At 48.6% G+C, this 243,793-nt stretch overlaps 21 protein-coding genes across 48 annotated transcripts; 13 read left to right on the forward strand and 8 right to left on the reverse strand.

Annotated features, from left to right (window-relative positions):
- The first annotated feature begins 26,654 nt into the window (after positions 1 to 26,654).
- Positions 26,655 to 31,897, forward strand: IFNLR1 (interferon lambda receptor 1). The gene is made up of 7 exons (XM_054802617.1): positions 26,655 to 26,816; positions 27,485 to 27,608; positions 27,861 to 28,042; positions 28,454 to 28,596; positions 29,154 to 29,310; positions 29,831 to 29,958; positions 30,188 to 31,897. Exons 1-7 carry the CDS (start codon positions 26,759 to 26,761, stop codon positions 31,109 to 31,111), a joined length of 1,716 nt encoding a protein of 571 aa, XP_054658592.1. The 5' UTR covers positions 26,655 to 26,758; the 3' UTR covers positions 31,112 to 31,897.
- A 3,449-nt stretch (positions 31,898 to 35,346) lies between these two features.
- IL22RA1 (interleukin 22 receptor subunit alpha 1) lies at positions 35,347 to 43,086 on the forward strand. Of its 3 annotated transcripts, XM_054802615.1 has the most exons (8): positions 35,347 to 35,541; positions 36,549 to 36,653; positions 37,732 to 37,864; positions 38,587 to 38,768; positions 40,017 to 40,201; positions 40,679 to 40,814; positions 41,063 to 41,184; positions 42,067 to 43,086. In XM_054802615.1, the coding sequence occupies exons 3-8, from the start codon at positions 37,785 to 37,787 to the stop codon at positions 43,084 to 43,086; spliced, it is 1,725 nt and encodes a 574-aa protein (XP_054658590.1). In that variant the 5' UTR covers positions 35,347 to 35,541; positions 36,549 to 36,653; positions 37,732 to 37,784. The 3 variants fall into 3 exon arrangements, with proteins under 3 accessions (XP_054658590.1, XP_054658591.1, XP_054658589.1); XM_054802616.1 differs by lacking the exon at positions 38,587 to 38,768; XM_054802614.1 differs by lacking the exon at positions 36,549 to 36,653.
- Positions 43,087 to 48,651: 5,565 nt separating this feature from the next.
- On the forward strand, positions 48,652 to 78,005 carry MYOM3 (myomesin 3). Of its 2 annotated transcripts, XM_054802611.1 has the most exons (37): positions 48,652 to 48,743; positions 50,914 to 51,048; positions 51,201 to 51,275; positions 51,964 to 52,123; positions 52,374 to 52,531; positions 53,660 to 53,755; positions 54,413 to 54,501; positions 57,540 to 57,584; positions 57,784 to 57,924; positions 58,913 to 59,074; positions 59,357 to 59,498; positions 59,591 to 59,790; positions 60,110 to 60,163; positions 60,495 to 60,622; positions 61,226 to 61,409; positions 62,322 to 62,496; positions 63,124 to 63,245; positions 63,921 to 64,108; positions 64,285 to 64,411; positions 64,885 to 65,063; positions 65,140 to 65,254; positions 65,528 to 65,684; positions 66,076 to 66,185; positions 66,673 to 66,717; positions 66,843 to 66,979; positions 68,610 to 68,754; positions 69,988 to 70,047; positions 71,026 to 71,093; positions 71,652 to 71,762; positions 72,853 to 72,940; positions 74,026 to 74,064; positions 74,624 to 74,729; positions 75,523 to 75,686; positions 76,318 to 76,354; positions 76,467 to 76,489; positions 76,580 to 76,635; positions 77,354 to 78,005. In XM_054802611.1, the coding sequence occupies exons 2-37, from the start codon at positions 50,942 to 50,944 to the stop codon at positions 77,651 to 77,653; spliced, it is 4,293 nt and encodes a 1,430-aa protein (XP_054658586.1). In that variant the 5' UTR covers positions 48,652 to 48,743; positions 50,914 to 50,941; the 3' UTR covers positions 77,654 to 78,005. The 2 variants fall into 2 exon arrangements, with proteins under 2 accessions (XP_054658586.1, XP_054658587.1); XM_054802612.1 differs by lacking the exons at positions 48,652 to 48,743; positions 50,914 to 51,048; positions 51,201 to 51,275; ... (1 more) ...; positions 52,374 to 52,531; positions 57,540 to 57,584 and adding an exon at positions 57,627 to 57,696 and having other exon boundaries at positions 53,731 to 53,755.
- A 1,899-nt stretch (positions 78,006 to 79,904) lies between these two features.
- LOC129195994 (fatty acid-binding protein, liver) lies at positions 79,905 to 82,466 on the forward strand. Its single transcript, XM_054802773.1, has 4 exons — positions 79,905 to 80,044; positions 81,081 to 81,253; positions 81,544 to 81,633; positions 82,356 to 82,466. Exons 1-4 carry the CDS (start codon positions 79,912 to 79,914, stop codon positions 82,404 to 82,406), a joined length of 447 nt encoding a protein of 148 aa, XP_054658748.1. The 5' UTR covers positions 79,905 to 79,911; the 3' UTR covers positions 82,407 to 82,466.
- A 3,423-nt stretch (positions 82,467 to 85,889) lies between these two features.
- On the forward strand, positions 85,890 to 97,010 carry SRSF10 (serine and arginine rich splicing factor 10). Of its 6 annotated transcripts, none has more exons than XM_054802102.1 (7): positions 85,890 to 86,118; positions 88,249 to 88,353; positions 90,085 to 90,188; positions 91,836 to 91,998; positions 92,297 to 92,350; positions 92,522 to 92,623; positions 95,749 to 97,010. In XM_054802102.1, exons 1-7 carry the CDS (start codon positions 86,054 to 86,056, stop codon positions 95,765 to 95,767), a joined length of 612 nt encoding a protein of 203 aa, XP_054658077.1. In that variant the 5' UTR covers positions 85,890 to 86,053; the 3' UTR covers positions 95,768 to 97,010. The 6 variants fall into 6 exon arrangements, with proteins under 6 accessions (XP_054658077.1, XP_054658074.1, XP_054658078.1 ...); XM_054802101.1 differs by adding an exon at positions 88,829 to 89,228 and having other exon boundaries at positions 86,075 to 86,118; positions 88,249 to 88,420; positions 90,067 to 90,188; positions 92,522 to 97,010; XM_054802099.1 differs by having other exon boundaries at positions 92,522 to 97,010.
- Positions 97,011 to 97,266: 256 nt separating this feature from the next.
- Positions 97,267 to 101,551, reverse strand: PNRC2 (proline rich nuclear receptor coactivator 2). Of its 3 annotated transcripts, none has more exons than XM_054802108.1 (4): positions 101,378 to 101,551; positions 101,015 to 101,126; positions 100,131 to 100,335; positions 97,267 to 99,395 (listed from the first exon to the last, which is right to left on the reverse strand). In XM_054802108.1, exon 4 carries the CDS (start codon positions 99,375 to 99,377, stop codon positions 98,955 to 98,957), a length of 423 nt encoding a protein of 140 aa, XP_054658083.1. In that variant the 5' UTR covers positions 99,378 to 99,395; positions 100,131 to 100,335; positions 101,015 to 101,126; positions 101,378 to 101,551; the 3' UTR covers positions 97,267 to 98,954. The 3 variants fall into 3 exon arrangements, with proteins under 3 accessions (XP_054658083.1, XP_054658082.1, XP_054658080.1); XM_054802107.1 differs by having other exon boundaries at positions 100,934 to 101,126; XM_054802105.1 differs by lacking the exon at positions 101,015 to 101,126.
- Positions 101,552 to 108,304: 6,753 nt separating this feature from the next.
- CNR2 (cannabinoid receptor 2) lies at positions 108,305 to 115,235 on the forward strand. 9 transcript variants are annotated; one of them, XM_054802576.1, is made up of 3 exons: positions 108,411 to 108,649; positions 112,609 to 112,778; positions 113,092 to 115,235. In XM_054802576.1, the coding sequence occupies exon 3, from the start codon at positions 113,169 to 113,171 to the stop codon at positions 114,216 to 114,218; it is 1,050 nt and encodes a 349-aa protein (XP_054658551.1). In that variant the 5' UTR covers positions 108,411 to 108,649; positions 112,609 to 112,778; positions 113,092 to 113,168; the 3' UTR covers positions 114,219 to 115,235. The 9 variants fall into 9 exon arrangements, with proteins under 9 accessions (XP_054658547.1, XP_054658550.1, XP_054658548.1 ...); XM_054802572.1 differs by lacking the exon at positions 108,411 to 108,649 and adding an exon at positions 108,305 to 108,397 and having other exon boundaries at positions 112,564 to 115,234; XM_054802575.1 differs by lacking the exons at positions 108,411 to 108,649; positions 112,609 to 112,778 and adding an exon at positions 108,319 to 108,397 and having other exon boundaries at positions 113,092 to 115,234.
- FUCA1 (alpha-L-fucosidase 1) lies at positions 115,212 to 120,106 on the forward strand. The gene is given in 9 exon segments (XM_054802566.1): positions 115,212 to 115,243; positions 115,245 to 115,637; positions 116,156 to 116,290; positions 116,516 to 116,653; positions 117,335 to 117,440; positions 117,627 to 117,827; positions 118,041 to 118,231; positions 119,050 to 119,149; positions 119,854 to 120,106. Coding segments are annotated over 9 exon segments (1,422 nt in total). The 5' UTR covers positions 115,212 to 115,226; the 3' UTR covers positions 119,995 to 120,106.
- Positions 120,107 to 121,493: 1,387 nt separating this feature from the next.
- Positions 121,494 to 126,488, forward strand: HMGCL (3-hydroxy-3-methylglutaryl-CoA lyase). Of its 3 annotated transcripts, none has more exons than XM_054802602.1 (9): positions 121,494 to 121,650; positions 122,006 to 122,092; positions 122,313 to 122,420; positions 122,836 to 122,931; positions 123,433 to 123,581; positions 124,202 to 124,265; positions 124,557 to 124,745; positions 124,879 to 125,004; positions 125,418 to 126,488. In XM_054802602.1, exons 1-9 carry the CDS (start codon positions 121,600 to 121,602, stop codon positions 125,517 to 125,519), a joined length of 972 nt encoding a protein of 323 aa, XP_054658577.1. In that variant the 5' UTR covers positions 121,494 to 121,599; the 3' UTR covers positions 125,520 to 126,488. The 3 variants fall into 3 exon arrangements, with proteins under 3 accessions (XP_054658577.1, XP_054658575.1, XP_054658578.1); XM_054802603.1 differs by having other exon boundaries at positions 121,583 to 121,920; XM_054802600.1 differs by having other exon boundaries at positions 124,879 to 126,488.
- A 213-nt stretch (positions 126,489 to 126,701) lies between these two features.
- On the forward strand, positions 126,702 to 131,666 carry GALE (UDP-galactose-4-epimerase). The gene is made up of 11 exons (XM_054802599.1): positions 126,702 to 126,846; positions 128,106 to 128,232; positions 128,337 to 128,452; positions 128,737 to 128,850; positions 129,600 to 129,776; positions 129,908 to 130,021; positions 130,105 to 130,171; positions 130,291 to 130,376; positions 130,511 to 130,588; positions 130,784 to 130,898; positions 130,996 to 131,666. The coding sequence occupies exons 2-11, from the start codon at positions 128,112 to 128,114 to the stop codon at positions 131,049 to 131,051; spliced, it is 1,044 nt and encodes a 347-aa protein (XP_054658574.1). The 5' UTR covers positions 126,702 to 126,846; positions 128,106 to 128,111; the 3' UTR covers positions 131,052 to 131,666.
- A 1,063-nt stretch (positions 131,667 to 132,729) lies between these two features.
- LYPLA2 (lysophospholipase 2) lies at positions 132,730 to 141,109 on the reverse strand. 2 transcript variants are annotated; one of them, XM_054802604.1, is made up of 10 exons: positions 141,010 to 141,109; positions 138,508 to 138,613; positions 137,683 to 137,714; positions 136,960 to 137,025; positions 136,095 to 136,142; positions 135,839 to 135,909; positions 135,548 to 135,621; positions 135,272 to 135,373; positions 134,659 to 134,835; positions 132,730 to 134,421 (listed from the first exon to the last, which is right to left on the reverse strand). In XM_054802604.1, the coding sequence occupies exons 2-10, from the start codon at positions 138,583 to 138,585 to the stop codon at positions 134,371 to 134,373; spliced, it is 699 nt and encodes a 232-aa protein (XP_054658579.1). In that variant the 5' UTR covers positions 138,586 to 138,613; positions 141,010 to 141,109; the 3' UTR covers positions 132,730 to 134,370. The 2 variants fall into 2 exon arrangements, with proteins under 2 accessions (XP_054658579.1, XP_054658580.1); XM_054802605.1 differs by lacking the exon at positions 141,010 to 141,109 and adding an exon at positions 139,636 to 140,179.
- Positions 141,110 to 141,500: 391 nt separating this feature from the next.
- Positions 141,501 to 144,219, reverse strand: PITHD1 (PITH domain containing 1). Its single transcript, XM_054802606.1, has 6 exons — positions 144,003 to 144,219; positions 143,744 to 143,787; positions 143,519 to 143,596; positions 142,720 to 142,824; positions 142,136 to 142,244; positions 141,501 to 141,914 (listed from the first exon to the last, which is right to left on the reverse strand). Exons 1-6 carry the CDS (start codon positions 144,183 to 144,185, stop codon positions 141,813 to 141,815), a joined length of 621 nt encoding a protein of 206 aa, XP_054658581.1. The 5' UTR covers positions 144,186 to 144,219; the 3' UTR covers positions 141,501 to 141,812.
- Positions 144,220 to 144,600: 381 nt separating this feature from the next.
- ELOA (elongin A) lies at positions 144,601 to 159,625 on the reverse strand. Its single transcript, XM_054802598.1, has 11 exons — positions 159,469 to 159,625; positions 154,739 to 154,795; positions 153,991 to 154,109; positions 151,878 to 153,087; positions 150,429 to 150,543; positions 149,929 to 150,084; positions 149,384 to 149,481; positions 148,919 to 149,099; positions 148,380 to 148,491; positions 147,927 to 148,078; positions 144,601 to 147,515 (listed from the first exon to the last, which is right to left on the reverse strand). The coding sequence occupies exons 1-11, from the start codon at positions 159,538 to 159,540 to the stop codon at positions 147,454 to 147,456; spliced, it is 2,334 nt and encodes a 777-aa protein (XP_054658573.1). The 5' UTR covers positions 159,541 to 159,625; the 3' UTR covers positions 144,601 to 147,453.
- Positions 159,626 to 159,875: 250 nt separating this feature from the next.
- On the forward strand, positions 159,876 to 168,454 carry LOC129195946 (kelch-like protein 31). 2 transcript variants are annotated; one of them, XM_054802673.1, is made up of 3 exons: positions 159,876 to 159,921; positions 163,349 to 164,561; positions 165,960 to 168,454. In XM_054802673.1, exons 1-3 carry the CDS (start codon positions 159,891 to 159,893, stop codon positions 166,690 to 166,692), a joined length of 1,977 nt encoding a protein of 658 aa, XP_054658648.1. In that variant the 5' UTR covers positions 159,876 to 159,890; the 3' UTR covers positions 166,693 to 168,454. The 2 variants fall into 2 exon arrangements, with proteins under 2 accessions (XP_054658648.1, XP_054658647.1); XM_054802672.1 differs by lacking the exon at positions 159,876 to 159,921 and adding an exon at positions 160,430 to 160,481.
- A 460-nt stretch (positions 168,455 to 168,914) lies between these two features.
- On the reverse strand, positions 168,915 to 172,448 carry RPL11 (ribosomal protein L11). Its single transcript, XM_054802674.1, has 6 exons — positions 172,364 to 172,448; positions 171,885 to 172,035; positions 171,363 to 171,469; positions 170,842 to 170,973; positions 169,954 to 170,064; positions 168,915 to 168,990 (listed from the first exon to the last, which is right to left on the reverse strand). The coding sequence occupies exons 1-6, from the start codon at positions 172,367 to 172,369 to the stop codon at positions 168,961 to 168,963; spliced, it is 537 nt and encodes a 178-aa protein (XP_054658649.1). The 5' UTR covers positions 172,370 to 172,448; the 3' UTR covers positions 168,915 to 168,960.
- Positions 172,449 to 173,381: 933 nt separating this feature from the next.
- LOC129195776 (sodium-dependent phosphate transport protein 3-like) lies at positions 173,382 to 178,773 on the reverse strand. 3 transcript variants are annotated; one of them, XM_054802177.1, is made up of 12 exons: positions 178,441 to 178,773; positions 177,914 to 178,063; positions 177,408 to 177,580; positions 176,931 to 177,164; positions 176,754 to 176,841; positions 176,294 to 176,380; positions 175,793 to 175,911; positions 175,426 to 175,587; positions 175,091 to 175,223; positions 174,858 to 175,005; positions 174,465 to 174,555; positions 173,382 to 173,939 (listed from the first exon to the last, which is right to left on the reverse strand). In XM_054802177.1, the coding sequence occupies exons 1-12, from the start codon at positions 178,742 to 178,744 to the stop codon at positions 173,808 to 173,810; spliced, it is 1,821 nt and encodes a 606-aa protein (XP_054658152.1). In that variant the 5' UTR covers positions 178,745 to 178,773; the 3' UTR covers positions 173,382 to 173,807. The 3 variants fall into 3 exon arrangements, with proteins under 3 accessions (XP_054658152.1, XP_054658153.1, XP_054658154.1); XM_054802178.1 differs by lacking the exon at positions 177,914 to 178,063; XM_054802179.1 differs by lacking the exon at positions 176,931 to 177,164.
- Positions 178,710 to 185,128, forward strand: PPT1 (palmitoyl-protein thioesterase 1). Its single transcript, XM_054802183.1, has 9 exons — positions 178,710 to 178,848; positions 179,196 to 179,305; positions 180,133 to 180,260; positions 180,522 to 180,592; positions 181,443 to 181,545; positions 181,641 to 181,731; positions 182,214 to 182,312; positions 182,514 to 182,585; positions 183,133 to 185,128. The coding sequence occupies exons 1-9, from the start codon at positions 178,743 to 178,745 to the stop codon at positions 183,253 to 183,255; spliced, it is 903 nt and encodes a 300-aa protein (XP_054658158.1). The 5' UTR covers positions 178,710 to 178,742; the 3' UTR covers positions 183,256 to 185,128.
- Positions 184,032 to 197,476, reverse strand: CAP1 (cyclase associated actin cytoskeleton regulatory protein 1). 2 transcript variants are annotated; one of them, XM_054802181.1, is made up of 13 exons: positions 197,404 to 197,476; positions 192,053 to 192,165; positions 191,513 to 191,613; positions 190,973 to 191,050; positions 188,951 to 189,094; positions 188,770 to 188,855; positions 188,156 to 188,261; positions 187,871 to 188,048; positions 187,005 to 187,192; positions 186,680 to 186,803; positions 186,495 to 186,577; positions 185,805 to 185,948; positions 184,032 to 185,425 (listed from the first exon to the last, which is right to left on the reverse strand). In XM_054802181.1, the coding sequence occupies exons 2-13, from the start codon at positions 192,144 to 192,146 to the stop codon at positions 185,342 to 185,344; spliced, it is 1,410 nt and encodes a 469-aa protein (XP_054658156.1). In that variant the 5' UTR covers positions 192,147 to 192,165; positions 197,404 to 197,476; the 3' UTR covers positions 184,032 to 185,341. The 2 variants fall into 2 exon arrangements, with proteins under 2 accessions (XP_054658156.1, XP_054658155.1); XM_054802180.1 differs by lacking the exon at positions 197,404 to 197,476 and adding an exon at positions 197,322 to 197,376.
- Positions 197,477 to 203,863: 6,387 nt separating this feature from the next.
- On the reverse strand, positions 203,864 to 213,820 carry MFSD2A (MFSD2 lysolipid transporter A, lysophospholipid). Its single transcript, XM_054802680.1, has 14 exons — positions 213,701 to 213,820; positions 213,469 to 213,591; positions 212,812 to 212,936; positions 209,222 to 209,345; positions 209,012 to 209,090; positions 208,264 to 208,436; positions 208,049 to 208,139; positions 207,324 to 207,445; positions 206,927 to 207,010; positions 205,934 to 206,017; positions 205,483 to 205,595; positions 205,191 to 205,334; positions 204,815 to 204,991; positions 203,864 to 204,440 (listed from the first exon to the last, which is right to left on the reverse strand). The coding sequence occupies exons 1-14, from the start codon at positions 213,776 to 213,778 to the stop codon at positions 204,383 to 204,385; spliced, it is 1,575 nt and encodes a 524-aa protein (XP_054658655.1). The 5' UTR covers positions 213,779 to 213,820; the 3' UTR covers positions 203,864 to 204,382.
- Positions 213,821 to 220,860: 7,040 nt separating this feature from the next.
- MYCL (MYCL proto-oncogene, bHLH transcription factor) lies at positions 220,861 to 225,704 on the forward strand. Its single transcript, XM_054802449.1, has 2 exons — positions 220,861 to 221,376; positions 223,865 to 225,704. The coding sequence occupies exons 1-2, from the start codon at positions 220,872 to 220,874 to the stop codon at positions 224,422 to 224,424; spliced, it is 1,065 nt and encodes a 354-aa protein (XP_054658424.1). The 5' UTR covers positions 220,861 to 220,871; the 3' UTR covers positions 224,425 to 225,704.
- Positions 225,705 to 227,912: 2,208 nt separating this feature from the next.
- On the forward strand, positions 227,913 to 243,574 carry TRIT1 (tRNA isopentenyltransferase 1). Of its 3 annotated transcripts, XM_054802670.1 has the most exons (12): positions 227,913 to 228,160; positions 234,150 to 234,290; positions 234,740 to 234,838; positions 235,053 to 235,201; positions 236,099 to 236,241; positions 236,517 to 236,628; positions 237,191 to 237,303; positions 238,115 to 238,192; positions 239,937 to 240,046; positions 240,383 to 240,510; positions 241,324 to 241,389; positions 242,972 to 243,044. In XM_054802670.1, exons 1-11 carry the CDS (start codon positions 227,981 to 227,983, stop codon positions 241,361 to 241,363), a joined length of 1,293 nt encoding a protein of 430 aa, XP_054658645.1. In that variant the 5' UTR covers positions 227,913 to 227,980; the 3' UTR covers positions 241,364 to 241,389; positions 242,972 to 243,044. The 3 variants fall into 3 exon arrangements, with proteins under 3 accessions (XP_054658645.1, XP_054658644.1, XP_054658642.1); XM_054802669.1 differs by lacking the exon at positions 241,324 to 241,389 and having other exon boundaries at positions 242,972 to 243,574; XM_054802667.1 differs by lacking the exon at positions 241,324 to 241,389 and having other exon boundaries at positions 227,922 to 228,160; positions 240,383 to 240,500; positions 242,972 to 243,574.
- The last annotated feature ends 219 nt before the right edge of the window (positions 243,575 to 243,793 follow it).

Here is a 243,793-nt window from a genome sequence, read left to right on the forward strand (position 1 = left end):
GCACACACCAGGAGCACCCATGGCCTCCACTGATGCTGGGCTCTTCTCCCATAACCCCACCTTTGTGGCCTGACCAACAGCTCTAATAAATCTTGCAAATGAGGGTCCCCAATTACAAGAGGTTTATGGCTCCCTGATAGTTTGCTTAGTCCCACAGGTCCTCACAGCTTTCCCCCAGGGTGGACCTTGCTTGAAAGCAAACTCCCACACACATACAGACCCCACTTCAGACGTCTTGACCAGCAGAAACTATCACTCCTGCTGATGAGGAGCAAGGCAGACGGGAAACATCTGCCCATCCCTAGCCCATAGCAGCCTGAGAAAGGAGAACACCAGTGTCTGTATCATACCTATAAGAGCTTCCATTCACTCACAGGCTGCTACATGTCCCAAACAAGCCACACACAGTTATTTTCAATGGCAATTAAAGACTAGCTCTTGTTTCAAGGGCTGGACAATGAAATTGCAGGAAGAGCTGCCCTGACCCAGCAACCATTATGTCAATGAATATGCTGGATTGAGAGATGCTGACACTCATCTCTGCTTCAATTCACTTTTAATTCTCCTGGCCCGTAACCCTGCAGGAATAATATGGGGAGCTTGTAGCCATTGCATGGGGGATTTGAGAGCAGCACCTGTTTTAGGAGTAATCAGCCCAACAGGAGGAAAGTTTCTCTCCACTGTTCTTGGAGTATTTACATTTTTGACCCAGTCTCAGCATGATAATAGTGCACTTTGTCAATCTTGCACAAAACCTTGCTGGGCTCTGTGACTAGTTTGTCCTGACTCCTGCATGGCTCTATTATGATATTTCAAAAGACCTCCCATAAGGGTTAAATGACCTCACATTAGTGTTAATTTGGGGCTAACTTTCCTATTCAGCACATAACAAAGCAATTGGTGTTTACCCAAGTCCCATAAAGTGACAGGGACCACACACAACCTAACTGCACTCAGCCTGGACAAGACAAAACTCCACCCCAGCCCTTTCCTAAGTACTGCCATTTTGTAAGAAAGAGAGAGGGAGGGGGAGGAAAAAATAAGAGAGGCTGATGGAAAAATCTTCACCCAGCCTGCGCCCAAAGCACACCAGGCTGAATTAAGCACCCAACAGTCAACCTGAAGCAGCTCCACTGCTGTCCCCAGTGAGACTCTGCAATGGGAAGAGGCAGTGGCCATCCCTTCCGCTCCCTTACATGGCCTAATTCCAACCTGCTGAATCACAGACCCACAAAACACTTGGCTGCCTCATTCCTTAGCTGCTTTTCTTCTCCACAGGCTCCTTCTGTATTTAACTCAGATTAATTTGATGCCAGTAAATCACCCTGCACAGCTAATAAATTAAATGTCTCATTGACGCCGCTTCTGGGAAAGGAAAGGTTCAGTGGAAAGAAAGCGGTGCACAGGCTGACTGCACACCGAGGGCTGCGTGACTGTCGCCACAAAAGGAATTGCCAGTCTCATCCCCATCCCATCTACCTCTCTGTGATTAATGACAGCGCAAAGTAGGGCAGGCTGAAAATAACAACAAACCATGACTGATGTTCCCAAGCACAAAGCTAGACATGGATCTTCAGCTACAGCGAATTGGTGTCACGACTGGAGCTGAACAGCAGATTTTACACCAGCTCAGCTTATGCTGCTGTGGTGCAATGAGAACTAGCAACACCAGCCAAGGGCTTATTCAATGCATCATTCCACTTCTTCAGAGGCTGATCTGAAGCACAAGGGTTTTTATTTAGCCATATATTTGCCCCCTTCCCATTGCAATTAAATAAGGTCAAAACAAAAAAAAAAAAAAGAGGGAACACAAACATGTTATTGGCTGCGTGAATAAACATTTTGGGCTCTTTTGCAATCATTAATGATAGTACAAGGCGTGTGTGAACTTCCTGCACACTGTACTGCAGTTCATTCTGAATTCACCAATGCAATTAGGGTGTCTTTTATGCAAGAGCTGAAATTCGCCTACATTGATTTAACGAGTATAATTTCCTCTTTGAAACTGCTGGAAATTAATCATCACTTCTCCAAGCTCCATCTGGAATTCACTCTGTCAGCACAAGACACAGCTATAATGGTGGCATCTAAAGAGAACTGCATGCTGACTACACCATTGTTGACTTTGTTCAAGTATTTCCTATACTTGGAATGGGAAATATCTGAAATATGCAGCAAAGTCAACTATCCCAGCACAGTGCACACTGATTTTTTTCTCTAGTGACAACCATCACACAGACAATAAACCAAATTCTCTTCTTGCTCATACTAGTTTTCATTGAGGCAACTGCACCAACTTAATTGGATTGACCCTAATTTGCAGTAAGTGAAAGTAGCAGAAGAAACTGATGGAATATTTTAAAAAGAAATTAAATAAATACACCTAACATCTCTAAGAAGCTGCATTTGCACATAAAAATGTCAATTTGTGCATGCGAATCAGGTAACTAGCCACCTAATTCCCTATTTTCATGGCTACCTGCCCGATTTGGGTGTACAGCTGTAAGATTTGGAGAGCTGAGAGCACTGAATGCCTCTGAGAATGTGCCAGTGACAGAATTATCTGGACTCCAAGATATCTATTCTTTCTTGCCCATCTCAGACTCAATGAAAATCTAGAAATGGAGGCAGACAAAGAAAAAACTAGGACATCTTCGTAGCATACGGGGATGGCGCTTAAGTGACTAGCAGCTAAAAGAATAGAATGCTCTAGAAAGAAAACTGTTTTGTTTATTAAAACAATTAATACAGCTTAAAAGGAAGAGCACTGAAGTAGGTGTGAATGAACTGCCCTTCTCAAAACTGAGGTGTGGCTGCTCCAGAGGTTTTCCCAGCATTTTGGTGTCTTTTGATGTAAACCACAGAAACTAAACTATATAAATTAAAATCAGAGCTCCTTAAAATTCACTAGTTCCAGGATTATTCTTGGGAGCTGACCCATCCCTAGAATACCCCACAGGTGTACAGTCACAAAGGAACTCACATGAAAGTTTGAGCAAGTCTTTGTTGACTTCTTCCACCCCAGTGTTGACCCATTTCTAGCCATCAGTAGTTTTCAACATTTTTTTGGACAAGAATCACTATAAATTTTCCATTCTTCTGTATATAATCAGTTTAAACCAACTGACAATAAGCTTCCTTTTCTCAGTTACCATCTGCAGACCCACTAGGAGTCATGCAAATCCCCTAGGAGTCTGTGGTTGAAAAGAATTGATCCCCATCCCTTAATTGCTTCTCCAGCACATATCATACCCTTTACTCAGCCTGTTGGGAAGAGCCAGGACTTACTCCGGCATGTTTTTTCTCTGGACAATAACAGTTAGCTCTGCCATAGAAAGCTGCATATTGGAAGTACTCTACAAGGACCATCTAATTAAAGATTACAGCATCCCTGGGAGATATACAAAGCCATCTGATTCAGTCTATTGATAACTGGGGAAAAACAGACTCAAAGCTGAAGTGTTTTTCCCAAGAACGCAGCATGAGAGAGCAGCAGAACCAAGATAACAACAAGCAGTGCTGATTCCTGCCACACTGTTTTCAGATTGTGTTTGGGACTAGGAAAAAAACCCACACGTAAAATCTTCCTTCTGCTCAGTTTCTGCCTCTCTTTGGAGCAAAGACAGCTGGAAATCAAACAAAAATATCTCCTCTTAGAAGACCTCCATCCAGTTTTGCAAATAAACAGATAAGCAGCCACCCAGTGGGGGACAAAACAGTAACTAGCTGGGCTCTGGGATGCAAAAAAGTGTGTAAAAAAAAAAAGAAAAAAGCTTCAAGGATGGCAAGATGGCTGTGTAGGAGATGGAATTACAGGCAATCTTAATAAGGGAAGGAGAGTTTGAACTTCCTGTGAAAAAGAAAAAAACACAAATAAACCTGGGAGATTCTCAGAGCCATGGAGAAAGGAGTAAGGAGAAGAGAGGCTGGGTAAAACTGCACAAAGTAGGAAACTGCCACAGAAAACTCTGAGCTTTAAAAGTCTTCCCTTTTATCTAGAGAGCTTTGGGGTAAGAATGGAGTAAGGGAGTTATAAGCATAGGTGCTAATTGCATGGAGCATCTCCATAGAGCTTTAGATTAAAGACTCCAGCACCTTGGGGGGCTGAAAGAATCTGTAGATCTTGCAGACAGTATGTGGGGCAGGCAGCTGCACCCTTTGTTACTAACCTTCCTCCCTTCCCCATCTGATCATGTAAATGAGAGCCACAAATGCTAGAGTTTACAGCATGCAACATCTGAGTTGGGATCTCTGGAGAGATGGGGATGGATTTATTTACATGTTCTGAGTTATCTCTGCAAATGATCTAACAGAGGCCCCTTCACATCTGTAGAGTCCTGATGAAAGTAAAAACATTGTACCCAGGTATTTCTGTTTGTGCTTGTGGCACTGAAGACAAAAAGGTCAGATTCTCTGCCTGTTTTACACCCCCTTAGCACTAGCATTTGTTATAGTCTGCTCCTACGAAGTATGGCATGTCCTTGACAATGAATGTGTTTTTCAGAGCAAGAACCAGGGCCAGATTCAGTCTGATTTGCCAGCTCTGCTTCAGCTTGGTTTCAGATCTTCTCTTGGGGCCAGACCAGCATGGCTGATGATCCTGACTCCCCTAGCAAAGCTGCGTGGCAGGAATAACTTCTTAGAGAGGGATCTCCCTGCCTCGGCAGAAGGCTGGGATGGCTGGGTCAAGGCCAGATGTTCTATGTTATGGAGCCCTCCCCATATCCCTACCACCAGGGCCTCGGGGACAATGACTTCACCTGCAATCCGAGTATGGGTGAACCCGGTGCTTGGCAGCAAGGATCAGCCTAGGTAACTGTAATCCCATTCCGAGCCAGGCAGGAGGGAGGACAGCAATCCCTCTGCTCTCCTCTGCCAGCAGCAAAGGGTGAAACAATAAGAAGTAAAGCCTCAGGTGCTGGAGGAGCAGAAATACTTTTTCTCCACAGACACCAGGCCTACTTGGCATAACACCCTCCACTCACTCTGTGCCTGCACTGCTGTTCCCAGGCAGATCTGAGCAGAGGAAAAGCAGCCACAGCCATCAGATGCAGCAGCTGTTGGGCTCTGTGTGTCGCCTGCTTGCCCTGAAATGTTTAAGTACCTGCTCTTGCTGCAGGATGATGGTAGCCCAGGAGTGCTGAATTCACCATTCTTCACATGCTGCTGTGCCTTCTACATGGCTGACGTTATGTCTGCATTGCTGACAGATTTTGTTTTTGAAGAGTAGGGCTCATATATTAACCGAGCAGTCCTCCTGTCAGTAAAGCAAGCAAACTCAGTCAGGCCCTCACTGTTATTGCCAGAAGGGGAGTAGGGGAAAAAAAGGAAAAAAAAAAAAAAAAAAAGAAAAAAAAGGCATCAAATAAACCAAGCCATGAATCAGCCTCTGGAGCTATTTGTAACAGATGTACTGGCAGGCATGTAATTGCCTTCTTACCGTTATCAGCCGGAGCTCACACAGGCCCCGCAACCACCTGCAGCTCTGCAGCAGGGATCCGCAGGGAGCTAGCTTTGGCCTCCACCCTGGTGCACCGAGCACCTTCCTTTAATTAAGCATTGAGCCTCTTCCCATCCTGGTGCTACCCTGCAGACTCAGTGCTCTGTGTGAGAATGAAAGTGGTTGTCGCTGAGGATCACGGCTTTGTCTTGGAGCCACTACGAGAGCTACACAGCAGACAGGAAGCAAATATTTGGATTCCTAGATCTCTGGATCTCTTCCTTCTATATAGCATCCCGTTGCCTTCCCTTTCATGTAGGTTACTCCAGAAAAATATCTACTACAAGTGTCAATGCTAGCTTAGAGGACATACCATGTCATGTGGAAGCAACTTGTGCTTTCCATTTTTACCAGAGTAGCCACTCTTGAGCATCTTTGTAGATGATTGTGCTTTCAATAGTATTCTTTCTTTGAAATAAAAAGATTTCATATTCTTTCATATAGCCCCAGAGCCTGCAAACCTCTCATTTTGAAAGAATCTGAGTCATTTAAAAAAAAAATAAAAATAAAGAAAAAAAAGTTCTCATCCTTACTTATCATCCTTACTTATTGGGGAAAAAAAATCTAGAACCAAAAAACCTAATTGAGCCCCACAATTTCTGCAGTGCCCTTCCTGACTTATGAATGCATAAGGCTCATTTAAAGAGCAACGAAGACGGGTGGGGATACAGTCGTATTTCCTTGGCCTGTGCTATGGAAAAATGATTCAGAGAGCTCTCAACGGGGCTGCCCTGCTTATGGAGGGCATTGCAAAAACCGCACTCTTTGCTAACAGAACCATGGTGATGAGCAAAGCAAACAGCTCCTCCAGCCTGGCCTTGCTAAGGGGAGGCTATTTGCCCCATAGCTGTGACTCCCTTCCGTACCTGCGCGTCTCTCTTTGAAGTCCTGCTGACTCTAAGGCCAGCCCTGAGCAGCGAGTTCCATCCTGCCAGACCCTGTGGGAAAAAGCGGGCTCTGAGTGAAATTAAAGGGCAGCATATGGCGGGCTCCTAAAAGGCAATAGCTGTGTCCAGTGCATAGCAGAGCAGTGGAATTTGCAGCCACAGGAAGGTGACTGAGACAAACAACGTTGACTGGGTTTCAAACTTGAGTTGGAAAATTTTATGACTGCAAATAACACTGGCAGTCATATAACCCAAGGGAAAAAAATAGGGGTAATGAAACCTCCTGCTTCAGGGCATGAGCTGGTGGCCTCTAGGGACAACGGAGGAATTTTTCCTCCCATTTGCAGCATTGCTCAAGTAACTGCGTGCATTCTGTAGGAGTTTCACCATCCACAGAAATACCAGGCATTGACTGTTGACTGTTAAAAAACCAGAAGGATGCTGCACTGGACAAGCCACTGGCTTGATTTGGTATGGACATCTACCAAACAAGTCAGGCAGCAATACTGTCACGAAATAAAATGGACATTGGATGAGAGGCCAGCCCTGGGGTCCTAATGAATCAACAGGGATGCTCTCCCTGACCAGAGATAAACACATCAGATGACAAAGAAAAAGAAAACTGCAGGCCATTGCATTTTGACTCTGAGCTATGCATTACTGTTGTGCTGGCCAGCCAAATAATATGTCTTTGGAACTGATTTTAAATTCCTACCATTGGTAGCTAAAGACTGGGCATCTGGGTCTGTGGTTCTGTCTTCCTCCTGAACGCTGCCAATCTACTGACATAGGGAGGTTATGAAGTTTGCTGAATGTCTCCAAAATTTATCTCTAGTGGGCAGAAGTGTCTCCTCATTGTCAGTCTAAATCAACCCATGGCCACTTTAAATTCACTGATTATTATGTCAGCATTGTCCTTCCTTTGAAATAGTTCTCATTTTTCCAATGTTTGCCTCTTGATGTATTCACTGTGAGTGACCATATTCCCACCTGGCATGGTCTTTGCTGGGTCACAGAGCCAGCTCTTGCAGGCTGGTTGTCCTGGGACCCCCACTCTGAACCTTCCTCACTGCCAATCCGCTTTTCACTGACTGCTGATGACCGCACCTATAGACATTATTTCTGATGAAGCTTTCCCTGGCGTTGTGCAAGGGCATTTGTACTTCTCTAGCTCCCCTGGTAATACTCTTCCCTCTATGCATCCTAACATCACATTTAGCTTTCTTTTACTTCTGCCTAGTCCCCATAGCTCACAGATCTGCTGTGGTCACTTAGCACACCCACGTCCTTCCCTTCTTTTGTTATCTCCAGATTAAACATTCCCTGTTTATAGCTGATTAGTTATTAATCCCTGAACACACAAATTTGCATTTTGCACTGTGAATGTCATCTTTCTTCTACTGCTCTGGTCCTGAAGGTCACATCGCTCTTTCTGTAGAACGCTCTGACCCTCTCCTGCTTTTGATGATAAAGTCCAGATGAGAATCAGCAGATTTCATCAGTTTTTTCAGTTGTTTATTCTGAAAAAAAAAGGATAAGATTGAGCCCAAAAATGATTCTGCAGGAACTCCTCTAGTAACCCTCTTCCTGCCTAGTACTTCAGCTTTCGACATTTACCTGTGGGGTAAGTCCTTCTGCCTCAGTTTTCCTGTCTGCTTCAAGTGAATTATCACGTCCAGATAGAATCTCATTTTTACGAGGTCTCAGGCATTGCTACACACACACGCACATGTGCGCGCACATGCACGTGTGCTCACTGAGGATACCTGCAAGGAATCAGTTTCTCAGCAGAATGATGGTCTACGCAGTCCTGAAGCAGTACAAACCTGAGCTTCCAGGAAATCTTATTCTCAGACCTAAGCTGGCTCAGAGCCACTTTGTAGTATCACTCCCAGCACTCCCATAATAAGTAGCTTAAAAACCCAGACATCAGGACTCAGAGTCTAGCGAAAGGCACAACAGCCTCTTCTGCCCCCTAACACTTTCAGCAGCTCCAAAGAGCACTCAGATACAAAGGGATTAGGTGGTTTATAGGACCAAAGCTTGGCAGATTTCCCTCCAGGGCCCCCAGCCGTTTGCTCTGTTGGTCATCATTCCTGTCAGGCTAGTTCAGAGTGTCTCTGCCTTTACTCTTAGTGGATTAAGGGGTGGTTGAGTGGTTATTTTCTCCTGCTTTGTTGCTTGGAGATGGGGCTGCAGAGGGGAATGAATTGCATCAGATAAATACATTGAACTGTCACTCTGAGAATTAACTGGAAACCTCCAGGAAAACAGTACAAATGTCAAGAGAAGAAAGTGCTGCGGAAGGCATCTCTGCTGTCATTCACATGGATGGATCAACATGGACATAATTTTTCTTCCCAGTAATTAATTTCAGTGTATTATTAATTGTAATAACCATCAATTTCTAATGAATACACGGGGCCTCATGAAAATCCTGGCACTTAGTTGTCACAATTAAAGTAACTGTAGTATTCCCTGATCAGCGGGGCTCAGTACTTCCATCTGCTCCCATTCAGATCAGAGTCCAAAGCACCTTACCGCCAGGAAGGAAGCAGGTGATTGCAGCATTATCCCAGAACTCAGGGTCTCCACCGCAGATTTTTCTATACGACTTTGAGGAAAACTCTCTTTACCTCCATCTCATCCAGTGATAACATCAGTCCTCTACTGCACTCGTTTATTTGGAGGTAAGCTTGTTAAAAATGCAGGGATGAGTCAGATATTTAGATAACAGGATTCACAACAAACTGTCTGCTGAGAAAAAAACATCCTAGGGAATCCTGCTAAAAATGCCTCCAAAAAAAGACCCAAGTCAGGTTATATATGTGTTGAGGTAGTTTAAGTCAGTACAACTTAGATGTCATATCAGGAGACAATTACACTAGTTGAGAGCTTAATCCAGACAGCAACATGAGTGTTTTTTATTTCCTCTGCACAACTTCATCAATTAGAAATAAAACAATGGATTGCTACATGCGCCATTAACCTTATACTTCTCACATCACAAGCCCACTATAATCAGATATAAAGAAACAAGTATTAATTACAGTATGAATATCTCAGTCACTGTCCTGATCAAAACAAAATCCAAGAATTTTATCATTAAACGCTCTTTCAAATCAGAAGCAAGAAAACTACGTGAACGTATTGATGACACGTCCCATCAGAGCTGCACTCTCTTTAGGACAGGGACTTCCTTCTGTTCTGAGTTGGTCCAGCGCTTAGCGCAGGGGTCCTGGCATTGCAGACACTACTACAACAGTAAGTACATTTCCCATTAAGATATATGTATCTTATTATCAAGAGATAATAGTTACCATTACTATAGCAAAGTGCTGAAAGGCAAGTCAGTAAATGCGTCAATTTTTTCTTCCATTTCACCATATTCTTTAAAAGAACATATTCTGAGGACGGCATCAAGGCTGTACGAGCCAAAACAGTTAAAAAGATCAAGATTTTTCAGGTCAGAGTTAAGGACACGATGTGACATTAAAGTACACTTCTCTACATAGCAGAAATCCCAACTTTGTGAAGCTGAGTGGAGAACTCCCACTGATGTCAAGATCTCCCAGTGTGTTTAGTCAAGGCAAGATTTGCAGCAAGGGGCATTATCCTTAACCGCTCCTGCTGATGGCAGAGGAACTGGGATTTCACAGTGCGTTTAAGCAAGGCAAAGATTTGTAGTGAGAGGAGTTATCTTTTATAAACCAGATACTACGGCTTAAAAAACAGAGACAGTTTTGGGCACTCAAACATACATCTAGATCTGACTTGAAAGCAATGAATTCCAAACTCCATTCAGGCCAAGAAAATTTTCTTTGAGTTTAATGAAATTATGCTGATCAATCAGACAAACTGAGAGAAAAAGTGGTTGATATTTGTGCCAAGTTTTTGCTTGCTAGGACAAGTTCATGTGATGTTAATATGGCTAATGGACTTCCAGGCTGAAACAACTTCATGTTTTGTTGGCGCAGGGTATGGACAGATGAGGTTTGTGATTGCTTGTGCCTGTCCATGTAAATATGGCCTGAACTGTGGGCAGTTATTTACTTAGCCATTTCCGTGCTCTGACAGCATTGCAATTTACAAATCATGTAAGTAGGTATAATGTTATCACCTAGCAATGTTTTTTTTTAATGAAAATTTTTTATTCTGGTCTATGACCCAACTAAATGGTTTAGAACAACAGGTGAATCTCAGGATCTCTCGCTGTTGTAACCTTAATCCTCCCCTACCAGTCTCCTCCCCATTGTTTACTGCAATTCTTCCTTTGCACTTAGATCCTAAGATCCTGCGAGCAGGGCCCTATCCAGCCTTTGTTCAGGCTGCAATACATAAACAGCTATTTGCATTCAGTGGGAGACTTACCTGACCCAGGACTCAGAGTGGTGGGATCAAGATTAAATACATTTACATACATGTAAATTTTTGCCGTTTGCTGTGCAAAAATATCTTGTCTCTGAGATACGGGAAAATATGGTTCTGACTCAGAATTGATGTTATCTTTGCAGTCAAGATTAGAGTCCAAATTGTGCAATCCAGCTTAACTCACAGTATCAGTTGCTATGCAAAAGACAATGTTTCATACAGAGGTGTGGTCTTTCAATGATTGCAACAAATACAGACCACAGCTGGCTTGTCATTTACATCCAATACTATTGGAAAGCACAGGCAATTTCTCAGGTTTGATCCTAAAAGAAACTGATCATTCCTCATAAGATGTGGACTGACCTTAAACCATGATTAAATTAATGGGATCAAGAGCTTTTGAATGCCTGTGAATAAACTGTCCCTAAAGACAAAAAAGAGAAAAGGTGAAAGCACTTTAAAAAAAAAAAAAAAAAAGAGAGAGAAGAAGAAGAAAAGAAGCTTTTTTCCCACAGGAAACTTCCATCACTATTGTATTTTCCCTAAGGACATTTCTGTATCTGTCACTAAAAATTACAGCTGTCAGCGGTAATGCATCAGCACAAACCAGAGGGCTGGGTTTTGGTGGTCTGAAAAGGGATGTAAACCACAGTTGGTTTTAACCATCAACTTACCTTAGCTCCAGTGAACATATTTATTATGCAATATATCCAATTTTGTCTGGAGAAAAAGTGATGTCGGAAAGAAAAATTGTGTTGTTCTCACAAGTGCATGCCTGATGCCTAATCAAGACTAAGAGAGACATTTCACTCACATAAGGCTGACCAACTGCCGAAACAGAGGCAAGAGAAAGGTCTGTGGTAGCAAAACAACCTTCAAACCCCTGAAACAGCAAAACTGTCTTCCATCAGAGCCCCTGAACAAATGCTATACAATTTCAGTGGCAAAAGAAACAAGCCTAAAACAGATTTCCTCCATAATGTGAAATAACGCCCTAGAAAATTACACTACCAATAAAAAGCTAATGAAAAGGTCTGCTGGGAACGGTTTTGCCCTACAGATAACTTGTCCCTCCTGATCTTAATGAATTCACTTGCAATTTTGACATGCTTTTATTACAGTGGCACTCAACGCCCTAGAAATCTCAGTGCTAGGTGCTGTTCAAAGAGAGGGTCTTTGTCCTAAGGAACATGACGTAATTCTTAAAAAGGCAATGATAGAGGCTGCTAATTATTCATTGTTTGCACAGGGAATAAAAAAGGTTTATATGGAACTAGTGTATGGGTAAGTGTAAGTATCATTAGTAGTAATTATAGTAACTGCTTCTATGATCCTCCTCTGTTATATGTGAGGCAGACTTCATTTCATAACTACAGGTTTGCCTGCAAAAAAATCCTCTTTCACAACAGACAGCCCACTGCAAGCCAATGGCTGTCTTCATGTATCCTGCCACTCTGGTTGAGCTGTCTTCCAGCATGCAGTGATATCCTTCGGGTTTAGGCTGGATCAAAGCTGTAGCAGATCAGTGCTACCTTTCTCTTCTCAAAGATGTCTACCAAGGGCTTTGCATGGAGAGGTTTAATGCCAGAAATGTGTGGGTTGTCAAATCGTCCAAGGAAAAGGACAGTGGAAGGCCCTGACCCTCTACTTTTTACACAGGCAAAATACCGTCTCGCTTCCAATTAGTATTTGATAGGGGAGTGGAGATGCAAGGAATGGTATCTTCTGCCTAAATGGTTCTTGCTGGGTAAGAGCAGAATTAAATAAGATGAAGAGGGTGTGGACTGAAGATAGGGAATGGGATCTCTTGTGATGCAAGAAGCATCTTTGTGTAATGGCACAGCCCGAACTGGAGCTCACAGGCTGCGGCAGTGTCCACCCAGGCGGAGGTTCACCATTATCCCCCTGCCCCAGAGGGAGAGAGGTTTCCTCTCCGTGCCTAAAGAAAGCCAGAAGAACCATGGGTGAAATGGATTTGAATCCCTGTTGAGAAAATGCAATGGTAAAAGTACTCTGCTCAGCATGTGCTCATTGCCGAACCCACGCAGGCGCTCAGGGCGGGTCTGTTTGTCTCTTCAGGGCCACAGAAACCAACAAACAGCGGCGGGGAGAGGAGTTACCGCGGCCGTATCCTCATCACACCCACGCTCCCATGAGTGGCCTTCTTTCTGCCTAATGAACTGAGGATTAATTAGAGGAGGTAATGGGCTTCTACGGACAGCATTGTCAAACACTGCTTATTGCTGTTTGTTGATTCAGCTAGGCATTTGGTAATCCCTCACATTGTTTTGCAGTGACTACAGGAAACAGGCAGAAAAGAGACTTAGCTTTCCCAAATTGAAGGCACCTACACAGACCCTTTAGAAATGATGGCTGATGCTGGATAGTACTGAGCAATAGCAAACATACAATCAGTACTTGAATCGTCCCATTCATCTCCAGAAGATAGCTAGTCTATAACACATAGGATGGGAAACAACAACAACAAAAAATTTTCTATTTTTATTCAAAAAGAGGGGGAAAATTTAAAGGGAATTGTCTTTGGCACTTGCTTCTTTTAAACAAAAAGTTATTTTTCCCTTACAATTTTCTTGCTGACACACTGTTTATGTAATGGGGGAAATACTGCTCAGAGAGAGTGTGGTGACTTGTCCAAAAACAGAGCAGAGAGGAAAACCCAGTGGTTTTTGCTTTTCTCCTTGACCCGTGCAGAATACAGCACACCTCAGAGCCTGACTTTTCTTTGTCCTTTGCCACGTCCAAGCTTTTGTACCCATAAAAATAGAGTGTGTAATGGTACTAGCCCTTAAATAATGGAGTGCATCCACGCTGCCTTGTGGTGGCAATGCCTCAACACGTAAGGCATCAGCAAGCCAGCCCTTGCTGTTCCCTTGCTTTCTGTGCAATTCTGCTTTGGGCTGGGCCACAAACTAATACAGAAAAGGGTCTTCAAAAGTTTTCCCTGCAGAACTACTTGGCAAAGGACAAAGTTACTCTCCTGGAGTTGAAACAACTCTTATCTCCCTGGCCAACCCATCTGGATGTTAGCAGTCACTCTCCTGTCATGTAACTCAGTCTGAAGAGTATGAACAAACATTAGCAGGTTTAAACTGCCACATTTCTGTATTTGGGCTAAGCAGAGCTCAGGGCAGAGATCCAATGTTGTCTTGTGTATACAAACCCACCACAAAAAATAATTAAAGCACTGAGTCTTGATTTTTCCCCTTAGTTCCTTTCAAGAAAGGTTAGAACTTCACTCATCCACTGCAAATTTGAGGCCCCTTTAAAAACTCCCCCTGGATTATATCTACCTGCCCAGCAGGACAGATGACACATTAGATTTCATTTCATTTTCTCAAGACGTGACATTTTTGTTGGCTCATGTAAGGGGAAGGTACCTCGTGCCTTTCTAAAGATTTTCGCATGCATGAGCACACCACCAATCAGACAAAGCCTTTGCCCTTCCCAACAGAGATATTTTGAAGAGGGATGTGCTATGAGGGGGACCTATGTAAAAAACAAGAGCAAGGTTGAAAAGCTGCGTGCTGTCCTGCAGGAACAGCGTCTGCAGGATGGGGGGGGTGCCAGTAGCTTGGGATTTCAGGTGGGAATGTCCAGGAGAAGACTGGTTAGCGGGTTGGGCTCCTTTCCTTTTCCTTATTTTTCATATCTTCACCCTTCAGCTGGGTGGTGCCAGGGAATACATGTAGCTTAATGCAAGCTGCTATGGCTTGGGGACCAGGCAGCGGGAGGCTGCTGGCGGCAGCGGTACCAGTGTGCTGATAAGTCACTTCACGCAGTGCCTGAGTCACCTGGGACACAGGCTGTTCCTAATGGACAGGTCCAGGAAATCCCTGCCTGCCCTAAGGAAGCAGGAAGAATGACTTCCATTCATGAAGGATGCAACAACAGCTCCTGCATGCCTTCAAACAGGCTGAGCAAGACTCCTGCTGCACTATTGCTTCACTCTCTTCGTTGGACATAGAGGCCAGAGGAACTGTCCCTTTACTTTCACAGTGAAGGAAGATTTGCTGTTTTGAGGTATTTCCTAATGGTCATGCCAACAGCCTCCTCCGCTCATTGCTTCCTCACTCCTCTCTAAAATAGCTGAAGGCTATGAAAAATGCTGGAGGTCTAGTGGAGTCATTTCAGACTGATGCTGAAACTCCTAGAGCATGGTGGAAATTCAGGGAAATCAATTTGAGTTCATGAATGGTAATAACTTAAAATAGATCAATAAAATGGCAATGAATTCTCATGCAGATGCTCCACTTCATAATCAGATAGCCTTAACCAAGTCATGTAATTTGAAATAATTTTCAATTAAATTACAGTAAATCCAAAGAAGGCCCATTTAATTCTAATTGAGTCTGTATGGACCACTCTAATTCTAATTGAATTTAAAGGTGCTTAAGTAGCTCACTTCAAATTCACATTTCTGAGACAGCAACAAAAGAAAGCTTGAAAACATGATGGGAGTAGAATACAAAATGTTCTCAAACAAGGGGACATAGAAAAGTAGTGCAAAATGAGTGTATATATTTAAAATCTCATGCTTTTTCTGCGTTAGCATATTAAACTACAGAGATGTCATCTAACAATGTCTTACTCTTTACAGATTATGTTGCTGTTTAGTGCATAACGCACATGTCATGTGCCAGGGTATCAGTGGAAATCCCAACTCCAGGCCCTACTCTTGAGTCCTCTGGCTGACTCACTGGGCCACTGTGGGAGCCTTGGCACTGAGCTGCACTCTCCCCTGCTGACCTGGCCACACAGCAGTGCCTACAGCGCAGATCAAAGCAGGAGCAGAGCTGGGCTAATCAGCTGAGAGATGAGAGAAGCCACAAATGGAGCTACACACTTACTAATGAAAGCAAAGGGCTTGCAGACATCAGAGCAAAATGACTGCATTAGACCTACTAACAGTTGTTTCTCCCAGATTTAAAAATCTTGCTATGGAAGAGGTGTGCTGGGAAGGAGGGTCTCTAGTTAGGGTCAGCTGGATCCATGATGGAGCAGTGGCAGCCAGGAAAGAGGACTCCAGTTTAGACCTTCTCAAGGAGGTGGGTGAGGAGCAGTCTGAGCTCTCAGAGCTGCTGTGCTATGCCATGTGCTTGTTGCCACCATCACTTTCACTCATTTATTAACAATGCCTGCAAACGTGAGAGCTCCACCACACTGCCTGTGGTAGACATCCCACCCAAGCTGGTTTTTAGAAACGAGAGGCAAAAGGGAAGGCAAACTGTGTTCAGAAAGCATATGCCTCTTGCTCAAAGTCACACAAGAGATCCACGAGCAGAACTCAGCTCAAAACTGAGACTGATGCCCTTCCCACTAAACCAGACTGCCTCTTTCTTGGATTCATGGGATAAAACAGCCTCATTTCTTCACTCTCACTGCACTTCCTCTGCTCTGTCATAACCATACTGGGACTTCACTGGACCAAAGTTAAAGCCCATACTGATTTTCCTCAAGCCTGGTTATAAAGATTACATGTTACCACACCTGCCTCACCTGCTAGACACTTTGCACCATCCTGCACAGAAAAATCTGTATAAGAAACGTATATTTTTAATGCAAACACACTCCTAAGAGCACAAAGGTAGCTGGTGAAGACACTTCCTCATTGCTGGGTGCATGTGCCCAAGTGCCATTAGCACTGAAGAGAAATAACAAGAGCCTGGGAAGACCCATCCCCTCGGGTGGAGGCTTATCATAGTGCCAGGTCATCAGAGGAGATTTTAGGGTGATTCTCAGGGATTAAGACCTCTCATTTCAAATCAGTGACACTTGACATTTCCAGTTCAGCTGTGAACTTGTAAAATCACTGCAGAAAGTGAAACTAGGCCACATTCACACCAAAAGCAACAGAAATATGTGCAAGTCTCCTCTCAGCCCTGGCAATGCCCATGCTCTCAGTTAACTGAACTCTTGAGCAATTTTTTTGTTTCTGACCATTCCCAAATGGATTTCTTACAACATCAAAATTGACTACTGTCTTTCTTTCAACTTATCTGATAGAGTCGAAAGAAAACACGCTGGCAATGCCACTGCATCACAAGACAGGCTTTGATCATCTGGAACTGCCAACGCACCTTGAAGCGTGTTAAATATATATGACTTGGCTGATTGCATCTGCCTGTTTCCATTAAGTGTACCTGCAAGGGAGCCACCTGCTGAGAAGGGGCAGTACAAGGGAGAAGTGACCTGGGGTTTGGGTCACTGGATACTCCTTGAGGTTTTTCATAGGAGGAACTTTCAGTATTTTGTGTTTAGCATGTCACCCAGCTCAGGTAAGCAAAGGCCAGGTGAAAGCGCATTTCTGAATAAGTTTGTGGCAAGAACTGACCTTTCCACCATGGTTATGAATGGAGAAACCTTTCAGCAGTAAAAAACCCCAAACCTTCAACATCTCTCACAGGCTTTGGGTGCTCATGTAAACTCAACGGATGAGGTTCAACTCCTTGGATAGCAGGTGCCACACTGGACACTGCTATGTTGGGGATTCTTCCCTCCCACCCGCTGCATAAGTCTCCCTGCTACAAAGGCCGTCCCAGTTGAGAACAGCTCTAACACTGCTTGGCGCAAGAACCAGAGCATAGATTTTAGACTCAGCTTTTAAAGACTCAGATTAGGGGAGCAGAGAGAGACAAATGCTGAAGTAGGAGACACACTGCTGCTGAAATGCTACGACATGACACTTTGACACGAGTTATGTGGGGAGGTCTCAGAAGCCTCTTTTTTGATTTAAAAAAAAAAAAAAGTAACCTGTTTCCATTAGCCTTTTATTTCCTGCTAATGGTTCAGGACTCTTCCCAGTTCTCTGGAACATGAAACACCAAGGCCACCTCATCCCATGCCCTCTGGGAACGTGATTCTGGCTTTGTAGGTTATCTGGGGTGGGGTGGGGGAGGAAGCAGGAGAAAAGAATGATGGGGTGCCGTGCAGATGATTCTCATTAATTTTGGAAGGCGTTATAAAAAGTAAGCTTTAAAGTCTATCCTAAATATAAGGATTCAGCTGATTGAGAGCTCATCTGCTTCTATCTCTTGGGTAATCGTGAATACACTTCTGCTGTGTCACTTCAAAGGCTCAGTACAGCTGGGAGGGTTTTCATCAAAGCTTCTGCATGTCTGGGGGAGGTTTTCCCCCCCATGAATATACATCACTGGAGGCTCCTTTTCCCAACTTTTCCCATGCCTCTCTCTGATTGATCCTCATTTCATTCAGATGAGCTCTTCCTCTCTGGATGGCTAAAGGGCAAGAGACAGCTCTCTCCAAAGCTTTCCCACTCGCCTGGATGCCTCTCCGAAGATTTTCCTCTCATCAGAGTGGGGGAGGGAGGGAGCTGTTCAGACAAGAGATTGAGCCTTTAAATTAAATTCTTGTCATCTGAGGGCTGGGCCTGATAGTAGCGGGGGTGGGAAGCATATTCTCCCAGTATCGGGATTCTGGCCAGATCCTCATCTGGTGTAAATATGTGCCAGTGGACTGATCTCAGCAGTCATGTCATCAAAACTACAAGCCTTAAAACCCTCCTCTCTCTGCAAGGCAGCAGGTTGCCGGGTGAAACCAGCATCATCCTCTGTGTGCCTGCCCTGCAGAGTACGTGAGATCCACAGACAAGGAACACTTGCTGAAATTGCTCAATTCCCCTCTTTTTCATTGGGGATGGAGGGCCGGGCAGCTTGGTGGAATTTCAAACACTCAGCCACCCTCAGCCAGGTTGGGATTTCACAACAGCCCAGACCCTGTGCGCACCCAGCACGTGCAAAGTGCTGGTGGAAATCTAGGCCCCTCTCCTGCTCTCAGATGGCAGCTCAGCCCTCCTGGAAATTCTGGGCCCAGTGCCACTTAGTTACAGCACGTCTCCTGGCTGCTGGCCAGATCAGAGGAGTCTGAACCTCATCTTAGCTCTTCTACCCTCCACCCTCTAATTGCATATTCCCTAAGGCCAAAATGACCCCAGCAATTGTCAGGTCAGGACACTGCTGAAGCAACTGGATGTGCACTCTCTTTACCACAGGCAAAGTTGGCCCACACAAATGGTAATGCATTGCTGCTGATGATTTAAAAAAAAAAATGTTGGGAATCTCCTATGCAGTGACCCACAGAAAAGTGACAGCCTCGGAGATTACAAATGTCTGCTTGTCCAGCAAGATCTTCCCTTGTTCCAGTGAGACCCCTCAGCAGATGGGGACCCTCTCTGAGAGCAGGACAGCTGCATAGCCACCACCAATCACCCACCAGCAAGTTTCACGAGCTCATGTCCTTACAGCCTCCTGTGCATCCTCTCTTAGCTCAGAGCCCCGTAAACCCACATCTTGGACCTTTGCCAGGGAGATCAAACCAGGTCCCCAAGGACATGTCACCCTCCAACACCATAATGTCTGTTGGCAGCTATAAATCCTGTCCTTCATGCTCAGTTCCAGGCTGTAATCCTCCCCTTTGGAGCAGGAGTCCCTCTGGAGAGGCATTCAAAGCCAGGTCAGTTGTGTGGGCGCTGCATGTGATTGGGACGTTTCTTCCCTGCAGACAGTGATGGGATTTTCCCGCACCAGTCCCCTGAATAGTTAATTTGATCATGAATGGTTTATCACTTCTTTCACTGGGGTGTGTGGCTGGATTTACTTTGACACAAGCCCCTTTCTGAATTGCAAGTTGGCAACAATAAAAGGGAGAAGTCTTTAATTAGTTATCTGGCTAATTAACTTTTACGGCACTGTATAGCTTTGGCATCCAAATACTGCAATGCAAAACACTGCAAACATTCAAACAAAGCCTACCCATCCCACCAGGAAGCTGCTGCCACTGGTGGTTGCGGGGGAATAGCATCTCGCAGCCTTGGGCAGGGTGCATGGAAATCCACCTCTCGCTGTGCCGTGCTCCCTGGATTCCCTGTACATCCACTTCTGCAGATAGCTCACCTTCTTCTAATGATCTTCAAATTAAAGATACAGAACATACATGGCTTCCCCATGTTGTATTCCTCCTTCCCAGCACGTGCACTCACTCTACCACTTGGGTGAAATACACACAAGATAAAATTTATTTCTTGCTTGAAAGGGGTATGTAGACATCCCTGCATCCCCCTGCCATGCACGGGAGAGTTTCACTGTCAGGGCCAGCATACCGGCATCCCGCAGTCCTGCGCCAGGAGAGAAACCCCTCGCATCAGGCAGGGTGACGTCATATCACACAGTAAGGAAATGCTCTCGAAGAGGGTTAAGCTCTGAAGCCTGTGGGGTGACCCCCAAAAGCACAGTTTAGCTCAGAGAGTACAACAGACAGGTTGCTAGAATTAAGTCTCTCTCTCTCTGTTGGAACATGCAGGGTCCCCACCGCTTTTCCCACGCTGATCGGTGAGAGCTAGGGGTTTCGGGAGGCACGGTGCCCCCAGGACGTTCCCGTGTTGTTATATCTGCACCTTGTGGGCTAGCACATGTTTTATTCTGTGTGCACTGGAGTTTCGCCGTTACTGCATGTCCAGGCAAGCTCCCTAACTGCTTTCAGCATGAATAAAAATGCACTGTAAAGGGGAAGGGACAGGTTTCAGGAAAAGCGAGAGAAGCAGCATGAAACGGGCCATCAGCTTGAGTCCACTGGCTAATCAGTACCATCCCACACGTCTGCCCCACTGCTCACAGAGGCATGGAGGGAAGGGAGAGGTCTGTCTGATCTCAGGCTGGGATCTAAACTATGTCTACTTTGTTATAGTTTGGACTTTAACGGAGAACTATTTAACTGCCATACTTATTTGTGGTAGAAAAGTATTCTGCTTGCTGGTAGGCCCAAGTCAACCAAGTAAAATCAGGGGCGATACTTTGCCCCCTTCCTGTACCAGTCCTTGTAGGGTCCAGGGAATCTCAGCTGACAGTGCCTTTGCTCAAGAGGCAAGTTGTTGCCTTTAATGTTAAGCAGCCAGCTGCCCAAGCAGGGTTGCTACAGGAGGATTTCAGTAAAGCAGCACTGTGTTTGCACACCACAGAGTTGCACACAAAAAGCAGGTCACAGGGAAAGTAAAAATGAAGTCAGCTTGGAGCTGCAGCATGAAGGCCCTCTCAGCATCCCGTAGAGAGACTCTTCTCCACATTCATTTGCTGTGAGCAAGTAAACCTGTTGGAGGGAATGATTTCACTCTGTGAGCACAGGGCTTGTGCCTTGTTCAGTAGGGGCTTCTCTTTGCTGAGGAAAAAAAAAAAAAAAGATCTCTGCAGATTTGCACTTGCTAAATGATCAAGCAGCAAGGGATGGTGCAGGAAGGATGGATGAGATCACTGATACAGGGAGGAGATGAGGGGAAGGTTGTCCCCTCCTAGTACAGACATGCATCTTACCAGTTCTCCCTGAACCAGAGGACCTAAATCTAGAAGGGATGGAGGTGCCTGTGAAGCCTCCCTTTTTCCCCCCACTAGCACTGGCCCATCCAGTCTGAGCTCCTGTATTCTGCCAGGGCAGCCAGGCAGCTCTGCAGCCCTCCTCCATCAGCAGCACGGTGGCATGCAGTCTGCCTGACTGCAATGTTAACGGTAATGAGGCTTACAGGGGAGGAGAGTCCTTTGACCTGTGACTACATGCTGCTTGTGCAGGTCTGAAACAGCTGCGAAACGCTATGCTCTCCTTAGGCAGCTCGTAAGGCCTTGTCTAACCACCCTTAATACCTGTCAGAGTACAATGTTCTAATGAAACTATGACACAGGTACAATCCTTAACACAAAGGCTGGCCTAGGGGGTCCAGGTATCTTTGCAGGATTACTGTATTCTCCTTTAAATCATGAGGCCTTGTATCAGGAACTCTATCAGCTACAGTAGCTGTGTACAGGCAAAGCCCTCAGTTCCTTTAAAATCCCTACCCCAGAAGAAAAAATAAAGAACATGAAATGATTCATAGCACTTGTATGGGGAACATTTTATGGTTTTGTTTTTGCTTTTGCTTTTCATTTTAAGTCTTTTCAGACTCAGTTTAAAAAACAAATCAAACCCATTCTCTTCCCTTTGTCCTGGTGACAGGTTGCCCAGATGCCTGTCTGGGTCAAGGGGACACTGCTGCATTTTGTTTTACCATCTGGCATCGCCGAGCCCTGCAGATTTTTTAACCTCTTAATTCCCAATAGCATTTTGTTCTTTGCTGATCCCATCATTTCCTCATATTTGCTTTCCTAAACTTTCCAAACTAATTTCCATCAAATCCAAACACTCAGCAGCCTGAATGTTAGTTTCTGAGCACAAATAGGAAATATTTCCCCTCCTGAGCTGCAGAAAATCAAGTGCCCCCAGCTCCAGGTCACAGCTAAGCCTTCAACAAAAAGATCTCCAGGGAGAGCCAAGAAGGTTCAAGTTCACACAACTAGTGCACTAAAGCCAGGATCAGGCTCGCTGCTAGAGCTCCTTGCTGTTTACGGTCTCAGGCTGTCACTTTGATATATCTCCTCCCCCAGCACCCTGCTGCCAAAGTCACAGCTGCAGCCACTTACAGGGGTGGTGGCTGTTGCCACACTCCGCGTTCCTGGATGGTACACATGCCTTTGCCGCACAACTCGTCCTACAGACCTACGCAAGCCAGGGAGAAAGAAAGAAGAGTTGGGCAGAAGAACTGCCAAAGAGATGAATGTGATGAATGTTGTCTGAGTGAGAGCTATCTCTGAGCCTCAGGTTCAAATTTGTCCTCTTGGTGTGAGAAACTCAGGACAGGGGAGGAAGTTTCCAAAACTGGTGACTTTTGAGTTGTTGAAAAATTTTCTGCCCCTCCCCTAAGCGTAGGTTTCCTTGAAGAACAGTATATTCTCCACAAAAATTACAAGTGGTTTCCAGGGAAAACTTTGGAACTGGGTGAAGTCTCACTTTCAATTTCAGAGTATGTTTTTTGTTTAGTTTGGGGCCAATGAGTATTTTCTCTTCAGACACTGCCAGGCTCATTCCATTTTCCAAACAGGTGGTGAAAAACGTTGAAGGAAAAATTCCTCTCCTGCCCTCAGGTTTTACTTTGCCTAGCTCTGAAGACAGGCCCATACTGCGCACTTTTGCGACCACAGTTACATCAGCTCCACCACCTCCAGAAACAAAGACATTAAGCCAAGAAAAGCAATCTCGCACTGGTGAAGACTGCACCTCTGCTAGGAAGCTCTGCAGGTAGCTTCCTAAGTTGAAGATATTACTTTCCGACTGCCAAGCCTTGGGCTTGCGCCTCGGAACTGTTACGGGGAAGTCACTAATTTTTTTCTGTGCCTCAGTCCCCATCTGCACAATACCTGTGTACACATCCGTGTTGAGAGGGATATAGGGCCACGTTCTGGAGAAACGACGAGAAATGCTATGTGAGGTGTGGGCTGCCTCGTAAGCCATGAGCACACGTACAACACCAAGCGCAGGGGCGGCAGGCTCAGCTGCAGGAGCAGTGCAGATAGGTGCTGCCAGAACTGTCTGCAGCATCACACCCTTAGCAAAGCAGGGAAGTTAATTAAATAGCAGGAAAAGAAAAGACCGTTTAAAGAGCAGAGTCTGAATGACTAAAGGTCTTAGTCACTCATTTACCAAGATCTTAGGCAAAAACTCCTTTTAAAATAACTTTTATCTGGATCACCTTCCTTTAAGACATTTCTCAAATGATCCAGCGAGAACTATGGGGAAATGTCACTCTCATTGCCTGAGACTTTCAGCATCCAGCATGTTTGTGACAACTGCCACCTCCTCTCCCTGCCTCCAATGCTCTCTTAGGCTGAGCAATCTCACCTAGCACAGGACTATGAGAGAAGAATGATTTTTGTCCTGCAGGAATTGAAAATTTTCTTCCCCAAAAATACTGAGTTGAAACTTTCCAGTGTTTCAATAGAAACCTTCTCCAAAAACATCTTCTTATTTCATTAAGGGGAAAAAAAAGAGCTCTTAACATTTCAGAAAGAAATAAAAATCAACTGTGGAAGGCTCTGTGTGGCAGTTATCTCACATTTTAAGAAATACTGAAAACATTCAGCCAGTCCTTCACGCAGTGTGGTGGTAAGAGAAATGTGAGAGCACATGGGAAATGTTAAGTGTGCTGCACTTATGGATCAGTGGTTTGGTTTCCTATTGTGTCACTTGTACCAGAAATGCCCTGTTAAATTTTTTAATATGTGGGGGTTTTCTCAATGCGATCGATCAGTGGTCCTCCCAAGCTCACAGCACACAGCGTACACAGCTCTGCCAGAACAACTGTGTGCGTCAGGTAAGAGCAAAAGGAAGGAGCTGGGATGACAGTGCTTTATTTCCTCCAAAGGTTTCATAAAATTAAACCACAGCCCAAACTGTGCCTTCCTCACAAGATTAAGACTGTATTTCCTGCAGTGCCCCTCCTCAGGAAAGGAAGGTATCAGTCAGTCTGACTCAGGAAAGGTTGCAGGGTTTGCCCTCATGGTCTGAATCATCTGTTGCACGCAGAGAGGCAAGAGGTGGCAAAATTGAGAGAGTCCCCCAGTATCATTGGTATTACAGCTGTATGCAAAGACCAACCTACAGATGAAGCATTGTACTAAGGAGTTACAACCCCTATCCCAAAACATTTACGCGCTGTATGAGTAAAACAGTGGGAGAACGTAGGCACGGTGGTGTGATTTGCCCAATGAAGGAGAGACACCAATGGTGTTATCAAGTCCAGTCCTCTGCTGCAACAGGCATCCCTGCCTGCAATCATAAAGCCATCACAGTCCAAAAGATCCCACAGCAGGCTCCCAGCACACCGATCAGTGCAACGGTGCTTCCTGCCCTTCACACACAGGTAATGAATGAGTCTTTCTCCTGCCGGCACCGGACCCATTGCCTGCCTGGGCACCCAAGACCAGACACAAAGGCTAGTCGGACTGGAGAGCAAAACTGCGTTGTGTACAATGCAAACTCAGCGCCCGCAGTTAGAGGGTGCTGTTAAAAATACTCATGTAGGCCACTGGATAGGAGGGTGCTAGGCAATGCAGAAGGAGTTTTAGTGAAGCTTGACAAGTTTTTAAATAGGTCTTGATGAGAGCCTGTCGCTCAGAGGAACCAATGTATTTTGTTTGATAGGCAGCGACACCTCGTGGCACAGGCCTCCCCCCCGCCCCCCTGGCCCCGCTTGCTGCCAGCAGTACACTTGTTTTTCCTGGGACAGGCTCTCAGTCGTGCTAAAATCAGGGGGAGTTTTGCCACAGAGTTCGGTGAAGCCCAGATTTCAGGGCTGATGTTTCACGGGAAACAATGATGATGGTAAGAATCACCTCTTGCAAACGCTTACTAAAAATCACACATCATCTTTAAGAGAAGCTGCCTGAGGGCTCTTAGCAAGACCTTAATGAGACTGGTCCTAGAATTGCTTCCTATTTTGTTCAGGCTGCTACAGGAAGCATAAGAGCTGCGTGTTGGTACTAGCTCTGCAGTTTGGATGCTGAAGGGGAACAGATCTAGGTCCCTCCAGACCCTTTGCTTTGTTTTTTTTCCTTATAAAGGATTATAGTTCTTTTTTCAGGAGAAAGAGAAATTTCATAGAAATTAACGAGGTAGCAAAACAGCCAAGGAACAAGAAAAGTACTGGCAACAGACGCCTGTGGTAAGAAGTGGTGGTGATTTTTGGAGAAAGTTGTGACTGAAGAAACTTGTGTCTCCTCCTACAGCTTGAATCATACCATGTTCAGGGAAATGAGACATTTGGTACCTTTTGGTAAACATACAAGCTCTTGCCAACACAAACCCAGCTCCATTGGCTCTTTTCCCACTTAGTACCCAGAACCTGACATTCACAGGTATAGCAATGGGCTCTCTGCTGGGCTTGCTGAGTTTTCGATCTGGGGAAGACCCATAAAAGCCCCTTTTCTCTATGCTGGTGTTATCTTCCATGTGGTAACTTCATTCACCCATTTCCTTTCCTCATGGCACAGGCCTGGAGGTGATTGCTATGGGAAGAGCAGGAGAGTAGACATGCCAATCAAACAGCACGACTGCTCCAGCTATTTTTTCCTTCTCCGTGCACACGTTGCAATGGCACAGCTATTCCAAGCACATACGCCTGGGCATGTTGTACTTGGTAGCGTAGCTCATGGCTGAACTGGGATGTTTCCTGCTATGACAAAACTGCTGTCTCCGTGACTTTGCTTTAGGAAGATGTGTGAGGCTGTGACATACAAAAGACAAACACCTTGAGAGTTTCATAGCTGCACATGCTACGGCCAACAGCCAATGTGCTCATTGATAAGGCAGTGCAGGGGTCGAGAACCATCCATGTGTTGGCATAGTCCTGGCAACTGGTCCTAGTCTTGACTGATATTTTTGGGTTGATGACAAATAATTGATAAGAGGTAACTAAGGTATAAGGAAATTGCAGCACTGGCATTCAACAAAACCACAGGATTTATCAGAAGGATCCAGGTCTTTTCATTCCCCCACACTGTGTATGGGGCATTTCTGCAATTTACTTCCCCTCATCTGTAAAGTGGAGTAATTCCCTAACTTCTGAAAAACATTCTTGAACTGGTAACATAAATTAAGAGAAAATCATTGATCTCTTGTAAACACAAGACTATCACAATATCACATACTACTGATTGAATAATGTTTTTATTATTGCTAGGTTATTATCAGATATCTCATGCAGTAAAACCTTATTTGATTTCTATTAATATTTCACAGCCACATAGGTAAATTCCAAAGGTCAATTTTTTAATGAGGTGCCCCACAAGGTGCCTCACACTGTTTTACTGTGTTCCTTTTGCACATAGCCTGTGACAAAGATCAGTTAATGTTACACTGGAGGGCGCAGTACTGCAATCTTTACAACATTTTTGCTTTCATCAAAAGCACTCTCACATACGCTCCTTTCCCAGTTCAATGTGCAGTAGTGCTATATTTGGGCCATACCAGGAAGTGAGGTTGTGCGCATGTGTGCAGTTCATTAACTGCATGCTCCTCCATAATTCATACAACTTAATATAAGAAGGCAACATGGTGAAAAGGTAGCAAGAAAAGAAATATATTACACGTGGAAAAGTTCTACTTCAGCATGTGTACTTGGAGGGTCAGCATCCTGATGGCACTGTGCTTCCTGCGGCAGACTAGAGGTACAGTAGAGCTGTCTTTGTTACTTTTCATTTTGCTATGCTATGTGGCTTTGCTTGTAGGAGGAAAGACGTATACAGGTAAATTTTAAGCAGTTTAAATGGGAATTGTTCACATAAAGTTAAATATTCCACTATAAATAAATGACAATTTAAAATCTGTCTTTAGAATGTGTCTTGTTGAAGGCTAGTGATGTACATATTTACCTATCAGAAACAGTAAGTACCAGGAAAGTGCAAGACATGTCTGATTCATGTCGCTGCATTCAGATCCTATCTGCCTTTGAAGAACTGGGATTGAATGAGCGGTGTGAGCCAGCTCTGTCTGCCTCATCCAGGGGCTGCAAGGTGGGAGCACAAGGGAGTCAGGCTGGAATTTGTGGGGTTATAAACCAGGTCACAGGGAAATCCAGTGAGACCATGGGGGAAGCCACTGAAAATTACAAAATAGGATGGTTCACACAAATGTAGGTCCTACTTCTAAAAGCTGTTGAGATGAAGATATTTTATAAGAGATGAGGAAACATACCTGCTTCCATAGCCAATTTCCAGTCTTAAACGAACTGAGATGCTCTGCCCCAAATCTTGAGACCACCTTGGTCAAAACCAGGTGATATTTCCTTTCCCCAAAGATATTTTAAATCATTCACATAATCTTCCCTTCCAATCAGGTCATGTTCAACTTCCCCCTCCTCAAAATGTTACACTATTGTCAAAGGATTTTGACATGATTTTGACATGGACTCCTGGAGAAGGCTCTCCACCAGATGTGACATACACTGTGAGGTATGAAAGGTAAGCACTTATAAAGGATGTCTGACTGAATGTATGGCACAGGGCAAACATCTATGCATGTATGTTAATCAGTGTCATTATCATCAGTGACCTGGCTGCATCCTTTCACCAATACCAGTCCTTATCTGTCTGGAAAGTGCTCCAAACTCTGAGCAAGATTCGGTACCCATCCTCCAGAGCACTTCCTTCCCTTGCTCTATAAATTATAACAGAACATGTTTAATATTATGGTGTGCTTGTTTCTTCTTTTAGCCAGGAACGCATGGACAAATGGATAAAGGTTCCTCGCTGCAAAAATATTCACAGAACCTCTTGCAATCTGACTTGTGTGCTTCCAAACTTATTTGTTAAAGTCCGGGCTCGAGTAAAAGCTGTTTCTGGACAACTCCAGTCACCATGGGTAGAATCACAATTCAAGGAATACCACTTGGATGGTGAGTGGCTGTTAGGTTACAGCCCTGATGAAAGGACATCCCAACAACAGTGTTGGCATGAGCAAATGAGGAGTAGACCACACACCACAGAAAAAGAAACAGTAACTAGCAGCTTTATGAATGACAGAGATTTGAGTGGACACAAACAACAATAAACCATGATAATTTGAAAATAATTTTTGTAGCAGCTGTCAGAATTTGTTCATCAAGGTGAACAAACTGGCTTCAAGCTTTCCATATCACAGTGGGGGTACGACAGATAAAAAAGAGGAATTCCTTTCTCTTCCTCCTTCCTTTGTGTCTCTGTCACAAGATAACAGTTAAAGTGTAGATCAGTCACAGAAAAGCATTACTTCTATGAAGCTAAGATAGCAGCAAGCACTATTCTTATGTCTGGTCATTCAACTACAGTGGAACTGGCTCCCCCAGTGCTAAACGTGAATGTCAAGGAGAACGTAATCCATGTGAATGCTTCCTTCCCTTTGGCCACCTGTGTGGAGAGTTTCTCTTGGATGTATGACTTGAACCTTTGGGAAGCTGGATCGGAAGACAAGGTCAGTAGAAGTGGCACTTCTTCGATGAAATGGAGGAACGATGCCCAGCTTGAATTGAAATAGCTTCAGATTTCTGGGCAGGGAGGGACTGGATCCAGGGCTGGGAGAAAATGAAATGGCCAAAACAGAGTTAAACCAAAGTCTGAGGAAAAAAGTAGACGTGTGTGTGTGTGTGCATCGTTATTTTATTGGTAGTTCCCTTTCCTATTCTGTTCTTATTTTTATCAGGAAGATGTGATGGGGAGGCTACACTAGAGTCAGTATAACAGGGCAATACCTGAGGTTTAAAACAACTAGTTCAGGTACTGCTAACAGCGTGCCATGGCAGCACAGAGCACAGCACCAGCTGAAAATCCCACCTTAGAATCCGTAAACCCTAGGAGACATGCTTGCTACAAACAGCAAGCAAGACATGAAGTGCATCTCCATGCACCTTCCAACCACTGGAGCCACACAACATGATGAAAAGAATCATGGGCTAAAAAGGTAGAGAAACACTACCAAAATAATGAACGAATTCATCTTTCTAACCCTCTGTTCTTCTTGTTTCTGAACAGAAGCAATACGAAGGTATCTTTAGGAAGAATACAGTGACTATCGACACCACTGCACTTAGAGGCAACTACTGCTTAAGTGCCAGATCTTCCTTCCAAAGCATTGACTTCAAGCACAGCAAATTTTCCCAACCAGTATGTGTGCTATTAAACCCCAAAGGTATGTCCCTGCTGAGGAAAGGATGTGCTGAGACATCCAATGGGATTAGGGCAAGTCAAAAATTTCCATCAAAATTAGCTTTCAACCAAAAAAATGGGCTTCCTGTTAAATGGATTGGTTGGATTTTCTAGTGAAAAGTGTCTGCTTTCTATAGAAACATTAGAAACATTTTAATTTAAAAAAGCCAACCCTGAAATATTTCCTGAAAATCCTGAAATATTGTATTTGAGTTATGCTCACAATGAAATTTTGGGAATATTCAAATTTCTCCTGAAAAATATGTGAATAAAGCATTTTACCTGCTCCAAGTAAGACACTGGCTGGTATCAACATTCATTTCTGACTGTGACTTTGACTTATAATCTGTTCTTAGGCAAGTCTGTTATCATTTTTCTGCATTTGTAAAATAAGGAACTTGAGCCTAATATTTTCTGAGATTTCTGAAAGAAAAGCCAAGTATAACAGCCCATTATTAGTATAAAATTTACTACTAGCAGGAGATTATTTTTGTCTTTTTCAGCAGTGGAATGGGAGTTCCCATTTTCTGCCACAATCCCTGCGTTTGTACTCCTCCTCCTTCTGACAAGTGCCTTCATCATCTCCATGCTGAAACAAGATGCTAAGCGAAAGAAGATACCTCGTGCTTTGGTATGGCCCAAATGCTGGGGTCCCCTCCTGACTCAAACTCTTGCTGATTTTCAGAGGGTAACTGGAGTAGCGTGGGGGAGTTGCATGGGCTCTGCGCTTTTCAGTTTTGCATTCTTAAGTCCCATTATAAGCAAAATTTGATTCTGGCATGTCCTATATCCAAAATTTTCTTTAAAAAGCATCACTAAGAAGTCATTGATCTATGTGTCTTGTTTCTTTTCACTGGTAGGATTTATCTAATTTAAAAGCTGCCAGATCAGACTTTCACTGTGAGCCCAGTGAAAAGGAATTCTTCGGGGACTATCTTACCTGCACAGAGAAGCTAATGCCACAAATGAAGACGAACAAAACTTTAGCAAGAAACAACCTACCGTGGATGGCTTCTTTCCTCTCATCATCATCAGAAGAGGAGGAGGAGGAGGAGGAGGAGGAAGAGGAAGAAGACAGCAGTACTTTCATCCCATACACTGAAATGTCTCAGTTTCCAAAGAGACATCTCAACTGTCAACCATCCACAACAGCTCAGGGGGAAACTAGCTTGGACTCCGGATCTGGAGGTCTCTCTATGGATAGTGAATCTGTGCTTGACCTAAGTACCTTGGGTTTCTCTTTCCTTCCTATGAGAAATAATGAGGTGGACACCTCAGGATCCCAAGAAAATAAGGCGGCATCCCTTTCTCACAGTTTCTCTTTGAGAAGAATATCCCTCACTGATGTGAGATTCCCAAATCCCAGGGAACATGGACAGCATGATACAGACAGGGATGAATCCCTGGAAATGACCCCTCTTCAAACACTGATGGAGGGGATTTGTGCCAAACTTCCAGCCAATGAGCACTACCTGCATAGGAAGGCTCATCATTTCACCAAGTATTACCAGAAACCAATAGTTGATCTGCATGTCCAGATTGGTGAGATGTCCCAGCTCAGTGAGGATCCCAGCACTGAGATGCTCATTTCCTTTCAGACATTACAGGTGGCAGAAGATGAAGGTATTGCAAGTGACTGTGACAGCGAAAATTTTACAGAAGGGACACCTCCCACATCCACGGTGCTAACTGACACATTTGAAACTTCAAATATGGAAGAAAAATATGATCAAAAGTTTAAATTCAAAGGCTACGAGCGTGCACATTACATGGGAAGGAGCTAGAGAACCCTAGCAGTTCTGTGGCATGACTGGAAAATCCTAAAGAGCTCCAGCTATCCAGGCAAGGATACCTAAACAAGAAAAAGGACAAGTAACTGATAGTGGTGCTTTGTATTTATTCACCTAGACAGAGTTTTTTCTACTGATGTCTGGCCTATCAGGGTATATGGCTTTATGTGTATTTTTACTGCTAAGTAACTAATGTACGCTCACCATCCCTCTGTACAAGTACAGCTGTGATAAGGTGTTAAGGCTCTGGTATGAGGCACGCTATTCGAACCCAGCCAGGGGTGAGACATGCAGTGTAGGTATCACATAGCAAACATGCAGTGCCTTGTGTTCACTTGAGACTTCAGAGCAAGGTAACTTTTACATGTAAGTTATGAAAGGCAAAACCACCTCTGAGACAGTAAAAACACAACCCAGACCTCTGTGAAACCATCGGCTGGGTTCTGAAAACGCAGTGTAGTGCCTGCATGTGGATTTTGAGCCAGGATGAACTGCTAACGTTACATTTGCTTCTCTGTAACTGCAAAAAACTACACCTCTGCTTGACTGGAAGTACCTTACAGAGATGTTTAACAACCTTTGCTTTTTGTGGGATGAAAAAATCACCTCAACCTACAGGGATCACCTTCTGTGTTTCAACAGAGTGAACTGAAGTCAAAGTGATAAATGTGAAGCATGTTTATTTATTTTTATATATATACAAATATACTTATTGAAGCTGAAATTCCTCCTGCTGTGCAGAATGTCTGAGAGCTGCTTTATGCAGAGGCAATAATATTTTGATATATAACTCCATGTGTGCGTGTTTTTATGTTTCCCAGAACTACAAAGGGTGACTGCAGCTCATCCTGAAAAACATTACATTTTAAAACAGGATCCCATCATGGGCTTCTTAATGCTATGGTTTGAGGGGAATACTATGAGACTTCCCAGCCAGGTCACAGAAAGACCAGGACTGTGACCATCTTTCTGAGCAAAGAATCAAATCAGAAGTCCACAAGCAAAAGGCACAAGAGAGACAAGGCCTCCCTTGACCAGCCAATACTGACCTTTTCAGTGTATTTTTAATTTGTGCTCTTCCCATCTCACAGAAACATACTCTCCCATTTTATTCCAGTAAAAGGACATACAGAAAAGCAAAGCATTAAAAGAAAGACACACAACAGCCATTCTCTGCATTCAGAAAGTTGCCTCAGATGAGGGAAGGGTGTTGACGGAGGGTATTAAAGCTGACATCTTCAGAGAATCAGGAGAACAATATTAGAAAGAGGCAAGAGGGGGTGACAGGAGGGGCTGGGAACTACTTTGAAAGAGGAAAGCAAGAGGTACTAATTAAGGTCCTGATTTAAAGTAAAAAGGGGAGGTGGGAGAAAAGATTCATCAACTAGAATTTTCCTTTTTTTTTTCTTATCTGTCCTCCACAAAGTGTCCTTAGGTACATCCTGCATTGTAATCCATCCTGTTCATTTAGAAAGATCAGCACTCATTTTCTTGTGCAATCAAGGAAAACCCCCCAGGCTTTGAGTTACAGGAAGCTCTGAAGTTGTGTAACTTCTACAGAATTATTTTGACATGTCACAGCTCTGCAAACAGGGCCTGGGATCAGTTCTTTGTCTCCTCCAGGTTTGCTCAGGATGGAAGCTGAGGAAAAGGCTGCAGGCCAGGTGAGCTGTACTGGAGGAGGCAGCATCCCACTCCTCCATGTCTTTTTTCACCATGGCTTGAGACTTGCTTTCCACTGCAAAAAGGTCAGCCAGAGCACAGTGCTCCCTCTTCCAGAGCACTATGTGTCCATATCTTACACCTTACTTAACAGTTGTACCTGTGTAATGAGAAAAGCAGCTCTCCTCTCTCATTGGAAGAAGTATGACCCAGTCAACCAAAAAACCTGGACATTGCTCCTCTACTGGATAAGTGCGAGAGCTGGAATCAAATCTCCTACGTCCCTGGATCAGCAGTCACTAGGCTTCATGCAGTTCTCACAGAGTGGGGCTCTGCAGCCTGAGCCCTGCAGCAGCTCAGAGGAGATAACCACCTTGGTCTTTTTGGCCTTAATCTACTATCTTTGCAAATCTCAGGCATGCAAGATCTTTCTCTTCTTTGCCAAGCTGTGCCAAGTTACAAGCAGAGTTCCATGGAAAATCTGTGTTACGAACCTCTCAGTCTGTTTTTGTCCTTAGGAACTAATTTCTGATATACACTCGGGGTCTACAGTTTGGAAGTTGAAAGCCAAGTGTTTAATTTTAAACTTCGAATTAATTAATTTAATTTTAAACTTTTGGAGATCGTCAGGTACCTAAAGATTCAGAGAGGTGTTTCCTGGTAACATCTCTCTGGAAATAAGGGCAGAAATGTTTTAAGTTATATTCTCAAAACTAAAGTCTCAGGTGCAGTACAATGTCCCTCACCTCTGCCCTATCATGGGTTATCACACAGCAGAAGCATGAGGTAGTGACATGAAGGAAGGAAAAAAATGGAAATACTTTAGCAAGCTATTCAGGAAACACCCTAACAAAGAGTTGTACTTAATTAGATGTAGGCCATACTGGTGGATAGGTGTGTCTTGTTAAATAAACCTGTGAGGCTTCTGCGTTTGTCCGAGTGAGATGAGAAAGACGAAATGCCAGCGATGCATCAGTGGCATGGTCTGAAGCATACAGCCCCGTTAATAATTGAAGCAGGGCAGGGAACAGAAACAACCTCAGGAACAGGAAATCCATGAGATGAAGGAGTAAGCAGAAGGGCTAGTAATTTCTATCACAGGTTTGGCCGCAAGAATAGAATAGCGAAAGTAGTGTGCTTTCAGCTTCAGAAGTACGCATGGTTTGTATTTTGATTAAATGGGCTGCAGGTGTGATGCTGCTTCTGGGACTCACTTGTAATAATAAGAAAAAAATCTAGCATTTAGGAGCTTTAAATAGGCTTTAGACAATATAAGAGCACTGCTTGTAAGGAATTAGTTGAATGTGCAGCTGTCCTATGTGGTTTAGAGCAGATCTTTCTGTTAAGGCTTTTCTAGGGCTGAAGCGATCACAATTTGAACAGTTTCCAGTGCTCAGGACAGTCCAGTTGGTTTTGCTTTGTTGGAACCTCAGCTTTATGCAATGGTCCCAGGCAAAACTGAGGACTACGAACAGTTAGGACCATGGGATAAAGTGAGCTAGAGAAATAAGCCAGGGAGGTTATCCAGTCTGTGCCAAGGGAACAGCTACACTGTAAAAATTCAAAAGCAGTGGCTAAGGGAGTTTCATAAGCCTCAGATGCAGGTTGTATGCGTGAAGCTTTCTCCGCTTAGGAGAGGTAAATGTTGGGTAAAATAAGCAGCATGTAGCTGTACCAGTTCTTCAGATGTTACACACATCTGGTGGTTCTAAATCCACATCTCTTGGAGACAGGCAACTAGTTTTCACTTTTGACAAAAGAAGGAAATGCCTCTCCCTCTTCAGAGAAAAGCCTGAAAATGTAAGTTAACAATGCCCTGAAAAACTGAGAACGCTATGAAAAAGTAACTATATCTCTTTCTTTTTTGGATTTCATACGAACTCCCAGTTCTTACCATATGGCATTCACGATACTTGGAACAGAGCCTTGTATTGCAAGCAGCCACAAAGATAAGCTGTAGGTCTACAGAGGCCTCTGAGAAAAGCCACAGGACAGCACATGCTCCTCCTACGGAAAGGCGACCTCCTTCCTCCAAAGGAGAGAACCTCTGCAGCCACCTGGTAGTGCAGAGTCATGGCAGACTTGAGGAGCTTGTGCTCTGCCCAGTAAGCAGCAGGGCTACATGACAGTTAGTCATTTGGCTCCCATCCAAGGCCAGTATGAACAACAGAAAAGCTTAAAACCTAGTGATCTGGCTGACTTTCATTTTAAGAAAGTATTCAAAGGTATTTCCTAAGGAAATAGGTGTCTTGCTCGCGGCAGTTATAAAACCAACGAGGTGTACAGCACTAGGTTTTAATTTCTAGAGTTTTAACAGGTCAAAGTTACCTGACCAGAAAAGCAAGCCCCAAAACTGAGAAACCTCAGTGAGGGATTCCAGGCAGGGAGCTCTTTATCACCAAAATGGTATTTGGCTCTCTTTCAAAAACTCGGGATTTTCTAAGCCTCTGGCTTGTGCACCTTTGTACACTTAGGTGTGTATACTCCAAAGGGGAGAGGCGATTCTGGTTTTACTCTTACATTCTCTCTCACACATGCGCACACATCTTTAGCTGGTGATCTCAGATCCGAATGCAGGCGGGATAGTAGCTCTGCAGCCTGTTACTGGGCAACAAATCCAACCTGGCCTCACAAATAAGAATTTATCTCATGTAAAAGGTGATTCACCTGTACACAGGATCAACTGCCTGCTCTCCCAGCCCAGCTTGCATAGTTATTCATGAAGCAATTTCTGATCGTCTTGGCTGTATTTTCAGTGCTCGGTAAGTCCTGACTTCTTTCCTATCACCAATAATGGTTGTTTCTGTTTGATCCTGTGGTATGGGAGGTAGCTCAATCATGTTTATAGAGAAAAGACCTAAAGAATGAGCTGTTGTTTGAGGTTGTTCAAAAGGTCTCTTCCGTGTTTCCCTCTCCCTTTAATATTTTCAAAGTACTGTTGGTGTGCTCAGTGCTTTAAGGATTAGTAGGGAGAAGAAAAGATTCCTTGACTTCAAAGCGTTTGCCACTGATGTGTTACAACCCAAATCCTACAGGAGTAAAGGATATTCATTGACTTCAGGGGGCTTTGGATCAGTCCCCCTGTGTCTTAAGTGGAGACGCAAATGAATAGAAGAACAGCCCTGATTTTAAAAGAGGTACAAACAAATAATGTATCCCTAAAAGCCATTTAATCCTACTCCAGATGTGGCAAATGTACTCCTGGGTGAATCAAGGGTAAACTTGGTATGTTTTCAAATGCCAGGTTTTCAGCAAGCAGCCTTATTATTCATCTGCCTTTGTGCCCATGATCTTACACTGTAGGGAAGGAGCCTTCAAAAGCTTCTAAAACAGAGGGACTCCCACGCTGTGAGATATCCTGGGTTTTCCCTGCCTGCACTTGCCTGTTCTTGCGTTATGCTGCTTTGCATAACTCTGTTTTAATATGGATGAATGTGGGAAGACAGAGATTTCCTACTTCTGATATGATCAGAGTACCGGTGACACAGTTTTCAGGGTGGCCAGACAGGGAAACCCACCCACTTTATACCGACTGCTGCTTTTCTGCCTCACCAGGAAGATTGTGCTTGAGCCTTGCATGAGCCGAGGCAAGTGTAGAACTGCAGAGGAGGTCAGGACACAATTTGGACTAGACTGCAATCCATTCTGCGTTGCTTCCCTGCCAAAATGCCGTACACAACAAGACTGAGAGCTGGAGCTATGTCTTTATGCCTAATTCTCCTATACAGCACGCTAGTTTAAACTGCTGACACTCAGTTTTCCTCCACAGAGGCAGCTGGAGGGAAAGTGAGCGAGGATCCAGGAACTAGTGTGGTTTAGTCCCTGCTCATCCACAACCGCTCAATGTGATCTTGTCCAAGTCACCCCCATTCTGGTACACAGTTTTCCCATCTGTAAAACTTTTACTTGCTTATCACACCATTTTTTCATTGAGGTGGGGCTCATTGATTTTGAGTGTCCATTTACAAGCACCATAATGTGACTGTTCATTTTCAGCAAGTGCAGGCTGAAGCCCACACAAATTCAAGGTGTTCATCAATACTGCAAACCAAGAGTTGAGTAATGTATAAATTATCTGTCTTTGAGGATTTCTCTATAATTCAAATTTACAGAGTTTATCAATTCTGAAGGTTACTCTCCAAGTTAGAAGGTCTTGTGAATCACCATTGAGAAAATTTTGCACTGTGTATTCTCATGACGGAGAGCGCCAAGTCTCTGGGACACTCTTCTGCAACGTCTGCTCGCAGCCAGTTTGCTGCAGGTGGATCATGGTGGTATTCTGCTCTGCAGAGGCAGCTCAGACCAGCGGCATGTTTGTCATGTCTGCTTCCTAAAGCCAGAAGCCGCTCCCCATGGGGAAGAGGCATAGGGCTCAGAAAGTAAGAACCTTAGTTGTTTGTTTTCACCATGGCACACCCAGATCAGAGTCCAGCCATCAGGTCCTTGCTTGTCACTCTGTACAGGCAGTCTCCATCCAATAAAACATGGAGCATGAGAGGTTAATGACAGTCACATCTTCCATGATGTGAAGCTGATCTCAGTATATGACTTCCCTGAGTCTGGGCAGAAAGCAGAAACATTCATAGACATGAACCTAACCTTGAAAACAGGTTGCTGTTCTTATTTTTCCAGCCATTTAACTGCCTTAAAAGAAACCTGATAAGGAACTCAAAGACTGTGTTTCTGTCTCTGAGTTTTTGAAGTTTTTCTGTAAAAATTCCTGACTTACATTTCTTTCGGATGAGTCAACAAACACTTTATACAGTGATGTGTTCAGGGTTTGAATTCCTTTTCTATTCAAGCTTCTGCTTTACAGCCCATCTCTACCAAACTGGAATTGGCATACCTGATATTTCTGTTCACTAAAAGGCTGAGCAGCGTTGGACCCATATTCATCGGAGGGCTGAGATGCCAGAATATGCATTTTAATACTGGTTTCTCTGTTCCCCTAGGCACTGTGACTGCAGAGAGGTCACCATGTCTGAAACGTGCAGCATTTTCTTCTATGAACTTTGAGAACATCCTGACGTGGGAAACTGAAGCAGATACTCCCCCTGGCACTGTATTTGATGTCCAATATAAACAGTATGTGAAGTTTGCTTTTTTTGGAGTTCTGTTGTTCTTAGGGCCACTGTTCTCAGACAGAGAAGGGCCAAGAAAGTTGATTTTGCTGTTTCTGCTGCTTGTTTTACTGTTATGAAAATGGTTCTTAGACAAGAACTCAATAAAGGACAGGATTATTTAAACTGGTAGATGATGCTCAGTTAAGCAAATACTTTTACATCTTGGCTTGCCAGCACTACTCCATTACTGAGCTACTCTTTGCCTTCAGCAACTTCCTTCTCTCTGTTCTGTAGTTTCCTCACTGTAAATACAGGTAATAGCAATTCTCTTCCTCTGGTTCAGTCACTAAAGCTAAGAGAAATCAAACTAATGCTACACAATAGCTTTGTTGCATTTGAGTAGGTCTACAAACTCTGCAGCAAACTTGCATTGCAGTCATTCCGTGTCAGAGCTGGGCAAAGAACCCCAGAGTTGCTGACTTACAGGACACTCCTGTGTGTGCCTTGAAATAAGCTGCACTTCCTCGAGGCAATATCCACGCAGAAACCATCAACAGGAACGGATTAAGGGCTGTATTCCAGGGGAAGTTTCTCTGCCACTCCATTCCCCACCACTTGCTAATTGCAATAATGAATTTAAAAACTACTAAAAGCTGGCAAAACAGCCTGTTTGGATCATTCTGGAGAAGGGTTGTATTGCATCTGTTCTACCAAACAGACTAAAAGGGGTTTTTTTGTTCTAAGGTATGGAGAAAAAGTCTGGCTTAACAAGCGTGAGTGCCAAAGTATCACGCAGCCTTTCTGCAATCTCACTCGTGAAACAGAAAACTTCACGGAGCATTACTACGCCAGGGTGAGGGCCTCTGGCCAGAACTACTGCTCCTCCAACTGGGTGCGCTCAGAAAGATTTGAACCCAGAAAAGAGAGTACGTACCACTGCTGAAATCTATTAAATCCTGGTTGCTAGGGATTCATTCCAAGTCTCACTGATGTTTAGGACAGCATTTCCTCTAATTTCAGTATTGCAAGACTTTGTGCTTGATAGGAAGGGAGTGAAGCTCTGAAGAAGGCTTGTTATTGGGCAAGGAAGCGAATGAGGAAATGGGCAGAGCCTTCCCTGAGGTCCGACACCAAAGTGGGATTAGAGGAGAAAAGGAAAAGCCAGATGTCCTTGAAGGAAGAACTACTACTAAGGCTGATGAGAGGGAGAAAGAAACTAGCAAGAGACATGATGAGCAACCTGAGGACAGCCAGTGATACAGTCATAGAAGCTATGAAATGTGAACTCCTGAAAATCAGGATAAGCAGCCAGACCAATGGATACTTAACACTCCCAACCACCAAGTGAGCTCTACCGCGGAAACAAAACATAGCCTTTGGGAATTCTCTTATTAGCTCTGTGTCTAAAATTTTCCCACTGCATATTTGTCAAGAATAATTCAAGGTGGCATTAGCAGTCAATGATTATGAAAAGCCTTCATATTTGTGCACAGAATAAGCTTTGAAAGAGCCACAAGTTGCTTTGATCATTGAACATTCGCTTTTCATTGCAGCATAAGCATTAGCACCCACGGTGAGGTGATCCAATCCCCCAGAGCCATTCTTTACAGTTTGCCAGTTTTGAGATAGATGGCCCTGGAGAAATACTGAATGCTGCTTTTAAATATGTTGTTATAGATTGGGTTAAATCTCTGTTTAAATGCTGGATATCGCATATGCCTTCCACTGAAGATAACTGTAAATACAAAAGAGCTGAACTACGCTAAAGACAAAATCTGATGTAGGATGGGAATAGGAATTTAGATGTCAGTTAACTGAGTGCCCCATGGTGGGATTTCACACTCATCACACGCTCCTGAAGGAGGATGTCCATGTGCAGGATAGGGAAGCAACACGGAAACAGTGAGAGCACAATCCTAAGGAGAAGCCAGGGGAGAGAATTTCTAGGGACAAATACTGGCTAAAGGTGGCAGAATGCTGAGGGAAGACAGTATCTCCAGTTGCTTGATTCCTCCTATGCTCAGTGAAATACAGCTCAAATACCTTTTTGTAGATAAACGGAAGTAATAATTTCCAGTGAGTCCGGGGTGTGTGTATAAGATGTGTATAAGATGATCCGATAACGTATCAGCTTTAATCTTAACAGCTGACACTGCCTGTTCTATGTTTTCTAGCTATTATTGGAGCACCAGAAGTAGAGTATATTCCTTATGTACGATCCATAAAGTTTCTTATACGGCCCCCCTATACTCCACTGAGAGGTGAGGATGACCACCAGCTAACCATAGAGGACATTTATAGCAAATTCGGTGCTGTTGATTATCACTTAACAATATTCAACCAAAGGACACACCAAAAGGTAAAGCACAACCTCAGGCCACTAGCCCACTGACTTTTGTAAATCACATTTCATGTAAAATGGAGAAGGACAACAGAGTTTATATGTGATGGATGAGATTTCTGATGTACAAGGGAAAACCTCAGAGTCTTTGACTCTCAGTAGGCAAGAGGAACTTTAAGCATTCCTCTAAAACTCTGGAAAAGAAACTGGAGTTTCCCAGGGTACTATATAAGTAGCAAAAAGTAAAACTGCTGGTGACTAAAAAAATAGAATGTCTTAATTACTTCAAGTCTTAAGGAACTGAAATGCAAAAATTAAATACAGTAACAGTAGAAAGCAAATTATATATTTAGAATTCCATATATACAGAACTATTATAGTCCTATAACACCTTATTAGTAAATAAAATTTTATGCTGAATTTTGCAATCTGATTTGAAGAAAACATATGCATTTAATCTTTCTAAAATACAGAATTTGCCTTTATTTTACATAGTGGACAAAGAATGAGCAAAACAAAGAATTTGAAATTTCCAACTTGGATCCAGACACTGAATATAATGGAACAGTATATATACATCTCCTCCAGAGAAGCAGCAGATCTCAAGTATTTTGCGTTAAAACACTAGCAGGTGAGGCTGTTAATTCTGCTCATTTAAAAGTCCAGCTCGGATATTGGATATACAAAAGAGCCTGATTTTCAGCTGGTATAAAACAACATAGCTGTGCTAAAGATCTTGAAACAACACTGACTTTCCTAATTGAAAAATCTAGTCCTATGAGACTAGACCTATAAAATCATTTCACTAATATCATGCAGTTTTTCTAATCCAACTCTCTGAAGCTACATTTTCCACTTGTTCCCTTCCCCACTAACCAGACAACACGTGGCTTCTCTACTGTTTCGTGGCACTTGTATTCTGTGCTGTGCTGGTGTTTGCTGCAATTTGCTGTGTGATCTACAAATACATCAAGCAACACAGTGCACAGCCTATGTCTTTGGTAAGTGTTCTTTCTTAAGCCATTGCAGCAAATCTTTAAAATGCTCAGGACTATGTGCATGCACTTAAACAGCATTGCTAATTGAGGAGGAGGAATGAGCAGACAGGAGAATTGTCTAGGCAATCACTGCAGTTTAAATCTGGTCATCCTATCACAGGTAGAGAAACTTTGTTACAGGAAGTTGTAAAGTAAGACAGCAAAGAGGTCTGCAGACTTGAAGAATCTTGGTTATTCTATTAATGGAAATAAACTGTATTGTCACTACAGGAGAGCAGGGCTCTATACTTATATTTTAGAAGAGCTCTCAAAATCCAGAATCCCAGAAGTTCCCTTTCCTCTCCTCTTAAATCTAAAATTTTCATAAGTTTTTAAAGTTTTGGTTTCCAGTTTTTAAGTGACCCAAGAAGATGGATGCTCAGAACTTCCCCCAAATTGGGCGCCTTTAAAGGAGATATCAGGTTAGGCAACTAAAACCTGAGGCATCCTAAATCACTAGTTCCTCTTGAAACTCTGGGCCTTCTCACCTATCCTTCACCTCCTGTAGCAAGCACTGGTTCTGCATGCTAAATGAACTTAGGGGCAATCTATTTCCATGCTCCAGGGCTAAGGCCAAATTTTGCAAAAGTTAAAGGAGAATTTTTTCTTCCTCATATTTTAGGATTGCACAGTTGCCATGATGCATAATGAGAGATGTCTGTATTCCCCTGAAGCATGATTCCACAGGAAAAAAAAAAACAGAGTTCTTTTGTCAACAGAGCGGATCCCTGGTCATTACTGGCTTTTAGTGATATTTCTCCCAAGAAAATTTTAAAGAATCTAAAGCAAACCTTCAAAGTCACAGCTTCTTGTTAATAACTCCTGTTTGTCTATCTACTTCAACAGGATTTCAGAGGGATTTCATCATTCCAGCCGCTTACACTGACAGTGGAGCATATTATAAAGCCCATTAATTTATCCAAACCTTCAGTTCTCATCCCTGAAGTGCAGTTATCACAGATCAGCCAACATTTGGACAGAGCACTGGAGCCACCATGGTCTTTCCGTCCACCAGAAATTGTCTATCAGCAACAGATGGATGCACTGACATTCCAGCTAGCCGCTCAGCCGCCCTGCTTGGCAAGCACAGCTCCCACTGGTTACACTCCTCAAATAGCCGAGGAAAGTGTTCCTACTGCTGCATCCAGCAAAATACTGCCCGTAACCTATGGGGTGTGTGTCGAAGGCAGAGACCATGTTGACAAGAAGAATTTGCAGCCAAACCAAATTCTAAAGGAAGTTTCTCCAGATAGTCCTGTTGGTGGAAAGCTCATAACTCAGATGCTGGGCCACACCTGCAGCGATTGGAATTACAAAGAACAGAGGCCAAACTTGGCATTGTGGAACAGCAGTGACACAAGAGAGTCAGTTCTTTTACAGGGGAGCCCCGGGCATACACAGGAACTGCTGTTGCAGACTGATGGGATGAAAAGTAAAGTGCATGTGTCCCAGCTGTCACTGTCTTTGCTGGAACAAGGAGGATGCTATAGACGACAGACAGTAGAACTGCCACTGTTACTGTCTTCAGTGAAAGTTGACACAGACTGTGTTGCAGAGGATGAATTGCTGTCATCTCTGTCAGCAGCTCTCCCCCTCTTAGTCAGTTCTGGTAAAAACTTCCCTGGAGAGAACAACACGGAGCAGTGGCTGTTGCCAGATTCTTTCTCACATTCTGGAAATAAATTGCAGTTCCTAGAGACTCAAGAAACAGAAATGTTAACAGCAACAAAGGAGCTAAGCTGCACAAAACTGAATAATGTTGTGTCCCAAGACACTATCTCAGATGGGGACAATGGCACTCCTCTCACTATGCTGTTCAAAGATTTGGACTTAAAAGTACTGTGGGATCAGGATGAAAACACATAATTTTATTAGGATTACTTAATTTTATTAGGAAGAGTTAATTTTATTAAAATCCATATTATATTTGCTTGCATGAAATAGTAGTCTACCCTGCAAACAGTACAATGCAAATAACATAGCTAGTCTTGGATGTATTAACATGGCACGGAGTTGTCAGACTGCTTGTCCATCATTCTGGAGGAAATTGTGGAGATACGTGCCTTTTCTTACCTAATTACTTCTTGGTACACTGCAATACTGTATCTTTGCATTTAAGTAATAGGTCTTTATTTCTTGGATATTCTTCAAATTGCTTATGAATTGGACTACTTTAAAAGCTAAGTTAAGATTCAAGTTCAAATTCTGGATTCAGCTTACTGAAAATTTAGCGAAGTTCACAACCGAAATGGATTTGCTCTTTACCAACACCAAAGATCCAGGTCCAACATATTTCCACCCTTTGAAGAAGTTCAAGTGCAGATGTATGGAAAAGATAAGACAATTAAATGTATTATGGCACAGTAAAAGAATTAAATATATATTGGTGCTCTACCCTTGGATATATGATTTGTGCACAACAATAGGCTACTTCCATGAAATGGATTTTGTCTTTAAAACAGTCATCAAAACTGTGGTAATAGCTCCTGATGCAGCAATTCTGTCAAACTACACATCCCGTATCCTGCTGTGCTCTTTAATGCTTGGAGAGAGATAAAGTCTTTTTCATCTCTGCAACAGATTACTGCAGTGTTGGCCCAGTCCTGACGTATTTCTCAGGTGCTGTTCACTTCTTTCTCTGACATAGTCACACATTCTCTTCTTCCCTTGAAATCCCCAAGGACAAAGCAGCTAGGATCACATTCCACATAGGCAGGAATGTGAGGATTTACGCTAATCTCAGTTCAGCCCTCAATCTCAATTTACACTAATCTCAATTCATGCACTCAGTAATCTACAAAGGAGACTAGGGAGGTCTTGAGCTGCTTCCTCCCACCCTTCACAGACATTGTTGATGAGGAACATGCTTCATTGACATGACAGAGAGGAGTCTATGATTGTCCTCCTCTGCTCCTGTTACCAGCACACCCAACCTCCAGGGCTGGAATGAACCAAACCCAATGTAAACCGAGAGCCAAATTCCTTTAGCGCTGCACCTTTACCAAAAGCAAGCTAAATGGTATTTATTCAGGGGACAGAGGAGGCAACTATTTTTCATTAAGAGGAAAGCATAGTTCAGCCTGTTGAATTCCACTGGTGTGGTGAAAAAGTGTGAGTGTTCTAATGACATCAGTTTTAGAGAACTGAAACCGTTTATAGGAATAAGCAGGGCTTTGAACGGTATGGGGAAGTACTCACGTGAACAGCACTGCCAGAGAAGGGCTGACCAGAAGCAAAACTCAGCTGTTCTCACCATGAGTGCACTTACGTGTTTTCTCAGTCCAGGGAAGGTGAGGCTAAAGGCTAAATTCCACTCACTTTGGTGTGATTTTGCAAATAAACCATATCCTTATGAAGTAAAAGGGTTTGATGATTCAACCCAGGTTTAAAGGAATAGTCTTAGAGACTTTACAGGCAAGGGTTCAGCTCCTAACTCCAGCACCAATTATGAACAAAAAAGCACTATGGCCATTTCATATGAGGCCAAAAAGTAGAAATGCCAGATGTGGTGAAGAGGTGTCATGGCACAGGGTATGAAAGGTATGAACATGTGCATGGTCTGGGCAGCAACCTGGAAGGACATTTCCATTGTGCTAGCTTTACTTCATACCATCCAGTATCAAAGGTTTTATGGAATGCCGTCTGAGCTGTTTCATGTACTCTGTGTCCAAACTATACCATCAAACACAATACCCACAGAAACGCTGCAGTGACAGGAGCTGCAGCAGCCCAGCTGTTGTTTCCAAGGAGTGTGAGACCCCAAAGGTAACATTCTGCCCCACTAACTCCCCCCTGCAGAAGCTGCATTTCAAGCCAGTGATGCCAATTACCTTATTCAGACTTGCCAGTGGGCTGCATATCTAGTATCAACAACATTCCCAGTGATGCTACTCAGGGAATGATCAAATGCCACAATGTCAAAATTTTGGCTCATGTGGTGAAACATAACCCTCAGCACACGGTCAGTATGGGCAGCGTAGCATGGAAGGGAGGGGGACCTTAGGAGAGCATTTGAAGATATCGCTAAAAAAATACAACATTTCCAACTTGAAAACCTTTTCAAATCCCTCTGCAGACCCCGTGCCATAGGGTCTGATCATGTCCAGCCCTCAATAAATGTATCATCTTGGTGCCCCAGGAAGAGAGGTGGGAACTGAGGTGGAGGAAGCCTAGGACCAGATTTTTAGAGTGTATGTAGGTGCCTAAAGATGCAAAGTGTCCCACAGGAATGTCTATCTCTTCTTCAGGCACCTTGAATACCTTAAAACACTAATACCTTAAAACAGCAGCAACTGTAATAAACAGGGAACGCAGTCAAGAGAGAGACTCTGTAAGCCATGTCTTAAGGAGGTGATTAACACCTCTCCTATGGAGACAGGCTGAGAGAGTTGGGGTTGTTCAGCCTGGAGAAGGGAAGGCTCTGGGGAGACCTTAGAGCACCTTCCAGTACCTAAAGAGGCTACAGGAGTGCTGGAGAGGGATTGTTTACAAGGGCATGGAGTGATAGGATAAGGGAGAATGGCCTTAAACCGCAGGAGGGGAGATTTAGATTAGATTTTAGGAAGAAATTCTTCCCTGTGAGGGCAGTGAGGCCCTGGCACAGGTTGCCCAGAGAAGCTGTGGATGCCCCATCCCTGGAAGTGTTCAAGGCCAGGTTGGATGGGGCTTTGGGCAACCTGGGCTAGTGGAGCGTGTCCACTAGGGCAGGATGTTGGAACCAGATGATCTTTGAGGTCCCTTCCAACCCAAACCAGTCTGTGATTCTGTGATTCTATGGCAGCAATATTTTAAACTTCCTGCTCTGATCATGGCTATGTCAATATTTATCTTTTAGGCCTTGATATACTAAACAGGCGGAGATCGATTCTTGTCTCATGAGTTACCTCTTTAACAGGAAGATAATCCCTTCTGAAACTATTTCTCTTCAGAAAAGCTTGGAAAGAGATGTTGACGCTATTGAGCTTTATTGTAGCTGTGCAAGGAAAGCGTTCGTCCATCCCCCATCAAAATGTGCTGGCCTTACTGCCTTCAGCTTCATTGCTTTTCAGAATCAAATTGATAGCCTTGCTTGTTTCAAAATGCATCACAGCAAACAGCTACAGTAGGATCTAATTATCTCATTCGCATTTTGTGTAAGGACACTTTCAGATAAACAGCAGGATTTCAACATTGTTTCAAAGGTCTTCCCATGCAAGCCATCTGTATCTAAAAACAGACTGTTCCCTCATTTATCTCGACTTTTGCAGATAACAGTTCCGATAGCTCTAGATAATAAAAACTAGAAGCGCCTTGCCACAAAGACCATGCTTATTCCTAGGCAGATGTCACGACAATGACAGGTGAGCATTGCAGTTCCAGCTGTCACAAGGATATCAGCATAGCAGGTGGCAGCTGTAACCCTATAGCGAAGTATTACTCTTTGTCTTCTCAGCTAAATCTGGGAGCTGCCACTTCGCCACTCCCCACACCAGCAGACCGCTCACAGCTTGCCAGGGATCCTCGCACAGGAATGAACATATTGCTGCAGACTGAGGCTCACGTTCTCCCTCATTATTCACTCATTATTTGTTTTGGCATTGAAAGATGCCCTGTTTGAAGACTATAAAAAATCGCCAATGATTTTTTAACACGTTCTTTGAGGAAAATCTTACTCAAGGAACAAATTAAAAGCTCCAAATTCTGGACACAGAATGAAGCAGAGTTGAGGGGCAGCTCTGAAAGTATTAGGGACCCTGACAAAATAGACTTTATATTCTAGCTCTGGCATCACATTGGCCTAACAGTATTGCTGTTAGTGATGGGGAGGTATGATGCAGCAGAACTGCAGCATCTGGACCACAGTGCTAAGCAGTGGCCTTATACTTGCTGGTTCAGATGATTTAAAATGTCCATGTGTCTCAGACTGAGCTAATGGGAGCTGTGAGACATGTTTATAAGATATGTTTGTAAGAAAAAGGTGACAATAGTGGTCAGCATCCATATGAGAAGAGCATAAGTTAAGACTCTTTTCCTTAAAACATACAACAGAGGGTTGATATGACAAAGATGAATGAAAATGTTAATATTAAGCAGAATAGATGATAATTACTCATTACTTCTCATAATATAAAATTCAGGAAAGCACTCAAGTGGTCATGCAATTGTTTAAAATCAATGAAAGAAAAGTGTTCCTTCACTTTGACAGCTCAGCTTATACCAAACAAATTCAGTCATGCCTGACTTCAATAGTACCTGTTCATTGCTTTCTTAGGAATGTCTGAAACGCAGCCACTAAATAAACTTCACACACAGAAGTCCTTGTAGTTCTAGTGCTGATCCTGCTGGGTTTCAGCTGTTTTATTCGGATGGTGAAATGAAGAAAGAAATGGATCCTACTGATATGAGCAGGGTAACTGAAACTCTGCCAGATTTGATGGTGCAATTCATTTCCACAAGGCTTTGTGGAGGCCAGAATCAGAAAGTGTTCAGAAAGGAATTAGGCAATTTAATAGGGACAGGACTATTAGTGACAATAAAGCATTGTGTCCAGTGCAGGAAAAGCTACGGGCCACTCTCAAGAGACAGGATACTGGACTGGATAGACCTTTGGCTTCATCCAGTATGGCAATTTTGTGTTCTGACATATCCTCTTTACAGACTTCTAGCAGCTGTGAGAAGCCCACTAGTGATGCACTGACTGCTCAACATATAAAAAGTAGCTGGAAAACATCTGGCTCACAAACTGGTATTGCAGCCTCAGGGCTTTGCTACTTTGAAACCTTCGTTTCTCCTTCTGACACCACAAAAAATATCACCCACTTCCCACATGGCTGGGAAGGGTTTATCCTGAATGCTGAAACTTCAAGCCTATCTCAAATAAATGGAAAACCAGCAGTCTCTGTTCTTGTACCCCACGCCAGCCTCTTAGATACCACCATGGGCAGCTGGACATGTAAGCTCATGTGGCAGCAAGAGTTTATTTGCCTGTAATAAGGAAAGTGTAATAGTCGCAGCCAACCAAAACATAAGAGCTGCTGTTAGCTCCTGATCTAGTTATACACTGACATAATTTGGCTGGAGTTGGCATTCACTAAAGAGATATCAAAGTAAATTATTTCACTCTGTTATGCAACAATGCCAATTCCTGGAGGAGATTAAAATATTCATAATTTGTTTTAGATGCTTTGTGAGCTTCCATCCTAAATGAGCAGAGGATAATCCAAAACTCTGATGCCTGGATTTTGGAGGCACATATCTTTCCTTTTCTTATCATTTGGCAAAGACAATAATTTGCCCAATCTGAAAAAGAGTTTGTGATTAGTTGCCATTGCAGTAAACAGCTCCAACTGCGTAACCCCTGCCCGTGTCTCCCCATTGTCATTGTGATGGCATGGTAGGATGCTATATTTAAGACTCCAGGATGGGCACTCAAACATGGGGAACATTCTTTTGGGGAGAGTCATTCTTAGTGTCATCAACAGGCAGAAGGAAACGCTCCTTTGTCCTTTCACGAGGACAGGCACTCTCACTGTAGTCTTCACAGGGTGAGTCTGGTTTATCTGTAAATAAACTACTCTCTATAGCAAGATTTTATAAGATCTTCATAGCAGCATCAGTTATTTTGTATGATCACTTTATTTGAATTGCAATTCAGAGATAGACTGCTTCATGATTGTATCTGCTTAAAAGTGTCATTACTGTTTTTCCAGTGTTGTTCTTATGAAAATACTGTTTTACTTCATGTTTTCTCAAAAGAATCTATTCTGGTTTACTGGTTTGTTTAGGGAAAAAAAGAAAAAAAGGATTGAAAACTGTAGTTTTAGCAGATCAGAACTCTGTATCTTTACAATAAACAGTGGATTATAAAGCACTGAAAATTTTCCAGGGAAAAATAAAAAACATTATGTAGCAAAAGTTAACCTGGACTGGTAACTATTCATGAAAATGGAAACAAAGATCTGATGCCCAGTAGTGATTCTGCAGCTGAAATAGTCCTGAAAAGAGTAGTATTCTATAAAATTACAAAGATTTTTTTTCCATAAAAGCCTGTTTTATTTTCTCTTTCTTATACTTGCCCACATTTCTTTGTATCTTCCAAAGTTAATGTCTACTGAGGAAATATTATTGTGATAATTCTGTATTTTCATTTGCATTTTGGGATGTTTTGCATTTACCACAACAACTCCTCTTTTCCATACAACTGTGCTTTTCCATGGACTGTTTTATAAGAAATTTATTTATAGAAAATTGTACTACTAGCAAAAGCTGAGGGGTTTGTATTTTTTATCGGTTTAGGATTAGAAAGCAGCAAAACTAAAATCCAGGTGTAAAATTTGCCAAGGGAAAATTTCAGTAATGGAACATGAGCTAGGGAAAGATTTACAAGTATGTTTGAACAAATATTATTCAGCAACAATTACATTTCCAAAGCTGTTTTTATGAAGTAACCTAACCTCTTAGAACTTGAAAATCTGAACAGTTTAAGGATTCTGCTGTGCATTTCTGAAGCAATTGCAGGACAGAATAAGGAGGGATACACTTTTAAAATTTACTTTTCTTTAATGCCCACTCATTAGTCAGTGCCTAAAAGCAGCACACTGCTTATTCCCAGAGGAGAGGCTGCAGCAGCAGCCTAGTTCTTTAGCAGCTAACGCAGGAGATGGATGGGAGCCAAGAGTGCTGATGTTTGCTCCTGCGTTTCACCTGTAGGAGAGGGATCTCTTGGGAAGGCTTCTCTGGACACTCAGGGGAAAAATCATGCTGTTTACTGAGCAACTCCTTTAAGGCTAACATTTTGAAGGATGCTGTGTTTTCTCCATGATTTATCAACCTTTTTCTAAAACAGAAAAAACAACTGATCTCTCAGGATGCACTCAGAGGACTGGATAAAGCATTATCCTCTTAAAGTATTGAACTATAACTGTTCTTGTCAGCAGTCTAGATACACAGATGGGAATAGAGGCTGAAGAAGTGCTCTGTTGCGGCAACAGCAACGGCAACTGGAACTGGTTAGCTCCAGAAAATCCAGCTGGATTTTCCAACTACCACAGACACCAAGTGGTTCCTGCACAGCAGCCTGTGTTTGGTTCAGTAGCATTGCTTCATCTCACCCTGCACATCCAGGCAGGGTCAGAACATGGTGTGATCCCAACCTGGGTGGCAGGTCACAGGCTATTTGGCGTCATAGCTACTCCTGCAATATAGTTTCCAGACTAAAAATCTGCTTATTTTCTAAACTTTTCCTCCGTATCTCACCACCAGATGTTCCATGCCTTATTTTGTCCCTAATCTTCCACGTCCCTCTGATCCCCCTTCTCATGATGCTCCTCATTTGTCTGCATGCTATATTGGGGGTCTGATCTAATGGAACTCCCTGGAAGAATATCCACCAGATTTACAGCATAAGATCAGTCCTAGAAAAACAAAGATCAGTGCTAGGAAAATAAATCTACCCACAAAATGCTGCCTACTTACTGTTCTGTTACAGCTTCAGCTGCCTTTAAAAACTTACTAATTTCTTGATCTGATTCCATTCTTCACAAAAGCATCACGAAACAAACCCCTTTCATAGTTTGAATGTGAGAAGATTGTATTATATGAACTTTCATTCACAGCCCCTGAACGTCAAAGCAAAGCGAGGACTTAATGATAACTTAAAGAGATTCTGTTAAGGTGTCTTACTTGAAAGCCACTTTATGTTTTATTCTATTCCAGCAAGAAAGTTGGTTTTTGACTTCCCAGCATGGGAACCCGAACCTTCTTCCACCACAGAGAGGAGGAGCAAAAGGAGGAGAGGCAACAGAGCTTGCAAATGACCTCCACAACTAGAAAGAAAAAGTTCAAAACCAGGTGAGCCACAGACTTAAGGCTAGGCCGAGTAAATCAGGTTCAGACAGGATTTTCTACACTCGGCACTGAGCATTTACAGATTTGTTGAATTTTGAGTTTATAAAATTATGGAACTTTGTCTGGATTCTTTTATGTGCGTCTGCCTCTGGAAGTGAGGAAGAAGACACTTTCAGCCTTTCAGAGTTATCGATAGCAGCTGCCCTTGCCTTGACCTCCGAAATACCACAGTAAGTCAGAAATCATTGTAACTCATATACAACCATTGTATGCAACATTGCCTTTGTATATAAGGGTCACAGTTTCCAACTCATTTTGTTAGAAGCAAAAAGAGCAGGTTCAATCAAGAGGTTCTTCCTTTAAAAAGAAAAATGCCAGACCTCAACTAAAATGCATGAAACAAAATTATATCGCCTTGGTACCTGTGATAATTAGCAATATTGCCCTGCTCACAAGCTAGGGCTTAAGAGAAACCAGGTTTCATAGGAATAAATGGAAAATACAGTCAGATTAATAAATTAATGGTAACAGACAGAACTCCCCCCTCTTTCCTAGAAAATCTTGGCAATGATCCTGCTGTCCATCCTTCTGTGATGGCTGAACAACCTAAGTAGCTAGCAACATCTCTCCTCCCTTTGATGCCTCTCCCAGTTCCCTGCCCAGGATTAAAAGTGGTCAAATAGTGGGTCCTCTTCTTGTGCCATTAAAGTTTTATCTCTCATGGTAGTACTGCTGGTTCCTATGAGGCATAATTGCCTGGCATTCATACCCATACTGCATGCAAGCTGATGTTTTTGTCCTTAACACTGATTCTGATTTAACCAAAAATACATGCTATAGAACAACAGCAAAAAAGACCAAAACAAAATAAAAAAAATTATCCTAACTTCTGTTGGTTTTTATCATCCTGTGTTCCAGGGATTACAAGCTAAGAAGAGAAGCTGCCATCCTAGAGCTAGAACAGAGGGGGCAAAAGAGAATTCGGTTTGGGAATGACATGGAAAAGTTGGAAAAGGAGGTTATTCGGAACTGCAGACTGCTGCGTGTGAGAGCTGACCGGAAGGCCCTTTGGAGGAAGGTCAGATTAAACATCTCTCTTGGTAGCAGAAATGCCAACAGGATTAAAATTATCAAGACTAACTAGCATTCTGGAGAGGATACTAAACCTAATCAGGTGTTAGGACAACCTCAAAACCATTAGAAATAAGGACAAGGCCTTATACTCCTGCTACTGAAGCATTATCACGCACATTCCTTTTGTAAAAGAATTTGTGTAATTTGAACATAACCCCTTTCTATTGCCTTTATGTAGTCTATCCTTGTCATAGGCTGTTGAAAAGGCACGCGTGGAGAAGGAATACATTGAGCTGCGTTCAGGGCGACCACCTATGTTCTGGATCCCCCTCAGAGTACACGCAGTCTGGGAAAGGATGGAAGTGAAGCTGGCATGTACAGTCCTGGCTTCCCCACCACCACAGGTTACTTGGTATGTCAGTCGACTGCAATGACTCATGCTGCCCATGTGGCTAACAGTCTGTGTGTGTTCTGGGAAGCAACCAGAGGAGTAACATCTGTGTCCTGCTAGAAAGAAGGAAGTGAGAGCTTCATAAAATGCAGAAAACACTTTCAATTCTCCAGTTCCACTGTTAGGACCAGTAAAGACATTAAGAATTCAGAGGGCCATGGAGGCAGTGGACAGTCCTACGGGGACAGGACTACAAGTCATGTAGATTTCCCTGCTTCCCTTGGTGCTGTCCTCTGTCCTGCAGGCAAACTCGGGATTTAAGTCTCGGAAACCAGAATCTATTGCCAGCACTAAATCACTGCACATAAACACACCATCAAGGCTTGGCTACCTTGGACACCATGCAAGTTCTAGCATTACACTGCCATCACTCCTACAATTTGTAAAATACAAACCAACTCTTTCGTTTACTCAGCTTTGCTTATTTACCAAACCACAGGAGAGGAAGTGTTATGTACTGGGCCTGACTTCAGCATTTACTGTTAATAAGAGAGAGATAGAAATAAATGAAAGATCACCTCAAAAAACAATTTGCAAAGTGTACTTTGATCAGTTTGTTAAAGTAATTGGCCATTCCTCCCATGGAAGGCTTGAAGTATGCAAACATTTGGATTACTAATGGCTTCGTAGGCAGCTAACTTCGCTACTGTCAGAGTTCCTGATGTCCTGTGTCCTTCCAGAGCAACCTCTTTGAATTATTCAAATGGCAAAGAGAATATGAACCTCCCACAGATCCTCAGCGAACACAAAGAAGCAAGAGACATCTGCTCGAACTCCCTCATGCAACCTGCAAAGCAGGGAGCATAAACTGAGGAGGAAGCAACAAGCCAATGCTAAGCCGCCCGTAGGCAGTCTGCAAGCAGCCCTAGGGAAGAAGCACATGCAGGACTATGGGGGGACATCTAGGTTAGCTGCAAGGCTGCTGTGGATTGATGTGGGAGACCCATAAAAGAGGGAACTGTGTCTACTCCTCTTTCCTGTTGTGTCTTTCTTGTGTTTGACATGGTTAATTTTAAAATAAAGTGTTATTTTTACCAGTTAATTTCTCTGTCCTTTCCTAAGCAGCATGTTTCCTTTATGTTCAACTAGGTATAAAAATGGAGTCTGTATCGATCCTCGCCTAGCCCCAGCAGGAAAATACAAGATAAAAAACAAGTTTGGGATGCTGACCCTGCACATCAGCAGGTAATGTATGTGCTCTTGTCTGAGCTGGTTTTTCAGCTGAATAAGACTGCTTTCCTGAAACTCCCAGCTTGTGTATGCTAAACAAAAAAAAGACAATTCTTCCAGAATCTGACCCTGCTTGACTTCAGTGTGTTATGTCTGAAGTAAACTTTTGCCATTGGGAAGCAATCTCAACAGCAGTTCATGAGGTTTAAAAAAAAATCTTAAAAAATAATTTAGAGCCTTATTTATTTTTGCTCCTCTTTTTAGGCATGGCCAAAATGTTCTCATTCAGGGTAAGGCCATGCACATTAAGAGCACTTCACAAGCAGACATATCAATGTGATTTAGGATGGATCAATGTAATCAGAATGATATTGGTTCAACTCTGTGAAGTATACATGTGATAAACATATATGCATATCTTCAGTGGAACCAAGCGTTCCACAGGTCTTTTGCTTGTTCATTACTTGAATTGTTTGCTTCTAAGTATTAAGAGAAAAAAATTACCATTAAGTATAAGAAATACTTGTAATCGAAAGGAAAAGCAGCTTCTTGATGAAAAGCAAGTATCTACTTCTAACCCTGGGATGAAAGGGGAATCCCTCTGAATTTGCCCTGTGAAGTATGAACAATGACTGAAAGCTAAAAAGGAGGGGAAATGGTTTTTTCTTCCAGATGCTCCATGGAAGATTCTGCTGAATATAGTGTTGAAGTTAAGAATCAATACGGCGAGGCTTATTCATTTGCTACAGTGCTTGTCAGGAGTAAGTAGAAAATGTTCCTTTGGTTTAAAATTTTCAAATTTTTTACATTCTTCAAAATATTTTCAATGCTATACATTATATCACAGGAACACACAAGCACTCTGGAAAAAACAAAGAAAGAAGTGAGCACTCTGTTAATATGAGGAGAATTTCTCTCAGTTATTAGTGAGGAGAAAGCACAACTGGCTAAAATAACCCTTAGCTACCAGTAACTAATATGTATATGGCTGATATAACGGCTTCTCCTTTTCAGTCACTTCTGGACTCAGGCAAAATCTTTCAGATTCCATACGGACACAGCTGTCCTTCCACTGTGCTAAAATTGTACTAAATTTAGGTACTTATTTCTTCTGGACTGATATGAAACCGCCATATAGTTAAATACATAACAGGCTTAGAAAGAGTCTACTGCATTTCTGAAGATAAGCAAGAAATTGGTTAACAAGTAATGTGGCTTTCAAAAGGATCTCTCAGTGACACATGGCATAGAATACCATATTTCTCTCTCAGATCAATAACTACCAAGAGCAAATACAAGATTTTCTTCTTTGATCTGTGCTGTTCTTAAAATAACTGGCATAGACTCCGTAAACACACATTCTGCACAAGCCAAATGCAGATATATGATGAAGGAAGTAAACTACCAGTACTTAAAAAGGAAAATTATATCAAGTTTTAAGAAATATGCACTGCAGTCTCATAGGATCATAGTTTAGCTCTTCACATTTCATATATATACACACATATATATAAAAAAGTAACAATTTTGTCATTAAAAGCCTGAACAAAATATACCCACAGAACTGCAGACAACTAAATGCTTCAGTGGGACTGACAGAATCCAGGGAGTAATTCACAGAATCACAAAATGGTAGGGGTTAGAAGGGACCTCTGGAGACCATCTGATCCAACCCCCAAATTCAAATGGTAACGGATGAATAGGAAGGGAACAGGTTTGCTTTCGACATCTTACTGGTCATGAAGAGATGGGTTTCTTCAGCTGATGGAATTGCAAAGCCAGCTTGAACTATTTTTTCAGACAGAAGGTGTCTTCTTTGGTTTCGATACCATATTTATTGTTAGTGCTTTAATATATTCTTGGCTCTGTAATGGGTTATGTTTCTATCATACTTATTCTTTGCATGCCATATTTTGATCACATCTGAATACCCTTTGGGGATACATATGCATACAGAAGAATGTGATTCCAGAATTGTAATAGATGTGTATTCTTTATGACATCTCTCAGATTCTTTAATTAAACAGTGTCAACATTCAGCATATCTGGAAATATGCATCATACATTTACCAGTTCTAAAGGGACACGTATAATAGCCCAGAAAACCTTCATTTGCAAGCCTTCCCAGATTCCTAAATTCCCCTCACCCTAATGCAGAAAAGGTTACCAGGTGTGCAATGCTTCTCTTCTATAAAGGTTCTTATAGTATGTCCAGAACTCAGGAACTGGGCCTTTGTCATAAAGCAGAAGCAGCTGACTGGAAAAAAAAAATCCATTGCAATAATCACATACTCCTCCCAATTCCCATCAGAATCTTTAGGATCAGAGCAGGCATGATGATAGAATAAGGGCTGTGCTCTATCACAGAAAACCTTGGATGGGACTGCTCTCTTCACCTCTAAGCGCCTGATTAAACTGTCCTCCATCAGGCCTGATCATCATTTCAAACAGCTTGCAAACATTGTTCCTTGTGATTGCGGGTGAAAGGCCCACACTGTTCCTTCTCCCTTGACCCTGTCTAATGCCATCCCAGTAACATGATTCTTCCTTTTGCTATTTGCATTTAACATTCTGAAAATAGAGACTACACCAAGGCCTTAATCCTGCCTCCCCTGGAAACATTCCTGATCCCCCAGGCAAGCCGATGGCATCTCTCCTCCTGGCCCCATGCTGTCCGAATGCCCTTAATGCCAGGGGAAGGTCTCCAGGATCTGTGGGTCCTACAGCAGAAGTTCACTTTCCCTAAAGACATCACTGAGGGTCTCACAGGACCTGGGATGAGGCTGAGCTTCATCTCTAGTGCTTGCTATTTCTTTCCTGCTCAGCTATTAACACTCGGTCCTCATCTTTTGCTTATGAGTGAGCTCTGCTACTGCCAAGCTTCATTCATTGAAAAAAATAGCCATTATTTTATGTGCATTTCTTGCAGCTTATAAAGATAAGAAAGTATCTCAATTTCATCCTGTTAAGTGCATCAGTTCTTAGATTTCAGCTTCAAATAATTTCGTTTTGTGCTGTGATGCCAGCAGTTCTCACAGGCTAGATCAGGTGAAGCGGGCCAGCATTCACAAATGATGCCTCCAAAGAACCCACAGCTGTTGAAGCAAGTGATTTGGTAGGGGACACGTTTCCCTCAGCATCAGGAATTGTCTCAGTGTCTCAGGACAGATATCCTTTCGGTTAAAGCTTGAAGTCCCAGTCACTGGTAATCTTCAAGAATCACACATCATCCTCTGGGAATGCTGTTTAAACCCAGGAGTTTGGCCAAATTCCACTTCCAGTAATGTTTATAACACCAACACTTTTTTCTTTCCTTTTCTGTGCTGTATGTGGCAATGAGTAGCTATCATGCTCTGTCTCCAAACAGGGACATAACTGAAGCATTTCAGTTATGGGTGATCCTAGATTGTCACATTTCTAATTTAGACAGTACCCTATTGGTACACTCATATGGCAAAAGCTGTAGTCTCTGTATGCATACTTTTATTCAGCATAACTTCCCTAGTGCAGCTTAAAATGACAGAAATCAAACTGAAAAAAACCTCCTTAGCTAAGAGTAACTGTGTGCACTAGTATAGTTATATGAACAATTTCCTATGCAGACACATCCTCAGTTGTTTGTGAAGGTCATCAGCTGTCAAATGAATTAATGTTTTACCACATGATGACACTCTGAATGTTCACATTAAGAGCTGGTTTGAAGGAAAAACATAGTTTGCTGAACATCACTGTATGCTTTTGAGGGGAAAATAAACACTGGCATGAGATTTGCTAAATATATTTTCTTGTTGTCTTATAGAATATTATGGAAAGGAGTCAGGATTTGACTCAGAAATATACAGAAGTAAGTAAATGATTGATTGTTATTATTTCTTTATTTTTATAGCCTGAAGAAATTTGATTAAGCCACAGCTTTTCCTATTAACCTGATTGCATGTGACAAGTGTAAGGCTCAGGTACCACTCTAAATATAAGATAATAAAAATACTACAAGGAGGAAGGATCTGGGAAGTCTCTTTATCATGCTGACTTTTATTTCATAGGATCCCTTATGGCCAGAGAGGCAGATTTTGCTTTTCCACTGAAACCCTTATTTTCAAGAGAAAAGGAGCCTTTCACCCTCTCCTGTTACTTCTCTTCTGATTTACTTGAACACCAACGAGACATTACCTGGTTCAGAGATGGTTTGTATGCAACAGATAAGTTTATATACATATACCTATATGAATATACCATTTGAATTCATAGCTGTGATCTAATGTTCACAGAGGAGAATTAGAATTCAGGATTTTTGAGCTGCTCTCAACTCTTCTCAAGCTGCAGATGTTAGTATTTAATTTGTATGTTTTCCTCATTTGTAAAAAGATGATACCACTAAGATGTTTTGGAGGTGATGACATTTCTGCTCATAAGAATAGTTTAAGAGCCTTAGTTCTAGACAGTGAAAGTGCCAAGCATTTGAAAAAACAGTGATTCTCTAGTGAAAAAACCTTTTGGATATTCTGTGTTGTTCTGCTGGCAACCACGATGTCGAGGTTAGCCAAACTGGTAATCTTTCTGTGCTATTAAGTTCTGGAAAGCAGAAGCAACGCAGTAAGACTGCTCTTACCATTCTAGCACTTCTGCCAGAATCAGCTGTGGAAATAGCAGGACCTATCGAATTTTAGTGATTTGAGGAGAATTTGGGTAGAGTTTGTATCTCAGATCTGATAAATATACACAAAATGCACAGTATGAGTCATTCCGGTTTTTTGGGTTTGAGTGCCACTCAAACAAAAGATCCGGCATGCTGAGCAGTAATGTATCCTCAGTTAGAGCTGGCATAGTATTTGGCAGACTTCAGAGCATCCAGCTACCTGGTGTGGAAAGTACCTTTTACTCACTAATTCACCTGAAGCCGCACTTTATTACTGTTTTTCACTTGGACTGCAAGCTCTTCAGGACAAGGACCATGCTTTTTGCCCTGCATTTGTGTACAAAGGGACCAGAGAGGCATAGCAACAAAGTAGGATCAGAGTCCATGACTATAACTCAGAGACTTAATAATAATATCAGGAGCGTCTTACACATCCCTCATGTTGCTCTGTGGGGTTTTTTTTTCATTTGGAAATATGCCACTCCTGACTCAAGCAGTTCAGGCGGTGTTCTTTTACCCCTTCTCATGCTTCACAGGTGAGTTGCTGCAGAACTCCGAATGTCGGGAACTAAAATATCAAGACCAGGAGGCTTCTCTCACAGTGTCATGTGCTTTCAAAGAAGATGAAGGATTCTACACTGTCTGTGTCCCCTCACTGGATGGATATAAAGAGCAGACGACTTATGTGTTTGTTAGAGGTATAAGCAGGATTCTCTCCTACTTAGAACAAAAGCTCCTTTCAAATACCTTGGCATAAAGGAATTCACAAGCTCATTCACAAGAAAATGTCTCCCGGTTTTGTGCATGGATACAATTATCAAAATGTCCAAATGTTATTTTCAGTAGTGATTTAGGTATTAGAAAATATCACTTGTATTACTGGGATGTAGGCCCTTACATACTTAAAATTAAGCTATTGGATGAAAATTTTGGTACAGAGAAAAAAAACCTCTAACCATTATCACTTGGTGTTTCTCTAGATGCTGCAGCAGAAACAGCCGGTGCACCTGGATCCCCACTCAATGTGAAATGCCATGATGTAAATAAAGACTGCTTAATTCTTTCGTGGGTAGCACCCAGTGATAATGGAGGAAGTCCAATCCTGGGGTACTATACTGAAAGGTCTGTATGTTAATCACCTGTGAGCAAAAAAAGTTTATGATCACGTTGTGGAAAAACCATGAAGGAACTCCATGCGCTGTGTTTCATTTCAGGTGTGTCACTGGGTCAGAGGATTGGGTCCTATGCAATGACAAGCCTGTGAAAACCTGCAGATACCCCGTCTTGGGCCTTGCTGAAGGACAGACGTACCAGTTCAGAGTAAAGGCTGTCAATAAAGAGGGCATCAGTCATCCTTCAAAAACCAGTGATCCAGTTACAACATATGACCCCAGCAAGGACAAGAGAGTGACAGGTTTGTACTAAAAACAGGAAAATGTGCTCCTTACGTACAAGGGGAGGCTGCAGGTATAACTGAATACAGTTTGTCCAGTTGCTCCCCATTCTCACAAATATCATTGCACCATACTGCCGTGCTGTGCCTTTGCAGAACCCACCTTAATATTATTCCAAACAGAAAAAGATCAAAATAGCACAAATGATGACATTGTATGTGTAATGAAATGTATATAATTATGCATATAACAAAATGACACAGTCCTGGGCTCTGCCTTTTTTGACAAGCCTCAAGCATCTTCTTTTAGTGGGTAACATTGCCCTGTTTGACATTACAGTTATTCCATACGACGAAGGCAGGATGATAGAAATTTTCAAGGATGACCTGGAAGGTAAGTTCAAATTTATACTGAGCCATTCTCCCGGAGAGAAATTATTGTTATACAACAATGAGATATGTAATAACATGACTCTGTAGAAAACACACTTAGGAAAATATATGGAGAAACATCATTGTAAGCTGCATAAGGATCAGAAAATACCCTAACCAGCACAGCCTTTTATAATAATCTTGGTTTGCCTGTATGTCCCCCAAGGGTTTAAGTCTCCTCTTTTATATTAAAGAATCTTACTTTATAGTGGGAAAACAGAATCCATTTTAAAACAACCTTTTTTTTCCTGCCACGTTATAACTAAAACATAGCCTATTCTGACTTCCCATAGGACATATTAAAATTCCCTTGCCACCCACCAATGTTCATGCAAGTGAGGTCAGAGAAGATTATGTGGCTTTGGCCTGGGACGAACCAGATCCAAGAGGCAGAGAGCCACTGAATTATTATGTGGAAAAGGTAAGAAAATAATATCACATAGAAGAGAAATTGCAGAACAGAATAACTTATTTCTCAGATGGTCTATAGCACAGGCAAGGCTATTCACTGTGTCAAGCAGAACTACAGCCTCAAAAACAGCTTGCTCAGCCTCTCTCCAGCTCCACAGTTTACTTGAGCTATGATCCTGACTCTTGATACCAACTCAAGCAGTAATGATTAACAAAGAATAAACAAGTAAGTTTTACACCACAGAAGAGTAGCTGAGTTTTAACAAGAAGACTGTTCCCACCCTGTGGGCCCTTAAGTGTGGAAAAGCTGTGAAGAACTGCACAATAGTACACTTTCCTGTTCCCCACTAATCATTTTGCAGGTTAATAAGTATCTTCTACCAATCTCCTTTCATAGATACTAATTTCCCATTTCTGCTGCAAAGGGGCCCCCTGTTGCCAAGGAAGAAAAGTTTGGGTATATCAACAAGAAATACATAATTTATGTTTTTTGGTTGGTTTGTTGGTTTTTTTTAAAACTACTTTCCTATAAAGATCAGCTTTGTTATTGCTCAGGAGAGTTTTAAGCTTGAGTTACAAGATGAGTTGTAAATCATCACCTTTTTTGTTACAGTCGATTGTAGGTAGCAGCTTCTGGCAAATGGTTAATCTGGATATGCCAGTTAATTCCCCAAGATTTGCACTGTTTGATCTTGTTAAAGGAAAATCATACTGTTTCCGCGTGCGATCTGTCAACAAGTACGGAATCAGTGAGCCATCCCTGCCCAGTGAGCCTGTAACTGCTGGAGCAAAACTGGGTAATTATTTCATTAATATGCTCTACACTAATGATATGGAAAAGGAGATGTACTATGAAAGTAACGTGTGGGTTCCCCTGCCCCTCCTTTCCTTTGAACTTCATGGTATATGATGACACAGCAGTTGCTTTGATATCAGGAAATCTCTTAAAGCCTTAAATCCTTATTTAATTACTTTGCAGTTGGTCAGTGCAGTGTAAATCTAACCAAGCAATGATGAGGGAATTACATTTAATAAAATAAGAAACAGTTGAAGCCCGTACTTAATCCAAGTGTGCTTCCAGCACTGTGTAAGAGAGAGGTTACACAGACCAGTGTTGGAAGGAACGATATGACTGCTGAAGCGGCCTGTTCCTGGGGGCTTCAGGGAGTACAGCAGTCTTCACTGGGCTGATTTGTTTTGTTTTCTTCCCAGACGGAGCTGACAACAGTAAGAGATGCAAAGACTCATGCCCACGTTTCAATTATGCAAAGACATGAGCACTCACTCTTTCTTTTATTTTTTTATATTCTCCCATATTAAAGCTGCCCTAGTGTTCATTCATACTGTCCTTTTTTCTCAAGAGTGTAGCAGGTTCCATTTTATAGTGGAGTTATATGAGAGTTACTATACAAGTGTTGTTTCTCCTCTACTTCAGAAAAGGCTAAGTAGGTGTAACTCTGCAGAAATCAATGGGCTGTAAGGGAGAGGAATAAGAGATATGGCAAACCCAAACATAAATACATAGGCTGTGGATTGGGACAATGTCCATGGTATTTTGCTCTAATTTGAAAATGATGCTCTGGAAAAGGTGAATAAATTAAACAGGCCAACTCACTTATAAATTTTTTTTAATTTATAAATTTTAAAAACCTCTTTTTTTTTTCTTTTTTTTTTTTCTTTTTTTTTTCTTTTTTTTTTTTCTGTTATAGCTACTCTGCCTCCACCATCTCAGGTTTTAGCTTTCAGAGACACCAAGACTTCTGTTGTTTTGCAGTGGGATAAGTTAAAGGATGGTCTGGAGCCTCTTGGGTACTACATATACTGTCGGGAAACTGGGACAGAAGAATGGCAAACTGTCAATAATAAGCCCGTGAAATGTAATGAGTGAGTTCAGTTCTTACACTCCGTTGAGATAAGACAGGATGCCAACCTGGATTCTTCTGTTTATGGCTGGGGTCATATTTCAAATAAAAAAAGAACTTCCTTCACTGCACACACATAGGCATGCACGCACACAAACACCACGTCCTCTTTTAGAATTAAGTATTGCTCGAAGTCTCACTTTTACATCCAAAGACAGACTGACAGTAAAGTCTGTGTATATCTTCACAGACTCTGGATCTGCAGAAGGTAGACCCTGTGACACCAGCAGAACAACATTCCATTTTTTGCTTGTTTTCCAGTAGAGTAAGTTGGGGTCACTCACACATATGATTTAGAAAACCTCTCTAGCTGTGGGGGTCACATGTCAAGCAGAAAAAGTCCATTAAAACCTCCTATTTATTCTACCAACAATGCCAGCCAGGAGCGTGACACGTCTCTATCTGATGTATACTTACTGTCTGATTTATTAGTAGCCATTTTGTGTGGCACAGCGCACTTTAATTTGTAATGGCAAATAATGATTTTGTAAGTAACAATGCCTTATTAAAATGTATTGCTATCTGTTCAAAAGACTGTTTACCTGTACTTTGAACAGTCAGACACAAACATATTATTTTGCTCTCCTAGATTTACTGTTCCTGGGCTGCAGCCTGGAAAAGAATATGTCTTTTGTGTGAAATCTGTCAGTGAGGCAGGACTAAGCGAAAGCTCACCAGAAACAGATCCTATCGTCGTAAGGCCAGCTATTGGTAAGTAATGTATACACACAGATACACACAAAAACTAAATCCCTCAAAAATCTATCTATCATGCATAGCTATTATTACATGTAATGATAATAATGTTGAGCAGATAAGAAAGGCAAAGCAACAGGGAACTGATTTTCTTGTACCCTGCAGCTTTTGTCATCAATTATGCTTGTCAAGGGTGGACTTAGTTAATTAGCATTTTGACTTAGCAGTGTGTTACATTTTCAGTATTCATTTGGCATTGGCACAAGTGACGATTTTAAGTGCTTAATTATGCTGGTATCTTGAAATCAGCATTGTGAATTTCTCCAGGGCAATTACAAAGTCCTGCTAAACACACTAGTCAGTATCTAACCCTCCACGTTCTCCATTTTATCGACCCACTGCTTCCATCTTTTCTATCAGACAAACCATAAAGCAACATGCAAGAAACATCCTGAGACACATCCGTGACTTTTCCTGTGACTTCCAAATAAGAATCTGGTGGTTTTCAAATACTTTTACACAGCAAAAGTGGTATTAGGGTGCCTTAACACAAACAGAATCACATCTAGTATGAGCACACAGAGATTTCCTCAGCCCAGTTCATCCCCTACCTACACCTCTTTTCCCGATCCCTAGATCCCAAACCTGCATTGAACAATACTGTGTTTTCTCTCTCCCTTTGCTGCGCAGCTTGTCCATCAGCACCACACGGGTTTGTTCTTCTAAACTGTGGGAAGGCTGACATGACCATCAGCTGGAAACCCCCGAAGCGTAAGGGAGGAACAAAGATTCTGGGTTATTTCCTAGATCAGCATGATACATCTGAACTAGACTGGCATGAAGTCAATATTCAGCCAATTCCTCAACGAGTTTACACGGTATTCATTTCAGATATAACAATAGCCTTCTTTAAGCATAGTGGGAACCATAGCTATAACAAGGGTTGAGCTGTTTTTCCTCTACTTCCTCTAGTCTAGAACTCTCTTCCTACCCTCACAAGACTACGACTGTGCAGGGCTGTACTAGTAATCTGTTTGCACTTCTGAACCCAAAGGTCAGCAACCTCAAGGAAGGTCACCTGTACGAATTCCGTGCCTGTGCAGTGAACATGGCTGGTGTTGGGGAAGTATCTGAACCCAGTGACTCGTTCAGATGTGAGGAATGGACAATGCCAGAACCAGGTACCTCTCATGTAAAAACAACAGCCAGAAAAATCTTACCAGGTATATTAGTCATCTCCTCACTCTTCTGTGAATCTGAGGGACTTCTGAAAACTATAGGTCTGTATAAGGGTGGCTCCCAGTACAGGGAAGCACACAAACACTTCTAGGGAAGTTCCGATTCAGATGTAGGCTATTATTACTGCATTACACAGATACAACACCCAGGTATTTTTAATAATGTTTCCAGAGAATGAAGTATCTGGGTCTAATATCTTAATGTCTTTGTATATTACATCAAAGCAAATAACATTAAACCAGCTGATGCATGCTTTTTTCTAGAACCTACCTCTACAGTTAATTAGCATAGAAAGCATCTCCTATGGACCCTCTATTCACTTGTTATCTTAAAACTCTCTGCTTTCTGATCTCGAACTCAAACAAAGTTGCTTTTTTTAATGTTACTGTTTAACAGCCTACCCTTCTTTGAACAGGCCCTCCTTATGATGTGAAGTGCACTGAAGTAAGAGACTCATCCCTGAAGCTACACTGGGAAGCACCATTGTACATAGGAGCAGGTCCAGTTACAGGGTATTATATAGACATGTGTGAAGAAGGGTCAGAGGAATGGAAACAAATAAATAAGCAGTCCATACCCACCACCCATATGAAGGTCTGTGTATGTACTTAGTATCCAAGTGTTGCTTCTCATTTAGTCTTACATTAATTGCTGTCATTGTTTCCTGCAGGTTTCAGATCTGGAGACAGGGAAATGCTATATTTTCCGAGTAAGAGCGCTGAACAAGGCTGGAATTGGACCCCCTTCACTCCCCTCAGATCCTGTGGTAGCTAAAACCAAACCTGGTATGAAACTAGAAGTGACGAGATTGCGCAAGTCTGTAAATCCTATGATGATTCCAGTAAAAAACTGCTTTATGAAATATAAGCTACATGTAACAAGAACGAACCTTAGTCAAAATAAATATTAGTAAATAAAACTGCCCAAATGAATTTACTCTAGCTATGCACTCTGTCTTTTTTTTTTTTTTTTTTTTTTTTTTTTGAGTTAGACATCCAGAAGCTAGGCCCTGATCTGTTTTGGTAAAGGAATGGTTTGTGGGCTTTTTTCTCATACAGGCACACATGAAATTGAACTTGGGGTCGACGAAGAGGGTTTCATTTATATGACTTTTGAAGCTCCTGAAAAGAATGACTCCTCTGAATTTATCTGGTCAAAGGACTATGAAGGACCACCAGATGCTGACAGAGTTCAAACTGAAGAGAAAGGCAATACGTGAGTATATAATGCACACTGAGAAAATTAATTGTGGACTCTCAAATAAAGAACACATTAAACACTGAGAAAAATGTGAAGCCAAATGTTTCCTTCTCCTTCCAATATTCAACTAAAATACATACACAGTACTGAACTGCAAATCTCTGTAGCTGATTCTCAGCTCTGGTGTCCACGAAATGGGGCATCCAGTGCAATCTTCAGGTCACAAAAGGGAAGCATCAGCCATCATATTGCTAATGGTTTTGCCTTGCTCCTCAGTGTCACATATAAATGACAATGAGTGCCATATTTGATGTTCCAGGTGTATCAAATGCATTGCATTCTGTTACAGAAGAAATATTTTTTGAGGACAATATAATTTTAAATTTTATTTCATTTTATTTTTAAGATCTAAGCTTATACTGAAAGACCCATCAGAAAAGGATCTGGGTATATATTCAGTGGAGGTCACAGATGTAGATGACGATATCTCTGCCAGCTGCTCTTTAACAAAAGAAGGTAAAAACTAATAATTGACAAGAACAAAAATCTAATGTGCATAATTTTCTAATATTAGATATTTAGCGGAAAATTTCGCATAGAGGAATAGTAAGTGATAATGATAGTGGCATCATTAGAAAGATGTTTCCCATTCCTTGAAGGCTCAGCAGCAGTTTCTTTTACAGTCCCCTAAGAAAAGATTCCATGCTCCTGGAAGGTCATTTTTCCATTACAGTTCGGATTTCACACACAGCTACACCATCACAGTAATTTGAAACTTTTTTAACATGTTTCTTGAATTGATACAACCAACATTCTATTCAGACATACCTAAGAATCATCTTCACAACCTTTTCTAGTCCACCCTGCTATTGAATATTTTATACTTATTATCTTCTTCTTGAGATAAATAAAGCTCATTAACAAATTAAACTAAATTAATACAATGAATTTATTTTGGCCTACTTGTACTAATCTAAATGACTTGTTATTCTTTGCATTTCAGATCTGGACAAGTTACTGAAACGTAGCCATGAAATCAGGAACCCACGTAAGTTGAACCAGTAAGAAGCCACTACCATAGACTCTGAAACCTGGCAGAACCGTGGCAGAACCCTGGCTGAGCCAAATTCTGTGGTTTGCCTATGAATTCCCCTCTGTGGTTCTGTTTTCCAGTGATCAAGCTCATATCTGGATGGAACATTGACGTTCTGGAGAAAGGAGAAGTGCGGCTGTGGTTGGAGGTTGAAAAGCTGTCACCAAATGCAGAGCTGCATTTAATCTTCAATGACAAGGAGCTTACAAGTACTCCAGTATGTTTCGTTTTGGTTTTAATTCTGACTTACTTTCCTCCTGCTGAACAGGGAGATAGAGCAAATGGGTACATTCCCAGTTTTCTAAATTCCCATCAGATATTTTGATGTGTGTTTTTGGAAAAGTCTAGGGCTTGATTTCCCCCTGTGCATAAACAGAAAGCCAGCTGTCTGATTCTCGAGATGCCCAGTCCTAGTATCAAGCAAGGCTGCAGCATTGGCACTGTTAGTTCAAGACAGTCTAACACTCCCCTGCGCTGTGGCCACCAAAACCTTCAGTGGTAACATTCAGAGAATGTCCCTTCCTTACCCAGCTTTCCTGTTATCCCGCACCTCCCGAGGGGCTGCCACTAACAATCTTACCACAGCAGAGACTTCCCTTTTGTAAGGGAATTTTATGACAACAAACCTCAGCCATGTGTAATTCATCTGATACTACAAATGCACCTGTGCAGGATGGAGAGCTTTTTCTTGGATGAACAAACGTGACTCATTTCAGTGGATGCTAAAGAAATACCATCTCTCACAATGAGACAGGATATTTTTCTTCTGTTTACCAGGCAAAGCTGCAAGCTTTCCACCCTTTCTCTTTGAACTGAATACAGATAAATCCCATGAATTCTAAGAGCAAATGAAAGTGATTTATTTCTGAGTCTGAGGCACTGGAAATAACACTGCATCATGTGTTACAGTGCTCTCCAACCTTCTGATACATTTAAAAAAACGTTATAGCCTCTTCCTTGTCTTCCCATATCAAGTTAATATTATAACATTTTAAAAGTATTTGGAATGACAGGACCAGAGGGGAGAACAGTTGAGAATGAAGAACAACATAAATCATTCACCTGTCAGTTAAATGCAGCGTAGCAATGCCAAGATAACAAAAAGAACAGCTATAACAAAGGGATAGGACTAGGCCAAAGAATTTCAGAGCTGTTATTGTGATGTTGGGGTTTTTCAAAGTAATGTGTAGCAAATTTATTGAAGGCTTTGTCTATTCTAAGAACTGTCTTTTCTGCACTGGAGAACTGGCAGGGTTATGCACAATTACAAAGTATTTGTCAAGCTCTTTGTAACAATAATATTTGCTTAGAGCAAACAAGGCGGTAAGGCATAATGATGGTATTTATGTTTAAGTGTCTGGCAGGTTTTGGCATGTATATATAAAAGGTTCGCTAGTGCTTGCATGATGTCAAGAGGGTGGCAATATTACTCATCATTGCCCAAATATGCAATTACATGCCACAGATGTGTAATTAAGTGCAACACTTCTATTATACTAAAAATCATACAGATTCTGGTAAGCTGAAAAGTCTGTAATATCCAACAAGAAAGAATGTATTGTGTTATGTGGTTTTAACCGAAAGTTTCTCCCAGAGAAAAGTTCTGCTGTAAGCAATTCTACTTTACCTACATACGTAAACAAATACTACATGAATCCCAGAATACAGCATATCAGAGTGCATTGGCTTCATTACCCCATAAGATGAGCAAAATATATAAGGACACATATATAAAAGGACTGTAATGTCTGAGTGCTGTAGAAGATGCTGTGCCAGGATCTGACCTTGGAACAGTTCCACCGTGGAAATACTATTCAGTTTATCATATTTCTTTTTGTTTTACACAGACACACAAAATAAACTTTGTCAAAGGAAAAGGTCTCGTAGAACTGATAATCCAGAATTTCTGTGATGATGATAAAGGGATGTACACAGCCCAGCTGCAAGATGGAAAAGCTAAAAATCAATTCACCCTAGTTCTTGTGGATGAATGTAAGTGGAAATTCAGGATCAAATATAGACTGCCATGCTCAGTGGAAAGTTTTCTAGGCACTTAAGGCCCCAAAGTATTTCCAACAGTTATAATGGCACACTGGGAATGGAGAGAACAAATATTTATTTTAGCACACATTTAAAGTCCAGGAATCATCTAAGAAATTATCTGAATTTCTCTTTAACATAAATTGAAGCTTTTGGTCTTATAAATAGGGTCCCTAATGAGAAGAATGGTCTGCTAAAGCAAAATATCAAGTGGAATGCTTAGTTATTTTTTTTCAAATGTTTTACATATTATCTTGCTATGGCAAACTGTCTGTGTCTTGGCATTAAACTGTATGGCATGTTATTACATGTACTTATTTATCTCAGGACAGGATCAAGTTGAACATTCAGTCTATTTAACAGCCGGTTAGTTGCATTAAACTGAATGTAAGAAAGAAACCAGTGTTAACTGTACTCCAGGACAAGTCCAAGCAACAAAGCAAGCTGAACATGAAACATACAGGGTCCTTGTATATGCTAGTACAGAGAGCCTTTTTTAATTAATTAAAAATAGAAAGCAATGAGGTTCTAATTCAAATACTTCCCCATAGAGTGTCTATCTCTATTTTCAGTTCTTACAAACAGTTTGCTTTCAAGTGACCTTCTAAAGCTTCCAAACTTTTTGAGTGGAAAGTGTCTACAAAATGTCAAATCTGCTTTACTCCCTTTACAACCAGTGGAGAGAAACAAGCAGTTTCACACAGTGGTTTAGCACATGCTAAGTTCAAGATATAGAATAAGTTTGATGAATTGTGCTCTAGAAATGCTCGTTTTTCTCTACTGACAATGAAGGAAGTAGAGATAACTAAAGTTACATTCTATGCTCTCTGCCTTCTTCTGTGTTTCTTACTTTTTAAACATTTTAATTTCAGGGTTTCTAGCTACCTTTTTGTATGGTCAAAACTCCTATTTCATTTCTGAAATGCATAATGGTCAGGTCTTCAAAGACTCTTTTGTTTTAATGAAAATAAATGCTAGGTTTGAGCAACCAGTACAATGAAAGAATGATGGTACTAATCTGTTCAGGGTTCTCAATGGGGACCAGGAGTAACTCATGCACTAGGGATGTCTGATAAACAAATATCACAGCTCTACTGATAACACCTTTTATGATCAGGAATGTCTGAAGAAAGAACTGAGAAATAGTGTGGGGTTTGTTGACTTTGACCATTGCTGTTCTCACAGGTTTCACTAAAGTTGCCGAGGAGGCTGATGCAAAACGGAGAGAATGGAAGAAAAAGCAGGGTAAGATAAGCTGAAGGTTAATGTTAATGACTTGCCAGAACTATGCCACAGGATGGCAAAAGCTGAGCAAAGCTATTTCACTGCTTGCTCTAAATACTTTTCTTTATCATCTTTTAAAGTATATTATTTAAGCTGATTAACACACTAGGATAAGATTCCTTATTTTAAGATAATCTGGCCTGCTCTTAAAAATCAAAATAATTTATTTAAATAGTTTTAGCCATGCTAGCCACAATCCTCAGTATAGATCTTCTCCATCAGTGCTGTAGCACTGAACATTCTTGAATTCTGAAAGTTGTCCAATCTGAATATATACCATGTAATTAAGATCTACTCACTTTCCTTGTAGAAAACAGGTTTCTCTAGATAAGATTAAAAAGACTCATGCATTCCACTTTCATTTTATCCCCTATCTTATATTCATGAATAAGGAAGTTTATAAAACAGTATCAGAGAAAAAATACTACCATTGGAAAGGTGATCCCCTTCTAGTGGGGATAAAAATATTCACTTAATAACAACTGTGATACCACACTAGACTATAGGTCCAGTCTCCTGTCTTCAGAGATGCTCAGTTTAAGGTGAAAGTGTATATAAAGTACTCTGTCCCCCAGTTTACCCTCCCAGAATCAGGAAGAAAATCAGAAAGGATATGGCTTTTCTATTCCATTGCAATTCACCTGGGAAATATCGATCAACTTCTACATTGAGCAGTCTCATAAAGGACTGGTTAGGCAGCATCACTAACTACATTTTAAAACAGGATTCCTCAACAAAGATGTTTTACCTAAGGACATTACAAAACCAGCAATAATTATATGCTCTAAACTGTGGTGCCTATTGCACGCAAAACTCAGTAGCATGAAGCATTCCCACAGACCCTACAGCTAGGATTCACCGCTAGATGGAGGCATTTCTGTAGATAACACTTGAGAGCTGCAGAATCACATTCCAAAAAATATTTATTTTCTTTTATAGGTCCTCATTTTATAGAGAATTTGAAATGGAAGGTTACTGAGAACTGTGAAGTACTCCTTACCTGCAAGGTACATACAGCTATGTGATGCAACTGCACAGTCTGAATTCCTTTAGCATTACATTTTAGATGTGAATTTTAAGGGAAGGGTATGAACAGTGCTCATCCAAATGCTTATCTGCAGACAGCAGACCAATGAAAGTTAAGAGATAGTATATCTTGGACAGAAATTTTAATAAAGAAGGAAGTTTCTAAGATTCTGGAGCAATCTTCTAATGCAAGTGATGTTTCATATTTTAAGCTGAAGGAGGGTCGATTTAGATTAGATGTTAGAAAGAAATTCTTTACTGTTAGAGTGGTGAGGCACTGGAACAGGAGGTTGCCCAGAGAGGTTGTGGAGGCCCCATCCCTGGAAGTGTTTAAGACCAGGTTGGATGAGGCTTTGGGCAACGTGGTCTAGTGGAGGGTGTCCCTGCCCGCAGCAGGGGGGTTGGAACTAGATGATCTTTAAGGTCTCTTCCAACCCAAACCATTCTATGATTCTATGATTCTATATTAGAAAGGCATCTAGGCATTCAGAAATAAAATGCATTTGGAACCCTGACTTCTAAATGTTGACTTCAAACAGGCAACCAACCTGAGAAGGGACACCAGCTTCCAATGGTTCTTCAATAAGAAAGCACGAGCAGGTGGTGTGTTTGATCCACAGACTGGGATAGGAACTCTTCTTATTAAAAAGGTGAAAAATATAAGACAACTCAGACGCTTTGGTGATCACATGAAAATGCAAAAAATATGGGTTGATATTATTACTATTTAATGTGTGTTTTGGGTAGTGCCCACTAAATGAAAGAAATTGAACGTATGCTGAGAAAAACACAAAAGAAGAAAACCATTTAACATTATAGTCAGATAGATCTGCATTAGAAATAAGATGTTTTTACAGTGAGTGCCTGTTAAAAATTTAACATGTCCTGAGTGGCTAAAAAGAAAAGTGTGGGCTTTTCAGGTTTTCTGATCAGGACTGGTTGCCTATTCTGGAGATGAACTTTAGTAACAAAGAAAACCAAAAAAGTTACTGACCTCATTATAGATGTAACTGAATGAAATGTTATGGCTTGACCTATAGAGAAGGCCAGACAAGCTGATATAATACCCCTTGTAATCTTAACTCTGCCTCAGAGAAGATATAGGTGAAGAAAGGGAGCTTGATGGTACAGTTAGAGTTTTAGTGCAATCTCTGCATAGCTAATTTGAATCTTGTTTGGGTTTGATTTTTCATCCTAATTTCAAACAGCCGAATCACCTATAGAAAACAAATAGATAAATGCATGTGAATGTGAATCTCTGCTCACACAAGCCTGAGGACCAGGAGGAACACTGCAGGCTGGAAGTCAAGAGCATTGGCAAAGCAACAGGAGGAAAATTTATGGAGTAGTGGGCATTCATCATCACTGAGTCCCAGACGTACCTGTACTTTACACCACTAAGGGCACGCAGCAGTACAGGGTGACTGAGGGCAAACGCTGAGATACTGACTCCCCATAACTGACAACATATAAGTTCATAATGAACCAGGTCCCGTTTTAACCTTTCAAAGGAGATTCTGGGGCAAATTGCCTTTTTTGCCCTGCTTTCAGATCCATCCAGCCAAATGCATTGAGGGGGAAGAAGAAAATCTCAGCTTTTCCCCCTTTTCCAAATCCTGCCCTATTTCAATGATATGTGAAATTTCTGTTTGGGGTGTGGGGGGGGGTTTGGTTTTAGGTTTTGTCTTTTTCTTCTTTTTTTTTAAATAAATATTACATATGTACATATGTATTTTCTAGATAACCAAAGCAGATGAGGGCAAATACAAAGCTCTTGTTTCAGATGATCGAGGAGAGGACTACACCCAACTTGATCTCACAAAAGGAGGTAAGAGAACCTTGTATCAGCCAATAATACACATTCACACCTCTGCCTGGGATTAATTTTGGATTTAAAAACAAATTTCATAACTTTCTACCACATTGTTAATTACCATAGTACCTACATGCTTTTATAGGGATTAAAACCTGCATAAAAAGTTACTGGTCAAATTTAAAGAGTTTCCTGATCTACTATAGCATATATATATATAAATATATAAAAGCATGCTGATCATTTTAAAAATCACATTTCATGTGAGACTGATGTCATCAAATGCACTATGGAAAAACAGTCTCTTATTCTGCAAGAGTTATACAGAGGCCAGTGAACAGAATAAAAGTCCCCTCTGAATCTGATCTCAGAGCTTTTTTTTGCATCTGTCCATACCGCATTTCATTTGATAATCCAGATTTCACTCCTGGAAGTTCAGCCAGTCCTCCGAAGCATCAGGAGAACAAACTTCTATTTCCATTCTGCATCCCCCACTAGCGAAAAAAATTCTAGGCTGAATTACGACGACAGAATAGTTGTTAAAGACAACATTAAGTGGAAAAACAATTACATGTTACTGCAGATTCCTGCTTCACTTTTCAGTGTTCCGAATATGCTCTGGAAATTGAAAAATAAGTATGCAGTTCTGACAGTCTAATGTCATTTACATATGTAGTCATTTATCAAGCTATGACTGCATTATAAATTCTGTCAAGCACCACAGTTAAAAGCTCAGTAATGTTTCAGTCACTTCAACTCAGCATCAATCAGAAGATTCTGCTTCCCAAGATTAAATCCTACCTTGACATCTGGAATCTATCATTTAAACCTGATACATAAATCTGCTTTCTGTGAGGCAGTCTGTTGAACACATCGAGTGCTAAGGAAGACAGAAGCATCTATATTTAGTAAGAAATGCCCGGCATCTAAAAATAAATGAGTCAGTGGCAAAAACTCCATTCCAAGTAAGCTTTGCAACAGAAAAAGACAACAAATAACTACTAGATATGATACATCCTAAACATAATGAAATTAAGTTGGTAGATCAGATGTGATTTGCTAAATACGGTGTAGACACTTAAATCTTTATGTCTTTGCAGCCTTTGAAGACCTTCTCAAGGAGCTGTGTAGGATCAGTGGTATGTCATTTTCTCATCAAGTGACACAGTGATAATGGAAGGGGAGAAAGGCAGGGTGCCAAGATCAGAGCAAACTGCTCAGGAACTGTTCCTGGGTTTGGATCAAGAGGTCAATATTTACCATCTCAAGTACAATACCACCCATTTACTATTCTTTTAGTGTCAGAAGCACCTTTGAACTGTCAGTTCGAGGATGATCAGTAAATAAACCCGGGACATAAAACCCTCTGCACTTACAAATTAATTCTGTGACCTTTACGTGCCAGCAGCCTACTCCTTGCCACATCACTTGTTATGTGAATTTGGGCAAGTTGTATGTTTCTATCTATGAGATGTGTATTCCAGACCCATGTCTCTAGAAGAGATGCTGACATTTTTCCACTGGCTGCTGGCTAAAAGATCCAGGGTCTTTGAGAGGTAGAATACCATCCAGCTTTCAGCTAGCCACATTCTCCAGAAAGAAATGCTAATAGGTCACTTGGGATTTTGCTGCGTAACATGTAAATTTGTGCATTCTTGAACATCCTCCTCAATTTCAGTCTTTTAATTATACTGTTAGCTCTTTCTGCTACACCTCTGAAAATTCAGCCTACTGAAGAAGGCATCAAAATCTACACAGATGTGAAGTACTACACAGACTACATGAAAACAACCTGGTATCACAAGTAAGTCCCTAAAACGTATTTGCAAGGCTTCTGGAGTACTGTTGCTTGTAATTGTTTATCATCAAAATTAAACATGTTGAGCCTGAGCCCATAGCTTTTTAAGGCAATGGTAGATTTGTCTGAGTAAGGGCTGAAAAACACAATTCATTCTGCATCCTGAAACATGTCTGGCAATTCCAGAATAAGCAGTCATGTTATTTTTATTTTAGCACTGCAGAAATATTTGTAAGTGATCATCTTTACTAGAATGATAATGATGCATTGAAGGTATTGCTCAGTTACAGACAGGAAAAGAAGTAGTTGTTTTTTTCAAATTCTTTATTTCTACTACTTTGTACTTCCCTAAACCACTCTATTCCCCCACTCTGAATAACAAATATTCCCAAACATTATAAAATTATTTCCAAACACTAGCCTCATAATATCTTCATAAAATAGAGAAATGGTGTTTTATTAGATACCGCCTACACATGTATATAAGGAGGCCAATTTTTAATAACGTTTAAGGACTAAACGCTTACAAATATTCAACATCTAAATCCTATTTAATCTCCTAAATAAGAATGAAGAGGTCTTTTGTAGAGTTTGTAGAGCTTTGGCAAACTGCCTAAAAGCACAGCTAGATACCCTGTGAGATTTTCAAAAGTGACTGAGCACATAACTCTCCATGAAATTAACAGTGAAGTCCTGACTCCCACTCTTACTCTAACAAGCATAGGTCTAAAAAAAGTTAGTGCTCTAATTTATACAACTCTGCTAAATACTATTGAAATTATATCATTTGTTTACTTAGGGAGAAGCAACTGGAAAGCCGTGACAGACTGAAAGCTGGGAGCACAATGAATCAGATCTGGCTTCACATACTGAACCCAACAGATGGAGATAAGGGAAAATACACCCTGGAGTTATTTGATGGGAACAACTCTCGCAAACTGTCAACTGACTTGTCTGGACAAGGTAAGCTGAGTCAAACAATACCATCACAGGAATGAGACATGCCTGAGCTGCTTTCCAAGATTCCTTCAAATCATGGGCAGGGATTCCTCTCTCCCTTATTTGAGCTGGAGCTGCAGTTCCATGACAGCACACTATGACACTGGGTTAGTGAAGTGCCCACAGAAGTCAGAAGAAACACGGGGAGAGAAGTGCGCAGCAGAAAGGATTGAAGCCTTTAGGGAGCCTTGCTGCCATAGTGCAAGGCAAGAGGAAAGGATGAGAGGGAGGGCAGCTGCTCTTGGGATGCGTCCAACTCCTCCATAGGCCAACAGAGCTTACAGAGGGCATCTTGGAAAGGAGAATATGGCTTCAGGTTTACAAAGACTTTTCCGAACTGTTCAAAGTTGGGTTGGATTTTTTTTTCCTCCTCTGGACTTCTCTTTGGAAAGGGAGTACTAGATCCCATTTATTTCAGTAGTATATAAATAGATTCATATTTCCTTAAGGCAGATATAGGTACTGTCTAGATATAATTATACATATCTATGTCCACAAACACCTGTAATTTCAACACTGATGCATTATGTTAAATCTACTAAGTCAAATGAAATAAACAGCAACTTCTTCCCTAAAATCTTCCCATTCCTTGCAGCCTTTGAAGATGCCCTGGCTGAGCACAGGCGGCTAAAGTAAGTTCGTGCCTAAATATTTTGACAGCTAAATCTATTTTGAGTGTCATATTCTGTATTGAGAATACAATGCCTAATAAATAAAACCACTATAATTTTATCTCACTTTCAGACAAGCGGCAGTAGCAGAAAAGTGTAAGTAAATTAATTTCCTTCCTTCTGCGAAACAAAGCCAAGCGGTATGCTGATAAGTAAAACTAAAAGGTCATATTTCTTCATTCCCAGGTCGTGCCAGAGTTGTTCAAGGTCTCCCAGATGTTGCCACCATCATGGAGGACAAGGTAATATTGAGTAACTGTTCATATAATTGGCCCTTGCACAGACATAAAAGAATAACTGATGGGGAGAAAACTACTTGTTTCCCCCTCCTGTATGTTCCCATCAGCTTTTCTGAGCTACTGCAATTGCCTAAGGTGTGAAGTGATACTCTCCAAAAAACTTGTATCAGCCCCCTATATTGTTGGTGACGCTTCCAAACATGCATGTGCTTCTGCACATACAGGTGCTCTCCGTGGCACAGAACCTCTTTTTCACAGGTTACGGATGTTACTGCTTCCTAGGTCTGTTTCATACCCAGATCCTTTCTGTTGTCTTCCCATTTCATAGGAATAGACAAAGGCCTTTAAGTGCTGGACCTGATTTTCCCATCATATAAACTTGCTGCTTACATTTCTGAGTCACATTCCCCTTTACTCATACACAGGCAGAATAAAAATCCTGTAAAGTCATTGCAAATTCACCATGTGCCTATTTAGGTGTCACTTTAAAGTGTAAGAAAGCTATAAAAAGACAGTAGCACAAATATGAGTCAGGCCCAGTGAATTCAGTCAGGTTAATCCTGATTGTACTGGAGGATATCAGGAAAAGGAGTGGACAATCCTGGATTCTCACCTATTGAAAATCTAAGAGAATGGATTATTTTTCTTAATTTCTCATCAACTGAATTTCCATGCTCATTTATATCTTCATAATCTATTTCTGCTATCTGTTTTACAATAGACCCTGTGTTTAACTTGCTGTGTATCTGGAGAGCCTTACCCAGAAATCACTTGGTTCAAAAACGAGAAGGTTATCGTCTTTAAAGATCGTTACAAAATGGATGTGAAGGGGGCAGTTGTTACAATTACCATAGAGAAAGTCTGCAATGAAGACACAGGAAAATACAGCATCTATGTCAAGAATAAGTATGGTTCTGAAACAGGGCAGGTTACTATCAGTGTCTATAAGCATGGAGAGACACCAATAGGAATGGAAGAAGAGCAAGCCTCAGGTGGGATTGTAATGGAAAAGCCTAAATGAATTTGTCAATTATGTCTCATTGAATTTAAAAGGACTTTTAACTCCTTCAGATTCCTTTCAGGGTCTGTGCCCTAAAATTCAGGCTCATGTCTCTATTTCTATTTTAGTAATATTGTAGTATGTTTGTTTTGGTAGTTGTTAGAAAACAGTTCGCGCGTGTGTGTGTTCACATGCATGTTCACCTTACAGAGAAACTCTTTCCTAGTAAATCTGTGTGAGGAAATACCAGAGGATTCACATATGAGAACCAGGCTTTCAGTGGAGTTTTTTTGCATTATATCACTATGTGTTACTGATTATCTTGTAGCTGACAAATGCTTGTGTGTGTGTATTATTAAACTTGGTGACATCTCAGCGCTGTTGTAGAGTACATCCATCCTGAAATCACTCAGCCTGTGTGTGTGAAGTTAAGAATTTTCCTAAGTTGCGTGCTGAATCAGGGCCTTGAAGTACAGACCTTTACAAACCTAAGCCATATGGGAAGAAAACAAGGCAGTGACATTTTCAAGGCATGGTTCTTTACAGAGGAACACATTCAGCTTCTATATATACACTGACATGCACTAATACATTTACACAAAAGGGTTGAGTGATCATCTACGGAGGTGGACCCAGATCCTTTCATCCTACTGAACACCTATATGCTTTAGAATTAAAGAGATTTTTAGGTTTACTAGTTATGTTAGATACTCTGGATGTAGAAAAAGTGTGGCCTCTCAACGGCTCTGAAGCCACAGCTACAGTCCCAACTTCTACCAGTAAAACTGTGCCAGTAAGAGAGAAAAAAGTGATAGTATTCCTAATACAGCCATCCAGCTAAACACATTTATTTGGTAAAATAGCATCTTACATTGCTCCACAAACTAGTATAAACTGTCCTCACAATAGCAGTATTTTTCCTCATTATTTGAGGGCACTGCTGTCCCAGTGTCAATGTAAATGAGCACAGCAATCCTGTACGGGATCGCCAATCATTTGACCAAAGGCAGTTACATTTCAGACATTACTTAAAATTAAATTAAATGTATATAATTTATTAAAAAGTAAGAGCTTAGCTAATTGTCTAGATTCATCATACAGTGAATGAAGAAAAGCAGGCCCTTCCGATGGCATCATTAACATTACTCTGTGGTGGAACAGATGAATTGTCCTAGAAAAACTCCAATATCAACATGTACCTTTTGGAGCCACGTGTGTTACACCCCATGCATAAATACGGCCTTATTCATTTTCAGTACCTCATCCTTGCTACTCAGCTACTTGTAATTACAAAATTGGCTCTGTGTGTGTGAATTTTCCTTAAAATTACAGACTAAAAAAAAGGTTGTGAATTTTTAAGAAAAAGTTCAGCATTGGTTTTATATTTAAATAGAATTACTGACCAGTATGGGGTTACAAAAGTTAACTTAGAAAGGTCATCTACCCCTGGGATACAGGCTTTATTTGAATTAAGCAATATATATGCAAGACATATAATCTAATGAATGTCTTCCAAAATCAACAGTCGTGCTTGCACAGATAGCAAGGAATATCACTCAATAACTATAATGAGTGAGGAATTCTTGGTGCAATTGCTGAGAACAAAAATAATACATTCCATTTACTTCCTTCATTTCAGTTTCCAAAGTTCCATGTTTCATTTTACCTTTAATCTTCTGTGTATGCAGTGATAATTAAAAAACAAAACAAAACAAAACAAACTGAATTTAATACAGATTTAGATACACATTACTGACATCTACCAGGTAAAATCATAACCAACTGCCCCACCCCAACACAATATTCCCTGTCCTCAAGCACTTGGAAGCCCACAATTTTGGAAGAAATAGCTGTGGATTTTATTCCCACCATTTAAGGTCCAAGTGCCCATAGTAGAGAATATTGTGATAATTAGGAAGTTCCTGCTGCAAGACAGTAATTACCTCACATCAATTGTAAATTATGCCATTTTATCTGAAGAATTCTATCCAAAACACAGAAGATGTATCAAACATAGAAGTTGTGAACAAAAAGAAAACAAATTAATCCATGCAACACTTTACAACAATTATGAATAATTACCCAAGTTCAGTAACCCACAATAAACATAACATCTCAAACCAGCTGGTCAAGGTAAGACTTTCTACAAAGCAGAATGAACTAGAGGTTATGATCATCAAGAACAAATAAATGATTAATAATTGATACTTCACAGTTAATAATTAGCCAGTCATCTCACAGTTTGGGCTGGCCTTTCCCTTTCCATAAATAGCATCTGAATGACCAGGGAGAGCCCTCGCTTTCCTGCTAGCATCACTGCCCTAAACTGCATTATAACATCCATAATGGCATTCAGTGGAACCTGGCAAGTCTACGCTCAAGAGAACTATGAAGCGTTTCTGAAAGCTCTTGGTAAGCGTCTAGCTATTTTTGAAATAATTTGAACACACACTTTGTATAACACTTTTAATTACTGTATTTCTATGCTGGTTTTGTTGTTGTTGTTGTTGTTTGCACGACAAACTACCCCCTGCCAGATAAGTCTAATGTCTAATTTGGAAATTAAAAGAAGCTGAAAATCATATAGATCAATGTAGAAAGGTTAGAGATAACTCCCAGATCCCTATCTTAACATGAGTCCCTCATGAAAGAGGTATATCAGAAATCAACTTGTTTTGATTAACACGTAACTTTATAAGTACATTTACCTAGAAACAAGTTGCCAATGATGTACACAGATTTCCAATGTGCTATTAGTCATGCAGGCACTTTCTATAGCACTAATGATTAACATACATGATAGCTGTTTAGTAATCTGTAAGGAATCGACTTGGTGGTTATGACTTAGTAGGTGCCTACATTAAACAAAAATACACTTATCCTCTTGACAATCTTGGCAAAACTTTCACATTGGGGGTTTTAAACGTATATGAGATGTTCAGTAGAGTAAAACTCAGTTACAGTTGAAAAGCCTAGTCCTACAGTATGATGCCTGAACCAATCCCTCTACTGCTAAAGATGATACTCTCAAATCATGCCAGAGACACCCTGATAAGGTAGTTTGAGGTTACTTGCACTGTTGCAGCTCTGACTAGACAGACAACCCACACCTCCAATCTCCCTGGGAACAGGTCAGGGAAACAAAATAATACACACATGGTTTTCTTCATGAAGAAATGCCATCACATGGCAAGCCGTTACTGAAAGAAACAATAAATATTCTGACACAAGATTAATAAATATAGTAACAAAATCTATACAGACTAGGTGGAATGGAACAATATGCCCCTAGAGAAGTGAGGAATCCAAAACAGACTTTGTCTTTTAACTCGGACATCACTTTCTATTATTGGTTTGTATCTTTTGCACCCTTATCACAGAAAAGAATTCGCTATTTTAAATCAACACATTACTTCATAACAGAAGTCCTTTCTTGCCTTTTTTACAGCCTTGTCAGATGACATTATCAAAGTCGCCAAAGATATTAAGCCTGTTGTTGAAATACAACAAAAAGGAGATGACTTTGTTGTGACATCAAAAACACCCAAGCAATCTGTAACTAACTCCTTTACGCTTGGAAAAGAGGCTGACATTACTACTATGGATGGCAGAAAGCTAAAGGTAATATATTTCAGGAATGGGTGCATCTCTTTTTTCATCCTTATACTTCAGTTTCCTTCTATGAGTGAAACTTGTTTGTACCATTTCCATTAGCGTACATTTCTATCATTTCAACAAACAGAAACGCTTCTTCTAAAACTCTTATTAAAATGCCTTGGTCTCCAGCTTAAATTAGCAGATGTGGTTATCAAGCATTGGTATAATTTATTTCTTATTTATGTAGCTCCCTACTTATTCTAATTGAATCCAAAATTAATTTTTTTTTATTATTTTTAAATCTGCTTCAACAGTGTACTGTGAACATGGTAAATGGGAAGCTTGTGTGCAAATCAGAAAAATTCTCTCATGAGCAAGAAATTAAAGGAAGTGAAATGGTGGAGGTAAGCGTTATAAAACAATGGCATATTAAGAAAAATGCTGAAGGAAAAAATGTTCTTTGTTGATTAGCTCTTGGTGTAGGCTCAATATCTTAAAAAAAAATCCTGCCCCCAAAATCACTACATTACTTGCAGAATTCCTTACAGGTGCTTAAATCTGCAGATACAGAATTTTAGTATTTCAAACTAACCAAGGTTAGTGGAAAATACTATTAGTATCCTTTATTCCTGTTTCATATTAAAACCAATTGCCGTAGATGACTCTCCTTTAAACACTGCTCATATATTTGATATATCCTGCCCTACAAATCTTTTTATTAATTACTGCCCTGGAGCCAATTCTAGACACTGAAGTGTGAAAGGCTTTAGCAGCTGAGCACATTGCAGAAAGACTTCTTATAAATTCCTCTAGATTACTATAGCAGGGTTTCCATCCTTAGCTTTATCACAGAATCTTTAAGGTTGGAAAAGACCTCCAGGAACATCAAGTCCAATCGTCAACCCAACACCACCATGTCTACTAGACCATGTCCCGAAGTGCCATGTCTACATGCTTTTTGGTATGAATGTTATACACCTGTTTATAGGCAGGTACTCTAAATGTATTTTCTTGTGGAATAAACCAGATTTAAACATGAATTACAGAAACTTCTAGACATTTAGCTAGAAATGGATTTCCAGAAGTCTAAATGAAAAAACAAGTTATCCATATTTGTCTTCTACAGACTATGACTTATGGTGGAGTAACACTTGTCAGAAGAAGCAAGAGAGTTTAAAGACAGATCAACTCCTGTGTGACATCTTTACATACCTGAAATAAAGTGCAGTTTCCACAAGGTGTGATCTTTGTTATCTGAAAAAATAGTACAGGAGAGAATTATGATTTCTACTCTCACACACGCATGACTTCCCATAGTTATAAGACTCTGTTTTCCCTGAGTACACTTACATCCCCTCTATACTCAAAGTGACAGAAGTCTGTCTCCCAGACAATCAAAACTGGACACTAACTGGAACATTTTGATTTATCATAACAATCCTTGAGAGTGGGCAAAAGCTGATATAAATGCTTCTTGATTTCTTACATACTCAGTGAACATATTCAGCTTTAATTCTTTTGTCTAGTTAAGTCTGGTCTTCTACTAAAAGCCCTTTCTCTATAACTTAGCCAGCATAGAACAATTACACATTTGTTTAGCTGATCTGCACCACATGTCTAACAGAAATAGAAATAGTAATATTTTAAAAGCCATTAAGTATTTAACAGTCATAAAAAATTACAAAGTAATAATAGGAATGACTGCTCTTAAAATGAAGTACACAAGAGTACAATTAAACAAAGGCAAAGGGAATTAAACATTCTTCCAGTTTGCAACGTACTCCAAATATCTGCTTGTCACAGCTCAGGTTTGTGAAGTTCAAGTACAATGTTCAGATTATGTGTCTCTGCTGAAGTATAAAATGCCCAGATCCATATCTATAACCATTTCTCTGTTCGCTGCTGATTAGATCCTACTATTATATTAGCAGTCCTATTTCATACTTTTTCAAGTCAGTGCAGATTTGTTAGAAATGGTCTTAGGTGTAAGACCTCCAGGAAAAAAGCTGCTGGACTGATTATGCCATTTAAAATCCTCATGGGGACATTTTATTCCAATTAAGAGAGCTGAGTCTACGTCTTCCTATGCTAGGAGAAGAGCAGTTTGTGAGGGGGGAGGTTGCGTTTTAGTTAATAACACTTGCAACATGATATAAGCAATCTGAGAAATGTATTCTTATTCTGGAATAAGGCTGTCCTCATGGGGAGTTTTACTGGCGTAACCTTGCAAGTATCACTGTGTTCATTTTGCTTCCCAGGCAGTTCTAACGCTAAGTACACTTTTGCAGACTAAATTAAATTCCATGTGAGTTAGACATAACTCTAAGATCAACGGAACAGAAATCAAGACACTGGTAAAACTCAGGAAGAAGGCTGCTTTAAATCATTGGTACTGCAAAAAAGCCATATAAGAGCTTGAAACACTTCTGTTTGGAAGTTGCTCGGTAACTGCTGCCAACCACACAATGCAGCACTACAAAACAGAGTGTAGTTTTCCAACAGTAAATTCGCAGAACACTGCAAGTCTTCAATGGCCAAATGTTGTACCAGTAAGTTGTAGGATACAAAGTATGAGACACTTCAAAGCCTGTTACAAAACAATTATTTGCTTTTGATATATTGTGACATAAAATGGGATTGCTGTTTGTGGTGGGTTAAAGCAAAATGCATATGTATTTGTTTGCTTTTTAAAAAAACCATTATGGTCTTTTTTTGGTTCAATGACTACTCAGATATTCCCAGCTCACTTGACATAATCTGCCTTGCAATCTTGCTTCTTCTCTATTCAACCTCTTATCAAAGTTCAACCTCAATACATGACACCTGGTATACAAAGGGAGTTTAAGTTATAGATTGTAGATACTACATGCTGAAAACACACTAATCCTATACAGAACTTAAACTGATGCTAAATCATTTTAATCTGAAAGCACTAAAAAGTCTTAAAAGAATACTTCACCTTACTAGTTTTGCAATTGCAGTGATTTAGTATTTATGACAACTGTGCCAATCTTTTCAATCCCATGGCAACATTCGTCTGCCACAGGACAGCTCAGATTTAGGGGAAATATTCAGTGCAGTTCCTTACATGAAGCAGCCAAAACCTGAAGGATTTTGATCAGATTGTGAACCTTGCTCCATTGCCCAAAGTAATGAATCATTTCTGGATGACAAACCCTTATAGGTTTGGACAATAGTACTGGATCCACTCTTCCGCAAAACCAAGTGAATTTTTCTGCAAAGTACTTCATGAGAGTATTTATAATCTTATTTTGATCATGTTCAAAACTGTTCATTTCCAATTTGAAAAAGCTCCGAAAGGATAATTCTGGCAGCAAGTATTTCTATCCATCACCAAACTGTTGTTTTTCACAATGTCTACAAAAGGATTTTTTTCTGCTTTGTGTCACACACTCCCATCATAATTTCAGCCTCTAACGTGCTTTCTTGGCTTGATTTTCATGTTCTTTTGCTGACTTGCGTAAGCAGACCAAGCAGATCTGTGTATATACTGCACAAGGTAACAAACTCAACCCGCTGCTAGCATACTTACTACAGAATAACATTAACTGTAAATATTAAATGCAGAAAACATTGCCAGAGACCCTCATCTCTTTTCTGCAGAGTCCTGAACGCAGACCACTGAGCATACAACCATCATTTCCTTTTTCAGAAGAGCAGCATATACGCCTCCTGTGTCAGTGATCAAACTTCATCTGTCATTCAAAACCAGTAGAAACATCAGGCAATTCTGAGTGTGCGATTGCCAGGATATGAACAGAAGTGTCCACCCACCAGTTTTCATTCATGTTCCTCCATTAAAAAGTGAAAATACACTAGTGACAGACATCAGGACTGCATCAACGCTGTCCTTCTCTCCCATCTGAAGTCCACTGAAAATTCCTCATGCCAGCAGATACAGACACACTGCTTTATTGAACTCTTCATCAAATTACCTGTAACTGTTGACACAGATCTGCTGTTTATCTACCTATATACCTGTTCATGAGCCACACATTAAGGTGTTAAGAAATAATCTCTCTACCTGCCCACTTTATTATTCTCATCACACAAATGGCGTTAGTTAAAAAGGGCTGGTCCTTTGCAAATACTGCTGCTCTACAACTGTCCGATGAATACTGCTGGGGCACAACAACGCTGTCAGTAACAGGGCCACAGAACAGCGATACCTCGAGCCATGGGAAAAGGCCTCGCACACCCGACACCCCAACCTGCCACCGCGTCAGTTCGTTGTGCTGGCCGATGCCACGGGAGCGAGCCATGGCGCTGAGAGGTGACTGCGCGAGGCAGAAGACACCCTCTCTCCTCACAGCGGCAGCAGTGTAGCCTCCATCTTGCCCGCGCGAGGAGCGTTGCTCGCGCGCTTCTCCCTCTTTCGGCGGGAAAAGCCAGCTGCCTCCGGGGCGGAGCAGGGCGCATGCGCGGGCGGTGCCGGAGGGCGGGGCAACACTCCCGCTCGGCTTGTGAGTGACGGCTGGCGGGCTCGCTCTGCGTGTGCGCGCGTTCTAGACGAGCCGAGGGCGCATGCGGAGCGAAGGCAGGGGCCGGTTTTGGTGCTGGCAGTCTCCTCCCACTTTGCCCCGTGTTTCCCTCCTCGCGCGGAGCTCTCGCCGGAAGCCCCGCGGGAAGTCTCGCGAGAGGCGGCGGGCGGGCGGGCGGCGGCGGTGGTGGTGGTGCTGCGTGCAGCTCCGGAGGGTCGCCTCAGCCGCTCGGCTCCCCGCAGCGCCTGGGCCCTGCCGCTCGCTCGCTCCCTCCCCCGCGTCCCCTCCTCCTCCTCCTCCTCCTCCTCCCGCCGCCGCCGCCATGTCCCGCTACCTGCGTCCCCCCAACACCTCACTCTTCGTGCGGAACGTGGCCGACGATACCCGGTGAGTGGGGGCGGGCGCGAGCGGGGCGCGGGGGCCGCGCAGGCTTTGGCGGGCTCGCTAGGCCGCACGGGTGGCTGCCGCCGGAGGGGCGCGGGGGCCCTCCTGGAGCGAGGAAAGGAGAGAGGGAGAGGCCGGCCTGCTCCCTTCTTCTGCTTTATCTTTCTCCCTCGTCTTCCGCGCCCTTCTCCATTTTCCTCGCCCTCCTCGCGATGCTGCTCTTATTTCCCTCCTCTCCACGAGGATCGGTTTCAAAACAACGTCCAGAATGAACAAAGCTGGGCTGAAAGAAAGTGAAACTCCTGTAGCTGTGTTTGAGTTGGTCCAGCGGGAGATCGAGGCGGGATTTGCACGCCCGCCTCAGGGACAGCCGCCTGTGCCCCTTAGTAGCGTTCGGCAGCCGCTGGAGTTTCGAATGCTCTTTTGAAATACAGCGATTGTTACTAGAAGGGAGAAAGCATTCTATGGTTTGCTGTGGGTGTCCCCAAAATTCTTGGCGTAGTCGGTTCCGTTAGTATGGTAATTGCTGTCGGTTCGGGTGGAATGTTATTGCATTAATTGTTATGTACCGTGTCCTCTCATGACACTCGGGGGGGGGGGGGGGACAGGAGGAACCAACGCTTTTTCTCCGTTATAATTGTAGCAAAATTCCGTAGGGAATAAATATGTGCATCAGCTTAGTGAAATAACTTTTCATAGTGAATTAAAAAGGGCGCATTGCACACGTTCTTATTTATTGCTTGGGTTTTTTTCATGAACTGCTAGATTTCTCCATTTCTGTTTTGCAGTTTATTGTGTCCCTTTTGTGTTTGTTATCAGCTGTGAAACATTTATAGAGCATATTACCATAGAATACTTATGTGAGTTAGAACACACCTATGTTGATAATTATTGTAGAATTGTATGGAAGGCCCTGTAAAGTCTAGTTGTATAAAATGCAAGCAGAAGTTTTCAAACGTGGTGCCCAGGCTTCTTGCACCAAAGTTGTTCTGCAAATAACAATTACGTGGGCATGATGGAATGAATTAAGAACCTTATTGTTGTCAAAAGCATAACTAGCTTCAAATTAATTTTCGTTTGTTATTTTATTTTTTTAAGTGAATTTTCTTTCCTCTTTCCAGTAGTTTATTTTCCTGTAAGAACAGTCAGGGAGGACTATTACTTCCAAACTTCTTAAAATAATGTGCATCCTATTGAGGCTTTCACCATAAGCTTGTGATTAGATCGTACGTTCCTCTTAGAGATTGTTTCATTGTGAGATCCTGATGTTGGTTGTCATAGTTGCCTTCAGCCATCATTGAGTATATGCACTGCAGATTCTTTCCCAACCGATGAGAAAGAAAAATGAATAGTAGTAACTCTTTCATACCACATAAACACGGTATTACATCAATCTTTCTCATACAGGTTATTGTCCTCAAATGACACAAAAATACATGTAAAGAAGCTGATGTGATTAAGAAACCTCTCTGTTGAGGTAGTTGTTTCAAGTATAGTTACAGATCTGTGGAACAGTTTTGTGCTCAGCTCTCTAAAGCCACCTCTTTGGAAAAGCTATCCTAAGGGCATGAATGGTTGCTCACTCAAGTTTTGTTCTATTTGATGTGGTTGTAAGTATTGATTATTCTATGGAAATGAGTTTGTGTGACTGGTTTATTCTTATACCGTTTCTTTGGATCTTAAAGTTGATGTTTGCATATTGCAAAATCATTGTCAAGAGTTACATGAGGTACTTGAATAACAATAATTCTTAGATCCTTCTTTTCACTTTCTACCCACCTTTGCTAGTACATCCAGTATTGAATTGATTAATAGGCGTCACTTCTCGGTTTACACTTATATTTTAGAATTATGCTGAACACTGGTTCCAAAATGCTAGGGTAGTTCTTAAGCATCCTAAGTCTCAAGTGTTTCAGAAAAGCCTAGTGTGTTGTTTAACAATGAACTGCTCAAACACTTTTTTTCCCAAAAAATATTTTGCTACACACATCCTCTATCAACTGCTTCCAAAAAGATGGGTGGTCGTATTGATGGTAGACTTTTCATTTTGATATTATTTAAAAAAAAAAATGGTGGATGTTTTGTAACACCTTAAGTAGTGAAAAAACATACGAGATATTTGTGATGTTCTAGGTCTGAAGACTTGCGTCGTGAATTTGGTCGTTATGGGCCTATAGTTGATGTATACGTTCCACTTGACTTCTACACTCGTCGTCCCAGAGGATTTGCTTATGTTCAATATCCTTTCTTCAGATGGCTGATTAGTGAGGGGTGTTGAAGTTTGAAATTCAAGTTTGTGTAAGAGGTAACAAATCTAAATGAAAAAGCAGTTTACTTTTGTGTTGTATCTAATAAGTGTCTTTCTTATATTGTGGTGTTTCATTATTTTTGAAGATTAACTTCTCTCAATTGTTCTTTGCCTATTTGCAAAACTTAAATCAAGTCCAGTAATATAAAAGCTTGCTTATGTCACTGAAATTAATACTATATGATTTAAATGAAAATTTATCACTGACTCAGAGTTGTCTAGCACGTTTTTATTATCACTGGTATGTAAGTAAACTTGTGCTTAGCAAACTGTGGCTGGTATTCATTGTTAATTTAACAAATGGAAACTGGAATCACTTGATCAAAATCAGATTGTGTAAAAAATGAGGTGAACTTCTTTCTTTAATATTGTCCCCTAATTTACTGTCCTCTGTTGTTGCCTCAGAATGTAAAGCTGTACAGTAATGGCGACCCCAAAGAGAAAGCATGAAAGAACCTTTAGAGTAGAGTTCAACAATTAAGGCAAGTAGACAAGCCAAAGACCTCTTAAGGATCAGGCTTGAAGAGAAGGGAGAGTTTGGGAAAAGAAAAAATAAAGAAAAGCTGGAAGAAGGACAAGCCATAATGGGAGACAAAGCTTCGCTTTATCTACAAAAGGGGGAAAAGGTTGTTTTTCAAAGTAAAAGATAAAGCCATCTGTCATTTTTGGCCAAGCATCTCATGACAAGTCCTTCTGACAAGCACTTAAAGAGTTAAAGGTCAAGATGAAGTTGAATGGTGGCCAAGATTAAAGGAGTCATTCCTGATGTATCCTACAGAATAACAGTTTTTCTTCTGTTTGTCACGTAAGCAGTAATTTGATGAATGCTTCTGGTTTAGTCCATTGACAAAACCTGTAATATTTCTCTCGTGAGTGCTATTGTAATGTGGTCTTGAATGAAAGTGCATTCGTTCTTGGTTTATCAAGATATATACCTACAATGTGATAGTTTAGCTTCTGCGTAGATGCTGCTGCTGCTGAACTGAGTTGCTACAAGCAGAAAGGCAACTTATTCTCTCAGGTCACATAGCTGGAAGAAGGTGCGTGAATTACAGTAGTGGTCAATCTCGTGGATTAAAATTAGTAATGTCTGTGTTACTGAACACCTGACCTGACTGACAGTGTAGGGTTTTAGTGTATGTTTTTATCTCGGACTGTTGAAGGTCTGTATACGTGTCCATGGCATTACATAATTTAAACTTAAAATCAGTTGGTGAAGAAAAGGAAAACTTTATCCCAATTCTAAAATTAATAGACACATGTTAATTTTTACTGTTGGCATGGCTAACGTAATTTAAGAACCGGGGTTTAATTTTAGTAAAGTCAATGTAGTGGAAAGAACTGAATGACCATTAACAAATGTATTTTGAAAAGGATACCGGTTTTTGTTCCTTGCATAAGTACAAGTGGGAGAAGAAAAAAGTTAGAGTATCATATAGCAACTTCTTGCAGATGGATGAGTTCATGGTCATATTATGAGATTTTAATTTTATTATAGGAGTTCTCAGATAGCTGGTGGTTGATTAAAAAAAATAAAATAGTGTGTACTGTAGCATGACCAAAAGAACCCTGTAAAATTAGAAAATAACTGATTTTTGTTTTTATTTTAAATACCAAATCTATAAACCACTCAAATTCCCAAGTACCTTAACACTCACCACATTTGAAGATGTCCGTGATGCAGAAGATGCTCTCCATAATTTGGATCGAAAGTGGATTTGTGGTCGGCAAATAGAAATCCAGTTTGCACAGGGGGATCGGAAGAGTAAGTGCCTTGCGTGTATTTCATCGTACTGATTTTAGCCTTAATGTTTAGTGCCAGGCAACATTACACATGTTATTAATTGTTGTGATAGGTTCTCACTAGTATATAAATAGTATATGGATGTTTTGCTTTTTATCCAGTAACTATTAATGACTCAATTAAAAACAGATAACTAAGTATAACGGTCACTAACTACAATTTGAGTCTTGCTGCTAGCTGAAAATTCTTAAGAGCTTTCTGTGCAGCTCTACCAGGCTTTCTTTGCAGAAATGCACTGTTGAAAACTCTCCCTGTCAAAATGAGTAGCCCTGTTTTAATGTATTGCAATGTTTATATTGTGTTGGAACGTATTAGTGATTCTGTGTTGACGTTTCCCAGTGTGGTCAAATTTCCAGGATTAAGGTAATGTCTTAATTTTCATTTGGCTTCAGGATAAAAGTAAATTGCAAGGTATCTCAATTCAACATGGAAGAGAAGTCTTGTTTTCTGAACAGATAATTGTAAAGAGAACTTACATCTTTTCCATCTGTTATTCATACACATATTCTTAAAATATAGATAGATACAGATACTATATAAAAATAAAACATGCTGTTGATAAACCTAACACGTACCTTTTGATCTAAAACAAGACTGTAATACTCATGCAGCTTGGGAATAAAAGTGCCTTAAAGATCTTTCAGTTAACGCTGTCAAAGAAACCACCTAATTGTCCAGCTTTCCCTCAAATGCGCACATTTAACTTCTATTGAAGTCAATGGAAATTATATGCTCTGAAGGATGAGCTTCTGTCCTGTATATCAACATTAGGATTTCTTCTAAGTTTCTGAACAAAAATTAATGAAATCTACTTTAGTGTTGTAAACAGCAGTGCTTAAAATATAAAAATTGTAGCCATTTAGTACAGATAGTGTTCATTACAGCGTGTTTAAAATACTTTGAGCACAGTCTTTGGGTTTGAATGAGAATGGGATTTAATACACAGGAAAGATAGCGGTGCTGCTTAGAGAAAATACAACAGGATACTAAGAAGTTCATTCAGTCTTCTTAATTATTTTAATAAGCTAGCTACGGAGTGAATGTGCATTGTTGTACTGGCCAGGGCGGGGGGGGTACTTCTCTTTGTGTGGCATCCATTGTTGCCTCTGTATAACCTGTCTTTTAATCATTAAAGACGACTGTGGATGAGGTGTAATGTGTGGTGCTATATTGTCAAGAAAATGGGTGTTTAATTAATTCCCTGTTAGCTTTCACTTTTGGGGTAAGTTCAAGAATGTTAGAATGTTTCAGTCGTGGGTTTGGCCTGTCACACCAGTTTCTAGGTGGCCTGAAATCACCTTAGCCAGTTCTGGGTTTATAGAGCATTAGTCCTTACTTACTGGTTTTTGGGTTGCCTTTTTTTTTTTTTTTTTTTAACCCTAGATTCATAATGCCTGCAAGGCTGCATTAATTTTTGTCCAGTGGTTAAAGCAGCAAAAAGCAAATGGCATATAGCTGTCTCTCATCTGTCCTTTCCATAAACATCTCTGCTAGGATCCGGAATTAGGCTTTCTGCTAAATACCAAATATATGGATTAGTAGTGTCACTAAAGGGAAAATAGGGCATCTTTTTTAACTTAAAATTTTAAATATTGCTATTTTTTACAGCACCAAATCAAATGAAAGCCAAGGAAGGGAGAAACCTGTACAGTTCTTCTCGTTACGATGACTATGACAGATATAGGCGATCTAGAAGTCGGAGTTACGAAAGGAGACGGTCTAGAAGTCGTTCTTTTGATTACAGCTATAGAAGATCGTATAGTCCCAGAAAGTAAGTGTAGTGTGTGTCTGGCTTCAACTGCATAGCAGTCCGTTGGAGAAGACACACCACATCGACTATTTAATCGTTAAAATTTGGAATAATCTTTTTCTATACTTGCTTTGTAATTACTTGTGGGAGTTACGTATCTTGCATGCTACGTCAGATCAGAAATATTGAATGAAATTATTCTGTGCTTCATTGAAGAATAACTAAAAGCAAATGCACAGCTTGAAAAAGAATTTATTAAGCATTTGTATACATACATAGGTATTTGTCACTGTTTACTTTTTCTGATGTACCTTTTTAGCAGTAGACCTACTGGAAGACCTCGTCGTAGCAGAAGCCATTCGGACAATGATAGGTAAAATATTTTTTTCCCTCTTTAAATTGAAAACTAGATCACTGTATTCCTTTAACTATAGGTTTATAAAAAGTTTCTCCTGCAAAAAACGATAAACAATTTTTAATGTACTAGATGTCTAAGAATAGTGTTTTTACATTCAAATCTCCTCTCTCCCCTTTATTCTGATAGGTTCAAACACCGCAATCGATCTTTTTCAAGATCTAAGTCCAATTCAAGATCACGATCCAAGTCACAGCCCAAGAAAGAAATGAAGGCTAAATCACGGTCTAGGTCTGCATCTCACACCAAATCTAGAGGCACCTCTAAAACAGATTCTAAAACACACTATAAGTCCAGCTCAAGATATGAAAAGGAGTCGAGAAAAAAAGAACCAGCTAGATCCAAATCACAGTCAAGATCACATTCTAGATCTAGGTCAAAATCCAGATCACGGTCATGGACTAGTCCCAAGTCCAGTGGCCACTAACAGTGTATCCATGTTGTTTTTAGGCATGTAAGATTCATTTACACACAGTTCAGTTTACTTAAATTATCAGGAATATGATGTTGCAACAGTGCTAAAAAATATTTTCTTTGTCAGTTTTCCCTGTAGCCGACAATGGTTAAAATTAAAACAATGTTGAGAAGCCACTGAGAGAGAGCGAGAAAGAGAGAGAGAGAGAGAGAGAATGTTCACTTGGTTAAATGTCATGGGCAGCTACTGATTTGGTTGTGGTGTCTCTATGTATATTTTTGTAAAGATTTGCATTTTTAATGCTTAGATATTGGTGATGACTTGATTGATCGTAACTTGCAACATTGTCCTATTAAAAATGTCATACCCGTAGAAAAATTGGTACCAGTTTGTGCTGAACAGTTAAACCAACTGTTTAACTTGTTCTTTAATGCTAAACTTTGTGATAAAACGGAAAACTGGACAGCTGTAGTGCAACACTGACTGCTGTGAAATGCAGACTGGCAATTTTATGTTTCCGTTGTTCAAAGGCAGGTTTCTGTGTTCTCCATGCTCACTGACACGAGTAGGTTGGTAAATGGAGCTCTATGGAGAGATACTGTTGTGATTTCTCTTTAACCCTGCCATCTGGAGGGATGGTACTAACATTGCACGTACTACATGAGGAGAGAGTTGGTCTTGGAAGCTCATTAGGAGACTGCGCAGTGTCGTGACTTGTCAGGATAGAGGCTTCGCTGCTTTTGACCTGGCTGCTAGTATTAAATGTGTGAGGGGAAAAAACCAAAACACCTTGAAATGGAAAATTAAATTCAGATTTCAGCAAATGGCAGAGCAACTAAATATTAGGTTGTGTGTACATTTTATGCCGTTTTTGTATCTATTCTAAATTTTAGTGAGCAGTTAACCATAAAATTGCTTAGTTTTCCTGCTGTTAGATACAAGTAGATTGTTTCGAGTTGTGTGTGTACAGTATATAAGAACTAAACTTTTATGCCAATGACTCCTGTGGTTAGTTGGTGTATTCATAGGTATAAAACTGTAGCCATCTCTCTTCTTGAGTAACAAAGGCTTGCTTTTAAACATCAAAAAGTATTTGGTCAAGCAAGTCTGAATCACTTCTTCCTCAGACCGGCTAGTGGTTTGGTTACAAGATTTTATTTTACTTAAGAACAAATGTTTGAAGTTGGATATGAACAAGAGCTGCATCTCTAGCTATTTAGTTTATCACTAATACAGTATATTTAGTAAATTGAATGTGAAAAATAACAAAACCAGTGTGTCATCTTACCAGTATTTCTCTAGAAGGCAAGATACTTTGTTATGAAAATGGCTTTTGGCATTGTTGGTTTTTTTTTTCCCCTCTATTTACTTTCAAAAGCCGGCATCAAACACCTAGTGTTCCTTGCTGTCTTATGTAGTAGCATATAAAGACATTGATTTCACAAAGTTCCTTTTTAGAGAAATGTTTTAGGTTTGGGTTTTAGTGTTTTCAGCAGGGCCTTTGAAGAAATGCAGATGGCTTTTAAATATTGGCAGTGGAACGTGCTTAGGGGGTTGATTCTAGAATTTTTGTACATTTGATAGTATTTCTAACTTTTTCTTTACTATTTGCAGTTAATGTTCATGTTCTGCTATGCAATCATTTATATGCACGTTCCTTTAATTTTGTAGACTTTCCTGGATGTATAGTTTAAAAACAGCAAAAAGTCTATTTAAAACTGTAGCAGTAGTGTGCAGCTCTAGCAGAGGAAAGTTGTGGGATTAAACTTTGTATTTCCTTTCTTATAGAGGCTTCTAAAAAGGTATTTTTATATGTTCTTTTTAACAAATATTGTGTACTACCTTTAAAACATCAATGTTTTGATCAAAATAACTAAAGACCCAGCTTATTTTCTGCTTGCTGTAAATTTAGCAAACGTGCTGTAATAAAAAAATGAAGGAAATACTGATCCACTGGAATTATTGTAGCTTTAGAATTTGACTCCAGAGCATGGTTAGGAGTAGAGCTATGCATCCCTTACGGAGTAAAATCCTTACTATGGTATTTCAGTAAAGTCAGGAATTTATCATTTAGTGTCTGGATAAATACCATTTCGCATTCTTAAAGGGGTACTAGACAAAATAAGAATGGTAAGCATATGATTTAGTCTAATATATTGACATTTGTCTTAACTTTCATTATTGCTAGATGGAGTTCCCTGTGGTTATAATTCAGATGTTATTAGCCAGGTCATGAACTACTTAAAATCAGCACTTGAAGATTCATGTAGAACCAAATTTCTAGTATCACTGTATCAATTTATATTTTTCCATATCAAAAATTGCACCAGCAGTGGTTCTCTAGAAGGTGGCACAGCTTTGCTGATGACATTTAGAATTCGAGCTGCCTCCTGACACGTTTATTTACAACCAGTTCTTCTTATGCCACTGAATGAAAACAACTCTGAAAAGCACTTAATTCCTTTGATAAACCCAACTCTAACACTTTGTAAGCTGAGCTGTGATGATCTTGTAGCTGTCTGTAACAATGGCAGAAAAAGCCCACCCCTTTTTCAGCTTCCTTAAATGAATATAGTCTTCAACACTAAAATCCTCCTTAAAAGTGATCCTCCTGAGTGTGTCATGGGAAAGCGGTGTTATGTTGTTGTCAGCAGCCTGCAAGGGATCGCTGTAATTAACATTCATGTGAGTCCAGCCAGAATTACAGCTGGATCAGTGGGGAGGAGGGAGGAGAAATCTTTGTGTCCAGACTGAGATTCTAATTTGAGACTGCAGAGTAACAGTAACTATACCTTAACTATTTTGTCAGCATGTCCTTATATTGTGTGCCTCAACATTTATGTATAGCACAGTTTAAAAAAATTTTTGTTTTGAAAATCCAGTTCATTGCAAGTATAATGTAGTATCTGACAGTTCTGATGGTTCTTTCTTTCTCTCCCAGAGGTAGGACTAAACTTTGACTTGACTTGTGTATATGAACAAGCCAGAAAAGCCGAACACAAACCCACGATGTTTCAAGAGTGCATGAATAAAGATGTTGTCCTAGTTCTTGCTCCCATGGAAAAATTGTGAAGAAGCTGTTCTGTGGGCCTTTCAGTTGGGGACGAGTTAGCAGGATGTGGCCAAAAAAAAAAGGGCAGGGAATGTTTATGCATTCATGCAAGTCAAGCCACAGCCCATCTAGATAACATCTCCCTTCCTTGATGCAGGTATCCTAGTCCTGTTCTAAAAAAAAAATAAATAAAAGCAGTAGCCTGTCTTGTGCAAGCTACCTGCAGGTTATGCACAGTTGGAATGCAAGAACATATGCAGGCTACAAAAGATCATGTCTAGGCATCTTTCTTTTGGAGTCTCAAGAATGGTGGGAATTATGGTTTTTTCTGTGGTAAACTAGATTTTTTGTCATTCCTGCAAAATTTGTAGAATTGAAGTAGTGTGTTTAAAAAATTTCTGCTGAAAGTAACGGCTGTGCTCCAAAATATCTGCAGCATATTGATTTAGCTCAGCAGTCATAGAAGGCTCTATTGGAACTTCTTTTTCACCAAAAGTCCATGCACCCAACTGATAATTAAAAAAAAAATCTTAAAATTTAGTGGTTAAGTAGCTGGGTGTTTAAATTAGGGACTATAATAGACTGGTCTCTGAAAACTAAATGTTATCCTTTCTATGTCTTTTAAAGATGTTTAAATGTACAGTATAATGGCTTTATTCAAAGTGGAAATTTTCAATTTAACTGTTTGAGCTCTCTTCTTGGAAAGAGCTTTTTTTTTTTCTTTTTTTTTTTTACTGTTTAGTCTGGGGTAACAGCTTGAACTATGTCCAGAGAAGGGCAATTGGTTGGATACACATTGCAGCACTGCTACTTGATTTTTTGGCAGGGATGTTGCAGATGAACATTTTGAAGTACAAAGGGATAAATTTACACATTTTTAGGACATAATCACCCATTAATAATTGCTGGGTTTTTTTCCATTTATCTTGTAACTTGCTTAAAAAGTCTGTAGTCCATTGCTATAATATTTGTCTGAAGATGCTCTTACTGATGAGACTATTCTAGGAAGGGAAGACTATGTACCCTGTAGTGTGTTTGATCAAAAGATGCTAATGTTTTATTCATACACATCCTTTCTTCTTGAGTTTTGTGTTCCATCTGTGCAAATAACCCTGTGAATTGGGAATAAAATGTACAAGTTTTGACTATAACTTGAGAGCACCTTCTGACTTAATTAATACAGCTGTAGCCTGTTGGAGATTGATCACCAAGCACCGAATACCTGACAAGTTCCCTCTTGCCCAGAGCTTAAGCTTATCTGCTTACAAGTCTGGCTTTCCTAGGCAGAGGAAAGTTTTTGTCTTTGTGAGTAATGCCAGGATTGATTTTCAAGCCTCTGTGTTCACAAGTCACTGGCAAGGCATGAATGAAAGAGCTCCTCCTTTGTGGCAATAATAAAAGAGATGCTTTTAGGGGGTGAAAACTTTATTTAAATTTTTGTTGTTTCCAATTTGTACATATACCATTAGTAATTGACAATTTGAAGCCGAGTATACACAATCATAATGGGATACAGCTTGTATGCTGGTGGAGGTCCAGGTCACATTGTCCCAAGGTTAAAGACTGCCACTTCCTTCTTATTTAGAGCAATAGATTTGTAAACATTGAACCAGCTGCCAATGCATTTTGAATGTACAGAAAGATCTCAAAGAACACTTCACAATCTGCAAAACTCCTTTTCCAGTTAAAGCCCTTCTTCAGTAATTACTGTAGGTTGAAATAACCCTGGATTCTGTTACCACATTCAGTTGTTTCCATTACTGGATCAACTGAACTGCAACAACAGCACTGAAATCCTTGCTCTGGCAACTGCCCCATCCCTGTTTTGATGTTGATGTATTTCAGCAAATATTAGGACAGCATCAATTCATTTTAGAAACAGCAAACAGTATTTCATCAAACACCCAAACTCAGCCATTTACATTTCTTGAGAAACATCCAATTTGATTTTGAACACTTTAGTGTTTTTTTCATCATTTAACACACCTCTCATACATTCAGAACATGAGTATCTTAAACTTCAGCAGTTTTAGTTTTCTTAAAAAATTCTAAATAGGCCTCTTTTGCACTGAGTTTACTTTAAAAATGAGCTCACAACCAAGTAAAACGTGCATATTCACTGTATGTTAAGTGCAAGGGCACAGCCACAAATGTCTTTTTTTAAACAAAAATATCTTTTTAATTCAGGCCATGTATTCAACATGGTCATCTTACATTCAGCAGTTTTGTACTAAAAATACTTCTGTGCAGGAAAGCCCAGCATAATTTACATATGCTACAAAGTTTTACACTTATTTACATGGCTCTGTCTTCCCTATGAAAACATTTTAATACCAGTCACAAGCTACTGGAACTTCAATTATTACAGGGTAACCAATTTAAGACCAACCTAAGTAACTACGCCAACCTTTTTCACAATTTTAAAAACTGATACAAAAGTGTATTTTAGAACTCATCAGTGTAGTTGGAATAGAAAGGGGTTGGGGTTTTTAAATTTTTTTCCCCAGTTTTTTGGCAGTTATCTGGCACTGCAGTGTCATTAGTTGGCACAGTCTGACTTGGTTAGAGTCCAAGGAGCATTCCTAGAGCAGGAGAGGCAATCACAGATTTGCCTGGTGTGTTCTTCCAGCCTTTCAAGAACATGCACCAACAGCTCCTAAGCAAATCTGCTCTGCAGTTTAACTAGCAAATTTTACACATTTGAAAGGCAGCAAAGTACCCAACTCAAGCTTTCAGTGCATTTTTTTTTTCCAGTTAATGCTGCATTAAGTTAGGTAAAAGCTGGTTTTCTAACACCATACCAGAAAGTAGTCACAATTCCAATTTTGAGAGACAGCCCCATTTACTCTTACTGGCAACTGTTCAAGATTTGATTAGAGAGAAAATACCTATTTCACAGTGAACACAGCACACAATTTTTTGAGGTAAAACATTAGGGGAATGTAAACTTCCAGCCCCTTCTCTTCCAAGTGCGTAACTACATGCAGCAAGAACATCTAGTTCTGTACACCTGTGCATCTGGGGTGAGGAATAACAATTCTCAAATTTGAAACCCTGTAAATTTAAATAACTTTAAAAATATGAAAAGTTACATCTCAAGCCTGGACTTTAAGTAATGTTTTAAGCTGAAATGTCATTATTTCCTTATCAGAAGGTTTAAAAGAAACAGGTACCCAGTGGCTTGGTGGCTTAGGAAGAACACTTGGTGAGGGTGGCTCACTAAATTTTGCTCCAGCATAGTTCTGATTGGTTTGAGGTGCGAAAAACAGGTTGCGATTTGATAAAGTAGGACTCCAATTTTGATTACTGGGGAAATGAGCATTGTTCTTTCCCCCTTTTTGCATGGCCTGCCATGCACCAGATGATGAGTTGCATCCATGTCCTCTTTCTTTCTTCATATAGGTCTTCATCTGCGAGTTCTGGTCTTTATTCTTCTGCCTGTTTTTAAGTTGTTGGTGGTTCTTGGTGATATTTCTAGATTGGGGAACTGGAATGTTGAATCTTTCTCCACCACCCATCTTCAACTTAAATGTCACCTGTAAAAAGGGGAAGTCAGTAGAGTTTGCATTACTACTTTTTTTAAACAAAATATTTCAGAGAATTTTTAGATTCTAAGCAAGGGGACTGAAATTAATCTAACCAATGCTAATCTCAATTGAAACTAGTGGGTTTTCTCCTTTACTGGACACCACTTTAGCAGTACCTAAGAATTTAGCTGACACGCTCATGAGCACTGAATTATAATGCAGCGTATCTTCTGAGTGGGAGATCACTGATTCTGCAATGGCTGAACAATTCTGCTGCTGACGGCTGGCCAGCACATCATCCACCAATCCATCCTTAGGAGCTGCACCCCAGTCCCCTTACTCACAGTCACACCGTTGTCTACCCAGGTATGAAAACGCTGCTCCTCCAGACAACCCACCTACTAAATACACCTCTTTCTGATCAAAAGAGGTTACTGAGGAATGCGAAAGATAGATACATTGCTCGCAAAATACAGTGCCAAATTTAAGGTGTTAGTATTTAATCCTAAAGACATTTAAATCAAGCTTGTTACACCTAAAAATCTGGGCAAAATTTGTACTGATAAAGCCACTCCCTAGCCTTCCTGGTAAATCCAAGAATTACTCTGATAAACCCAAAGTGAACTGAAGCCAACCACTGGTAACCGAACTTCCAAAGCAGACAGTCAGACACTATCAAACAGTACTTGGCACCTTCATGCGGACTCTCCTGCACTTTACTGTTCCCCTCCCACCCCCATTTACCTTTCAGTTGTCTTCTCAGATTCCACACCCTCCAACTCTTGCCCCCTTTCTTGCTTCCAAGCCTGAAAAAGTAGGTGCTGCCTTTTGCTGGACTCCTTCCTTTGGCTAGGAATAGACGTTTTCATGGGCTGATCTGCTGTATTCAGCCAGGTAGCCGAGCCCAACATCGGATTCTCGGCACAGAAGCTTCAAGGGAGCAGTCCCACTGCATAAACGAGAATGTAGTTTGAATTCAGGTTAAGGGAATGATTTCTTTCCCTTTCAATTTGGAAGACAAGAAAAAAAAAAAGGAGAGAAACTAAAATAAATCACAGAATTCATAAAGTCACTTGTCTCTTATTTGTTAGACAGACTTCAAACTTTAAAACACTCAATGAAAAACCAAAGACACAGTAGTATTTATCTTAGTCTATTTGCATAAACCTCACCATCATGCTTAGCATTTCACAAAGAATAGCATTTTTATCATGCTCTCTCTACATATATCTCAAGTATTTTAACAGGCAAGCAAGAACTTTTTTTTTTTTTAATAGGGGGGAAAAAAAAGTCAAATACAATGGAAAACACTTGGGGCTGAACTCTCAGGAAACTAGCGCTTCAATGCACCACTCCTGAGCACAAAGACAGCGTCCCCGAAAACCACCCCTTGAGAATTCACCCGCCCAGCCCTGTGTCCCCAACACTCTCCACGAAACCAATCGCACCCCAAACCCTCTTTCAGCCATTACAACAGAGCTCCATTGCTAATCTGCCAGCTGGTTTTTGTACCTTTGTTAGCAAAGTAATTCTTTATTAACTCTTACAATAATCTCCTGCTTAGCCCGCAGCCCATTCTCTCCTGGAATCTTTAAAATTTTAATCTTAAGGCACTCCAATCTGTTCACCTCCCCCTAATCGAGGTGGCACTCTTCAGTCACCAGCACCTTCACTCCATCTCTCCCCAAAGGCTCCAGGAAGAGCCGCCCAGCTTCGTTTCCAGCTTTCGCCTTGTTGCGACTAAAATAAAAGGCCGAGGTGACGCCATTAGCATATTCCAAGCTGCTGTTTGCTCCCACCAGAGCTCGGTTGTTTGTCTCCAAACTTTCTCTCTTCTTATGTTGCCCACACCCCCTCCCCGGTCCCTCGTCCCGCCAGACCCCATGGGGAGCCGGCAACCCCCGTCCCCGCTTCCCCAACAATGGAGCAGCCCAGCGAGCACAACATGGCGGCGACAGCGCCCGGCCCTTCCCGCACCGCTCCTCCCTTACCGACTTCTATCCGTCTGGTTCACCCACAAGCAGAGACACACACACAGGCCTTCAGGAACCGACCTCGCTGCTCCTTCGCCGTCACTCTCCGACACCCCCCCCCCGCAAAGCACAGCCCAAACCGCACCACCAACTCCTGCCGCTGCCCCTCTCTCTCCCACACAAAATGGCGGCCGCTTCCCTACGCTGTATAACACCCTTACCCTCCTCCTCCCTCCCCAGAGCACCCTGCTTCAGCCAATAGGAGCGTTCTGCCTGCTCTCTCCACCAATGCGAGCCAAGCCCCGCCTGTTGCCGGGAGGGGACGGGGCAGACTGACGCCGCGGGCGGGGCCGCCGTTTGAATCTCCTCAGCGCAGGGCAGCTCGGGAGTGCGGCCTCCCCGGCCCTTTGTTCCGGGACCGCGGCCCCTCGGCTGGGCAGCGCCCACGGTACGGTGCGAGGGTCCCCCGGGTTACGCTTCCCAACCCTCCCCGGCCACGCAGCCAGCTCGCTCGCTCCCTCCCCCCACTCGCTCACGAATTAGCACAACAGAAGGTGGGGGTTGGCCGCGGCAGCTACTGCTTGGTGCTTCAAAGAAGTAAAATAATTACGAAGAAAAAAATCCCGTCCCTCCGGCTGTGAGAGGAGTCCCCGGCAGAGAGGAGTCACTCAACAGCGAACAAAGAGCAAAAATCCAGCCCCGCAGAGATCCCCAAGGCTTTCAGATCGCCAAATGGAGTATCGCCGAGTAAGGGCTTTGTCGAGCCCATAGCTCACACCTACATCTATTTAAATAACTTTTAAAATTGAAATTATTAAAAATCATTTAGAGGGATTGTCAATGTCAAATCGTAGGGGGAAAGCTTCCACAGTTTAAAGCTACTGTTGTGGGAAGGGATTCAAAACCGCCGAGCCCCTGGCTGCCGTTTGTGTTTATATTCGCATATCCTTATTTTGCCTCAAGGGATCGTTTACACCGAACCCAGGAGATTTGGCCTTTACCGTGCACAGGCTGAATGAAAATCACATAAACAAGAAACCTGCACACTCCGACTGTGTCCAGCACTGTACACTGCATTAAGGACAAAAAGAGAAAAGAAAACAAAAAGTTACTATTTCAGATTAACCAATGCAGGGGGGAAGTACTTAAAACACACAAACATTCAGAGTTTTTATTTTAAGGTATAGACAGATTCCTTGGGGAGTTCATTGAGGCACCCTGCATTTTTAGCTACAGAATGGAAAAAGTTACTCTTATCTGTAAACCATTTAAAATGGAGATGGTTTCTTACTGACCAACACCAAGTTTTACAGGACTCTGACCCACCAGCATTCCCAGATGCTAACAGGACAAAGATTAAGTACTCTAAAAGAGAAGCTGCATCTTTAAGAAGTTTGTACTTCATTATACAGTGTTATTAAAAAAACATGCTATGTTTTAATATACAAAGTGTTGACATAACCAAGCCCAGACCTTTGTTCATGTTCTTTATTGTATGTTTGCACAAATAAAGTGAAATTAATTTGTTTTCTTCCCTTTGCTCTGGATTTTTACTTTTAGTAGCTTTCATTTAGCTAGAAGAAAACAGTATCTGCTGTAACCAAAGACTTAACCCTTGAAATTCCACTAATTATCTCAAACAACTGTCCTATGATGCACATCAGCAGATTTTTGCTTGGTTTTATCTTTAGTGTGTTTATATCTGCTAAAACATCATCTCATCTGAGTAAGTGGTTTTAAGTCAAGACATGTCACTGAGATTTAGAAACAGTATTTTACAGGCTGCAAATGCACTTGTCTGGGGAATGGAACAGCCACATTCAGATCAAGGACAATACAAGATCTGGCAGGTTTTCCTCACTATCTTTTAGATACTTTAAAAAACCAAAACATCTTGTTCTTCAGAATTGGTTTAGGGGTCAGGTGGACACATTTAGCTAGAAGGCAGCAGGAAATGTCAGTGATAAACCAATCCTGTACTTGTGCAAAAACTATTTCACTGAAACACGCCAGAAAACAGTCAAACACTCCAGTAAATGGTGTCATTCAGAGTTCAAACAGGAATGCAAGGGGTATTTTTAAATCAAAACGGCAGGCAGCCCAGAATATCCAGCACACCACAATGCCCAACTTGCAAGCAAAGAGAAAATTACTCACACTTCAGCTGCTAAAACCTTGGGCAGGTTTCCTCTCCTGCAATGGAAGAGAAGGAGACAAAGTCCTAGAGCTACGGTAATGCTCTGTATTCACCTCAGTTGTTGATGGGCAGACTGGGCTTCAGCAAGATGCGAGCTGCCCAGAGGAGCAGCTCGTCCCCACCGCTCGTGCCACACAGCCCTCCACCTGCCAAAGACGAGGACCAAGGGGCAGTGCCCTCCAATGTGCTGCTTGAACCTCCAAACCTGACTTTGCTGCACATTGCCACATGGTGATGGACCTCAGCTCCACTGTGCCTTTGCTACATGGTCCTATAACCAATTCTACATGGGGTTTTTTTCTACTGTGCTAATATCTGCTTGCTTGGGATTATTCCATTTCCTCCAGGCTGACTACAATCACTACTGAGTTTCCCCATGTTCCCAGGGAGCCAGTTTCTTCAGTGGGATCTGCACTACTCAAATCCTCCTCTCCATACTTTTGCTGCCACAGTGACAACTCAAGGTTTTCCCTAGCCACTACTATTTTCTGTTCAGCATCTCCATTCCCTCTCAATGCAAGTGTTAATACCAGCCCAAGGGAAGCAGCTCCATCTGTGCTGACATTGCAACAACTAGCAATTTGCACAGAAGTTCCAGTGAAGGCAAAGTCCCCAGAGCTTCATTAGCCCCAAACTGAAACACTTCCAGCTGTGATCGAGATGGCTCTAACCACACACATACTCCTGCCAGAGCATTTCAGTGGAACTACCCACTGATGGATGCTGCAGGAAGTCAGCAGCACAGATGAATCCTTTCTAAGTCAGTAGTGAACCATTGCCCCAGTTTTATTCCACAGGTGACAAGCATCCAGTGGTACTTGAGTTTTAGAGCCATAAAAAGTAAACACTTCAGGGTTACTAAGAGTCCCATGACACACTTGAAACTAGTTAGGTGTTTCCATCTGAGCCAAACATTAACCAGGGTACCAATCTAGCTGTTTTCCTCATGTGGAAAATGCATTGAGTTTGTATTTCTTAAACAAAAAAACTGCATGAAAGTATTGAGTATGCAGTTACATTTAGAATATCCTTTATTCTGTTTGGCAGAGGACCCCTGCTTCTCAGTCAAATCAAGCTCAGGAAATCCACAGCAATGATCTACAGGAACTAGCTAGGCATTTTAATCTCTCCAGAGTAAACAGAGAGGAGGTACAAGGCAAGCACCCCAACAAGTCAGTAAAACTATGTACTTTAATTGCCTAAAGCCCCTTATAAGTTTGTCATTAAATAAAGCACATGCAGGATACATAAAGATACTTTCTGTATAAGCTGCAGATATTAAGTCAGTGTCCACCAGTGCCCAAGTTGCATCATCTCCAGAATGAGAGTTTCCTCCTCTGCAGTGCTGAAACCAGTGACATGCTCAGGAGTGTTGCTGAGAACATATCTCCTTTGCATAACCACAGCATGCACATTTGTATGTACACAGGACACAACAAAGCACCAAGAGTAAAACCACCATGGACACGCAGAGCTCATTGAAAATCAGCTGTCCAAGCCCTGAGCCTTATGGCCTTAAAGGACTTGTGCTGAAGCACCTTCATTGCAGCTGATGTCTGAACTTTGTGACTAAAAGCACATCCAGGCATGACTCCAAGTCATACCCTTTAGGCTGTCTGTCTCAACAGCTCCCTGTTCAAATCCACACCAGCACAGACTCACAGAAGCCTGCAGGAACCTTCAGCCTGTTTAAATCAACATGCCTGGCTCATATCCTATCAGCAGGAAAAACATTTCCACCCTTGACCCACCTCATACACAAGCAGAGGGTTCTCCAGTGGGACTGCTCACCCAGGGCATAGACATTGCCTTACCTGGACAGAGGATGAACTCATCAGATAAGCCCCATTTCACTCACCTGAGCTATGCAGAAGAAAATAAGTGTGGTTTTTTTTCCTGAGTGTTTCCTCAAAAAAGTGCAGTATAAAGTCGCCCCATCTCTCTCTGATTCATACCTTATCACCATGAGCAGTGCCTCCACCCTCAGCCCTGCCTGGGCCACTCACTTTTCAAATTTTCCACCAGCACACACCAAAGAGAAATACAAACAAGTCATGGTCCTCCCACAGAGCACAGCCACACTTTCTGCAAGCACTGGTGACTCAGCACCCCATCACATGAGCTACATCCTAACAGAACCCCAGGGGTTGTTCCCTACTGCTCTGAGACAGGCACTACTACTGAGCAAGACCAAGCTCACAAGGCCTTTTCCCCACAGCCTGCACAGCTTTTCTTTAAGATTTCCCTCCAGCACACTGCAGGACCAGAGCTAGCAGCTCACCAAGACACAACCCCAGCAAACCAGAGCTGGTACCTGTGGGAGGACTGCAGGGAAAGCATCCCTTCCAAGGTCATCTCTCCAGCTTGCCCATTCTGCTCAGCCTCATTCAACTTGTAGAGATCCAGTACAACTACTGACAGCAAGGCAATAAATGCAAACTGCTACCAAGTCCATCCTGAAGAGCCCAACAAAACCCTGCACTGCTATTTACACAGCAGCTCAGTTACACTTGATTGTGCTTCTGGCTTAAATATCATAAAGCCAGGTGCACAGAATCCAGGCAACCCCACCCAATTGAGAGAGAGGCCATTTAAATCCCACCTGGACAAGGGATGGTGTGTCTTTTGTACCCAGGAGTGAGAAGTTGGCTGTACTTCTGCTTGGTGCTAGCAGGCACAAAGACAAAAGCAGATCCTGACCTTCATGGGACTATAAAGCTGATCATTGATCCTAGCTGCTGATCCTGGGTATGGGGGGGCCAAAGCAGAGTGATTCACAGCTGTGTCAGCTGCAGCTGATGCTAGGGGGAAACAATCCAAGCTAGAGGGGAGCAAAAAGGCCTTACATTACTGAAGTCAGCCTTTTAGGGCTTTCTTTTACTCTGACAGGACAATTTTGCTACAAAAGAATGTCTAGAAACCAAATTACAAGCTTCTAGCTATGCTGCAGTAATAAAATTTCTTTCTTATAACACATGCTCCTTTGCCAGAACAGATAGAGGAAACTTGGGTCTGTATTTCACAGGATCCTCTGGATGTGAACCCGTGACAGAGCAGGGAATAGTTTGGGGCTGAGTGCTGCTTTTCTAACTCAGGACTAGTATCCTGCTGTTTTTCACACTTTACAGTCTCATATTTGTTCCTGCAAAGGAAAATTTGTCAGTTCATGGGAGCCAAAATGGAAGCTTTTATTTTTTGAGACAGAGCTGATAACCTGCCTTTTCTCCTTTGCTTATACAATAGTCTATGATATCTTTAATCTTTATTGTGATTTCCATGCCTGAGATCCAGAGAGGGGCTTTCAAAAACACCCAGTCCTGAGCAGCATTGGAAGGGTCACACAGGTCCCAGCCCTTCCCAAGCACCCCAGCAAGCGGGGGAACCCCCTTTTCCCAACCAGGGGCTAAGAGGAAGCGCTGGGTTCCCAATTCTGCCTCTTTCTCAAGCATCCGCAGGCCAATGTCCCCGCGAGTGTTGTGGGCTCCCCTGGAGAGGGCAGCCAAGCATTGCTGAATGCAGGCGCACGGCTGGGCTCCAGCAGCTGCTGGGAAACTCCTGAGCCACAATTAATGGCAACAGAGAATGCATAAAGCAAAGATTTGGAGAGCAGGAGATGTAACTGCTACTCAAAACCATCATGAATCTATCGAATGGAGCAACTGGGATCAAAGCAGGAGGGAAGGTTGAGTTTCTGCTTGGGAGAAGACAGGTCGATGGTGCTGGGATGGGGCTGTGGGAGGAGGTTGCAGCTGCTCTGTAGGATGGCAGAGTGGGACCTGCTGCGCGGCAGGGTGCATCCAGGGGCTAAGAAGCATGGTCTTTGCAGCCAGCACAGCGTGTGCTCCTTGCTACAGGTTGTATGGTTTTTACGCAACCATAACATGGTCAATTCCTTTGGAATTTGGGGCAAACTTGCCTCCACCCACCAACATGGAGCCTCAAGTAACAGGAGATAGACTCCTCGGTGCTCTGGTGTTAGCTGCCAGGTATCCCTGCCTTCCAGCAGCAACAGTACAACCTGTGAATAACCAGCGACAGGCTGCTGCTGCCCAGCTGAGCGGGAGAAGTGGTTAGCTGTGAGGAAGGATAGCTGCGAGCAGGTAGAGCAGAGACCTCAGCCTCTGCAGCCCTGGGTCCATCACGACCACAGGAGTATGATTGTGTAACTTAAGACCTTAAGCCATTTCCTTTCCCTTCCACTTGCAAAGAGAAAATCACCTTACCCATTTGTGCGCACAGAAGTGGCTTGCCCACTTTCTGGGGCACAGACCGGTGGGTTTCTTGCTGTTCATGGTGCCAGGCAAGCACACAGGTGGCAGATTGCTGAGCTTGCCCTTAGACCTGCACGCAGCTAGGTATACCCAGATTTTTCCATGTCTGCCTTCTAGCTCTTTTCCTTCCCCTCCTCTTCCACTTCCCCAGAGAAATCAGGAAAAGACCCTGAATGTCTCTTGCCTCAAACACAGCAGGTACATGGAGGAATCGGAGGGACTGAACAAATCATTTCAGCGAGTCAGAGGGTTAGGGTGGTTGTGAGATGTGGCACTAGCAGCCAGAAGCAGAACACAAGCCCCAGAGGGGAAGCAGGGAAGGAAAGAAAACCTGCCACACATTCACCAAAAGAATGCAAAAGAGAGCAAGAAACCAGAGGAAAGATTTGCACTGATGGATTTTCAGCCCAGGAGAATAAAACAGAATGGTACGGGAAACCCAGATGAAACCAGAAGTGATGTGAAAGGAGAAGGAAGCAGGCGCTGTCCGCAGCTGCACAAACTGCCCTGAGAGCTGGGGGGGATGGAAAGCCCCCAAGCATCCCCAGTCCGTGACATGAGCGAGAGGAGGTGAGTGGTTTGCGTTTGCTAACCCGTGAGGAGATCCTGCAGCCAAAGATCCTTTTTCTCACAGTAAAACACGTTGTACCTTTGAGCCCACGGTGCTGACACGCACACAGGCAGTCTGGGGAGACTCTGCCGCACCGGGTTTGTCTCGGGGAGATTCCCGGTGTTATTCAGGAAAAACTGCAATGCAATGTATAACCAAGGGTGGGAAAATTGTTTTTTAGGATGAATACTTTCTTAACGAGAACACAAAAGGTAAGTGTTTAAATAGCAGACTGCGGATTAGCTCTTTACAGCTGTTTTTAGGAAATATTAACATTGGATATTTCAGAGGTATTTCCAAATGTCTCACAAGCGTGAGTATGATTCTGAGCTCTCAGGCTGAGCGTTCTGCACGAATTAGTGTTTATTATGACTCCGCGTGTGGTGGTTTTAGTGGAGTGAGAGAAGCTCCGCTTTGCCATGCTTTGTACCCAAACTGGCATTCGCAGTGCTGCTCTGCACACCCCCCTGCCTGTGCTTCAAATGCAGTCACACATGGACAGAACTGAACTCTGAATAGAAATAAAGCGTATAATCTGGCAGTTCTTACATTAGGGAGCTAACTCCGCTCAGCATTATTTAATATGGTCGGAGGGACAAACTGGGATGAGCAGCTGTTTCTAAAATAATGGCAAAACCTCTCCTGCAACTAAATCAAGAAATCCTATACAAACTAAAATATTTGTAAAGCAAAAGATATTTTGCTTTTTCAGCAAGTGAAATGTCCAAGTGTTAATGACAATTTTTGCATAAATCACTTCACTTGTTCGTATTAGGTGATCACTTAAGACATTTTATTTTAGTGTAAAGATCTCTCAGAAATTCTGGCAATGAAATATTCAAGGTCAGCACTTTCAGAGTGTTGCAGAGACATTGCACTGGCAGATTGCAGCAGGAAAATTTAATTTTACATTATCTAAGCAACCGGTATGTTAACTTATTAATCACAAGGAGTCTGAGATGTCTCTGTAAATGAAGAAACCATCCCAAGTGATATCAGGAACCATGCTGCTGCGTGCAAGGCAGTGTAAGTCTAACAGCTGAAATCAATTGCAGCAATGCACTGAAATGGAAAAGGAGTTTTTCACTTGTAGATTTAATTTCCACCAAATCCAGAGTAGTTATTAGGCTGGAGTGAGTGGGCTCATAAGCAGATCTAATGGGGAGAAGGTTTCTCTGCTGCTTCTGGGCAGACTTTGCAGTCAGTGAGGCTGTATCAGAAGTATACTGCATTCCTAAATGTCTTATCTGCATTTTGTTCCTAATAGCTGGGCTTCTTGTTCATTCAGTGTGTTGCCTCCAATTGCTGCCTCCTGGGCTCTGCTATTGTTATTGGCCCTGTCTGGGGGTTTCTCCATTGCTTTATTTTGGCAGAATATTCCCCATCCTGGGAGATCCTGCTGGGAGGAGGCACTTTGCTGTGCTGGGAGGAGAATTACTCCTGTGCAGAGGCCCGGGAAATTGCCACTCAGCTCCTGCAGCTTTCAGGGAACCGGTCCATCTGTGCTGCAGCCTCCTGACTCTAAAGGAGGGTGAGAAGCCCCTTCACTCTTTCTTGCTGAACTGAAACATCAGCCTGTGAGGCAGGGACTCTCTGGGTTGTTGGGCTGGTTGTGGTGGGGATGCGCAGTGGTGCCCAGGGCTGTAATTCCCAGGCAGGTGGAGATGCTGCCCCTTGGAAGGAGGTTTCCACCCTTGAAGTGGGCCCCGTGGAGGATGCCGCAGAACAGCTCTCCCCTGGGATACAGATGCGGGCTGGCTTGTTTCCCAGGAGCTGAAGTGTGCAGGAGGCAGAGGGCGTGAACAAACAAATGGTTGAATCCAGGAGCCCATCTGACAAGAGATAAATGTCCCCTGGGCAGGAAAAAGCAGCCTTATGGCCAAAAAAAAAAGGACAGGCATTGCAAGGAGAGGGGCTCACGCTCTGGAGCCTCTGCAGAAGAGATCTTGTGCTGGAGCAAAGCCCCATGCTTTCCTCACAGACATGGGAGCTGGAAGGAGGATTTGGGGGAGCTCAGTCAAAACTGCAAAGAGATTCATCCTTGTCATTCAGCTTGAGACACAACAGATGTGGGAAGAGAAGTTCTGGGCTGTCTGGCTGATCACTACTAGCCCAGCACAGTATTTTGAACCTGAGGGCTTATCTGAATTATGTCAGCTTAATGGAGAGAGCTGTACCAGAACAGTCAGTGCAGGAGTTAATTATTTTGCCATTATAACCAGATTCTCTCCCCAAGCCACATCATGTGAGGGATAGAATTCTGCTGGCCTTCAGTCTCTTTCCTAGTGTTCAGTGCAGTTTCCAAGCTCCTAAATATGTTCATTGGACATTGTGCAACTGCAGATACTGAGAATTTAAGATGGTCCTGGGAATGCTGGCTGCAATTAATAGATGTCAAGGTGATGCTGGAGTCTGCTTAATTAAGAGATATCTTGGTTTGGACGCTAGAGCTTTGGCTGGGGAGTTTTGGATACCCAAGGAGGCCGTTGCTGCCCCGGTGGCCCCTGGTGAGCTCTGAGATATGTCAAAGTCCATCTGTCCGCTAAATCCATCTCTCTCTGAAGAGGGAGATGTTGTCAGGTTTAATAATATCAGTTAGTAATTATTGCTTGCAGGAAACAAGAGTGCTGAGATTAGTGTGCAACATCTCTGGTCCTGCGTGATTACCCCATGCCAGAGCCTGATGTAAGAAGAGAGAAGCTTGCTGCAATGCCAAGCCACATTTCAGACCAAAGTCCAGGACTCCTCCCAAGAAATGCAAATGAGGGTTGAACTGCTCTGGCTGTAATGTGCACCAAATGCCCTGCAACTGCCAATGTTTGAGCCCTGACAGGCAGGCAGAAGCAAAGTGTGGGGCTCAGGCTCTTCTCTGCAATCTCCTGGGCAGCATCTCAGGTGCTCAGGGGTATTTTGCAACTACCGCAAAACACAGAAACAGTGATGGGTGCCAGAGGATGGGGGAATCAGCAGGGAAGGAAGTAATGAAGACAGGTATAAAATACATGTCACTGCCAAGATGTTGTGGACAGAGGTTTCTAGCATGTTGGTCACTGCTGGCTATTGTCACCTCTAAAGACAGCCGTTGCCTTTGCTAAATTTCAAAAAACAGACAGAGAAACTGCAGATGGTCAGCTACAGGTGTCTGGAGCCCAGCAGCGCAGCAGCCTGGCCCCTGCACCGCCTGGGCACTCGCTCTGCTCCCTGGGTAGCTGTAGCTGTCACATGTCCCATCTGCTGCAGCTCGTGCGTTGTGGACATTTCCTCTTTCAAAAGAGAGCTGAGGGCAGGGACAGACGGTAGCCAGTTTGCTCTGGAGGAAAGGGAACGCTGTCAGGTCAGTGCTGTCCTCCAGCAGCAAGAACTCATGGTCCCATTGCCCCAGTGTGGGATCCTGGATACTCGAAGCCAGGCGGGTGCTTTTGGAAAGAGTGTTCCTGTCCCGTGGGCTTTTGTAGTAGGGCAGTAAGACCTGCTGGTGCGTTGCACTTGGGACGTAGCATCTCTCTCTGCTAATAAGGCAGCTTTAGTGTATCTGACAACCACCTCTTCATCTGCTCTCTATAACCTGGTCCAGGATGACCTTGTTCCCCCTGTTACATCAGGCAACACGAGGCAGCTGAGCCCTCAAAGAAAGTGCATTTGGTTTAAAGCAAGAGTGTAATCAAGAGCAAGAATGGGAGAAAAATAACATCTGAAGGATGAGCTCATCAGTGTAATGAAGATGAAGGGATTTAAATGCATTAAGCTGCAGAAGTGTAGGGAAAAACGCGACTTTGCTGCCACAGAGTGCACCGAGCACCTCAGCGTCTGCCTAGGGGAAAATAAGGCATTTCCCTCCATCACACCTCTGCTGAAAAATATTGATAAAATTCATCTAATCCTGGGCATGGACAGGGCTGCTTAGGTTCAGGTGGTCTAACTCCTGCATGTCCCCATTTTTATGTCTAACCTACACTCTAATATTGATGTTAAACAGTAACTTTTAATCACTCTGTCCATGGGACAAACTGACACGACACAGGGATTATGGGGGAGAAATGCAACTTTAACAAGGTTGAGCTTTATAAAACTGCAGTGGGCAAGCTGAAATATAAACCTAGTTTTGTCATTTTATGTGTTCAAACAGCTTTGGTGAAGAGTAAATGCTTCAAAGTACACTTTGTGTTCCCAGATGAGTCGCACCGAGTCCCTGGCAGTGTGATATCCCTTATCCTTCTCCATCCCAGCCATCTCCTGGGGCAGCTTCACTCAGACAGGGCCTGTCTCTGGCCACGGCACAGTGTCACCATGAGCAGCCCCTTCAACCGCTGCTGGCCCTGAGCAGTGAATCCTGGAGGATTGGTAAGGGCTGGCCCAGGATTTGTACAATTCTCACCGTTTCTGCTTCCCTCTTGTGGTGAGGAAACATCCTGAGAGACAGACGTGGTACAGATGGGTACCCGCGGGCTGTGATAGACGGGTCTCAGCCAAATCACTGGTGGGACAAAGCCTGGATGTCTGCTGGGAAAGGGTGGAAGCTGGCTCTAGCATGTGAGCTTTGGACATGAAAGTAGGTCTCCCTGGGCTATTTTCCTTTTGCCTGCCTCCCTCTAGGGCGAGGGATGTGTCCAAGTGGGTTGAATTGTTGTGCTCCTTTAAGTCCCTGTCCCCTCAGTCTTTTTCAGAGCAGCTGAAGAAGTGCAGAAGGAAGCAAAAACACTCTCTGCAAGCTCCTGGTTCCAGTTATTTACAATGGATATTTGTAGGATACATGAAAATGCCTCCAAATGCAGTGTGAACACCATGGAGTGCTTCAAGGTCCTCAGCACACAAGTGCAGAAGATAAGCATTGCCACGCTGTGCGGCCTCTTTGGGACACTGTGCGTTTTCGAGAACTCTTTGGTGCTGTACTTGATCTTCTCCTCCCCCAGGACCAGGAGAAAGCCTTCCTACCTCTTTATTAGCAGCCTGGCCTTGGCTGACATTCTGGCCAGCGTCATTTTCGTCTCCAGTTTTGTTAACTTCCACGTCTTTAATGAAACCAATTTCTCTAAAGAAACGTTCCTGCTGCAGCTGGGAGGGGTGAACACGTCCTTCTCTGCCTCCCTGAGCAGCTTGCTGCTGACAGCCCTGGACCGTTACATCTCCATTAGCCGACCATCCGAATACAAGCTCCTCATGACAAGGAAGAGAGCGTGGATAGCCCTGGGGGTGCTCTGGGTGACATGTGCGACCATTGCTTCCCTGCCCCTCCTGGGCTGGAACTGCTGCATGCTCAATTCAACCTGCTCCGAACTCTTCCCGTTTGTGGATGATAACTATCTGTCGAGCTGGGTCTGCTTTGTCATGGTCCTGCTGGGCTGTATCATCTACGCCTACGCGCACGTGCTATGGAGGGCTCACCAGCACGTTGCCTACATGGAGAAGCACCAAGCGCAGGTGGGAAAGCAAAACACCAGGATGAGGATGGATGTCATGCTGGCCAAGACCCTTGTCATGGTGCTGACTGTCCTCATTCTGTGCTGGTCTCCAGTCCTCGTTCTCATGATCTACAGCATCTTTGCCAGGCTGAGTGATCACCTGCGCAAGGTCTTTGCCTTCTGCAGCACCCTCTGCCTGCTCAATTCCATGGTGAACCCTGTTATTTATGCCTTGCGGAGCAAGGAGCTATATTCCTCCCTGAGGATGGTCTTTTCTCAGTTCAGGAGGCAGATGAAGGCCTCAGAGGACAGCCCAGAAGCAGAGAGCACCCACAAGTCCTCTGTGATAGAGACTGTCTGTGAGGACACGCGCGCAACGTAGGGAGGCAGCCATGGAAAGTCCATGCTCGGGCTGGCAGAAACAGTTTGGATCACTTTTTCTTTTCTCTTCTTATGGAGGTCCTGGGAGATGAGGGATGATGGAGCCAGCTCCCACTGATGTTATTCTTAGATACTGGGACATAAAATGCACAGACTTACACAGGCAGCCAGTCCCTGAGCTGCGGAGATACTGGTGCCACGTCAGCGTGGCAGCCACGAGGCAGTGGATAACACCATGCCCCAGAACAGCAGACCCTTCGAGGCATACAGGACCCTGCAGGCAGCATGTTTCTTTCAGCAAATTTAAGGAAAGCTAATCTGTGCCATGCAGGCTTTTGTTGGATGTTATGTGATTAAACATTAAAGCAATTTTTCAACCTTTTCTTCCATTAACCTCCAGGGCACAAACTCTTCCAGACAACAGATTTTAAGCCCAAGATGGGGCAGCTATTCTGAGCCTGAGGAACTCGGTAAATTTCTTTGCAAATTACACAAAAGCAGCACCTTTAGCTGCAAAACCTGCAAGGAGAGCAGAGTGGGACGGGGCCCTTTGCCAGTGCCCCAGAGAGCAGCAGGGCTCCTGCCAGCTCCCAAAACACCTCTGGCGGGGATGAACCTGGCTGGGCTGCCCAGGGCACAGCCACAAGGCCCTTGGACTCTGCCCTGTTTCCCCAGAGGATGCACCCAGCCCTCACGTGTGGGTGTTGGAGCCAGGCCCTGGACCTGCTCTGGCTGCCTGGGAGGGCCAGGGGGAGAGTGGTCTCATGGTGGCCAAGCTGCTGTGGGGCCAACCCCATGGGCTCTCTCCTGGCCGCTCATGGGATGGACACAGAGACTCAAACGGCAGGATGAAGCACACAGGCGGCTACAGCGGGGCAGAGCCGGGCTGGGAAGGAGGGAAGGAAGGAGGGAGGGAGGGGGCCGCCAGCCCCGCTGCCAGGCGGACCGCAGCCTCGAACCGGTGGCCCCTCCGAAGCAACGGTGGCTCCTCGCCTTTGCCTCGGTAGCCATGGCGGCGTCGCGGCGCCGTTGCCTCGGTAGCCATGGCGGCGGGCGCGTTGACGTCACGCGGCAGCATGGCGGCGGGCGGGCTGCTGTGGCTGGCGGCTGCGTTGGGGCCGGTGTTGGCCGCGCCGCGCTACCGCCCGGACTGGGCCAGCCTGGACGCGAGGCCGCTGCCGGCTTGGTTCGACCAGGCCAAGGTGGGAGTGTTCGTGCACTGGGGGGTGTTCTCCGTCCCGGCCTGGGGCTCCGAGTGGTTCTGGTGGCACTGGCAGGGCGAGCACCGCGCCGACTATGAGCGCTTCGTGCGGCGCCGCTACCCGCCCGACACCACCTACGCGGACTTTGCGCCCCACTTCACCGCCAACGACTTCCAGCCGCGCGAGTGGGCCCAGCTCTTCCAGAAGGCTGGTGCTAGGTCAGCATCGGGCACTGGCCGGGGTGGTTGGGGTCCCTGAGGGGATAGGGGGTCCCCGAGGGGATGAGTGCCATGCCCGGGGGTCCCTGAGGGTATGGGGGAACCATTTCTGGGGATCTGTGAGGGGATGGGGGTCCCCGGTCACTGAGCAGATGGGGTATCCATGTCTGGGGGGCCCTGAGGGGATGGAAAGACCAAGTCTGGGGATCCCTGAGGGATGGGGGCTCCCTGAGCTGTGCTGGAGATCCCTGAGGGATCACGCTCAGGGTGCTGAGGAGATGATGGGTCTTGCTGTTTCCTAAGTATCAATTGTTCATTCTTTTCCAGCATTAAAATCCATTAAAAACCCTTATTATCCTTGTAGTCGCTTCTAAATGTAAAGGGCTGTGAAAGAGGGCTCCTCACAGCACGTTTTTTCAGTCCCTTGCTTTTTTAGTGACTAGGCTTGCCAGTGAGGCCGGGGCATATCTTAGGTAGTTCCTGTGTCATCCTGATGGAACAGGGTTTTTTCTCCACAGGTATGTGGTACTGACCACGAAGCATCATGAAGGCTTCACCAACTGGGGGTCGCCTGTGTCCTGGAACTGGAATTCTCTGGATACGGGGCCCCACCAAGATCTCGTGGGAAAGCTGGGACAAGCCCTCAGGGAGAGGTATGACACTGCCAAACTCTGCTCTTCCTTTTATCTGTGTGCATTGAATTCTCCTGGCTGTTCTTGACAAACAGCAGAAAACAGTGAGTTTAATATGAAAAAAAAGAAGTGCTTGCAAAGTCATGAAATCTTCTGTGAAATAATAATGCCAGTAATCTAATCTGCCACTGGTTCTTAATCCCTACTGCCAGCCTGACTCTTTCCTCTGTGTTTTCTGTCCTTCAGCAACATACGCTATGGACTGTATCACTCTCTGTTAGAGTGGTTTAATCCACTCTATCTAGCTGACAAAAAAAGTGGCTTCAAGACCCAAGACTTCATTACAAAGAAGACAATGCCAGAACTTTATGATCTTGTCTTAAAGTAAGAACTGCAACCCGTTAGGAATCAAGAGCATTTCCTGGTTTCAATACTGTAGAGAAAGATGCAAAGTGGGTGCAGAGAAGAGAGGTGACAAATGTTAATTTTTGCCAAGGCAAATCTGTTTAGTTATCGGTAATGATTTGTGGTAATTAGAAAAGGGGTTCACATTTGCCCTGTGGACAGTCTAACTTGCAGAATAAGATAGAGACAATTTTTTCATGCAAGAGCAATTCCCTTTAATACTGCCTTTGCGCAGGGTGGCTCTGAAAGTGGAGCAAGCTGCTTAGTATGTAGTAGAGTAGAAGAGCAATTTCACTGTGAATTTACATCCTTGCCTTGCTTCCCCTTGTTGACAGAAATACGAGGCTTGGACACGTGTTGCTCAGAATGGCCATTGTCCCAGGTAAAGAATGTGCCTCGTAATTACCTTTGAGATGCAATCTTCTGGGTTTTGGAAGAATTGCATCGTCTCTTGAGCTGTGATCAACACATCATTCTTTGCTGCTGCAGGAACCTCACTTAAAGTTTTGTCTGAAGCAGAAAGTGATGGCCTAAACCTTCTGGTAATGTCAGGCAATAGGAAGAGGAAGTGAAACTAGACTTCAGATGCAAGAAACACAGTGCTTCCTTTGTGGTAGGAGGAAATAAGCCATTTTGAAATAACATTCATCTCTCTGTTAGATATAAACCAGATTTGATTTGGTCGGATGGAGACTGGGAAGCTCCGGCGTCATACTGGAATTCTACCTCTTTCCTTGCCTGGCTTTATAACGATAGTCCCGTCAAGGTATCGCTTTCAGAGAGGGATTTGGCCTCCTCTGGAGGGTCCTCTCTCTCTTTCCTTTGATTACACAGGAGGTTTTACGTACTTGCCTCCTAACTTAGATGCTTTTGCTAACTTAGGAGGGATGAATGCAAGCTGAAAAGTCCGAGACAAAACATTCTCCCTACCGAGCTGAGTTTCTTCTTTCAGGACACTGTTGTCGTTAATGATCGTTGGTGTAATAACTGCTCATGCCGTCACGGAGGCTACTACAATTGTGCTGACAAATACAAGCCAGGTACCCTGCCAACTCACAAGTGGGAAATGTGCTCCTCCATTGACAAGCTTTCCTGGGGCTATCGAAGCAACATGAACATTGCTGAGTTAATGGACGAAGCAAGTATCATTGAGGTAAGAAATCTGAAATCAAAATAATAGGTGTGGGGGAGTTACTGAGAGTTAGAGGTTTCCCTCATCCTTCTACTTGCAGAAGGAGTTGTCATGTGTTTCATACAATCAGGCTGGAGTTAAAGGAGCAGTTGATGAGGACAAAGCCTTCCTCAGGTTTCTTTATTTTCAGAAGAGAAGATAATTCAGTTTGTTACCTTGGTTTATCTGTCACAGGAACTAGTGCAGACTGTGAGTTTTGGAGGCAACTACCTTCTCAATGTGGGACCTACAAAAGAAGGGGTGATCGTTCCCATCTTCCAAGAAAGACTTCTGGCCCTTGGGAGGTGGCTGGACACTAATGGGGAGGCAATTTATGGATCGAAGCCATGGAGAGTACAGATGGAGAACAGCACAGACACGGTCTGGTAAGGACTCCGCTGCTCAGTGCCATGTGGGCTGGGACTTCCAGAGCTGATATTTATTTATTATTTGTTCTTAAATTTGGTACACTCTGAAGTGTTGCCATCAGGTGCAGATGGCATTTAGGTAATATCCTACAATTGGAGTGCTCAGTTACTGCCCCAGGGTGTTATCTAAGGAATATCTTGCTGGAAAGAAGAGAATGAAAATCAGGGCTTCATCCATCTTGCTTGATTTGGAAAAAACCCAACTCTTTCTTTAAAAAAAATTCCATGCTGCTGTCATCAGGACTGTTGAAGTAGTGGTCCTGGCTAGTTTGAATTGCACAAATGTAGTTCATCTAAACACGTAGTTTGTAAATGTAGCGATATTTGCTTTTAAGCAGTTGTATAATAGTACTAATTACTGTTACTCAACTGTTAGATTTATACTGACTGAGAAGGACAAAGTGAGTCAAGAGCCAGAAATGCTACAAAATGGAGTTGGTTTTTTTCCCCCAAGTGTGTTCAGTCTAGAAATGCAGTGCAGCGATCAGGATAAGGCAGCATATCCGCTCTGCTGACCACAAGCTGAGGCGAGGACAGGTCGGCAAATGACATTTGCTTTTAGGAAGCACACACGGACTTTGTTTGGGTTTCGTCAGTCAGTGCTGACTGGCTAAACGGTGGGTCCAAAGTGACAGATTTTGGAATGAGGGGAAAGCAGGTGACCCCTGTACGGTGACAGCAGGCGATGTGTTCTTGTACTGTCTGGAAAGGTCAAGCTCGTGTCTGGTTCTCTCTCTTATGGGGCTCTTCACCTTGCCAAACTCTTCTTCTCTTAGGTACACTTCTAAGGGACCAGTTGTCTATGCCATCTTTCTGCTCTGGCCTCGGGACAGCGTTCTGGAGCTGTCCACGCCCATTCCATCCCCGGCCACACAAGTAAGAAACTTGAAAAAAAAGATAATGCACTCTGAGAGCCCACCTTGGGCACATGTGGGCTGGGAAGGTCCAACCTGACTTCACTTGGAAACTGGGGAGAGTGGGGAAGTTGTCATCATGTACTTCTTGTTCTGGGGTGCTCTGGCCTCCCTCCAGATCCTTGCAGGTTATTCTCCAGGCTTTAGCTCACTGTTAACACAGAATATTGGATAGGACTTGCCAGGACCGGCTCACAGTCTGCCACGGAATAGGCAGAGGCACTTCTGCCCCACCATCTTTTGATCCTATTGACACAGGGAGGTGAAGTAAATAACAAGCCTTACACATAGAAGGGATCACTGGTATTGCATCTCAAATTCAAATCAGGTACACTGACCTGCTAATTGTAAATGTAATTGTAAGTGACGCAAATGCTGGAGTGCCCTTTGCTCTAAACAAACAGAGGTAAAGCCTTCTTAGTTAAAAAAAAAAACAACACACCAACCAAAAAACACCCACCCACCCCCAACAAGTTACAGGCAAACGTTTGGCCCCAAAATATCCCGTGCGTTACTTTTTGTGTGCCAGGAGCGATGGGTGGAAATGTGCGGGACTGCTTTGGATGTGTGGGAAATGCTGTACAGAGACTGCAAACGTGTTTTGGGTGTACTGGGGTATTCAGATGGGAGTGAGCTACAACTGAGCATTTCCCCTGCCCTCTGCAGGTGACGATGTTGGGCTTTGCAGGGACTCTGGAGTGGCAGAAGTCCCCAGGTAAAGGACTGCTCATAACTTTGCCCTACATGCTTCCATCTCCTCTACCTCCTCAGTCTGGCTGGACTGTCAAGCTTGAGGGTGTGAAGTGATGGCTGCGGGATGAAAGTAGCAATCTCCCCCGCCTTTCTTTTAAATTGAGTCTAAGCGGATTTTTCATTTATTGTTGAATAAATTGTTTTTCTTTTAAGAGAATCTCTGTTCTAATTCCTTTTGCCTGTAAGTGATCTGTCTATCAGTGGACCTTGTTTGGCGGCAAAGGACTGACCTCTCTGCTCAGCAGTGGCAAGTTGGGATGTCTTTTGCAGCATTCTGCAGCGAGCCAAACATCTAAACTTGGAACAGCAAGGGTTTTTGATGTAAAGCTGGGCTTCTTGGCAGATGTTACTGCTGTGATCATAGGTGATGATGTCGGACAGACTCAGGGTTAGCGTGGGGCAGCTAAGAGGACCTGCATTGGGGTGTCAGGCCAGGCCGTGTGGCACCCAGGGGTTGGCAGCCCAGGGGATGCGTGTCTGCTAGGGAGGAGATGCTCACGTTAATGCTGAGAGGGTTTTCACTGTTAGAGCAGCTCACAGGACGTGGAGTGGTGGGAGCTGTGTCTGTGTTCACATCAGTATAGCTAGCGCAGCCGGCCACGCACGGCAGCAGGGTCTGCACCTCCCAGGCGGGAGCAGGCCCTGCCGTTTCCCTGGCTTAATTACTCATAAAAATTAATTTTGATAAGCAATGTGATACTCTCATATGTGGAATCACGAAGCCTTGCATGTGATGGGCATGTTCTAATGAAGACCAACCACAGTGCCATCGCAGATTCCTGCCTATGATATACTTGCATCAAAATAGGTACTCGATGAGGCGTTGTATGACTTTGGTATTGATTGAAACAATTACAATCACATATTTCCATTATGAATAAATATAATGGATGCTTGTTGTTTGAAGAGGTCTAGAAGAAATCAGCTATAGAAAATCATAATTAAATCAAATCCATTAACAAACTTTGATTTATATTCTGGTGGAGACAGCTATAAGCAGAAGAGTTTTTGTTCTTCAGTGAATTTAACAGAGAAGTCACCATTCTGAATTCAACCTCTCGCTTCTGTTTCAGTGAAATAAGATTTCCTGCGTCGATGGTGAACTTCTCTAAAAAGGGTTGAACAATATGTGCTTAAATGATGAAACTCCTCACAATAGCGCACGTTTCTGCAGCACAGTTGTTGTGCAGGCCCCGCAACATTGCACACAGGCTTTATTTTGTTACTGTACGACATGGCGCAAACCAAAATTGCCAGAACATTTTGAATTTAGCCCAAGCTAAGCCCCGGGGCTGGGACATGTGCTGAGCTGCTGTTACTCAATTGACAAATAACGATCTGTAGTGACGAATCTGTGTGGACTTCAGAGAACTGGCACTGACAGCCAGATCCACTTACTCACGGGAGCATCAATCACCCTGGCTGCGCTGATGACGCCAGTACGAGCACAGAGGGGCAAAAAAAAAAAAAAAAAAAGGGACAACAGAGCGATGGCCTTTTTGTCTCCCAACCCCATCATGCTGGTAACCTCTAGTGCGGGGAGGGAGCCCGTCCAAACCAAACACGCCGTGTTTATTCAGCGGCACGAGCCAGCGGAAAAGCTGCCGTATAAGTGCGCGGCTCCCGAGCGGCCGCGCAGTGCCGGCGTCGGGGGGAAGCATGCCGCAGTGCGCCACCGGATCGCTGTCGCGGGACGGCCCGCGGGGACAGGTGCGAGTTGGGTGTCTCTCGCTGCCCCCCGACGGCCACCCGGGAGCGGGCAGCGAGCGGCCTTCGCCGCCGGAGGGGACCGAGGGGTGCGCGGCCCCGAGCGGGGGTCCCGGCTCCATGTGGAGAGCGGGGGCGGCAGCGCGGCGGTCACGTGACCACGAACCCGCGCCCCTTCGATCACGTGGGGGGTGGGGTGCGGTCACGTGAGGGCGAGCGGACATGGCGGCGGCGCGGCGGCTGGTGTCGCGCTGGGCGGTGTCGCTGCGGCCGGTGAGCGGGGATGGGGGGGGGGCACCGGGCCGGGGCCGGCGCTGGCGGGCGCAGGGCTCGGCTGACGCTCTCCCTCTGTCCCCAGGTCAGCGCCGCGGCGGCGGGCGGAGCCTTCCCGAAGCGTGTGAAGGTGGTGGAGGTGGGGCCGCGGGACGGGCTCCAGAACGAGAAGGTACGGGCGGGCCTGGGCTCCCCGCGGGGCTCCCTCAGCACCTCACTGGGGGGGTTTCTCTAACCGAATACCTGTAACGTGCCATTGTGCCCCACCGACGCACTTTTTATTTTTTTTTAATGCTGCTTTTTGCTGTTGGAAGATAAGGGTTTTTTTGCAGAGGTTGAAAAGTTTATTGTGAGATAATAACTTAAGGTTGTTTTTCTTTTTTTCTTCTTAGAATATTGTACCGACACCGGTGAAAATCAGTTTAATCAATATGCTGTCAGAGACAGGGCTTCAGGTTATAGAGGCCACCAGCTTTGTTTCCCCCAAATGGGTTCCTCAGGTCAGTATTCAAACGGGATTTAAAATTGTATGTTGTAAAAATGCCTAATTAAATAGATAGTCGTCCGATGAAAAGATTCTGCTTGCTCCAAAATCCTTCTACAGTGGCTTGTAACTGGGCAAGAAGCAGCAAAGCCAAATAAAGGAGCTTGCAATATCTCAGACCTTCCCTTCGGACCCTGCGAAAGAGCAAACGTACAGCTCAAATACAAACAGCTGGTTGCGCACATGTTGGCGCTGGCTTGGCTGGGTGACTGAACTATGATTCTTCACGGGGTGCAATGCTGTTTGCTCTTTAGAGGCCCATTTCTCCTATTCTTAAATACTGCTGTCCTAGTTCATAAAATTAAATTATTTTATAATCTGTAGAAGTGGATGTTGTCACCCTTAGAAACCTTTCCTCTTTTACTTTGCAGATGGCTGACCACACTGAAGTCATGCAAGGAATTAATAAGTTACCTGGCATTAGTTATCCTGTGCTGACCCCTAACCTGAAAGGATTTCAGGCAGCGGTAAGAGATCGCAGCGTCAGAATGTTCTCGGTGTCTCATGTGCAGGGTTGCCTACGAGGGAACATTTCAACTGTGGTTAAGGCTGGGAAACGTGTCTTGCATTCTGGCAGGCAGTGGTCTCATGTTGTAGTTCCTTTACAAGGGATTGTTTTGCTGGGGAAATAGAAACCTGTTGTTCGTAATAGAAAAAGACCTTGATATATTTTCTATTATTAAAAAAAAGTAATCTGTTTTAATTGACAGTGATGCTTTCAGTCTTATCTGCGTGTTCCATCCAGCAGGTGTAGCTTTACTGCTGCATCTGTAACTTTACGCTTCCTTTGAAGACAAACTTGGATGTGTTATATTTTTGCTGTAGAATGAACTAAGAATTGGGTTGTTCTGGGAAGAATTGGGGACAAAATATTTTTTATAAAATGAGAGAACTGTAGTTGTGGTTGTGCTTGTCGTTTTCCTTGCAAGAGAAATCAGCTTGCTTTAATTTATGCTTTCTGTTGGCAGGTGGCAGCAGGGGCCAAAGAAGTGTCAATCTTTGGAGCAGCATCTGAGCTATTCACTAAGAAGAACATCAACTGTTCCATAGAGGAGAGTTTGGCAAGATTCGATGAAGTGATGATGGCAGCGAGAGCAGCCAGCATTCCTGTCCGGGGGTAAGAAGTTCCTGCTGCAAACTTACCATTGAGCAGGTTGTGTGGAGAGGTGTGACTGCTTGAGTTTATCTCTTTGGAGTCCAGCTCGTGCAGCACTGAGAAGTGGGATTTCTTTTAAACTTTACCTTTTTTTGAGGAGTGTCTCTCTATCTGGATGGGTGCAAGCAGATGCGAGCTCAGTGCATTGAAAAGCGTTCATTTGGAAACACCACCACACTAACACAGTTTCAGACGCTGGCTTGGTGCAAAGCCTGTACTGCTCGTGACAGTTTACGCTCTTCCAGATGAATTCACCCTTCATCTAATTATTCTGTCTTAAGCTTTACCAAAATATCCAAAATAATACTAGCTTCTTGGCAGACATTCCATATGGAAATGTGTAGATCCACAAAGCCTAACAGTCCTGTGTACTCCTGTCTTGGCAAATTTTTCATGTCCATGGAAGAAGTAATTGTTGAGTAGTTAATTATGTAAGCTTCATCCACCGGACTGATTTTTAGAATATGAAATTAATTCTTCCATTGTGCCTGCAAGATGCAGCACAAGTCCTGACTAATTTGGCCAGTATAATCACACTTCAGTTCTCTAGCTAAAAGTGCGTATTTTTTTTTTAACCATAGATATGTTTCCTGTGTCCTTGGATGTCCCTATGAAGGGAAGATTTCTCCAGCTAAAGTTGCAGAGGTGAGTTCATCATAAATATAACCAGAATTTCTGAGAGGTTTCTGGCTCCCATTAATGGGTGTGAATTGGGCACTGGGTGCTGGAGGATGCGTCAAAGCATTTAACTGAAGACTAGGGAAGGTTACAGCTAGAGGAAATGAATGGGGGAATTCAGGGAGAAGGGTCCGTTGTCCCCAGGGCTGTTGTGCTCCAGGGAATCACGCTCCAATTCCTCTGTACAGTGGGTCTCCGGCTCTGGGGAAGGTGATGACAAAGCTGCCTTTTCAGTTAAACATCTTGGCTTTTGGACAGGTCTCAAAGAAGATGTACTCGATGGGATGCTACGAGATTTCCCTTGGTGACACCATTGGCATTGGGACCCCAGGGAGCATGAAGGAGATGCTGACTGCAGTCATGAAAGAGGTGCCAGTTGGGGCTCTTGCTGTTCACTGCCATGATACCTACGGGCAAGCTCTTGCCAACATCTTGGTAGCGCTTCAGGTAAGATTCTTGCTTTGAAGTACAGCATCCTTCCTCAAGTTTCTCCTGTGCTTGCTTGTGAACCGTAGATTTGAAGAACAGGACCGCAGTTTGTCCTTTAAGAGGAGTTTTCTGATAGCGGTTTTGTTTGCAGATGGGTGTGAGCGTGGTTGATGCTTCCGTCGCTGGCCTTGGAGGCTGCCCCTATGCCCAAGGAGCATCAGGAAACGTTGCGACAGAGGACTTGGTGTACATGCTGAATGGCCTGGGGATCCACACGGTAAGCACGAGCGGCCTTTGCCTGCAGCAGCAGAGCCTCTCACACAATGACTCTGGTCGGGCTTCAGCGAGGCTTCAAAACTTGGCCCAGGGAGCCTGGGCGTAGTGGGTGCAGCTGCAGGATCACTCTGGCTCTGCCCTGCAGGTCAGCCAGGCTGGGCCTGAAGGCCTCGTCTTGCTGCATCAATCCCTCCCGGCATTTCTTCCTCTCCCTGTTTCAGTGCTCTGCGATTTGACTGTCATTCTCAGAATCACACTAACGAGCAGCAGACACTCAAGGCCTTGTTAAAATACCCTCCAGGCTCCCTCACCCCCTGCTAGTCTCTCCCAGCGATGCCAGTTGTTACTGGGTGGCTTTATGTGGCAGAACTGGTACCAAGGTGTGTTGTATCTTTTTTTTTTTTCCCCATGAAGGGTGTGGATCTGCAGAAACTGGTGGACACAGGCACATTTATTTGCAATGCTCTCAACAGACGAACCAATTCCAAAGTGTCACAGGCATCTTGCAGGCTGTGATACTGAATCGAGTTTCACTTTGGATCAAGAAGAAAGCAAGGATCTGATGTGGGCTGGGTTTCCTCTCCGTTCTGCTGCCTCTGATCTTCAGTGGTCCTTCCAGGCTCAGCGCTTGAGAGGAAATGCATAATCCACTAGAATCAATGAAGAAATGAGAAAAATGAGAATACTATATTCAACCTTGAAGATGTTAGCCATTTGCCTTAGAGAAGGGAGGACGTGGATGCGCTGGGGGAGAAGCAGCGGATACAACACTCACTGTTCCGCAGAGGACAGAGCGCTACAGTCGCCAGCACCAGCTCAGTACAGTGTCCGGTAACTTCTGCCTCGAGAGTGTGTTGCCATGAACTACCAGCAAAGGATAAAAACACAGCTTTTCCAGTTAGAGCACTTCTCCAGGTCAGCAGTACTTCTTCCCTTCTCTCTCCTTTCTACAAATGTTAAGACAGAAATCAAAAGGCTCCCCTTTGTAATTCCAGTGTCCGGGGCAGCCTTGGACCCTCTGTCGTAGCATTTAGGGACTGTAATAAAGGACTGTATCTGTTGTAAGATACTTTTAAATACTAGGGGTAATAAACACATTATTTAATATTCTAAACTATTAGAAATTTGGTTTAACTAAACCAGTTAAAGAGATTTGGTTCCAAGTGCCTCTTCAACTGGCCCTCAACGTGGAGGCGCTGCATCATCGTGGGCTGTGGGCGTGAAACACGCTTATTTTGTACATGCACGTACTCCTCACGGTAGACAAGAAAGTCTTCCCCAATCTTCTATTTAAAATAATTTATTTAATAGTTTATTTGTGAGGCTGGAGACAAGTGCAGAGACCCTGTGGGGTGGGCCTGGTTTGTAGCTGTGTGCTGCACCTTTCTCTGACTGTCCCACCGTGGTGCTTACAGGACCGTCTCTCTGGGTCTCTCTACATCACTTCAATAAGCTGTAACAATTAAATAAACCGGAACACTGAAATAAGCTGGAATCGGTGAATAAATCCGTGCGCGGGGCTCGGTGGACTCCTCTCGCCGTCAGGGGGCGCTGCGGGCTCGGGCGCTCTGCGCCCCTCCCCTCGGGTAGTCTGGGATGGCCCCGCCCTCCCTCCACGCTACTCTCCGCCCCGAGGGGCGTGGCCGTCGCGCCCCCGCGCATGCGCGCCCCAGAACTTTTTGTCCCTGCTGCGGCCCCGTAGCTGGCGCGGTGGTGACACGTTTCCATGGGAGAGCGGGGCGCGTGGCACCGCGCGGGGCGGGGAGCGCGGCCGGGCCTTAAAGGGGCCGCACCCGGAGCGGGGTAGAGGGAGCGCGACGGCGGGAGGCGGCTGGAGCGGCGGGTGAGCAGCCGGGGGCCGCGGGAGTCAGGCCGGACGGAGGGAGGGATGTATACATGCGAGCGGAGGGACGCGCTGCTGTTCCCTCCCTTAGCGGGGAGCTCCCGCGGCACGGGCCCTGAGGTAAACCCGGCCCTTCAGGTAACCCCGGACCCCACCCCAGCCCCCCCGGCAACGCGCGGCCCCTCAGGAGACCCCCGGCCCCACAGGCAGCCCCGGTCCCGGCTCCTCAGGTAACTCCCGGCCCCTCTCCAAGCCCAGACCCACGGGTGTCCCGGCCCTGCGGGTGTCCCTGCCCCACGTACGCACCCTGCCCCGCAGGCTCCTGCCCTCTCCCGTTGCCCGTTCACCTGCCTGGGGAAAAGCAGCGTTGTTTTGGCTCTGCAGCCCTCGGCTGCCCGGCTCAGGCTCTGCCTTTGCCGGCTGTTGGAGCAGCCCTGGGGCCGGCAGCAGGCGCGGGGCAGTTCAGGGGGTTCAGCTCGGTGGTTTTTGGCTTGAGACGCAGCTCTGAGAGTGACTAAAATCACCCAGGGAGGAAACTTTCCCTGTGCTGCCTCCGCATGCCTTAGTTACAAAGGGGATTCTCCCTCCGGGAGCAGGAGCTGCTGCTCGGTTCCCAGGGACGGGGGCTTTCTTGCAAGTGAGCTTCCAGGTTTCCAGTTCGTGCGTGCTGGCAAATGGCCCTGGAGCCTGCAGTGAGGCAATGCCCACCTTCCTGGGGAGCAGGGGTGGAACAGGGCCAGTGCTGGGCGAGGGAAGGGAGGCTGGAGGAGTGCTGGGACTGTTGTAGAGGGGATTTCAGAGCTGGAGAAAACATGGGGAATGGGGGGAAAAGAGCAGAGCTGATACCCCTGTGGAGACCACCCACGTTAATGCTGTTAGATGACTCCCAGCCCTTGTGCTTAGGGGTAAATTGGCCTGAGGGATTTGTGCTGTATCATATGGGTGACACCAGGATCTTGGCTGGACTTAACAGGAAGAACAAGGGGTTTTCCCTGGTATGTGACAAGTGGCAGAGAAACCTTCCCTGTCCAGGAGGTGTGAACCACGTCAGCAGGGTGTGCTACAACCTGCCCGTCCCATCGCTCTCCGGATGCCGTCCTGGCTCTGGCCAGGCCAAGCGCGGGGAGTGTCTAGAGGCAGTGCTGACGTGACAGTGTCCAAGTCCTGCCTGCCCCTTCCCTCTCAGGGCCCCTGGCTGTCGTGCCCACCTCAGGCTGCTTCACACAGTGCTCTGTGCTGAAGGGCCTTTCGTTCCCCAGGGAACCATGGCAGAGAAGATCCTGGTGACCGGCGGAGCTGGCTACATCGGCAGTCACTGTGTGCTGGAGCTGGTGGAGGCTGGTTATGTCCCCGTGGTGATAGACAACTTTCACAATGCCATCCGAGGTACAGAGAGCCTTCATCCCTTCCCACACAAGGGGCTCGGCCCCTCTCAGCCTGTGCTGGGACCTCCAGCTATCCCAATGCCTCACCCCTGTCCATCTCCCCAGGGGTAGACACAGTCCCCGAGAGCCTCCGGCGTGTGCAGCAGATCGTGCGCCAGCCCATCCTTTTCCAGGAGCTAGATATCACCAACGAGGCAGCGCTGCAGGAACTCTTCAGTAAGGTGAGAGCAAGAGCTGTGGTGCCCCAGGGTGGCCTCGTGGGGTCCAAGGGGTGAGAGGGGTTTGTGCTAGGGTGGGAGCCAGGAAGGAGACATGGACTGGGCAGGAACTCAGCGGAAAGGAAAGTGCTGAGGAAATGCTGTGACCACCAAATGTTCCTCTGGGCCATGGAGACCACACAGGCTGCCTGAATGAAACTCCCGGGGAGACTTCTGACTGGTTTCTGCCTGGAGCTTCTATCTCCTATTGCTGTAGTACTAACACCAAGCTCTTTCTCCCTCTGCAGCACCATTTCTCAGCCGTGATGCACTTTGCAGGGCTGAAGGCAGTGGGGGAGTCTGTGCAGAAGCCGCTGGAGTACTACAGGGTCAACCTCACCGGGACCATCCGGCTGCTGGAGGTGAGCGGGGCCAGGAGGTGCTAGGGACGCGACTGTCCTCCTGTACTCGGCACTGGTGAGGCCGCACCTCGAGTATTGTGTTCAGTTTTGGGCCCCTCAGTACAAGAAGGACATTGAGGTGCTGGAGCATGTCCAGAGAAGGGCAACAAAGTGGTGCAGGGTCTGGAGCACAAGTCTGAGGAGGAGCAGCTGAGGGAACTGGGGTTGTTAAGCCTGGAGAAAAGGAGGCTGAGGGGAGACCTGATCGCTCTCTGCAACTAATTGAAAGGAGGTTGTAGCCAGGTGGGGGGTTGGTCTCTTCTCCCAAGTAACAAGGGATAGGACAAGAGGAAACGGCCTCAAGGTGTGCCAGACTGGAGATTAGGAAAGATTTCTTTACAGAAAGGGTTGTCAATCACTGGAACAGGCTGCCCGGGGAAGTGGTGGAGTCACCATCCCTGGAGGGATTTAAAAGATGTGTAGATGTGGTGCATAGGTACTGGTGGACTTGGCAGTGCTGGGTTAACAGTTGGACTTGATGATCTGAAAGGTCTTTTCCAACCTAAGCAACTCTATGATTCTAACTGGTGCTGGGTGTGATCCTGCTCTGGGGTGGCTGTACTGGCTGGCAGCCTGGACACTGTGGTGCTCCCAGGGCCGTAACGGTGCACATGTGATGGGAGCTGCCGCCTGTGGAGGACTGAGCTGCGCAGCCAAGCTGGAGGGTGCACAGCTCTCTGGCTCAGTGGCGGCTGCTCCCTGTTCCCCAGACCATGAAAGCCCACGGCGTGAGGAACATTGTGTTCAGCAGCTCTGCCACCGTCTATGGAGACCCCAAGTACCTGCCTCTGGATGAGAACCACCCGGTTGGAGGCTGCACCAACCCCTACGGCAAATCCAAGTACTTCATTGAGGAGATGATTCAAGATCTCTGCAAAGCAGAGGGGGTGAGGAGCTACACTGGGACATGCGGGGCTGGGGACTGAGGTCTTTTCCCACTGGAGTGTGCTGGGGTGGCCAGGCAGCACCGCACAGCACTATACCCTCCCCAGGCAGCCACGTTTGTGTGTCTCCCTAGGACTGGAACGCTGTTCTCCTGCGCTATTTCAACCCCATTGGTGCCCACGAGTCAGGCATGATCGGAGAAGATCCTCAGGGGATCCCGAACAACCTCATGCCCTATGTGGCGCAGGTACTGCCCTGCTGCAGCCTTTGAGGACCCCCTGTGTGGGGCACAGGCTGATGGGGCTCTCATGGGTTTGTCCTTCTGCGCAGGTGGCAGTGGGACGCCGGGAATTCCTGAGCGTGTTCGGGAATGACTACAAGACGGAGGATGGAACGGGTGCGTCGCAGAACGGGTGGAGCAGGGACACCCCGTCCCCTGGGGCGGCCAGTGCAGCTCCTCGGCCCAGCCGTGCCCTGGGCAGGAGGGCTTTGCACTCACCCTCTGTGTCCCCGCAGGCGTCAGGGATTACATCCACATTGTGGATTTGGCCAAGGGCCATATCGCTGCATTGAAGAAGCTCAAGGAGAACTGCGGCTGCAAGGTACGGAGAAGGCCATTGTCTGGGGTGGGGCTAGGCCAGGGTCAGGCTCTCGCAGCCCTTGGGGAGCTAAAAGGGGGCCTGACTTTTCTCCTCTTGTGAAAGAATCTGACCCACGTCCTTTATCCTCCTCCCAGATCTACAATCTGGGCACAGGCACTGGCTACTCCGTCCTGCAGATGGTCCGAGCCATGGAGAAAGCCTCGGGGAGGGAGGTAAGGTCTGACACGCAGCCTGCAGCGGCTCCCACAGGCTCCCCCTCACCCCCCAAGCTGTCACTGCCCTGGCAGCCCTTGTGCCTGTGTCTGCAGTAGCCGCTGGCACTGCTCCCTCTGTTCCTGGGCTGTGGATCAGTCCCCTCTGCTGAGAGCCAGGAGCCCCCAGACCCCACTCTGCTGCTTTCCCTGCAGATCAAGTACAAGATCACGGGCCGGCGGGAGGGAGACGTGGCCTCCTGCTACGCCAACCCGGCGCTGGCTGAGCGTGAGCTGGGCTGGAGAGCTGCCTTTGGCCTGGACAAGATGTGTAAGAGCATCCCCCCCCCCCCCTCCCCAGCATGCCCTGTGCCACTGGCTGCTCCTCTTCTGGCCCACCCTTCATGGCCACTCTCTTCCTGTTGCAGGTGAGGACCTATGGCGGTGGCAGCTGCAGAATCCCACAGGCTTCAGCAAGAACTGAGCCATGGCCTGAGGGCTCACCTGCATGAGGGTAGGGGAAGTTCCTGGTCTCGGGGGAGAGGCCAGGGCATGGAGACAGCTGCTGAGCACCCAACCCGCAGCCCCAGGAGCCCCTTGATTCCCCTACTTGGACCAGTCCTGCCCCAAGGCCACCATGGCTCATTTCCCAGCCCAGCTCCCCTAGAAGGCCCTGACAGCTACTAGAGGCTGCCCTCCTTTCCTCTGCCCCCCAGTCTGGTTTTTGGGGACCAAGCCTCATCTCCCATGTGCTCTGGCTGAGTCAGAGAAGCCCCTGCCTGTGGCTGTGACAGCCCTGGGCATGGCCGGCCACGCCTGGCTGCATGCAGCCCCCCCCCGATGCTGTTAGAGTTGGCTGGTGCCTGATTTTGCTTCCTGTGGCAGCTGCTTCCATAATCATGTTGCCAAAGGCAGCCTGGGAGAAGGCTTTGCTCAGCTGTCAGATACTGGTCCTATTTATTACTGGTGGCTCTAAAGGCTTCATTAGGCAATGATGACGCACCACCTCAACTGGCTGCCAGTTGGATGAATAACTTATGCTACTAAATTATGAATTGAGCTTTTGATTTGTTTCTAAATAAACTTTCTTACTTTCTAAGTGGCAGCTCTGTTCTGTTCCCCTCAGCTGGAGCTGCTGCCCCCCAGAAATGGCACCCTGGGGCTTCTGCTAATCCACCCCACCCCCCCCCCGGGTTACAGAGGTGCTGATGGTGCTTCCTGCCCAGCCACAAAGGATGTCAGCTGTGGGAGAGGTTTATGATTTATTTAACCTTGTTTCTGGACTCTGTGGAACACACACACACCAAAAAAAAAAAAAAAAACCCAAACCCAAACATTTACAAGGAAGACAAAAGAAGGGGGGGGGGGGGAAGCTGTATTGAGGAATGGAGAGAAGCCATTCTCCCTCCCAGGTCCTCAGCACGGCCCTGGCCAGGCGCATGCTGCTCAGGCGGGGAGTGAGCAGGAATGCTCTGCAAAGGGGCCAGAGTGGCTGCCTGTGCCATGCCCAAGGATGGCCACAGGTCCTGGGCCCCTGCTATGCACATGGTTCCAGTTCACAGTCAAATAGGTCAGTCTGTCTGCCAGCCCTTGGGTAACATGCAGGGAGCTGCGTTCCCATCCCAGCCAGCTCCTCTCGCCTCCCCACCCACAGAGTGCAGGGGGGGGGAGGACACAGCAGCTTTAAAACAGACAAAGTAGAAGAAACAGCAGGACTGAACCCCAAAAGCAAGGGGAAGAGCCAGGCTCCCCTGGCACCAGCAGCAGGTTTGCTGGTTTAAGACTTCTGGGGGGGGGGGGGGGGGGGGGGGGGGATGACACCAACACAACAAACCAAATCAACCCAAGAAACCAACCAAGGATGGGTCTGACAGATCCGACTTGCCGCAGAGCAGGTTATTGCTTTGCACATCCCAGGCAGGGAGGGCATGGCCAGAGCAGAGCTGCTGGCGCCGAGCGCCCCCCCCCCCCCCCCCCAGCAGCCCTTGCCCTCGGGCCGGTGCTGGCCCTGGCCACGCTGAGCCTGGCCACAGCTTGCTGCTGTAGCTCTGTGGGGCAAGGGGCCAGACAGGACATCAAAACGCACAGAGCTGGAGCACGCAGGATGGAGCAACAGCCCGTGGGCTTGGTGGGGTTTTTTTTGTGGTGGTTTGTGTGTGTTGGGGTTTTTTTTTTTTGTGGTGTTTTTTTTTTTTTGGTGTTTTTTTTTTTTTTTTTTTTTTTTTTTAAAAGACACATACAGCTCCAGCCCGGAAGGGCCCAACAGTGCTGTGGGCTCAGCCCATGGAAGAGAGGCAAGGAGAAAGGCAACGCTGCTCAACAGCAAGTGCCCTCGGCCCTGGGGGAGAGGAGGGACCAGCCAGGAGCCCACCCCCCCCCACCCCCCACTCCCCCGAAAGAGACATTTGGGAGCTGCTCTGCTGGTGGGGACAGTCCTGGCCAATGCTTCAGAGAGGACAAGCCGTGGCTGCAGCCTCCAGCCAGCTGGGGGAGGGCCCCGGGGAAACAAGTGATTGTACACGGAAAGGCCAACAAAGCCCACAGCCCTCGTCTTGGGGAGCATGGAGATACCCCCCCACCCCCCCACCCCTACCCCCCCCGCCCTGTGGGATGGGGTGCAGCAGCACCCAGGCCTTAGATGCTGGTGAGATGACGGCTGGGAGCAGAGCTGCTTCCTCCAGCTGCGCCAGGAGCCATCCCTGGGGGCGGGGGGGGGGGGGGGGGGGCCTCTCCTCTCCTCACCTCTCCCTCCCAGAGCCAGCCCGAGTCCAAAGGGAAGGAGAAGTAGCAGCAAGAGAGAGAGAGAGCGAGACGTTAAGGACCGGGCCAGCACCGGGCAGGCTCTGTGGCAAAGCCACTTGGCTGCCGGCTGTAAACGGCACAGAGCTGGGCCGAGGGAGGGAGAGATGCCTCTGGGACCGCCCCCGCCGGGCTGAGGAGGAGATTGTAAAAGCAACAAGAGAAGGAGTAAGAGGAAGGAGGCGATTATCTCAAGGAGGGCAGAGCTGCCACAAACCCATGGCTGAGGCTGCTGGAGCGCGGGGCGAGCCCGCCAGGGAGTGTGCGTGTGCGACAGGGCAGGGGCCGGGGCCGGGGCCCCGTGCAAAGAGGTGCAGGAGCGGCGCGGATGCCTTTCTGCCGGCCCCGGGGCAGCCTTTGGCGGTACCGGCCCAGAGCAGAGCCTCTCCCTGGGGCTTGAGGCGTTGACAGGAGAGTCCCGGGTTCCTGAGCTCTGACTGAAAACCCGTGAGTCGCCTGAGCAGAGGCTGAGCGCAGCCGCGGAGAGAGCGGGCCGAGGGCAGAGGAGGAGCACGGGCTGCTCTGAGCCACCGAGGGCTCCGGAGGGTGCCCCTGCCCTGCGCCCACACAGCTCCTCCCACTGCACGGGGGGGCACATCCACCCCTAATACTGTTACCAAAAAAACCCCAAACCCAACAGAAAAAAAGAAAACCAAAACAAACCTCGCCCGTGCCATGCCAGACCCACACACCGCAGTGCCTGAACGGGGAGTCGAGGGAATGGTGACTCCCACAGAAACTGCCTGGAGCAAGAGGAGGAGAGAAAAGGCCACTCGAAGACTCGCCTTAGCTCCAATCTCGGCTCCAAAAGCAGCAGGGACAGACAGGGCACCCCCAGCCGGAGAGGACGCGGTGCGAGGAGATGGGGAGAGGCGGGGGCCAGGGGTGCGGTGGGAGGTGCGGTGGGGTGCCATGGCTTCTGTTTGCAGTGGACGGGTCACGGGGGAAAGATCAGCGGCTGTGACCTCAGCGTCCTTCCCTGTGACAGTTTCGATTGGCTCCGCTTAGATCCGGGGCAGCAGCTTCTCAATGAACTCCTTCACCGCCATCATCTCCTGCAGAGAGCGCAGAGCCCGTCACTCCGGGGCTCCTCAAGGGCCACGCGTTGTCCCAAGTGTGGGGACACAAGGGCTGCGCAGCCTCCCCGGCGTGAATCAGGGAATAAACACGTCCCGTGTGTTCTGCACTCAGCAATTTCCCTGCCTTGCCTGACCCACGGCGCTGGGGTTGGCCCCAAAGGCGAGGCCAGCCCCCGACAGCCCCGTCCCCTCTCTCCGCCCCGAGGCACTGACCTGAGGACAGGAACTGTGCATCACGCCGGGGTAGGTTTTGAACTGGACCTTGGCAGGGGTGACAACAGATTTCAGCTTCTCAGCAGTGAGGGCCCCAAAGCGGACGGGGATCATGGGGTCCATCTCCCCATGGCACTGCAGGATGGCGATGTCCTTGTTCACGCCGTTATTTGCCGCCTGCAGCGAGGAAGGAAGCGCTTAGGGGTGCCCAGGAGAGGGGATCCCCAGTGGGGAATGGTGTCGGTGCTTTATCTGCATCCCCATGCACATTACCTGGCAGGTCCCCTCCTCAGGAGGGATGCGGGGGAGCTGCTCACACAGCACCTGCTGCCCTGCCACTGAATGCCTCCTCTCACGCTGCCACCAGGACCGAGCTGCTGCCCGGCACATTGGCACATCAGCTCACACCAGATCGGCAGCAGAGCCCTGATCCCTGCCGTGCCCTCGCCCACTCCAGGTCCGAGGGGCAGGGAGGTAAGATTAAACCCCCACCACAGGTGCCTCGTGCCTCCAGCAGCCCCAGGCTCACACTGCAGAGAACTCCGGATGGGAAAATCCCCCCTCCCAACCGACCCTCCCTGCGGACACACATGGCGGCAGCAGCGCAGGGTACCTGCGGGAAGGCCTTGTGCAGCGGGAGCCAGCAGCTGAGCGCCACGATGCCAGCCAGCTGGTGCTGGCAGGTGAGAGCTGTGTACAGCGACAAGGCGCCGCCCTGCAGCAGGGGAGGAAGCTACATTAGTGCCCGGGGGTGCCCACCAGCCCCAGCTCACTCAGCACCCACCCGCCTCCCTGCCACGGATGCTCCCTTTGAGGGGTGTCTTTGAAAGGGGAAGAGGGAACCCAACCCTCAGTCTGCTCCTCCTCAGCCCCCCGCAGCTCAGCTCACCTGTGAGAAGCCCCCCAGGATGATGCGATTGGGTGGGATCCCGTTCTTCATCTCATGCTCGATAATTGCTTTAACTGGAAGAAGAAAAGAGAAATGGGTCAGTGAAGGGGGGGGCCGAAGAGCAGCACCTGAGGCCTAGGGGTGCACACAGGACACTCAGCATGTCAGGCAGATGGTAGGCTGGGATCAGGAAAGCAGAAAGGAGAGGTGGAAGGAAGACATCTGCTCCTGTCCCAGCAAGTGAAGAGATGCCCAGGAGCTCAGTGCTTCCCCCTCCCCAAAGCTTCTTACTGTTTTCTGCAGCTTTCTTGATCCCAGCTTCATCCTCAGGTGCATCCGGAGTCAAGCCCATCAGATCAAACCTGGGAGAAGAAGCAGGGTCAGCCCCAAACCTTCCCCAGCACCCAGGGTGTGGGGAGGCGGGAGCTGGGTGTGCTCTGCTCTTCCCCGACTCCTCCAGGGCAGTGGATTTTGGCTCGTCAGTCCCTATCCCACCACCCCACTCCCCAAAATACACCTCCAAAAGGGTCCCACCCAAAGCACTGACCAGGAGGGCATAACCATCTTCATGTTGAGGGTCACTGGGATCCGGGGCCTGCAGAGAAAACAGTTTGAGTGTTTTAGTTCAAGTGCAAGAGAAGCAAGTCCGAGCCGAGGGGAGCGGGGTGACTGGCCCTCCTGCCTGCAGCTGCAGGACGAGGCTCACAAGGGATAGCAGCGCATCAGTGCCATCAGACCCAGCCTGGGGGCTGCAAGGTGACCCCAGGGATCATCCGTGAGCCCTGAGCAGATCCCGGCTGAGCTGGCAACTCCAGGGCGTTGCCAAGCAGCCCGCCTGGGGAGGAGAGCACCTGCGTCCCTCTCCTCTTTGCTGCTGCCGAGCCAAGAGACGCTGACGGAGGTGGCTGTCTCTGCTGCGGAGACGGGACACCGGGAAGCCGAGGCCCCACTGCCGGGGATGCTGCTGCAGCGGAGCTCTCCCAGCCCGGTGAGTGCCCCCCGAGTGGGCTGCTATTGACGCTGGGGACACAGCGGGGAGCATTTCCTTCCCTTTCTGCTGAGCCCCCTCCTGCCTGACCAGAGGGACAGGGAAGGCGCTCCGGCGCTTTTGGCTTTCACTGCAGCTGTCAGGGAGAGGCAGAGGACAGGAGCGGGGAGAAAACAGACTCAGAGCAGCAGCTCCTGTGCTGATCGGCTCTGTGAGGAACCACTCTGCCTACAGGCAGAAAATGTCAGGGCTGGGGCCCTGCATGAATCGGCCACAGCAGGAGAACAAGCCTGACTGCACAGCCCACGGGTAGGTCAGGGCACAGGCCACCGTATGCCTTCCCGAACAGTCTCAGCAGTGGGCACTGGCGTCACAGCCCACCCAGGCTCCCAAAGCCCCTTCCCAAGGCAAGGACGGCACTTACGCGTGAGGGCAAATATATTTCACGTAGGGGAGGCGGATGGAGGAGAGAGCATCAGCCCAGCTGTGCCTGGGAAGAGAGGAGAGGAGAGGAGGGAGTTCAAGGCTCGCCTTAGCACTTTGGCAGATGCTGGCGAAGGTGTGGGATTTCCCCCAAGGACAGGTTTTCTCCAAGGCTGCTGGCCCCTTGCCCTGACATTATTTTTCCAGGTCCTGCCCACCCCAGCAGCCTGAATCCCAATGTGAACCCCCTGGCACACAAAGCCCCGCAGCTGGAGGCAGAGGAGCTGCTATCAGCAAGGGAGGAAGAAGAATCCCCTGTGCAGGGAGAAGCCTTTTGTTACTGCTGTATCTCATGCTGTCCTCTAAGGTGGCCTTGCGCATTAAGAGAGATACACTTGCATAGATACAACCCAGCTCCCAGCCCTCCCAAGCACTGGAAAAACCGCAGTGCTTATCTGCTTGCCTTAAAGAAAGCAGAAAATCAAACCCACGGGGGGCTGCCAGGCTGCCGGGATCATAAATATTCAAGCGCAGACAGCTGCTGGCCGGTGATTCCCTATGAGGGTGGCGTAGGCACAGCTATCTGACTGAGCTCAAAGCCCCAGACAAATCTTGGAGCTGCCCCTGGGGAGAGCAGCCCTGGCGCTCGCAGCAAACAGCCGGGCCCGGGTCCGCATTCAGCAAACCACGTGTCACAGCCAGAGCCAGCTCCAGGAATACTCACCCCGTGTCTCCAAGGCCATGTAAAAAAATGACCTGTTAAATTAAGCAGAAAAATGAAAGAATTAGCTGGTGTGAAAGCCGGTAGCCTGAGAGAGGCAGGGCTGGGCTCATGGGGAAGCAGCAAAAGGCCACTTAGTAACTAGAAGAGACTCAAACAGGCAGAAATTAGCTGATGCTAATGACACGTCTCTGCAGCTTTGAGCATGATGGATGGGTGGAACAGGCACATCATTGTCACCGTGCCACAGAGCCTGCTGTCATGGCCAGGTTCGTGGGTGTCGTTGGCCCCCTTGGCTGCCCAGCGCAGCAGAGGGCCAGGGAGCGACGGATCGTCCTGCCAGGCTGCATAGCACCACGCTGAGCGGAGGCTGAGCTTGCCAAGGACTCATGAAATCCATCCCTGCAGGCTTTTCATCTAAGGCTGGAGCAGCCCCTAAGCCGTGGGGAGCAGAGGGAAGGCAGCCTGCCGGGCCCCAGGGAAGGACAGAGGATTTTCTTTGGGGGATTTGCTTTTAAAAGCTTAAATAGTCGAATCAGATCCAACTCCCACTGACTTCCCTGCAGGTCAAGCCTAGCTGTGAGGCTGCGCTCGTGCTTCCGCACCGGACCAAGCACCAGAAAGAAATAGTGCAGCCCAAAGGACAGTTACTTTTCCCCAGCAAGATGAGACCTTGTTGATCCTGCATCCCCTTTGATGCACCAAGAGGTACATCTGAAGAGCTGAGGGATTACGGGCTCAGCTCATGGCTCCTCTGAACCCTACAGAAGCAGCTTCTTATCTTCAAGACTGCTAAAAGGGAAGAGGCAGGAGGGGTCCGACCCTTACCGCGGCAGTCTCCCGCTCTGCCCCTGAGACAGTCACTGCGTCAGCAAGGAGGGGGACAGACATGTTGTTACCACACATACACCGAGAGGGACTCGGACACTGGCACCTGCGGGACAGAGGGACAAAGGTAAGGTAGGAAAATGCTCCCTTCTTCCCCCTGGCAACAATTTGCTCCAGAGGGACCAGCTATTTGGGGGAAAATTAAAGAGTGCACAAAGGCTTTGATGTTTAAGCTCTTGGGACAGCCCCGCTCCATCCCCAACCTGGCAACGCTGGAGAGCCAGGAAGCAGCAAACGCTTCCCACGTCACAGCACCAGATGCATGCAAGCGGGGATGCGCTCGTGGGGTGTTGGAAGTGTTAAAATTAGCTCTGTTACACCTCAAAGCCAAAGTTATTTCTGCGACTGTAACGATGTGGGCAGAGGGCGGCCGGGTGGCACGCATCCTCAGCATCCCTTCCCGGCTGCCAGCGGAGCCGAGGAGGAGCCTGACCCACATCTGCTCCGACGGGGAAGCAGGAAACGCCAGCCCTCAGCACGCAGCAGCGCAGGCTTTACAGCACTAATAAAAGGTCCAGCCCTCTTTTATGGAGCTGTTTAGGGATAAACCAGAGCATTCAGGCGCTGCCTCCCAGATCCTGTGCCCCTCCAGTGAGACCATCCCCGTCCCTCCCCACCGGGCAGCCAGTCAGGGCCACCACCGCTGTCCCCACCACAACAGCCTCCTGCCAGCACAAAGGGCAGACTGTCACCTCCCAGATCCCGGTCACCTGCGGGGCGGACGGCTCCGGCAGAGCTGACAGCCCCCACGACACCGCCTTCAGACACGACAGTCAATGCTGTTTGTTCCCAGTCCGGCGTAAATCACTAAAACTACCGCGCTTCACGTGACAGGCCCTAACCCCCGCTTACTGCCCAGGACTAATTAGATCAGAGCACATTTACAGCGCTGCCATCATCTCCCAGGAGCGAGAGCAGACCTCCTGGCTACTACCAGGAGCAAGAGCAGACCCCATGATCTGCCCAAGCCTTCACATCTCACAGCGAGCACCATCCCCATAGGGTTTCGGATGGCGCGGGACCACCCAAATCCCCCCAAACTCCTGGTACCCCAGCAGACAGCCTTACCCAACAGAAACAGCCTCCTCCTCTACCAGCCTGGGCCAAGACCTGCCCGACTCGTTTCACCAACTGTTTGTCAGCTGTTTTCCTGACTCAAATAAAAACACCGGGAACAACAAGCTCCCCGGGTCTGGCGAACCTCGCAGACGCACAGCCCACGTGCTCATGTGTACTCCAGGGTCAAAACAACCAGTGAGGAAAAACAGCACCTGCCGAAAATCCTGGCGGGAAGAGCCATAAATAAAAAGCATCTTCCATGACAGATGGAGATGCTGAAACGCGCTCTCCGAGCAGCTACAGGCTCACGTCTTTGCCTGATTCTCAGAGGAGTCAGGGAAAGGAGGGGTTTTGGGGTCAAGGCTGCCTGAGGCACCCCACGGGTCACCCCGGATTTCTCTGGGGTGTTTCTGCCCCACTCCCGGGGTATTAACAGGAGGATCCACGGCCGCCTCCGCAAGAACAGGTCGGGCAGAGGCAGCCGTGAGGCCGAAACACAACACGGGAAGGATAAAGCCCCCCCAAAAGGGGCTGCGCCTGCATATAAAAGCACCCGCACACAAAAAGAGGAGATGAGCTTGTTTCGGAGCAGCCCCAGAGCTATCGCACCCCGCCCCTACCCCTCGCCCACGGGGGTGACGCCAGTGGGAGACCCGCAGCCCGGCTCGGAGTTACGCCTCGACGCTGCCGCCCTCCTCGGGGGAGCGACTCGCGAATCGCCATTTAATAACGTGTCCCGGGCGGAGGGGAACCGGCGCGGGGAGGGAAACGCAACAGGAGGCTGGAGAGATCCCGCCCGGGAGCGGATGGACCGGAGGGATCGCGGCGGGGAGCCAGCCTGAGCCCCACGCACGGCTCGGCCGCCCCGCGGGGTTCCCACCTGCCGCGGCTGGAACTCGTTTTCCGTGGAAATGGGGGGTTTTTTGGGTGTTCCTAAAGGCTGGAGGGCTCGTACCGGCCCGCGGGAGGCCCCCGGGCGTGGGAGGAGGTGGGTTTGCGGCTCCACGCTGCATGCAGCGGCCCCGTTACCGGCAGCGTGCTCTCCCGCCGCCCCGAGCACGAGGCCGCGGAGCGCCGGGGCCCACCCGGGACCCGCCCTCGGCCACCGGCCAGAGACACAACCGCGGCGAGGGGACCCGGGGAGCGGAGTCCCCCGAACCTGGCCCGCACCTGCACCGGCCGCCTCCTCCCCGTTAAACACCCCGGCAGCGCCGCGGGGAAGGGGCCCTTCAGCCCGCCCCGGCCTCCCGCCGCCCCCCGCCCGGCTCTCACGACCCCCCCCGCCCCGCCGCGGTTCCCTCCGGGGCTCCCGCCCTGCCCCGTTCCCGTTCTCCCCCCCCCCCCCCCCCCCGCCGCGCCCCGGTGGTACGTCCCGCCTCGCACCTCTCCCGCGGGCCCGGCGCGCGCTCTCCTCCCGGCTCCCCCGACACGCTCCCACCGGAACTTCCGCCCGCCGGGTCGCGGCCGGGTCAGCGCGGCGGAAGTGACGCACCGCCCGTCCCTCGGGGGTGGCCATCTTCGCAGCGGGACCCGCGGGGCGGAGGCGGCGGGGTCAGGGTCAGGCCCTGGCCCTGGCCCGGGGCGGGGGAACGCGGGGCGGCTGGAGCTGCCGGGGGTTTAGTGGGGAAAGGCCGCGGGAGCCCCCCCGTCATTACCACAGCGGCCCGGCCCCCACCCCCCTTCCCGTCTCTGCTGCGGGCAAGACACCGAGCGCCGCCCCCTCCCCGCAACGGCCGGTGCCAGCCGCGGCCCGCAGCCGTCCCCGCTCGCTCACCCCCGCACCTGCCGGCTCCCTGCAGGGGGGAGGAGGGCCGCTGTACACACGGGCTGTGACCCGCACTCAGGGACAGGGATGGGGGTGACCAGGCCGCAGCTCTGCACCTTGGCGCGTTTTATTGGCAGAGGAGTAAACGGTACCAGACACGAGCTCGCCACCGCCTAACGACCGAGTCTCCCGTTACGAGAGCAGATCTGCTGCTTCTGTGGGACCCAACACACCACTTGCCCTCAGCGGCCACCTTCGTACGGGCATTGCACGCACTCGGCGCTCTGCTTTCCGAGGCAAAGACTGAAACGTAAAGCTGATCCAACGCTCTCCAGCGCTTCAGGAAGCCATTTCTGTCTGAGTCAGCCCATCACATCCGTACACTTGTACCAGAGCCTTCGGGAGATTCCCGACAGCACTGTTAGGAGATGAAGTGAGTCTGTGGGGTGATTTGTTCCAACTTGTGATCAGCTGGGTTTGCTGATGCTTCGTAATTGCAGATGGTGACTTCATGGCGATGAGCCTGAATTAAGATTAAACGTGTTAGTGCAGAGAAGAATTCAAGTCCCTCCTAAAACACCTGACTGGCAAGAGCTGAGCAGGTTCCCATCTTACAGACTTTTCATCACAGACCCTCCCACACTACTCCCAATTCATCCTTACTGCTAGAGCTCAACTTAAGCTATGATTTAAAGCCCTTTTTACACTATTAGCACAGTCTCAGTCATCTCTGCTCTCACCTACCTCCGTCCACTCTCCTTTCAGGCCTATATAAAAAATCTTCGTTGTCTCCGCTCCAAAGTTCTTCGGAAAGTGGATGGAGAGGTGGTAAACATTGGAGAAACGGGCAATTCTGAAAGAAAACACACTCTGAAACCAGAGCTGCGTGTACAAGCTGCCACTCTGCTGTGTTGCCACCTCCTCTTGGCCCCGCACCGTGTGTAACTCCTACCCTAATCTGAGTCAGACTTGGGAGCAAACAACTGAGGGTGCAGGAGGAGCTGCTTCTCTCACGCTGGCCAGCAACAAGCTGTGACTGGGGACAGAAGCAGGGGGCACGACACTGGGATGATTCTGCACCCCAAAAGGTGCTGGGTCACAGACACAGGCACCCCCCTGGCTCCAGGGAGGATGTTTTCAGAGCTTTCAGGAGGAGCTGGGGAGGCAAATTCTACTGTGGGCAGCTTTGAGAAGCAATGGAAGGAACTGCCCTCTGCCAATGCTTTCCTAAAACTCGGCGGCACATCAGCAGGCTGGACAGAGCGTAGCCTCCGTGCTTGGGAGGAGCAGCACCCCACGACCCCTGGGTGCAGGGGTCCCCATCGTACTTGGTGGGGTACTCCAGCTCGCCCGTCGGATCCCGGTTCAGGCTGAACATCTGGTCCGGTTCCCTGGCTGCATCATCAAAGGACATGTGAGGAATGTTCCTGAACCTGGGAAGAGAGGGAGGAAACCCAGGAAGTTATTATCATACACGTCAGCTTATTGGTTTCCTCCCCGTCCATTAGCACTACCCAGATTCTTCTCAACAGTAAGAAACTGGATTTGTTTTGTCTTCTAAGGGGGAAAATATCAATACCACCACAAAGCATCATCATGTTCCAGAAAACCCAACACTCTAAAGAAATAACAAGGAAAAGCTAGAAACAAAGCTCAGGGATACAGATCTCAGCCCACTTGCGTACGGGAAGAAACCGAGACCCCAGTGCACTGGAGACCAAGGAAAATAGGGGCTTGATAAAGTGTATTTCTTTCCCCACAAGCAAAAACTGCAGAGTACTCAAAACTCTTTCATTTAAAAAAAAAAAAAAAAAAAAAAAAAAGAGGCTGTATAAAGATGTATTAAGAGGCATCTCTCTCCCTTCAGGAGCCATGTGGCCCAGCACAGCCGGATGGCTGCCAAGAGCCTTACAAACCTCACCTGCCTGCAGGACACTGTCACCTGTGCCCTTCCCTCCCTCCCAGGCCCCAGAGCTCCCCCCAACGCATAACCCCCCTCAGCCCATCGATCCCCCTGCAGCCCGCTAAGCCAGCAGCAGTTGGTTTCTCCACAGCACAGCCAGTGTCTCAACCAAACATTCTCTTCTAATTAAGAGCTCCAGCAAAGTTAACACTCGTTTTACTTACAGTCTCATCTCTGCTGGATGCGTACCATCATCTTCTCCCATCACAATTACTCCTTTTAATTTCACGTTACCCGTAAACCTGCCGAGAGACACAGAGACAGCGTTTTCACCTCCGTTCTCTCCAGATCAGTCCCGGTTACAGGAGCACACTGATGTGCCTCATTCCTAGGCACAACCCCTGTCCGCAGCCAAAACGATGCCAAAGGAGCTCAGGGAAGGGACTTACGGGATGTTAAAGAGAAGCTCCTCATCATCGTCGCTTTCTACGAACTGCGGAGAGACAGGAGCAGGTCAGGGCTGGCCCCGGCTGCGCAGGTACGCGGGTGTCGCACCGGGGGCTGAGGGAACCAAGGGACCGGTGGGGCGGGTAACCGCGGAGGGGCTCAGGGTCAAGGCCAGACCCGCAACACCTCGCTCCCCCCCTCCCCGCCCCCCGGTTCTCCTCAGGCGGCGGCGCCGCTGCAGGGCCCCCGGCCCGGCCCCACCTGGGCGCGGTCGCCACGCTCCTCCCAAGCGCGGAAGACGAGTGCGCCGCTACCCTCGCGGCGCTCGTTGAGGCACTGCAGCCGCTGCCGGTCGATACGCAGGTAGAGGCCCCAGGCCGCGCCCCGGTCCCCGCCGACCGCCTCCTCCCCGCAGCAGCAGCAGCGCCCGTGACCGTGCGCCATGACTGCGCCGCGCCCCGCCCACCGCGCCTGCGCACTGCAGACGCCCCGCCCGCCCCGCCCACAAGCGAGGGGGCGGTGCTTGGCGCTGCACGTGCGCGGCCCCCGGTGGACCGAGCCCCAGCAAGCGGCTGGTCCCGGGGAGGGGGCTCGGCCCCAGCCCGGCCGCGGACGGACACCGAGGAAGGCTGAGCTGCGCCAGCAGCGTCAACCGCTGGGGGGGAAGAGCAAAACTGCTTTCCAGCAGCGCCAGGAAGAGCTCCTGGGGTTTGTTCCAGCCAGGAGGGGGGGAACGGGAGCACACAGCCCCGCCGCCGGCGGGATACCGGAGCAGAAGCCCACCTAGGGGCCGCAGGGACCGAGTTTTGCTAATGGCATATTTAACATCATTGCTCAGAGACAGAAAAGAACAGGCGGACACAGTCCAGTGTTTGGCTTTTATTGAGACATGATTTTCCTCCTTTCATATAACTTATCTAATTAAAATATTCATCTTAGTTACCACAAAAAAAGGAACATAGAAAATTGTATATACACAGTTAGGGACCAAAATACAAATGCAAGTCAAAGTCACTCCCCCCCTGCCCACGTTACTCATCCCACCAGCAGCGGGGCGGCGAAGGGGGAAGAGGCAGCTCTGCTCAGTTCCTTCGTGTGTAGTGTAGCACAGAAACATTGCACAAGTGTAACACTCTGGGCACCGAAAGACTGGGAATGGAGCGAGCACTTTTACCCTAGGCTTTGCTTACTTTATGTCTCATTGAAATAACCCTCCTCTGGTGCCCACCTCTTCCAGCTGTGTGGGTTTAATGGCTGAGGAAGGGGCTGGTATCGGTCCCAGTACCAGTGGGACCCACTCAGTGTGGAGCGGAGGCAATTCAAACACAGTGACACATCTCATCCTCTCTGTATCCCCACCCCCCCGCCCCACAATCCAGTTGGCAAAGCCTAGAGCAAAGAGGCTTCTCTGAGAGGGAAGGTACATCACACTGTAACAGCAATGCTTTGGGCAATACTCACAGCTGAGGATCTAACTGTAGTATTAAGTGGCAGTTTAGCAGTGCCCAAGATTGTTCTTGGGCCTCACCCAGATCCTTTGCTCAAGGCTCCACTGAGGCCTGAACACAATGCCAGACTCCCCTTCCCTCCCCTCTGCCCCTACCCCAAGTACAGAGGAGAAATAAATGGTAGCACAACGGTCAGCAGAACATATATCGTTATCTAATTAAAAATACAGCAAAATTAAATACAGCAAAAATGCAAGAGTAAGGAGCCATTATTTTACAGCACAACACACACTGAAATGCTGCACGGTAACATTAAAGCATCTGGGACTGTAACAAACTTACAGCACATGAGAGTCTGAGAACATTTTTCCAAGACCTTCAAAATAAGAACAGACCAAGAGACAGGTGTCCAGAATGGTTTTAACAAAAGAAAGAAAAGGGGAAAAAGAAAACAAAAAAGGAGAAGAAAGAAAGAAACCAAACAGAAACCAGAAGCATACAGGGATTTTTCTAGAGCCCTCCATGGAGGGCTCTTCACAGCAAGGTTTCCCCCCCCCCGGTCAGCGTGCACAGGACGAGTCCACTGGTTTGGGATTTGGCAGCCACAGAAAGCCAGCAGCAAAGCTTCTCAAGAGCCACCACCAGCATCCACTACCAGCACCTTTTCCACCTAGACAGCAAAATCCTAGGGCAGCAAATATGGCTTGGAACAGGATAATCTCTCCCCTTTCTGATCCAGTCGGACATCTGAGCACTAACAGAGAGGCCATCTCCCTCGCCATACAACCTGGGTCTAACCAACTCCATCTTCTGCTTGCACCACCTCTGGATAAGTTTGCTTTTGAGGCAGACATAACCCACCAGCGGAAACGTTCACCACAATAAGGCTTCACGCTTAATAGCAAGTGCCTAGTTGTGTCCAGCTCCCTGATCTCTGCCGCAGCCTCAGCGAGTCCACGTGAAATCACTGGCTCCCGACCTCTCCAGAGGAGCTGTGGCACCTCCTTACACTTCCAGCGTCCATGTCCACCAGGTCACATCACACACCCTTTCCTTCCAGAGCTCCAGTTCCTCAGATACCAAGTACAACCAAGATTTTTGAACTCCTGCTATGTAGTATGCACACATTAAAAAACAACCACATTCCATTATTCACTTTCCTCCAATCCCAGTCAAGGGTTTTCAGATTCAAATCCTTGCCTTTTCCAGAGGGGGCAAAGGAAAACATACAGGGAAAAGACAGGATTTAAGCACCAGCTTCCAAACTGGAAATAAATCCTTCCCAATTCCACAAAGAAAACAAGATAAAAGTATTCCTTCTTTCCACTAAAAAGAGGCAAACCGATGCCTTCATTGATATTTAAAAACCATTTTTAACTTCAGAGGCAGACAAAGTCTCTTCTCTCTCAAAAAAAAAAAAAAGTTAAAAGTCTGACTTGGTGCACAGTAAAATTTCTCCCAAAAACCCCTCATAGTTTTATTCCCAGTAGCCAGCAGAAGACAACAGCAGCAGAGAAAAAGTCCCCAATGGCTCTTGGCATCCCTGCACAACAACATAAGCCTGTACAAGATCTACAGTAACAGCAGAGAGAAGGTTGAGAGCTAAGATTTTATTAACATACACAAGTAGCGAGCAAAGCCTCAGGACTTGATGCACTTGCCAAAGGATCGACAAGCAGGTGGGCTACTGGTCCTACCTGTCCCAGAGAGTCCAAGGGGGACTTTGGGCCCAGCAGGTACCAGATCATGAGGAAAGACCCCCCGTGATACCCAGTGTCACAGACAGATGGATTCCTGCCAGCTCAAGTCACAGAGACACTGACCCTTGCACTGGATTGGGAGGGCAGAGACTACTGGGAGCGACATAAATAATACCAGCGGGAGAGAGGGGCAAAATATTAATTAAAACCATTTTATAATTTATTAAGAGGTTAAATAGTAAATAGTCTCTGGATCTTCCACTCTCAGCAGGTGCCAAGACTTCACATTTTCTCATGTGGGGAGATTCTGTACACCCTTCTTTTGGTGGATGACAAAGCTAAAACCAGGATGTTAAGGGCAGGGGGGGAAAAAGGGGGGGCTTGACACTGAGTAAGGGACCAGAATAAAAGATAAAATACTGTGCTGTCGTCTTGTGCAGATCGAAGCCTCTCCCAGCAGCTGCAGCCTCCAAAGAGTTCAAACAAAAGAGCTGTTTGGGTACCTTCTCCCCCTTCAGTGCCACTCCCCCATGAGAGGGAAAGTCCCAGATCTGCACTGCAAACTTATCTCCGAGAAAACCTGTTTTTGAAAGCTTTGATAGTCTTTGCCATCATGGGTGCAATTTCTGCAACAGAGAAAGAAAAAAGATAAACAAATCAAACAAAACCCCCACACATTAAAGCAGCAGTCACAGACTAGGAGAGCAGAGAGCAATTCAAAGCTGCAGCCCTGGCAAGGCAGATGTAGGTGTGTGCTCTCTGATCATGGCCTATCATATTTTCAGGTCAGACTGATGAGAGCCCACTCTCTGATACAATCAGCACTGGGCAGGAAGGTGAATCAGACATTTCTCTATGCTTTTTCTTGGGCAAGAAGATGGAACAGACTTTACACCCTCTCCTTAGAAAGAGGAGAGAGGCCACCAACATCAACCATCCTGCATAGCCTGGATTTCCCTTACAGCAGCAGCAGATTCCTGCATTTATAAAGGAGAAGCTCTAGGAGACCACACGGATGTTCTGCAGTTTGTACTTACTCTTCACTGGTGGTTTCCTGGGGTCATAGGAGGAGAAGGTGCTACCTGAAGATGGGACAGAATGGGCACTGCTGGTGCTGGGCCCGTCATAGGACTGCTCCTCGCTCACACGAGAGTGGCTTTTACTAGATGTGTACAAGTCTGGTTTTATTCTGAAACAGAGACGGGACAGACATTTCAGTAGAGGAGTCACTGCTGTTTGATGTAATTCTTCAGACACAAGCCACATTTGTTAACAGCAGCATGGCTGATACCACATGGAACCAGCAGCAACCAGCATCTCCAAACTTCCCAGGAAGAAAGAAACTATTATGGTTACAAGTTTCACTGCAAAAGGACCTCGCAGACACACAGTATCCTTTCCTGCCAGGACCCAGAGCTTCAGGGAGAAGCTGGCAGGAGCCCACAGGAAAAGAGGCCCTGAACAGCAAGTGCCACTGAGAAACCACTCACTTGGTCTTCCCTGGCAGAAGAGGTCCTCCAGTTCCAAACTTCTCTTGTCTCCTTCGTACATCCCGAGGTGGCTTTGCTGCAGAGTTCACAAACGCCATTTTGGCCACTCTACCTGTAGGAGGGCAGAGGGAAACATTGCTGAGATCCAACTTACTATAAAGGAGGCTCGTCCAGTGCTTGTCTCATTACAGCAAGCTCCAACCACCTCTCCCCAATCCATCCATGCCAAAGCTCAGGCGATAGCCTCCTCCCTAAGGTCTGAACCTCTTGCAGTCACAATATGGGCTGTGAGAAATCAGACTGTTCAGGTCAGTAGTTCTCATTATATTCACCAGAAAGGCAGGAATGCTTCCCTCCATCTCGGTATTCTTCAACCCCAGCATGGAGAAGCCACTCTAGCAGAATAGGAAGTGACTCTGCAGCCCTACATGTTCTTGCTATAAAATATTACTCTGTCTAGTCTGCATCAGCAACACTATGGATGGATTCTAGAGCCTGCTAAGCCATTAATGATCTCTGATCGTTCAGCCCTACTTTACCTTTTGGTTTGTTGGCATGAGCTGAGCCGATGTTCCGTGCTAACATGAGCAGCCGCTGCTCTCGTGCGTCATGAAGTCGAAGGTACATCTCCCGCCAGGACTCAAACTCTTCCGGCTTCTCATTCTTGAAGTCTCGGAGACAGTGATTGTGCCACAGTTGATCCGTATCCTCAATAAGGACCTGAAACAAACCCACACGTTAACTGGGATCCCTCCCGACACCTTCACTGCCTTCTCCCTCAGCACCAGCTAGTGCCAGCGCCACTGGAATACCACAGAGAGCAAGACAGCTTAGGGGGCAACTTGCAGCAAGAGATGGGCAGAAAGCAAATCCAGGAACTCAGGATTACAACAAGAGGTGGGTTTTTTTGCTAAAGAGCGTTGTTCTTTACTACTCTGCTATTGCAGATGAGGAGAGAACATCACTCCCACGTCACCATCCCTTTTCCAGGCCCAGGCACTCACGTGATTACACTCTTCAATGCGATACAGCTGCTCTGGGGTGCATCTCTCCAATACTGGCTCCAGCACTGTGAAAGGGACACCACCCACTTCAAAGATCGCTAGAGAGAAACAAGATGCACAGAGTATTTATCCTGCTCCTTTCTTGCCAAGGAAAAGGCTTGACACCTTGAAATCCAGTGGAAAAAGCTGCAGTGCTACACGATACTACACAATGTAAAGGAAAGGAGAAAGGAACCAAAGGTGCAATAGCTCTAGCGAGTCATCAGGCTCTAGTGTCTCCAAGTTAAGAAGTGCCTGTGCAAGGCTCTGTTTACCACTATTTCCAGTGCTTTAGCACTCCCAGAAAGCGTGCTGGGTGCCGATTCCTGCAGCACCTGAGCTTTCAGCGAGATCTATCCCATATTAGTTAGCTTGCCTTGTGACAAGGGGCAACTGTGCACATGCTTCAAACCAGATGCTGCTGGGATATATGCAAACAAGTTACCAAGATGTCAGCATACCTGTATGGCAACACGACTTCAAGACAGATGAGGAAAGGTACTTACAGTCAATGTTGTTACTGAGGACTCTGATACACTGCTGATACAGAGACATCATCTTTGGGAGGTAGGCAGTTTTGGAGCCTGAATACACTTGCATCTTTGAATTCAACCGTCGGCCTGTAAAACCCGCTTCGCTCTCTTCAACTGGCGAGGACACCGCTGTCAAGTGAAAGACTTGGAGTAAGAAAGGAACAGGGAAAAGAAGAGCCCCCCCGATGAATGGCACAGGGGACACAAATCAGAGTCACCCAGAAGCCACCTAAAGGGCCAAGTCTTCTCTAAGAGACCTGTAATCTAGTTCAGGAAGGGCAAGTCCAAAGCCCAAGCCTCAAAGGATCATCTTCATTTCTGCTACAGCATGTGGGAAAGAAGCCACCTGGGCTCTGGGCATCAGAGGCAGGACGCCAGACCCCAACAGAAAGACTTGAACCCAGCCAGCATCTACTCCCTCCCACAAACAGTGGCTGGAGCCCATTTCAGACCTATTTTCCTGCCCAACATACCTTTCCTTTTTGTCTGGGAGCAGGTAATGGTCTCGATTGAAGGAAGAGGGCGGTAATTGGCCTGAATCGGGGGCAGTGGGATGTCTGGTAACGTTGGTACCACATCTAAAATTATCTGGAAGGAGAGCATGTACATGCAAGTAAGCCAAGAATACAGGAGAATGTTACATCATCCTGCCAGCATACAAGCAGCACTGAACTGCGTTTTATTTGATATTTTGAATAAGCCACTCAATGCTGATCAGCTTGCACCAGGAAGTAACCTCAGGAGGAGGCTGCACTTCTGCCACATTACCGTGGGTCTGTCCAGGCGGTCAGTACAAAGAAGCCAAAATTCGGGATTGGAATCACTAAGCTCCCTCCAGTAAGAGCCGTCCACATCTTTAACCTACTAGGTTCGGTGCTAAAGGACACGTGCAAGAACCCAAGTCAGATTAACAATGCAAAGAACTGGAGAAAAAACAGACAAGAAAGCTAGCAGAAATATTTCCTTGATCTCAAAGACTCATTTACCCGTTTGGTCTCTTCTCCTCCTCCTCACCTCCTGCAAAAATCTCCACAGTGGAGGAGGTGAGGGGAACCTCAAACTGAGGGAAACCTAAAACTTTGAGATGAGGCACTTATTAGAATGAAGAGCAAAGCATGATTTTAAAATGCTGCTAGGATTATAAAAACCCCTTTTTGAAGAGCAAGGTGTTTCAAAGTTGAGTAAAAAGATTAAGCAGTAAAGGTTTTACACATTAGTCCCTATTTATATACAAAACCCTGGCACCCACGTGGCAATGAATATATACAGAAATCCATCGTTTTTCAACCTTTCACAAAAGAAGGTCTGTCTTCTAGAATAAGCTGCATTGTAACACCAGTCCTCCCATTTCCCCCAGTTTCTGGAGACCAACAGATTTAGTTAACAAAACTGTAGTATTCATATAGATTAAAAAAAAGTCCATTCTAGAGAAGCATAAATACTTGAGGAAAGACAAGGGAACCTTGCTAGCAGGTGGAGATGCACCGCATATTAGGCCAGATAATAAGTTGACTCACATCTAAAGATATTCTGCATGCTTAACAAGTGTATCATGTCCAATATGCTTTCACATGACTATTTAGCTGAAGGCGTTCTCTTTTACTCTCCCCATTTTTGAATAAACAGGGTTTTGCCTATCGCATTTCTTTTTTAACCCTCCCTCTTCACCCACTTTTCCAGCAGAGTTCCGCTCCAACAGCACAAAGCGATGCCTGCAGCACAGGCCATATGAAACACATAGTGTCTCCCAACAGGAGCCAGGAGCCACAGCCCTGGATACCAATGAGACACCGCAAGCACAGCCTGATGCAGGACACAGCCCAGCACCTCCAAGGGGAAAACTAATAAGCCCCAGATGGCAGAGGACCGAGAGCAGCTGACCCCATCTTCTTTGCTCACTTTCAGATCCTTCAAAACCTTACCCTCTTTGGTTTAGGAGGCTCTGGTAGTTTCTTCTCTGCCTTTTTCTCACTTGTTCGCTTGTGGCTTGGACTTTTCCGACTCGAGCTTGAGCTGTTGGTACTGGCTTTGGATCCGTTCTGTTTGCTGTGCCCTCGGTCTTTCTCCCCAGCTGACACAGAGGGTTTAACCACTTTCTTTTTCTTTTTCTGGGGCTGGTCGTAGCTGAGGTACGACTCAAAGGACATTGTAGGTTGTTCAAATTCATCCTCCGCTTCCCCCTCCCCAAAATTTGAGGAAAAGCCCGTTGATTTTTTGTCTACATCAGAGACTTTGCGCTTCCCCTCTGAAGATTTTATGCTCCCAGAAATCCCCTTTTCTTTAATCCTATTTGATGAGTCACACTCAGCTTTCTGTTTCTCCCGCTCTGTGTTAGAAGTTTCCAGGCTCAGCTTAGGCTTTTCCAATTTGCTTTTTTCGGAGTCCCGATGTTTCTGCTTTTTAACATGGTTGTCCAAAGACTCTTCCAAGTGTGGCAACATTTGCAACTTCTCCTTTCTGGAGGTGCTGCTTTCTCGATTCTTCTCCTTCTTGGCACCATCTGATGTCCTCTGCTTCTCCTTGCTGCCCCCCACCATGGGGGCTTCTCGGAGCTGCTCTTTAAAAGAGGCCTTGTGCAATGTTTCTGGGCTGAAGGTCCTGTCGTCCCCTTTGCCATCAAGTCGCTGTTTCTTGTGAGAAGACTTGTGCTCTTTGCTTCGACTCGCATTCCCTTTGTCATAGAACTCACCAGGGTTCCTCTCCCGGCCTCCCCCCAGCTTCTCCTGAAAGCTGTGGCCTTTACTGACTTTCTGATGAAATACTGTCGGTTCTTCCTGCTCCTCAGAGGCGTAAGGGTCTGTGTACATATCCTGAGGGCTCTCACTTGGCTCAGGTGACACAGCTTGTCCATAGTCTGAGTACTCCTGATCTGAAGAGAGCACTGGGGAAGATCTGCCCCAACCCTTCCCCTCGTGGCTGCTACAGCCATAAGTCTCATGGGCTCTCTCAGGCCTAGGATACCTTTTGGACTTCTTTTCCCTATGATCTGGGCTATAGGACTGGCTGCAAGACGGCTGGAAGTGTTCTGGGTACTCCTGGTCAGGATCGTCATCCTCTCTGAGGGAGGATTCTTGATGTCTTTTGCTTGAGCTGCTCCTCTCGTAATCACGGTCTTCAGAATCTAGGTTATTTCTGAAGGGATTAAAAAAAACCCCAAAATAGTTAGTTTAAAACTTCCCAGTATGAATGAAAAGAGCAACAACTCCCCATGGACCACATGGACAGGAACCTCTCTTACAGAAGACTAGCGTTGTATTTGGTAGTTTTGTGGCAAGAATACCAGTAATTCTCTCAGGCACAGCAACATTCAGGGATTTAGAAACTGCATTTCTAGTGCAGGAATTGATTAAGCATTTTTATTAGGACTAGAGACTTCACAGTTCACTGGGAAGCAGAGACAGAAGTGCACAGAGACTTCTCCATGCCTACACACTCCTGGCTGTGTGGTACCTATAGGAAACACGTCCCCCAGTTCACCAGTCAAGCATGCAGGGATACCACAGCCATCAAAATTGTCATGAATAACTGGGTCTTTATCACCCACATCTACATCTAAGTGATCTCATTGCTGGGTTCAACACAGCTTTGTTACTACAACGTATTGGCTAGCATTAACTTTCCGTAGGATTTTTACACATAACAGCCTTCTTTCAAAGCAAGCCACTTCCTTTACTTGAGCCTAGAACTTCCTCTCTTTAGCATCATAAAACGGGAAGCAGGCAGATTGCATCTCTTGCTTTATTAAAGGCACTTTTCTGGCCTCTACTGTTAATCTCTTCATCAAACTGCAAATTCTTGAAAATCGGTCCCTACTTTCGTGCAAAACTGCAGTTGTCAGCAACCCAACACTCCGTGGCTAGCCAAAGCAGGAAGTTTATGCTGAAACAAGGCAAAAACCCCATGCAGAGTTAGCACACTTGTGTTACAAGTTTTTCCAGAACCTTCGCTTGTTACCTTGGTCAGAAAAGTTTACAATGTCTACTGCAAAAATATAATAAAGCTTATCTGTCATGATAACTGAACAGGTTCACTTACCTGTCCGCCTCTTGGGACACTGGCACTAGCTTCTTCCACCTGGCTACGAGATTCTTTGCAAAGTCTCCTACAAGCTCGTGTTTCCGTAAACTGTTCACGGTCTTCCCAACACCTGTCTCCTTCACGAGAGACCCAAAACATGAGTTAATCTTAGCAAAACAGTATTCTCACCTCTGCTAAAAAGCAAATAAAGTTAACCTGCCACTGATCGCTGCTAGGTAGAAATGAGCTTCCTTGATCTAACAGCAAAGATATCACATATAATGTATTATGTTTTCAGCAGCCATTATATTGTTTACTACAGCTCTGTAAATCAAAGATAACTTAACTCTGCCTTAGTCAGACACTAGTTATTTGTATTAATAAACCAAGTTAGTATTTACCATGACTGTTGATAAGTTCGAAGACAGAAGTCACTAATAATTTTAACGATTAGCACTTTCTAATTTCATGCTGATTCAGTTATCGTTAGGAACAGCTCTGACTCTCATATCCCAGTCAAGTGTTAAGCTTTTCGAAGAACTAAGGATGACAAACTCTCCTCCATGCTTCACACTTGCTCTGACATGCTCCTTCCCTGTGCTTGGAATCCCTAGAACCTCATCACAATCACACCTGTGACACCGGGCTGTAGCACGTGGCCAAGGCAACACACCCCATTCAAGGGAAAAGCAGCATTTCTGTGACAAACAGTTATCCTGTGACTTGACAGACACGATGAAAGCGTGAGAGATTTCACAGCTCTTACCACAAGAATGTCAACTGTGATGGGCAACTCAGACAGCCTCTTCAGACTTTTCAGCAGCTGCAGAGACAAGAAGAAAAGTGTTCAGACTTGTCATACTGAACCACATACTGTGATTAGAAAGGAAGAAAATTCTGCAGTGCATGAGAGCTTGTTAGAAAAATCCAAGTGGCAGACAGCTGCTGTCCTGCTCCAAATCAGCTCCTGAGAAGCTGAACACAAGGGCCAACTGTAAAAAAAACTATCGCCTCTTTGCCTACAAGGGCCCATCTGAGAATCTTAAAACGCACTCAAATATTAATGCTTTCTTCACACAGGACTGCAACTTGTCTTTGGCTTAAAGCATCAGGAACAGAGGCACAAACCTCTGTTGCACAGCAAGGTGAAGAAAAGACTCGGAAGCTTGTGACTCTCAGAAGGTGGCGCTGAGAATCGCATTACTTGTTGAGAGGAGGGGGAAAAAAATATTGAGTCCTTTCTAAAGTTTTGCAAGCTAGACACTGAGGGAAGGAAGATTTCTAGATGCTCTTAAAGAATTAAGATGGAGTCCCTATCTCCCTTGCAGACCCTCCACTCTGTCAGTGCTGCTGACAATCTCTCTCCTCTCAGCTATACTCTGTGCTAAAAAGGCAACTGACCCCTTCCACAACCACTGCCTCTCGCCCCACTCTTTCCCTTCCCTTCACCATACACCAGTGAAAAATGTTGTTTTCCTCCACACATGCTGCCAAGCGAGGCCCTGCCAGCGCACACAGCTGCTCCGCGGGCCAGGGAGGGAAGAGGAGCCCTCTCCAACTTGCACCCCGGCGAGGGGCTGCAGGTGAAGTGGACACACTTGTCCCTCTGCCACCGAAGTGGTTTGGGAGATTGCTTCGCTGAGATGCCTACAGCACCACTGCCCCTCACGTTATTTCCCACAGCTCAGCTACAGCCACAGACCAGCCTCATCAGCATTCCCATTATTAGAGCCCCTATACAGCCCAGGCTTTGTTCAGCACTGCTGTGCTATATGCCATAGAAAGGGCTGTCCCTGATCCAGATCTTCTGTTTAAAGCGCTGTGCTCATGCTCAAATTAGCACAGTTGGCCTCAGCTATTCCAATCACCCCCACTTCCACCATACAAGGATCAAAGAGGTTCAGAGGTTTCCTTCCTTTTGAAGGAAATACGTTCTTTTAACCTATTTGAAGAGTGCTGTTACCTTCAGAGAGAAAATACTCCTCGACACAGAGATAAGGGTTTATCTAGCTTTAGCAGAACACCAGGACGATTTCTGTTCACCAGAAACCACTGCCCCATCTCCATTATATTTAGGACTTCATTGCCATGACTGAAGTTTTATGTTCTCCTGTTTGTTTTAGAAGAGTGTAACACTGATACCAACAGTGTTTCAGCACTCTGGAGCTGGGATGCAGGGAGGGATGCAACAGTTCTAGCTGTGCTGTAACCACAGCTAACCGGGTCTTCAAGCCCTCTGTCTCTGCAACTCCAGGCTCATGGTAATGTGGAGTCTCCTCCAGGATTCACAGAACTCCCAATTATTTTCTAGCTACACCCCATTGTAGCATCTTCCACAGCTCTTTTTGCTCTTTAGTCATTTGCTGCCTGTAGGGCTGAATTCCAAGAAGAAAAGCGTTATTCTTAATGGAGCTCATCTCTGGATTTTGTAGAGCCAGGGGAAGTGTGGTTTGAGACCAGGGGATCCACACATTTGATCCAGAACATGTCTCACAGTGAACTGGCTTATTCCACACCCACTGCGGTCAATCATCTTATAAAACACAAGAGCTGGGTCTGAGAGGCCGTGATACATATACCTTTGCCTAAGTGCCACTTCGCCAAGCTTTTATGCCTGCACATTCATCAGAAATGTTAACACAGTTGGAGTTCAGCAGACTTCCCAGCCAAGTTGTAAATCTCAAAATGACGCCATCAGGAAACAAGGCATTTTTGTTACCTGTGTCATCAGTAATGCACTTACCTGACAATCCAAGCTATCAAAACCTGTGCTTATTGATGCTGTCCAAGTGGCATGCAGCCTGGCAATATCGGAGTAGGGATCTATTTGGGAGCTGTGTTCATACAGCACAGCAAAACCTTGCTTTGCTTGCAACCTCTGTGGACCACAGGTCCATGTGCATGAAACGCACCAAGAGAGACAACTCTGATGCAGTGAGGCTTAAGAACTTGTACTAATCTGTATTTCCTCTGGGAACAAGCTGATGGAGTACACCCCACTGCCTTCAGCTGAAATCAGCCAAGCAGACTCAAATCTGACAGCTCATCTTAGAAATAACTGAGATCCTACGAGTCCTGTGAGAAAAAGGCGACTGGATAGAAGACAGAAAACACAAGGCTTGTATCTTGCTAGACACCAGATGAAATACATTCAAGAAAGCCTTTCTAAAACACCCCAGTGTAAGGTAGAGTTTCAGTCAGTCAGCCACAAGACACAAACCATAAAAACTTCACTTAGTTCCAGCTCCAATAAAATTTTGTTTAACATGGGTGGATTGTTTTCTTTTTCTAAAAGAAGTCAGCCAGACCATTACAACACACATTAATATCAAATTACTACAGCATAGCCTGGCCTCTTCCTCTCCGTGAAGATGCTCTCTTGTTCATGTTTCCCTTACTCCCTTTCTTCCCTCAGTCATGCAGCAGAGCTCGTACCCTCTCCGCTGGGGGGGGGGAAGACTTTTTCCAAACCATTACAGCAGTGTCCAAAGCTTCACTCATACAGTTTTGTGGCAGCAGCCCAATTTTCAGCCAAAACCAGTATTAATACTTAACACTTTTCAGGAAGGCAATACAGAGTTGTACATGATACTGGGAAAATATTATTCTTTCACATTACTGATAAAATATTTCAAAAGGACAAAGCAAGAAAACGGAAGACTGGAAATAGCAGTGCCAGAGGTGCCGTGGATTTGTCCTGCTGACAGGGTAAAGCTGTAGCTGCTACAGAACTGTAGTGGAAATAGTTATTGCACAAGAGCCAAAAGCCATTTTCTGACATAGGAGGGTGCTCAGAAAATACACAGTCTATCAAGACAATGCAATGGCAATTAATTCAAGTCTAGAAACACTAACGCTGCCAAGGATATAGCTGAAAAGGTATCAGAATTGAAGAGTATAGGTCATGGGACCTTTCTGCTGGGGAAGAGAAAAGGTTTAAAGTCACGATCGTAGCTGGTAGCAGCTTGCAAATACTTAACACATCCCCCTCACCTTGCAAAAATGCATAGGATCAACAGAGAAAGAAACAACTTAACACCACAAGGTTACTGGAGGAAGAGTCAGCCTGTGCAAACAGTGCCTGAAGACTTACAATGCCCAAGAAACACAGACACGCAGTTATTGCCCCAAGCTGACACAAGGGTCAGGAAACGGGAGCACTAATTCTCAGCGCACAGTGTGCTGAGCCAATATTTGAAGTCTTGTGCATGCTCTCAGTACCATGGAGCCCAAGACCCCCTGGAATTGACTCCTCAGCGGTCGCTCAGCTCCATTTGGGGCCCCACCAGTTAAACCACGCTTTGGTCTTAGCTGAGAAGAGGCACCAGCCTCCCCACTGCTTCGCCCCCAGCTAGGCTGAAGCTGGGTACAGGTGCCTCCATTTCAAAGGGTCAGAGCTTGAGCACTTCGGGATCCATCCTTCTTCACAGTGCGAGGTCTTGGAAAGCGAGCGGTTCTGCAGGGGTTTGCCTCAGTTACCGAGTTAGCAAGTGCAGAGCAGCTGCACTGCCTTGTCTGAATTAAGCGAAACGTAAACCAAACACCTGTAAACAGTCACAACAGATGCTCCCCCTATAAAATATGACATCCTAGAGAATGGGATAATAGCACGTGCAGAGCCCACACCCAAGCTCAACCCTAACTCCAAATTTCAGTTGAAAAAACCAGCCCAGAACCCTGGTGCCCAGCAGGAGAGTTGCTGTCAGCAACAGAGGCAGACGAATGTCACTGAACAGATTCGAGCACCAGCGTAGATCAAGGCAGCACACACGGCGGCCGCTCCGCGACAGCTGCTGCGGGCAGCAGATTTCAGCAGCAGCCACGTTCCCTCACAGAGATGGGCGAGGGGCATCAAGCAGCTTCCCCAAGGCCAGACAGGGAGCCCACAATAGGGCAGAGTTAAAACTTGGCAAATTCTTGCCCTGACCCCAACTCCCTGGCAATCGTGGTGGCCTCGTCATGATCCTGGCCTTCCCCAGTCCCGTGGCAGGGCTGCGCCTCCCTGTCACCTCTCGCCAGGGCTCACGCCAGGGACCGCAGCTCTTCCACCATGAACACGTCACCAGGACAAGACTCTTCCGGCACGTTCTCCCGTTGCCCACTTGCCCGTCTCTCAAACTGCCCCCCAGCGACGTGCCGTGGGGGGACCCCACGTAGGGACCCCTGCACCCCGCAGCGGGCCTCCTGCGGGGCAGCTGGGGCCTGAGAGCCCAGCCCAGGCTGGCTGCAGCGCGGGGGGCTCCCACCGGGGACAACCCACCGGGCCTGCCCCGCTGCCGCGGCTGGGGCCGCCCGCATTGCCCCACGGACCGCGGTCCCGGCCAGGCAGGAAACTTCGCGGGGGTGGGGGGAACCCCGGCGGAGGGCAGGGCAGGCCCAGCTCGGCCCCGCTCCCCATGTCCCCCACGGAGTGGCCCGGACCCTCCCGACCCTCGGCGTCGCCGCGCCGCCCCCGCCGGGGAGGGGGAGCCTCAGTCGCGCCGCCGCCCCCGTCACCTTCTTGGGCTCCGAGCTGCCCGCCAGCCGCGACTGCAGCTTGCCCACAACTTCCAGCACCGACTCCGCCATTTTTACTGCTGGAGAAGCCGCGGCGGCGGAAGCGGCTTCACCGCCCGCTGGCCACACGGCGTTTCCTCACCGCTGCCGCCATCTTGGCTGAGGGCAGGAAACGGAAGCGGCGCAGCCGTTGCCCTGGCCGGTGACGGCCATGGCGGGTGCGGGCAGAGTTCGGTGGGTGCCATGTTGGGGCCTGGCGGCGGCGGGCAGCGCCATCTTGAGTGCTGGCAGGGCGCTAGTGAGGGGAGCGCGGCCGCCATACCCCCCTCAGTGGGGCGGTGGTGCCCTCTCCGGCCCCACCGCAGTCAGGACAGGCTTTCCTGAAACAAATGTCGCTTCATACCTATTCCCGTTGGCTCCCGATGGCCAACGGCTCCACCATGGCTGTTGGGAGTGAGTGAAAAGTAGGTTTTTAGATTCGTTTGTGGCCAAAGGCAAATTGAGCAGGACCGCAGCTGCCCAGACCAGGGGCTCCTCAGGTCGGGGGCTCGGAGCTGCCATCCCCTCCACTCAATCAGGAGAGCAGGGAAGGTGTCAGCAGGCCAATGTCCCCCCAACTCATCCCCAGATGCCCTGGTGAACCCCTCTGGGGTGGAGCCAGGCTTTTGGCTGCCTCCTTGTTTCCTTGCTCTTGGCAGTGACCAGGTAATCATGCCTGGCCTTTGGTTTACTGCCTTCTCCTGGTGCTGGCTGCGATGATGCCCTTGGCCAGAGCAGCGCTACCTGAATCTAGCCCTTTCCACGTATCCCGGGACTCAGCTGAGGGCAGCTGTCCTCGCATCACCCCAAAAGCCTGCTGTAAATGTAGAAGTGATAAGAGCAGTCAGCTGGCTGGGAGGGGAAAGGAGGGAGGAGGTTGTTGCCTGGGGAAAGCTGAGGGTCTCTGTCTTTCAACCTGCAGAGCCCTGTGCTGGTCAGAGCTTCCCCTTGGACTAACCGGTCTTAACAGCAAGGTAAGGAGCAGACCCAGCCTATAGCTGAGTCATGGAGAACCAGGGCTTGCCTAGCAGGATTTGCAGACACCTTGCATGGGGCACGAGAACTGCTGAATAATGGAAATAATGGCATGGGGAAAAACTTTGCTGTTGTCTAAAATGGGGCTGGAGGAATTATAGGCAGCAAAATAGTGCCCAGAGCTGCAGTGTCCAGGTGGTTTTCCGGGCCGGCTTGGTGTTTGCTGTGGCTCAGACCCTGCTTGAACACGGGGCTGGGGGCACCGGCAGGTGAAGGAAAGGGACTCTGCCTGTTCAGTTAGATATGAAAGAAAATCAAGCCTGCCATAACTTTCTGAAGACACAGTATCACCCAGCATAGGTCCTGATTTGCTGTTAGCTCAGTAACATGGTGCAGGGCTGAGATTAGTAGCACTGACAGGATGTGAGGATAACTACTGCCTTTTAAGAGAAGTTTAAACAGTTAGAAAAAAGACCTGTCTTCCCTCCTTTCTGTCTGGGTCCTTTGAAATCTCTTCAAACCATCCCAGCTCCCTAGATTAATCCAGCAGCCAGGATTAATCTGTAGGAAAAAACATCCCTTTCAAGTCACTACAGTGGTATTTCAATCAGAAGCAGCAGTGATGTCCCATTTTAAATTAACTGCAGGTAGTAAAGGTCACTCTGCCCTCCCACAGCCAGACACTGGAATAACATGAACAAGCGCTTCAAATCGGAGTCTGTCAAAGGTGCCCAAAGGGGACAGGCAGGATCCCACAGACATCAATATGAGCCCAAAACTTCTCATGGCTCTATTGCACTTGTATGAAGTGTAATGCAGTTAGAAAACCTGTTTTATCCCAGAACAACTTCTCCCTTTGACTCCTGACTGGGGTGGACAGGGGATGGAGAAAGCCAGCTGCATTGCCGGGCTTTCCGGAAGGAGTTAAGAAGGCTTTCAGAGATCAGCCTGCCGAACTGTGATGCTGGGCTCCACACCAGGCCCACAGGAGCTGCTGAGCACTGGTGTCACCTCTCTAAAATGAGGTCTGGAACCCTTGAAAGGGGGGTGAGCAGTTTTATGGACAAAAACAGTGGCTTGCTACAGATACTGTGCTTGTTTCTGTAAAAAAGAGCAAAATCAAGGCAGTCGAGGGAGCAGAAGGGATCGGGCAAATCCTCAGCACAGCCTGGTCACTTATTTCACAAGGCCAAGCCCTCCTGCTCCAGCAGGTTGCAGACCTCAACCTGGCACCTGTCCTGCTGGGACCAGTCTCAGTGTGTGGGCAGCAGGATGGCCACCTCCCTCCAGGACAAGTCCTGCTTCTCTTTGGGTTTGTTTGGCAGCAAGGAGGTTCTCGCAGTGTTGTGTCGCAGAGGGATGCAGGTTTGAGGGATCAGGATAGAAGGCCTGGAAAAGTATTTTCATTTCCTGGGAAATTCCAATATTTAACCTGTATTTTTGCTTCAAATCCAGCTGAAAAGCTGAAACTGCAAATTTTCCTGGGGAATGGATAGTCTGAACAAAATGCGTGTTTAGAAACATCAAAGTGGTTTTGCTCTGAAAGGGTAAATCCCAGTTCCTTTTCCCAAGCCTGAGCTGGGTGTCAGAAATCATTTTATATCCAAACACACAGAGAGAGTGGCATTTGCATCCTGGTTTCAGACAGACTGATGTCCACTCCAGGATATGACACTGTTATAGATGAGTCTGTGGTGGTGTAAACTGGGGAAGCCCCATGAAACACCACAATACCAGGGATGGCTCAAGTGCCTGGGACTTTGCTCCTGAATCCTCTTGGCTTCTGCGCAAAGCCAGGGGTGAGCAGAGTCTGTGGGTGGCTGTGACATCCCTGCTCCTTCTGCTCACCCCAGCCAGCTGAGCTCAGCCAGGCTGGCACCGATGCATTCCCCCTCGGACTCAGCCCTGAATCCTCTTTCCTGGCAGGGACTTTTACTAAACTTTTTTCTTCTCCATATTTTTGCTGAAGTCTCAAAATGCTCCCCTTCTTCTTTGCCTGGTGCTAAATATGAGCTGATTATTCAGTTCCAAGAAACCTGATCTTTATGGCCAAGCGTAATAAACAGTATCCGAACATGTGAGACAGCGCAGTAACAGCTATTTCTGGCCGGCAGATTTGTTCCCTCATATATTGGCTGCTCCGAGCTCCCTTGGAGGAGCTGAGGTCACTGCCGAGTTTCAGACTGGAGTTTCAAGCTGGAATTTGGGAATATTCAAAAGGTGGATTTTTTTTGTTGTTGGTTTGTTTTTTTTTTTCCCCTCTTTCACCTGCAGTCTGGTCACCCCAGGGGGCAGCTGGCCCCACTGGTTACTGAGCAGTGCCTTGCTGTGCCCAAGGGCCTGGGAAGGGGGAAATAAACACCCTTTTCTACACTGTCCTGCAGTGCTGGGCTTCATCTCACCTTGCTGCTGTGTGAGAACATCTGTCAGAGCTGCTGGGATTTGATTCACCCGATCTGATGTGCACTTGAGTCAGGCAAAACACACCCTGTGATTGCCGGCTTGTTCTGTCTGGAGTCTGTGTCACCCCAGACAGTGGAGCTGTCAGTGAGGCTGAGCACGGCCCCACACCCCAGGAACAAGTGGGTGCTCCCAGTTTCCCAAGGCAACCACCCAAAATCCCTAGTCCTTTTTTAACACGGTGAAGGTGCTGGTATTGGTTGAGAGTTGAGGATCCCCTCTCACAGTCATGGCCCCCAATGCCTTTAATGCAGTTCAGAGGGGTACAGGGCTCAGGAGGTGGTTTCCTGAGCCAAAGAGTATATGAGTCAGTGGGAGTTTTTCCTTTGCTTAATGGAATGTCTTAAAGAGCAGAAGGACACCTGTACCCTTGCTACAGGGCTCCTCACCTCTCCTTTCTCGCCAGGTTCCCACTCTGATCCTTCCAAGATGGCACCCAAAAAGAAAATTCCCAAGAAGCCCAAGGTGGATAAAGAGGATGCATCCATCACCCCAGTGGTGGTGGAAGATGCTTTGCTGGATGTCGAACACCTCAATCACTTGAATAGTTTGTATGACAGCGGTTCCAATGGCTTCCACTGCACGGCCACGGAGGTTGAAGCACCGGACCATGGAGCCAGCCTTCTGGAGGGGATGAACCAGATGCGCCAGAAGCGGTTCCTCTGCGATCTCACCATTGCCACCAAAACAAAGTCCTTCGAGGTGCATAAACTCATCCTGGCTTCCTGCAGTGAGTACTTCCACCGTCTGCTGCAGAGAGACCCTCAGCTGCACCGCGTGGAGCTCCACGACGTGTCCCCACTGGGTCTATCCGCCGTCATCACCTACACCTACACGGGGAAGCTGAGCCTCTCGCTGTACACCATTGGCAGCACCATTGCTGCGGCCACCCAGCTGCAGGTGCCGGCACTGCTGAACATGTGCAGTGACTTCCTCATTCGGGAGATAGCCGTAGAGAACTGCATGTACATCACCAACATCTCAGCCACCTACGGCCTCAACCAGGTGAAAGACACTACCCGGAAATTCATCCGGGAAAACTTCCTGGAATTCTCCAAGACTGACCAGTTCATGAAACTCCCCTTTGTTCAGATCAATGAGCTGCTGATGGATGATGGCCTGCAGATACCCAGTGAGGTTGCGGCCTTCCAGATCGCTGTCAAGTGGCTGGAGTTTGACCCAAAACGGGTCCGATATGCTGCTGACCTCCTGGGCAACATTCGATTCGGCACAATCTCAGCTCCAGACTTGGTCAACCTTGTGCAACCTGTGCCACACATGATGCAAGATCCACAGTGCCACAAGCTCCTCGTGGACGCGATGAATTACCACCTGCTCCCCCACCAGCAAAACAGCCTTCAGTCTCGGAGAACCAGGATACGTGGAGGCCAGAGGGTGCTTGTCACAATTGGGGGTCGTCCAGCTTTGACCGAGAAGGCTCTTAGCAGGGAGATCAGCTACAGGGACACAGAGGGAAACTGGAACAAGTTGACGGAGATGCCAGCAAAAAGTTTTAACCAGTGCGTGGTAGTGATGGATGGATTCATCTACATTGCGGGTGGTGAAGACCAAAACGATGCCAGGAACCAGGCCAAGCATGCAGTCAGCAGCCTGAGCAGGTAAGACGGGCTCTACCTGGCCATGCAGGCCCTGGGGAGGGGTTCAGAGTGGTGCCGTGTCTGCCTGTGCCCCAGGATCCCCTGTGGGGTGAGGGGTGAGCATGTCAGAAAGGTTCCTCTGCTATCAGTAACCAGGAGGTAGGTCTGGCCTCTGGGATAAAGCTTCCAGGGAGGGACAGCCACAGTGAGGCCCAGCACAGGGTGCTGGACTGCAAGACACAAGACCTGGAAACCACTTCCAGGGATTTGGTCTATGTGACCTCAGCCTGGGCTTCCCCTGGGGACTTTGGCACCTGGGCTGTGCTGTCCATATCCTCCAGCAGCGCACAGCACCGGTGCAGGATGCGAGCAAGACAGGGCCTCTTTGAAGCTGCGAGACTCCTAGAGAAATGTGAGCCCTCAATATTTAGAAGTAAGCCATTTTGTTACTCTGGGGAAGCTCCCCTTTTAGCCCACTGGCTGTTCCTCCAGCCTCAACCCAGTCTCTGATTTGTCTGGATTCATTTTAAGGTAGATTTACTGCCTGTAGGATTCCCGTTGCCCTTCAGGCTTTCGTCTCTCTGCCTCCATTTCTCTCTTCATCATTTAAATGACGAGGTTTGTCTCCTTAATCCCCATAAACCTGTCACTGGATCGCCAAGGGATTACTATTCAAAGAAAGGAGTAACCATGACAACCTGACATGCAGTATTTTGTTTGCAACCTAAACCTGAACTTCCCAGTGGCTCTGCCCACGGCTTGGCTCAACCACCTGAGGCTCCACATGCAGCATTACTGGCACTGCTCAAGGCCAGCCCTGATCACCCCTCGGTTAGGAGCTGTCATTGGGCTCTTTCTCCTCCACTGAGTGAGGTTTCAGGGACCCACTGGTGTCATTTTATTTCTGGCCAGCAGCTTGTCCACCTTTCCCAGCCTGGCCTTAGTCCCCACGGCATCACTCTGGGCACACAGCAGCTCCAGTTCCCTCTGCCATCTCATGGGCACACAAGGAGTCAGCTTCTTATCATGTGCCTGGCTTTGGCCTAGCAGGGTGAGCAGGGAAGACCTGCCCCTAGGTCCTCTTCTACCGGCCAAGACCCAACAGAGGGAACAGTGACGGTGCTTGGGGACACCTCAGATCGGTAGCACTGGCCATTTCCAAGCCAGGCCAGAGCTTGTGGTGGCATCCCAAGGGTTAGGGTGGAAACAACCCCAGCAGTCACAGGTAGGATCCAGTCCTGTGCAGTGCCATCGTCTCCATCTGCACAGCCTATTCAGATGGTTTTTTACTGCTGGAGGAGACAGAGAGGCTTTTCCAGAGCATGAGTTGTCTCTGAAGGCAGATGTCTGGCAGGCCCCACTTCTCCCCACGGCTCTGATGCTAGTCGTGGACAGACAGATCTGCCCTTCGTCCCCCAGGTATGACCCACGCTTCAACACCTGGCTGCACCTGGCCAGCATGCAGCACAGGAGGACACACTTCAGCCTGAGCGCCTGCAACGGGCTCATCTACGCTGTCGGAGGACGCAATGCTGAGGGCGTGTTGGCATCTGTCGAGTGCTACGTCCCCACCACCAACAGCTGGCAGAGCAAGGCAAGCCTGGAGACACCTCGCTGCTGTCACGCCACCACCGTCATTGATGGCAAACTCCTGGTCACCGGTGGCTACATAAGCCATGCCTATTCACGCACTGTGTACTGCTATGAGCCCAGCACCAATGCCTGGAGGGAGCAGGCAAGGCTCAGCGCCCCCCGGGGCTGGCACTGCGCGGCCACCGTGGCCGACCGAGCGTATGTGCTGGGTGGGAGCCAGCTGGGTCCCCAGGGCGAGCGGGTGGACGTGATGCCTGTGGAATGCTACAGCCCAGTCACGGGGCAGTGGAGTTACATGGCACCCCTGCCCACGGGGGTCAGCACAGCTGGGGTGGCTCTGCTGGAGGGGCGCTTGTGCCTGGTGGGTGGCTGGAACGAGAGCGGGAAGAGGTATCAGAAATGTGTGCAGTGCTACAATCCTGACCTCAACGAGTGGGCCAAGGACGAGGACCTCCCTGAGGCCACCGTGGGGGTGTCATGCTGCACCATCATCCTCCCACGCTCCCCGAGCTCCACGTCCCGGGCCAGCTCTGTGGCCTCGGCAGCTGCCAGCATGTAAAGAGCTCTGAGTGGCACGGGGCTTATGCCAGCAGTTAGGGAAGGAGACAGAGCTGAGGAATGTGGGATAGCTGCATCTCCATCCCACAGCTTAAGCAGGGATTGCTCAAGCAGGGCAGACATGGAAGCAAGCAGGAGAGAAGAGCTTTTCTCCTGAGCCTGCAGCACTGCATTGCAGTGTGGATTGGAAAAAAATGGGAAAAAAAGAAGAGAAGCAAACTAGAATAATGCAGGAGAAATTCTACTGTAGGAACATTATTGTAAGACACTTTCAAAACAACAGTAGTATTGGTATTAGGTATAAGAAAGTGACAGGTCTATAATATATCTTGTTGCTCACATAACATTTGTTCAAGGGAAATGCATTTAATATTTACCTATTGAACCTAGATACCTTCAGACCAGGAATAAAGTGAATCTTGACAGCAAGGAAGAGAACTGTTGGAGCAACTCACCAAGATCTCTTGCTCTTCCAAGTGCTGTGCTCTAGCTCAAGCAGAAGGAATCAGGGAAGTGCTGGAGGATGCTATGAGGTGCCCTGAAAATAAGCATTAGCTGAAAGAGAAGCCCTTCACATCTAAACCAGGAGCTTTTGCAGATCTATTCCTAGCCAAGTCCTCGTTCTTGTACCATCAAGCTGACAGCTTGGTTTTGAACTCAATCAGCACTTCCCCATTACTGTAAAAGCAGAGTCTGACCTGTAAAAGGAGAACTGATTAGGAAACTTCCAGGGGCAAGCACTTGCTCAGTACCTGGGGTCCCTCTCTGAGACAGTTACCCATCTTTATTAAAGCCCTGTCTGCCCTTTACAGAGGGCACAGGGACTGCAGACCCCCTCCTTACAGCACTGCAGAGCAGACTGGGGCTCTTGGGCTGAGTACGTCAGCGAGCAGCACTCGAAACCCAGCCCCGGTGGCTCTGCGATACAGCCCCAGAGCAGGGATAATCTGTGACAAGCAGGAGGCAAGAGAGCATGGCCGCTATTTCCTGGTCTCCAGCCCATGGTTATTACATGACATCACACAAGAGTCACATGCCGAGGCCAGGATCTTCCAGTAACAGGAGCATGTTTACAAGTGATCCTAGACAGGCTCATCACCTTTGTCTTGGGCCAAGGCAGCTATGCACTGCTGAGCATCTAGGCAAACACTCATTTTTCTTCCGGTCTTTTTTGCACAACACAGTGAAATTGCATCCAGGAAAGCCCTGAGCCCTTTGAGGGAACTCCGACATGCTATAAGATGCCAAGACAACAGCTTCAGTAAAGCAGGCTGGTTTGCGCTTCCTTTTGCGACTCACAAAAACTGAGCAGCTTGCAGAAGTTACAGGTCACATAGAGATATTGATCTTTCTTTGGAGAACTCACCCTCTCACTTAGAGTTCACATCAAGCATAAAGCTATACAGAGGCAGAACATCATTTCCGCTCAAATTCTGTTTTCCTCTGTGCATTTTCACATGCACAGCACACACTGCCCTGTGCATTTTGGAGTGGGCTCCATCCTGAACAGTGCTGGCAACCTCCCCTGGCTTATAACTCCACAAGGCTTGACAAGGGAACCATATAGTCTTTGAGACAACACTGCACAAGCACTGGTGTATTTGTTCCTTGGTTTTTTTATTATCACTTTTTACTCTAAGAGGCAGAACTGAACACTAGCAACAGAGGCAAGGGTGTTGCAGAATTCCACCTGTGTGAGCTGTATTGCCCTGCAGGGAATTTTCTCTTTAAACAATAAAGGCCACTCATTTGCAGGGGAAAAACGTCTGGCTTTGTAATTACAGCAGCATACATTCACACTCCTGAAACATTTTAAGAAACCAGCCAAGATTCATCCTCTACCTTCCAAGCACATCCAGCAATTGCTTCAGGATTTCTACAGCCCATTGAGCGCACCGCGATCTGTGGGGCAGAAACTCTACCAGCTGCAGGTACTCGAGTTCACCCACACTGCCCACAGAAGCAGCATGGATCAGGGGGTTCTGGCTGATCTCAGCCCCCTCTTGTGGCACCAAGTTTGAATCTCTGCTCAGAAGCCTCACCAGTCCCACAGCACTGCCAGCACCACAGGTCTTACTCATCACCTTCCAACCAGTTCTGTCATGCTCAGACAAAGAACCATCAGCCACTTTTTAGCTTTATGGCTCTGCTTTATTAAGAGGATATGTGTGCCATTTCCTTTGGCTTGCCATTGAAGAGTCCCCACAAAATTCACAAGAGAAGTTAGGGGTTAGAAAATTTTATTTGATTTTTTGGTAACAGAAACTGCTTATTTACCAGGAAGGATGATGCCATCATACTGTGAGGGAAAAAAAAAAAAAAAGAACCAAGTGAGAAAGTACCACCAGGTAAAGGTACAGTACTGCTGTGCAGTAAACAGAGTCACCATGTCCCTTCCAAGCCAACCAGACAACATTGACATGAAACACCAGTTCTCCTACATGAACACCTAACTGCCTTTCTACTTTGCTGCTGTGCTGTGAACTTCCAAGGGGGGGGATCTGTTCAGATAAGCATTAAACTCTGCTCATCAGCCCAGCGAAACAGGAGGCCCCACCCTTCAAAGGCTGATCTGACCAGAACTACACTCATCCCTTTTACACTCCCAGGATTCGGCCCCTGACGGTAACTGTGCCACAATGAGCAGAACCAGGCATGAGGGGGGGAAAAAAAGCTGATCAGCAGGAGCAGGCTGAGCCCACTCTGTGCAGGGTATGGCCAGCTTAGATCTAGGCAGAGCAGCCTATAAAGAGCCTCTGGACTGTCAACCCTTTCCACCTCTGAAAAGTACCAGCAGTCCCCATCAGGCTTTCGGCATCTCCCATTCATTATGGGGTCTGTGTTAGAGAGCACTAGAGACAAACCCAGGGACTGGTTTTATTTAGATCACTCCATCCTCCAAGTCTGGCAGCTGATCTAGGAGCTGCGTCAGATAAATCCTAACCCTGCCTTGTCACTTGTGATCACGTACAATGTAGCACCTCAAAAAACTATGGGAGACAGGTTTACACAAGAGCTGATACTTCCAGCTATCCTGCAAGAGCTGCTCTTTCAGTTCAGCACACACAAAAAAAAAGGGGCACGAACAACACTTGTGCTCAAACACAGCTTCTACTGCCCCAGAGCAGTAAAAACTCAACTATTTAAACAGTGATAAGATCTCCTCCTGGCCAGTGACCTGTTCCAGTCCTTCTGCATTGAAACATTTTGCTGCTACTTGCTAGGAAACTCTTGGGATACAAAAGATAAAGATGGATTTTACCTTTTGCTGAAACCAGCGCATGGCTTCTTCCTTTCCAATTCTGTGCTTGGCTCCAATGTTGCCAGTCCTGCGTTTCTTGTCAGCAATGCTAAAACCAGGCCTGCCCAGCACCTGCCAGGAGAGGAGACCAACAGCACTATTTCATTCTGGCATTTATTTATTTTCTTAAACTTAACAGTTTTCTAGGAGGGAAGGCTAGAATTTCCACATCAGTAACATCTCATTGTCCAAGTGGCGTTCAAGACTGAGCACATTATCCTCTACAGCCTCAATGCAGAGTGAAAATAACTCCTGAGTAGCCAGCTAAACTGACAAGGACAGCTCCTAGGTCGACAACTTAGCACATACACTGACTGGGAGAAACCAAAATGAGTGCGGAAGATGCACTTTTCCATACACAGAGGCCTCAGCTCTGGAGAAAAGATACATTGAACAGCATTGCTAACACATACAGAACAGCTTTGCTCTATTTCAGTGTTAGTGAGGCACAGAATGGAACGACTCAAACATGCCAGCCACCACCGCTGCCACATGAGCCATCCCCAGCCCTCTACATGCAGATTCTCCTGAATCTTCCAGCAGTGCAGCCCATCTTTCAGTCTGCATTCCCAAAGCCCTGCTGCTCCTTCCTTCCCCAAGCCTAGCACAGCTGTTTCAGTATTAGCCCAGGAGCATCACTAAAAGCAACGGTATTTGTTTCTGAAGAGGCTTTGTGAGACATGCCACAAATTGAGGATTTTACAGCAGCCCTGGGAATCTCAGTTTAGACTTGCATTTTGTTGACATTTTTCCATCTTCCAGCACTGGGCAGCAAGTTAACGTGAGCCAGTAACTATTCTAGAGCTTTCACACAAACCCAGTAGCTGTAAGGAAGCAGGGAATACGCACCACATAAAAGTCCAAGCCGTAGATACCAATACTGGGATCATATTTAATCCCCAGATCAATGTGCTCCTGGATTCCAAAGCCGAAGTTCCCAGTGTCTGAGAAGTTGTTTTTTCTCAACTCGTATTCTCGCACCTGAAACATTTGTTGTCAGTCACTATCTCATTATCGACTACAAATACAGTAGTTCTACTTGCGTGTTCTACCAACTGCTACCAGACCCACAACTTGCTTGCATGCTACTAAGTCTTCAGCCCTAAGATTTTGCTCCCACAGCCTGCACATAAGTCTCAGCAGCAAAGACAGAATCTCAAAAGAAAGGAGTAACTGCACCAACTAGCTCTTAAATAAGGATGAGAGCGCAACCTGTGTATCAGACAGAGCTGCTACCCCAACCCTTAACATCTACGACTGATCTGTAACTAGATCAGGTGCAACACTTCAAAGCACACATCTTTTCAGTTAGTATGGATTTAAGCTTTGTTCTTTCATAAATCAAAGATCCAGACCAGCCAAATTCTCACCTTCAACCCCTTCTCCAGAATCTCCTCTGCTTTGGCCCCGCGAACCGTGCAATGAACAGCAATCTTCTCATTTCTCCTGATTCCAAAGGATCTTACAGTGTATCGTGCTGTGGGCAGCAATAATTACACTCAAAGGCTATTAAAAAAATTCCCACCTGAGGGATTCAGAGCTTGCTCAAGACGACTAAAGAAATGACTTTAAATGAAAGAAAAAAAGAACCGAGGCAACTAAATGTTCCCTCTTTGAGAATGAGCACAGACCAGCACCCAGAGTCTGGGGGCAGAACTCAAATGACAGAAACGACCACCAGCACCCGAATATTAAGGCCCTCAATTCTCAGAGCAAGGCTCACATCAGGGCAGACCTCCCAACGCTGGTTCTGCCAAGGAGCCTCTTCCCTGGCAGCCACACTCCCACTCCACTCTCTGCATGCTCAGGGGAGGAAAGAAAACAACCTGCTCCTTTGCAGCCCTGGGACACCCAGCCCCCCTTGGCAGCCGGCAGGAAAACCCACCCCTCACCTTTGGAGAAGACGGGGGTCTGGCCCGTCAGCTGCTCCAGCACTTTGGCTGCTCGGGTGAGCCTGTCCCCGCTCTCCCCAACGCAGATGTTGAGGCAGAGCTTGCGGATGCGCAGCTCTCGCATGGGGTTCTCCTTTTCACCCTGGTCTTGCTGCGGAAAAACGACACGGGGGCTAGTGAAGGGCGACCGGGAAACAGCTCACCGCTCGCCCCAGAAGGCTTCGCGAGGCAGCTATCGCAGCCGGACACCGAGCCCCCCCCGCACCCTGCCGCGGCGGCGGCCCAGGCACCGGGCAGGCCGCGGCCTGTCATGGCAGCCGCTTCCCCAGGGCGGCTCGCCGGCTCTTCCCGGCCCCGCAGAGCTCCCTCCCGGCCTTTCGCTCTCCCACCCGCACGGGCCCTGGCCCGGCCGGGCCCCGCCGAGGGCGGATGGCGGGGGATAGAGACGGCACAGCCCAGCCGCGGGCACCGCTACTCACCGCCATGATGGGGGCGGGGAAGAGATCAGTCGCCTGCCGCCGCGGGGTCTTATGGGCCGGCGCGGCGGGGCCGGCGGCGCCCCCTGGCGACCAGGAGGGCGGCGCTGCGGCGCAGCCGGTTTCCCGGGCAACCGCCGACGGGCGTGGAGGGGTGGGGGGGGACACGCGGCCATTTTGTCCCACAGGCCCGTGGGGCCGGAGGGCACAGGTCGGCCCTGCCAGCGCTCACCCCGTGTCCCGGAGCCAGGCTGGCACCGGGGTCCGGCCTGCGCCACCGTGTGCTGCTCTCTCTGCCCTGGGGCTCGCTCCGGGGAGCGCTGGGGCAGGTGAAGGGGGCTGGGGGCCTGCCAGGAGCCCCAGTCTGGCGCTGAGGTGAGGAGGGACGACTCCCGGCGGCTTTGCTGGGGGATGCCACACCAGAAGGTGTTGGAGCTTCTCCACTCCCAAGCAGCATCGAGTGTAGCTGACCGGAGTTTCTCCCACCCACCCACACTCAAGTTCCTTAAACCAGGCCTGGGAACATATTTCCATTTCGCTTCACTCTTTCAGGGAAGCATCTGTGAGTTTCAAATCTCTACCTGGGATCTGGATCCTCTTTTTGCACCATTTTGACTTAGTTGCAGCCCACTCCCTCGCTGTGCAGAAGACAGCTTTTCTGGGAAGGCAGCAGCTGAATTCAGACCCCTTTTTAGGTCCAAATATCTCTTTTTCAGTGCCCACATCCTGAGCCGAATGCTTGCAATGAGGCTCACTCTGTGAGGACGACACCAGCTCAAGGTTTCCCTGCTTACCCCCTTCCCTGCCTCCTAGGGGCCATGCTCAGAGCTGCCAGGTTGAACTGTGTAACACCCTCACTTACTTTTTGCCCCAGTTGCTTCTAAAAGGGGATGAAGGATGAATGAATAATCAGCTTGTCTCATTAAGAAGAGAAAAAAAGTGCTAGGAGTCTCTGTGCAGAGGGTGTGAGAAGCTGCTAGTTAAAAACTAACGTTACTCTACTACTTCGTTATTGATTTACTTCATCTAAGAACAGCTTTGCTGGAAATAGCCACAGGCTCCTTGCAGAGCTCAGCTGACAGCCAGCTTTACCAGCTCTCCATGGATCCTGTTCAGGATCTGTTCACGCTGCAGCGTTCCCTCCCGTGCACAAAGGCTGAGGGCAGGGTTAAATGCACAGCAGGTCATGCCTCCAACAGGGAGTAGACTGGGAGCAGAAAGCAGACAGCGCCGGGTGAGGGTGCTGGACACTTCAAGAGTCAGAGTGCAGGCAGGGCTGCTTAGCTTGAGCCATTGCCTGAGGATGCTGCGAGGGCTGCGGGAGTGGGCAGGAACACACGGCTGAGCTTTGCTGCGCAGGTGAGAGGAGGGTAGTAGAGGAGGCTCCTGCCTGACCCGTGCCCATTTGCAGACCATTCCCCTGTGTTCCTTCCCATGCTCGTGGCTCTCATTGCACAGCAGTGTCCTCCCTAGCCCAGTCTTGGATGGTCCCACTGCCAAAGGCTAGGTAGAAGACCAGGCCAAACATGTTGAGGGCTGCAGATATGAAGAAGGCATTCCTCCAGCCCGTCTGGAGATCCTGGGGGAGGCAAGAACAGATCACGATGGTACTGCCCTTCCCTTTACCACCATGTAGTGATCACCCAACTATTGCCACTCAAATCACTGGCATTAAACTCATCTCCTTCCTCTGCTTGCTACTAGTACCAACAACAGAAGAGCTTTGCTCAGTTCAAGACATATGTCAGACCTGCTCTCATTGGAGATGCGTTTCCTGCCTTGGCATTTTTGGAAACGTGTGCTGAGCTGAATTCAGGAAGCTTTCCTGCCTGGCACAGAGCTTCCTTCTCACCCCACTCCCTCAGCCCTCTCTCCATCTCTAAGTACATCCAGATGGGGCCCATGTGGAGCTCTTCCTGCTTTCTGAGTCATCCCCATGTCCTCAAAATGGTCCAGACCTCTGGTTTGCTGGGTGCTACATCACGTGTTCATTGGGAAGGAGGCTGGCTTGCAGTAATTTTTGTTTCAGTGCAAAGAAAGGAATCCATTTCTGACAGCAGACTTGTGGGTTTTTTCCAGGGATGTGCTTGTGGCCTCAAATTACCTGGCTGATGAGAAGTCCAATTGCAGTAGGAGCAATAATTCCTGCAACTATGCCAAAGGTATTTGTGATTCCCAGCAGGAACCCTGCATATCTGGGGAGAGGAATTAAAAATTTCCTGAGTGAGGCAGAGAGGAAACTGTCACAAGAAAGAAGAGGAGTAGGTGCTACCAATCCCTTCCCTCATCTGTGTGAATACTGCCTGTTGTGCTGAACAACACTAGGATCTTCCCCACAAGAATGCAGGGATTTTAAGCATTTATTTTACTTCTTAGCTTACAATGCCACCAGCTACAAAAAATATGGGAAGGGAGAGTAGGAGTTACAGAAGCCTTGGGGGATTGGAAATAGGAAGGACACAGAGCCAGGGAGGGCACAGAAGTCAGACCCGCTTACCTGGGCGCTATATCGATGTGGTTAATATTGATGCCTGCCCCTGTCATGCTGATTATCGTCAAGGCCAGCGTTAGAAGGACCACAACAACCGTGGAATTGCAGCGTATGTAAGGCACAGCCACCAGGAAGATGGCTGGGAGCAGCATCCCTTGGGAGGAGAAGGGGATGTGTTTTATAACAGGCCACACAAGTGTGTTGGAATGGCTGGATGGCAGATGAAAGCTTGTCCTTACCGAGTGCTGAGAAGAGCTTCCTGACGGCTGCTGTGCCAAGCACTCGCCTGGCCAGGAAGAAATCAGCCAGCAGCCCGGCCAGGATGTGCCCCAGCCCATTCCCAACGTAAGGCAGAGAGGAGAGGAGCCCATTCTGCAGAGCAGAGAACAAGGCATTGTCATGTCCGTGGCACAAAGCAATGGAGCCAAACTCCAAGACTGCAGCTCCCTTGGTACCAGAGCCACCAGTCTCCAGGAAGAGATGTCCCTGAGGAACCTCCATGTTCCTATCCTACAGAGGGACCAAGTTCTGTCACTGTGGAGGGAACCAGCCTCAGCTGCAGGGCAGCACTCACCTCTCCAAGGTCAAAGTGGAGGACGTTGCTCATGAACGTCGGCATGGAGGTCAGCAGCATGTAGAACAGCCAGTCTGTGCAGAAGCAAGCAATGGTGATCGCCCAAAGAGGCAGTGATTTAGCCATAGCCACAAGTGGGAGGGAAAGGCCATGAGAGCTGCTCTGGAAGGAATAAAACATCAGCCAGTGTCTCCTTTCCTGCCTCACATCCCCTGGGCAGGCTGTCCAGGCTTTCTTTGGCCTCTCCACCTGCTGCTGAGAAGACAGTGACTATCCCTGGCCACTAAGGAGTCCAGCTGAAGTGTCTCAGTCCCTTTGCCACTGTGTCTGCAGTGTGGTCAGTCATGGTTAAAAGGTTTGCGTATACCTGGTGAGCCAGCGCCAACACGATGTACTCCTGCTCCCCAGCACTAATCCATGGGTGATGTGCAGGGTCCTCGTACACAAGGAGGAACCAGCAGAAGCACCAGGCACAGCCAACGCCACCTACAAGGAGCGGGGCTCTCAGTGCCAATTCCTCTTACCGTGAACTGTGGCAGAGCTGAGAGCCAGCGGGATGGAAGCTGGAGCTGCAAAACGATGAGTGCAGAAAGATGGAGAGGGAAAAAGTCCCCTGAACCCATTGCTCACAGTGGAAGGGGTTGAGTTGATGGCACGAAAGGTTCAGCAAAGGCACGGTCCCTAATAGTACCCCAGCAAAATGGCTTCATCCTGGCCTGGCAGGTGAGCAGGGAGCCCAAAACTCTGGGTAGGACTACTAAGGACAGAGCTGGTCCCACAGGGCTCCAATGGGGAACCTTTGGGACCTCTCCCAGCAAATGCTCTGCAGCGGGGTTGGAGTAGAGGGACATGATGGACCATTACTCACCAAAGATGTAGAAGACAAAAGGCCACCCCAGATTCTGGCAGATGATCCCAGCCACGAGGAGAGCAAAGAAAGTCCCAAAAGTGCATCCTAGGGATCAGAAACCAGAAGAGTCATTTTAATGGGACTTTGTGTGACCAGAAGTGAGCGGGACAGACCTACAGCCTCCACCCTGATTTGTGATGGGAAAATGCGTTGGCACAGATGAAGCGCCTGTGCAAACAAGCACCCTTGTATCCAGGTTTGGTCCCTTCAGGGTTCCTCTCCTGCGTCATGCTGACCTGAGCCAAGGAGACAGAAAAGACACAGGATGGGAGGAGGAGAGGTGGAAGGGCTGAATGCTGCCAACGCTTCTTTGTCAAGGACCCACAGCCTTGAACTTGAGGCTTGCTTGGAAAGAAAGGGGTGAGGGGAGATCCTGCACTTACTGAATCGGTGGTGGGGAAAAGTCCTTGTGTCTTACCAGCATCAGCAATGTTCATGAGCCTGCTGCGTTCCAGCGGAGGGGCCCATTTTGCCCAGAGCGTGTACTGAGCTGGAAATATCACTCCCTGCAAAGATAACAGGGAGCATGAGAGGAAGGGACACGGCAGGGCTAACTAGGTTTTGTAGCCTGGCAGCACCCGGAGCCACAACTGACCTCAGCCAAGCCCAGCAGCACCTGCAGCCCGATGAGGAAGCTCACACCAAGCTCTGCTGCTTTGGGCACGAGGAGGGTGAGCACAGAGGAGAGCAGGAGCCCACTGCCCAGGATGAGTTTCCCCCCGAACAGCCCTGAGCAGTACCCGCCCAGCGCCTGTGTGAGGCCGTAGCCATAGAAGAAGGAGCTGAGGACAATTCCTTGAGTCTCAGCACTCCAGTTGTACATGGGGGCCTGGAGGAGACAGAACACGTCTGTCAGACAGAGATCTCTATTTTCCAGGCACAGACTCCTCCGGAAGGGTAGAAGCAACCAGGAAACACAGCCCTGAGTACAACAAACTGAGCTCTTTGCTCCTTTACCTGCCTTGTCCTCAAGGCTTTTCTCTGCTGCTTCCAAGTCTGTCCTCATGCAAAAGCAAGAGAGGACTGAGCTCGGGAAGCACCTTTCTGTTATCTGCAGCTGCTTTCTACTTACTTCCTGAGCAAATCCTGGGTAAGAGCTGTGGGGAGCGCTGCCGGACCAGCTGTGGGGATGGCTGCTGTTAGTCATGGCGACAATGGCGATGCTGAGGCTGACCCGGAGCATGTACGCCATGAAGAGGGAGATGTGCAGGACCAGGGCCAGGCCATAGTGAGCGGAGCAGAGCCCTGTGGAGGGAGAGCACCCACAAACCAGGGCTGGTCAGAGAGGCCGCAGGTGATTAACTCTCACCCCCTCCTACAGATCCATGTTGCGATGCAATCACCTTACTGCAGCAACAAACGGTTCTTTCCAGGTACCCTCCAGACATCTACCACTGAGTGCCTGCCCTCCTCCTTCGCAGGGGGGGCAGTTTGGATGTGCAGAAGGAGAACAGAAGGGCAGGAAGGCAAGGAGACTCGCCCAAGAATGGAGGGGACATGTCGAAACCTGAGGTTGCTGGCTGGCTGCCCCTGCTGAGGCAGCACTTCAGCCCACTCCTCCCCAGGGAGTGGATTTACCTGTGCGGGAGGAGGGCTGCTGAGCAAGCAGAGGGGCTTCGTCCTGCTCTGCCTCTGGCCTGTCCCCTGCCCGCATGTTGTTCGTGTGGCACTGCATCCTCTTCTGCCTGCAATGCTGCTGCCCGTTTCTCCTCAGGATAACATTTGGCCCTGTTGGGAAGCGAATCTCAAACGTCCACAAGCACGGGAGCAGCTGGGCCACCCAGCAGTGACCTCTGGCATTGCCTCCCAACGCCGTTACTGGTTACTGGCCTGGCAAGAGCAGAGCAGGCTGCCGGTCCAGATGCCTGCACTGCTGGCACAAACACTTTATGAGCACAGCGATTTACAGCGGCCTCAGACCTCCCTGGGATGGCCTTAATTGCATCCCTGGTTTATAACCTTTGACCACAACAGCCTGGCAGGGCAGGGGGTCTGTCCCACCCCGGGGTGCTCCTGCAGACACCTTGGGGGTACCCACTGCCCTCCCTCGGCTGGTGCAAGGGGACGCTCCTTCCCCACCCACCCCATTCTCCAGGGTAGCTCACCTACGGGGAGAGGTGTCTTCCCCAGCCCAGAGGGGACCGACAGGGTCGTGGGGTCTCCTGGTTCCGTGTCGCGGGGCGGGGAACGGGACACAGGCACGTGCTGCGGCGGGATTTGGGATTTCAGGGACGTGCGTGGGATTGAGCAATGCCGGGACTCGAACCTGCTCCTCGAGTGGGAACTCCTGCGGCCACGCCACGCCGCCGCTAGGCCACGCCCCGCTCCCTCTAGCACCGCCCTCCGCCACAGGTCCCGCCCCCGCCAGGCCACGCCTCCACCGCCTGTCCCGTGTCGCGCGCGAGTCATGTGGCCAGTCAAGATGGCGGCGCTCAAGGTGGCGGTGTTTGTGCTGCTGGGGCTCTGCCTGGGCTGCGCGGCCGCCGTCCCCCTGGTTATCTGGCACGGCATGGGTGAGCCGGGACGGGCAACGGGGGACGGGACCGAGCCTCTGGTAACGGCTCTGTGGGCGGGGCGGTGGAGCTTAGCTGGTCCGGCCCGCAGACGGGGCCGTGCCGGGACCCGAGCAGGCCTGAAAGGTGCTCTCAGGCCGCCCCCGGTACCCGCACCAGTGTCCCCCTCCTCCAGACCGCGCGTTTCAGCAGAGGCTGGGAGGTGCTGACCCTCGTCCCCCGGGCTCGTGTGTGCGTTGGCAGCTCCTGGCCCCGTTGCAGCAGAGGGGGTGCCCGGTATGTTTGTGGAGGCGAGGTCAGGGCCTGGGTGGTGGTGTGACAGTGTGTCTCGGTGTTGTCTTTCACAGGAGACAGTTGCTGCAATCCACAAAGCATGGGCTACATTAAAAAAATAGTGGAGAATAAGATACCAGGGATTTATGTTCTGTCTCTCAAGATTGGAAGCAACCTGATACAGGTAACTAACTCTGCTGTCACTCACGTTTCTGCTTGGCAGGGTGGTGGCAGCGTGCAGAGCTGAAGGTGCGGTAGTTACTGCAGTCTCTGTTAGTAACAGGATTCCACAAGGACTCGTGTTGTGCTTTCCCTGCTAGTTTTTTCTTCTTTGTGAAATAAACGACTTTGACAGGTAGAAACCAATAAAATCTAGATAATACCTGCAGAAAAGAACTGGTGAAACCCAAATCCCTAATCTAAATTGGATTAATATGCAAAGCCACTGATTAGCACTGTAACCACTCCAGGTAATACAAAGGCATGTGATAAGATACTGTGCTAAAGCAGAGCTTTATCCCTTGCCATCCTTTTTGATTTACAACCATTTATTCCCTATACATCTTTACTGAAATAAAGATACTGACTTCTTCTGCGCCCTTGTGGTTTTGGCAGTTTTATGTGGCCCTGCGGAATTTCTTTAAATAGTCTCTCAGAATAATGGGCAATGTCTGTTATTTTCTGAGATCAGGAGAAGATGGGTGAATTTTGATTTTTAATTTTTTTATATATATATATACACACACACACACACAAAATCTGAAGGGACTCAGATTGTCAAGAAGTTTGGGGAAACGTCACTGTTCTATATGAGACAGTTTTGTCCGGCAGAGTAGGAGCAAAGCCATGGTGAAGGGAAGTCTCAAAACTTGAATTTCATTTCTGTCATATTGTGAAAGTTAAGGTCCTCTTTCAAAAGCAGAACTGTTGGTGATCTATTTGCAGATATTAAAATAATATAAGCCATTGTAAAGGTACAAGTTATATGTTCTAATCTGCCTAATCCATCAGGATATGGAGAACAGCTTCTTTATGAACGTGAACGATCAAGTGAGAGAGGTGTGCAGCCAACTTGCCAAGGACCCTCACCTGAAAGGAGGCTACAATGCAATGGGCTTCTCTCAGGGAGGCCAGTTCCTGTAAGTTTACACTTCTGTTCCATTTTCAGTGATTTCTGTTGGGTTTAGGTTCTGATTTAAATTTCTCTTGAAGTACTAAGCGGATGTAAACTGACAAACCCCTTCATAAAGGTAGGAGCACTCCAAAGGAGGCAATAATGTGTTTGCCTGTAGTCCTCCTCTACCAGGAAGGGTTGTTACCCAAGCCGAGAGCTGCATACGAACCAGCACTGGTGGCCTGGGCATGGAGCGCCAGCTCAGCTCCTTCATCTTTCTCCACAGGAGGGCGGTGGCCCAGAGGTGTCCTTCTCCTCCCATGCTCAATTTGATCTCTGTTGGGGGACAGCACCAAGGTAGTGTCCTCTTAAGCTACCTCACCTCCTTGAAGGGTGGGGGGCTTTTGTTGGCAGGAGGAATGATTTTTTTTTTTTCCTCTTTCTAAAATCTGACCATTTTCTTATGAAGTCCCTTTGTTTTGTCTGAATCTGGTGATCTGCTTTGGCCTAGTGGTTAGCTGACTACATTGTCTTCTGTCTTGATCTTGCTTAACTGGCAATGAGAAGGGACCTCTGTAAATAGATGACTTACTGTCCGGGTAGAATTCTTCTATACTTTGGAAGTGTTTGGGATTCGGTGTTTTGGGAGAAGAAATTTCTAACTACAGAGCAAAGCCTTTGTGAAACTACACTTTCTGGGTCACAGGGATATTTTACAGTCAGCATCTGGAAGGCTATAAAGCCCCAAGGAAAGGGAGGTGCTTTTTGCAGTAGATTAAAGAGGCAGCATGAAATGGAATTGAAGAGGTGTAGAGTTAAGAGTGGCTGGCAATGAATTTCAAATACTCTCCCCTGAGAATTTCCACGGCCTGAGTTTATTTCTTTGTAGTGTAGTGGGAAAGGTTGTCGGGAACCATCCTGAGATCTCCTGGGAACACACCAGGCGAGCTGGACAGTATTCTGCTTGTCTGCATGCCCCCATTCTCCAGAAATACCCTTAGCTCAAGAACATAATCCATTATCTTTGTGTGTAATAGTGCCCAGGGGCAGGAGGGCTGTCTAATGAGATTGCAAGATTAAAAGCCGCCTGATTCCCCAGGTAATTCTTGCCACTGCTCTGTAAGAGGGTGGTTCTTTACCAGCCAAAGGGATTAAGAGGGATCTAAGTTTGGCTCACTGAGTTGTTACACATGTCTCCATACCCCAGGCGTGTACGGCTTTCCACGCTGTCCTGGTGAGAGCTCCCATATCTGTGACTGGATCCGAAAGACGCTGGATCTGGGTGCCTACACACAAGCTGTTCAAGAGCAGTGAGTATATTCATCAGGGCTGGAACAACGGGGGGCCGGGCCCATGTGAGAAGCTCTGGGTTTCCGATCTGATCTTTGGTTTCTCTCTTCTCCAGCCTGGTACAAGCAGAGTATTGGCACAACCCCCTGAAGGAGGAGGACTACAGGAAAAACAGCATCTTTTTGGCTGACATAAACCAGGAGAGGGTAAGGACCTGGTTGATGATTGAATGCTAGCAGGGGAGCAGAAACCTTAGCAGTAAGTTCCTTCACGTTAGCTCTCCCTGGCAGTAGTTTTGCTGGAGTTTGAAGGGGAACACTTTTTGTCCTGCATCCCATCACTGGTAGATCTATGAATGAGACTTGTCAGTGGCAGAGCAGTCCCCATGTCACTGCACTCTTCTGGAGTGGTTAGTGTAGATGTGCCATGTGCCAAGTCCACCCATCACCACTGAAGTGGGCAAATCCTCTCCCTCCCCTGGGAAGGCCCATCCCATCGTTACAGCGTGGAGATGGGGGCAGGTGCCATGAGGGAGACTGGTGACAGAAATGCACATTCCTGCCTCCCAGGCTGGCGCAGTCCAGGGTTTCCTTTGCAGGTGCAGGGCAAGTTGAAGCATGCAGTTTCCCTGACCTGTCTCAGTGGGCTTTCCAGTGACTTGGAGCTGTTCTCTGTTTCTTTCATCCAGGGCATCAACGAGACGTACAAGAAAAACCTGATGGCGCTGAAAAAGTTCGTGATGGTGAAATTTCTCAATGATACCATGGTCGACCCTCCGATCTCTGAGGTGAGGCAGGCAGGGCAGGTCCTGCTGGTTTGGTTCTTGCTTGTTCCTTGTTTGTCCTTTGGTGGTGAGGATCAGGCTGAGCACAAACACAGACCTGATACTGCACTGTCTGCAGCAGCACATCTCCAGCAGGAGCTGGTGAAAGGCTGCTTATCTCCTGGGAGCCCTTCAGCAACCATGCCCTTGTTTTTATTCTGACAGTGGTTTGGGTTTTACAAAAGCGGCCAAGCCCAGGAGACCATCCTGCTGCAGGAGACCTCACTGTACACAGAGGTATGTTCTGCTGGGAGCTGAGGGGTGTCTATTTCTACTCTGTAGTGTCTCTGGGGCCTTGAGGCGCTCCAAACCCTACAGCTCTGCGCTACTCACTGTCTCTGCCATTCCCGGGGTACAGCCTCCTCTTGCCAGTAGCTGTTTGGGAAGGCATTTCTCTCCAGGCCCGTTCTGGCAGTGGGAATTACAGCGGTGGTCTCATGGCTGGCTCATGATGCCCTTCAGCACGTGTTTAAGGACCTCTGCTCCTTTCCAAAGCCTTGTTGCAACACAAGCAGCTAAACACAGCTCTACCAGCTACTAGGAAGAAAATTAACTCTATTCTAGCTCAGCTGAAACAGGACACATCTAAAATGCCTTTTTTCTCTCTGTGAGAAGCTTTGAAGAGCAGAGGTGCACCCACTCTAGCCTGCCAGCCACTTCTGCCGCAACAACGGTCTCTTGACCATCAGTCAGTGCTTTTCTCTGTGCCGGGTTACCCAGCCACTGCCAGCGTTTGGCCATGGCAGGGCCTCAGGAAGCTATGGTCATGCTTTTCTCTCTGCAGGATCGCCTGGGGCTGCAGGAGATGGACAAAGCAGGAAAATTGGTGTTCCTGGGGGTGGAAGGGGATCACCTGCACTTCTCAGAAGAGTGGTTTTACACCACTATCCTCCCCTTCCTCCAGTGAAGCCGAGGGGAGGTACTTGGAGCACTGGGGAGGGTCTACCACTGTAGTTAATGCAACAGCTACTGTGCAACAGCACTTTCTGTGTACAAAAGCCTGCGGGGATCTGGGGAAGTGGAAGGGGGGGTTCAGCTCAGCAGTTCTACGGCGTGCAGAGGTAGGAACTGTTACACTGCAGTAAAAGTCGGGGAATTGGCTGGATGTCATTACACTCCAATAGGGGTAGACTGAGCCTTGCACTAACTCTGAAGCACTCCCTCCATTCTGTGCAGGCCCTGGTAAGTCTGCTTCGGTGCTTGGAGCTGTGCCAGTCACTTGGTGATGACAGAAAAATTAGCTGCGCAAGAGGTTTGTTTTCCCGTTCCTCGCAGGATGCAATGGCAGTATTAACTGAAACCACTAGTGCAAGAACGCTGCATCTCTTAAGGGGATCAGCAAGTAGACATACATGGCTGCACGCAGGGGAAAGATGACAGCCTCTCCTTCAAGAGGGGGAAAAGGGCCAAATTTAGGGGTTTCTGGGGAAAAGGGAGGGTTTTGAATTAAGTGGGTATTAACAGCTTGAACAGTTTTCAACTAATGGCTTGTTTTATGCACTTTTGTACAGCAACTGAAATCAATAAAGAACTTTACATCTATCTAAAAAAAAAAAAAAAGTGAGATTTGACCACTACTGACAAGTTGAGGGGAGTTGAGGGATGTTCAGCAGTCAGGCAGCAAGGGGCATCTTGTCCTGCCTGAGGTCCTGTGTGCCCGCAAAGAGTAGACAAGAGCCACTGTAATGAGCAAGTTGGCATTAACTTTATTCTATCTTCTGTATAATCTTAAGTACATAAGAAAGGTATGTATGACAAGTACAAGTCACAGGACAGTCTCAAAATAAAAAAATTGCATATTTTTTTGCAAGTTTTGTCCTAGAGAAAAAGAACATTGACACTTTACAGAGGAAATGCATTTAAGATATGCTTATGCCACCCAAGGTGTTGGAAAAATGAAGGTCAAAGCATGTGCAGCTCCCTTTATGGGTCAGTACAGTACTGTGTCTTAGATCCACCACTCTGCTCCAGGGCCCTGGAACAGAGGCTGCAAGCTTCCACCAAAGAAAGAGCCAAGCAAAGGGGAAAGGGGAGGTTGAGAGGATTCACTTTATGGGGACTGATTGAAGATGAGGAAGAGAGCGATGAACCAACTTGATCCAACACGGGTATTTACTGCACTACTGACCCTGGAATGAAGGAGACCCCTCCTCTGCAGAAGGGGATGGGTTCAGAAGAACCATCCTGGAAGACTGAACCTGAGTTCAGCTGCTCCAGGAAGGAAGCCCTGGAGCAAAGATTCCCTTGCGAGGGTGGAGGGCTCATGGAATAAGAGGTGCTCAGCTCCAAGCTACCAACTAGACTGCTGTAACCACAGTTACCCCACCGCAGTCTTCCTGTGGCACTGGTTAATAGAAAGCCTCCTGTCATGGCACAATCAGAAATACACTGAGCTAGTAGGAATGATGAAAGAGAAAGCAGGGTGGAATGCTATGGCCCAGGTCCTCAGCCTTTGGTCCGACAAAACCATTCCCACATCCTGTAACGCCACCAAATAGTACATAGAGCTGGAATTAGCAGCTTCCAGGACCTTCTTGAGACATTTGCCATAGCAACTGGGTACTTGGGATCCCAACATAAACCATTATTTGTTAAAAAGGGGACAACATTCCTCTCTCACATGAACAGTTTGCTTAAAGGCAACACAAAAAAACCCCAACAAAACCTGAACAACACTCTGAAAGCCAACTGCCAGTACTGGCTGTGAAGTTCACCAAAAATCTGACTTGATCAATTGGTGCAGTTAGATCAGACAAGGGGAGAAAAAAAAAAAAAATACACCTTCCTGCTAATAGATGTGGACAATAACTGACCCGCCACCTACACCAAACCCCAGCCAGAGGTATTTCAGTGGTGGCAGGTAGCTGTGTCTCCTGGGTAGAAGAGAAGCAGTTTGAGAGCAGAAAGGTACAAGAAATCTAAGAGAATCATCTGAAAGCAGATTTGTCCCACAGCAGGGCCAGGGGAGGGTGTGAGCCTTGGAGCTTTTCTGCTTAGCCAGCAATTTCTGTCACAGTGGTAACCAACTTCTGACCGTTCCACACTGTCTTGAACTGTTCTGGGACAGGGAATTCAGTCTGGAGGATAAAAATAGAAATGTGTTGTCAAAAATCAGTTTATGGCTGACACTAGTAACTACTCCCACTGCTTCAGGCACTTCTTTTCTCACATACGTGCTATGTCTGCTCTTGTACTACAAACACTGTCTGCTCTGCCCGCCAGAGATCCCGAGGAAGAAGAAACTCTCACAAAACAGCAAGTATCTCACCGTAAAGACAAAGAACTTGATTTGCTGGTTTTAGCATCTGATCATCATTCACAACCTCCAAATCTAGAGTCTGGAATTGTCCCTCCAGACCTCACTGTGCCATTCCCTGCACGGCTCAAAATATGAATCCTGCCCTGCGTTACCCCAACCCCAAGCAGACCACACCGATTTCAAAACTCGACACTCACAAAGTCACCACCCTCTGTGGGAATAAGGACGTTCATCTCCGATGACTTGGCACTGACGATTTCGCAGTCTAGGGAGTTCTTGCTCAGATACACGTGGCAACCGTCTGTCTTGTTGATGGAAATTGTTGGCACTTTACCCATTACCTAGCAGGGTGGTCAAGGCAGCAGTTAGAAGAGCATTAGCTTGAACTAGGCAACCACAACATTTTTCTTTTGCATTTGCCTTCAAGGCAAGGTTTGACTCCAAACCCCCTGCCGCAGAAACACTGATTCAAGTACCCTCATCTTTGGCAAAAGCCTGAAGCTCTTTCTCGTTTTGATCTCTTTAGAACAAAACTACAGCAAACGCTGGGCAAATCGACTATCCCAGATCAGATACCAAAACTGAAATCAGAGTAGATTCTACTGCTGGTCTCCTACTTTGGCAGTCATATCATGCTGCCCACCTCAGAGACTAATCTTTTATCTAGAGCCCTGACACAGCTCAGTGAGGCAAATTTTAGCCCTTTCCCAAGGGCTGGGCAGGGTGAGCTGCAGAGCAGTAGTACATACGGTGTTTCGTGAATGTTCTCCACAGATGCACATTCCTGTTCTGAAAATAAAACTACTCAAAGGAGCAGATGTTACAGATGCCCTGTTGTACAGTGCATCGGTCATACTCCAGGAGGAGAACAGGTCGCAGACACTCACCTGAACTTTAATGTCCCTGCTGTTTATGATCTCTACGATGCCCACCACGTCATCAAACACCAGACCTAGCTTCTTACAGTTATCTGCAAAGAAAAGACAGAGTAGGTCACAGAAAGGTTTTGGAGATTCAGCCTTCTGCAAACAGACCAGCACGCAGAAGCTGTTTTCAGGGTTTCTCCACTTACCGAGGGTGATGGAGTTGATCTTGCCTTTGATTTGGAGCGTACTATTTGTGCACTTGAAAACATATGCTACCTGCTTCAACTCCGTGTCACTAATGACCAGGTTAGTGGCATTCTCCTGGTTTTCCTGAAAAGGCAGGGAAAACACACTTTATTTTTGGAATACAGACCAACGAATCCACATGAATAGCAGTGCAGCCCCTTTAAAAACAAACTGCATGTACTTTCAGGCTGGTGCCTCTTACAAGAAAGGTCTTCAGGACACAGTCCTTCCCTGCCACAAAGCTTCCACCCCTCCAACGCGCTCACAGCGACGCCAGGCACTCACCACTCTCCACTTTTTGCCCTCTAATTCTAGCAACGCAGGTGCCTTTGGAGAAGTTTTTTGGGAGGGATTAGCATTACAGGCTGGTTTGGGAGCAGTGAAAGGTTTGGGTCCACTTCTCACAGGACCGCCTTGGTTCTTCAGTGCTGGATTCTTGTGGGTCTTCATGTCATCTGAAACATGTCTTAAGCCTGCAAGAGAAGTCAAACATGAGATCCAGTTCTCCTCCAAGAACGCAGTTTCACAAACACTAGACGTCAGTGATTACAACAATCAGCATGACAACATTTTTCAAAATGCAAATGGATTGTTGAGACTGGGCCTAAGCTGAGCCTAAGTGAAAGTGAGCGACAGCAAAGTGAAAGAGGGAGCAAGACACATTGATGCAATACCGATGAGAACACCAGATGTACTGTAGAAGCAGAAGGCACCAGCTCTTCCACTCCGCAGCTGGAAAAAGCCCTGAGCCAAGCACCTCGCCTTTGTTTCACATCTGTCCCGATACGCTAACCAGGTAACACACAAAAGGGATACATTTTGTGCAAACAGGTGCAAAATTGCACCTTTTGTACTCGAGCTGTGCAGGCAACCAAGGGCTCGCTCGCTCTGTTCCAGCTAGAGATTAATCTCTTGCTACACCTGGCCGATGAGGCTGAGAATGTTAACTCAGATGTGCTCCCTTTGTCCCCATCAACTGCCTCAGGGCTGCTCCTGGCTCCCAGCCTCATCCTCAGAGCAGATGGTCTTTTGTTACTGCAAGCATCGTTTCTAAGCAGGTGTATTGAAGGGACAGCAGCAAAACAAGGATTTGCAGCACAACAGTGCTCTCGCTCGTGGCTGCCCTCCTTCTGCTTGCTGCTTCCACCTACCAGAGGTGATGCCTTCTCCCCGATTGATCTGGGCGAAGAGCGCAGAGCGGGAGGCAGAGTCATCTGTGCTGGAGCTCGTGGGGGCAGGAGCAGGTGGGGGAGGAGGGCCTGGTGGGGGAGGCGCAGCCCCGGCTGGGGGAGCGGATGGTGATTTAGCCCCTTCTGTTGCTACAGGACCCTGTAAGAGGCCAGCAAGAGGAAAGGCAATTGCACAAGCTCCATATCTGCTGCAATAATCATGCAATACTCATCTAAGAAGCTCCTGCAGACGTGGCCAGCACTTACTGTTTTGCTCCAAGTCAGCCCTGTGGTGTGATACTCTTTGATATAGGCCTGCAGCTCTGTCCAGATACTCAGATAAGCTTTCACCCAGTCCACTTGCTTTTTATCTCTGAGGACACAAGATCACAAGGAGTGAGCAGGTGCATTTGCCATTAAAACCCAAGGACCACAAACAGTTCTTTACATATCTCCACCTCTCGGTCTACAGGTAAAACGCAGCTGGACCAGCACAGCAGCCTTGCACCTCCAGCACTGCATTCTAGCTTTAGTATTAACCTTGCCCCCGCAGCCAGAAGGCCACAGGCCTGCTCTGCACTGTCACCCATTTTAATTGGGGAGCTGGTACTTCCAACAAGACCCATTCCTGAGACACAACTTGCTGCCTTGGGAAAGAGTTCAGCCACTTCCTACCAGAGATCCCAGATGCAACATGAATGCAAGGAATCTTGTCCCTATGTATCAGGAAAGAATAGCTAAGTAAGGCTTTAGAAATATAACTGTCTTTAAAAAGAAGACTGAATTACAGACCAAGGCAGCTGTGGTTAGATACTGGAGTAGCCCCTACACACCCAGTTAGCTGTGTTCAATGACATCTTTAAGAGAGAAGGCAAACTTACACATCCTTGTACTCCTTGAGGATCCGGTTGGTATAAAACATGGCAGCATCAGTCATTTCCTTCACGTAAGGACCAGGCTTTGGAGCCTAAAGAAGAAAGAACAGATTGTCATGGAGCAGCTGACCAGGGAGCCAGACTTTTCCCACCAGCCCAAGAAAACCACTTCCCACAGAGTTCTTACCATGGCCACCCAGCCCAGGGCTGGGATGCTCTCGCTGACTGCCGATAAGTGATTGAACAGTTTGCTACCACGGTTCTTCTCCCTGAAATTCTGCACCACCTGGATTTGCTCTGAAATCGGTTTCAGAAGTGATGAAAATGCATTCTGCAGGATGAGAGGGATGATAACAGTTAAATACATTAATATTGCTCTGGAATGGCTGCACATCTTCACAGGCAGCTCTGCTGAGATGATGGTCACTCGGAGGAAGATTCCAACTGGCACAAGTTACTGCTACACCTCCTGTCCAGGCCTGGCCCTCCCCACGAGCCAAGCTTGGTCCCGCACCCTAGCTCCTCCAGGGCTGAAGTCATAGCTCCCAAACGGATTGGTACTATGAGAGTACGCCAAGAACTGTGACTCATGTTCAATCTAAGAGACACTGACAAAGCTTATTAGTTCCGAGGACAGAAATAGCATTTGCCTTTCCTGGCTTCTTTTGTTCCAAGACAGTTTGTCAAATTTTTCCTCTCCTCAGAGAAAGGGGGTGCTCTGCAGGTTTTTGCAGTTTGGGATCTACAGCCTGCATTACAATCGGAGTCCCAGCAAGTTCTCAAACCACCCTATCAAGCTGGATTTCAGGATTCAAGTTACTTCTCAAGTCAACCCAAGCCTTTAGTATTTGGATGATAAAAATTGTTCCTGTGTGGTGTTCACTTGGAATGCTGACTGAAAGCGTTTAGAAGTCTTCTGAGGTCAGAGCAGCCAATTAAACAGTTCCAGAGATGCCTCTTGGGCAACTTTTCTTTCCTCTAAGATCAGAAAGTCTCCTGCTGGTGGCAGCAGTGAGGGACAAATTTGGGCAAAACTTGCTTTTCAAAGCCTCGGCTTTTCCATTTGCTGTCTCTTCCTCTGTTTAGGTGAAAACAGAGGTTCCAAGCACCACCAGCCAGGCTACACTTCCAGAAGCTCCAGCCCAGTGCCACTGTCAAGTAACAGGATGGGGAAATTCTTCACCACAGGCAATGAGAGGTCGTACATTTTGCATTTTAAACTGGCTACTCCAGAACTGACTACACTCCTCCAAGACAACCTGCACAAAGACCTACATTAGATTAAGGTTGCTGTTTGTTCATATTCCTTTATTTAAATAACGTGTCAGTGGAATTTGTAAGCAGATTCTCAGGTTAGAGGCTACGCAGAGCAGCGTCCCAGCAAGCCTGGTGAAAGTTAAATACCCCTCCAATGCTGAGCTTGGGGAAAAAAGATGCAGATATATTTTGCAGTGAATAGGAAAGTAGCACAGAAATCCAGCTACCACAGTGTAACAGCAGAAGCCATGACTGAGGCAGATAATAACTGCAAAGAGAAGCAAGGTGGGATCCTGTTGCTCAGGAAAACAGTTCTCGGCAGGGAAAAGCCAATACATTCAGGATGAGATTTTCAGTCACACATCCTGCTGAGAAGCAGCAGCCTAGGCTAAAGTGTTAAATTACTCGCTAAGGACAAATCAATCCTAAAAGCCTAGCTATTATCCAGAGACTGTTCAACAGAGACAAGTGTCTGTTATATTTCAGAAGGAGTTTAATGCCTGAAAGTCTATAAGCATCACATAATAAAAAGCACGCTCAGTGCAAACCCTGCTGCGGCTCCTGTCTCAGACAAGTTCCTGTCTGCAGGTTGCCTCTGAGGGAACAGTGATTGTGCAGCACTGGTGCCAGGTGAAACTCTAAACAGACGCTGCGAGATGACACTCACAAGCTGCTCTGACACCTACACAAAACTTGTTGCTCTAATGACTGGAAAACGCCAGTTCTGCAGCTCTAAGAATCAACCTCCGGAATTCTGCCCAGTGTCGGGTGAGCAACCAGAACAGTTCACGCTTTCAGCAAGTGCTACCTCATGGATGCAAGTGCCTCCCGTCCTCCTCTGGTTCCTCTTTTGGAGCAACTGTAACGGCCCAGATTCCCCTACAGCATCAGTCATCCCTGACTCTGAGGTAGAGGCACACAAGGTTTCCGATGAACGATTTCGCAGACTTACCTCTGTTGGCTGCTGATGTTGAGACGCCATCACCAGAAGAGCCCTCTCGCTCATCAAGCCCGCATGAACCATCTCAGCCTAAGAACAGAAAGAAACATGAGAGCGCTTCCCTTGCACCCAGCATAACGCTAACAGGCATTCCAGCTCCCACCGCTTGCAGTCTGTAAGAAAGCAGCTATGCTGATCTCAAAGCACATATTCTTGGAGACACCCACCCTCAGACAAAACTTGCAAGAGTGTAACAGTTCTTGGGCTGGGTATTTTACAGGCCCCCTGAAAGGCACGCGCCAAAGTCCATAAAGAGAGCTAGGCACCTAACTAATGAAGATTTCAAGAAAGAGGTGTGATTCACAGCGGGTGTAAGTGCCAACCTGATGGAGATTATCTGGGCATCTGCATTTGTTTTGAATCCTTGAGGATTATAAACATCCTAGAGTACAGCGCTAAAGGAATGCAAACACTGACAGCAAACTTGGCCCTTAACAGCCCTGAAGAACAAGCAGCATCTATTTAGATTGGAGGGAGAACATGAGTCCTTACATGCTTCTGCACATCTCCACCAACTTCTTTGCTGATCTTGATGTACTCAGCTACCGGGCCAGCCAGAAGGGCATCGAAAGCCTGCACGTACTGAGCCACTCCTGTGGAGAAGGAACCAGAGCACAGGTATCACCGAGAGGCACCAGGTGGGCTTCTGGGCCAGGAGCACCCACGCACACGCACTGCGCTCCTGGGCCGCACCTCCCACCCGCTCCACGCTCAGCCTTCCCCCAGGTCACACTGACGGAATGCAGGAGGCTCAGCCCAGAGCACACAGCTGAACGCAGATGAGGGAAACGCTGCAGCCACAGGAAGTCCTTATCTTAGCAGGATGGTAACCACAGGCCTCTCTGCGTCTGCGCAGTATCTGCTGCGAAACTCGCTTCCCCTCTGTGCACAGGCAGTTCACCTAACAGCCCTCTGCATGCCCTGCATGAGCGCTGCCCGGTCTGCAACAGCTACTGCTGATGTCCGACACTGATGCTTCAGCACAGGGAGTCCCGTGCAGCGATGCTGCTGGGGAGGTGCTTTGGGCCTTACCTTTGGAAGGGCCATCTCCACACATGCCAGGTCCTTGGCACACTGTCTCCAGGCGCTCCACAGCCTTCTCTAACCGTTCAACCAGTCTTTCCATATCTACCGCTGTCCACAACCTGCACAGACGGAATACAATTATTCACTGACAGCATGAAACTTGTAGGCCCAACACTGAAGAGAGTTTATCAGCCATCTGGTACAAGCTATACCAGTTCCAGAAGAGTAATTTCTACCTCTCTCTGCACCGTGATGATGGGCAGCAGGGTGCCCTCAGATAAGCAGAGACGTTTGGATTACACAACCACGCACACAGCCACTTTCTATTGCTTTACATGTATAAGGATGCTAAAACTTACATCTTCTAACCTTGTATTGACACCACTCAGTAAAACAAAGGTCTGCACAGAATCTCAGTGCAGTCAGCTCTTGGCCAAAGTCCCGGTTGTGACCATGCAGCAAATCAAGTACGACTGCTTCGCTGGGAATTCATGCACTCCAGGTTAGAACTTGTGGTTCTGCAAATGCATCTGCGGGGACCTCCCAGAGTCTTGAACTCCTCCAAGGAACATCTATAACTCCAGCACTGCTACAGTACATAGCATTGGCGTGCAAAACAAGCCACCCTGGCACACACTAAAGGCGAGCAGCTGCACAAGCTAAGGCGGCAGAGCTGCTTCTACAACAATGTGCCCCTGTTCATCCTCTCCTTCTACAGGCTCCGGTATCTGAACTGCGGAATCTACTCTGCAAGCACCACACAGGAAGGCAATTTATGCACATAAGTCATTTGAAGCGTCTCATCTGGAAAAGTCTTAAGTGTCTTATAAACTTTCCATTAATTACTGCTTTGCAGAGACTCAGCACCAAGGAGCAAGACAAGTCACGCTCCAAGCACACTAATGCACAGGGAATGCAGGGAGGGAGTAGCAAGTCACCAATTGTGTTTTTATCTTATCATCGCTCACTGAAAGATGTTACTATGTGAATCACAGCTCCCTTCTTATCACAATAGCCTGCGAGAGCTCAAAACCCTGCCTGAAGGAGAACGTCCTTCCCAGCACACGCAAAAGGAAGACAGGGTTTACCCAGGTGCCTCAACAAACCAATGCTAGATCTCCCTCAGAAACGAAACTCTAAGTTCTAACTAGGGTTTTGCTTTTGCTCACCAGCCTTCTCAGCCCTGCTCCAAAGTGCATGTTTTCACCCAATTTCCAGAGGATGTGGGGTAGATCCAGCGTTAGCCACGAGTGGCACTGATGTCACAAGACAAACAAGGCCGTTTTTCCATCCCTCTTTCGCCTGCTTGCGTCAGGAGAAGCAGCACCAATGTGGGGGTGGGGGAGAGGCCACCCCCCCTTCCAAAAGGAAGAGAGCGGTTTCCTCCTCTGTGCAAGAGTGAGCAGGAGGAGACACTGTCCATAAAACTGGACAGCAGGAACTGGATGGCTTCCAGATACAAAAAAGTTCAGAGAGGCTGAAACTTGTGGGCAGTCACCCATATAATCAACAGTAATGAATGCCTCTCTTTTTGTTTTGTTTTTTTTTTTTATTCTGTACAATGCAGAAATCCTGACCACAGGATCGTCAGCGTTCTGCTGCGGCCAAGGACGATGCATCCAGAATGGGGCTCACGTCTTCAAGTGGGAGCGCAGCCAAGAGCCGGGCTCTGCCTCCCCCGCTCTCAGCATGCTCACAGAAGTGGTTATTTTTCCCCCCCAAAAAAGCCACCTGTTAAGGAAATTCTCCCATGCTTTGAGAGTGCAGTGAGATAGAGGGGTGTAACACAGGGGTTTCAGGAAGGACACCAGGCTTACTGAGCACTGAGCAGACAAAGCTGCTGTTCTGCACCACTGATCCCCACCACATTCCACACGAAGCTCTAATCTGATCAGCCCCATTACCGAGTTGCAAACTGCATTTCAAATCGGGATTACAAACCAGAAAGTCCAGATGGAAAGCTGCTTCCGACCCCCAGCAATAAAACATGCTGTTGCGAGGATCATATCGCACCAGTTCTAGATACATGGTCGGGATTAATGTCCTTTAACAAGAAAGTGTTCCTTGAGATTCAGGTCCCTGCCAGTCTCCTTGCCGTTTGACACATCCTTCCTGGGTTTTCGTGACAGAAGCCATAAACTCACAGTACTCAATACCAGCTTTGCAAATCTAGTGCTATGCCAGATGGTGAACTCATTTTAATTTCTGTTTAATGGGCAGCATTAGGACAAGTCGCAAGATAAGTCCCTTGGTAAACTGGCAGCAAAATCAGAACTAAATGCAGGCAGCACAAAGTCCTAGAGCAGGCAGCTATATCTCAGTCACTCCTTGCTAAAGGTATCTTGACTCACCCTTACTATGCTCTTCGCCCTGTGGATGAAGCTCTTTCTGCTACCTATGTACTCATCTGGAATGAAATAAAAAGATTTAGTTGTACAGACCAGAACCTAACTAATTGCAGCCAGAGTCTGCAATCCAGAGAGATGAATGTTTAGCAAGAAGGGGAAAAAAAAAAAAAAAAAAAAAAAAAAGGAAAAAAAAGACATTACAAAGTAGACCTGCTTGGGCTACATCTAAACAGCATTTTGTCTACTGATTGCTCTGAACGCAGAATAATCTGTCAGTAAGTGACAAACTGACTTCACAGATCTCAGTAATAAAATGGGATCTCATTTGCCCTCTTTAAAGAGGAAGCTGAGACATACAGATCATTGAAGAGTCATTTTTGTTCAGAGCATTGTCCCGTGCTCAGGAGGAATGAGAAAGGCTTTCGAGATACGCTGTGCAGCCAGGGTTAGAGTTCTCCGGTTGACAGAAGTGGAGTTGAAGCTCTCCCTTTTGGGACTATAATGCAGGATTAAATCTAGGTCTTGTTTAAATTCAATTGAACTTTGATTACCAGTGGAGCGGAAGCCATGAACTTGCAGCAAATGCACATTTCACCCTGGGCCAGAAAGTCCATTCATTTTCATAGCACATTTAGTTAATCTATTAACTAGCCTTTATTTCCATCAACGCTTGGGAACGTGGTTTTGAACACACCGTACAGCAAACAGGCTTTCATCTACAACTGATATACTGATCAGAGCAGTAAAGGGAAAGGATTTTATTTGTAAAACCACTAGCTATCCCAAAGCTGATCCTGTATGACAACACAGTAAGAGGAGTTTCCTGTTTGGATAATATCAGGGAGTCGGTATGTCCTCAGGAGTGAGCAAGTTCTCATAAAAACAGCATAAATGAAATTCTTCCGGTTGCCTGAAACAGCACACTAACCTGAGCCCTCACTTAGACATTCTGGAAGACACAAATGTTAGTTTTATAGCCAGTCAAACCTACGCCTCTGTTCAGATTCAGCTTTTGCGAAGCCTGACAAACTGCTGTCAGCAACATGAAATTTGCATCAGCTACTTCCTGTTTCTACAGGCAAAAGGAATAAAGATGGGACAACTAAATTAAGAACATACCACAGTTTATTTCTGAGCTGACACTGGAATATCTCAGGGGATCAGCTACCAGATGATTTCCAACATTTACATCTTCCAAAAGCCCAAAGATTTATTTTTTTTTTTAAACAGTTCAGCTCATCAAGTAAGGAACTATTTGGAGCAAGACAGGACTCAAATGCCTGATTTTAGTCAGTTGTCAGGACCAGCCACAAACGCAAGACAGCTATTGCTAGTCCCAGCGGCTGCCAAGACAGAGATCTCTGCTGTTTATAGTACAACAATACTTGTTGACATTGCTCCAGAACCCATGATGTCTACTTCTGGTATTTCAGATCTACTTTATTTAGAAAAGCAAAAGCACTTCAAAAAAAAAAAAATCCATCTGGACCCTATTTAAGCTCTCTCAAATAACAAATCTTACCAAAATCATTACAAATGTTATTTGGCATTTTTAGTCAAATATTAAGAGACGGTTAAAGTATCACTTCACACTAGAGCAAGCACAAGGGCTCCTTTTTCATCACAATTATATGAGAACTGCACTTGCTAGACTCTGTTGCTATACTCCTCTCAATTCCATTCCCTGTCAGGGCGATGAATCCACCAGGGAAGTAACTGAGGATCTCAGATCTAAGCTAAATTGGATACAGCACCAAGCTCCATATCAGGAATTCAGAGCATCGAACCCCGTCAGCATCCCTCCTGAGCTGTGCCTGCTCAAGCAGAAGCTGCTTGGCTGAACTTCGTTACGTGAATAACAGGGGGTATTTTTGGCTTTCAGAAAGCTCAGCAATATTCCGGGGACGCAAAGATTGCTTCAGGAAGAGAAAGGGGAATACAGCAGTTTCTTGATGTCACAGATTCCTGGGTTTTCAGTGATGCACATCTATATCCCAGGTCTTGGGGAATTCCAGAACCTGACATGCAAAATCCTGTGACCCGACGCATGAAACGTCCGTATTATTTTTTTCGTTTTGCTATCACAAACTCCAAAGCAATCACTTAGGTGTTTATCCCGTCCTAACCGCCACCAAAACGCAAAAGAGAAGCCAGCAACAGGCTGAAGACAAAAACACTACCCGAGCCCAGTAAGATGGAGAAAGTACCTGGGGTTTGGAAGCACAAGCTATGTGAATATCCTCCCTGGAGGCTGCGGCCAGTCAGCCCGGGTGTGCAAAGCGGGATGTATCACCTGGGCACACACACACACACCTCCTGCCCGGGTGAGTCACCCTGGAGCCACCGGCCCCGGTAACCACCGGCCCCTCCGCCTCCCACCCTGCCCCCGCCCGCCACATCACCGGGGAGAGGCGGCTTCCGACCGAGAGCTGCCGGGATGGCAGCAGTCGCCGGTAGACCAGCGCACCCCGCCCCCCTTCCCGGAGACGGAACCGGAGCGGGGAGGATATAAACGCCTCTCGCTGGGGTTGTGGGGGCACGTACGGGCCCCCGGCGCGTCCCGGTGCCGGCGGGGATGGACCACGGCGGCCCAGACCCCGGTAATTCCCCCCCCCCCCCCCGGCAGAATTCAGGCGCAGAGACACCCCCGGGCCGGGCCGGGCCCCCGCGGCAGGAAGCGCCTCCGCTCCGCGCAGGAAGCCCCGAAGCTGCCCCGCCCGGTACCAGGGACGGCAACGGGCCCCGGGAAGAGCCGCGTCGGGGAGCTTTTACCGTTCTGTGACTAAATTAACCCGAAACCTCCACGTTTAACGAATTTACCCCCAGCACCCAGGAGCCCCTCCTGCCTCCCTGCGCCCGCCCAGCGCGGCCCCGGCAGAGGCGGACGGAGCCCCCCCGCCGCAGCCCGGGCGGGCCCGACCCCTCACCGGCGCCCCTCGGCCATCCTCCTCCCGCCGATACCGGCTCCAGGGCACGGCCCACGGCCCCAGCCCCCGCCCCGGCGCTCACCTCCCCGCCGCGCTCCCGCTCCGCCGCCGCCCGGCGCCGCCCAGCACCCCCCGTGCCCGCCGCTTCCGGCCCCCGCCCCGCGCACCGGAAGTGCGCACGGCGCGGCGCGGCGGAGCTTCGGTCAGTTACCGCCTTGCGATTGGCAGATGGAGTTGGGGGCGTGGCCGGAGAGAGCGAGGGGTGGGTGTGGAGGGGCGGGGTCTCGCTTGGGGGTGGGGCCACGGAAGTGCTGGAGCGGGGGCGAGGGGCCGGATGGGGCCGGGACCCCCAGGAGGCTCCGCGATCCCCGAGGCCCCCACAGAGGGGCTGGAGGGAGCTGAGAGCCCCCGCGGGGGTAGCTGGGACCCCCCCCCAGGAGGGGCTGTTGGGGCAGTGGAGTCCTCGGGAGATCTGGGACCCCCTGAGAGGGGTTGGGGTGGTTTGGGAGGCTGGGAGGAGGCGGGGACCCCTGAGAGAGGGGTGAGGCTGGAGGCCTGGAGAGGTGGCTGGGGGCTGCAGACTGGGCCCCGGGGTGGGGCTAGATGGGACGAGACCCCTTGGGGAGGGGGGATTGTCCTGGCCTTGCAGGGACAGGGCTTGGCTGGGGAGCAGGGTCCCCTGGGGCTGCAGAGGGGGTGGAAGGGAGACAACGGGTGCTCCTGTCCCTCAGGAATGGCATCTGCCTGTATCAGGGGGACCTGAGGTCAAGGCCCCTCCAAGCTATGTCTGGTGGGTGTTGGATGGGAGAAAGGGTCCCTCTGGGGAAATGCTGACGATCGAAACAGCTACACCCCTACACAGGGTAAATCCTGGGGGGCTCTGGGCCCCTGGTGCTCTGTGCCAGGGGTGGTTGTCATTGCTGGCTCTGTGTGGCAAAGATGGTTTTACTTTTGGTGTGTGCTGGCTCGTCCCAAACATCAAACAGCTACAAGGCTCCTGTGCTTCCCTGGGTACAGAGCACTTGTGCTCACAGACCCTCTTCGATCCAAGGGTCTAAAAGCATTTGGCAGAGGGTGGGTAAATACGGTTGTCCCAGCTTTGTTGCTGGAGAGACCAAGAACAGGTGGTCAAGGGAAAAATAACTCAGAGTCAGGAAGAGGTCCCTGGAGTCAACACGGGATTGTTCCCACAGAAGGCTCTGCTGTCTGGTTTTACCATTAGGGCAGGACTTGCCCTAAAAAGGTGGTTGCTGCCACAGTTAGAGGAAGGGCAGCAGTTGTCCCTGCCTGCTGCGAGGGACCTGGAGCTTTGCTCTGTGTTTTTGGGTCCCAGCAGCCCCAGAGAGGGAGTTGAAGCTGCCCTCAGAGCTGGGGATCTGTGCAGACAGACAGACCGTCTGTCCTGGCGAGGGCTGGGACACGTTGACAGGATGGGAAGGAGGAGAAAACTCAGCGAGGTTGGCTGACTTTACCACCGCTTCCTGCCCTCTGCTCCGCTACCATAGATGGTCACGTCTGCTGCAGCGTGGGGTGGAAGTGGGGCCTGTCCACCGCCGAGCTCCCGAGCAGAGATCCAGGCTCCATCTGTGGGATCCTGACTGGGGCAGGCAGGAGCGAGACCAAGCCTGGAATCGGCTGTGGCTCGGAGCGTGGCTCTGCTGACATCTAGTGAGGTTGTCTCCTCTGGCTTCGCGTTCCCTGCGAGGTGGGGAGGCATTCAAAATCCTTTGAGGGTTGGGTTTTTCTGAGCAGCCGGTGGGTAGGATTCATGTGTCTTCTTGGCAAAGACACAGCTCACCACTCTCCCCTTTGTGCAGCCCCCCTGGCTCCCAGCCGCTGCCCTGGCAAAGCACATGGAACCAAGTGGGACCTGCACCACTGCCCTCGCATCATCCTTCCCAGTTAGGCTGAAGCCTATAGAGGAGACGAGCAGCTCCCTGTAGTCACCAATGCCATTTGCTCGGTTTTCTGGTTCTCTTGCCTCATTTTCCACCCTGCCAACACCTGATCTGCCTCTTGCAGCTGTCTCCATCATGATCAGACACCTTAGGATCAATTAACATGATGCAAAATAGAAAATAAGATAGAACCACCTCTTTTCTATGCAGCCAATGACTTCTATTTTATAGCATCCTGTAAGTCCCAGCAGTGAAGCACCAGCCATGTCCCACCTTGCTGGTGCAGGGGCAGTGGTAATTCTGGTGGGCAGCACAGGCAGGAGCTGTCCTCCTGGGCTGCATCCTCAAGGAGGAAGCGAGACTGGGGAGAGGAACTAGAAATAACCGGAAAACGGGGAGAGGAAGTGTGTGGCTCATTGGGGTATCGCAACTCAGCCCCAGGCTGGTATGTTTGCTTCTGGGGTGGGTCCGTTTAGCTGAACGTGGTTCCTGAGGGAACAAAGATCAAGTTCCTGGTAAGGCTGGGTCACGGAAGAGCTGCCTGTTACAGGAGGGCTGGAAACCAGGCCAGTGCTCTGTGGGGCAGCCTGGTGCCCATAAACCATGCCAGCCTGTGGCCATCACTGTCCTGTCTCCAGGGAAAAGCTTACAGCTTCCCCTTGTCCCCCTTTCCTTCAAGCACCACAGGAATATTTACTCCTTTTTTTAGCCATGAAAGGGCTAAAATGCAATGACCATGAAATGCCTAAAATGCCTTTGTGTCCCCTAGACAGCACCTTTTGGCTTGTTGCAGCCAAAGGAGAGCACTTGTCCCTGCTCTGCTGTGGTGTGAGGAGGGCACTTGTCCAAGCTCCAGCCCAGGTCCTTGTGGTGCTCAGCAGCCTCCGACTCCTCCACAAGAGCAAACACAGTCCTGGCGGGGGCTAAGGCAGTCCTGTGCTTTCAGAGCTCCCCGAGCTTAAGGCTAAGCCCAAGTGCCCGGCCTACATGCAGCATTTCATTTCCCAGCAAAGCAATTTAAAGCTTTATTCCTGGGAGAAGGGAGATTCTTGGTGGCAGGAAACCAACTCACTGCCCCATCAGTTTCTGGCCCTGTACTGCAGTGCTTTGGCTGCTTACATCCTTGGAAACGGTGGTTTTGCAAAACATTAACTAAATCCCACCAAAACAGGTCGGTAGCCGTCAGTCTCTGCAGATAAAGTGACCTCAGCCAGGTGGCACAGACAAGGTGACCCCTGGGGACAGCCGTACCCAGGAATACCTTCATCCTGCACCCCTTGGGTTGTGCTGCTGGCCCTAGGTTAACTCTGCCTTCCCCAGCTGGTTACGGTCCCCAGCCTGCCTGGGGATCAGTGTGCCAGGGAGGGGGACCTGCTCACCTCAACCCGCTGTCCAGTGCCTCTATCCTGAGCACAGCCCTGCTCCTGCAGTCTCGCTTCTCCCCAGAGCCTCCCAGGCTGAGCTAATTTCCCACTGGATCAATTCCCTGATCCAGCCCCCCCCAGAGACCGTACCAGCATAGCGGGGTGGCTGTGCTGTCAGACATCCCTCTTCGTGGGAGCCCGTGCTTGGTTCAGCTTGAAGTGTCCATGAAACCAGCCCTGGGGATTTCTGCTGCAGTGTGGGGCACACGGGTCCTTCCAGCCCAGGGAAAACCATCCCCACCAGCAGCTGTTTGAAAGTTTCATAAATCTCTCCTGCTGCAAGATAAACCCAAAGCTCTTTGCCCTTTCCCTGGGGATAAGGAGGGGGGTTATTCCTTGCCCTCTGCAAGGAGGGACTTTTCACACTTCCTTATCCTCCGTAGGGTACACGACACAGTCTGGCTGCTCTCACCTTGGGGACTCTCCCTCCAGTCCCTTCTGCTGCCTCTGCCTCGGCCGGGAGAGGACCTGCCTCTTGGCAAAACCATCCTTGGTGACAAACAGGTTCACGTGCTGCCCTTTGGCAGGCACGACTGATGTTTGCTTGTTTTTGTCCCCTCCACAGTCGCCTCCCAGGCCTAGCGCCCTGTGGTTGGGGTGAACTATGCCCCATCACCTTCCAGCTCCCTCTCCACCTTCCCCCTGGCATATCCCAGCCCTGATGGCACATCACTTGCTCACCTTGGTGCTGCCCTGCAGCACGGGCAGGCCAGCACCCTCCTGAAGTGCCTCTTGGAGAGCTTTGTGCTGCAAGAGAGGCAGAGCCGTTCACCAGTCCGTGCTCAGCCACGTGCACTGGGTGCTGGCACCCAGCAGGTTTCCGCAGGGCTGGAGGTGAGCCTTGCAGCTTAGCCCTGGGAAGAGTACGGGGTGCACTAATGTAGTCTGGTGAGTGTCGGTGGAGAGAGGGGGCTGCTGCAGCCTGCCCTCCATGCTGAGCAAGCCCTGGGTGCTGAGACACAGGCCTGCAGCCCTGCTGGGCTCTTTTTCTGAGCCCCATTGCTCATGTGCACCTTCACCAATGTACAATGAAAGGCTCTTTGCCTTGTGAACAAATGGTACCAGACAACCTGGCTCCCTGAGCGGAACAGAAACCCTCTGCTCCCTTGCAGGACAGGCAGCAGTGCCCCCCAAGTTTGGGGGAAGGCTCCCCAAGCCCCTGGTACCAGATGGGTAGCCCCTGCCCCAGGAGCCCTTTCAAACCCCACCAGCTGGGAACAGGGGCTGATTCCCAGCACCCACGCAGGGTTTGTGGGCAGCACAGCTCCAGCCCATATGGCATTACAGGCATCAGCTCAGCAGGTGCTGAACGCACAGCTGACACTCTGCATTTTCCATGTTCTGGCTTTGATTTCAACAGGGCCAGCACTGCCCATACGCATAGCTCACCCAGCCGGTGCAGAGGACACAGCAGTAATGTAACTCCAGCCATGCAGGGAGGTGCTTCCCGGACATTTGGGTGCATTTGCTTCATTATCAAGGTTAGTATGGATTAAAGCTGTAGCACAGCTGCTGCTAGAGGCCAGCTATAGGTGCAGGCAGCATCTCCCTGCGCAGTGCTGGCTGGGAAGACTTCCCATGCCAGAGAGGCTTTCTTCATGCTTAGAATGAAAGCCCTCTGTAATCACAGTTGAAGCAAGACATGGTTTCTGCCTCAAGGCTGGAGTCTTGCCCAGGGCTCATTGCTATCAACTCCCATGGTCATTTTTTCCCCCCACATCTATTTTCTTAAAAGCCTCAAATAGAAGAGGTGTGCTCAGCTAGGAATGTCTGGGCCCTGGTTCAAGCTCAGTATGCTTTTAGTCTCTTGAGCTGGCTGCAAAAAACCCAGAGAGCCAAAAAAGAGGAGGCAAAGAATAGCGTCCCTGATTTCTGTTGAAAACTTTTGCAAAGAAAAGCTAGCAGCAATCTTTCAAATCCTTGGAGACAGCAGCGCTGCCTACACCCCTCGGAGGCAGCCAGGTCATAGCAATGGCCAGGATGAGTCCTTGCAAACCCGGCCAGGGGTCAGCATATTTGCAACAATCTCGAGCTCTGTGCTTGGCTGGAGCATTGCCCTCCTCCTCTCGCAGATGGTGCACATGGTACCTACCTGCCCCACCGCGGGGGGCTTCAGAGAGCACTGGTTTTGTCCCCCTTGTTCCTTCACTGCAAGCTCCAGCCCTGGGGGAGCAGGGGGCACCCAGACCGTGGCTGACGCTGCCTCTTGCCCTCTGCTCAGCACAACGCCAGCTCCCAGCCTCCTCGCATCACCCCTTTTGCTTCTTTCCATGACCCCCGCCACGATGGCAGTGTGGGGCCCAGTTAAGTATTCCCAGCTAAAGTCTAATCCCTCCAGCTATATTTAAAACCCCATCCTCATTCCAGTCCTTTGTACCCAAATGTGGAACAAAGGATAAGCCATCCTTCCCACAAACGCCCCTGCACAGAGCCACTGCTCTCGACTCAGGCACTGACCCCACAAATTTCTTGGCATGACAAATGCGCTTAACAAAAGGCACCAGCCCTGTCCCCCAGCACAGTGGCTATGGGGACAGCGCAGCAGAGCTAGCAGTCCCCTCACATGGGGCATTTGCCCCCAGCTGTATGGGTGGCTGCTTCACCTCTGGTGTATCCTCCCTGCGCCCTGTACTTCAGCCCGCTTTTCCCTTCTGCATTATATTTGCTGCCACAGGAGTGCAGTGCTCCTGCTGAGCAGGGAGGGCAGGGCTCTCCCCTTTGCTGCTGCGAGGAGGGGAATGTGAGAGCAAGGTATAAATATCCACTGAGATTAGCGCTTGCACAGCACTCTGCCCCAGGAGAAAGTGTTGAGTGTCACCCACAGCCCACATTCCCTTTCTCTCTGCTCCCCAGCTGCCCCTCCTGTTTCCAGCCCCGGGTTCACAATCTCCGCAGCCAGCGCTTTCATTTCATTCCTCCCTCCACCCCTGTTCCCTCTTGAAAGAGAGAAAATAATAGAGCCTTTGTTGTGTTGCTGCAGCGCAGGCACCAAGCAAGGAGCCACATGGGGGTAAGGGGCTGCTGGGCACAGCCGCCTGCCTGGATTATGGCATTCCTGCGCCTTCGGCTCCAGGGAAGTCAATCCTGCACCCCACGGCGTGTAAGGGCACTCTGGGCTTGCTGACATCCACACAAAAAAAGCCACCAAACAAAAAAAAATCCCCCACACCCACACTCCTGACTTCCCCCACTTTTATGTAAATATTAATAGGTCCTTGAGTTCGGTTTTTGTACAGATATATACAAATAGGAAATAGTTTCATATTTACACCATTAAGTTAATTAGGCTCTATAAAAAAGGAACAGCTTTCCAAATTAGTGTCATATGTACAGACATCAGAGGTGAGCTCACGTCCTTGGCGCGGTCACATTGACAGTGTAATGTACACTAACCATTACCCCTGGTCCCACAGGCGATCGGCATGAGTGTTATGAGCAAAAGGATCCCGCTCCAGGCTTTTCTGCTCTCCGGGACCCAGCAGGGAGTAGTGCTTGTTTCTCATGAGGCACACAAGTACCACAGGGTCAATTCGTGTAATGTACACTACCAGCACTCTGTGGATCCCGTGGAAGGCACAAGACCGGCACAGATCTCCTGTTCGAGTTGGTGGATGCTCTGTACAGCTTCTCTCAGGCGCTCCTCAACGCGCACACCTACAGCAGCATGATGCTGGTCCAGCCTCCAAGGGGCCGAGTCCTTCAGAGAGTCCCGGTGTGAGCAGACGGACCCAGCCCGGGGTCACACAATGCTGGCCAGTTCTGTGTTGTCTGACTCCGAGCTGCTGTTGCTGTCCTCCCTGGGGGCAAAGTGTTGGGGAGGAGGTACGGAGTGAGCCATGGAGCAAGCCCTGCCTCCAGGCAGACCTCTGCCTTGGAGCACAGCAGCCTCTGAAGGGTTTGAGAGGGACGTCACTGCCTTGCACAGTCCCCAAACAAGTTTTCTTTAGCAACTGGGGCGGGTTCCCTGTTGATCTCAAACAATTCACGCCATTTCTTTGGAAGTCGGGATTGGAAAAATAAGCCAGCCCTTCCCTCACCCCACCACCCACAGGTGCTGGAGGATTCCTGGACAAGTCACAGTGTGTCCCAACCCGTCTGGGCCTGATCCTGCCCCCACACACCCTGCTGGCATGCTGTTCTTGCTACCTCCATAGCGCAAGTTGACACTCACCTTAAGTCCTGCAGGGCTTTCTTGTTTTTCCTCCGCTTCTCCTCATCAATGGGGTACAGCTTGAACAGGAGCAGGCCCAGCAGGATCAGCACCACAGGCACAGCCGACACCAGCATCTTCAGGGTGACGTTCACCTCACTAGGCTGGGAGCAACCTCGGGTTTGGTACCCTGCAAAGCTGTGGACAGAAAGGGACCTTCAGGCAAGGGAAACTGAGTTTGTAGGAGACAAACCTGTCCCTGCAGGTAGAGGTTTGTGGAGCCACAACTGGATTTAGACCGCCCCAACCTTCCTCCCAGCCCTTGGGAAGCAGAGATGCTGGATGTGGAGGCACCAAACTGGCCTCCCTCTTCCTCAGCTCCCACACAAAAACTCACTCTAAGCTGAGTGTGGAGATGCCCAGGGAGACCCCAGAGGTGAACTTGGTGAAGAAGACGTAGAAGGAGAAGAAGATCGCTTCATGGCCATGGGAGTCAGGGTGCTGCAGCTTGAAGTCATCTATGACATCTGGGAGCATGGACCTGTGCAGAGAGCAGAATGGTGAACAGTAGGACAGAGCCAAGAAAGCATCTCCTCTCCCTGCTGAGAGGATTTCCCTCCAAGAGCCCTGGAAGCACCTTGCCCAGCTCTCGGGGTGCTGTGCCAAGAGCACCAGGACCTCACACTCACCAGGGCAGGAGGAAGGCAGCTGCCACGCTGATCCCAGCTGCAATGGCCACGACGTAGGTGACGATGATGTTACTGTCCAGGACAGCCACCATGATGAGGAAGGGGATGGCAGACTGGATAGAGGGGCAGAAACCAGGTTGCGTCAGCAGTGCCTGACCCACCCAGACTCTTGGCCTTTCCCCTTCCCTCCCATGCATGCCAGCCCTCCAACAGCAGGGACAGCTGGGGAAGCAGCAGTGCAGCCTTCGTCCCAGAGCCCCGCAGTGGCCATTTCCACTGGCCTTGGCCGCATCCGTGACAGCACAAATAGCAGGACGAGGGACAGGCACCAGATCAGCAGCACCAGCCCCATGCCCAGCTCCAGCCCCTCTCAGGGGGACACAGCTCTGCTCACCCCATGTGGGGAACACCATCCTCACATGCACGTCTGTACTCAAGGGGACTCACTCACCGAAATGCCCACGTAGACAGCCGTCTTCTTCCCAAAGCGGGTAAGGAACCACTGCCAGAAGGGAATGGTCAAGGTGGCCGAGAGCTATGGGGAGAGAAGGGGGTCATGGTGTCACTTGCTGACCAGCCTCTTCTCTCGGGGAAAAGCTCTTCCTAGCAAGGAGCAGCTCCTGGGCACAGCCTCACCCACCACATTTCCAACACCTCTGATTTCCACACACTCCCAGGGATGGCACGCAGCCACCCTGCCTGCTCTTGCCCTCACCCCATCCCTCACCTGCCTCCACTCCCAGGAAGGGGAGCTTGCAATTGGAGCAGGTGTGTGGGGCCACCTCCTCCCCCGGCGGAGAGCACTCTGGTACCCAGCACCACCATCCTCAGGGCACCCGGCAGATGCCAGCACACTTGCCCAGAGGGAGGACCTGACTCGATCCTCGGTGTGGGAAGGGATTTGATCTCATCATCGCTGCCTGCACACAGCGTGGCCAAGAGCCAGGCTCTGTGGGGACCCTGGCATCTTGGACCTCTCTGCCCCATCAAGCAGGGACGGTGAGAAGGGCTCCCAGGGATGAGGCAAGCTGGAAAGGGCTCTCAAGGAGCTGTTTTGCTCCATCCTCCTGGCAGTAAACACTGAGATCCTTTTCTCCAGGCAGGGAGGAAGGGAGATATGTAGCAGGATTTGGACAAAAGGCCCCCACGGCTCCTGGTCTCCCCCGTCTCTGGCCGCCTTCACGTGGGAACAAAGGCCTCGCTGTTCCTGCCAACTCACCCGGCCTTTGCAGGACATTTGGCAGCTCCCTTCTCTCTTCCCTCCTCCCAGGGGACCTTCGGTCACTGTCCCCATGGTGGCGTATCACAGCCCCACTGCCTCCCTCCCCTCAGCCCACAGAACACCCATCCCATGTCAGCTCTGGCGGAGCACCTAGGGGATCCCATAGCGTGTGTCCCACCACAGTCCCAGCCCTGAGGGGTTCCAGGACAGAGCTGTACGCACCATGATGGCCAGGAGGATGTTCTGGAACGCATTGCGGAAGCCCAGGGTGTAGGTGCAGAAGAGGGCAAAGTTGCCCTCCAGCAGCTGCAGAGGAGATAGACAGCAGTTAGGGGGAAACAGGCACCCCAGCCACCCTGGAGGGATGTGCTCCTCCTCGCAAGGCTATGCCCAAAGCACAAACAGGGGAAGAAAGCAGCTATTCACCAACCCATCCAAGGGCACGAGGCCACATCCTTCCTCTCTGCCTGGGGCAGCTCCGGCTCCTTGATCTGCCACCTCACATGCTCGCAGCCCACCAGAATCCTATTTGGGCTCTAGTCTGCTTGTCCCCCAACCATCTCCAAGCTGTGCTGCTGCCGCTCCCTCTCCCCCATCCTCCAAACCCGGCTGTGCTTACCATGAAGGCCAGCGAGGTGAAGAGGAAGCCGGCGATGAGCTTAATATAGGCACCATGGTTCATCACCAGCTTCAGCCCCCGGAAGAAGGAGACAGGCTCATCTGACTGGAGCTCAGAGGACTCTGGGGAGGGGAGCAAATCAGCCCATTGTTAGACCCACTGAAACAGCACCCTTGGGTGCAAGGGGTGCGCTCTCTCATGTCTGCTGCTGAGCACCCTGCACAAGCCCCTGCCCACCTACAGCATCCCACCCCAAGGGAGTAATGCCTACCGAGTCCTCCCTGCCCTCACCCAAGGGTCCCTCAGCCCCATGGAGGGGAGAGAATAGCCTGGCTAATTCAGCCAGGATAAGCAGAGCTGGTTGCAAAGCAGAGGGAGGGAACAACAGAAGCTACCGGACTTTGGATATCACCTCACCCAGGGATGCCCTAGTTGGCACTAGCAAACTTGGCCAGACAAAACTATGCAAGATAACATTTATCTCTGACAGTGCAGAGCAGAGAGCTAAGTCCTCATGGCTGTGCTGCAACGGACCCTGGAGAAGATGCTCTGGCCTCCTGCCCACAGCATTGCCCTTTGGCAGTGCCTTCCCCAGAGCCCCATACCCAGCCCTCAGCTCTACCTGCCCCTCTCCCCTGGTGCTCAGCCATGCTTCTGGGAGGACCCTGGCAGGAGTCACAGCTTTTCCATGAGTCCAGAGTATTCCAGCATGTCTCAAGCCTCACCTCTCTTCTCCCGCACTCCCACCGATAGGATCACGGCACAGAGGATGTAGAGTCCCCCAATGACCCCCGCAGCGATCATGTAGGCATTTCTCTGTGCAAGAGAGGAGGGAGCGGTGAGGGAGGGGGCTCATCCCAGGAGCCAGCCCAGTCAAAAAGGCAAGGTGAGTACGGGGGGCGCTGCCAGCAGGTCCCCCAAGCACATTCCCCCAGCTTACCGTGTCTGTGAGCGACCCAGTGTCATGGGTCATGTTTAGCTCCTCCATGGCCACTGAGGAGTTGGGCTTGCCAATGAAGACGGGGCTCTCAATGCAGGGAGTAATCACCTTGCCCACGATCTGGCCCTGGATGGCAGTACCCAGCACAGTGCCCAGCACTTCCACTGTCATACCTGGAGGGAGAAGCCAGCAGGACTGAGCACAGCCGTTGGGCACCCAGCGCAAAACCCTTCTCCACGGCAAAGCCTCCCCAGCTGCAATTCCTTGCCCTTCACCAGGAGAAGTGAGCCAGTCCAGCTCTCCTACAGCTCCCTTCAAATCACCAAGTGATAAAGCCACAGGGAAGGAGAGTGTCTGCTGGGGAAACTGAGGCAGGGAGAGAGGCCAAGACTTGGTCATGCTGCTCCCACTGCTGTATGACAGAGCAGGGGGAAAGACCTGGGAGCTCAGATCCCACATCATCTGCTCCAGGCTCTTGGCCGTAACCAGGACCACCTCCCACTGGACTAGACAAGGATGTCTGCAGGAGGAACTGGGGAATAGGAATGGGAAGAGCTGGACCAGCTGCAGTTCAAGCCCTAAATGATGCTGATCACACATTGTCCTTGGGATGGGGTGTGATCAAATAAATGAGCCCTTCCAGCAGGGCATCTGGAGGAGGATCATGCCCCAGCAAGAACTGCCATAAAGGAGCTGAGCACTGGCTGCCCCCCCAGCCATGGCAAGGAAGGGAAGGAAATACTCTTACGGTAGGCAGTGGCCGAGTCCCGCTCGCTCTGCTCCCTGCTGATGAACATGGTCAGCGCCGAGTAGGGCACGTGGAAGCACTGCAACATCACGAGGAGAATTAGCTCAGGATGGGAACCTGCCCCTCTGTGTAGCTCAGTGAGGTGAAGGCAGGACTTCATTCTCTCCATCCCTCACCCACTGGCCCTGCTGTGCGCAGAGCCCAGCTCACCGTCACAAGGGTCTGGAAGATGCAGTAGAAGATGAGGTACCACATCACTTGGCCTCTGGAGATGTCTGGCACAAACCAGATGAGAAAGTAGGAGATGACAGCAAACGGGGTGGAGAAGATGATCCTTTGGGAGAACACAGTGTTAGCTCACAGGCATGCAGCACTGGGTAACTGCACCCCCCCCCCCCCCCAGCTCTCCCCACTGCCACGCATCCAGTGAGGCTCAGGCATCTGATTTTGGGGGGCCCTGAGCTGCCCTGGGGCAGCCCACCCTGCTCCAACACTTTGACAGGAGGTCAGAGGAGGTGGTTGCCACAAGGTGATTGAAACCATGCTGAAGGCAGCAGCTCAGGTCTCACAAGGGTGGAAAGAGCTGACTCAAGACTTCCAGGGGGAAGAGCTTTATTTGCAAAAACAGGCATCCCTGCGTCAATGGAAGAGACTGATCTGCTGCTGCCTTCAGCTTCCACCCCTGGCCCCAACCTCTCCCCCAGGCAGCACTGCTGCATGTTCAGAGGGATGTAATCACCTCTGTCATCCCAGCAAGGGCTGGGGAGCAGCCAGGGAGCACAGCCCTGTGGGCCCAGCAGCCAAACACCTCTCACCAGCTTGGCTCTGCTGCCAGCCCCTGCTGAGCCCTGGGCACCTCCGTTCCGCTGGCAGGGATGGGGCGAACCACCAGCCAGCGGCAGGCTGGCTCCTTCTTAAGGGACACAGGATGCAAAGCGTAACAGAAGATCAGGGGGCATTGCTCAAGTGTTGGGCCTTGGAAGCAGTCCCAGCAGGACTGGCCAGCAAGGGTGATCACATCAGGAACCCACCCAGAGCATCTCTCCACTTCACCTAGCAGATCTCATAACCCTTGTCCTGCTGCAGCCCAGACAGTGAGCAGCTCTACCCTGCACCAGCAGCCTGAGGACAGCACAAGCACCCAGGTCCCCCCATCACTCAGGGGGGCATGGGAGGAATTCCTCCTCCTGGAGGGAAGTGAGCCAGGTGTTGTGGTTGCATCCACATCTGTCTGGAGATTTGCAAGCACCCTGCACTCCACAAACTACTGGACAGAGGCTGCGTCCTGGAATGAAGCCAGCAGAACCGGACACAGGACAAAGCCATGAGCGACCAGGGCTGCCCCCTCTGCTGCTCCACTGCCAGGGTACAGCGAGATCTTTCCATCCGGGCTGACGTACAGGATGCAAAGTTTTAAATTTAAAGGGCAGTGGGGGGAAGAGTGAGAAACCAAATCTCCATGGATGGAGAGCCGGCAGAGGCATTGCACAGGACCCAACACATGCACATTTTTCCATGCGCACGTCACCCAGCGGGGAAGAGGAAGGGGGCGAGCTGCCTCCAGCCACTCCTCTCCCGCATGCTTATCACCACACGCATACGTGGAGCCAAGGGAAATTTTGAATGAGTCACTGCAGCCACACAGCAGGAACCACGTCACACTCGCTGCGGGTGCCAGCACATGCACAGTAGATGTGCCAATCCCCCGTGGGTCCACTCCAGCACTGGGACCAGGATGCTGAAATCCCGGCCAGGGCTGACCAGCAGCTCCTGGCAGCGTCAGAGTGACTGCAAGTTACCCCTGACCGAGGCCGAGGTGATTAAGAAGTTCGCTCAGAGGAGGAGGAGGAAGCCATGACGCGCTCGCCTGCTCATTGGCCACCGCACGATGGTGTGTTCCTTTGTGCCACGGCCCGGCAGTTAACTGTTTGCAAACGGCTGCTGCCCTGGAGAAGGTCAAAGCCGAAGCTCTACAGTCACCAACACATCAAGGAAAAGTTTGGTCACCAGGAAGGCTGGGATGGTTGAGGAAATGGGGACCTGCTCAGGGCTGGGGACAGAACGGGGTCCCCGAGGCTGGGGGAGAGGAGGAGGCAGCCAGTGGATGAGCTGCTGGGACAAAACACGCCAAAAAGTTTCAGAAAGAAAGAGCTGAAAGGGAGAGAGGTGATGGCCCTCTGGAAAGGTCTCCTCTCCCTTCCGAGGGGCCAGAGCAGCCCCGAGCTTTGGGCTGGAGACACCAGCAGCCGGCTGGAGCTCAGCCTTGCAGATCAGACTCTTCAGACCCCAGCAGAAACTTTGGACAATAAACCCTTACACACAGCGGGGTTACACAGGGTCACATCACAGGTACGGAGGGTTTGGGGTCAGGCAGCAGCCACCCCAGTCCACGTCCTGCAGCACCTGCAGCTCCTGGCTTTGCACACAGGGAAACTGAGGCAGCAGCAAGGAGCTCTGCAGCCACACCAGCCTGGGGCTGCGCAGCCCCACACAGCCAGCCCCGCTGTGACCCACAAACCCTGAGTTTGGGAGGTTTAAACTTGGTTTGACTCCATCCAAATTGGACTCAGCCAGTTGCCCTTGAGCCACGTACAATAGCAGCAAACTCCTCACAGCCGGCTGCCCCGGCACTGTGAGGGGCCCAGCGCAAATCGAAAGCTCTGGCTAATTTTAACGAAGTGGGAGCCATTTGGAGGAATGCAGCAGCTCCATCCCCACCCCCTGCCTCGAGGACACGAGATTACAGAGAGCGAAGCCGCGGCGGCCATGGGAACACGCATGGCTATCCCACACAGCCCTGCCTGCACACCCAGGCGGCTCTGCACAGGCTGCTCTAATCTCCGGACCCCAGACTCTGCCGCACATGTGGCTGCAGAGAAGCTATTTCAGGCCGTGCGTGGAGCCTGGCTTTAGTGACAGCCGACTGCCACTGCCTAGAGCTATTCCAGGAAAGCCCAGAAGCAGAGGGTATAATCTGCGGGGGAAAGGACTTGTGTCCCTCTAATTCCACTCCCCCCATGCCCACCCCCTTTGCTGCATTGTATTTCAGCCATCCTGCAGGCACCCAGGACGTGGGTTATTTTAGCATGGGACATGCCACCATGTCCACACTTAGGCATTACCGCCCTGCAACGCTGTGTCCTGCACACAGGGCAGGTGTTTATGGACGTCCTAAGTCTGCCCTGGGTGCAAGCACGAGTCCTTTGGGGCTTTGCAAACCCTGTCGCATCTGTTCCAACTCCCTTTGGCACCCCTTTGCTCAGCACCCTTCTCCCAAGGGCAGCAGAAGCACCCACATGCAGACACTCAGATCCACGATAGCTGTTTTCCTGCCAGAAGAGCATCCTCATGACTGTCAGCTGGTACCCCACCACCACGTGCCGCCCCCCGCCCCCCATTCCTCTTCCCTATGGGTGTGATGCCATCTGCTCTGCTGGCAACGTGGCCCTGCCACTGGCCAGAGCTCAGCAACTGCCACAGGAACAAAGTCCAGCGTTGGAGCATGGCATCAGGGCAGATCTCGGGGAGACTGGAGCTGCTACAAGCACAGTGACACAAAGAACAGCCGGGCCCAGCTTGTACAGGGGTGGCTTGGGACCAGTCAGAGTAACAGACACAGACTTGAAGCTGCAGCTGTTGGCAGCGCTGTGGGCTTTTTGGGGTGCTTGGCACCTCACCTGGGTGAGGCAGGGTGTCAGCATATCCTGCCTTGCAAACCTCATGCCAAGGGACACCCAAAGCTGACTGGAAACGCTGTGACACATCAGGCAGGGATGCAGGGTGATACAAGTGGCTCTTACCAGGGCATCAGGCGGCCAAAGCGAGTCCATGATGTTTTGCTGATAAAGAAGCCCACCATGGGGTCCGTGACGGCATCCCAGGCTCGCCCCACAAACAGGATGATGGAGGCATAGAAAGGGTCCAGCTGCAGGGAAAAAAACTCATGTCAGGACATGCAAACCCCTGTGCCCCTGGCTGCCCTTCCAGAGCTCCACAAGACCTTCCCAAACATACTGTAGCCCCACTGCCGCTTGGGAGCATGGACGCATCCCTCAGCCTCTCCCCCTCGTTCAGTGGGATTTGAGGCATGGTGACCCAGTCTGTCTCAGCGCTGCCCCACCATGCTCCCTCCACACCAAACTCCTGCCGTCTTGGAGCAGATCTCCCCCAAACCCACCCCACAGCCAGCACAAAGGTGCCCCACGGACACTTCTCTCTCCCCATTTCACGCCGACCCAGAACGCTGTTGGGTCGTGGGGCAGATCCCACGTCCCATGGGACACACACCGCAAGCCCGCTTCACAGCCAGAGGCACGAAGTAGCCACACAGCTCCACCCGTGGGGCCGGCCTGGTGGAAACCCACAGCCTTCGGACCGACTTCCACGCAGGACCGCGACTCCTCGTGACCGACACACGCTCCCCTATACACCCCCCCCCCCCCCGCTCCCGGCCGTACCTGCGCCACGTCCAGGAGGTAGATCTGGAGGAAGAAGCCGAGCGCGCAGCCCGTGATCTGGTAGGGGGCCCCCCCGACGGCGTAGCACAGCTTGCTGCACACCGACAGCCGCTCCCGGCTCTCCTGCAACCGGGCCGGGCGTTAGCGCCGCCGGGAAGGGCCCCCCCGACCCGTCCCGGTCCTCCCCCCATCCCGACCCGACCGACACCCCCCCTCCGCGCCCGGAGCTCACCCTGCGGCGGGGCTGGCGGCAGGCAGGCGGCAGGAGCCCCCCAGCCCGGACCCGCTCCGCGCCGCCGCCCCCGGCCATGCCGTGCGCGATGAATGGGGCCGCGCCGCCGCCCGCGCGGGCCTTGTACCGGCAGCGCCCCGCCCCGCCCGCTCCACACCCCCGCCCCCGCCTCCCGGGGCAGGGGCCTGCTGCTCCTCCTCCTCCTCCTTCTCTTCCTCCTTCTCCTCCTGCCCCGGCCCTTCTCCCAGCCCCGAGCCCCTTCCCTCCATCCTCCCCGCCTCCGGCCCCATCCTTCCTCCACGTCTCCTCATCTCTCAGCCCTCCATCCCCATCCCTCCATTCCCCCATCCCCTCATCCCTCCATTCCCCCATCCCTCCATTCCCCCATCCCTCCATTCCCCCATCCCTCCATTACCCCATCCCTCATGCCCTATCCCTCATTCCCCATCCCTCATCCTCTATCTCTCATCCCCCATCCCTCACACCCCTACTCCATCCCTTCCCTCCATCCCTTCCCTTTCTGTATCCCCCCATCCCTCCATCCCACTGCCCCTCCCAGGTGCCCCCGTTGATGGCAGAGGCTGAGTGAATACTGCGTTGCCCTACAAGGGGACAGGGCTGGCAGAGGCTCCGTCAGCCTCCCTGTCCCATGGGTGCCCAGTGGCACCAGTCAGTTAGGGCACTGGAGACCCTCAGTGCCAGCCCCCCCAGCATCAGCTCCCATGGTCCCTGGCTGCTGCACAACAGCTTCAGCAGGCAACAGTGGCTCCCAGGCCTCAGCATCTCTCCCTGGGCCACCTGCAGTGTCCCCTGTGGCAGATGGCCAGGTGGACATTGATCCCAGCACCTCTCAGCTGTGCTGGTGCTGTTTGCCCACCGGCAGACACACGTACGCCTGTGCCAGTGCCGTGTCACCACAGTGACAGCCATCAACTCTGCTCGGCTCAGGCCACCAGGGTTCAAAGATTGCCCTGAGATGTGCCGCAAGATGGGGCTGCATAGCGGGGCCGAGCAAGCGGGGCCAGCGTGGCACCCAGTGCCATCACCTGATTGCCACTTGGAGCTGGACTTGGAGCTGCTTTTATGTGGGCACAGGGACGGGCAGCTGTCACCGAGCAGGGATACGGGATGCAGCAGAGCCTGAGCAGGCACTGGAGACGAGCAGGGCGGGTGGCCCCTGGCATGGAGCGGTGGCACAGCAGCTCCGGGCACTCCCTGGTTTTGGGAGCACTGAGCCAGTGTCACCATTTATTCATGGTTTCCTGCCCCTTGCACAATGTGTGCAGTGGGTTGGCTCCCTCTGTGCTGCCACGTGTCACAGCCCTGTGCCCGGCCCGGCCCCATCAGGGACGGGGACCCATGTGAGGCTTCAGGCTGTTCAAATTTGTTCAGTGACACAAAATATCTTGAAGCAAGAGGGGAGCGAGGTGTGGGCAACACCACTCACCCACCCAGTTTGGGAGAGACCTGCCTTGGGCTCCTCACCCTGCTGTGCTGTGCTGGCTCGGGTGCATCTGGCAGGGGGCAGCCCCAGGACAGACACCCTGGTGCAAGCTGGAAGTCCCCCAGCACCCCTCAGGAGAAAGTAGCCTCATATCAGGAATGGGCTTGTGCCTATGTCTGCTGGCACACTTGTGTCATGAGTTGGCTGGGCTCCACCCTCCCTGAGCATCAGAGCTCAGGAGATTGGGATGAGCGTTGTGACCCTGTGCTGAAGTAAGCAGCATGAGCAGTTTAAGGGGTCTTGGGATTGGGGCTTAAGGGGTCTCAGTTTCGGGGTCTGTGCTGGGTGGCCAAGAGGCGTGTGTGGCCATACCGTGTGGGTGTTGCCCGCTCGCTGCTGGCTCTGGGTGCTGGTATGGAGCAGAGGTCCCTGGACATCCTCTTGCTGGGGATGACCACATCCCTGCGTGACATCGGTGCAGCTGCTGGGGACATCCACGCAGGCTTGAGTCCCTGTCTGGGCCTAGTCCTGCACCATCCCCAAAGCACAGATTTGGGTACCCCAAAGCATTCTGCTCCCTGGCACACGTAACCGGGAATCTGCTGGGAGGCGTGTTTGGGTCAACACCCTCCAGACTCAGTGCGGGGCCCCTGCTCTGTGCCTCAGTTTCCCTCTCCACAGAGAAGACCTCTTGCATGGGAGCAGAGGGGACTCCCATGGTGGCATGTCCCTGCCCTGGAGGGACCAGGCTCCCCAGAGATGGGATAATCTTGTCCTCAGCTCACCATTGTGTTTGGCCCCAGCACTATTGCTGTGCTCCCTTTATCCCAGGCGCTCCTCCCCTCCTGATGCTTTTGACATTCCTGTCCTTGAGCAAAGCACTGAGAAACTGCCTCCTGGGCAAACGAGGCTTTAGGAGAAAAATGAGCCGCCCTTTGTGCTGGAGATTGTGCAGGAAGACCGCAGATAGGTGTAGCCCTGCCTTACATATGAAGTAGAAGTAGAAAGACCAGGAATTCCTTGGATTAGGAGGATTTTCACCCCCAAGTCTGGTATTGCACAATTTCCGGTGGGGGGATTTTAGACCCTCCCAAGCAGATGCTCTGGGGGATCCTCACAGCAATAAATGAGCTGCCAAGGGTTGATCCCAGTGGGGATGTTGGTGCAGCAGCTTCCACCAGGCTTGGGGTCCCCAGGGACCCCAGGAGGTTGGGGCTGGGGCTGGACCACTCACAGGGTCACCCTTGGCACCAGGACCAGCTCAATGTGATGGTCTTGCAGGCAAGACCAGAGGTCGAATACTCCTCTGATGATGATGCTACACCATCCCAGCCTCCACATCCCTGAGCTGGGGACACCATCGGGCTTCACGGGTGACTCTTCAGCAGCTGGGACCCAAATGCTGACCCTGGGGACATGGTTCAGCCCTGGGGACAGGGATAGGGAAGGGGGCTACTCCAGTGGATGATGGCTCTGCCATCCTACCTGCCACCCACACTCCCTGCTGTCACAGATCCGGAACAGCTCAGAGCAGGAACTGAGCAAGCGTGGGCACACCTGAAACCAGACAGCCCTGCCAGGCTGGGCCAGCCAGGATGGGGAGGATGGGCTTGGGGGCAAACAGCAGTGAATGGGTCCCAGATCTGTTGGAGGGCTGTGGGCCAGCCTTGGTGTGGCTCCTCAGCTTGGAGACAGCCCTGCCCACACACTGCAGAGCTTCTCCAGGGCTCAGGGCATCTCCTGGCATCAGGCAGGGTGTGCCAGGGGCAGAATGGGTCCAGAGGGGCTGAAGAGGCAGCAGGGATGGAGCCAATAGTGCATTTTCCTCCCCCTTCTCTGGACTTCACTGCCTGCTAAATTCAGAGTGGGTGGCTGCACCCCCAGGGAGTCAGGACTGGTGTGACCCCTGTGAGCGCTGTCCCCCGCCCCGTACAGCCAGGCAGTATTTTGTGGTGCTCCCATACCCCTCAGGGACTTGGGCAGGTGTTTTGCAAGGGCCCTGCCAGTCCCGGTGGCCGCTGCCCGACAGTTTCATGGGGACAAAGGGGACGCATTGCATGGCAGCACGCAGCAGCCGCACTGTACTGCCCACACCTCTCCTGCGTGGCACCCTGGGGAGTGTGTCACAAAGCTGAGGGGGATGAGACGGGGCCAGGATGTGTTGGCATGGGGGCTCACAGCCTCTGCTGTCCCTGGGGACCTGGGACCCCCACGAGGACAGCTGGGTGGCTCGAAGGGTGCTGCTGCAGCAGGATGGGGACAGTCGGAGGCAGAACCCAGCTCAGGCTGCCCCGGAGACACCTGTCAGACTCGAGGTGACTGTCCACTGTGGGGAAGCGCTTTAAGACTGGAGCTTCAAAGTCCAGCCCTGCTGTCAGTGGGGATCCAAAGGGCACAGGGGTCCAGGAACTGCCTTGCGTCATGTTCCGGAGCCGTGCCAACTGCCGGCCGGGACAGGGCAGCTCCTGCGGAGCTGTGCCAATGCTGGGGGCACGTGCTCAGTGCTGGCCATGGAGTTGTGCCAGCGCCCTGCAACTGGGGGGCACAGTGAGGTGCCAGTCTGGCCAGTGGGTGGCCCCCAGCCCTGTCACCCATGGTGCCACAGCCCCCAGGGGCACTTACCCACCCACCCCTGTTTGCACTGCCAGTTCCCGCGCTGGTAGCAAGAGGCTCTCAGGTCCTGTTTGCTGAGTGCCTGGAGAGGCTGGGATGAAAGGGCTGCACAGCCCCTCCAGCCCTCTCCAGAGGTGCTTTCACACCTTCAAAGCATCCAGAGCCCCTTGAAGGCAGGATGAGCTCCTGCCTCATCCTGGGAAAAGCTGGAGAGATCCCCAGGCCAGCAGGGAGGGGGAAGGAGACGTGGCCAAGAGCTATAGGTTGTAGGAGCCTTTGCTCCTGTGCCCAGGGGATGTGTTGGTGTTGGAGCAGGCGGTCTGGGGCAGTGCCAGCTGTGTCCCCAGCTACGATCCTCTGTCCCTGCAAGCCTCCACAGAACAAGTCTGCAGCAGCTCAGCCCCTGCCCTTAATGTTGACAGAGTAATTTTGTTTCCTAAAGAGAAAGAGAGCGCTTCACCCACACTTCCCGGGGAGGGTGAAGGGCTGGGAGCAGCTCTGGGGTGGAAGGAGCCTGGCTGGGGACACCCTGGGGACAAACCCAGGGCTCCCAACCTGGCTGGGGACCGGGGCCAGTGCTGAGACAGGAGCATGAAGGGAACATCAGCCTGGGCTCCCTGGGGCTGTGTGGGTCTCGGGGCTGCTGCCCCAGCCAGGCGGGCATGCAGGCAGGATTGGGGTGCTCAGGGCTGCTCTGGATAGGCCAGGAGGGCATGTAGGGTGCTGTGGCCATTGTGGGGACCCCATGGCACCTTTATGGCTGGGAAACCACAGGACCGGACCGAGGACCCTCCTGCTGCACCGACCCTGATGCATGAGGCTGGCAAAGCTTTGCTGCACCCCGTGCCAACAAGGAAAGGGCCGGAGCAGTCCTGGGGCATCCCACATGCTTGGGACCCTGGGACAGCCACCAGCCCAGTGTTTGCTGCCAGCCCTGCTCCTCTGCCTCCTTTGTCCCCTCTGCCAGCTCGACAATGGGGAAACTGAGGCACGGACCTGTGCGCGGCGAGCAGCGCCGTCTCCCCTCGGCTCTCCCCTCCGGGTCTCTACTCCAGCTCAGCTGAGCGGGACCGCGGGTGCCCGGTGGGCTGTGTGTCCCCGTCCCCGCTGCCCCACGGACGGTGGTTCCTTCACGGGTCCCCGGCCGTGCCCGAGCCCCAGCAGGTGGCGCCCCGCGCCCGCCGGTGGCGGCGGCCGGAGCCCGGGGCCGGGGGAGCCGGGGGGGGGCCGGGGGGGCCGTGCTGGACCGCACTGGGCAGCGCTGGGATGTGCTGGTTCATGCCGGGCTGTGCTGGGCTGTCCTCATCCATGCTGGGCTGTGCTGGTCCGTGCAGGATCATGCTGGGCTGTGCCGGGAAGAGCTGGATTGTGCTGGGCTGCAGTGGGCTGTACTGGGAAGCAATGGGCTGTTCTGGGCTGTGCTGGTCCATGAAGGACCGTACAGGGCTGTGCTGTGCTGGGCTATGCTGGTTGCTGAACTGGGTTTGATTGCTCCCTGCAGGGCTGGTCCTGCAGCCCAGAGACCCAGCCCCCTGATTTGCAGTACCACCAAACAGGGCAGACCCTGTGGCCCCGACCGCACTCGGTGGCAATAGGAGGGTGCTGGGGCTGAAGGGGGTTAGCGGATGCTGTTAGGGGGAATATGCTCATCCCAGGTGAATGCCTATGTTTTCACAGTGTTTATTGCCATTCCTAGAAGGACCTTGGCAGTGGAGAGATGCAGCATCCCACTGCGCTCTCATGGGTCCTCGAGAACACGGCATCTCTCTGGACCTCCAGGCTGAATGTGCCGGGTGCTGCATGGGCAAAGCCCAGTTTGGGCAGCAACGATGGGGCAAAGTGCTGGTGGTGGGAGCTGTGTGTGTGAGAACCACTCTGTTGTGTCCCAGGCCATCCTTGGCTTCCCTCTGGCCTGTTGCTCCTGGCTTTGCTGGCAGCTCCCAGCCCCTCCTTGGGGTGACAGCACTGCAGCGCCCATGCTGCTGGCGAGCACGTCCCCAGGAGGCAACTGGTGCCTGTGCACAGCCCTTCCTCTGTGCACAGACCGGGTTCCTTGCATGCACTTGGAAAGTAAAGCACCACGTCCCTTAGTGCTGGTTTTCTGGTGTTCCCGCAGCCCCTTCTTATTTTAGGTGCCTCTTTGCTGGAGTTGGTGGCTTTTGGAGGGGCGAACCTCCCATTTGGGTTCACAGGGGCTTTGGCGGCTGTGGGGACACCTCCATGGGAACATCCTGGGCAGGACACAAACACTAAGTGACCGCACGGCTGCCCAGGAGCAGAGCCGCTCGCCTGCCTGTGCTTCAGGGAACAGCTGTGCAGCAGCGATGGGTTGCTGTGGTGGAGGGTGGTGGTGCTGCCCTGGTGTGGGTTCAGGAGCCCAACGGGAAGTGGGGGGGATGCCCAGAACGGGGGGGGGGGGGGGGTGGATGCGAAAGGGCACCCGGGGGTGGTCTCCAACAGCAGGCAATGCCTCCCTGTGACTTGTCCTCACTTCTCCAGTTTGCTTTGCCACTGCGCTCAGCCGAATGTCCCCAGGCTAGTGGCACAGCTGTGCTTGGCCTGGGTGTCCCCAGTCAAAATCTTCCTTGCAGGAGTCCCTCCTTAGCGCCTGCAGAGGGGGGGTCCCCCAAACCCTGACCTTTCTGGAGGTCGGCATCGGGAGCTGGTGGAACACTGTGGGGGGCAGCGAGGGTCCCCCAGCACACGGGGTGGCCACTGGTTAATAGCCCCGTTAGCATCCCCGTTAGCAGGACCGGGGAACCCTGCGGGGGGGGGGGGGCCGCGGCATCCCTCCCACCGGGCCCCGGGGGCGGGGAAAGAGCATGGCCCCGCCCTCTATGCAAATCACAGCTCGGCGATTGGCGGGCGGGCGGGGCTGGGCGCTGCAGACAGGCTATAAGAGCGGGGGGGAAACAATGCACCCGCGGTCCCGGCTCGGTGGCTGGTGCCGCCGCGACCCGCAGCACGGGGCGAGGTGGGCGGAGCGGGAGCTGCCCCCCCCCCCGGGGCTGGGGACGCCCCTTTCCTGATCGGGCGAGAGGTGCCCCCCCTTTTTTTTTTTCTCCTGCCTCCTCCCCCCCCAGCTGCTTTTGCCTCACCCCCTCCCATGCAGAGATGGAGTTTGACTCGTACCAACACTACTTCTACGACCACGACGCCCAGGAGGATTTCCACCGCTCCACAGCACCCAGCGAGGACATCTGGAAGAAGTTCGAGCTGGTCCCCACGCCCCCCCTCTCCCCCCTGGGTATCCCCGGGGAGAAAGCCTGCTGCTCGGGGGCGGAGGAGCGCTCCGGCTGGCTCTCCCGCTACTGCCTGGCCGGGGAAGAGCCGGAGTATCTCATAGGGACGGGGGAGATTTTCGGGAACCTGAGCGCTTTCATCCTCAAGGACTGTATGTGGAGTGGGTTTTCAGCCCGGGAGAGACTGGAGAAGGCGATGACAGAGAAACTTTCCACGGGCACGCAGAGGGCCACCCCCCACAAACCCTCCTTCGCCCAGGATTTTGGGTTCAGCAGCTCGGTGAGCGAGTGCGTGGATCCTGCTGCCGTCTTCCTTTGCCCGCTAGCCGAGAGCAAGATCCCCGCGTCCTCGGGATCCGAGGGCCAAAGCGATTCTGGTAAGGGTGCTCCGCCGCCGAGGTGCGGGCTGGCCCCGGCCCAGCCACCCTCCAGCCTCGCTGCAGCCCGCGGGGAGCCCGGCGTGGAGGACACGCGTGTCCACACATGTGCGTGCCGGGAGCCTCCCAGCCAGGCAGCGCCTTTGTTGCGGCTCCAAGTAAGCCCCGGTCCCGGCCCCACGAATAAAACGGGCTTGGCTGCTCCCCTCCCCACGGGGCTTCTGCTCGGGAAAACCCTGCCCTTCAGAGGAGTGCGTGGGTCTCTGGTGGCCCCTCTCGCTCGTCCCGACCCCACGGGAGCCTCACTGGCAGGTTGGTGAGGGGCAAGTTTGCAGCTCACCGTGAAAAGTTTGGGGTTTTTTAAGCTTTGTAGCGTGCTCTGCTGCCGGTTCATAACCTCGGCTGCTTCCCCTGTCCCCCCACGCTCACAAGGCCCACCCGGGACGGGCTTTCCTCGGGACAAAAAGCAGGATATCCCTTGGGGCCGGCAGGTTGCGGAGTAGTGGCCGCGTCCCCCGAGGCGGTGGCTCCGTGGGATGGGCAGGAACGTCCCGCATCGGTTGTGGCGCGTCCCAGACCACCCCCGGGGCACGTCTGCTTGTCCCGCGTGGGAGGGGGGCGTGTTTATACGGGGGGTCGGGCTGGGAAGCGGGTGCCTCTGAAACCCACCAGACAAGAGCAAGGTGGTGCCGACCTCCCCGCATCTCGGGCCATGACCACGCGTTTTCGGTCCCCATTTACAAACGCCCCCCCCCCCCCTTCGGGGGGGGACTCCTCAAACCGACCCGCCCCGTAGCCCCGGCGGGGGCCGTACGCTGTTTCCCACGCTCCCGCAGAAGCCGGGCTGACTCGGCTGCCGTGGAAGCGCTGACGCGGCCCCCGCGGTGCCTTGACCCCGTTAATAAATCTGCCGGTGGCAGCGACCTGCGCCGGTGAGTCACGGTGCGGGACGGGGACTTAATGCCATTAGGAGCCCGGGGACGGTAAGCAGGTCGCGGGCGTAAGAGGCTTAACCCAAATTGGTGGCGGGGCCGGCTGGGTGGGGGAAGGCGTGGGGGTTCCGGTGCCGGTGGGGTCCCGGGCTCGGTCCCGGTCCGGATCCGGCCGCGCCACGTGGGCGCCGAACAAAAAGCAACAGATTGCAAACAATGAGAGGGGCCGCGCTGATGAACGGGGGCGGGGACCAATGGGATGGTGCGGCAGCCGGTCCGTCCCGCCACGCAGCCAATGGGCGGCTGGAGGGGCGGGGCCCCGCCGTCCAACTGTTATTAATGAGCGGCGGGGGGGGGGTGTGTACACACGTGGCTGAGACCGGTCGGGTTGTGACACTGATGAGCGCGGCCGTCGGCCTGTGTGGGAGCAGTGAGCGTTCCCCCCCCAGCAGCAGGGTGGCTTGGGCTTGCTGGGCAGAGCCCCCAGAGCCTGGGGAGTGGGGGGAGTGGCTGGGGTGTTGGTTGGGGGCCACAAGCAGGAGGATGTCCTGGAGCCCAGCTCCTGTGGCCACCGCTGGCCCTGTCCCGGGAGAGGGGCAGGCCTCTGCCCAAGATCCTGGTGGGGATTTGACCATCTTGGGTGACACTTAGTGAGTGGCTATATTTTTCCCCTGAAGTCTAAGAAAAAAAAAAAGTGGAAGTGCATTCCTAAAGGGAGAGTGATCGCAATCATGTGTGGAGCCTGGTCACCCCACCGTCCCCAGGGGCCAGTTTTCTGCCTCTATGCTTTGCTGGGGTAGGACAAGCTGCAATGACAACAGGCAGGGTGTTTTGGGTCCAGTTATGATTTATTTGGGTCTCGCTGTTCACAGCTCTGATAACCTTCCCCTGCTGACTCCTGGGCTTGGGATGCCTTCAAAGTTCACCGAGTCTATTGGAGGGACCCCTTCACCTCTCCCTCCCCTCCTGCACCGTGGGGGATCGTCCCCTCTGTCCCCAGGAAGCCTGGGCTGAATGGGGTTTATCACTTGTGAAAAGTAACAAGTCACCGAAGTGGGGAAGCTGCAGCGAGGGGAACAAAGGGCAGCTCTGCCCCCGCGTCCCTCATTTACAATTCCAATGGACCATGAAAGCTCAGACCAGGATGAACTTTGGAGTTAGGCTGTTCCAGGTCCCCAGCATCCTGCTGCTCCTGTCCCCTCCCTGGGCAAGTGGGCTCGAGTGTTTCTTGCCTGATGATTCTTTATTCTGGACACATGTTGCTCCTGGTGCAGAAGTGAGGCAGAAGTAAAGCCCTATCCCAATTTCAGGGGACTAGGCACATGAATGTGGAGGGAAAGCTCCTTCCTGTGCGATGGTATTGGAAAAGCATTTAAATCACATGATCCCTTCTGGAGGTCACAGAGTGGCTTTGCAGTTCATGAGCAAACTTTTGTGGGATGGCAGCAGGGAGATCGTCTTGGGGCTGTGGGGACCCCTGGCAGGGTGACAAGGGGTGATTGGGGGCTCTCAAATGATGGTGACTTTTTTTCTTTCTCTGTGTCTGTTTTGAGCAGAAGGCGAGGAGATTGACGTGGTGACAGTGGAGAAGAGACAGTCACTCAGCCTGAGGAAGCCGGTCACCATCACACTGCGCGCTGACCATTTGGACCCCTGTATGAAGCGCTTCCACATCTCCGTCCACCAGCAGCAGCACAACTATGCTGCCCGCTCGCCACCGGATGCCTGTCCCCTGCCAGAGCCACCCCAGCAGGAGAAGGACGAGCCACTGAGCGCTGCAGAGCCAGCCCCTGCCATCACGCTGCCAGAGCCCGGCTTGCCAAAAGCTGGCAGCAGCCCCAGCTCTGACAGCGAGGATGTGGCCAAGAGGAAAAACCACAACTATCTGGAACGCAAGCGGCGCAACGATCTGCGTTCACGCTTCCTGGCCCTGCGGGACCAGGTGCCTGGGCTTGCCAGCTGCCCCAAGACACCCAAAGTGGTGATCCTGAGCAAATCCTCCGAGTACCTGCAGTCGCTCATCAGTGCTGAGAGGAGGATGGCAGCCGAGAAGCGGCAGCTGCGGCTGCGGCAGACCCAACTGCTCAAACGGATTGCTCACCTCAAGGGACACTAGCACCCAACGTGCCCCCCATCCTGGTCACCACGACCCCCTGGCTCCCTCTCAATTTGCACATTTTTTAATTTTTTTTTGGTTGTTTGTTGAACTGTTGGCCCCAGGGGACTGGAGCATGTGGTGGTGGCTGCAGGAATGGAGCCACAGTGGGGGGCCTCTCCGTGGCATTGCCTGCCTGGGGCTGGCTTCTTGGCACCGGGTATTGCACGATTTCCCTTGTCCGCCCCCCCCCGTGAAGCTTTTTTGAGTGACTGCTTCGAGTCGTGAGCTCAACTCCATTCCCCCTCCCCGACAGCCCCTGTGCCCCTCTCTGCTGTTTGCCACCGACAGCATCGCTGAGAGCTGCCCCTCGGTGTCCACCTCACCCTAAAAATCCCAAACAACCATGGTCTGCTTTGGCTCAGGGCAGCAGGCAGAGGCAGATAAGGAGAGCCCAGCATGGGGCTCGTCTCTGGATGGATCTCCATGGAGATGGTGACGGCAGGATATCTCTCTCACCAGGGTTAACAGCACCCCGTGGGCGATCCCCTTGCTCGGTTGGGCTGTACCTCACTTTCTTACCACTTCATGCAGTAGCTTGTCTTGGATTTCATGTTCTAGAAACTGCTGCTGTAACTGCAAGTCTTATACTGGAGGCTGTGTTTTTTATATTGTATTTTTGTACCACTTTTTGAGAAGTATTGGTAAAGAGTTTGCTTTTTTTTATATATATATATATATAAACTTTTTTTGGAGGGAGGGTTCCTGCTGCAGGGGAGGGCTCAGTCCTGCTGCACTTTAGGGAGATCAGGAAGGGGCTGGCTCCTGCCGGACCCTTGAGCTGAGTCCTCGTGGAGGCCAGTCCCCCCCTTGCAGCTCTCCAAACCACCCATTTGCAATAACAGGGGATTTTTTCCCCTTTCCCACCCTTGTGAGCATCCCTGTGACCCCCTTTCCCACCCTTGTGAGCACCCCCTCACCAGCAGCCGCTTAAAATCCCCAGTGAAGCTTTGGGCTTTGCAGGGAGCCTGGCTGGAGGCAGCAGGTTGGGTGCACGGGGCGGGGGGGGGGTGCGCTGTGCTGCCTTTGAGGCTTCCTCCTGCCTGTGCTATCCTGCTGCCCAACCTGTGGTAGGGTACGTGGGTGGCAGAGTCCCCTGTCCCCTCCCAGGTGTGCTGGCAGTGGTGGCCCTGCAGGATGGCACCCTCGAGGTCCCTGCTGACCTGCTGAGAACTGTTAGAGTTAACACTGTGGTTGGATTTAGCACTTTCTTCATTACCTCACACTTCATAAATAAATACGTTTGCAACAGCCTGGGTTGGCTTTTTCTGTGCAGACAGCTGTGGGTTTCCATGCATTGTGCCATGATGCTCCTGGGGGGGCTGCTGTGTTTGGGGTGTCTTGGCCCTTCATGGACATAACAGAAATTAATACATTTTGCACCAGGGCTTGGCTGCCTCGCTGTCAGTAAGACTGAGCTCTTTGTCCTGGCTTTCTCCCAGTGATGGAAACAGAAGTGGTCATGGTGGTGGGGCCAGGGAAATGAATCACCCGGATTATTTTTCCTCCTTTTAAGTGGCTTTATTGGCAAGGAGGGGTGGAGAGCCTATGCTAGGTACAGAGAAGGCTTTGGTGTAACTGTAAACCCCCCCTAATGGGGCTCGGGGCAGTCGGTGTGGGGTGATCACTGCCCCATGGGTCAGGGGATGGGGCTGTGGTTGGCAGTAACCCTATAGGGAGGGGGGAATGCAATCTGCTCACTTCAAGGGGTGTCGGAGAGCTTCATATACCCAGATCTGCCAAGTGGATGAAATTATATATATCTGTCTGTTCTCCCCGCTGTCTCCCCAAACTCCATGCATTTGGGTTTCCTTGCTACTGGCAGCAAAAGTCTTACTCTAAATGCAGGAGGGACGCAGGATCCTGTTACTGCTGAGAAGTCAGAAGAGAGCTGCTGCAGGAGACTCAATCACTCGGGGGAAGCGAGCCTTAAAAAGCAATGTTTCTGTACGGAAGCTCTTACCCATTCCCTTCAGTTCCGGCAACTGAGCTTTCACACTTTCTGCATGTTACATGTCACGTGCCAAAGCATTTTAGAGCTGTATTAAAAGGTGCTCACAGGAACCGCAGCTTAAACACGGAGCTGGGTGACCTAAATCTGACACCTCGCCCAGGCGCAGGAAACAAAGCCCAGATGTACCAGTCCCTCAAACATTTATTTTTGTTGTGTGTACACTGACACTTGCAGACTGGTGTCTTTTTTCAGCTCGAAGTGACCCTCCCAATAAGGTTTTTAGTAAGGTATGCTTTTTCTTTTCATGCTGAAGGCACGTAGGATATTTAAAATATTATTTTTCTTTCTTGAAAAATGATGTGCAGATCCTGTGGCCTGAGCTGAGACTGTCATCAATGGAAAACGTTGTCAGTCTCAAATCAAACTGAGGAACAGTAGTAGTTTTGCATATACCTTTGAGTTCTGCTTGAAGCCCTCATGCATAATATATAGATCTACCTGAAACTTCCCTGATTACTAAAGCAGATGTCTCCCCTCGTACTGCCATGGTAAGGACCAGGAAAGCAGACTGACTATTAAGTGAACAAAATAAACACATGGGGGTTTTCCTCCTTGCTTGTTCAGTGCTGCAATTTGCAAGCGTTGGCTGTAGTCACTGCAATTCAACATTTCCAGGCAGGATACAATTATTTTTTTAATGCAGATTGCCCTGCTCACACCCTGCTCCTTGAAACTCACCCCCTTGCCCCTCCTACCATGCCCCCCCCCCCCGGTTTTGCGCGGGGCAGCCTCAACTGGCCCAGGGTGCCATGGGCACGATGCCGCCTTCACGCCTGGGCTGGCAAATTTTTAGGACAGTTTCCCCGAGGCAGTGATAATCCCTTTCCCTCCGAGGGGGCCAGCTGCCCGCACCCCTCCCCGGCCCGCAGCCTCCTGCTCCCTGTTGCTATGGCAAAGGATGTGTGTTGCCAGGGAGAGCGGCACGGTGGAGATACCCTCCTCCCGCCGTCGCCATGGCAACCGTCTCCCTGCCTTCCCTCCCCTCTGTTGCCACGGAGACAGTCGCTGGCTCCCCATCTCCCTGTGTTGCCGTGGTGAAGGGGAGGACGAGCCTCCGTGGAGGCTGTGGTTGCCACGGCAACGCGCTCCTCTGTTGCTATGGCAACAGCCCCGCGCCTCATCCTCTTGCCCCGTTGCTATGGTAACAGCATCCTTCCCACCCCGTCCTACCGCCCCTCCCCCAGCCTCCCCAAAAAAGGTGCCACGGGGCAGAACCCCACTCGTGGACACGGCCCGGGTTGGGGGGGCCGGGGAGCCCTGAAGGCGGGGGGTGCCCGGGGGACCTGAAAAGGGGCCGGGGGTGTGGGGATGGGCAGGGCAGGGCCCTGGCACAGGGCAGGGGCAGGGGACAGGGATGGGGAGCCGGGCCGGGGGCGAGGGGAGGGACCCGGGCTGGGGACAGGAACCCCGCCTGGCAGAGGGACACGGGGCGCAGGGCCCGGCCCCGTCCTCCCCGCGGGTGGCCCCGGCCCCGTCCCGCCCCCGTCCCGCCCGCCCGTCCCCATGGCAGCCGCCGGGCCGGGCCGGGCCATGGCGGCGGCCGCGCTCTGCCTGGGCCGGGCCTCGCAGCCGCCGCGGCCGCTGGTGGTGATCCTCGGCGCTACCGGCACCGGCAAGTCGGCGCTGGCGCTGCAGCTCGGGCTGCGCCTCGGCGGAGAGATCGTCAGCGCCGACTCCATGCAGGTACGGCCGGGCCCGGCCTCCGGGGAAGGCCCGGGGAAGGCCGCGGCCGGCCGGGGAAGGCCAGGGATAGGCCCGAGAACCGCGAGACGCCGGGGCCGGGCCTGGAGCTCGGGGAGGGCCGCGCCTGAGCCCGGGGGAGGCCGCGGCGGGGTCTGGGGAATGGGGAAGGCCGGGCCTGGGCCCGGGATCCCCGGTGGCGCCCTGGGCCTGGCTGAGTGTGTCGGGAGGCGGCCTCGCCTGGTACCGGGATGGGGGCAGTGGGGCCTGGTCGGGGCCCGGAGAGCCCCAGCCCCACAGGGCTGCAGGCTGGGCTCCCCCGGGGACTCCAGGCCCCCTGACCGAATGCCCGTGCGGGACAGCCGGGAGGATGGATCCTGCCTGCTGGGTGTGCTCCTAGCCCACGGGCCGGCCTGGCCCTGGTGCCCCTGTCCCGGGGTGATGTCCCTTCCCGTAATGTGTCCCCCAGCCACGGGGCATGGCGTGATTTGCAGCACTGGCAAGCCACGGGCTGTCCCCTCGGCCGCAGGGAGACGTGTACCCCTCTGCCATCGCCGGGACCCGCTGGGTGCCTGCGCTGCGCCTCGCGCCCTGGCTGGGGTACCTGGTGAGGCAGTGGTGCTGGCTGGTGCCGTCCGTCCTTCCAGAGGCTGTTTTATGGACAAAGCGTAAGTGAGGCTTTAACGTGGCAGACAAAGACAAGCGCTCCCCTCCCCGGTCACCCAGCAAAGGGACACTGACACAGGAAAGAGTGTTAAAAATGATACTTGTTACTTGCCAGTGACACTGTCTGTGGTCTCGTCTCTTATTGCAAGCGGCAGCGTGGAATATATCGGTTGTACAGTCAGGGTCAGTAAACACCAAAGAACTGAGCCTCATTTCTTTGGTCCTAATTGTGTTCAGCTACAAGAGCTTTGTCACAACAGGTAAATTTCAGGGATTTTGTTATTGTTTAGCAACATGGTTTCCTTCCTAATCAACACTTTCACTGTTCTTTTTCTATAATGCTTGAACTTTCCATCAAGTTTAATGTTTAACATATAATTATTACACTTTTTAAAAAGGTGTTTTCGACCAGCAGCACCCTTTGCCCTTTGTGCTGCTCAGAGATTGACTCTCGCTGTCCTGTGGCCCCCTCCTGGTTTCCTCTCTGTTTGTGTCCTAGAGAGCTAAATTTAAAACCTCCCTCTCCTGAATTTGGAGCAAGCGATCGGAAAGCTTTAATTTTATGGAATGGTTTCCTTAAGCTCTTGGGGAAAGAGCATTTGATGGCTAAGCTGAGTTGACAAAATCCTGCAGGGGTAAAAACATTCATGCGAGATGTGGAAGCTTTGTCCAGTGCTGCCTGATTGCGGGCAGCTGCCCTCCCGGCTGCCTGGCCCAGCTGATGTGAACCACCAGGCATCGCCGGTGTTGCGAGCCCTTACCGCGTGCTCCCTAACGAAGGATGGGCACTTCCATCTTGCTGTCCTCGAGCCTGGGGTGGAACTGCCTGTGGGCTGGTTTTCTCTGCAGACCCTGTCTGGGCTGGGGTGGCTTTTTTTTCTTTTCTTTGGTTATTCGTGCCCATTTGTGTACTGTGAATGCTGAGGTTCTCCAGCCTTGCGGTGACTGCCAGCCCAGCGGGCTTTGGTATCAGGGAAAAAGGGCTGGTGACTGGAGCGATCCTGTGAACACGAGGCTCCCACTGCAGCCTGAGCTCTACAGATGTGGCTGGAGCCAACTGGCGTGCTGTGGATTCTCATTTCATGCTGGTGGATGTTTTAAAGCGTGTATTTTGTGCTCTGGTTGTTTCAGGGCCCTCTATGGGAATGCAGGCGCTGGGAGGACTTTGGCTGCGGGCACCCAATGGCATCCGGGCTTGAGTGGCTCTTGTCCTCCTTTCCTTTTAATCTCATTCTAGCGTGACTGTGGAGCGAGAGCCGAGCAGCTCTGCTACTTTTATCCCGTAACACGGCATGCTTTCGGCGTGGCCCCTCTGGGCGGTGAGGCGGGGGAGCCCTGCCTCTCCACTGCCCTGGCCGCCTGAAGGCACAGCCTTGAGCAGCGTGTGTCTGCGCCTCCCCCACCACGCTCCACTAACCCCGGTGCCCCGCTTAGGCGGCCGCAGCCAGCCAACTGGATCTGCTTTCTTGCTGGCTTTGTTCCCATGGAATATTGTCTCCTCGCTGCATATCCTTTTGCCTCGCAGAGCTGGCTCCGATGTCCTTGCGGAAGAGTCGCTGGGTTTTAAAAATCCCATTGCTTATTCTCAACTGACAGCTGCCAGCGACCGTGTCGCCCTCAGCCCCCTCTGTCCATTCATCGCTGCGCCCCGTGTGGGCTCCGTGGAGCTCTGACAAATGCTGGCAGTGTTTTGGGCAGCTGCTGGAGCCAGAGCCAGGCTTGGGAAGGGGCCGGGGAGCCCCGAGCCCACCTGTTCCTGCACACAGGCACCCCTCTATCTCCAGGGTGTGTTTGTCATGGCCCTGAGTTGCTGTGGTCAAATTACAGACTTAGCTGCTGCCTGTGTACAGCTCAGGAGCTCCAGTTAATCTAGTGGCCTCTTAATCTTTCTTTTTGTCCTTTCTGTTGCTGTTTGTCATCCCAGTGAATTTCCTTTAGGAATAAGTCATTCCCTGGGAAGCCAGGCGGGGTGAAGCCAGTCCCGCTTCTTCATTCCTGATGGAGCAGTGAGTGCGCAGCGATCCCGGTGCCAGTTTGCTGGAGGGCCCCATCCACTCCCGATCCCACTGTCCCCTCTGGATTTCATACTTCGAAGCGGCAATGCAGTCCTTCTCCAGGGGCTGTTGTAGCACACTGGCTATGTTTGTCAGTGAGTGTGTCAAGTCAGGACATCCTAAGAGCCTTTGCTGACGTCCTTCCCGTGGCAGGGATCAGAGAGGGGAGTGAATTGTGCTCTCCTTGCACCCTAGCTTGGTTTGGGTCCTCCATGTCCCTCTCCAGCTGGGAGATCCTTTGGCCCCTGTGAAGTCTTCAGGCTCTTCCCAGCTGTCGATGCTCGGATGTGTCTGGGGTCCCCATGCTGCACAGCCGTCATGTCACCTTCAATACTGTGGTCCCTGCACTCGCCCTGCCTGTGCCTCTCTAGTGCAGATGGGGACAAAGGGACAGAGTTTGGGATTGTGCATGAAACTGGTGGCAGAGTGAGGGTTTGGGAGAGCCCACCCTTCCTAAGCTGTGGGCTGAGGATCCTCACAGGCACCATTTCCTGAGGATTGCTGGTGCTTGTGTCTCCTGCCTCAGTTTCCCCACATGTTAAAGGAGGAGACAGTGCTGACCTTCCAGCACAGTGCTATGAGCTGTGGGGCTGATCTGCCAGGGGGTTTCAGTGGCAGAGGTGGGAGGATGCCGTCAAGGCTAAGCATCTTTAGTCCCCAGCTTGTATTCGGTGTCTCGGAGGCCTGCTGCTCCAGGCTGCTGCTAATCTGTTTTGGGGCCTTAGAAAGCAACAAAGGCTTATCTGAGCCGCTTGCTGAAAATAGAAATGAGTGTCAGGAGGACGTCTCGGTGCGAGGCCCTGCCGACAGCCAGCTGGTGGAAACCTTCTCTGGGCTTTGCTGGGTGTGTGTAAAAGGCCGCCTTTGTTTCTTCCCAGCCCACACACTGACACTGCATTCCTCCTCTTGTTGCCAGATATTCAGGGAAGCTCTCGGTGTTTAATCTCTGGGAGAACCTTGGGGGATTGGAGCCTCAACTGTAAATGCTGGCTCTGCCCGCGCAGGGCACTGGGAGCTCCTGGCTGCCTCTGAGCCTCCCCGTCAGTCCTCTGTATTGACTGTGATTTCAGGCAGACAAGTGGGAGTCGGAGGAGCTGGAGGGCTGGACTGGCCCTTGCTGGGGGAGAGAAGGCACTGAGCCAAAGCTCGCCGAATTCAAAGGTTTTTTGGTGTCGACTGGAGACCTGCGTTGAATGGTGCTGCTCAGCCCGGGGCTGGGTAATGGAAGGGGATCAATAGGCTGCAGCCAGCCACGGGGCATGTTGGCAGAGAGCTGCCTCTTGGGCCTCTCCTCCTGTCTGCTCAGCGTCCCCTGGAGCCAGCTGGGTTTCTGCAGGGCAGAAAGGAAGAGCATTTGGTTGCCCTCCTGCTCCCCCCTCGCTTCCTACCCGCAGGCGAGCCTTTCTCCGCTGAGGGACTCGGAGCAGGGGCTGGCCCTCGCTCTCCAAGTGGCAAGTGCAAGAGTTAAGCAAGATGGGGAGTGTCTGCCGGGCTGCAGCCGGTTCAGCCGCCCCAGCAGCTCATATAATTGCTCCAGGCAGGGATCGGGCTTCCCTGCTCCACTAACCTCGCATCGTCCCTTGCTGCCGCTCCATGTCTTCTGCCCGTGGGTCACCTCTGTGTCACCTTGTCCTTCTGTCTGGGACCAGGGGAGGCAGTGGGTGGAGGCCGCGCTGCAGCCAGAGGCTGGGCAGCTTCTCAGAGGGGATTAAGGGGAAACGTGTTTCTGGAAGTCTGGCCCTCTGGCTGGGGTGGTTTCTGGGTGATGGAGGAGGAAGTGAGTTCAGCCATTTTCAGTCTCTTCGCCTATCAGGCCAGTTTATCCCAAGCTGGGAGACTGCTCCAAGCGGGGAGGTGTGGAGAGCTAAACACATCCTCCCCGTGACCACAGCACAAAGCAGAGCTTTAGCCACTGCCTGGCACGGAGAGTACTCAGTCCTTGGCATGATGCAGAGCTGGGCTGGACAGAAAGGCTTTATGAGCCCCACTGCGACCGTGTGCCTGCTGCCAGCACCCTTGGGGTACGGGTCCCCACTCTGATCTCTGTTTGTCTGCAGCTCTGCGGAGCCTCGCAGCACCCACTGACAGATGTGCCTGGGGCAGTGCCGGTGCCCAGGGGCGCCCCGTGCTGAGGATGATTGTGTTTGCATGCTGTGGGGAGCAGGGCGAGGAGCCTTCCTCCCTTCTCCTGGGTGAAATATGCTCTCATCTGAAAGGGTTCTGCTCACAGGACCCAGCCAAGCCGTGGGGACAGGACACCAAGATGAGGTGGCTCTGGTACTTGCACTGCCTGGGTCTGCAGGCTGGGCTGTGGTTGTTGCTTTATGCAGCCTGGAGGGTGGATTTGGGCTGTGGCTCAGATGCATGCTGCTGGGATCACTGCTTAGCTCTTTACCAAGGGTTGGTTTGGGTGGCTTTTCTTTCTGCTCTGCTCTTAGCTGTCTAGCTAAGGGCCAGCATCTCTCAGCAGTGCTCTCCCAGGTTGTATATCCCAAACTCAAGATTGAAGACGCACCTCAAAGCAGCAAGATGCTGCTGGTTGCGCTCACCAGTGCCTCCTGGCACCTTGGTACAGGACAGTGCCTCTTTTCCCCTGGGGTCACTGACCTGCACCAGTGTGTTTTGCTCCCCTCTGTACCTGGCTGGCTCGGTGAGAGCAGGCGATATGCCAGGCTTTTAAGGTGTGCATGAGCTGAGACCGTTTGTGTGTGTTTAGGAGGCTCCGTAAAGTTGCATGTTGCATCCAGAGAGATCTTTGTGTGTTATGGGAGGCAGTGGTCCTTGTTCCCAGAAGAGAGTCAGTGCTGTGCTGGGGTGTTTGGAGAGAGGCATGCCTGAGCTTTTAGCTGCAACAGCAGCAGATGAGGAGCCCACAGCTTGGAGGCAGCTGCCCTCTGTGCTTCAGAGCTGGGCTTGCTTGGTTACGTTGACTGGGCTCTGACACCGCTCTCTGATCTCTCGATCAGCCTTTCCATCCCTAACTGCAGGGTTATATTAGACCAGGAAAGCAGTGGTGAGCGGTCACACTCATGGTTCATCTCCCGTGGGCAGGAACAAACACCAGAGAGAGGCAGTTTGGCCCTGGCAGGAGCAGGTGTTGCTGAGATTCCTGCTGCCTTGCCTGAACGGGGCATGTGCCCCTTGCCTGTGCTGCCTGCTTCTCCAGAGACCGGCAAGGGGCTTGGAGGGGTGATAGGGGCAGGCAGCAGCTGTGTGGGGGGGAAGGAGTGGTGGTGATGCAGAGGTGAATGACAGGCTCTTCTCCTCCTCAGGTGTACAAGGGCTTGGATATCATCACGAACAAAGTTTCTCCCCAAGAGCAGCGTCTGTGCAGACACCACATGATCAGCTTTGTGGATCCCCTCGTCTCTAACTACACAGTGGTGGATTTCAGAGACAAAGCCGTGGCTCTGATATCCTTTCATGCTGCAGTCTGCCTGGCTGAGCAGATATGGACTTCCCCCCCTCTGCAACAGAGATCAGTGTTTGCGGCAGCCTTGGACTCTCCACATTGCAACCACCTCCAGTTTTCAGAGGATACTGCTGGCAAGGGGGGCCTGGAGCTGCTTTTACCCAGCTAGTGCTCAGGGCAGCTCCTCCTCAGGGATGGTTGGGGAAGATCTCTGCTGCACCGCAACAGAGATGAACTGGGTATTGCCCTCCCTGGCAGTCCCTGGGTGTCCCTGAGTTTTGGTGGTAGCTGGCACAGTTGGCAGAGGATAGTTAGAGATGAGGGACACCTATAACCCTGTCCTGCAGCCTCACTGGCTCTGTGGGGCTGGAGAGTGGGCCCCAGGCTGTTGCTCCCCACAGCCCTCCCTCCCTGCCATGCATCTCTGCTTACACTCCCTGACTGTGGCACATTGAAGATATCTTTGCCCGAGACAAGATTCCAATTGTTGTGGGAGGAACCAACTACTACATCGAGTCCCTGCTCTGGAAGGTCCTTATCAACACCAAGGTACCATTGGAGGGCTGTGTATAGCTCCAGGAAAGGGTGAGCCCCATGTTCAGGGCAGGCTTCCTGCAGCTGGGCATGATGTTCCCCCTGCTAGAGTGGGGCAAGGAGGACCAAAAGCCCCTCGTTCACCCTGCGGGTCTGGGGGATCATCTTGCTTGTGCTGGCCTTGCACATGGATGAGTGGCTTGACCCAGGGCTGCCTTGTGCCCCACAGGAGAAGGCCAGCACGGCCCCTGGGCTGGTCACCGACAGGAAAATGCAGCTGGAGCAGCTGGACGGTGTCGAGCTCCATCGCCGCCTGAGACAGGTGGATCCAGAGATGGCGGCCAAGCTGCACCCCCACGACAAGCGCAAAATGGCCAGGTGAGCTTGGCGTGCCAGGGGCAGGGTGTGCCAGGGCCCAGCACCCCTTCTTGAGGCAATCATGTGCCTGGGAACACGGCAGGATGGGCTCTCCCATCCCAGGTGGGTGCTCCTAGCCTCTTAGCAAGGTGCTTGGGGACCTTGGAGCACTGATGTTGGGGAGCTCTCTGGGATGTGAGACCTTTGGCCACGGAGCCCCCAGCCTGAACTGCCTTTGAGGACCAGGACAGCCCATTGCTCCTGGCTTGTGCACACTGGGGCTACTCCTGCTGCGGTGCCCCAGCAGCAGGGTTTATCTGGAGCTATTTAAAGAGCAAGCTGCCATGCTGGCTGAGTAACATACCTGAGCTCTGTGGGAACAGCATGACAGCAAGACCAGGCTTGCTGCTTCGACGGGCCCATCCCAGCCAAGCCCTGGCCCAGAGGGAGCAGAACGCCGCCCACCCCATTCGCACGGTGCAGCGGGACAGAGGGTTGGGCACCCTGCGTGGCTTCCTCCACCTCCCTGGCTGGGCTGGGCTGAGCTGGCAGTAATGCTTCGCAGCATCGGCAATGCTGGCCTCTTCCCTGCAGCCCTGCCTGGCTGGAAAGGGCAGGGCTGGAGCCAGAACCCCATCCCCTGCAGGGCTTGTCCCAGTGCCAGGCAGGAGTGGGTGGCTATGCTCTGGGCTCCTTGGGTGCCATCGCTGTGCTCTGCGCTGCATTGCACCCTCAGGACCTGGGTGTGCTCGGGATGCCAGGCACGGGAGGGGGCAGAAACATGCCCTCCCCCTACATGAGAGGGTTGGATTGCAGCAAGTGTCTGTGGTTCCCTTTGGTGGAGCCCCCAGGGCTGCTGGGGAAATGGAAAAGCTCATCCTCACCCAGCCTCTGAGCTCTGTCTGTCTCTGCTTACAGGAGCCTCCAAGTGTTTGAAGAAACAGGGATCCCCCATAGTGAAATCTTGCACCAGCAGCAGGAGGAGGAAGGTGGGGGGCCCTTAGGTGGGCCCCTGAAATACCCACATTCCTGCATCTTGTGGCTCCATGCAGACCAGGCAGGTGAGAGTGGACTCCTGGCTGGCTGAGTGAGGCGATGCAGGATTAGGGCTGACTCCCTGCTCCTGCCCCAGCCTCCTCCCTGAACGAGGCAGCAATTCCTTTGGCATCAGTGGGTGAGACAGAGGACTCGCTCCCCTTGCCTGCTGGGCTCTGCCTTCCTCAGGTGGATTGGGAGGCTGGCAGCACCAAACCGTGACCTGGCACGTTGTCCAGCTGTGGACCTTCCGAAGGCACGGCTCCGAGCGGCTGAGTGTGTCCTGCTCTCCTCCTCCCAGCTCTGGACCAGCGGCTCGAGAAGCGGGTGGATGACATGCTGGCTGCAGGACTGCTGGAGGAGCTGCGGGACTTCCACCGACGCTACAACCAAGAGAAGGTGGCTGAGAACCGGTGGGTGAGAAATCAGCTCCCTTTCTGCTCCCACTCCCACCTGTCAGACCCGTGCAGGGCCCAGAACTACTCTGCCTGCAGTACCTCCAACATACCACTGTTCCTGCAGTGCCTTCTCCTGTGGCAGGGCCAGCAGATGGGACAGGTGTCTGCCTCAGCAGAGAGGTCTGAACCAGCTAGACCCTCCAGCACTTCCTGGCCTTCCCTGCCAGAATCCTTAGACCAGGGTTGGTCAAACAGCAGAGTCCCTGTGGGTCTCAGTGTTGAAGGAATTTTGCCTGGACTTTACCTGCCAAGTGGTGATGTTTCCCCTCAGTAAAAATTGCTTGGTGCTGCTTGAGTGTTCACACAGCAAAGCTGACATGGTGTGGCACTGAAGGCACTGCTCTGTGTTCCTGTGTGTGCCTGGCGTGCCTTGTCCCCTGAGGCCATGGACTTATGTCACCTGGGGAGGTCCCTGCAGGGTGAGACACAGAGAGCTCAGCTATTCTGGGGAGGGTTGAGGTCTCCCACTGTTCCAAAGGAGATGGCCTTGACCTCTACCTCTTGTCTTGTTCTCCAGGCAGGATTACCAGCATGGCATCTTCCAGTCCATTGGCTTCAAGGAGTTCCACGAGTACCTTGTCAGTGAGGGGAACTGCTCGCCCGAGACCAGCGCCCTGCTGCTGCAAAAAGGTGGGAAGAGCACTCTGCGTGCCCTACGTCCCTCAGCCCCACACAGCTCCAGGTGATGCTGCGTGATGGTCTGAACCAAGCTCGAACCTTCGGGCACGTCTTCTTGGGGTTGAGCTGCACCTTTTTCCAATTCAGCCAGCCTAGGGGGGCAGGGACTCCTCAGCACAGCAGAGGTCCCAGGCGGAATCGGTCTGTGTCAAGGAGGGTTCAGTGCAAAGTGGAGATGGAGGCTGAGGAAACCACAGAAACGATAAAAGCCTTGAAAACAAGTCTGGTGCAGAAGGGTCTTGTTGTGTCTGCTCAGGAGATGATTACAGAGGGATACGATAAGTCTGGTACTAAATATTGAAAGGTTGTACGGTGGTAAACCATCCTATGGGCCCACTGCGGGTAGGACGAGGAGTCCTGGGCTCTGTTTGTGCAGGGAAATACTCACTTAGGTGTTACGAGAGCAGTGCAGCCCCTGAAAAGATTGTCCTATCTGCTAAAAGCTTTAGGGGGGTTTTGGGCCCTTTGCACCCAGTGTCCATTCAAGAACATTTGGGACACGTTGTCCAGCCCTTCTGCGCTGCCCCTACGCTCTGCCTGGCAGGGCTTGGCTGCTTTGCTGTGATGACCACTTCTCACTGCTGGCTCGGACACCTCCAGACTGACAGAAATACTTCCCTTAAGTGAGCACCATACCATCCAGCACAAACTTTTGCCCTGTGTGATTTGCTTGCACCGGAGCTGACAGCCTCTTCTCGCTCTGCTCTGAGCTCAGCTTGCAGTGTTGTGCTGACCTTTATTTTTTACTCCCTCTGTTTCAAAGGGATCGAGGCCCTGAAGCAGGTGACTAAGAGATATGCCCGGAGGCAGAACAAGTGGGTCCGAAACCGCTTCCTGAGACGTAAGACCTCTGTTCCTGCCCTGTTCTTGCATCTCTTCTCTTCCCTCCTTGGTGCATCCCCTGCTCCCAGCTCAAGAGAGGAGAGTGGTGGCTCCTGCTTTGGGGCAGCGTGTGTGAGGGGGACGCGAGTCTGGCAGAGATTGATCTTGCCTGGATTCTTCTGGCTGGCCCAGGCTGCCCTGGCTCTGCAAGGGTCTGCTACCAGCCAGATCCCTCCAGGTTCCACCCACCAGGCTCTGCCCTGGTTGCAACCTGAACATGTGGGAAGGAGAGCAGCCGCTCGGTCCTCCTGAGACAGCCCACCCAGCACTGTCCATGTTTATCTTGCCCACAGCCTGCCTGCCCAGACACTCGGGAAGCCAGGTCCTCACTGCTTCCCCTGTACCCCTGCCTGCCTGTCAAGGGAAGCTCTTCTCCTCCCAACAGAAGTGCCATCAGGACCCCAACAGAACAAACAAGCAAAGTCTCAGCCCCGTGGCAGGCAGCAGTAGATGACTATGGCTGCAGCATCCCTGCCACCTATCCTGCCGATGGCAGGGGAGGGGGCATGCAGCTCTGTCCCTCTCCCCAGGCACCCAGACATGCTCCCCGTGCAGGGCGAAAAGCCCAGTTGACAGCTGCCCTCCCGATCAGGAGCAGGGGCCCATTGGCTGGTCTTAGCTCGGGCCCTGCTCACCACAGTGGCAAGGAGCCAGCAGGACTTCCCCATCCCAGCCCCAGCCTTGGAGCCGGGCCAGCAGCAGCAGCTGGGAGCCAGGCACTTGTTGAAAGGTGCTTGGTAGGGGCAAAACAACAATAAAATAAAATAAAACTGATAAAAAAAGGCAGGGAGAAACTCGAGTCAAAAGACGGGCTTTGAACGGGGTGCAAGAGCTTTCCCGGCGCCATGTGCTTGGTGGCTGTGGCTCACCTTTCTGGTGGCAGGTGTGCTTCAGATCAGCCCTGCTTGTTTGGGAGCTTGTTTGTGGTTACAGCGATAAAAAGCAGCACCTGCTGGAGGCTGGCACGCGGCAGCCTTTGATGGCTTTGTCCGAGCGGGACCGTGTGCCCGATGTCTGCAGGCAGGTGAGCCGTGGCAGGGCAGCGACATCGCCGGAGGGAGTGGGCGCTCTCTGATTGCAGCTGTCTTGCCCTGGTTGGGTTGCAGCGAGTACCCCATGCCCTCGTGCCAGGCTGCGGGAGGCCAAAAGGGTGGCTTTGAAACTGTGCCTTGTCAGGTCGAGGCATTAGTAAAGCATCTCCTGCCGTGATCTGCTACTGTGAGCCGGGAGTGTCGGCCCCTGCAGCGGCACAAGCAATTACAGCTCTGGGAACCTGCACCCACAGATTCCTCATCCAGACTCCATGCCTGCATCTCCTTGTAAGCTTTGTGTGATGGCTTTGTGCCTGGATCTAGCTTTTGATGTTCTGTGGCCTCCTGTGGACCGCGGCCGTGATGAAGTGTCTGCTGTTACGATGGGCTGTCAGTGTCCTCATATTTCGTTATGCTGCCCTGAAAGCAGATAACCATGAAGGTGCTTGCTACAGGTCTTAGGTGTTCTTGCTGTTTGCAAGGGTGGTGCCCCCCAAGCTGAGGTTTCTGATAATTTTGGCTCTGGAAAGGCTGGTGCTGTTTGCTTCTGAATGTTAAGGGACAGCTAGATAGGAAGGAGCAGGTCTCCCTGGTCACAGCATAGCCCTGTGGGTGCTAGGACATGATGCTGTGGAGGTTTTGGTGGTGGCCTACCTTTCTGTGTCTCTTTAGGTCCTGGACCCAACGTGCCCCCAGTATATGGGTTGGAGGTGTCTGATCTCTTGCGGTGGGAGGAGGATGTGCTGAAACCTGCTCTGGAGATTGTGGAGAGCTTCATCCAGGTACTGGGTAACTGGAGTGAACACGTGAGCCGTGGCTGAGAAGCCAACTCTTGGTAGTCTCCATAACTTGGCACTTAGTCTCTCCCTTGAGCAGGGCTGTCTGCTTACGTGTCCAGTCTTGGCCTTTCCTCGCAGTGGCAGAGGGTTGTTGTCTAAGCTGAAAATTTCTCCTAATGCCCAGTACTCCGCTTGTCTTGCATGATAAAACTGCAGCATCTGTCCTGCTAACCTTAGTGTCTGCGTATGGCAAGGTCGCATCCCAAAGCCTACCAAAGTGAACACAGCCAAGCAAATTTTCATAGTAGAAACCAATTTGAGACGTTATTTAATCTGCAGGGACGCGAGCCCCCAGCAGAGCCTGTGAAGATGGAGTACGATGTAAATGAGAACAAACGGAGTCATCGCGTGTGTGAGCTCTGTGACAGAGTCATCATCGGAGACAGGGAGTGGGCAGGTAGGATCCGGTGAGGAGAGGAGAGGACCTGGGAGGGAGCACAGCGGGTGCTGTTATGCGGAGGGATGGAGCAAGGCAGTTCTCCGGAGCAGAGCAGCTTCCTTGGCTGTCTCTGCTTGGCGGGATGACCCTCAGCACATGATCGTGGGCTTTCAAGGATTGTTTACAGCCTGTGTATGAAAGCAGCCATTTGCAAGCCCAGAGGGGGTGCAGGAGCTGTGCCACAGCAGCCATCTGTTGGGCTTCTCCCCCTTCCCCGGCACCCAGTAAACACTGCCACTCTCTGCCGTCACGCCAGACGTGGGGATCTATATGTAGCATCAGGCCTCAGAGCTGTCTCTGTTTAGTCAGGGCTGCCAGTCCTGTTCAGCACTTTAGATACTTTGTCAAAAAGCACAGAACGAATCTATTTCTTCTAAAATTTTGTTGTGCAAAATGAAAGTTTCTTAATGTTTTTAATAGCTCAGTTTTGCTCCAATATCTCCTATTTGTGTGTTTGTTGGTTTTTGGTTTTGTTGTTTGGGTTTTTTTAAAAAAAACGTATTCCTAGCTGTAATGGTAATAGAAAGGGATTTTCTATTTTCAATAGACTTACTTTAAAAGAGCTCAGTTGGAATCAGATTAGCGCAGTGAATTTATCTCTGCTGTGAGTCTCATGCTGAGAACCAGAAACAAAAAGTAGTGGAGAAACTGGCTGCAGAAATGAAACTGATAAATCTCCATGTGTTGCCCAAATGCAGTATATGCAGACGCAGTGCAAAGATAAATTTCTCAGGTCATTGGTCATCGGATTTGAACGAGTCGCTTATTCTTATTGATCCAGGGAACTGCTGAAAGCAGAGATGGAAGTTGGCACAGAATAGGAAGCTGCTTGTTGTGAGATCGTTTTGTAAGTGTAATTGTTATTTTAGCCAGTCTCAGCTGTCTCAGCTTGGAGGTGCTTTGAAGGAGCTCTACCTACTCCAGAACTAGAGGACTCTGAAAGTTATCAGGGTCCGTGCCATCCTTCCAGGTCCAGCAAGTTTTGTGACCAAGTGGGAACTCCTCAAGATCCCCTCAAATACCACAGCTGCAACTACATGTCCTCTAGGGATGTCATCCCGAATTCTGATAGGTGATGACAATACCTTTCTCAACCAAGACCAGCTGTTGTTCTCTGCATCCAGATGAATTTGGCTCAAACCCCCAGATGGTGGGAGAAAAATGGTTCAAAAACTGGGTGTTACTTGTAACTGCAAAATTTAAAAGCTCAAAGGGAAGTGAAAACAGCAGTGGGAGCTGAGTCGATCTGCAATCTGGTCTGTTTTCTCAAGTCAAGTTACAGATAGTTCCGGGAACTGTTTCCCTGTACCCCACTGGCTCTGGAAGATTTTAAAATTTTGTCTAATTTTATAATTTGTATGGACTTAAAAGAGCACACCTCCCCAGATAGCAGCAGAAATCAGTGCTTCTTCCAGCCACTGTACGCTTTGGTGTTGCTTGGGACAAATTGTAAGAGCTGTGACTTTACTTCCAGCTGAGGGTGACCCTACAGCATTGTGATAAAGCAGCAGCTTTGCATCTTATTTCATCCTTTGGCAGAAAAGGATGACTTGAAAACACCTGAAGGCCTTGATTCAGTGAGCACGTACCCTTGTTTAATTAAGGCCCTGCTTGAAAAGTTTGCTGCTTTAATTGCTGCTCTGATCTCTTGCAAATAGCAAAACTACCCTGCTAAGATGGTACATTGGTCTGGTTAGACAAAGTGCCTTCTACTTAGATAATACCACTGATATAGGAGGTTTTACTGTCCTTAACTATGTGATTTCGAACAGAAAAGCAGCTCCTGCTGCCCCACTGTATCAGTACAATTTGCATCCCTGGGATTATGCCTCTGTTCCCATCTGACTCCTGCCGAAGTGCTCCCGTAGCTGGAGGCCTTGCCCTGGAGTTATGCAAAAGCATAATTATGCTCGGCTCCATCCCTCTCCGCTCTGTAGATGTAGAGGATATCCCCAATGCTGTGGTGCAGGCATCTAGGCTTACAAATGATCCTGGCTGCGCTCCATGGCACGGCGGAGAGTTGCACAACCTCACCCGCATCCTGCAATGTGCCACCTCTTTGGTAACACTTTCCTTTCTCCCATCCTCCCGGCGTCGTGTCTCAGTTAGGAGCAGGCTTGCTGGGAGAGTTGAGTCCTGACAGTCTGGAGTCTTCTGCATGTACAGAGCCAGGTTTTTTTCCCCTCTCCCAGTCTTCCTGTGGTCAGGAGAAGGCTTGGAAGGGTTGTCCCCCTCTGAGCCCCAATAATTTGGCCTAGAAGCGTCCTGAGAAGTGGCCAGGGCAGGGCTTGGGAGTTCACTTTTCTGTGAGAATGAGTTCTGTGGGAGGATGGGAAGGGAGGGTGCTCTGCACTGCACAGGGGGATCGGGTCGGGCGTTTCCTTCTCCAGTTCGCCCGAGTTAAATGCTCTGTTTGCCTCTTTCTCCAGCTCACACACGATCCAAATCCCACCTGCACCATCTGAAGAAGAGAAGGAAGCTGGAGGCCACCAGCCATGCTGCAGAGACCGAGGGGGACAGTGGGGGCGCAGAGAGCTTGGGTGAGGACAGCAGCTTGCCTTTGCTGTAGGCTGCAGAGCAGCTGGTGAAGAGGAGCAGCCACGCTTCCACCTGCATGGCGAGGAAAGGACTTAGTCCTGGGAGGCCTTGAACCAAACAAGCTGAGTAATTTTTTTCGGGATGAGGCAGGTGTGTAAGTGGCAGCCAAAGGCCGCATCAGATCCTCTTCATGTGGCCTCATCGCGCCATGTTCCCATGCTTCCTCAGCCCTGCCTGGAAAGGGCTGGGCCCCAGGGCAAGGCTGCTGGGAGCATTCTCCCATGCCAAGCATTAATTCCTGCCAGAGACGCAGCATTATCCTTGGAATGGTTGAGCCGATGCTGCTGGCGTGCGAACGTGTCGTTCTCAGAGACAGAAATACCCTGCACTCCTCCGGCTTGGCCAGGAGTGCAACTCCCTGAGTGATCTCTTACTGCCTTTATTGTGGAGAGGATTTTTTTTTTCTTTTATATGGAAATAAAGTTTCAAGATTATTGTGGGCTCCCCTCCGTATTAACAAGTGCAGTTTTCTTGCTCTCTGTTTCCACCTGGCCCAGGTTCCTTGCTCTGGGCACAGGGCAGGACATCCAGGCCTGGTTCCTTCTTCCAGTCACCTTTTCTGCAGCTTCCGAGGGAGCTGAGCAGATGTTCTCAGCTTGGTGGAGGCAGGCTGATCCCTATGCACATAGCAGGTGCAGAAGGAGCTGGCACCT

This window comes from Grus americana, chromosome 23 (genome assembly GCF_028858705.1).
Source record: "Grus americana isolate bGruAme1 chromosome 23, bGruAme1.mat, whole genome shotgun sequence".
Taxonomy (NCBI): Eukaryota; Metazoa; Chordata; class Aves; order Gruiformes; family Gruidae; genus Grus; species Grus americana.

Coding starts and splice junctions, on each gene's coding strand:
- IFNLR1 (XM_054802617.1), top strand. CDS start 26,759: ATGTGTACTTGGAGGGTCAGCATCCTGATGGCACTGTGCTTCCTGCGG. Junction 26,817..27,484: donor CTTCCTGCGGCAGACTAGAG/GTACAGTAGAGC, acceptor CCTTCCAATCAG/GTCATGTTCAACTTCCCCCT. Junction 27,609..27,860: donor TACACTGTGAGGTATGAAAG/GTAAGCACTTAT, acceptor TTCTTCTTTTAG/CCAGGAACGCATGGACAAAT.
- IL22RA1 (XM_054802614.1), top strand. CDS start 35,499: ATGAAGCAATTTCTGATCGTCTTGGCTGTATTTTCAGTGCTCG. Junction 35,542..37,731: donor GGCTGTATTTTCAGTGCTCG/GTAAGTCCTGAC, acceptor CTGTTCCCCTAG/GCACTGTGACTGCAGAGAGG. Junction 40,815..41,062: donor TTGCGTTAAAACACTAGCAG/GTGAGGCTGTTA, acceptor CCCACTAACCAG/ACAACACGTGGCTTCTCTAC.
- HMGCL (XM_054802600.1), top strand. CDS start 121,600: ATGCCGCAGTGCGCCACCGGATCGCTGTCGCGGGACGGCCCGCGGGGA. Junction 122,932..123,432: donor TGAAAGGATTTCAGGCAGCG/GTAAGAGATCGC, acceptor TTCTGTTGGCAG/GTGGCAGCAGGGGCCAAAGA. Junction 123,582..124,201: donor GCCAGCATTCCTGTCCGGGG/GTAAGAAGTTCC, acceptor TTTTAACCATAG/ATATGTTTCCTGTGTCCTTG.
- CAP1 (XM_054802180.1), bottom strand. Junction 191,614..192,052: donor TGGAGATGGCCCTTCCAAAG/GTAAGGCCCAAA, acceptor CCTTCTCCACAG/GAGTGGCTCAGTACGTGCAG. Junction 187,193..187,870: donor GGGAGAAGGCATCACCTCTG/GTAGGTGGAAGC, acceptor CTTCTCTTGCAG/GCTTAAGACATGTTTCAGAT.
- PNRC2 (XM_054802105.1), bottom strand. CDS start 99,377: ATGGGTGGTGGAGAAAGATTCAACATTCCAGTTCCCCAATCTAGAAAT.
- MFSD2A (XM_054802680.1), bottom strand. CDS start 213,778: ATGGCCGGGGGCGGCGGCGCGGAGCGGGTCCGGGCTGGGGGGCTCCTG. Junction 209,346..212,811: donor TTTGGCCGCCTGATGCCCTG/GTAAGAGCCACT, acceptor GTTCTCCCAAAG/GATCATCTTCTCCACCCCGT. Junction 205,596..205,933: donor CTGTCTACGTGGGCATTTCG/GTGAGTGAGTCC, acceptor CCCTCTATCCAG/TCTGCCATCCCCTTCCTCAT.
- MYCL (XM_054802449.1), top strand. CDS start 220,872: ATGGAGTTTGACTCGTACCAACACTACTTCTACGACCACGACGCCCAG. Junction 221,377..223,864: donor CGAGGGCCAAAGCGATTCTG/GTAAGGGTGCTC, acceptor TGTTTTGAGCAG/AAGGCGAGGAGATTGACGTG.
- LOC129195776 (XM_054802177.1), bottom strand. CDS start 178,744: ATGACTCGCGCGCGACACGGGACAGGCGGTGGAGGCGTGGCCTGGCGG. Junction 177,581..177,913: donor GCAGCCCTCCTCCCGCACAG/GTAAATCCACTC, acceptor CTCCCTCCACAG/GGCTCTGCTCCGCTCACTAT. Junction 176,842..176,930: donor TGCTGCTGGGCTTGGCTGAG/GTCAGTTGTGGC, acceptor TTATCTTTGCAG/GGAGTGATATTTCCAGCTCA.
- PITHD1 (XM_054802606.1), bottom strand. CDS start 144,185: ATGGCGCACGGTCACGGGCGCTGCTGCTGCTGCGGGGAGGAGGCGGTC. Junction 143,788..144,002: donor AGCGTGGCGACCGCGCCCAG/GTGGGGCCGGGC, acceptor GTCTCTCCGCAG/TTCGTAGAAAGCGACGATGA. Junction 143,597..143,743: donor GAGCTTCTCTTTAACATCCC/GTAAGTCCCTTC, acceptor GTCTCTCGGCAG/GTTTACGGGTAACGTGAAAT.
- MYOM3 (XM_054802611.1), top strand. CDS start 50,942: ATGGGAACCCGAACCTTCTTCCACCACAGAGAGGAGGAGCAAAAGGAG. Junction 62,497..63,123: donor AAGCCCGTGAAATGTAATGA/GTGAGTTCAGTT, acceptor TTGCTCTCCTAG/ATTTACTGTTCCTGGGCTGC. Junction 66,718..66,842: donor CCATGAAATCAGGAACCCAC/GTAAGTTGAACC, acceptor TCTGTTTTCCAG/TGATCAAGCTCATATCTGGA.
- TRIT1 (XM_054802667.1), top strand. CDS start 227,981: ATGGCAGCCGCCGGGCCGGGCCGGGCCATGGCGGCGGCCGCGCTCTGC. Junction 234,839..235,052: donor AGGTCCTTATCAACACCAAG/GTACCATTGGAG, acceptor TGTGCCCCACAG/GAGAAGGCCAGCACGGCCCC. Junction 238,193..239,936: donor CCGAAACCGCTTCCTGAGAC/GTAAGACCTCTG, acceptor GTGTCTCTTTAG/GTCCTGGACCCAACGTGCCC.
- LYPLA2 (XM_054802604.1), bottom strand. CDS start 138,585: ATGTGTGGTAACAACATGTCTGTCCCCCTCCTTGCTGACGCAGTGACT. Junction 137,026..137,682: donor CATGGCCTTGGAGACACGGG/GTGAGTATTCCT, acceptor CTCTCTTCCCAG/GCACAGCTGGGCTGATGCTC. Junction 135,622..135,838: donor CAAGAAAGCTGCAGAAAACA/GTAAGAAGCTTT, acceptor TTCTTCTTCCAG/TTAAAGCAATTATCGAGCAT.
- RPL11 (XM_054802674.1), bottom strand. Junction 171,470..171,884: donor GACCCCCGTCTTCTCCAAAG/GTGAGGGGTGGG, acceptor TGCTGCCCACAG/CACGATACACTGTAAGATCC. Junction 170,974..171,362: donor TTCTGGAGAAGGGGTTGAAG/GTGAGAATTTGG, acceptor CAAATGTTTCAG/GTGCGAGAATACGAGTTGAG.
- PPT1 (XM_054802183.1), top strand. CDS start 178,743: ATGTGGCCAGTCAAGATGGCGGCGCTCAAGGTGGCGGTGTTTGTGCTG. Junction 181,732..182,213: donor CTGACATAAACCAGGAGAGG/GTAAGGACCTGG, acceptor TCTTTCATCCAG/GGCATCAACGAGACGTACAA. Junction 182,586..183,132: donor AGACCTCACTGTACACAGAG/GTATGTTCTGCT, acceptor TTCTCTCTGCAG/GATCGCCTGGGGCTGCAGGA.
- CNR2 (XM_054802572.1), top strand. CDS start 113,169: ATGGATATTTGTAGGATACATGAAAATGCCTCCAAATGCAGTGTGAAC.
- LOC129195994 (XM_054802773.1), top strand. CDS start 79,912: ATGACCAGGGAGAGCCCTCGCTTTCCTGCTAGCATCACTGCCCTAAAC. Junction 81,254..81,543: donor TGGATGGCAGAAAGCTAAAG/GTAATATATTTC, acceptor CTGCTTCAACAG/TGTACTGTGAACATGGTAAA. Junction 81,634..82,355: donor AAGGAAGTGAAATGGTGGAG/GTAAGCGTTATA, acceptor TGTCTTCTACAG/ACTATGACTTATGGTGGAGT.
- SRSF10 (XM_054802099.1), top strand. CDS start 86,054: ATGTCCCGCTACCTGCGTCCCCCCAACACCTCACTCTTCGTGCGGAAC. Junction 88,354..90,084: donor AGAGGATTTGCTTATGTTCA/ATATCCTTTCTT, acceptor AACACTCACCAC/ATTTGAAGATGTCCGTGATG. Junction 90,189..91,835: donor TGCACAGGGGGATCGGAAGA/GTAAGTGCCTTG, acceptor TATTTTTTACAG/CACCAAATCAAATGAAAGCC.
- GALE (XM_054802599.1), top strand. CDS start 128,112: ATGGCAGAGAAGATCCTGGTGACCGGCGGAGCTGGCTACATCGGCAGT. Junction 128,233..128,336: donor CTTTCACAATGCCATCCGAG/GTACAGAGAGCC, acceptor CCATCTCCCCAG/GGGTAGACACAGTCCCCGAG. Junction 130,022..130,104: donor TCATGCCCTATGTGGCGCAG/GTACTGCCCTGC, acceptor CCTTCTGCGCAG/GTGGCAGTGGGACGCCGGGA.
- ELOA (XM_054802598.1), bottom strand. CDS start 159,540: ATGGCGGAGTCGGTGCTGGAAGTTGTGGGCAAGCTGCAGTCGCGGCTG. Junction 154,110..154,738: donor TCACAGTTGACATTCTTGTG/GTAAGAGCTGTG, acceptor TCTCTCGTGAAG/GAGACAGGTGTTGGGAAGAC. Junction 148,079..148,379: donor CTTCTGCCAGGGAAGACCAA/GTGAGTGGTTTC, acceptor TCTCTGTTTCAG/AATAAAACCAGACTTGTACA.
- LOC129195946 (XM_054802673.1), top strand. CDS start 159,891: ATGGCCAACGGCTCCACCATGGCTGTTGGGA. Junction 159,922..163,348: donor CTCCACCATGGCTGTTGGGA/GTGAGTGAAAAG, acceptor CTTTCTCGCCAG/GTTCCCACTCTGATCCTTCC. Junction 164,562..165,959: donor GCAGTCAGCAGCCTGAGCAG/GTAAGACGGGCT, acceptor TTCGTCCCCCAG/GTATGACCCACGCTTCAACA.